This window comes from Catharus ustulatus, chromosome 28 (assembly GCF_009819885.2).
Source record: "Catharus ustulatus isolate bCatUst1 chromosome 28, bCatUst1.pri.v2, whole genome shotgun sequence".
Lineage (NCBI taxonomy): Eukaryota > Metazoa > Chordata > Aves > Passeriformes > Turdidae > Catharus > Catharus ustulatus.
The window spans coordinates 4128343-4336380 of NC_046248.1; the positions used below are offsets into that span (position 1 = coordinate 4128343).

Genomic DNA, 208038 nt, shown 5'->3' on the forward strand with positions numbered 1-208038 from the left:
TGGGGAATGGGCAGGGACTGATCCCAGGAAGCTCCACCAGGATTCAGTGACCCAGCCCTGAACAGGTTGCTCAGAGCGGGTGTGGAGCCACCCTCACAGAGAGACTCCAGAACCACCTGGACCCAGCCCTGTGCCTTGGGAGGACCCAGGTGACCCTCTGAGGTCTCTGCCCTGGTGCAGTGTGTGATTCTGTGATGCCAAGGTCCCTGCAGTGCCAGGGCCCAGCTCTGGGCACAGGACATGCCTCAGGGTGGCACCCCCTCGTCCCCAGAGTCCTGCTGGAGCCAGATACACAAAACCAAACCCTGCAAACCCATCACCACTGCATGTTCAGCAGCACTGGCTGCTCTGGCTCAACCCTTTGCTGGCAGTGCCCACCTGCTCTTTACAGCTCACCCATTCCTCTCCTGTTTACTCAGTGCTGGCACCTCCTTTTCTGGCCAAGGACAGAATTACAGAATCCCAGCCTGATTCGGGAAAGATCCTTAAAGCTCATGCCATTCCACCCCTCTGGATGGGCAGGGACACCTTGCACTAGCCCAGGCTCCTCCAAGCCTGACCTGGATGACAAATCATGCTGAGAGTGAGGGCAGATCCCCCCAGCCTGATTCCCCACCTCCATCCTGTCCTGGCAGGAATCAGAAGCTGCCTGAAACAGGGCCTGTCCTGGCTGGCAAAGGCAGGGAGCTGGAGGAGAGCTGCATTAGTCATGGCTGAGTGGCTGCAGTGCATCTCCCCAGGCTGTAACATCATCGGGACAGCTCTATCCTGTTACCCGCACACCCCAGGCTCTGCACGCTCCTCTGAGGCACAATGGCAGCATTGTGGGTGCTGCCCAGGCACAGGACAACAGGAGGACTCCAGCCCCAGCCCAGGGGCTGTGTTAACTCCTGCTCTGCCAGGAATTCCCTGCCTCACTTTGGACAGACACGGTGGGTTTGCACCCACACGACTCAGGCTAGGCCAGGGAGGCAATCCTGGCATCCCCAGAGCTAAAGCAGTGCCCTGGGGATTTCTCAGAAGAAAATCTCCCTCCCAAGAAGCAAATGGAGACCACTGCCAGAGCTGGAGCCATCAGCACATCACATTAACCCCAGCTCCAAATTTAAAAGCTGTAATAGGCTTAGTCATAGAATCTAATGAGCTAATCAGAGGTGCCCAAACCTATTAGCACAACTAAAACACAGCTGCACTGTCTGCCATTCCCTGCAGCTTTTTTAACAAAGCATGGAGCATTTTCTTCAAGACTGTGGTGGAGAAAGCCTTTCCTGATGCCAGGGTTGTGACAGACTCACATTGTGCACATCCTGTGGCACATGTGCCCGAGTGGAAGGGCTCAGGGCTCTCCAGGTGCCACAGCCCACATGCCACAGCCCATATTCATCACTGTGACTTTCTTTTTGGTCCCTGGTGGTATTTTACCAGGACCAGAGAGTGCTAATATCAGTCAGCTATCTCTCACAAAGTTCACATTTAGCCAGCAGAGAAAGACCAGAGGCCTTACTTGACGAGTTCCACAAGAATCTTTATTTCATGCCAAGGGTGGTCAAGCAGGATTCTCTCAGAATCATATTTATAGGTTCAGGGGGGATTCAAACAACAACCAATAAAAGTTTATACAAAGAACAGCATCCAATCTAAGTGAGAAGTTCTAAAGGTGAACTGACCAATTACACAGACTAATTTCTAACCAATTATCTTCCAAAGTGTTAGGAGAGTGACCAAATTCTTAAGGAATTTGGCTCAACTTGGTACCTAGGAGACCTTATCTATTCTAGCAAGTTCCAGGGGCCAGGGGAAGATGGCTTTGGAGGAATTGTATCATCCACACATCACCAGCTGTGTGCCACCCTGCCAGCCCCACTCTCCTCCCAGCACAGCAGAAATGCATTTCATGGGCCTGTTTGCCCTTTCACAGACAGAAAACCACTTGGGTGTTCTTCCTTTCTACCCTGTTGACACAACACTGCGTTTATTCCACTCCTGGGCAGCCCAGCACAGCCGAACATTTCCTTGCTAACACTCCCTAAAAAAACCTCCTCTCCCCGTGCTCTGAACGCCTCATTTGGTCCTTTCAATACATTCCGGAGAGAGCTTTGTCTGCACTTGGTTTTCCTTCCCCCTCTGCTTCTCGGATCTGTTTCAGGGAGATAAAGAATTCCATTCCATTCAGAGGCCACACTCTTTCCCTAACAATCCTCATGGTTTCTTTTTGCACAGCTCACCTGTGCTATTTAGTTGCTAGAAGGCAGACAGAGCATATTTTAGCTGGTAACTGGCACCACAGTTTGATTCGAAACACATTTCAGGGGCTGCTTTCTATAATTACAGATGGACTGGATAGAGCAGATGTCTGTGTTAACCTCCACTGGGTCAGTGCTGCAAGTGTGAGAAAGTGGCCACTGTACCCCTGGCTGACTTTAGAGCCCATTTCCACGGAGCCTGGACAGGTCAGGGAATTGTTAACACAATATAATCTTCCCCCTCCGGGGAGCAGTTTGAATTCAGCCCAAGCTAACCCAGATCCCGAGTGCTTATCACGTTGGCTGTCTCATTGTTCCAGTTTGATGAGTCTCCATCTCCTCCTCCCTGGCACACAGGTATCCTCTTGCTGGAGCTTTCACCCCTCCCTGGCAGGCTCCCCTCTTTCCCACAGCCACCTCCTCAGGGTTAAACAGGCCATGGGAACTGGGAGAACTGGGATCTGCACATCCTCCCTCCTGCCTGGCTGTGATACCTCACACCACACTCACCCCACTGTCCCCACCCCACAGCCACCAAATCTGAGTTATTTCATATTTTTAGAGCTGGACCCGATTTAACTCAGCAAGCAAAACACCTTCAATATCTGCAGATAGTCCTGCATTCCCTCACTACTCGTGTTTCTAATGCACCACAAATTAATGTCACCCACATCTGTCACTGAGGGCACTTACCAGCTGCACAGAGGCCAGAAAGGAATCACATCCAGCATAAAAGCCACCAACTCCCCTAATTTCACTGCCATTTGGTCTGAAAGGCAAAAAACTCTCCCATGTATTACTGAAAAATTACCTGAGATGGAGAATCAAACTGAGCCTGTGAAAAATCAAACAGTTAATTACTCACTGTGCTAATAAAAAAAAAAAAAACCAACAAACAAGGCTTTATTCCAGCCTCTAAACCCAATTAATTCCCAGCTCACACTAATAATGTTCAAAAGATCTCTGTGCACACAGAGTCACTGTCACACTTGGGGACACCAAGGTCACCAAACTTCCCTGGGTCACACACAGAGATAATGGCAGCAGCAGAGGAAGGAGCATCTCTTAGACTGTGCTGCTTATCAGAATACTTCTCCCTATATTAAAAACAGCAGAGGTTTTAGGGGAGGGTGGGGGAGAGGATTTAAACCATGCAATTTTCTATTTCTTTTCTGTAGCTTTTTGATCCTTTCACTTTTGGGTCTGGCAAATGCAACTTTCTTCATCCTTGGAGATTATTCTTCAATTCCTCAAAGAGGCTTCAATTTTCTCACAAATCTCTCCTTCTTTCACTTAATTTAAACATTTATTGCCAATTCCATGATTTAATAATGAGAAATAAAAGTGGAGATTTACTAAGTGTGGAGAGAAGACCTTTCATTCCATCTGGGGATTAAGCAGGGAGTTAAAGGTGTGAGCCCTGCTCGCCTGACCTGAGCTCCAGGAGAGCCCAATCCTGAGGGATGCTGAGCATTCCCTGCTCCCTCCCAAGCACATTCAGCCTCTAAAGACTCAAGCAAGCTCATAAATCCACAGCAGAGCTATTTCATAGATATTTTGCTAATAACTTTAGAGCCTGACTTCATTTAGCACCAGTGCCAGCTGATCAAGCCCAAGCTGCTCCTGCCACACCATTAATTTAAGGTAACTGTTCACTGGGATCTTTGGTTCCGCTTAAACGCTTCCCAAATCACTTCTTCAGTCTCTGTCAATTATCTGAGACTAATGCACCTTGAAGTTACCTTTTAGAGCAAACATTTCTCCATGGCCATAATTCTCAAATATTATCAGTGGCCCAAAGATTGGGACAATGCAGCTCTCAGCTTCAGAAATTGAGGCTGTGCTTTCAAATGGAGAAATCAGAAATAAATCAGTGCTGGTGGAGTCTCAAGATCTATTGCATTTTCATAATTTGGCAATTGCTAGGCATGCTCAGAGAACCAAATGGGCCTTGAGCCTTTTATGCAGTTGATTTCATTTTCTGGGTGGTTACTATTAGATAAAGGCAGCTTTCTCAGGTACTGCTGCAAATGAAGTCTGGCAAATCAAATCTCACCCCCTTGGGGCCACACTCTCTCAGCTGGCTGCTGTCACCCTCTCCATCACTGTGGGGACCTTTCTGGGCTCTCAGAGCAGGATGCAGCTGCACTGCTGTGCTTGGGATACCCCAAACTCAGCTCTGTCCTCTCCTGTGACCCCTCAGCGTGGCATCCTCACATTTGGAGGTGCCACAGCACAGCCAGGCGCTGGCTGACCCAGCCTGGGCACAGACCATGCTCAGAGCCCTTCTCCAGCCAGCTCTGGATCTGTGTCTGGCGTGGCACCCCCCTGCTCCAGACACATCTCATCTCAGACCACAATTTCCATCCTGTTCACTCAGACAAAAAGGGCACCAGCAGACACAAATGAGCCCAGACACAGAAAAAGCTGAGCCTCCCTCTGCCAAATGTCCTGGATTTGTAGCTCTGATGACACAGAGAGGTGCCACTGCTGTCTGATTTTGGAATGGGGCTTTGGCTGGGAGAACAGGACAGAGCAGAGCTAGAAGCTGTCTCTTCCCATCTTCTGTGAGCAACAACTCCATTACAGGTTTGGATCCCACTTGGAGAACGATGCTGGCTGCGTCTGTGGGCTGCCAGAATTCATAATAATTAACCATTAATGTTGGCAAACACTTGGCAAATCTCCACCCGCTCTCAGAGCCCTGTGCAAACAGGAACAGATTAAACCTTGCCAGTCCTACACATTAATCCAAAGATTTCCCTCCACTTCTATTCTCTGGCAGAGTATTTAGCAAACAGAGGGAGACTGGGAAATACTCAGGTCACCCCCATTTTACAGAGTGCTGGCAAAAGTGACATTTCCAAAGCTCCAACAAGCACTGCTGGTGAATTAAGAGTGAATGTTTGTGGCCTCCAGCCCTGCCCCATCCTTCTCTGCCTGGCAAAGCTTCATCCTTATCTCACTGGCAAGAAAGTCCAAGCAGGAAAGGGATGCAGACACAGCTTAGTCTGTCATGGATCAGCAAACTGGTGCAGAGATAGTTCTGCTCAGTCCTCACTGCTGGGTCCCAGCAGAAAACAACCCAGAAATAGCCCAGAGCAAAGCACAGAGCACGGGGTGCTGTGACAGCAGCCTCTCTTGTCCCTGCTATGGCTCTGTGGCATTTTTGTCACCCAGTGTTGCCACCCTTGCTGCTGTTTTCTGACAGCTCCTTGTGGACATGACCTTGTCCAAAATAAATCCAAAAGCAATGGGTTTCACTCCAAAATAGTGATGTTCCCTTAAAATACAGTGCTCACATGGAGGAATTAGAATGAAACAGGTTGGTCAGAGTAAAAAATCACTTCTAAAACAGCAGACTTCCTCCTCAAAGACATACCCTGTCAAAACCCCAGGTTTGAGGACTAGCTCCAAACAGAAATATCCTCAATTTCACCCAGTCACAGTGTGCCAGGGCCATTGGGAATGGCCAGCAGACAAACTCCCCTCACAGAGGAGAACAGCCTGGCTCCCAGGACATTTGGTGCTTTCTGGCTCCCCACCACATCATTTCAGCTGAGATGCTGTGGCTGAGCAGTGGTTCAATAAATCCAGGGGCTGTGTGTTCACCTCCTTGTTCCAGTTTAGCTCAGCCAGCAGCAATCAGAGCCTCCTCCCTGGCTGTGCTCAGGAACACTCAGGAGCATTTCTGCAGAGTCTGGAAGAACAATCAGTTTGAGGCTTGCAGCTCAGACATCTCAGTGCTCGTCTGGGAATAAAAAGGTCTTTCTTCTTTTCCTCCCCTGGTTCTTTCCTCTCATTTGTGTTCATTTCTGGCTTTGAAAGGAAATTGCTTTAAATCTCAGCTCAGCAAGAGCTGCAAAGCCAGAGGACTCCGTTCAGGAACATTCCCTGGGAGTTCAGGCAAAAGCCAGGCTGAGACCTTTTCTTTTTGGGATTTAGCAACATGAGGACAAGTATTTGGGGATGAACAGCAGAGGGACAGAATGGAAGGCAGAATGTCCATGGAAAAGGGATGAAACAAGGTCCTTTAAGGTCTCTCCCAACCAAAACCAACTGGGATTCAATGATACAGGGAAGAGGTTTGAAAAAACACATATTTAAACTGTCTTTTTCTCACCAATGTCAGTGAAAATCCCACTTTCCCCATGGAGAACCTGCCAGGAATGTCCCTTCTCTCTGCCTTTACACCCCAACAGACATTTTCTGTCCCTTGTACCCTAAACTCTATACATCAAACACTGAAAACAACAGCAAGGATTCATCTCCACACATTGATCAAAGCCCAAAAAACACTGCTCCAAACCAGCCTGAGTCAAGGCACAAGAAATGTTAGGCCTTTCCCCTGTAACAGAGCCTTATTTATCACGGTGGAAAGGGTACTTTGGAGAGGCAAATGGCCAACTAGTCCCTTTGATACATGGAGATGCTTCAAGATAGGTATGATATAGAAAACCTCGGTGGAGATATGTCCCAGCTAATCTGACAGTTATCTCTTTTACAGCCAACTACTGTCATTTCAGTCTTTGAGCACTGCCAGCTACGCTGATAACTGCAGACCTCAACACAGCAGAGGAGAAAGCCTTTGTTAATTAAGCTCCCTTCATTTTCCTGCTGCTCTGGCCCTGGCAGGGCTCTTGGGGAGCTGCTGCTGCTCCTTTGTGCTGTTGATGCAGTGCCACATGTCCCCCCCAGCCAGGCCAGCTGCAGATCCTCACCCTGCAGCTGGAATCCTCCCTGCTGCAGCCCTGCCACCACCCAGCCTCATAACTCACCTGCAGCACAGCAGATTCCCCCCTTGGAGGGGAAAAATCCTCCCTGAAGGATGCATAAACCTGCCCATTGTCCTGATACAGGGCTGATTTTCCCAGCGTGGTGTCAGGTTCCAGGGGAGCCCATTTATACCGAATTCATGAGAGCCACTTTGTGCCCAGAAGAGTTCAGCTCTGTCTTTTCAATCAGTTAGTGGCCATCAGACCCTAATGGGGTTTCTGGAACTGTGGGTGCTTTATGCTCTGTTCTGCAGGCATTTGGGTTTTTCCCTGAGCTGTGCTCAGCCCCTCACTCCAGGCAAATGTGATGTCCCCTCACTCTTAGATCCTCAGCAGACTTGGAACTGTCACATGTGAGCCCAGATTTACTTTTCACCATTTCTGGTGGCAGTTTGCAGTTCTTTCTGCCTGATTCTGCCCACACTGGGACTGTTTCCCCTGCCCTGCAACAGTGCCTCACTCCCCTCCTGATGGCCACTGCTGCTCTCCCCCTCTAGCCAAAGTCACTGCAAGAAATTCCATCACCTTCACTGGATGAGCAAGTGAAGCAGAAGAGATAAACACCCATCCTGCAGGCAATAAACTGCAAAGCTAAATGAAATTACAGTGTTGGAGGGGCTTTAATCGCTCATGCCAAGCTTTTCACAGCCAAGTTGAGACAGCTTCACCCCAAACCAGTCCATCTGTGCTTATTTGCTCTTACAGAAACTTAGAAAGCAGCTTAGAAAAACCAGCCAGCCTCCACTGAACAGTTCTCACCCACAGGTCTCTTCTTTTTTACCATTCAGAGCCATCACCCAGAACCAGCCAAACCAGTAACCACACTCCTGTGTCTATCCCAGTATCCCTGTGCCCACAGCTGCTCTTCCCAGTTCCCTTCCAGTCCACAGGGATTCACACCCCTTCTAGAACTCCAAATATCTGCAAAAAAAGCTGTTCCCTATGGATCTACCTCCACTTTTTGGGTCACTTACCTGGTGAGGCACTTGGGGTTCAAGAAGAGCAGAAGCAGGGAAGATTTCTGTGGCTGTGGAATGGTTAAAAAGATTCCTGTCTCAGGACCACTGAGGGCTGAGTGTCTGCTCTATAATTTATAGCTCAGCATCTCTCTTCCCAAGGTTTTGTGCTCACAGAACAACCCTTTTCTATTTCATGTACACGGCTCAGCTCAGGAAATGCCCCCAGGTTAGTCCAGGCCTCGTTAATACCTTCACCCATGCAACCTCTGGGGAGAAAACAGCTTTTTATCATTAGGTGAAAATGGAACTGCCTGGAAAAAACAACACAAACACGGGTTTTAGCCCACGAGGAGAGATTCCAGGCCTTTTAGTTAGGAAGCTGCCAGGCTGCTGTCGACTGAGCCAGGGCTGGAGAATTGGCTGTCAGGGCAGGGAGAGATGTGAGCCCAAAAGAGAGGGCAGCAGGAGCCTCAAACACACTGGTTAGAGGGATAAAGCAAAGTATTACATTTTAATTGATCTAATCTTTGGCTCCCGGTGGAATTCACAGAGATATCTTACTAGAATTACCCGGGGTTTATCAGGAGACAGCAATACTGGGAAAGTGCCTTTTGCAAGGCAAACTACTCCAGATCTTGAACTGCATTAGCATTGGGGCTGGCTGAGCAAAAGAGCCCCCACAATGGTTTCAAAGAAGAGAGGAAAGGAATTAAAAAAAACCTGTGAGATGTAAACCCATCTGGGCACGCAAATGTGTGTGAGCACAAACCCAGCACATGCATAATGCTGTCTGCTCCCTCCAGGGTGGGACCTGGAAGGATTTGCCAGGGAGCAGAAAATACAGGACAGAGGGACATTAGAAAAGTCATCTCAATGACAGCAGCTTTTATCCTCCTCGTCTGAGGTCCATTTCTGTTCTGAGTACAAAACCTCTGAATATTAAAAAAAAAAAAACAGCAAAAAGAGAGGAGGGCAAGAGGGACATGAAACAAATCTTCTTAAAATACAGACCCAGATATAAAATACCATATGGGTGGAGCAAGCTAACAGGAGAGATAAAAAGCAAAGACACTCTGAAACCAGGTGGTTTCTCATCATTTTTTTCCTTGACATCCTCTGTCTGAGGAGATGACTGCAAGATCTTTGGAGATGCAGAATAATGTCTGGCTCTGTCAAGATTTCTCTTTATTCAACGCGGGGAAGCAGTGAAAAAAACATCAGGTCTGATAAATGATTCATGGAGCCTTTTCTTCTGCTAATCTGTAAATAAATTTTAAAAAGCAGCTTCCTTTTGATGAATATATTCTGCGGCTCGTAGAAACATGTTGGCCTTTAAGCACAACACAGGCACTCTCAGATGTCTCTAGTGCTGCTGTCAGGACTCTGAAAGCCCAGCCTGGCTCCTTGCAGAGCTGGATGGAGTTTTACTGCCTCCCCTCAGCTGAGGATCTGCCTCTCCAGCCCCATGGCTTTGCTTATCTCACTGCTCAGGTTATGTCAGGGAGAGCAGAACATCCTCAGCATTTACAGATGTGAAAGCCAGGAAGGACCCCTGTGAATATTTCACACATCCTAAAAAACAAGCTCAGAATCTTCTCCTTGCTGCCTGTTTTACAGTCAATGGGAGGCAGAGCTTCCCTTCACACCTTGCTGGGGACAACAGAATGACCCTGCTGTGCCCACCACCATGGATCACACCCCATTCCCTGTGCATCCTTCTGAGAAATATCTGCTGGCATCAGTAGAACAGCCCTAGTGTACCCACCACCACAGATCAAACCCAATTCCCTGTGCATCCCCCTCAGAAATATCTGCTGGAATTATCAGAACAACCCTATTGTACCTATTGCCACGGATCAAACACCATTCCCCGTGCATCCTCCTCAGAAATATCTGCTGACATCTTCAGAACAACCCTACTGTACCTATTACCTCAGATCAAACCAAATTCCCCATGCATCCTCCTCAGAAACATCTGCTGGAATTATCAGAACAACCCTACTGTACCCATCACCACAGATCAAACCCCATTCCCTGCACATCCTCCTCAGAAACATCTGCTGGCATCTTCAGAACAACCCTGGTGTACCCATCACTCTGCATTGAACCCAATTTCCTGCACATCCTCCTCAGAAACACCTGCTGGCATCATCCTGGATTCACCCCTGGGCAGCTGGGCTCCAACCACCAGGTATGGGAAAGATGGAGTTGCATCCCTGCTTACCCTGCTGTCAGTTCTGAGTTCTCTCCTCCCTCATCACCAGGTATTTGTTGACGTTGTTTTTTTTTTTTTTAATTGACCTTTGCTTTTTAACTCCTGATTTCCATTCAGCTACAGGTAACAGCAACACCAGGGGTGTGGACACTCGTGGGCAGAGACACTTGCAGCAGCCAAAGCACCTCTTGCCTGTCAGGTTGCTGGGTTTCTCCCTGAGCAGATGGGCCTCAAACTGTCTCACAACTTTCCTGTCTCTGAACAGGGAAGGAAGAAGAATAATAAAATAAAAGCATGATTATACAAGGACATCTTTTATTTCAGTACATTCAAGACAAAAAGAAAATAAAACAATTCAAGAACAGGATGTACCTTCACTCAAAGCTTTATCTCCCCTGCCCCTCTCCATTGTCATCTCTTTCTTTTTACGACCAGAAATTGCATAGAATTTGTTTTTTCAATCAGAAAATTAAATTTGCCAGTGTAAACCCCACATCTGTACCAAGCAGAGGGTGAGCTGCTGCTGTTTCTAGGGAAGTCACTATTTTCCTTACATGAGATCCCAGGCTAAGGATTTTCTCAAATGCTGTGTGGCTGGAATTCACCCTGGAAGTTGAGGGTGCTCCTTGGGGTGACGGATTTGGGGAGCTCGTGAGCCTGGGGCAGAGCTCAGAGTCACTTCAGGAAGGTGCAGAGCACAGCCAGGGACACTTTGGGGGTCCCAACACCTCCTCCCTCAGCTGCTGGGGATGGGCAGCCTCCCCCAGTGCTCCCCACTCACCTCCCTCAGAAGGATCCCCCCACCCCATCCCAAGAACAGAAAGGAAAAGGAAAAAAAAAAAAAAAGCAAAAAGAGAACCCCAGAATGAAAGAAAAGACACAGAACCCCTGAAATTCCAGGCGTTTCAAGGCCTCTTTGAGTTCACTGTGTTTGTTGGCTGCTTTTTGGCATTTTAATATATATATATATCTATGTATAGATATATTTCTCTAGATATGTCACTTTAACAACTCCTCAGATGGACTTCCAGCAAATGCTGCTTCTCACAGGGAGCGTGTCCCATTCCATCCTCCCTCCCCCTTTCAACCCACCTGCCACTCTTTGAAAAAGAAGAAGAGTTCAGCATCTGGTGCCTTGGAGACTGGGTCCTGAAAAACCCAAATTAAACAAAAAAAAAAAAAAAACCAAAATAACGACTCCTCTTTTCTAAAAACTCCCACCCCCTGCCCTCGCAGAACATCCCCCAGTAAGTGATGGAGAGGCAGCGCCAGTGTCCTTCCTCCTGACCTTGGAGTGGGGAGAAGCTCCAAGAGCCCCTCCTGCCCCAGAGTGGGCAAAATCTGCTACACCAGCCACCCACCACGTCCTCTGCCCAGACACAACCTCTGGCCACCCAGCAGGACCTCCCTCCTGCCACACCAGGCCACAGTGGACACCCAAAGCACGGCCAGGCCTCGCGCCCACCCCAAGGTCCACCTCGCTCTGGAGAAGCCGGGTAACTGCTATTGATTTAAAAACGAGTTGACATTGTACAAGTCCGTGTTCTGTAAAATGGAACAGGACCCTCCCCGAGGCTCTCAGGCCTGGCGTTACTCGGGCCCGCTGCTGTTGGTGGCCTTGTCCCACTCGAGGCTCTCCTCGCTCCGCGCCGGCGACCCCGCGGCCGGCCGCGCCCGCAGCCCCTGGAAGCGGCGGCACTCGGGGCACACGCGGATGTGGGTGCAGCCCCGGGCGACCAGGGCGGCCTCTTGGGCCAGTCTTTGTGCCAGGGGGTCTGGCTCGCCCCCGCTGCACAGCTTGCCGTTGCTGAGCGTGGTGGTGCTGCGGGCTCGGCGCTCCTCGGGCAGCGCGGGCCGAGTCCGTACCGCAGCCCCCCGCCTCCGACGGGGGTGGAAACTGTCCTTGCACAGGATGATGTTGCGCAGCTCTGTCACCATCTCTTGGCACACCGACACCTGCAGGGGAGAACCGAGCTGTCCTGCTCATCTGAGCGAGCTCTGAGTCCTTCAGGGGCTCTGTCCTGCTCACCTGAGTGGGCTAATGAGTCCCTGGGGCTCTGTCCTGCTCACCTGAGCGAGCTCTGAGTGCCTCAGGGGTCTGTCCTGCTCACCTGAGCGAGCTCTGAGTCCCTGGGGCTCTGTCCTGCTCACCTGAGCGAGCTCTGAGTGCCTCAGGGGTCTGTCCTGCTCACCTGAGCGAGCTCTGAGTCCCTGGGGCTCTGTCCTGCTCACCTGAGGGAGCTCTGAGTCCCTCAGGGGCTCTGTCCTGCTCACCTGAGCGAGCTCTGAGTCCCTCAGGGCTCTGTCCTGCTCACTCCTGCTCACCTGAGCGAGCTCTGAGTCCTCTGGGGCTCTGTCCTGCTCACCTGAGTGAGTTCTGAGTCCCTGAGGTTCTGTCCTGCTCACCTGAGTGAGCTCATTCCCTCAGGGGCTCTGTCCTGCTCACCTGAGTGAGCTCATTCCCTCAGGGGCTCTGTCCTGCTCACCTGAGTGAGCTCTGAGTCCCCTGGGGCTCTGTCCTGCTCACCTGAGCGAGCTCTGAATCCCTCAGGGGCTCTCTCCTGCTCACCTGAGCAAGCTCTGAGTCCCTGGGGGCTCTGTCCTGTTCGCCTGAGTGAGCTCTGAGTCCCCTGGGGCTCTGTCCTGCTCACCTGAGCAAGCTCTGAGTCCCTGGTGGCTCTGTCCTGCTCACCTGAGCGAGCTGAGTCCCCTGGGGCTCTGTCCTGCTCACCTGAGTGAGCTCTGAGTTCCTCAGAGGCTCTGTCCTGCTCACCTGAGTGAGCTCTGAGTCCTTCAGGGGCTCTGTCCTGCTCACTCCCGCTCACCTGAGCGAGCTCTGAGTCTCCTGGGGGCTCTGTCCTGCTCACCTGAGTGAGCTCTGAGTCCCTGGGGGCTCTGTCCTGCTCACTCCTGCTCACCTGAGTGAGCTCTGAGTCCCCTGGGGCTCTGTCCTGCTCGCCTGAGCGAGCTCTGAGTGCCCTGGGGGCTCTGGGTGCTGGGGTCACTTAGGATAGTGGGAGGTGTCCCTGGCCATGGCAGGGGTGTAGCTGGATGAGCTTTAAGGGCGCTTCCAACCCAGGCCATTCTAAGATTCCATGATATGATTCTGACACCATATTTTTATGGACTCAGTGCTGCTGGTCTTCAACATCAATGCTCAGACAGCTACACTTGATTCAACCCAACTCCAGCTCTCATCAGGGACCCCCTCTGTGTTCTACATCCCCAGATCAGCACAAGATCCAAACCTGCTGCAGGCAGAAATCCCATCTCCAGGAAAGGCACCTGGGTGTTGTTCACATCTTTGATCCCTTGGGGCATCACTACAGCCTTGCTCTGAGCAGGAGTGCACGAGAAGCTCATGGATTTTAGGCCCTGCCCAAAGTATCAAGCCTGGTTCTGTGTCCTGGCTGGGACTGCTCCTCAGCCTGGGTGCCTGACTTGCTCTAGGACACCCCACAGACAGCAATAAACACACCCTGTCCCCTCAGGACACTCCCAGGTCCTACCTCCGACTGTTCAGAGTGTCGAAGGCTCCACAAAAATTCCAGCATTGCCATAAAAATTGCTACGATTAATCCACAGATGAGCACCACGAAGATTCCACCAATGTTCTCCATTCCCAAGCCTAAAACAAAGCAGGAGGGACACTCTGGAGAGGCAGACACATCATAAATCTCAGGTATCACTGCACAGAACCCCCAGGTTTTGCTGTTTTGTTGGCATTGTAGATGCCCAGCCAGGGACCAGAACCACCGAGCCTGCAGTGTCCTATTAATAGCTCCTGCATGACTCAGATGGCCCAAGTGAGTGACTTGCAATAACTGCAGGATCGAAGATGCCTTCTCAGAAATGATGATTTTGCAGATAAACAGCCAGAATGTTGGAGGGAAGCACAAAGCAATTTGTGGACAAACCAAAAACAGGAGGGGAAAAACGCAGGATCGATGGGGCACGTTAACCCCTGCAAATTATTCACCGAGGCTTTGAACTTGAAAAGGAAGAGGAGCAAGGTTGTTAAAGGAGCAGAGAGATAAAGGAGACAGGGAAGGGCTTTAAAGGAAGCTGGCATCAGGAAAAGCTCCTTTGATTGCATCACAAAGTGCTGCAGGAAAATGATTCCAGCTGCAGTGGGGAAGGAGAGGCTCCAAACAAGAGCAGGGCGCTGTGTCACACTGCAAGGTGACAAAATGGGGTCCCTGCCACCCAGGGGTACCTGGCTGTGGGTTGGGTGTCTGTGCCCAGCACCCCTGGCCCATGAGGAGGAAATATTCCCTTCCACAGACAGCTCATCCCACCTCCCTTGGACAACTCACTTCCTATGGGCCAGCCTGCATTCCAGAAAGTTCACCAGCTGCAGGAAAATCCATCCCCTAAAAACCTGAGCTTTCCATGTGCTGAGGCTGCCACTTCATTTCCCACCTCAGCCCTGGTCCCCAAAACTGTGTTTCCACCTGCCTGTGAGACAAGCCAACCTCAACATCTGCTGTCCTGGGATTTGGTTCCTCTCTCCTCTGTTTGGTTTGGGTTCCTGATTGAATTGATTACTAAAAAAGGCCTGTGTTGGCTGTGTGAGGCCATTACTCAACAAGAACATCTATAAAAATCTTCCTCTCCCTCCTGTAGCATTAAATCAAAGTGTAAGAATCGATGATTTATTGACTTGATCTTGGCATGGCTTTTAGACATAAAACCTCACCAAAATCCTTGTAAATCGCTGACCTGTTTTGTTCTAAAACCTAGCAGGTCACATCTCTGCCTCTTCCTCCGTCATTCTTTTGGCACCACCCCCAGAGCAAAGCAGGGAGTCTGTAAATCAGAGACTTTTCCAGAGGTGCTTCCACAGCAATGGCAAAGCAAAAATAAAAATATCCCACAGCCTGGAATCACAATTGAGACCCAAAGGTAAAGGCCATCCCCTCCTCCCAGCAGCTCACAAGGTGAATTTAGGGTTTGTACCTCTCTCTACATCCTCCTGTCATTGTGTCTGGGTGCCACCTCAGACACACAAGCTCACTGAGAGTTATTTCCTTTCTCAGCTACAGCCTTCCTCATCTCCCAAATTGAGGGAGTGAGCCATGGCATAGGGAACAAACCAGCAGAAAAACTCAGCTCAGCTTCCCCCTTCCAGAGCCACCTCAACACAGCCCCCAGCCTAGATTTCACCTCAGAGCTGCTTTTGGCACAATCCATGGAGAAAAGAGCCCTTCCACCTTCAAAAGTAACTCCTTTAATAGCAGTAACCTGATGTCTTACACCTTCAGCCTGGAGATAAATGACTGGGGCTGTCTTTAAAGCAGCACTGCCCAAAAGTGAGCATCACCTCCCAGCTCTGTGGAGTCCCAGCAGGAACTGCACAGCCACACACACATACACCTGCTGCAAGGTCAAAATCCCAAAAGAGCTTCCCCAGACCTCGCCTGGCTCTTTTCTCTGCTCTCACAATGGTCACAAGGCTGTGCTTTAAACTGGGGGGCCTGCTGGCCTCGCAGAAAACACTTGCTGAGGAAAGGGCGGCTGCCAAAACTAAAAAATGCAGCAACTGTGTTAAGCTGGCAACTGCTCTCACACTGGGACATCAGCCTAATGTGGTGGCTTTTATGGCAATTTGCATAGCATTACCCAAAAGAATTTGCTCCTCAGTTTACAAATGTACTAATAAAGTCCTTGTGTCCCTTCCCCTGGCTGTTTAAACGACGCTTTCACTTGGAGCCATTAACCAGCGGGCCTGTGGTGGAGATCCATCTCTCTTCAAGGAACCCAGGATTTTGGTCTGATCCCTTCAGCCATCCATTTTCCCAGACATTCATTAGAAGCTAATTTACCCTCCATATGCCTCCAATATTTGTCATTTGGTTGTTCCCGCTATCTCTGCCCCAGGCAAAAACACACAGCGTGAGGCACAGCAGAGCTGTTTGGCTTTCTCCTTGAATTGTGAAGGAAGGAATCTCAGGTCAGGAGAAGGGGAAAAAGCGATTTCCAAGCAGAAAACCTGGCAGCTGGGTGTTCATCCATCCCAGGGTTTACCTTTGGCTCTGTGGTCCTCCTCTTTGGGGCACTTCCCTCCTTCCCACCACTTGCGCTTCAGGATTTCCAGGCGGTTGTTCTCCTGTAGCTGGAGGATGGCCAGGTCGAACTCATCGCGGAACACGGAGCCTGCAACGCCGAGAGGGACGTGGTAGGGCCCCACCTTCCTCCCCATCATCATCCTCAGCACTCACCCCACCCCAGCTAGCACAGCTCCTCTCCCTGGGTGGCTCGGAGGGGCTGCCAGCCCATGGAAGCCATGGAAAGCTGCAGCCATCCCCTGGGAATGTCACCTGGTTAATGTCACCACCAAGAGCCACACAAGCCACTGAAGCAGGTCCATGATAAGGGGAGCTTTGGCTTTTGAACGAGCAGTTCAGGATCCTGCTCCTGCAGACCATGGAGGTCCCTCTCTTGTCATCCCAACTCCAATTCAACCTTGTTCTAACGCTCAGACTGATCACGGAATTGAAATCCCGAGTTGGAAGGAGCCCAAGGATCATGGAAGCAAAAATGTCCATGTTGGAGGAGCTCAGTCCTGTGCTGGGCATGGAGCTCTGCTGCAGGCCCAGTGTCTGGTACAAGAAATCCTCGTCTGCCAGCAGAGATCCTGAGGAAGGGCCATGGGAAAGACTGTGCTTCTCCCAGTAACTCATTGTCCCAGCCAGCAGCTTTCTGCTCCTCTTATCTGCTAGGGTTTCACTGTTTAACAAGACAATGTCAGAACAAATTTAGCCCTGAAGGTAGGGATTTGTACTCACTTTGATCAGGTTGCTGTGACTTTACAAACTTACCCATGTTCTCTAAACTAGAGTGGCTGTTTGTGTGACGGGGCCCTTATGTAATCCACCTCAACTTTGTGTTGCTAAATGCCAGGGCTTAAAGGTCAGGACAAGGTTTCCATGCTGTCCAAAAGATCAGCAGATCGTTTGGAATAACAATGACTAAACCCTCATTTAGTGGTGATGTTCTCTTGGAGCTCATACATTTGAAAAACAAAACCCCTGCATTTGTTAAACCTGATGATGAGCTGAGATAGTCCCTGAACCTCCCAACTCTCTGGCCTGCAGTTTCAAGAACCACCAGCTGTTAAACCATTCCTGCTAAAAACTACCAGAGTTGCCACATCATTACTTTGACATCACTTCTGGGATTAAAACAAGGAGCACAAAACAATGCACAAACACTGTTGGGGAAGGAAACAGTCAGCAAAGAGCAGGTATGCAGAAAACAAGCAGCAATTTTGAGACATCTTTCACATGAATTATTGAAAGAGCCGCGGTCGCGTCTCACACGGCTCTGGAGCAGAGTAGGGTCTCACATCTGGCTCTGGAGCAGAGCAGGGTGTCACATCTGGGTCTGGACCAGAGCAGGGAATCACATCTGGCTCTGGAGCAGAGCAGGGTCTCACATCTGGCTCTGGAGCAGAGCAGGGAGTCACATCTGGCTCTGGAGCAGAGCAAGGTGTCACATCTGGCTCCGGAGCAGAGCAGGGAGTCACATCTGGCTCTGGAGCAGAGCAGGGAATCACATCTGGCTCTGAGCATGGGCAACAAGTAAGAAATCAAAAGGACCCTGGGCAGAGCTGTGAGATGCAACGTTGGCTTTTAGAGCCGGCGCAGCCTTTGGAACGCTCCGGTCCTCTGCCGACAGCTGAGAAGGACTAGAATTGTTCTTCACTGCCTACCGACGGGCATGCCAATCCCGTAGCCCTTGGTGTCCAGAAGGCCCCCGACCTGCGTGAGGTTGCAATTGCGCTGCCGATAATACTCGTTCATGGTGGACTCCAGCAGGAAGGCGTAGTTGGAGTTCAGCACGCGCGCGATCCCTTCCTCCGTGCTCTTCACGAAGACGCTGGGCTGCTTGGAGTACATGTAGTTCCACATCCGCTGGTACGTCTGGTAGCGGGAGTTCTGAGGGGAGGGAAGGGGCAGGCACAGCTCAGGGAGGGGATTTGGGGTAAATTAGAGTGTAATTTCATGATTATAAGCCGCACATTACAATACAGAATGTGATCAAAGGTATCTGTTCTATCACCATCTGTTGAGGGTGGGGGCAGTGATCCTGATCTCTGTGGGAGATATTCTGCTAATGGGCCATCCATTGAAACCAGGCAGGGCAGTGTTCTTTATCTCATGGGATATCTCCTGTTAATGGTCATGGTTTATAAACCAGGCAGGGCAGTGTTCTTTATCTCATGGGATATCTCCTGTTCATGGCCATGGTTTATAAACCAGCTGGGGCAGTGTTCTTTATCTTTTCACAGCCCATCCTTCCTCCAGCCAGTCATTTTCTGCTCATGGCCATTGAGTCCCACTGTGGGACTGATAAAATTACTGCATCCCATTGGGAGTTGCTCCAGCCAGGGGGAAGAGCCCAACATTTCTTACCAAGATAAAAACAGAGGGTTTGGGACACTAAGGGAGCCCCTTTCTCCACTGGACTCCAGAGGAAAACCGGATTTCTCCACATCCCCACTGGAGCTCCGGAGGGAAACTGCACCTTGTACAGGAGCACTGCTCCAACTGAGCCACATCTGTCACTGCAGGAGGATGCAGCCACCATGGAATGGGACTGCTGCCAACACCCTGCCTGACGGGTGTCAGGCTGTACTCTGACTGTGTCAGGGTTTGGGGTTTGTTCTTTGTAGTGCTGTATTTCTATTTTAATTTCCCTAGTAAAGAACTGTTATTCCTAATTCCCATATCTTTGCCTGAGAGCCCCTTGATTTCAAAACAATAATAATTTGGAGGGAGGGGGTTTACATTCTCCATTTCAAAGAGAAGTTCCTGCCTTTCTCAGCAGACACCTGTCCTCCAAACTAAAACAGCAACTTTTTGTTCTTTGTCCATATATAAGCCGCACCTGATTATAAGCCGCACTTCGGGTTTGGGCCAGACTCCAGCACCCTGAGGAGGCCACTGAGGGCTGGGGTAGCACAAAAGCTCTCTGGAGATTTTCACTCACAAATTTTACTCAAAAAATAATCCAGATTTGGTTTACTCCCCCTGTGAAGCAAGTTAAAGTGCTTGCTGAAAAGAACTGGGATTTTTTTTGTCATTGATTACAATAAACTGAAGCTCAGCCAGCCCCAAATCCTCAGAGTTTGCCAGTGGCTGAACCACCTATGGTCAAATAAAAAGAAAGCTGGGAATGATTAATTTCTCTTGCCTGTGCTGAGCAGAGAGTGAAACCTGAATAGTGAAAGACTGAATACAAACACACCCTGCCACACCTCTCTTACACAAGGAGTTCCAGACTGCCCAGGGCTCGTTTTCTGTGGCTGGTGAGTGATGCTGGAGAGCCTTGGAGAATCTGCTGCTGACCCAGTTGCTGTCCTCATCTATCCAGCTCTGCCCTCTGGGTGCAGCCACTTGGGCAGAGACAGATGAGCAGGGGGAATTTGGTCTTGATTCACTGAATTTTTAAACCTTAAATGGTGTGTCACTGCCAGGTGACAGGAGAGGACAAACATTTCTTCATGCACCCAGGAAGGGAGCGGGGATGGAGGCTGCTGTCCAGCACTGCTTTAACCTCCCCATCCTTACAGCAGAGGCAAATGGATTCCAGCACACCTTAAAGCACCACAAATAGGACAGAACCCTCTTTTCCTAATTTCCTCTCTGATTTCCTCACTGCCAGGCAGTGCAGAGACACATCCAAGGGTTTAAACTTGAAAGCTTTCCTCAAGTGAGCCCCTCATGTACAACCACCTCACTCACTTAGGCTCTGCTCAGCTCATTTTAGATGTAAAGTTTGGCTTAAGAGTACCTCTTTTCCATACCCCTGATGAGCATAAAGTTGGGCTGAAAAGCTCAGGCTGACTCCAGAGATTTCCCAGCCTTCCAAATTCAGTTCAGACTCAGAGTGGGGGGAAAAGAGTGAGCACAAGCTCTCTCTCCTTTTGGAATTTCAACAAGTAATAAATAAATAAATAATCCTCAAGCAGTTCTTTGTGCATTCAGAGTGCTGCAGAAAAGATTCACTCATTTATTTCCCTTCTGAGCAAAGCAGGGAAGATAAAAATTAAATGGGGCTAAATGGCCCACATAACTTTGCATACACTTGACTTATTTCAGTGCCACTGACCTCACACAGGCTCCAGCACTTTGACTTCTGCGAGCCTGCCTGGGCTGTGCAAATGTTTCTTTGCTTATCCCACCTGAAAGACTCTCAAATAAAAGCTGCAACTATGTGGACACCAGGGGAAATTTGAATTCCTTGTCAAATTCCCTTCTGTGTCCCCCACCATGCCCTCCCTGTGCAGGGATCTCTCCAGAGTGACACTGGCACAGCTGATGGGGACACCCCAATCTGACTGAGGGGTGCCCTGTGCACCCCCTGCCCCCCAGGCAGCCAAAGAACGAGGTTTACTTGGAAGAAGGTCATGCTGGAGCCGCCGTGGATGGTGCCATACTCGATGGTGGTCTGGTCAGCCAGGTCATCCACGGACTCGATGGGGACGTCCATCCTCTGCACGGTCAGGAACGCCGCCAGGTTGGCCGTGTAGGAGGAGATGATGATCAGGGTGAATGCCCACCTAGGGAGGGGGAAGAGAAGATGTGCTTTCCCTTCAGGAACTCTGCTCTCCATTCCCACCCTCTCAGAATCACTGAGGTCGCAAAATCCCTCCAAAACCATCACTCCCCACCTTGTCACCCAGACCACATCCAGCCATCCTTGATGCTCCCTGAGCAGCCCCTCCCAATGTCCCACAGCCCTTTCCATGAAGGAATTCCTCCTCCACACCCACTTGTGCCCAGAGGAACCCTCCTGAAGGGACGGGCTGCCCTCCTTACCAGACTCCGCTGACGCAGCGCGTGGACAGAGCCTGGGGGGCGATGGTGGAGCCCTGCTGCATGAACCCCCCCACCGGGAACCACAGCGAGTTCCCCAGCGAGTACTGGTTCACCAGGAGGTTGCATCGACCTTGGGAGCAGGGGTGGGGGCTGTACCACTCGTATGGAGTCAGCCTGAAAGGACAAGAGACGGGGAGCTCAGGGAATGCACTGGGAAATGGGACACTTTAAAAAAACAAAAAAAAAGCGAGAAAAGCTGTGAAGCTCCAGCTCTGCTGGAGGCTGAGTTTTCTGAGGAGGAAATGCTTTGCTGTCAGTTGATGCCCAGGGCTCAGAGCTGCATGAAACGTTTGCTCTGAGACTCAGCAGCCAGAGGCTTTCTTGTAAAGATTTGCAAGAACTTTGAGAGGCTCTGCTCTGGGCAGCTCTGCGCTCATCCTGCAGCCCTGCGTGCAGATTCACACCACAGCAGGAACTCCAGATGGGCACGGACTTGATGGAAGCAGAAATCAAACATCTTTGGCTGTGCTGCCTGCTGGAGCACGAGCACTGATGGGAAGTTCAAAAGCAAAGTGTGTGAGCCCTGACTGCATTAAACCATCAAGAAAAGCTGTGCTGGTGCAAAGGGCTGCTCTGAGAAAGTCTCAGCTGGAGTTGGAAGCTGAGTGCTGGTGTTTCAAAGCATCCCATCCTTCAGGGACAGGACAGTGGGAATGGGAAATATCTGACAGCCTGTCACTGTTGTGACTGCACCTCTCTCTCTTGCTGTTTCCAGTCCCCAGTTCCCTGGTTACTAAGAAAATCTGCTAATTCATGTGCTGCACTTCATCACACTGCTCTGGCTAAGAAAGCTGGGCCTGCGAGGGTCATTTTGGGGCTATTGCCAAAACAGCTGCAGGGCTGTGCCAGCTCACATCGAATTAGCCAAAATGAGGGGTTTATTTTCATCCCTGCATCTCTCACTGTGGTGCCAGGGAGCAGGAGGAGGAGGTTATTTCCTGCAGACTTTCCGTGGTGGATCAAGCACTGGCAGCAAACCCCAGTGCCCTGGGAGAGTCTGCAGCTCACAGGGTCAAAAGCTCCTTCCTGCTGAGCAAGGCAGGGAGCAGCAGCCAAAGCTCCCTCTCCAGAAGGCACCTTTTAGGAGGATCATATTTAAAACATGAGGAAGGGGCTAAAGAGGCACCAGCCCTGCATAATTCAATGGTGTCTCCACACCTGCGTTTCTGAGGCTGTAACAGCATTCCAAGAACCCATTAAAGCCCTGTCAGGATGACAACTTCAGCCACGCTGAGGGACAGAGTGACAGCACATTTGTGTAATGACAGCTGGGCATTAAGGGGTCCCAAAAGTGCCATGGAGCCCTGAGCAGCCTGTGGCACACAGGGGCAGGACACAGCTGCACTCTGCCTGCAGCAGCCCCTCCCCAGGGATGTTTGGGGGGCAGGAGAGCAGCACTGGAGCCCCTGGGCTGGATGGGGGCCACGCTGCAGGCGAGCACTCAACCAGGTATTTTAAAGCTGGTTTAAATTAGTCATAGGGAAATGGAGCTGAGAGCTGCCAAGCGAGGCTCTGCACATCAGCTGCTCAGAGATATTCATCAACTTTCCTTTCCTCCACAAACTGGGCTGCTCAGGGCCAGGAGAACCAGACATCACTGGTGGAATTTGTGTTGACACCTCAGAATGGATTTGCAGGTTCCTAACAGCCCTCCCTGCTCGGGACAAGGGGCAAAAAAAAAAAAAAAATCTGCAGGGAGCATTTAAACAACATCAAAATCTTCTCCCACCCAGCTCAGAGCACCACTGTGGCCAAGGTGTAATAGGTGGGGACACGGTGACAAACCTCAATCGCCAGCTGGCACAGGGCTGGCACACTCCTTGCCAGCCCAGCACAGTGACAAACCTCAATCCCCAGCTGGGGACACTTCTTGCCATCCCAGCACGGTGACAAACCTCAATCCCCAGCTGGGGACACTTCTTGCCAGCCCAGCCCGGTGAGCTGGGGGGCAGAGGATGTCACTGGTGTCCCCTTTCCCGGGTGTGTGAGTGACACTAGGTGGCACCGCGAGGAAGGGAAAGGCACCGCGACATTACCGAGCCACCAGGAACAGGACACAGCTGACAGCCAGGTAGGCGAGCAGCATGAAGAGCCACACTCCGGGGGAAAAGGGATCCAGGAAGGAGAAGTAGCCGGGTCTGCGGCCCTGGGGAGAAAAAAAAAAAAAAAAACAACAAAATAAAGGAGGAGTTGGAGCTGGGTTGGGTTTGGAGAGGTGAAAATTTCAGAGTTCTGGAAGGGAATGAGGGAATGTACCTGGGGTGGTGGAACAGCAGGGAAATGGAGAAAGGGGAGAAAGGGGAGAAATGGGGCAAAGGGGGTCAGTAGGAGAAAGGGGATAAATGAGAGAAGGGGAATAAATGAGAGGAAGGGGAATTAAAAGGGGAAAGGGGATAAATGGGAGAAAGGGGGTAAATGGGAAAAATGGCATAAATGGGCAAAGGGAGTCAATAGGAGAAAGGGGATAAATGGGAGAAGGGGAAAAAAAAACAGGAAAAGGGGGGGAAACAGGAGAAGGAGTATAAATGGAAGAAGGAGGATAAATGGGAGAAAGGGGATAAATGGGAGAAAGGGAAATAAAAAGGGGAAAGGGGATATATGGGCAAAGCGGGTCAATAGGAGAAAGGGGACAAATGGAAGAAGGGGGAAAAAACAGGAAAAGGGGCAAAAACAGGAGAAGGAGGATAAATGGAAGAAGAAGGATAAATGGGAGAAAGAGGAATAAAAAGGGGAAGGGAATAAATGGGAGAAAGAGGGTAAATTGGAGAAAGGGGGAAAAACAGGAGAAGGGGGATAAATGGGAGAAAGGGGAATAAAAAGGGGAAGGGGGATAAATGGGGCAAAGAGAATAAATGGAAGAAGGGGGATAAACAGGACAACTGGGATAAGTGGGGCAAAGGGCATCAACAGGAGAAAGGGAAATAAATGGGAGAAGGGGGATAAATGGGAGAAAGAGGAATAAAAAAGAGAAGGGGGAATGAAAAGGTGAAGGGAATAAACCAGACTTTTGAACAGCCTTGCAGGGTAAACAAGGGACAGCACCCAACAAATGACAGAGTCCTGCAGCATCTCCCACTGCATTCATCCCCTAAATCTGTTTTTCTCCCCATTTTTATTCCCCCAGGCAAAGAGAGAGGCGAATTGAGAGAAAAATGAGGAATCAAAGCATTCCCTGGCAGGGTCTGCTGCACCCTCACCCCTGATTGGGGTCCCCCCATCCTTGCCCACCCCACACTTAATGGGCAGAAATGGCTCCACCTGAGCTCACAGGGTGGGGAAGATATTTGTGAAGCAAAAGGAATAAAAATAGATGTTTTCAAAACTTAAAACTTTTCTCTCTCTCTCTCTCTGGCCTTGAAATTTTTCTTCTTTTGCAAAACCCCAATAAAATGATTATTTTATCTCAGGGAGCAGGGTATTTTTATCTCCAGGATGCGTCAGAATTTCCTGTTTTTTTTCTTCAGCAATCTACCTTTCCTTGGAAAAAAAAAATCTTCATTGCTAGGAAAAGCAGGTTGATTTTCTCCCAGAGCATTTTAAACTTTCACAAGGATTCTGCCACCACCAGAAAATTGTCAAACATCACAAAATTTCTGCAAAGGGGGAGATAAAATTTTTGGAGAAGTCTCTCAAATGCCAAACACCTCCCATTTGAAGTGAATTTCTCCTGTCACCACCAGCTCCTCTGGCAGGGAAGAGCAGCTCAAGCACATCCAAGTTACCACAGGGACAAGGGACACAATCCCCTGGCTCACAGAATTCTGGATTTTCTGTCCCAAACCACAAATTCAGTCCTGGCCTCCCTAAAACAGCTCCACAGCTTCCCCAAGCACCTGTAACTGGGAAGCTTCCCACGAGTCAGAGCTTTGCAAAGGAATTTTTGGTGGTTTTTTTCCTTTCCCCAGACTTAAACTAGCATTTAAAATTCCATTTCTATGCAAACCTCGCTGTTTTACTACTGAATGTTATGCAAAACCTGAATTTCACAAGGTCTCAGCAGTTCTCCTGGAGATCTGAGCTGTTGCTAGAAAAGGCAACAGTTGTTTGCACAAAAATCTTCCTCTGCTAAAAATATCCAGGAGCCTGTGAAATCCTCAGCTCCAGTGACCATCTGGGAACCTGTGAAGTGTCAGGAACCTTCCCCAGCAAACCCTGCATGAAGGAAAAACCCAGCACAGCACAACAACCTATGCCTGCATCCTTCAGCACAAGATTTTGGGATCTGCCCGTGCCGGGGGGGGTGGAACTCGAGGGTCTTTGAGGTCCTTTTCAAGCCAAACCATCCTGGGATGAGAATTTTTAGAGAACTTGGCTTGTGAAGGCTTTTAGCAAATGGATGAGTGGTCCAGAATCCATTCTCAGATTAACTTTAAGGCAATTCCCAAGGAAAGGTTCAGATTCTCAGATTAATTTTAAGCCAATTCCCAAGTAAAATTCAGGTTCTCCTGGGTTTAATTCAAGTCTCTCTTTGAGGCAATGTCTCTCTCCTGTTCCAGGTTATCTCCTGTAAAAGGTGAGGTACAAACAGTGCAAGACACCACATTCTTTGTGCTTTTTCCCAATTTTTTGGTCACTTGCTGCTGTGTTCTGGTTTTCCCAAGCCAGGGACATTCAGAGCCACAGAAACTGGAGGAAGCTGCACCCCCAGCACCCAAGGGACCCCAATTTCAAAGAGAATCCTTTGCTGGGGCTCCTCTCCCTAACCCAGGGAGGGCAGAGCACCTCCCTGCCCTTCCCTGTGCCCTTCCCATGATCCCAGCCAGAGGATCCACACCCAAGGGTGCCCAAGGGTGACACTGCCCAGGGGTGGCACTGCCCAAGGGTGACACTGCCCAGGGGTGACACTGCCCAAGGGTGACACTGCCCAAGGGTGACACTGCCCAAGGGTGTCACTGCCCAAAGGTGACACTGCCCAAGGGTGACACTGCCCAGGGGTGACACTGCCCAAGGTGTCACTGCCCAAGGGTGTCACTGCCCAAAGGTGGCACTGCCCAAAGGTGGCACTGCCCAAGGTGTCACTACCCAAGGGTGTCACTGCCCAAGGGTGTCACTGCCCAAGGGTGTCACTGCCCAATGATGGCACTGCCCAAGGGTGACACTGCCCAAGGGTGACACTGCCCAAGGGTGGCACTGCCCAAGGGTGTCACTGCCCAAAGGTGCCACTGCCTTTCCCTGTGCCACTGCCCAAGGGTGTCATTGCCCAAAGGTGGCACTGCCCAAAGGTGCCACTGCCCAAGGGTGTCACTATTCAAGGGTGGCCCTGCCCAAGCTCTCCCCTTCATGGCTCTCCTGGATGCCCCTCACACCTTGGTTTCCTTCTTCCTCAGCAGCTGACCTGGCTCAGTCACTGGTGGTTCCTGCAGCTGTTTGCACACTCAGGGATGAAATGAGGCCGTGGGGACACAGCAGGGTGTGAAGGGCACAGGCTGCTGAGCAAACTGCACCTCCTGGAGCTCCTGCCCTGCCTGCAATGATCCCCCTGGCACCCAGAGCTGGCAGGGAACTCTCAGGGCCTGGCAGAGCCTTGGCTGAGCCTCCCCCTGCGAGATGACAAAGTGACAAAGTTCCTTTCTGCAATTAAGGCCTTGATGTCTTCTTTATATTTCTGGGGCAGTTTGTCAATAAATTACTCTCATTAAGGAGATTGCATTGGAAGCTTTGAATCTCCAGCTTGGCAATGAATCTCTCCTGTGACTTTACAGTTGTAGTAGTTCTGGTTCTTTTCAGCTCCAGTCATTTCCAGGCTGCTGGGACATATTCTTTTCATTCACAGTTGTGGGTAAGAATAAAGATATTCTGTTCCCACGGAGGGCACAAACTCTCTCTTATCTGTCTGTTTTGAAGATGGGAATGACAATATCTGGAGTCTGTCAGATATTTTTAGGCAGTCCCAATAGAGCTTTGTTAATTGGAAGAGCTATTTTTCCTGGAATAGATATGTTCAAAATGTCCAATAATTGATGAAGGCCTCGTGCAAATCCTCAGATGGAAGTGGGAGAGATTAATTTACCCTCCTCCTAAGTTGTTCTTGGAAATCTTCATTTTTTCAGCCAGTGAGCAGCAGTTTCCTGGGAAGATTCTGGTGACTGAAGAGCTTGGACAAGGGGGACATTTGGGAAGGAGAGGACAGCCCTGGATTTGTTGTTTGCAGCACTCCCTGCCCTGCACAAAGTCAGCCCCATCCATGTCATTCCTCACAAGTTTTCCCTGAAAAAGGAGGGCAGAGAACTCTCTTCTGCCTCTAGGAGTCAGAGGGAAAGCAAGCAAACCCAGCCTGGAGAGGCAGAAATGTTGATGTAAAAGAGCCAGGGCACATCCCAGGATAACCACATCTGCTCCACATCCCTCCTTTTCCTCTGCTCTCAACAATAACCCCACGCTGGCTGCTCTCAATCTTGAGCCTCATTTGGAGTCACCACATGGTTCAGAAGCAGCAAATGCATTCCATGGTCCTGGGGCCAGCAGCTGCTCCCACCCTGCTCTGGTGGGGAGGGATTCCTGCAGGCAGAGCTGTCAGGAGGGGGCTCAGCCCCTCTCAAGCTGGAATCAAGGAGCTTTTCCATCCCTCCTTCCCATTTTGTGTCCTCTGCAGCAATCAAGTCGAGACACCTTAAGCCTCAGCTCACTTGGTCTGAACTCAGCTATTGCTGTGCCCTTTCCCAACCTCCATTTCCTCATTTTGAAGGCAAGGACTTTCAGGGCTGAGGAATCAGAATCATCTTCAGTCCCTCGCTCCCTGCCACAGAGGCAGGATGTGAGCCAAGATGTGTAGGACACAAATCATCCTGATTTATCCCTCTGTGCAAAAATTACCCTGGGTACCTGATTCCAGCCCCCTGCCAAAACCAGGGAGTGCTCAGGGCTCCTCATCCACCTCCTGCCATCCCCACATTCCAGAATGGGCACCTAATAAAATAATAAAACCAACCAAGCCTTTTCTCTCAGCAGCCTGTGAGTCAGGGAGCCTGTTAGAGCTCCCGTGTCAGAAATCCAGCCTTGATTGTATCACAAGCACTGAAATTGAGAAAAATGACAGCCCTGGTTAAAGCTGCCATATTTGGTTATGTGTGATAAGAGGCACAGGCTCTGTGGTGCCTGGGTTGGCGGCGTGGGGAGGAGAAAGGGGTGAGAAATCACTTGCCACTGGAGCTACATGGAAATTAAAATAAAATGTCATCGCATTCAGAGGAGCCCAGGGCGTGGAGACAACTCCTCAGTGAGGAAGAGGCTCATTTGTGGTTATTTATTAGGCTCCATCTCATCTGAGCCGTGATTAACAGACGTCAGCTGCAATTTTTGACATTGCAGAGGTGGTTTTTGGGGTGGGGAGAAGAAGGCTGTGGGGCTGCTCTGCAAGCCACATCCTTAAAGGAAAACCAGAACTGCCTGGTTTAACAAACATTTACCAGTTGGAGAAGTTGAATTGCCACACAGCTCTCATGCACCCTCCTCAAGCTGAGCAAGAAAGGTTTGGAGGAAGAGGTGCCAAGGGTTGGACAGGGAAGGAGAGAGCTCTGAGCTTCCCTGTGGGATCCCCCCTTTCCTCACATCCCCAGAGCAGCCAACTGGGGCTCACTGTGGGGTGACCCAACCTGGGAAATGTCTCTGCAACCTGCCTGGGTGCAGCTCCTCTGGATCCCAACTGGATCCTCCAAAGAGCAGCTGAAGGGGGAGAATTCCCAGCCCCTCTGGGTCTGTAATTATGGATGGCTCTGTAATTATGGATCCTGCTCAGTTTGGTGAGTGCCCCAAAGGCAGGCTGGGCTGTGCTCCTCTGGTGCAGCAGATGCTCCCTGCCCTGAGCAACTTCCACCCTGAGCACAAGTGCCAGAGAATCCTGCAGAGCTCCTGAGGCTGCAGCAAATGCAGACCCTGAGCACAGCCTGCACCAGCACTGCTGCCTTCCTCTGCAGGCAGGATTGCTGCCCAGGGAATTGCTGCTCAGGGAATTGCTGCCCAGGGAATTGCTGCCCAGGGAATTGCTGAAGATTTGGGTGTGCAAATCTGAGAAAATTTCCACTATCCCAGGTTGCTCAGAGCTCCATCCAACCTGGCCTTGGATGCTTCCAGGGATGGGGCAGCCACAGTTTCTCTGGGAAGTCAATTCCAGGGCCTCCCCACCCTCACAGGGAAGAATTCCTTCCTAATATAACACAGTATTTAATCACCAAATCTGATTTTATTCCTAGGAGACACTGGTAGAACAAGGTTGATGTGAAAACCCAGCCATGGGGGGAAAGGGACAATTCCATTTGACTTCCAGGAACTGCAAGAATCAACCTGGTTTTTAATTTATTTTTTTTTTCTGTGTGTGTGTGATCAGTTAAATCATCGATCCTAAATTCTGCACGTACCAGAGGAAGCAGAATTTTAACTAGATTTTAATTACTTGTTTGCTCTTGGCAGGAGCCACTCAGCACAGAGATAGATGCGTGAATTTGTTTCTGTTCATCCCCAACACTGCATCCTTAACAGGGTGGAGAGGGGGCTGGGAGAGGCAGCTTGGATGGTTTTTTTTTTCTTTTGGCTGCTATTGTTGGGCTGACAGAAACCAAGGCACTGTCACTCACATCACACTCCACTCTGTGCAGAGAGCCTTTCCAAAAGGCAGGCTGGGGAGAAGGAGGCTGCAAAATGAGCTTGCCTCCTGTGGCACCAGGAATTTGGGGGAGATCTGGCCTCTCCTGAGCTTCAGGGAGAAGGTAGAACAATCCAGGATACAAACCAAAGAGGATTTATGGGAATTTAAGACAAGTTTGGTTAAACAAAGACACAACATTAATCCCTTGGGAATATTCCCAGTTGTTCTGACACAGAAAAAAAAAAATTGCCCCACTCCTGGAAGTGTTCAAGGCCAGGTTGGACAGGGCTGGGAGCAGCCTGGGATAGGGAAGGTGTCCCTGCCATGGTCTGAGGTCCTTTCAACCCAAACCATTCCAGGATTCTGTGACTCCACAGCTGTGCTGAGAGCACCCCCTGAGACTGAGGAGCTTTCTTTGGGCTGCAGGGGCACCCACAGATACCCAGTCTCAGCATTAAATCAACTGCATGGTGACTCCAAGCCCAGTTTCTACAACTGGGCCAAATTCTGCATGGGGCCACCCGCAGCACACCTCAAAGCTCTAAAGTTCAGCCCTCACCCAGCCAAAAATCTCATCATGTGCCCTGGGAGGATGGTGGAGAGAAGCCAAAGGGCTGGGGGATTGAATAGGAATGGAATTCACCAGTCCTGACACACAGCAGAGAGAGAAAAGCAGGAAATAAAGGTCGAGCACATTTGCGTTTAAATAAGAAACCAAAATATTTTTATGAGTCGTTCATTATTCTCCTCTAACCAGTCAGGTTTGCATGCAAATAATGGAAGGACATAAATGGCTCTAAAATCAGGCTCTTACCATGTGCACTCTGTAGAGAATGCTAATTCCCAGAGTCATGAAGGGCTTGGAGAAATCAATCACCTTCTCGCGCTCCGCCGTGATGGTCAGCCCCGCCACGGCCAGGTCAGCTTTCTGGGGAGGAGGGACAGTGGCAAAGGTCACAATCCTGCAAAGCACAAACCTGGGGCCACCCAGGACACTGCTCCTGCAGGGGGATAGCCCACCTTTTGGAAACAGCACGAGTTTTGCATCCTCTGGTTCTCACTCCTCTGCCTGGGTGGGTTTTACACAAACTCACCCCGATGTTCAGCTCACCCTGTGCTCTGGAGCACTCTCCCCATTTTTCCTTCCCTTTCTCAAATTTTCCTTCCCTTTCTCCATTTTCTTCTTCCCTTTCCCCATTTTCCCTTCCCTTTCCCCATTTTTAATTCCCTTTCCCCATTTTTCTTTCCCTTTCCCCACTTTCTTCCTTTCTCAAATTTTCCTTCCTTTTTTCCCATTTTTCTTCTTTTCCCATTTTCTTCTTCCCTTTCCCCATTTTCTTCTTCCCTTTCCCCACTTTCTTCCTCCCTTTCCCCACTTTCTTACTCCCTTTCCCCATTCTTCCTTTCTCAAATTTTCCTTCCTTTTCCCCATTTTTCTTCTTTTCCTCATTTTCTTCTTCCCTTTCCCCATTTTTTCCTTCCTTTTTCCCATTTTTCCTTCCCTTTCCTCTTTCTTTCCCCATTTTCCTCCCCTTTCCACATTTTCCCTCTTTTTCTCCATTTTTCCTTCCCTTTCCTCTTTCTCTTTCCCCATTTTCCTTCCCTTTAGGCTGGAGCAGCTCCTTCCCCCAAGTGCTCACAGCCCAATTGCCATTTTTATTCATGTAATGCATTAAAAGCTGGAGCCATAAACCAATAAATATTATATTAATCTATAGAAAATACAACCTGCCCATTCCCTGTTGAACACAGCTGTCCCTTCTGGTACAAACAAACACCAAAGCAGCATCCTCACCCCTGAGCCATGGAGTTCACAAACCTGCCAAACCTCCAGAACTGCAGATCAGTCTCCAAATAAAAAGAAAAATAAAATTCACAGGACTGGCATTAAAGTTTGCAGATCGACTTGCAAAGCAAATGAGATTAGGGGGAGAAAAAAATAAAAATAACTTCTTCCCATGTTAATACCCTTGTAATATAGATAAGGGATTTGAATTTTAAATATTATTTTTATTACTTTAGCTCTTTTAATGTCTGTAATTGCTTTCCGTAAAAATGAAACCTCCACTCCCTTATCCATTTGTTTCTCTGCTTTGCAGGAAGATGATTATGCATGTGGAAAAAGAGAAGATGAGGGAGACAGAAAAGCTGTTTGTACATTTTGTCCCTAAATTTGACAAGGTCTGTGCAGATGCCAAGGCACCACCAGACCTGATGGGAGTCCTGGGAGAGGTTGGGGCTGTAAGAGGGAAGAGCAGCTCTGCTGGAACCAGGAGAGGGGAAGGAAAGGGAAGGTGACCCAGGAAGGGGTCACAGGGAAGGTGACACTGATTTACCAAAATATGAGTATTGGTCTAGTATCCATACTCAGCTGTGAGGACAAAAGACTCTCTAACAATTTAAAGTTACAAAGTGAATGTTTATTCAGTGCTGGGCAGCAGTGTGGGGCAACCCCCAATACACACTGTGAAATTCCAGGTGGTCACAGAGTCTGTTTATTGACAAAAGGTTCAAACAAATTCATATTCATAACACCAGCCCCTCCCATCCCTGCTTCCCATGGTAATTAGCTGGAATGGCAATTAAGCAGCATGGTTGGCTTCTTGAATTAAGTCTGGGCTCGTTTTTGTGGGGAGGGGTCTCAAAAGGAGGAAGTAAGGTGAGTCTTCCTCACCCTGACCTTTTCTATCAATGACAATACAAATGGCTTTTGGGGCAGCTCCAGTTTTGCAAAGAATGAGTTTCTGGTTGCAATTGTTTGTGTTCTTTGGACCTATCTACCAGTTTCATCCTTTCCCATTGCAAGCACAGCTGAACGAACATAAATTGACAGGAATCAATTATTTAAGTTTCAGGTAACTATCTCAAACCCAGCTTCTTTTAACTTTTAACTAAAATCCTAATTTCTTTAAGATTAGAGTTTCAACACTTCCCAGGCCATGCTTGGACATGCTCATTGGAGGTTTTTGCAATTTCCAAGCAGCTCTTACAGATTCCTAAGAGGTTCAAGGATGAATGATGAGCTGAGAACTTCTGCACAGGCAGACATTTACCCACAGGCTTTTTAAAAGACACCAATAATCCCAACGTGGTGTGCGAGCGGTTTGCTGTGCAAACAGCAGCAGATTACTAAAATGGGATCAGTTCATCTCTGGAACGTGGCATGTGGAGAATTTTATCTACAAGGAAAGCCTCGAGCTTCCTAAACCTCTCTTGTCTCTGCTTAAAAGGTTTGTAGGTGTCATTGTCCTGGGGAGAGTTCTCCCAGCAAAGCTCTGATGGAATTCTTCTCCCAGTTCTCCAACTAAACACAGTTCCACCAGACTAAAGATGCCATGCAATAAGGGTTTCATATCACAGTTTTCAGGAAATTTCCATCCCTATCCAGGGGCAAATAGAAAGGTGCTGATGAAAGGAGCAGCAGCATCCCCAGGTTTGTCCAGCTTTGGGGAGAAACAACACCTTGGTTGTTCTCTGATCATCTTGGGGCTGCGGAATCACCAGCAGCATCTGGAAATGCTCTTCCCTACACAAAATACCGTGCAAATCCATCCCCCTCCCTCTGCCCACAGAGCAGAGACACAGCACAGCCTTCCCTGGGCACTCAGCTTTTGTGCCCAGCTCCCTTCTCTCATCTCCAGAGTGTTCTGCCGCTCCATCCGAGTTATTTCCTTCTGCTCATTCCCTGCTAACTTTTCAGGACTTTTGCCACCTCAGAGGTGCAGAATTTTCTGCAGCAGAGCTCCAGTTCCTCATCACTCTTTCCCTCTTCTCTCTGCAGGTTCAGTCATGCAAGTTAAGAGCTGATCTCTGATAGCAGGAAACTTTGATCTGGGAATGGCATGCAAAGAATTCTCTGCCTGAATTTCATCCATTTCATGCTTTCAACTGCTTCCTGACAAAACTCCTTGTGATTCACTGAGCTCAGTGGAGCTACAGAGAAGTTCTGCAAACCTGTGTTCTCTCCAGCCTCCCCCACCTGAGCACAGCTAGGTGTTGGGATTTTATGGCTAAGGGATGCTCTAGGGGAGGAGAAATGGATTTTGGCTTGTGCAGCTGTCCACATCTGGGCTCTGGGGAGAGAGAGAGAGACAGGAGGCAAAGGATGGGGGGAAGAGGGGCTGGTTTTCATCCTGCCAGCACAGTTACAGCTATAAATGTCTCCATGAAATAGGCTTAGAAAAAGACCTGGAGCTTTTTGGGAGTGGAGACAGCCAATTCTCCTGACAAAACACCGCCTAAACAAGGCCAGACCCTCGCTAGGTGAGAGAAAACCCAGGTGGGCTGGTGTGTGAGACAAAAGCTGCCACCAGCAGCACCTACCTGGCATTCCGGTGGGCTCTGCCTGCATCAGGGCTCTGGAAGGACATTAAACACGGGGGCTGAGCCGGGCTCCCGGGGAGGAACAACAATGAAGCATCCTTCAGGAGCAAATTGCAGGGACTGCCAGTCCAGAGGCGGCATCCGCCCCCTCTGACAGGGCTCAGCTCGGTGCTAATGGTGATGAATGGGCCCTGACGTCAGCCCCAGCCCCAGAGGATCCCAGCCAAGCCTCCCACGGCATGGGATGGCAGAAAAGAGCAGGAGAACAGCCCAGCTCCAGCCCCACAGACACCCCCAGCCCTGCACCTGGACGCAGCAGGGAGAAGGTGCCATGGAGCCAGGGCAGGGCTGGGGCTGTGCAAACACCTGAAAACACATCAGGACAGCTCTGGGAGCACAGGGCTGGCATCTTCTCCAGGAGCAGGAGTGCTTGTGAAACTCTAATCTTAAAGAAATTAGGATTTTAGTTAAAAGTTAGAAAAAAAACTAAGCTTGAGATAGTTACCTGGAACTTCAATAATTGATTCCTGTCAATTTATGTTTGCTGAGCTGTGCTTGCAATGGGAAAGGATGAAACTGGTAGGTAGGTCCAAAGAACATGAACAATTGCAACCAGAAACTCATTCTTTGCAAAACTGGAGCTGCCCCCAAAGCCATTTGTATTGTCATTGATAGAAAAGGTCAGGGTGAGGAAGACTCACCTTACTTCCTCCTTTTGAGACCCCCTCCCCACAAAAACGAGCCCAGACTTAATTCAAGAAGCCAACCACGCTGCTTAATTGCCATTCCAGCTAATTACCATGGGAAGCAGGGGTGGGAGGGGCTGGTGTTATGAATATGAATTTGTTTGAACCTTTTGTCAATAAACAAACTCTGTGACCACCTGGAATTTCACAGTGTGTATTGGGGGTTACCCCACACTGCTGCCCAGGGCTGAATAAACACTCACTTTGTAACTTTAAATTGTTAGAGAGTCTTTTGTCTGTCACAGTTGGGTATGGGTATTAGACCAATACTCATATTTTGGTAAATCACTTGCTTGAGCAGCTCCTTGGATGCCACATCCCCTGAGTTCCTGTGACAGCAGCGTTGTCACCAGCACTGCCCACGGAGCCCTGACAGCACAAACAGGGGCAGAAAATCCTTTGCTACACTGTCCCATGCTCAAAAAGCCTCTCAGAAAGGTGAGACAGCTGTTCCAGCTTCAGGAGCCGCCACTGGGGCTGTCCCAGTGCTAGCCCAAGCAGCTGGAGCTGACCCTGCTCTGCACCGTGATCCCCAGAGCTTCTCTGCTGTTCCTGATGCTCAGGTGCCTATTCCTGCATCTAAAGGCAGCAGGGTCACTCCAAACAGGTGTTTGGGGTTGTTCTAAGGACAAGTGGGAGTTCTGCCATATCAGAAGTGACAGCCTGAGCACGCTGGAGGCTCAGCTCTGCCTGCAAGGACGGTCAGGCTGGGGTGACAGCACTCGGTGCAGGTGCCAGCCTGGGGTCTGCCCTCGCCCATCTCTCCTCACCTGGCCCCTCTCTGTGGCTGGGAGGACAAAGCCTGTGCCAGGTGTTCACCCTGCCTGTGGCAAAGCCAGCTGAGGTGAAGCTGCAAGAATGGGGAGCCAGAGCACTCTGAGCCCAGCCCAGCTCACAGCACCCTGTGTCTGATTTCCCAGCAGTGTTTTGCAGAGCCCTCTGCCCGTCCCCTCGCTGTGTTTGCACAGTCACCCACAGCCCCTCTCCTCCCAGCCTCTCCTGGAGCCCCCCTTGTCACAGCTGCCACCAGCACAGCCTGCAAACACCCTGCCCCTGCCTCCCTTCACCCACACACAGCTCCTCTCTCCAAGAGGAGAGCAGGACTCTGCCAGTTCTGCACCCTTCTCCCTCCTTTCCCCTTCCTGCCATTCCCAGCTTTGGAGCAGCTGAAGGGAAAGCAGCACCTGGCCACCAGCAAAGAAAACCAGCACCCCAAAGCTTTCAAGGGTTTCCTGTTCTTGGTGTTCCTGCTCCTGATGGACAATTTAAGAGCTTTGATCACCACTGATGCTGGCCACATTCCAGCCAGGCATGGTGGGACAAGGGCTGAGGCTGTCATGGTGCTGTGAAAATACATCCCTTGGTTTGTACCACACCAGAGAATTCATTTCAGCTCCAGGATGTGCTGGGCAGAGAGAGAAGGGGAAGAGCAGACACATCAGGGGCTGTGAGGCAGAACTGCACTGCAGGCAAGGAGCAGGATGTAATTCTTCCAGCCCAAAAGCCCTTTAAGTGTCTGATGCCAGAAAGGAGGAGATGGGAAGATTTGCTGCTCTCCCTTGTTTGTTTGTCTGTGGCACAGCCAGGAAAGCTGACAGGGAGAGTGGCTTTACTGCCAGGAGTGAGCAGGGTGCTCAATCTCCCTGCCCTGCACGCTCAGAGGGACAAATTAGCCCAGGCTGGTCTGGGTTTGTGACATCTTTCACTACAGAATGGGTGTGAGGGACTCTTCATCACCTGGAGGGACTGGACAAGGGGGAGAGGCATTGAAATGAGAGATATTGGGAAGGAATTCTTCCCTGAGAGGGTGGATGGAATTCCCAGAGGAGCTGGGGCTGCCCCATCCCTGGGAATGTCCAAGGCCAGGCTGGATGAGGCTTTGAGCACCCTGGGGTAGTGGAAGGTGTAAAGGGGGTTGAAACTAAATCACCATTCTGTGATTTTGAGTGCTCCCAAGCCAAACCTCCATCACAGGATTCCCAAACCACCCCAGTCCCCCTCTTCCTCACCTCCCAGCCTGTCTGGTGAGCAGGTCAGTAAGACCTGTACAGGTGAATTTGGGTCAGCAACAGATTTATATTTGTACAGCATCCTGCTCCATCATATCAGGGTGCACAATTAGCTGTAATGGAATCCCCAGAGCTCAAGGATAAATCAATAGCTGGTTAATTTAGAAGCAATAAAATGAAACATTTTCTCCCAAATAGCCTGGAGTTGCTCAGAGGAGATTCCGTGCCACAGAGGGATTACAGGGGAGGCATTGCATGGAGCTGGATAATTCTGTGACCTTTTGGTCCTGCACATTAAGTCAGTGTGAGTCAAACCTTATTTTCTGATGGCTGATCAGGATCAAGGGGGAATTATTTTCCTACAATGATATTGTGCTGGACAGAGGCAGAGCTGTCATTTTTGGGAAGGATTTGGGACTTTTGTGAGATCCCTATTTGTCCTAAAGGGGATAAATCCACTGAAAGAGGAATGTGTGACCCCAACACAGGATCTGCTGGATCCCATGGGACAGGGGCAGACAAGGGACTGGAATCAAAGACAAACTCCCCTGGGGACTGTCAAGGATGGACAAAAACCCCTTGGGCAGTGAAATGCCCTCAAAAAACAACATCCCAGGCAGCCCTGAATAAACACAGCACCCAGCACACACAGCTCTGCCCTGGCTGACCTGAGCCCAGTCCCTGGGATTGATCAAAAACTTGCTGAAACCATTAGACAAACTCTCAGGGATATAGGGAGGACAAGAGACAAAGCTGTTCTCTTCCCCAAATTGTGACCCAGCCTCACAGGCTCTGACAGCTCTGCCCTGCAGAAGCAGAAGTTAAAAAAATTCCTCCTAAATAAGGCTCAAGCTGCAGAAGAAACAAACAGTTTCTATGTGAAGATGAAGTTAAAACACTCATCAGTGGAGAAAAACAAGCCTCCAGAAGGTCCCATTTAATGAAGAGGCACTGCCAAGGTTAGCAGGCCAAAAGTTTGATGGCTGTTCCCTTCCTTTGATCAGCTGCTGCTCTCAGCTCCTTCCCTCTTGCCTCCCCAAAGGAATGTTGCAGGAGTGTAATTGTGTGTGTGTGTACACACACAGAGACACAAAGATGGATAAAAACGATGCCAATAGCCTGGAGCATTTGCAAACAGCCTCACAGAAGCTCTTTGGAAAGAGCAGATGGAGGTGGGATCTCAGCTGGCATCGAGAGCTGCTCAGGGAAGGGTGACCCAGGAGACAGGGAGAGCTCAGGGGAGTCTCCAGTCTGTTCAGTGCCCTGTCTGTGACCCTCAGAAAACCACAAAGCCTCCCTCAGAGTTGTCCCAGCTGACCTTGAACTCTCAGCTGAAACTCCTGAAGTGGGAAGAGCATCCCCCTTCACCATGTGGGGAAGAAGCAGAAGGTGCCAGTGGACATTTCTAGAGATTATTGGCTCATTAAAGACCACAGAATCATGGAAAACACCTCCAAAATCGTCAAACCACACTTTTAACCCAATTCCACTGTGCCCAATAAACCACAGAGTGAAGTGATGCTCATTTCCCTGGGAGGAAAGATCTGGCAGGAGCCTCAGATCCCTGCCTGGAGCACAGGGGATGGATTTGGACCCTGCTCTGCTCTGCAGAAGGCAAATGACTCAGGGTCTCCTCTCCCACAATGGGGGGATTATCACCAATCCACGTCACCATGGATTTGTCACCAGCTGGGAAAGTGGCACTGAGCTCTCCTGGACACGTCAGTAATGACAAGGCAGGGATCAGAGAGGAAGTATTGGCTTAAACAGCATCAATCCCACCCTTAGCTGTGGCTAAGCCTATTTTCCTGAGGATCTCAGAGCAATTTGTGAGCTCTATTTAAGCTTCAAGAAGCCTGGGAAGGACCACAGAGGGAAACAAAGAACAGGGAGGAGGGTCCAGGCTGGCTTAGCCCAGGTGTATACACAGAATTATTGTCAAAGCCAGCAAAATAATTCAGTTTTCAGCTTTGCTGCTGGGCAGCAGCTCCACAGAGCAGAGCAGTGAAAAGATCTCGTGCCGTGCACTTCAAGGAAATTGGAAATGTTCTTCTCCAAAAACAATACTGAGGTAACTAAATCTGCCAAAACTTTTCTGGGTAGAAATGTGATTCTTATTTGCTTTCATCCCAGTGTGGTTTTGTAAATTTTTTCAGCTTCTACCAAGCTCTACGTTTTCCTACTGCAAGTTTTTGTTAATTTTTCTGCTAGGAAAAAAAAATAAAAATCTATTCTGTAATGAGTTTTTACATGAGATCCCAGAGTCCAAACTTCCTTTCCAACCAAGTGAGCAGCCCTGAGAGCATCCCTATTCTTGCTCTGCCTTCCTCCCAAGGAACACATTTCCCACTGTGGGAACCCAGCACATCCCTCTGGGTGCCCTGGATGGTTCCAGACCCAGGCAGGGGGCTCAGGAGCTTTGGCACACTGCCCAGAACCCCTGTGCCTTTGATTTTAACCCTGGGAAAAATTACCACCCTTACATGAAGAATTACAAGTCACAAAAAATAAGTAGAGTATAAGTTAGATTATTACAAGGTGAAAAAGTAGGTTTTTAAGATTGTTTATAATAAGGTAATGGGGTCAAGCTGGAGGAATCTGGGCGTGCTCTGTCCTTCTTTCTCCTTCTTCCTGCATCCATCTTCTGGGTGATGTTGGCACTTTTAGATTGGTTTAGAGCAGAACCAGACTGTACAATGTAAGTGATAGTATTGGAAGATAATTGTAAATAATGTTGATGTTGTTTGTAGTATAAAAAGATAATGCCAGCCCAGGGCTGGGCAGGGCAGGGAAAGAACTTTGAGATGAGATAAAATAAATAACTCTGGAAACAACAGAAGAGTCTCCTGACTCTCTCTCCAGTGCTGGGCTGGGACACAGAGACTCTAAAACACACCCAGGTGTCAGCTCAGGCTCCAGAGACACCACTGAGCACATCCCACCACATTCAGAGCAAATCCTCTGCTCCGAGCCTCCCGAACAGACCAAACCCCCCTCCCTCCTCATCACCACAAACCCCACCAGGGCAGTCCCAAAGAGCAGCTCAGCACTCACCCGAGCTATCAGCTCCCCAACCATCCCTGTCCAGGTGCCGTTGGCCTCGGGCACGCCGTACACTCCGTCCCCCACCAGGTGGATTTTGTAGTTGAAGCGCAGGATCTCGGCCAGCTCCTTCAGCATGTCCACGCAGAACCCCTCGTAGCGGTCGTTGCCTTCCAGCTCCTGGTGGTTCCACTTCAGCATTAAGTAAGGGTTTTCCTGCAGTGAAACTGGGCAGCTGTCATTCCCATCTTAGCCAGCACGGAGGGCAGGGACAGAGGATCACAGGGAGAAACTTTATAAAAAAAAATTTAATTCCTGTGGAGAGGTTTGCAGCTGAGAGGGTCAATGAATAGGGGTGAGGGGAATGCTGGATTTGTCTTTATAAACAAGCTGTGGGTCTGCTGGTGGATAAAACCAGCACTGAGAGATAGAAAAAACCATGGGATTGATTGCACTGATTGATGAATGGAAAAAGACATTTGCCTTTACAAACAAACTGTAGAAATGAAACTGGGTATTGGAAGATGAAAGAAATAATGGGGGGGAGCTATGAATTCTATAGGAATTAAAAATTAAAAGGGAGGGTTCTACATTAGAGGGGAATCTCAGGTATCAGGGTTTGGGAAGTCTGAGCCTCTCAAGTATCTCAGCAATGGGGAAGGAGAGAGGGAAATTGGGATAAAAAGGAGGCTGAGCCTCCAAAAATCTGAGACATCCCCATGGCCTCTCCCTTCATTGGAATAAAGCAAAAAGGGCTCCTCTGTCTCCTTTTTGGACATGAACCTCTCTGGTGCTTGTGGATTCATTTTCCTGACAGGGGTTATTTCTGAAAGGTATTTCTTATCAAGGCTGTTGGCCTGGAGACCAAGAAGAGAAGAAGGAGAAGGAGATAAGCAGAAGAAAACCTGCAGCTGGGAAAAGTATTTTTAGAAAAGTCTTGGGAAAAACAGAGGTGTAGATGGTTTTAAACCAATCAAAGTTATGTTGCTCTGTTGTAACCAATGAACAAAGTGTAAACCTTGTAGAAGGCATAAAAGACAGCCAGCTGTTGTAATAAATGGGATATAAACCTTCTGAAATGTAGTGTGGCTGTTTGTCAGAGACAACTTCCAACCCCACAAAGCACATCCCAGCCCAATCATCCCCCTCAAACTGGGGACAACCGGTGAGGAAAGCCTGGGGGCTGAGGTGGGAGCCTGTTGAACACAGACAGTGCCTGTACATGCCAAGTTCTCATTAAAATCGTGCCCATCTTGGCCAATTATTATCATTTTAATGGGTGGAAGGGGCAAGTGTTCCTTCCAAGCCAGCACTTACACCAAACAAGAACCCCACTCTGAGCTGGATGCACCATCCCAACCCCTCTGAACCCATCAAATACCATTTCCATTTCCAACACCCACTGGATGCTGAATTACACAGCCAGGACAGGCCCCCCAGGCTGTAAGTGGAGATTTGCTCTGTGAAATCAGCACAGTGCAGTGCTGGGGGCAGAACAGGGAGCAATATTCCAGCTCACCCCTTAGGGCTGGGTGTTGGGAACTGCAGGTGCCCCCCTCCCTTACCAGGATGGTGGTGACAATGAGGGTGGTGTTGAACAGGCTGTCAGAAATGTTGGAGGAGAAGATCCTGTTGTCCATGCTGAGCCCTTCAGAGACGTGCCAGTGGCCAATCTGCAGAGACAAACAGCACAATAAGGGGATTTACAGGGCGAGTCACTGCCCATATGGCTCTGCTGAGTGACAACCCTCGAGCTGGCCTGTTAGGGACGCTCCATTACCTTCACAAGGCACCCCAGAACGGGTCAGCAGAGACATTAACCCTCTGTGCACTCCCCCACCTGCTCTGCAGTGCCCCTGCTGCCTTCCTGCGTGTCCAGCCCTGCACAGGGACTAAGCTGTGAGCTGGGCAGCTCCCTGGGAGCCACACAGCCTTGTGTGCTGTCCCCACATGCCACCAGAAACCCCAAATCTGTGGGACTGTGGTGCTGGGAGCCTCTTTCCTCCACCTTGACAAAGCCACTTCTCAGTGGTGCTGCTCCATCACCACTACCACAATTAAGCACTTCCAAAGCCTTTGATTCAGGCTCATCACACCCAACAGCACAATTTACCCATCCAAGCATCAGTGTGGCTGCACAAACCCGAATTCCCAGCGTGGAAGGCAGGAACCAGTCCCCCCAAGCTCGGGAGGACATCATGATTCAGCTGTGACAGCCTTCAGCCAGGGGGGAGGAATATTCCACAAAACCTAATTTTAACTTCAAGAGCCTAATCTCCTTCCCTCAGAGCTCTGGGCAGGGAGATCAGCACCTCCAGCAGCTCGTTCAGAGCGTGCAAATTAAACTCCTGCTCTCTTATTGTCCTTAAAAAAGCCTCTGCTCTTCTTTTCCTGGTGGATACAGGGGGGCTGAGGGAGGCCAGCTCCCCCTGAACCCCTTCTCCTCCTTTTTCTCCTCTGTCCCACCAGGTTCCAGCACTGTGCTGGTCTCCTCTGATCCCTCTGCAGTGGGGTGCTGTGGCCCTGAGAGGCAGTGGGTGACCCCAAAGGTACAGGGGGGGTCTTCAGAGCTCCTCCAGAGCAAATCCATGCCCAGCTCCCTCCTGTGAGCTGAGACTGAGGCAGGTTATCCTCTCCCTGGCAGGGTGGGAGGAACTAATTGATTTTCCTTTCTGCCATGGGTTAATCTTGTTATGTGCAAGCAGGAGGAGGGAAGGTGGAGTGCAGCCCTGGAATGACTCTGTGCCTGCTCTCAGCACTGCTTGGCCTCTGCTGGGACCAAAGGCTCCAGGGCTTGGGGGTGGCTTGGATGTGAGCCCACAGACACCCTGACAGACCACATCCCCCTGGCTGTTGAGGAAAGAGCCAAATCCTTCCCTCTGCCAGGTGCAAACCCAGCCCAAGTGACCAGCAAACCACAGTGGGAATCTGTGAGGAGTCCCAGATCCACCCTCCTCTGCCAAGGCACAGCTTTGCACTCAGAATCATCAAATCCCAGCTCCTGGCCCTGCACAGACACCCCAACAATCCCATCCTGTGAGATCCCACCCCAACAATCCCATCCTGTGAGATCCCACCCCAACAAGCCCACCCTGTGAGATCCCACCCCAACAACCCCATCCTGTGAGATCCCACCCCAACAATCCCATCCTGTGAGATCCCACCCCAACAATCCCATCCTGTGAGATCCCACCCCAACAATCCCACCCCAACAACCCCACCTTGTGAGATCCCACCCCAAAGCCTGAGAGCATTGTCCAAACCCTCCTGGAGCCCTGGCAGCCTCAGGGCTGTGACCATTCCCAGGGCAGAGAAAACAGCCCCAAACTGGGAGATTTTCCCCCTATTTCAGGGAGCTCTTGGAGCTTTCAGTGGCCTGCACAGGCTCTGAATCCCTGCAGGATGAATCCCTCCTGAATTCCCCACCTCTGCTCTGATTGCTAAACAGCAGCAATCTCCTCTCAGAGCAGTCATCACTCACAAACATTGCCTAATTTTTCTTCCCTCTCGGATTTCTCAACCAGAGATTAGTGACAGATTAACTTTAATTTTAACAGCCCTCGCTGCTCTCCAATTTGTCCCTCCCCTGCTGGCATGTGCTCAGACTAATTGCCTCTTCTCCTGACAGTGCTGTGGGTTTGACCTTGCTTTCAAAAGCACCAAGGCCACACAATCCCAGGTTCTGGGGGCACTGGATGCCCCCAGCTCACCCCTGTGCCCCTCCAGGGCTGGCAGAGCTCCTCACACTGCTGTTCCTGCAGTGCCACAGGGTGTCTGGGCCCCTCACATCCCCCTTCTGCAAGATGGATGTCAAGGTGATTTTAATCATCTCTATCTACATATAAAGAGCCTCTGGAAAATAGAAAACATATCCATCTGCAAAATTTTTTTTTTAGAAAACAATCAAATGCTCCACGTGGACATGGATAAGACTGTCCTGTTAAGGTGTGGACAAGGACTTCAGGGTGTTCAGGACTCAGGGTTTTGAGCAGTGGGTGTGATTGGTCTGTATAAACACTCCAGGTAGAGGAGGTCTGGAGCAAAGAGGTAGAACAGCTTTTTGAAGCTGAAACGATGGTGTTGGCACAAAAATAAATACATAAAACCCAGCCAGAAATAAAGAGGCTGACAAAGCAGGGGAGAGGCTCCCAATGATCAGAGTGACACCTGTCCTAGGGCAGCACAACCAGCTGGCTGCAAGCTGGAGCTCAACACCTTTGTGAGAGGGATTGTGACCTGGTGACAGCCCAGCCTGGGTGGAGAAAATTCCCTGCAAGTCCTCAGGGATGTGTGACCCCCACAGCATCATCTCTGCACCTCCCTGTGCCCCCAGGAGCTCCAGCCCTGCCTGAAACACCCCCAGGCACCTCCAGGCAGGTCTGCAAACACAAACTGTGAAGCTCCAAGGATGAACCAGCCCAAAAAGCCTCGAGCAGGGAAGTGCCAGTGCTCCATCCCCACAGGCAATGAGGTGCCTCAATTTAGCTGCTCTGAAAAAGGTGTTATTTGGGTTGGTGGCACAGAAAGATTTCTCAGCTCTGTAGAAAATCCCCACATGGAGCATTCCTGGCTCACTCCTTCCATGCTGTGTGCAGAGGCTTTGAGGCTCCTCATGGTGTGAGTGATGGAATACCTCTCAAAGTAATGATTTTAATGAAATCTTCTGCTTATTTTACTGTAGGCACGGAGATGACTTCTCCACGAGCTTCAGAGGCACCACAGGTATTTAGCATCCCCATTCCCAGCTTCAAATGAAGGTAAAGCCAGCCCTGAATCCAGATCTTGGAACAGGCAGACAACAACAGGCACCTTGTGGGCTCTGATTACAAGTGCTGTCCTGCAGCTTGCAGCCATCAGCTCCTGCTCTGTGTCCCCAGGAAAGGAAGGAGTGCACAATGCAATCCTGTGCCCCAAGGAGAGGGAATCTGGGAGTGACTGGGGAGGGAAAAAGGGAATCCAACAAATAAATGGAGGAAATCCCAATGAGGACACTGCTCAGGGATGGATTCCTGAGTGACAACACTGATGCCAGCACAGCAAAGAGTTCACTGAAGTTAGCACTGAAAGCACCAACTATTAAACCAAAGAACCACGAGAGACACACACATCTCACCCCTGAGGCCACCTGCATCCCTCAGATGTCCCCTCTGGGGACACCCTGGCAGGGGACACCCAGATGTCCCCTCTGGACCCACCTGGCACAGCCCAGGCAGGGCAGTAGGGGCACACACTGAGTTTGTCAGGTCCTGGGGGCAGAAGCTGTCCCTGGGCTGCTCCTGAACAGGAACAGGTCCCACCGAGGCTGATAAGCTGCTGCTAAATTCAGAATGTTTGATGTGGCAGGGAGTGCAGAGGGTCCCAGAGCTGTTGGTGGGGAACTCATCTGTACCTCACCAACATCCCAATGGGCAGCCCAGCCCTTCCAGGGCTCTGCTCAGGACACAGCAGGGGCTGTGGGGAAGTGGAGGCTGATCAGCCTCACCCAGGATGGGGAGAGCTGGGGTCAGGCTCTGCAGCTTCCCCCTTCCTAAATCACAGCCAGGAATTTCCCAAACCCCAGCTCCTGATTTACAGCAAACCACACTGCTGGAACTCTGTTGTGTTTTTTAGAGGGGTAAGGAAAAGGGGGGAAAAAAATAAAAAGATGACATTTAGCAAACCCAGCCCTTGTCAGATCTATAGATCACCAGCACGTTAATGAGCCTGTGCTTTCTCAAGCATCCTGTGAGCAGAGAGAGCAGCTCTCATATGGCTGTGGAAAAAAATTCCTCTGGTTCAGCTAAATCAGGAAAAGCCGCGTTTGGTGCGTTACATAAATGTATTAAAAATTGGATGTCAGAAAGCCCTGCCTCTCCTTGCCCAAAAGCAGCAGCAAGTTAGAGAATCTAAGTGTCTCTAATTTGCTGGCTGCCTGGATCAGCCTCAAAATTCGGTGAACTCTCCATCAAAGCTGATGAGCTGGAAGTCCCTGTGGCTTCACTGGGTGGAAGGAGAGAGAGGAGGAGAGGAGGAGAGGAATAGGCAGAGTTAAAATGAGCTTGGTTAAAAGTAAGCAGAGAATAGAAGTGTTTCAAACAAATCAGTTAATACAACCCTCGGGAGCAAGATTGTCTCCAGGATGTGAATGCCTGTTCTTCACCCTGTTCCTTTAATTAAAATATTTCTAATGATTTATTTAGTCCTTTTCATTTAAAGAAGTCAGGCTGGCAACAAGAAAATAATCATGTATGGCACAGCAGAGCTGCCTTTGGCTTCTCTTTGCAGGAGGTTGAGGGGAGGCAGGTTGGCAGGAGCCTGATGGCTCTCAGCTCTCTGGGGATGCTCTTCCCAGTTAAACACAGCTCAACAAACTCCTTGAGGCTGGGAGAGGCCCTGACACCCCTCTGGGCACTGCTGTGGATCAGCAAAGCTCCCTGAGAAAGGGAGAGAAGGCAGAAAAGCTGTCACAGGAGCAGCTTTATAAAAATCAGCTCTTTCCTGGTGGTTCTGTGACAGGGCAGGGCTTGCAGCCCTCCCCAAGGGACTGCCCTGAACTTCCAGCTCTTTTTCCCTGTGCCCAGAGGTGTTTCATCCCCCTGCAGCCTGATGGGGAATGTGCAAAGCTTAATCCTCCTGGGCATCTCACAGACACAAAGCTCCTTATTTACCACCAGGTCAGCAAAGGTTCTCTCCTGTCACACCAGGCTTGTGGGGAAGAGATGAGCCTTTAGTCTCAGCTGCAGCCACAGCTCCCTGTGCAGCTCTGGGAGAAGCTCTGCTCCAAGAGGACCTGGGAGTTCAACGTGAACTCCCTGCCACATCCAAACACATCAAACCCAAAGCTGTCACAGGGAGCTTTGCAGCATCTCCTTCCCGAATTTGTGCTCTTATTAATGCAGATGGGCTTGGATCTGTCACTTCTGTTCAGAGGGTGATGGGTTTGGGAGAGGATTAAAAGGGCATTGATGCTGTGAGAGATCTCTGTGGGGAAAATGCCATCCTGCTCCCCCCTGCTCGCTCAGAGAAAGGCAGCATCAAAGCCAAGCTGTCACTTGACAGGTAAGGACTGGCAGGTACATCCTTGCCAAGGCTGAAATTCACTGCTGCCAGGCCAGGACAGGGCTCCTGGTGCCAAAATGCTCTGCTGGTGAGGGTAGGATACAATGGCTTTTGTTCTCTGCCAGCATCTAGAAGTGGAAATCTTGAAAAGAAGGGCAGCAGTGGAGCTGTCAGCAGGGAAACAAGACAGATGAACCTCCCCCTTTGTTTTTTTTTTCCTGGGTCTTCTATTTTTTTTTTTTTTTTTCCTGAATAAGATTTGGATTTATCAGCAAATTCCTTGGATTTGTGTCATGTAATCTCACCAGTCTGATATCCTCAACTTCAGCTCAAACCAGAAAATATGGCTTGGGCAGAAAGTGTGAGATGAGGAAATACCACTCAAATTAATGATTTTAATGAAATCTGCTCGGTGTTCTGTGGGCAGAGGAAAGCTGTGAGGAACCCACGAGCACTGAGACAAAAAGTAAATGAATGTGAGCCAAGCAAACCTGTTAGAGAGGAACCATAAACTGAGAGGGAAATGAGCTTGAACTTCCCCTCTCAGGGGAGAGAGGATGGGGAGCTCCTCACATGGGGCTGCCCCATTTGCTTTCCTTCTCAGAAGAATGGAAACCCATTTGCTTTCCTTCCCAGAAACAGTTTGAAAAGTTTCACAGTACCCATTTTTCCCCATTTCAGAGAAAATTCTCCCCATCCAAGTAATTTTAAACAAATGCAGCCACAAGCTGAAGAACTAAAGGGTCACGAGTGTGAGCCCTGAGTGATTCCCTGCCTGGAATCAGCACCTGGGAGAGACCAGAGATTGGCTCTGCCATCACCCCCTCCAGCCCCTGACAGATTGAACAACCCCAAACTATCCTGAGGTGTGTCCCTGATAAATCAAACAAGTTGAGTTTGCCAGCAGAGCCAAGGTGACACCCTGAGTACCTCATGGCGCAAACCAGGGGGATGCACAGCCCCTTTTGGTCCCCTGAGCTGAGAACACCCAGGACACCCTGGTGAAACACAACTCTTAAAGAAATTAGGATTTTAGTTAAAAGTTAGAAGAAACTGAGCTTGAGATAGTTACCTGAAACTTCAATAATTGATTCCTGTCAATTTATGTTTGCTGAGCTGTGCTTGCAATGGGAAAGGATGAAACTGGTAGGTAGGTCCAAAGAACACAAACAATGGCAACCAGAAACTCATTCTTTGCAAAACTGGAGCTGCCCCAAAAGCCATTTGTATTGTCATTGATAGAAAAGGTCAGGGTGAGGAAGACTCACCTTACTTCCTCCTCTTAAGACCCCTCCCCACAAAAACGAGCCCAGCCTTAATTCAAGAAGCCAACCACGCTGCTTAATTGCCATTCCAGCTAATTACCATGGGAAGCAGGGATGGGAGGGGCTGGTGTTATGAATATGAATTTGTTTGAACCTGGAATTTCACAGTGTGTATTAAGGGTTACCCCACACTGCTGCCCAGTGCTGAATAAACATTCACTTTGTAACTTTAAATTGTTAGAGAGTCTTTTGGCCTCACAGTTGAGTATGGGTATTAGACTAGTTTTCATATTTTGGTAAATCACTGGCAGGGGACACCCAGGACAAGCTGGCTCTCTCACCTGCCGGAATCCAGCTCGGGTGTGCTGCAGGATTTTCAGGGCGTAGTTGGAGCGTTGGCCTTTGCTGTTGAATTCGATGTGGCCGGTGAGACCTTCCAATTCTACCTGTCCAAGAGAGACTCAGTTACAGCGCCCAGCAAGGCTGCCCCACCCCAAATCCCCCCCCAGAGACGGCAGGGATGGCCCCACACACCCCACACTCCCAGCAATCCTCTGAGCTCAATCCTGATTATTTTTGGAGTTTGGATAGAGGAGAAAAGATACAGAGAGGAGCAGGGAATCAGCATTTCCTTGCTTTGAGAAAAGCAGCTCCACATCCCCTCACTGCCTCCCTCCATCCCAAGACCACTGGGTCTCCAAGCAGCAGAGCTATATGGGGAGCTGGAGGATTTTTTGTCCCGCTTAAAACAAGGGGTCAAAGTGGTAAAATGCTCATCCAACTTTTTCCTTTGGGGAAAAAAAAACCCTTATAAATAAAAAAGCCTTATAAAAATTTCCCTGTCTCATCTACACCAGACTCAGAATACTGCTCCTACTGTATGGTCACCTCAGCTCTGAGGAGCCACAAACTCCAACTATTTCACAAGGCTGGAATTTCAGAGTGTTCTCGTGCCAGATTTAGGTTTGTTTAGTTCCAGAAATCACAATTTTCGGTTCAAAGGAGCCCAAACCCATAGGGGAACTCGCATCTTGCCCCTGAGCTCTGAGCAATTGTACTGCATGATCTCAAGTCAGAGCTCAAATCACTTAGAAACATTCATACTTTAAAAAAACACAAAAATTGAATTCCAGCTTTTGTGCAGCAAAGCCTGAAACGGGGAGAGTTTCATGTCACTCCAAGGCCGGTGACAACCCAAACCCTCAGATCTCTCTTTTCAGTGCCTTCAAAGAGCAAAGGCAGCCCTGCTGCTGGCAGGGAGGAGCAGCCCCCAGCCCCCTCTCACCATTCTCAGGTAGTTCATGAGGCTGGTGCCGTGCTGCCAGATCTGTGCAGAGCCGCAGGACAGGGGCTTGACGCCGATCTCCTGGCTGCGGTTCAGCTCCTGCACCGCCGTCACCACGGCGTACACGGCATCGAACAGCAGCGCTGAGGACAGCTGGGGGCAGAGGCAGGGAAAAGTCAGCTGGGAACTGTCTTGGATTGCCATACAGGATGTGATAAAAAGTATCTATTCTGTCACCATCTGTTGAGACCAGGTGGGGCAGTGATCCTGATCTCTGTGGGAGATATTCTGCTAATGGGCATCCATTGAAACCAGCTGGGGCAGTGTTCTTTATCTCCATGGGATATCTCCTGTTCATGGCCATGTTTTATAAACCAGGCAGGGCAGTGTTCTTTATCTTTTCACAACCCATCCTTCCTCCAGCCAGTCATTTTCTGCTCATGGCCATTGAGTCCCACTGTGGCACTGATAAAATTACTGCATCCCATTGGGAGTTGCTCCAGCTAGGGGGAAGAGCCCAACATTTCTTACCAAGATAAAAACAGAGGTTTTGGGACACTAAGGGAGCCCCTTTCTCCACTGGACTCCACAGGGAAACAGGATTCCTCCACATCACCACTGGACCTGCACTGCTGGCCAGGGGGAAATGCTCCTGAGAGAAGCAGGACTTTCCAGTTGGAATGCTCCTGAGAGAAGCTGTAATTTCCAGGAGGAAATGCTCCTGAGAGTAGCAGGAATTTCCAGGGAAATGCTCCTGAGATCCAATGCCTGCTCCCACAGAAGGAAACTTAACTGTATTGCTTCAGCCATCATGGTCTCCTCTGACCACTCCTTTGACAGACTCACAAGAAATGAGGTTTTGTTAGATTTGCTCGTCTAGCAGCCAAATCCTGCCTGTCAGACCCCACAGAGATCATCCATCCCTCACTACACCCCTGTTCCCTGTGGAACAGCCCTGCTGAGGGAATGTCCAGAGTGCCAGAGCCCATCCCCTCTCCTGCTCACCTTGCCTTTGGCTCCCTTTGCCCAGGTTTCTTTGTCCACCAAGCCTCACAAAGCTGGTTTCTCACTCCCACAGCAGTTTCCATGGTTTTGGGCTCGTTAACCATCAGCTATTTTCTCCCTGGTGCTCAGTGTTGCGACTGAGATTTCACTTTTAATTACTGTCACCTCCTGACTCTGCTGGAATTAAGCCGTTGCAGCTCATTACTACCAAGGCTGCATTTTCCTCATGGATACTTCCAAGAGCATCCTCTTCCCATCCCAGCTCCTGGCAGAGGGCTCAGTCTCCAGCCTGGAGCTGCTTTGTTCACCTCACCCTGGCTGTGACTTCCAGCCCTGCAGTGGCTTCTGCATCCTCTGCTCCTCCCAGAGCCTGACCAGGCTGATTCACTGTGGCCCTGCAGGGTCAATCTTGCCCAGCTCAATGATCCCAACAAACCTTGGGCTTCCACCCTGCTGCTAATTTGGATTTAACCCTGCTTGATCTCGCTCAGACCAGTGGTGAGACCTCACTGACCACACTGGTGTGGGATTAGACATTTAAAAAGCAGCACAAAACCCTCATAACCTACAAGTCATCCTGAATTAAAAGGTAAGATTCCAGCCTGATGCCATCAAAACCCCAAACCCCAGCTCTGACAGCACCAGTGACCTTTCACTCCTCCTGACCTAAACATTCTCCTTCTGGAAAGCTTTTTCCAGAGTTTCTTAAAGAAGATGACAAATCCTTCTCCCCACCTTTTTTTTATCCCTTCAATACAAATTCTTTCCTTAACTGGGCTTCTCCAGCCTGTCCTGTCCTCAGCCCCTGTTCCATGAAGCTCTTTCCATGCACTTAATTTTAATTATGAACTTAACTCCATTCAGGTTACAGGATGTCACACCCAATTAGCAATTCCCTTCCTGAATCAGGAACCATATTAACATCAGATGGACAAATGAAACTGTTATGAGACCAAACACAACCCCTGCAATCCCAGAGTTTCTCCCATTTCCTACCAAATCAGAATATTGGCACAGCATTTTTAATTTTCTCCTGCTGGGTTTCCATTTCCATTTTCCCTGAGCAGTTAATCCCTTATTAGCTGGTGAGCAAGAGACTTGTAGATCTCAGTGAAGCATTTGACATTATTGATTGGAATGTTTTACTCCTGAAATCTGGAAAATTTATTAGGATTTCTGCCAGCACTCTTTATGATTTCAAGCAGTTGAAGTACTGGAGAGGGTGTGGAGATACACAGGATCAAGTCCTCGTGGCATGGAACAGAAATCTCTTCCCTGCAGCCTGACTTTGCATGGAACAGATGTAAACCACAAAGTTTTGAGGTCATAACCTTCAGCAAAGGAGTGAAAAGAGACCTTTAGAATATTCCCCAGGCCAGAGGGATCTGTTGGTGCCCTCCTGTACCTCCCTCAACTTTCCCAATGTCACCTATAAAAACCTCTCACTACTTTTATACTCTCATTGGAAACCACAGCTTTGTCCCTCTGTCACAAAAAGCCAATTTGTCTGCTAACAAATTGATTCTCTCTTGCCTGCACCATCTGATTTGTGCAGAGCCCTGTTGGTTTCGTGCCCCTTTGCAATAACAGAGCTCCATAGAAAATCCATAGGGCTTGGGGGACTTCCCTCAATCCCCAAAGCCAAGTTCTTGACAATTCTTGACACTGAAACATGAACAGGTTTGGCTGCTCTGGGTTTTGCCATGTGGGTTTTTTTCTTCCCTCCCTGCAACATTATCAGCTGTATCTTTGCCCCCAAACCCAACACGGGGAATTAAAACCATTAAAACCCTGTGAAATAGACTTTGCAATCTGGATTTTATTCAATGACATAAACACTTAATTACAAACATCTGTTTTAGCCTAAATTCTAATTACCAAATCTAGCCATCTGCAATTTGAATGATTTTCTCTGATTTCCTTTCTTTGCAATGTGATTAATGAGAATGGCATTAGAGCAGGCAGCTCCCTCCTCCTTTGTCAGATGCTTCCTCAGCTCCACCAAGAATGCCCTGGGATTTTTGCAGCTCACAGGAAACCTCCCTCCTGTCACTTCCAGCTGCTGAGCTTCCTTTTCTCTCTTTAGGATGAGTTATCCCATGAGATAAACCCTTCCCAGGGCTGCAAGGGGAAGTTCTAACACACAGAGATGCTCCCTGCCACATTTCCAACAGCAGAGGCAGCAAGCTCCTGCCTTCACCTCACACACAAAATAAACTGTTTGGGAATATTTCACCTCTTCTCTGTAACTTCCTGACCCTCAAATCCTTTCCCCATCACCTGGGACGTGGCATCTTGAAGAATTCCAGTCCTCCCAAGCATCACCTTGCATCCCCCCACTTAGAGGTTTTGCTGGATGCTCAAGACAATGCAGGTAAGAACCTAAAATGAGAATTTTCATTTCCCCATCACACCTGCTGCTGGCTCCTGCTGTGTCCTGTTTGCACTAGGAGGAGGAAATTTGTTTTTAATGTCTCTCAACAGCCCCTGCAGTCCAAAAAGGAATTTTCCTGCTAGAAATCCCATGGAGACAGAGCAGGGCAAGCTGATTGCAGCTTGGGGAGGGACAGCAGGATGGTCCCAGGCACACCAGCTCAAGTCAAGCCAAAGGATGTGAACACAAAGGGCAAAAATCTCCTTATTTTGCCTCTTAAGGATCCCTTTGTGTGACAATAAGGAGGTTTTCAGCAGCTCAGCTTGTCAAGAGGGCTCTGAGTTCATTAAAATCCGTGCAAAGGGTTCAGCTGATGATATTTTCCTCTCTCTCCCCTCCTGTAGCTGCAGCTCTGATGTGGCAGATCTGCTTTGCAGACTCTCCCAGTTGTGGAGAGTCCCCAGGGAACCCCCCAGTGCTGATGGAAACTCCTCAGGGAGATGCTGGAGCACAGAGCACAGCTCAGCCCCTGACCCTGCCCTTCCTGTGCCATCTGCAGCCCCAATCCCCCCAGCACGAGCCATTTTCCTGCAGTTTGGACACACAGGGATAAAATTCCTGAGGGAAACACCAAATCAGAGCTGCACCATCCCCTGCACCCACAGAGAAATACAATCCAAATTCAAGGTTAGGCTTGAGTTTAAAGCTGTGCTCCCAGTCCAGCACTGAGAAGCTCTGCACCCCAGCTCTGACTTTCAGGGTCACTTTGGTATTTTCCACATCAGGAGACTCCTCTGTAAGTCACAGATTGACAGCTCAATTCCTCTCCTACCTACTTACAGTAATTTCACGACTATAAGGCGCACCCTTTTGACTAAAATCTCCCCCCAAAACCGGAAGTGCGCCTTATAGTCCGGTGCGCCTTATCTGATCTACAAAGTTGCAACATTTGCCACCCCGGAAGTGAGAGCCCGTCGGCATCGGGGCCTCCCCCGTGCGGGGCGGGTCCGCCGGCTTCGGGGCCGCCCCCGCGTGGGGCGGACCCGCCGGCTTCGGGGCCTCCCCGCCGGCTTCGGGGCCGCCCCCGCGCGGGGCGGACCCGCCGGTATCGGGGCCACCCCCGCCGGTATCGGGGCCTCCCCGCCGGCTTCGGGGCCGCCCCCGTGTGGGGCGGACCCGCCGGCTTCGGGGCCGCCCCCGCGCGGGCCGTCCCGCCGGCATCGGGGCCGCCCCCGCGCGGGGCAGACCCGCCGGTATCGGGGCCTCCCCGCCGGCTTCGGGGCCGCCCCCGCGCGGGGCGGACCCGCCGGTATCGGGGCCTCCCCGCCGGCTTCGGGGCCGCCCCCGCGCGGGGCGGACCCGCCGGTATCGGGGCCTCCCCGCCGGCTTCGGGGCCGCCCCCGCGCGGGCCGTCCCGCCGGCATCGGGGCCGCCCCCGCGCGGGGCGGACCCGCCGGTATCGGGGCCGCCCCCGCCGGCATCGGGGCCGCCCCCGCGCGGGGCGGACCTGCCGGTATCGGGGCCTCCCCGCCGGCTTCGGGGCCGCCCCCGCGCGGGGCGGACCCGCCAGTATCGGGGCCGCCCCCGCCGGCATCGGGGCCGCCCCCGCGCGGGGCCGGCCCGCCGACATTGGGACGGCTCCCTTGCGGGGGGCGAAAGCCGCAGGAATCGGATCGGCTGCTGCGCGGTGGGGGCGAAAGCCGCAGGGATCGGATCGGCTGCTGCGCGGGCGGGGCGAAAGCCCCCGGAATCACGGCGGCCGCTGCGCGGGCGGGGCGAAAGCCCCCGGAATCACGGCGGTCGCCGCGCGGGCGGGGCGAAAGCCCCCGGAATCACGGCGGCCGCCGCGCGGGCGGGGCGAAAGCCCCCGGAATCACGGTGGTCGCCGCGCGGGCGGGGCGAAAGCCCCCGGAATCACGGCGGCCGCCGCGCGGGGGGGGCGAAAGCCCCCGGAAACACGGCGGCCGCCGCGCGGGGGGGGCGAAAGCCCCCGGAATCACGGCGGCCGCCGCGCGGGCGGGGCGAAAGCCCCCGGAATCACGGCGGCCGCCGCGCGGGGGGGGCGAAAGCCCCCGGAAACACGGCGGCCGCCGCACGGGTGGGGCGAAAACCCCCGGAATCACGGCGGTCGCCGCGCGGGCGGGGCGAAAGCCCCCGGAATCACGGCGGCCGCTGCGCGGGGGGGGCGAAAGCCCCCGGAAACACGGCGGCCGCCGCGCGGGGGGGGAGAAAGCCCCCGGAATCACGGCGGGCGCCGCGCGGGCGGGGCGAAAGCCCCCGGAATCACGGCGGCCGCCGCGCGGGCGGGGCGAAAGCCCCCGGAATCACGGCGGTCGCCGCGCGGGCGGGGCGAAAGCCCCCGGAATCACGGCGGCCGCCGCGCGGGGGGGGCGAAAGCCCCCGGAAACACGGCGGCCGCCGCGCGGGGGGGGCGAAAACCCCCGGAATCACGGCGGTCGCCGCGCGGGGGGGGAGAAAGCCCCCGGAATCACGGCGGGCGCCGCGCGGGGGGGGCGAAAACCCCCAGAAGCACGGCGGCCGCCATGCGGAGAGGGGGAAAACCGCCAGAATCGGAGCGGCTGCCACGCGGGGAGGGGGCAAGCCTGCCGGCATTAGGTCACCCGGAGCGCCAGGGAACTCCCAGAACAGCGAGGCCCTGGGGATGCTGCACGGAGCGGCGGTGGGCATAGCCCGGCCCTGCCGGGTACAGGCAGGCCCGGGAGCCAATGGCTGCCGGATTGAGGCGGGGCCTCGGCCAGCAAGCGTGCGGGAGGAGCTGGGGGCGGAGCCTCGCTGCAAAAAAAAACCCGGTGCGCCTTATAGACCGGTGCGCCTTATCTGATCTACAAAGTTGCAAAATGTGCCGGCTCCCGGGGGGTGCGCCTTATAGTCCGGTGCGCCTTATGGTCGTGAAATTACTGTAATAAAAATACTTTGCTCTGGCTCTTCCTTTCCATTCCTGGACCAGCATGTCCCCACAAAATCCAATCTGAGCTACAAGAGCAGCCTGGGGATATCCCTGAGCCCTTCAGCACAAGATTAAATAGGATTAAATAATTAAAATATTTCATAATATAATTAACTTCTAAAAAATTATTTGAGAGCAGAGTTCCTACCCTTGGCATTGCTCAGGACCATCCTGAAGCTCTTCCCACAGAGATTTTCCATGGTCTATCATAGCTCAGGGAGGCTCTGGGGGATGGGAATGCACTTTACTTACTGCTGGGCCAGTAAAAGGAGCATGGTCACAATTCTCCTGCCAGGACTGGTTGAGGCTCTGCACAAACTCTTGGAAGAAGGCATGAGACTGGTTGAAAATGGAGAAGCCCAGGATGTTGACTCTGTCGTCCAGCAGGCTGTCCAGACGCTGGAGGGAGAACTCCTGCACAGCCCAAAACACAAAATCAGAGGATTAGAGGGGAAAACAGGCACTGAAACTCCAAACCCACTCAGTGCCCTTGGAGGGAATGGGAGCTGGGAGATCCTGGATGTGAAAGAGCCTGGGTTTTAACCAGGATTTGATTCAGGGTGCTGCTCACCTCAGGCTTTTAATGAAAATATCAGCCAAATCCAGCACTTTATTGGCCAAACTCCACCAAAAACCCCCCAAACCCTCCAAAGAGGGTGTCACTTACCTGCTGAGTGAAGCTGCTCTATCACCACATCCAAGTTTCAGCTGTTAAATTAAATCAGTTCTTTCCCACAGGAGGAGGAACCAAATTCTACCCAACCCTAAAAACCCCCAGTTCTGCACTGCTCCTTTCTGCTGCCAGCTACCAGGAGGAGATGCCACCCTCATGCCCTGGGGGTGATTTTGGAGTTGGGAGCCTCCTCTTGCATTTCTGCAAGTGGTAAGAAGTATAAAATATTAAAACAACTATATTAAAAAAAAATATTAAAACGGAGGACTTGGTTTTGCTCCTCACATCCATGGAAGCAGCAGGGGAAGAGTCCAGCCCTCCTTGTCCTATTAGCAGGGAATAATGGCACTTTCCTCACTAATTTCTCTTCTGCTAATTGCTGAAGTGCAGTGAGAAGGTGGCAGTGACAGTGCTGGATGCCCATCACAGACACAGCTGTCCCTGGGCTCCCTGGGGGATGAGATTCCAGCAACTCGAGCCTTTTTTTATCCTTGCTGAGCACACAGGAGCAATTCCTGTAAATCTCCCAAACATGGGACTTACAAAACTATTCCAGCCTGGCCAAGACCCACGGGAGTGTGATCAAACCCAGGATGGAGCACGTTTTGGACATGTTAACGTTGGATAATGTGAAATTGCCTGTGAATATTGATTCATTGGAAGGATATTATCTCCCTGCCTTGCTGACAGGTGATCCATTCACCCACAGCATCCTGGCAGCCCCAGCAAGCAGGATGAGGAGCTGGGTGTGAGGAGGTGCTGGCTGCAGGCAGAGCAGCAGCAGGGATGGCAAACCCCTCCAAAATCTTCTCTCCCCACAGCCAGAGCCTCCAGGCAAACCCTGCAGGGCACCAAGCAAGCAGCTGCCCCACTGCCCTCTTGGCTTTGGGACATCCAGGGGGAAAAGGAGATGTTTTGTACCAAAACAGCCACAAAATCCAAGATTTCATCTTGTGCCAGCCTGCCCCAGCCTCAGGGCAGCTGAAATTAGTGTGTTTATTTATTTATTGTGCCTTTTCCCCCCTGAAAACACTTCCAAGCTTTTGAAGTTGAAGGTTTTGTTTTGCTCTGATCTTTAAATAAGCAATAACTGGGTGAGGGAATGAAGTGGTGTGGGGAAACTGAGGCAGGGTGAGATCCACCCCAGCCAGGCCAGCACAGAGCTGAAGGCACAGATCCTGCTGAGTGCCACGGTCAGAACCAGCCCCCTGAAGGGATCTTTTCCCACTTTCCATGGGCAAATCTCATGATCCTGCCAGGGCTCTCTGCCTGCAAAACAACCACAGCCAGACCCTGAGCCAATAATTCACTCTGGTTCAAACGTTACCAGCAGCTTTGCCCAGCTCCCACCAAGCTTTGGGCTTTTCCTACAGCCTCCCCTCTCCACATCCATCTGCAGAAAACCCCATTTCTGTGTCTGTCACGTCCATAAAGCATCACCTCTGAGACACACAGGGCCTGAACCCGACCCCTTCCACCCACTGCTCCCTGTCCCTTCCCTCTGCCCCAGCTCCAGTCTTTGCCATTAAATGCCTTTCCATTCGATGAGCAGAGAGCAGGCAGCAGAGCCGGGTCAGGAGGAAATGAGCTGTGAGCTGCCTATGCAATGAGATGGAGATAAAGCACCCTAGGGGGACACACTTCATTTGCAGTGGGATAAGAGAGATTTGGTAAGGTCGGGCTTTGCTGCAGAGGGCAAAGGGGTGAGAGCATCCTGATACTCCCGAGCTGCCAGCTCAGCTCCTGTCCCTATCTGTCGGGTTTTTCTTTTCCTTTTTACACACTCACTCACCACACTTGACATTTCCAAACCCACGTTCTGCAAACAAAACCTCATTTGCTATTCGAGACCTGCGCCTCTCAGCTGATTTCCCACCCGTCCTGCCCTCCTCACGAGCTGCAAGAGGCAAACACAGGCAGGACAAGGGGTGGAACCCCCTGATCTCAGGGGTGCTTTCAGGTAGAAATTTCTTTCTGAGATGCAGTGAAGTTGATTCCTACACAAAACACTTTCCCATCTGCCTTTTTCTCCTCCTGGAGTGACTCTCCCTCATCCTCAGTGCTGGTTGGAGTTTTGCAGGATACAAGATTCCCAATGCAAGAAGAGCAAAGAGCCATTAGGAAAATAACTCTGCTTAAGAGGGGACTCCAAGCCTCCTCCACCTGTGCAAGCACAGCTTTATAACCATCAAAAAGATGGGTGCAAACAGCAGCTCCCTCATTTCCTCCTATTCCAGTATTGTTTTTATCCCTCTCCCTACACTGGAGGAATTGCAATAATTGCCCAAAACTTGGCCCTCAATCTCAGACCACCAGGAATCAGGCCAAGGTGAATTCAGGGACACAAATCCTGCCTGCCTCATTTCCTCCCCCTTTTTCCACTCTGTTTTTTCAAACACCCACCACATGTCAATATTCTGTTTCAGGAGAAACTCGGTAAAAAAAATTAGACCCAGAGGATCTGCAGCCAAAATTAATGAACTTTTTAACAGAAAGAAAAATCCCCAGGCTTTGCTCCCATCACAGCAAACTCGGCAGCAGGCACCAGCAGGCAATTACGGTGTAGATTTTCTGACTGCTACTACAGGGATGCAACCAGGAAATGTGTGCTGTTAAATAACAACACTTAGCAATTCTGTGGCATGCTATATTTTCCGAGTGCTAGGCACACATTAGCTAATTGAATTCCACGGGCTTCCCTGGGAGATGGAGCTGGAGGAGTTATTAGAGGATGAAGTCACTCCCTGCCTTTCTGCACTGCTCGACCTGCACTCTCACTTTACAGCAGCACCAAACCCCGTGGAACAGCCCCAGCACGGAGGTCACTGGGAGGACCTGGCTAATAAAAGCCACAGAGCCAAGCTCTGTGATCCTAAAGGCGTGAGATTGGATTTTGCAGCGTGGCTGGCTGTGAGTTATGGTCACATCTGCAGGGCACAGCCCCGTTCCATTAGGGACATAAAACCACCAGGAACAAGCAAGTCTTACTTTGCAGGTCAGGATGGAGAATCAGCCAGGATTCTGCACCCACAAATCCTCTCCCACCTCAGCTGGCTCCAGGGGTCCTGCAGCACCCTGAGTTTGGGAGGGAATTGTCCCTCCTGCCCTGACCCTGTCACCCTGGACACCTCAGCAGTGACACCCTGCTCTGACACTGGCACTGGGTGTCCCTCCTGCCCTGTCCCTGTCACCCTGGACACCCCAGCAGTGACACCCTGCTCCTCACACTGGCTCTGGGTGTCCCTGCTGCCCTGTCCCTGTCACCCTAGACACCCCAGCAGTGACACCCTGCTCTGACACTGGCTCTGGGTGTCCCTCCTGCCCTCTCCATGTCACCCTGGACACCCCAGCAGTGACACCCTGCTCTGACACTGGCTCTGGGTGTCCCTGCTGCCCTCTCCATGTCACTCTGGGACACCCCAGCAGTGACACCTGCTCCTCACACTGGCTCTGGGTGTTCCTCCTGCCCTGTCCCTGTCACCCTGGACACCCCAGCAGTGACACCCTGCTCCTCACACTGGCACTGGGTGTCCTTCCTGCCCTCTCCATGTCACTCTGGGACACCCCAGCAGTGACACCCTGCTCTGACACTGGCACTGGGTGTCCCTCCTGCCCTCTCCATGTCACCCTGGACACCCCAGCAGTGACACCCTGCTCTGACACTGGCACTGGGTGTCCCTCCTGCCCTCTCCATGTCACCCTGCACACCCCACTCTGGCACTGGGTCACTGTGGAACAGCCCAGCTGCCTTGCCCCAGGGCAAATCCTGCCTTGGGATTGTTGTGCCTGGAATACAGAGGAGCAAACTGAGGTGCAGAGTGAAAAAACAGCAAGAGATTTATACCTGGCAGCTCTCAGAAACACAGCACCATGGGATGCTCTGAAGGAAGGGACATTAGGCAGCATCCCATTCCACCCTGGCACCTCCCACTGTCCCAGGCTGCTCCAAGCCCTGTCCAGCCTGGCCTTGGGCACTTCCAGGGATCCAGGGGCAGCCCCAGCTTCTCTGGACACGCTGTGCCAGGGCCTCCTCACCCCCACAGGGAAGAATTACTTCCCAATATCCCATCTAAATCTACCTTCCTTCACCTTAAAACCATTTCCCCTTTCCCTATCACCCCATGTCTTTGTAAAATCCCTCTCCAGCCCTCTTGTAGGTGATGTTCAGGCACTGGAAGGTGCTGTAAGTCTCTCTGTTCTCCAGGCTGAGCATCCCAAAGGAGATGGGGTTTAAAAACCTGCCTTACAACACCAAACATCAAAGCCAGCATTCATCCATCAGCACCTCACTAATGAGGCTTCATCCCAAACCTGCAGCTGAACCATCAACTGCTAGGCTACAGGAAATCCCAGACATTATGGCCAGTTCTTCCCTCACCACTAACTCCACTGCTTCCCAAGAAGAGTGGATGAGACTTCAGCAAGGGAAGGGCCAGCCCAGCAGGAAATTCTCCATGTCACAGCAGCCTGCCTGGCAAAATAAAAACTATTTTAAAGCATGGAGCTGCCTCCCCTGCCCTGCCACACTGGGCTGTCCCTCTGGAGAGTGGCTCCTGGCAATTTGTCCCCCTGCAGCAGGCACTGTGCTGCTCAGCACTGCAGCAGCTCCTGAGCCTCTTCCAGCAGCATCGATTTTGCAGGTGATGCTGCTCTGCAGCCTGAGTGTGTGTGCAGGACCTCGATCCTTATCTCGTTTTTAATAACCTGGAGTGCCTGGGCAGCAGGGAGGCAGTGAGCAGTGCCTGCAGGGGATGAGCTCAGAGAGGGGCTCCTTTCACTGCCAGGAACAGCCAGACCTTCCCTCCCCTGTCTGACCCCATCCCAAGGAGCAGGGTTTGCTCAGTCCAGGCTGCACCAACAGCAGGATGCTCACTCCATCCCTCCTCTCTCTCTTGCACACACACAGTTTTATCTTCCTCTCCCAATCACTGCAAGGACTTTATTGGATTTTTGGACCTGCTGATTAACACCCTCCAATACTGCTCAGCAGGAGAAAGTCCCTGCTGTAAACTCAGCACTGACCTCACTCCCCTCCAGCCCCTCTGACAGCAGCAAAAGCTGATTTACACCAGGCCCAGGACACTCTGTGCTGTTCCTTCTCTTTTTTTTTATGTGGGATGGGAAAGGAGAACACTGGGCCAAGGTTTCCATTTCTCTATTAAACCCTCACTCTGGCAAAACCTTGTCCAGAGTGTTTGGTGCTTGGAAAAGCTCTCCAAAGCCAGAGTGCAGTGTCCATCCTGAGATTTCCTGGCAGCTTTTGTGCAAGAGCCAAACCTGCAGTGCCAGCTCAGCACAGCTCTGCTGACATCACCAGTGTGTGTCATTGTTCACCATTTTAAGGTTAATAAAATATCCCACAGCAGCTTCTTTGGGCAAACACAACTCCAGGGAGCCTCTCCCCAGGTCATGGAAGGCAGAACTAAAACAACTGAAAAGGAGCTTGACCCTGCAGTGGTCACTTTTTCATCCCCCAGCCTCAACTTTTCCCCCCAAAATCACCAAACCTCCTCAGTTAGAGGTGGAGAAAATTCCTGCCTTTTCCTCTCTGGATCCTGCTGCCCTCAGAGCTGAGCTGCCAAGCCTGTAAATCATTCCAAAGCTTTGCTCAGAACACATTTATTTGTTTACTCAAGTGGACAATATTATGTTAAGTGCTTTCTATGGTTTTCCTGAAAGGCTCCATTTATTTATAAACTATTGACAGAGTCAATAAGTTTCTAATGGGCCACATGTAAAAATCAATTTCTCTAGGAGGGAAAAAAGTGGAAAAAAGTCATCACAGTAACAATTTGAGTGGGTAAGTGGATGGAGTAGATGTACTCAAGACAATGCTGGTTGGCCATTCAGGTAGGGAAGGAAAAGCTGTGACCTCAGTGAACTCAGGCACAATTTAGAGGAACCATATTTATATCTGTAATTGGATTTATCTTCCAAGAAAAACATCCATGTGCCTTATGGCTCTTGAAGCTCCTCATGCAAGGCCAGCTGTTAAATTGGGAGGCTGTTCTTCAAACAAGAGCACTTGTAGGAAAATAAACTGCCTGAACTTCAACTTCTCTGCAGGGAGCCTGAGATCTGGAGACAAATCCCCAAAGAGGTCGAGTGCTAAATGTTGGGACCTGAAAAAACCCAGCTCCTGAAAAAAAAGGGAGGTAGGGCAGAGGGAAAGAGAGAGATTTGTCCCTCACCTCAGAGGGGCTGGGGTGTATCTGAGAAAATGATTTAACCAAAAAAATTGGGAATGAAGCACAGGGATCTGGTCAGAAAGTAAAGAAGACTCAGGCAGTGAAAGGCTTTGTCTAAATTCTCCTTCCCTCATGCTAACTAGAACAAGGAGAAATTGCTTTGGCAGCCTTGCAGAAACCTGATTTGTTTGCCCTGCTACCACATGGCACTGGAAATATGATCCATAAATCCCAGCAATGATCAGGGCTCTCCAGAACACGTCACATCAGCTGCTGGGAATCAGGAGGGCTGGCTGGGCTGAGAGGGGACATTTGTCACAGGGAAAGGAGAGGCTGTGCCCTCCTCACCTGGGCAAGGGGCAGGGAGGTGCCCTGGCAGCAAACACCACGGGGAAAAAGATGATTATTTCACCAAAAAAAGATAATTTCACAAAGCCTAATCTGTAGTTCACTGTCTCTCTGCTTGATTTGACATCATCCTTCCTTCCCAGGGATGTCACCCTGCAGAAATGTGTGACACCTCTGGAGAAATTGGACACCAATTTCCCCTCCAGTTCCAGCTCCAGGCTGACAATTCAGCTTTGAAAACCTCGTCCTGTATGAAGAGCTCTTTATAAATCACCAAAGAAAGAAGAGAAAGCAGGAAATAAGGCAAAAAAACCCAAACCTGAGCTGATTTATCTGGTCTGTGGGAGTTGAACACGACAGCTGTTTTATCAGCAGCAACACCTGCACACAATTTTGTCAGGGAACAAAACTGCACCCAGTGAATTGCCCTGCCTGACTTAAGGCACTGGGAAACCTCCTTTACACCTTCTCCCTTACTGTAGGAATTTTAATTGTTTCAATTATTCCCATTTAATCGCCTTGACAAATATTTTGAGATTTAAACCCAGCCTGAGGTCTGGATGTTATTAAAAAAAAACCAAAACTAAACTAAACAACAAATCAAAGAGAGAGTGGGGGGAAAAAAATGACAAAACCCAACAAGCTACACAGAATTAACAAGCTAAAAAGAATTAATTGTAGTGTGGGGTTTTGGAGGCATCCAACACCCCTCCTACTCTGTGCTGCTGATTTCAGGGATTTCCAGAGATTGCTGGAAGGAACATTTTCTTCAATGCACAGCAGTCTGCTTGCAATGGTCTATTTGTGCATTAGCATTATTATCATTATTGTTATTATTATTATTATTATTACTATTATTCTGCACATCATTGCCCTCTCACATGGCCGTGAGCTCTGTGCAGCCCTGCCAGGGAGGAGGGAAGGGATGATGAACAGCTCTGAGATCACCCCAGCACCTCCTCAGGCTATTTCATCCCATCCCAAAAATCCCAGAGCAAGGGAATATCACCACGTGGAGGGAGAAATTGGGGTTGGATGGGGATTTTTTTGCCAGGGGATGGAGGAGAGCAGGGCTGCCAGGAGTGCTCCAAATGCACCAGACCTGAGAGTTCCATTAGGACTCCTGGAAAATTTGCCAGGCTGCTGCTGCTGCTGACAGCAGCAGGTCCCTGGAGCTGGCTGAAGGAGGCTGATCATGAATTTGCACGCAGGAAAGGAGCCTGGGGGTGTTTTCACATCGGGAAATGCATCAGGGCCTGAGGGTTCCTCCTCATCTGCTCCAGTGATCTGCTGGGACAGCACTGGTGGCACTCCCTGCACACACCAGGCTGGCACAGAGGGGTCTGCACCCCCAAAATCCCCAGCACAGAGAGGATTCCCTCCTCTGACACAGAGAGCAGAGCTGCACCACACCACACTGTCGGCTGGGATGTGCTTATTAAATAAAATTAATGCTAAAAGACAGAAACAGAATTCCCCTCTAGAGCTGCAGGGCAGGTGTTTAATTCAGCATTTTATCCTATTTTCTCCTCTTTTTTTCTTTTTTTGCCTGAGCTATTTTTCCATCTCCAAGCAGCTCAGTGCTCTACAGACTCTCTGTTCTCTTTGCTGATGGGTTCTCTCTCCATTTAAGCCATCTTTTTGCTTGCTCCCCTTGACAGTAGTTCACTATGATTTTATCTTTTTTATTAGGCAGTGATTGCAGAACCTCAGAGGGTTCATTAGGAGCTTGATAATCCCTCCAGATTTATGAGCCTAAATTGCTCACTCCCATCTCCAAACCCCATTTAAATATTACTAATTTCCTTAAACATCTCTTCCATCTGCCCAGGTTTTGTCTCATGTCACCTTTCCATAATGATCCCTGCCAAAAATCCAGTTAGTTCTGCTAAGGGCTGGGCTTTTGAACAAAGTGGTAAAATAACCTGGATAAACAGATTAATACCCAGAGAGAGTGAATGGCAACAAAACTCATTTCTTTCTCACCTGCCATAGCTGCATTCCACAAGATGAATGGGTTTGAAAGGCAAATTTCATCTCCAGTAAATGCTTAATCACACCCATGCTGAGGACTGGGGTGGAGGTGGGAGTTTCATTTTTAGAGTTGTTTCTGCTGTTGAGCAGCATCCTCGAGCAGGCTGTGCTGGGGATGTGCAGGTGGAAATCCCTCCCTGTGTGCACAGCCCTGCTCTGTGGGGCTGGGGAGGGCAGGTGGAAGGGGAACAGTTGTTGGGAGCGCTGGAAATTCTTCCTGGAGTGGGGATGGTGGGTTTGGCATGGTGGGGATGGTGGGTTTGGCATGGTGGGGATGGCATTGTCCCTCAACACAGTGACACCAGGACTTGGGGCACAAAGCACAGCCCCAGTTTCCATCCCTGCCTGAGCCCTGCAGGAACATCCCCTGCTCTGCCTGTCCTGTCCCTTCCATGGGACATCCATGGGACATTCCCTGCTCTGCCTGTCCTTTCCATGGGACATCCATGGCAAATCCATGGGAAATCCATGGGACATCCATGGCACATCCCCTGCTCTGCTGTCCTGCCCCTCCCATGGGACATCCATGGGACATCTCCTGCTCTGCCTCTCCTCTTCCTTCCATGAGACATCTGTGGAACATCCCCTGCTCTGCCTGTCCTGTCCTTTCCATGGGACATCCCCTGCTCTGCCTGTCCTGTCCTTTCCATGGGACATCCATGGGACATCCATGGGACATCCCCTCCTCTGCCTGTCCTGTTCCCTCCATGGGACATCCCCTCTTCTTCCTGTCCTGGGACATCCATGGGACATCCATGGGACACCTCTTGCTCTCCCTGTCCTGTCCTTTCCACGGGACATCCATGGGACATCCATGGGACATCCATGGGACACCTCTTGCTCTCCCTGTCCTGTCCTTTCCACGGGACATCCATGGGACATCCATGGGACATCCATGGGACACCTCTTGCTCTCCCTGTCCTGTCCTTTCCACGGGACATCCATGGGACATCCCCTGTTCTGCCTGTCCTGTCCCTTCCATGGGACATCCCCTGCTCTGCCTGTCCTGTTTCCACCATGTGACATCCATGGCACACCCCCTGCTCTGGCTGTCCTGTCCTTTCCATGGGGATGAGCAGGATCAGGGAGGTTTGTCAGCTGGACTGACCCATGGCTTGAACACTGAGCACTTCCCATTCCTTGCATTTCTCTCATTCCTCCTCCCCTCATCCCTTCTCCATCCTGTGCCCCAGTTGCTCCCAGCCCCTCCATTCCCTCCCTCCCTCCCCTGCTCTCTCCACTCCAGCTCCCTCCCACACGTTTGGCTCCGTCCCTTCCCGTCTGTCTCCCACCCAAACACAAAGTGTGATTCAGCTCTCGGTTCCCTGCCAGAAATATTCACAGAAATCAGAGAACAGGAGAATCACTGGGGATGGGGGGCACCCCCAGGTTTCCAGCAGCCCCACTAAAGCCAGGTTCCTGCTCTCCTGGTGCCACCTCCCTCACACCCCATGGCAGATCTGCAGCTGAACTTTCTCTGATGTTTATTTTGGATTTCCCCTTCTGCTGCCTCATTCCTTGTTCAGCACAGCACTGAGGGGTTTAACCACACAATGGCCTCATTAATTTTATTTGTGGCCATAAAGCCAAACCACCACGCTGGAGATGTCCCCTGCTCTCAACATTAAGGGATCATCCTTCCTTTGTCTCAGGGCACAGGGCTGTGATGCCTTCCAGGGGCTCATCCCTGGCCTCTTCCACACAGGGAATGGGCTTGGGAGTGACCACACCAGCATAACCCCCAGAAATCAGGAAAATCAGAAAAATCAGGACAATCAGAAAAATCAGGACAATCAGGACAATCACAAAAATCAAGACAATCCCATCTGCTGGAACTTCCCAAAGACCTGCACATCTCTTTCCACCAGCTCCTCACAATATCCTCAACTCCTGTTTTAGATGCTGCACCAATCACTTTCCACCTCTCAAAGACCTCCCCAGTTTTGCAAAAGATTTTTTACCTTTTTATATATTTTTCATGTATCTCTAGCCTCACAGCTTTTTATTATGTAGCCATAATTTCCCTGCCCTTTCTCACAGTTTAGAACAATAAGCCAACCCTTCCTAACACATCCTTGAAACTGTGGTTATTCTGATTTTAACAAGAGGAATTTCTAACAAGGACATCTTGTTTTGCACCAGAATTTAAGAGATGTAACACAACAGAACAAAACTCCAAGGGGCAGACCCAAGGGTGGGTTGCTGGGGCAACTGGCCTCTTGTTGGATGTTCTTGTTAGATGAATTAATTAATTACCCTGATAGAAATTGTAGAAATCCAATAGCATGCGTGCACAGCAAGCTTTTGTCACAGAACAGCTTTTGGAATTCTTGATATTGTTTGGGAAGGTTTTGCCTTTTGGTTCTGGCAGCAGGTGACATCCCTGCCTCCCTCCCCTCCAACACACACGGCTCTGCCCAAGGATCCGTTAAAATGACTCCAAATTCAGGCAGGAAAAGCTGGAAAAATTCCTTACCAGATTAGTGAAGATATAGGTGTAATAGGCAGATGCCATCCCCAGCTCAGCTGCCTGTGAAGGAGAGGAAAAAAGAGATTAAACCAGAGCCTGACATCTCCAATCTCCACTCCAGCAAGGCACAGCCAGGGCCACATTTTGCTTTTTCAGGCTCATCTCTCCCTGCAGGCAGGGAGGGTGGGACACAGCAGCAGGGGAATTCAAGGCTGGGGGAGCATTTCTCAGCAGGACTGAGCTCTCCTGCCCACAACAGCCCTGACAAAGCACCTGCACAGGGAGAAATGCCCCAGCCCCAGAGCCCTGGGAGCATCCCTGCTCTCCCCACGGCATTCCAAGGTGGAATTCAGGGATTCCTGCATCCTGCAGGTGCATCCATCCAAGGAAAACCTCTAGGGAAGACACCTGTGGAATGCAGAAGCTTTTGAACCCCTGACAGATCCCAGTGGTGCACAGAGGTGAGGGGAGTCCTTCAGCCCCACTCCTGAGAGCTCCACAACCCCTTGGGATGAGGAATTCCATTTTTTTTTTTCAGGAAAATAAGGATTTCTGCTCTGTGTGTGGATGCTGCTTTGCTCCTGTTTTTTGGGGCATAACAAGGGAAAAGAGCAGCTGAGAGCTCCAGGCTTGTCCCTTCCACCACAACAGAGAAAAGCAGGAAAAGCTCTTGGGATTTACAGGACAATCAAGCCACTGGTGGTTTTCCAGTTTTATCAGTCATATTTGGGCTCAAATCCCACAAATTAATGAGCATGGATGAGACCCAGTAACTCAGCTTGCTCTCCAAAACTGAGGCAGGGCTCTGCTGGCCACAGAAAGAGAAGAGAACAGAGCAAAAGTGTCCAGGGATGCAGAGAGAAGGACACAGGATTTTCCATGGGGATGATCTGTTCTAGAGATCACAGAGCAGATAACTGAAGCCCTTTCCCAAAATTCTCACTACACAAGGAGCTGGTTGTGGGAACAGATGCTCAGGGAAGTGGGGCATTAATCTACAGATGCTCCTGGAAGCCTCTGTTCCACTGCCAAGCACAGCTGGTCTCAAATCAAGCTTCCAGACCCTGGCAAAGAGGTTTTCCCAGCAGTGCAGACCACACAGAGCAATGGGAGGCAAGGAGGCAAGGAGCAAAGGCAGCACCTCCTGCTGTGAGTCCCTTTTTATCCCCACCAGAAGCTGTGACAACAGAAAGTGAGGGAAGGAAAGACAAAAAGGCAGCTTGGGTTGCACCTCTCCCTTTTCCTGCCTGTCTTTTACCTGTCCCTGTGCACACCTGAGGCCACCTCTGCTGGCTGTGTCCACCTTGGCTGCACATTGTCACCCTGTCCCTCGCCCAGTGGCACAACAGGCACAGCAAAGCCAAGGAGTCCCCTGAACCCAGAGGAGGACACCTCATTTTCCACCCCCTCCATAGCAAAACTCGGCACCAATTCCCCCTCCTCACCCCCTCCTGGGGACAGTGACAATGCCAGCTCTCCCTGTGACCCACTCTGAGATCAGAGTTTGGTTTCAAGGGCAGAAAATCAAGGTGAGTGCCTCTGCCATCCATTCACCCAGCCCTGGCAGCTGGGAGGGGAGCTGGGAATCACCCAAGTGTCTCCAGCCCATCTGTGGAGGGTGAGGGATGAGAAACTGAGAATTCTCTCACTGTGCAGGGCTGGGACAGACCCAGCAAACCCATAAAGTGTTTTCCTGCTGCTGCTGCCCTGTGGGACAGGACATGGATTCACCCCTGGCTCCACCTCTACAATAAAAAACTTCCCAAAGTGCAAGAAGTTGCCAGAACAGGAGCTGTTTATTTATTAGCCTGGAAGAATTAGGTTTTACTGGGAAATGCTGGTAATTTGTGCCATTTCTCAGAGGTGGAGCTGGGCAGGGAGATGTGGGTGCCTGAGAGAGCAGCTGGGAGCCTGTGGGAAGTCACTATAGCAACAGAGGAAGGGGACAGCCCTCAGCAACAGGGGAAAAAGGGGAGAAAAACCACACCAACCCCCCCCCCAACCCTGAGTAGACAACCCCAAAAAAATCCCCCAAACTCTCTGTTCAGAAATGAAAATTGCATGTAGTAATAAAAATCTTCAGAGGGGAGAAAGGAATGATAAAAACATCCCTGCTGGATGTCATGAGGGATAAATCTGACACAGGCAAGGCCTTTGGGTGACACATTCTTTGACAAAACAGGACAGTGTGGAATGGCTGCTTGGATCCTGCCTCCCTTCAGGAATGTGCTTCTTGTTCCCTGCAGGATGTGGGAAACTCTGCTCCATCTGGAGCCACTGCTCAGTTTTGAAGCAGGCTATCAAAACAAGCACTAGAAACTGCAGCCAGAGAGCATTTAAAAATAAACAGGATTAAAATAAAATCTCGGTTAATAAGACAATAAAAATAAAAAGAAGGGGAAAGTTAGACACATAATGGGAGGGGGAAAAGGAGGCACAGGAGTCATTTCAGAGAGTTCAGCAGTCCTTCACAGCTCTTTGATGGCAACACCACTTGTGGAGAGCAAACACATCCCCCCAGAGCAATTAAACCATCACTTGCACAGATCCTGCCCTGGAAATTCCATCAGTGGCAGTTCCCTTGATGCCTTCAGCTTTAGCTTTCATATTTTTCAGAGTCTGTATTAGTGTGTGAGTCTGAACTCCACATAAAGTGTTCCAGGTTCTCCTCCCAGCTCAGGCACACAGAACAATCCTTTTGCAGCCCCAGAATCAAGGACATTGCAGCAGCTCCAGCCCCAAAAAGTGCAAACAGGGAATGGAGGAGAGAATCTGGGAGGGTGGGACTGCAGAGCCTGGAGCTGGAATTGGACAATGAACCCCAATGTGGGAATGGAACAGAACTGATAAAAGTGTAAAACTCCTGACTCTGGGTCCATCCTGAGCAGAACCATGGCCCAAGGTGAATTTGAAAGGCTTCAATAAATCCCTGCTTTATTCCTTTATTCCTTTAACACTGCCCAGCCCCTGCTGCAGGGACCCTCTGGGCAGATCCCATTCCCAATTTTCACATTTCAACATCTCCCCACAGCTGCCTGGGGTGGGAGCAGCAGCCCTGGGAGGGGCAGGGGAGGGACACTCACCTTCTGCAGGATCGTGTGGGACATGGAGGCGTTGGCATGGACGATGATGGTGGCTGTCTTGTCGTCCCTGATCTCCTTCAGGAGCGGGGTGGGGTCCCGGCTGTCATCCAGCATGCGCACCGACAGCGTGTCCTTGGAGATCAGGAACTGCCTCAGCAGCTTCTCCAGGTTCAAAAGGCCTTGGGAGAAAAGAGAGAAAAACAACAGGTTCCTTTTCATGTGAGGCTTGGTTGTCCCATGGAACACAGAGATCCATGGCAGGATGTGTTCCTGAAGTTCTGGGTCCATGCACTGCAAAGGAAAGGATCTGGAGCTCAGTGCTTGGTCCAGCAGGGAAGGAGAAATGATGGAGCTATTCCAGATGTTACCCACAAAAAGAGAGTGGAGGAAAAGGATTTGGGGATCAATTCTGGGTCCAGCAGGGAATGAGAAATGATGGAGCTATTCCAGATGTTCCCCAGTAAAAGAGAGTGGAGGAAAAGGATTTGGGGCTCAATTCTGGGTCAGCAGGGAATGAGAAATGATGGAGCTGTTCCAGATGTTCTCCACAAAAAGGGAATGGAAAGGATTTAGGACTCATTGCTTGGTCCAGCAGGGAATGAGAAATGATGGAGCTATTCCAGCTCTTCCCCACAAAAAGAGGGTGGAAGAAATGGATTTGGGGCTCAGTGTTTGGTCCAGCAGGGAAGGAGAAATGATGGAGCTATTCCAGCTCTTCCCCACAAAAAGAGAGTGGAGGAAAAGAATTTGGGGCTCAGTTCTAGGTCCAGTAGAAAAGGGGAAATGATGGAGCTATTCCAGCTCTTCCCCAGGAAAAGTGGCCTCAAACTCCTCTTGGGAAGAGATAAGACCTTCAATACAAAATCCAGACAAGGCCTCCACGGTGTCCCTGCATGTGGGATTGTTCTTGTTACTGAAGGATTACTCCTCCCCCTCAGCCTTTGCATTTCCAGCTCCCAAATTAAATGCCCAGGAAGGTGCAGCATTTTTGGAGATCTTGGAGCACTGGGATGGGTGGCTGCTCTGTTCCAAGGGCATGAGCTGCTCTGCTGAGAGTTGGAGGTCACTGCAAAAATACAACATTAAAAAAATGTCAAAAATAAGGATGGGCACGTCAAGGGCTCCTTCCAACCCAGCTGCCTTGAAGCCTAATAAGATGTCAAAACTCCTGCTGCAGATTTTGTTAGTCAAGAAAACAGCTTTGATAGAGCCTCTCTTCTCTCCAGCTGCTGAGTTTCATCAAGAAATAACCTCCTGCCAAGTTTGATTGACCTGAGGGATCAGTGGATGGAATCATCAGCAAGACACAGCCAGCATAGCCACACATCCCATCCCCACAGGAACAAAGCCCAAAAGAGGGGGGAAAGCTGAGCTGGAGAAACAGAACTATCAGCAGGATCACATCCCAGCTGGCAGAGAGGCAAATTAACCCTCCAGTCAGAGTTTTACTCTTAACTGACTTATTTTTGCCTGCATGAATCCCTCATTGCCAGCAGGTCAGGAGGCAGGGAAGGGACTCAGGGGGATGGGATCAGTGTGGGGCTCTGCTCTCAAGGACTCCCAGCACTTCACCAGGTGACAAAGCAGAGCAGGAGAAGGGACACATCCAAGACAAGGAACTTCTCATTCACAGGGGAAGGTTTAAAGCACTCTGAGTTTGCTCTGAGCTCCTGACAGTGCCCTTGCCTCTCACCTTTTCTCTGGTACAGGCAGGAACACAGCAAGGGCTGAGAAAAAACAGCTGTGCCAGGATTTCTCTGGGTCACAGCTTCTTCTTCACCAGGCAGAGAATTCACTCTGCTTACAGCTCACAGTTCTTTATAAAGAATATTTCTTTAGTCTTCTAACCCAAGTGAGCAGTAAATTTTACCTAAGGCCTCCATTTGACCCCTGAGGATCTGGAAAGATTTATTGTCACCTCATTCCACAGCTGCAGGGGACCAGCTGCAAGTTACAGCCCTGACACTTCCCAGTTTACTTGCAGCTCATCCCAGCAAACTCTGCTGCTGTGAAACCCAGGAAAAAAATTTTCTAAAGCTCATGGGGCACAGAGAGGAAGAAGTGAAACCAGCAATAAAAAAAAAAAGGAATCATTTTATCTCCACCTTCAGCTCGAGGAAATTATCATTTCCAGCACGTTAGATCCTACCTGTAGCCTCATCAAGCCTCCTGCTTGCAGCAGCTCTTGCTGTGTGCAGGGAAGTCTCTATTGTGTGCAGAGATTCCCCTTTGTTTGATGCCGAGAGGATGTGAGACTCTTGCTGCTGCTGCTGCCGCCAGACTGGCACTTCAGAGGGATGTGAACCTCAGCAAAGGCTTGCACACTCCTCCTGGCACCTTTGAAGTACTAAAGTGAGGACACAGAGGCTGCACCAGGCACCTGCTGCTTGAACACTCCCATGGGGAGCTCTGAGAGAGGTTCAGGCAAGTCCTGACCTTGATGATTTGATTTTTTCCTCGTGCAAACATCTGGAGCTGGCAGGAGCAGCCCCATTCCCGAGCTCTCAGCACCAGAGCTGATTCCTGGGAAGGAGGAAAGGCAGGAGCTGGAGCTCTCCTGGAGTGCCACATCCCTGTTCAATGCTCCTGCTGATGATGCTTGCAGCCCTGGACATGGATGGTTGGGAAGAGAACATTCCAAAAATCCAGCCTTGCTTTTAATCCCAAAACTGTTGCTTCAAACACGTCCCTGGGTGTTTGAATTTGAAAAAAAAAAAATAAATAAAGGAATCAAGGATGTGCACAAGGTCTTGTGCTCTGGTCACCCTTCCCAAGCACTGGGTGTTATTCCCTCTCCTCTGACAGAGAAACTCCTGAAAAGTCCATGCACTCCTCTATTTGCCTTTTAGGGTCCAGATTTCTGTGGAATCACACAAAACCTTCCAGAGCAGCTCCTACACCTTGAACATCACAGAGAAACTGAGTCAGATAATCTTATTCTATTCACCAAACCGAGTCACACCAATCTCATCCTATTCATGGCATCACATTTTACATTCCCCAAGGCATTGCACTTAGGCTGGCCCAAGCTCTTTGGCTTTAAGGGTCATTCTCTCCTTCTGCCAGGGGAAATGACAGACAGTCCCCAGAGGAAGGATGTGACAGGATGAGTGTGGCAGGGTAGGGCCCAGGGGTCCCATCACACAGCCTTGCTTTTAAACCAAAGCAGCTCCAGCTTGCCCCTCCTGGGACCTAAATAATAACATCCCTCAAAACAGCATTTCCTCACTGATGAGCAGGCAGCTCTTATGCTCCCCTCAGCTGCCTCAAGGGAACCTTCCAAAAGCCTGAAATGCCTCCAGTTAGTTGTTTAAGGATTGTGCTTAGGAGCAATGCATGTCCTAAGGGAAAATCAGGCTTGGTGCTCCTACATGAAGCTCAATTTAGCCTTGTCTGTGCGCTGTTACAGTCAGGGCATGTTGGGCTTCAAGCCTGGCTCAGATCAGGTCCTTGCTCAGCACAAAGAGCTGGATGGATGAAAGGCTCCTGTCCCACTGCTTCCCTAGGTCTGGGAAAGTACTGAGTTATCCAGCAGCACCAGAACGAAATAAATTGGATTGCTTCAGGTAAGAGGGTTTGATCCAGCTAAATAAAAAAACATATTAATCACATTAATCCCAGTGGGAGACAACTGGCCCAGGGATGGGGAGCAGGGTAGGGGTGCAGAGCCCTGAGCTTCCTGCACAGCAGCTGAGAAAACCTAATTATCTTTGCTTCCCTTCTTGCTTAAGGTTAAGGTTAGACAATGAAAAATTCCAGCACTGGGAGTGATGTGGGAGCCCATTTGCATGATTTTAATTGCATCATTTTGAGCGAGTGCCTTTCCTGGGGTTAACACGAGCATGTTCAGTGGAGGTGATTCACTGACTCACCTGGGCCCAGCCTGCTGCCCTCAGGGCACACAAAACACGGAGGAAAGGTGAGGACACTGCTGCTCCTTGTGTCCCTGTGCAGGGATCTTCCCAGTCAGCTGCTGCTGGGAGGACTGCCCAGGGCTAACTGGGAATGATGCTGGGAATGATTCCTTCCCTCCCAAAGCTCTCCCTGCATCCTCTGCCTCTCCAGAGCCCTCTTCCAGGCTGCTTCTGGCCAACTCCAGAGCTGATGCATCTGGTACAGGGCAATAAAAGCAGAACTGGTGTGGCCACCCCAAATGTACAGCACAGTGACCTCAGAAAGGACAGGACACGCTTTGCTCCGAGCACTGGGATGCAGAACCTGCTGCTGCCACACCAGGAGCTCTGCTGGGGTGGAGATGGCCCTGCTGGGGTGGAGATGGACCTGCTGGGGTGGAGAGGGTCCTGATGAGGGGGAGATGGCCCTGCATGGTTGGAGAGGGTCCTGCAGGGATGGAGATGGACCTGCAGGGATGGAGATGGACCTGCAGGGATGGAGAGGGTCCTGCATGGATGGAGGTGGCCCTGCTGAGGTGGAGATGGCCCTGCTGGGGTGGAGAGGGTCCTGATGGGGGGGAGATGGCCCTGCCCAGATGCAGATGGCCCTGCAGGGATAGAAGTGGTCTTGCTGAGGTGGAAAGGGTCCTGATGAGGTGGAGGTGGCCTTACATGGATGGAGGTGGCCCTGCTGGGATGGAAATGGCCCTGCATGGATGGAGAGGGTCCTGATGAGGGGGAGATGGTCCTGCCCAGGTGAAGATGGTCCTGCAGGGAGGGAGATGGTCCTGCTGAGGTGGAGGTGGCTTTGCATGGATGGAGATTGCCCTGTCCAGGTGCAGATGGCCCTGCAGGGATGGAGGTGGTCTTGCTGAGGTGGAGATGGCCCTGCATGGATGGAGAGGGCCCTGCAGGGATGGAGAAGGCCCTGAGGTGGATTTGGCCCTGCTGAGGTGGATTTGGCCCTGCTGAGGTGGATTTGGCCCTGCTGAGGTGGATTTGGCCCTGCCCAGCTGGAAAGGCCAACGTCCAGATGCACAATCACCAGCAGCTGTAAGGCTGCAGAGCCCAGCAGGGCCTGCACTGAGCAATTAATCAAATTCTGCTTTTAGGCCACAAACTGCACGTGGCTTTGGGTGAGACATATTTCAAAGTGCTTTACTTGCCTAAAAATAATTCCCAGAAACAGGCCTACGCCTTTTTAAAATTTTCTTTTTTCTTATCCAAAAGCCCCATCTGTGGAAGCAAAACACTTTTCAGATGGCCAAACAGAAGGCAGGATAATCTCTTCCCATCCCCTTTCCTCCTCTGAAAAACCCCTCCATGGAGCACCAGAGTGGAGAACCTGCCCTGAGCAGAGACATGAGGACATGGGATCTTCTCCAGCAAGCACTAAACTAAAAGGAGATGAAGCAGAGGGGCTGGCAAAGACTTACATTCAGCTTTGGCACAGATGAGGCAGGCAGTGGTGCAGTTGAAGAAGTTGAGGATTCCTGCCACGGCCACGCTGATGTCGGTGTTGCTGGGGTGCAGGTTGAGGGTGGTGAACCTCTGGAGCTGCAGCTTCAGGAACTCCTCTGGAGCCACTTTGAAGTGAGGAACCTGAGCGTGGGGAGCAGGGAAGAAAATATAATTAAGGAGGAAGTAGAAATGAAAACAAGTAAATCTGTGCTAAAGGGCCTGTGGTGTGAAACACACAGCAGGCAGAAAGTGGAATATCCCCATAAAACTGCAGAAGCATCACTGGAGTCAAGAGGGGAGGGTGGGGTTTGTGCCAGCAGAGGAAAATAATTATCACAGCAACCAAAAGCCACGGGAAGGAGTGGAACAGGAAAAGTCTTGCTGAGCCACTCAGCAAAAGACAACAGGGACTGTGATTAGAGCACAGGAAACCTTCTGTGGGAGTTCAACCTCATTAGCTGGGGCACTAATTGTAGCTGGGCCCAGCCCTGCCTTGGAAAGGATGCTGTGCAGAGGGACAGGGACAGGGACATCATCCAGGGCCCTGTGCTGTGAATCCAGCCCTGCCTGCTCTGTGCAGGCACCACCAGGTAATTAATTAATTAGCACAGATGAAAGCAGGAACAAGATGACCCCGTGCTGGTGAGGCTGGGCAGAGGAGGAACAGAATTGTTTTGGGGATTTCTGATCAACTGGAGGCCAGACAGGGCTGGACCAGCAGTGCTGCCTTGTCACTGATCCAGCAGAGCAGCAGCTGGAGTGGGATGATGCTCCTGGGGGAATCTGGGGAGCTGGGATGTTGCAAAGCTCCCTCTGAGGTAGCTGCAGCTCATCCTGCAGACCAGAGTGGATGGAATGGGTGGGCAGACACAGACTGAGCCCAGACCCTGCGGGCTCAGGCAGACAAACAGAGGCAATCTTGTTTTTCTTCTGCCATGCGAATCCTTTTGGAAGGAGCAGCAGCCAGAGAAAGGGAAACATCTGCCCCAGCTTTGTCAGCAGGTGTCAGGTCCTGTCTCCCTGCATTACTGGTCCTTCCAAAGCCATCAGCCCCTGTCTCCCACCTCTCTCCTCTTGGGAGAGCCCATTAGAGCTCCTGATGGCCGCTTCATTGACAGCAGGAGCTGCTGGTTAGCAAAGGAGAAGTTAAGGAGCAATAAGCTGCTATCTGCCTTGATTCCCTCAGCCAGGGAGGGAAAGGTGGATTCCTGTAAGCAGAGCTGACAGAGCAGCTCCTGGGGGTGATCCAGACCCAGCCAGAGCTCAGAGAGAGGAGCAGACACAGGGGAAGGAACCCAGCAGCACATCAGCCCCCAGAGCTGAGCACAGCCCTGCTCAGCCCCAGGAACCCTCCTCTCCTGCCCAAGAGCTCTGCCCCAGTGCAACTCCCCTTTCTGGGCAGGGGAGAGGGATTCTTTGGGCATGGGAGGGGTAAACAGCACAGGTTCATCTCCCCAGAGCATCAGTCACTCCAGCTGGTGCTGGGGATGCTGCTCCCTTTCCCTGGCTGGGCTCTGTGTCCTGTCAGACACGGTGGCACCAGCTGATGCTCCTGGGATGTAAATCCCAGGTTTGCACCACTTGGAGGGCAGCTGAGAGAAGCAAACACCTCAGGAGGGCACCAGCACTCACCTCTCCTTTCTGAAGGAAAAAATAAATCAGGAGCCTCAGATCAGAGACTGAGTTCAGAATGAATCTGAATTTCAGAGGAAAAGCATTTGCAGAGTTGCCTTTCCTGGGATGGAGCACACATCCAGAAGATTTAGCAAGAGCAAAAGCTACAAAACACCCCCAGGAGGGCTGAAATATCCCTTCCATCTCCTCCACACTCCAGGAACAACGCCCAGCACTCGTTTGTGAATGCAAATTATTTACAGTGCCCAGTCCCAGCCTCTCTCCTCAAAGCTTGGGCTCCAGAGAGAGCCACTAAATGGCTGAGAGATGTTATCTGGCTTTAAAGGAATGAACTGTGAGAAGAGAACTCAATTTCTTCTCCTGAGTGCAGAGCCAGATCAGTGTAGGATGGTTCGAGGCTTATAAAATATTAAATCCAGCATATAGTGTGGACACAGATAAAAAAAAAAAAAGGTTGAACTGGATGGAACAGCAGTAAACACAAAGCTTGCCAAGAATGTGCACAAAGTCACAGCAGGAGCTTTGGGTTTGCAGCCCTCAGTCTGTGGGGATGTGCTGGTGATGGATGTGAGGGGAGTTGGAGCAAAAGGGGAGGCAGAGAGGAAAAGGAGGCAGAAAGAGAGAGAAAAGGAAAAAGGAAGACATTTCAAAAGTCTGTACATCAGGAGGAGGGGTGATAAACCGTGCTGCCCACTCTGATCCTCACCAAGGAGCTTCACTCACCTCCTTCTCCCCACAGATGTTGCTGATAATGGAGCTGGAGGCTGGGCTGGAGGAAGGTCCCAGGACTCCCACCACGCCTTTGGGGAGAATCTGGCACACTGTGGGCATCAGAGAGAGAGAGCAGAGGTCAGAATTCATCCCAAATTGTACCAGAGTCGTGCTCACAGTGCTGCACCTCAGCATCATCCCCTTCACACAACACCCTCTCTGCCTTCCCATCCCCAAATCCCTTTATTCACCCTGCCTGTGGCACTCTCCATCTTCATCAGCCTTTTAAAACTCCACCTCAACTCTCCCCAAAACCCCAGAATCTTCATCTCTGACCCTCTCTTGTACCAGGACAGAAACACAAACCAAACTTTATGGAAGATGCTACCCACAGCAGTGACCTGGCTTCAAAGCATCAAACATTTGGAGGAATTTCTCCCCTCATCTTTGCAGAGTTCAGTGGTAAAACAAGGACTTCATTGCTGGTTTTCATTTGTTCTGTGTTGTTTTCTTCCTGGCAGAAGTTAAATCTTCTGGCTCCTTGCCACCAAGGTTAGCAGAACCATAAAAAACAAACACCTGACAAACTGAAGGAGTTAAATCTCTTCCTGGGTTAAACTGCAGCCCTTTTTTTTTATTTGGTGCTTTTAATTCACAGCACAAATCCAGCTGGATTTCACTCCCAGGAGCAGCCCAGCTGGTGTCACCTCCCTGCATGGCTCAGAACCCTTCTAGAAGAGCAGGAAAAACTTCTGAGAGCCCCTCATGGCTCAACCCCTGAGCTCCAAAAGCCTCCTGAGAGCTGGGCACAGCTCCTGCTGCAATCCAGACCTGCCTCAGCATCCTCACACACTCAGCTCCTTCCCCACACAAAGCCACATTTCCTCACCTGGAATCTTTCTGAAGAAATTGGATACTGAAGGGGAGGAGGGAGGCACCAAAAAGGAGAAAAGAGGCACCAAAACTCTTATTGAGTTTCTGTGTGTGAAAACCAAACCACTGCATCCCAAAGCTGAGATTTTAAAGGCAGGAGCTCTTCAGCATCAAACCTGCTTCTTCCCCTGGCTTGCACCTCAGAGCAGCTCTTGTGAGGGTTGTGAAAGGTTGTTTGAGCTGGAAAAATTCAAATCTAAACATGTTTTTGTGGTAGTAAAGTGAATTCATCATCAAAACTGCTGAGGGGCTTTAGCAACTTTGAGTCTTTAAATCAAGGCTGGAAGTGCCAGGACAGCTCTCTGTGCTTGGGCTGGGTTTAGAAGAGCAAGTTTGGGGTTGAATGGGGGTTTGGGGTTGAACATCCACAGTGTCAGGATTTCCCAGAGCAGCCTGGCTGCCCTGGATCCCTGGCAGGGTCCAAGGCCAGGCTGGAGCAGCCTGAACTTGTCCCTGCCCATGGCAGGAGGTGGAACAAGATCATCTTTGAGGTTCCTGCCAATCCAAACCATTCTGTGATTCCTGAAGCCTCCACAGCCTCCCAACTGGAACATGAGGCCCAAATCTCATTTAATTTGTCGCTTTGGGGAATTGGTTTTGCTTCTCTTTTGAAGGAAAAACTCCTTATCCTCCCCAGTCCCTGCTGATTGCTCTGAATTCTTACAGAAAATGTTCATGAAATGCAAACATCTCCTCTTGGGTTTTCCTTCCTTCTGAGCTCCTCCAACAACTCAATCTCCTACAGAATGAGGGATATTTTCCTTCAACATCTTCAAAGGAATCAGGGCTTGCTTTTCCTCCACGCTTAAAAAATTTACAGGCACTTAAACCTCTCCAGAAGATCCTTTTAAATAAAGAGGACAGTGCTTTGAAAGCCTTGCCTGCTCTCTCAGCTCTGCCATTCAGCACCCACGAGGAAGGAGCTGCTCCCTCATCCCCAGGTCACCAGGACACAGTTCCTGGGGAGAATTTCCTTGTGGGAAAGTTTGGTGAGTGATTTTCTTCTAGCAGGAACAAGGAGTGAGTTAAGTAGCCATAGAAACAGAGCTGCAACAACTGGAGGAAGAAAAAGAAGCTGGCTTATCACTACCAGGGGGAAACATCCACGACAATGAAGGAAAATGAATGGAAACAAAGTGGAAGTGCCTGAGGCAAAGGTTTTGAGCACGTTAGGAAAGCTTCTCCTGTAATCCAAGCACATTTCCTGTTTCAGAGTTACCTGATGCTCTCAGGTCTCCACAGGGAGAGCAGGCTCGACCTTGCTGCTGCTGTGGATCCAGACAAGCACTTGCAGGATGTGGAAATGTTGGTTCTGTGTCCAAAATCCACCCATGATAATCCCAGGGGCTACAATTATGGAGAATTACAGACCCCCTGCCACTCAAATCCCTTCATTCTCCAACCCCTGGGCACCACAAAGCTGTGGGATGTGCAGGGAGCTTTGTGAGTGCTGCAGGCTCCAGCAGCTCTGATTTCTGTCCCAATTTTGATGTTGTTCAGAATTCAGGGTCTCAAGGATGCTGGACATTTATGACATGGGCACCACCAACCATCCTGGACCAGGGTTGTGTTCAGGGCACAGGACCCTCCTTTTGCACAGCAGAGCAGTGTCCAGTTATTTCCAGGAGTGTGTTTGGGAATTAAATCCAGGTTTGGACACTTGGGACACAGGAAGATTTTTTTTTTTAAAGGAAACTTCTTATTGAACATGAAAAAGCACAACAAATGAAGAGCTCTCCATGATAAATGTAAGCACAGACATGGTCAGAGTGTCTTTCACTTCCTGAAATCCCAGAGCACCTGGAAAACATTTCCATGAATCCTCCCCTGTTCAAAGCAGGGTTGAAAGCTCCCTCCAGAGAGAGGATCCACTCCTGGGGCAGAACCATCTCATTCAGAAGATTCCAGGCTCTAACTCAAAATAAACCAGCAGGGAAGGTGTGGAAATACCTCAGCAGCTCCCTGGTGGCAAAACACAGCTGAGATCTCCAGAGACAGGACTGGCCATGGGATTCTCAGAGAGAAAACACCAAGTGCAAGAACAGAAGGGGCTCTAGAGATGCTCCTGAAACATCCCTTGTGCTCCCTGCAACCTGGAGAGGTTGGGGATGCCCTGGAGGTGTCCAAGGCCAGGTTGGATGGGGATTGGAACAACCTGGAAAATGTCCCTGCTAATGGCAAGGGTGGAACAAAATGATCCTTAAGGTCCCTTCCAACCCCAACCATTCCATAATTCCCTGATAACCAGAGCAGGCTGAAACATGAAATCCCCCAAAATAGTGTGAAGAAAAAAATAAAATTAAAAAAAAGCCATGTGGAGCCACAGAGAGGAGCCTTAGAGAGAGCACTTTGAAATATTGGTGTGGATAAATCCAAATCTCCCATTCTCCAGCTGCTCCCTGGCTCTCACTCCTGACCTGCCCCGGGATGTTTGGATTCACAACAAAGAGGAGCTTGAAAGGCTTGAGAGGCCAGAGGGGACAGGGTGACAAGTGGGGAAATCTGTCCTGCCCAAGCATCAAAAGGAACAAGGTGGTTTAGATAAAACGTGATTAAACAAGTCATTCTGGAGCTGCACAAAAGGATGGAACATCAAACACACAGAGAGAGCAGGCTTCCCTTGAAACAGCAAAAAAAATAAAAAATAAAAGGCTCTGCCCACAATTTCTTATTGAAACTTCCTTAAAATCACACAGGAACAGCCAAAGTTTGTGCTCATTCACAGCTAAAGGTGGAATAGCAAACCAGGCATGAATGTGATGGATTGACTGGGATTTTATCTGCTGGAGCAGTTCAGATTTTGGGGTTCTCTTACATTAAAACACCTGGGTCTGCCAGAAGGAAAAACTGGAGAAAAACAGCTCCAGGAAAAATAAAATTAAAAAATCCCTAACTCCCCAAAATTCTTTCTTTCCTTTCATATGGAGTATGTGGTGTAATCCCAGATCTGTCAGCTGAGAATGGAGCTGTGATATTTAAGAGTGAATCAAAGGCTGTGAAATGTGAGAACAGTATTAAACAGCTGTAAACAGCTTTGCAGTCACAGGTTAAAACATCTCAACAGTTTTTATTAATATTGTGTGTCATAACAAATACCAGCAATGTATTGAAGCATTTGAAAGCCATGAAAGCCTTGAAATTTAAGTTCAGGGATCTGATTTTCCTCTGCCACCAGGATAAATCAAGAATAACATCAGTGACATTAATAGCAGAGCCATACAGAATTCAGATTATTCCTTTTCTAAGAAAAGCTCCCAGACATCTTTTCCCTCTGAAGAAAAGGCAACTAACACACGGCAAAATTCACCAAAATCAGTCAATTTGCTCCAATTTCTACTCTAAAAAATCCAAGTAAAGACAGCAAAGAAAATCACCCCAAGGTGAAAACTGGAAATGGGAGATGTCTCTTCCTGTTTCCAATTTCTCCCCAAACACAACATTTGCTGAAATCAATAATTTCTTGCATAATATTTTATTCTCAGCCAAATAATATTCCTCTGCTGGAGAAACTTTCCAAGAGAAGAATTCCTGAATGCCACAGGCTGAAAATAAGGCAGAAATCCCTCTTGTGATCCTGATGGCAGCTCTGGGGTCACTGCAATCAAATCTGTTTCCCAAACAAAGCTAAAGGTCAGGAATGCTGCTACCAGCAGGATATTTATGGGGAAGGAACAGAAATGGAGCTTAAAATGCTCCAAAAAGACAAAGAAGGCTGGGGAAAATGAGGAATTTTCTCATTTTCTAGAGGTCTCACAGGGAGATTTGGGATCTTTAAGGGGCAAATTGGGAATGTGTTTGGAGTGAGACCAGAGGAGGCCACCAAGGGGATGGGAGGGATGGGGCAGCTCTGCTGTGAGGAAAGGCTGGGGGAGCTCAGCCAGGAAAAGAAAAATTTTTGGGGTGATCCAGCTGAAGGGAGGGACACAGAGAGAGACTTTTTACAGAACAAGGGCTTCAAAATGCCAGAGAAAAAAAAAATCCTTGTGGGGGTGGGCAGGGCTGGCACAGGGTGCCCAGAGAAGCTGTGGCTGCCCCTGCACCCCTGGAAATGTTCAAGGATGGGGTGGGGTGGAGCTGGATGAGCTTAAAATCCCTCCCATCCCATTCCAGTCTGGGATTCTGTGATTCCCTGCAATCCAGGCATTCCCATCCCTTCAGGTAAACTGGATCTGTGCCAAGTTAGGGGACAACAGAAATGGGGAAGACCAGGAAGATTTTAAAAAATGATCCAAAGCAGTGGAGAGGTGCTGAGCTGGGTTCAGCCTGGGCTGCCTGACGGGTGACAGGCTCTATAAATAGAGCCCAGGTACCTGCTGAGACACTCTTTATTAACTGCACACTTCTATAAATACTGCAAACGCTCATCAGGAAATGAAGGAGCCATGTGCTGCTCCCACAGCCCCACAGAGCTGCTCAGAAAAGCCACCAAAACTCCAGGAAAAACCAGACAGCCCCAAACCACAACACTCTGCCACACTCCTTGGGGATGCCCTGCAGATCACACAGTCATGGAATGCAGAATCATCAGGAAACCAGTCTAAAAATCTCTATTATTTCAAATTATTCCTCCAGCTTTCTCGAGCCAATTGGTAATAAAAAATTACAGCCCTCCCTCGAGCTCTAAAGGTCGGCTTAAAAACGATTCTAAATGGAGGGTTTCCTATTCCAAAGGAAAAAAAAAAAAACTACCATGGACCTTTGGGATTTCTTTCAAACTGTGGGAATGTGACCATAAATTTCTTTTTTATTCACCAACATTGAACTGGCATATTGGGCATCCAGAAGAACAACCCTAATAAAAAACAGTTTCATTCAGAAACCTGAAGGTGAGATGGGAAACCTGCTGCTCTCTTCAAATTAGCTCCTCTTCATCCTCATGATTTCAGACATCCCTTGAAAAACTTCACTTGGTGTAAATAAATCTGCTGCCCATCTCCAGCTCCAGGGAGAGCTGACATGTTTGCTGACACTCAGGATTCCACAGGGTTTTAAAAACAACTTAATTGTGCCCAACTTGCCCGAGAGTGTCTTGTTTGCTCTCCATTAAGTGAGCAAACTCAAAAAAAAAAAATCCTGACAGAGGATCAGCATTACCCCTGTTTATTGACAGGCAGATTAAAGGAAATTATTTGTCCCAAGCTGCTGAGTGGTGGCAAAGCTTGCTGGGGGCAGGATCCTCTCACAGCCTGCACATTCCATTCACCTGGAATAAAAACTGCTTTGTGCAGAGAGATGGGGCTTTTTTCTCCCTACTCCCCACATCAGTGTGAGCAGAGCTGGGCTCTCTGGGTGTACTCACTGGTCTCTGCTGTCTCGTACTCGCTGTCCCTCAGCAGCTCGAAGATGTCCACCTCCACCCTGGCCTTGCCCGCCCGCTCGGGCGCGCGGTTGATGCGGTTCTTGGCCAGGGTGATGGAGAGCCTCTCCCCTCTGCTGCACTCCATGGGGTCATCCAGGATGGCAGCTGTGGGGGGAGAGAGGTGTTGGCACAGGTTAGGTGTGGGATGTGCACTGCCCTCCCTGCAGGAGCTCTGTTTGTGCTCCTGCCTCATCCCCCTTCCCACTCGTGGCCTTTTCCGCCGCCTCTCCCACTCCCCAGGTCCTGCCAGACGGGTGGGTGGTGAAATCTCTGCAGCAGCTCTGTTTTACCTGCTGGCATGGCACAGCACAGCCACCCACTCTGCCAGGCTCCCAGCACCCACTGCCTGCTCCCAGGGAGGCACATCCAGCCGTCCAACCCTAAAATCCAGATCCTCACATCCCAACAAAGGCACAGCGTCCCCAGAAACCCCAGATGGCTCCTTTGGGGAAGCACTGAGGAGCTGGAATATTCCAGGAAGCACGTGGGCAGCTGTGGGTGGCAAGGGACAAATATTTTTCAAACAGAAGGCTCTTGAGCCCAGCTCCTGGGGCTGCCCACTCAGATCTGTGGCAGCACAGGGAGGTGGGGAGGGCATTATCTTTGTTTACTGCAGGGAAGGCAAAGAGGATTCAGGAGTGGAGCATTCAGGGCAGAATTTCATGAGGAGAAAACCCCAGTGGGTTTGTCCTTGCTGACAGGAGGTGTCCCCCCAGAACACAGCTCTTCCATTTGACCAGGAAGGACAGAGCTGCTGTTTGCTGTGGGCATTAAAAAAACACCAATTCCTGTATTCCCTCCCCAAAAATCCCTCCACAGGGAGCAGAGCCATGCAGGACTGCTCAGCTGCTGGATCAGGTGCAGGGGAGCAGAGCAGGAATTAAAACCCTGCAGGTTCATGGCAGGGAAGGAGGGAATTCCCTGGAGCAGCCAGGGTGCCTTGCTGGAGCTTTGGAACTGCCCTTGTGCTGCAGCAGCTTTGGGTTTGGGGCTTTTTTTGGTAGGGAGAAGCATAAATGAGCTGGGAACTGAAACAAAGCCCATCAGGGAGATACCCTGAGTCCCAAGGCACAGGGGACACAGATTTGGAAGGCAGAGCTGGCTGGCACCAGGATAGAGCAGCACAGGGGTGGGACTGAGGGAGCCACAGAAGGATCTGGAAGGTCCCCACTGCTCCCACCACCCTGGAGTGTCCAACACAGTCCTGACCCCCTGTCTGGGGCCCAGGCTCCTTTTCCTTTGCTTTTCCAGCCCCAAAACTCCAAGCACAGCCTGATTTGCTTGCACCACTCTCAGGGCTCTTTCCCAGCCTTGCCCTGCTCATCCCAGGGTTTTTTTTTCCCTCCTGGCACCACTTCAGAGCCTTTCCATGTCCCAGCCCTCCCCAACCCCAGCAGTGGAAGCCCAATCCAACCTGATTTACCTCATACCTTGATAATACCCAACAATTCCTTCTTTTCCTATATTTTACCAGTTTTAGGGTTCAATTAAGTTCATCTCATTATGCAACAAAAGGGTTGTGCTCTCCTCCAAGGCCAGGAGCAGAGGTTTTAGGACATTCATATGGCTGGCTAATTCTTTTAATTAGAACAAAGCAGGGAGAACAATTTGCCATCAACTCCACTTTTCCAGGAGAGAAGCAGAGGAGAAAGTTCTGGTAGGAACTTTTCCTGCAGCCCTGCTCCCAGGGAAGGGTAAATCCACGTGCTGAGCCTGCTGAACATCACCAAATGCAGCTCCTGCTCAGGTGCTGACTCTGGGAAATTAAAGATCAGCACTGGGGGAGTGGATGTCAGCATTCTCAGATTCATTAGTTTTTAATTTAAAGCTTCAAAAGCATTAAATAAGGAAATGTTTTCAAGTATTTTCCTAATTGGCAGCTTTCAAACAAAATCAACTATCACTAATTCACAGTTAAATGATTTTTAAGTACAAAAATAGTCAAAAGCAAAGCACTTGGAATAGTTTCCTCAAGCCAGCTAAGCAAAAAAGTTTGCACAGAGTTTTTTATATCTTGGTTCAGGATGGGATTTTCTATTCTTATTTTTGAGAATCTTGAACACTTCCCTGAAGGAGAAGAAGGGGAGAAACCCAAAATAACAACAGCAAACTCTTTTACCTACTCAGCTCTGACTGAATTTGAATTTTGAGAGCAAACAAAAGAGGGAAAGTTTGGAAAGAGGAAAATTGAGCTGGAGAGCCCTGGATGCAGGCTGGAAGTGGCAGCAGCAGTTTCAGAACTCAGATCAAACTCCAGCAGAGTTTCCAGTGTCCCTGTAGGATTTGGGAAACCAGCAAAGTGTGCTCATTTTGAGAGACTGGTTACTTTAACTAAATATTAAACCAGCCCCCAGGACTAGACAGGTAATGAGGCTGAACTAATCTTTATTTATTAAAGCTGGAGGATGAAAAAAAAGGTCATTTAATGTTTAAAAAAGGTTGGTTTTAAAGCTTCATGGCTCGGGACACTGTGCCAAAGCTCATCTAATAGAGGCATCATTAAGAATGAACGAAAATCTTTATAGAAATTCCCTTTCATCTCTTCCTGTCTATTAAACAGGGGAAGATGCATCAAGTAAATCTTTAATCCTGAAGACTTACAGCAAAGTCTTTGAACTTTGTTGCCCTCAAAAATCACTTCTATCTTCCCCATCATGATAAATGTCTCTGGTCTAGACTGCTTCTCCATGAATAATGAGAAAAATATTGCAGAGGGAGCCAGGAGCACCTGGGTGTGCAGTGCCTGGCTCAGGAGTGCTCAGGATTTCCCAGGCACTGAGTGAAGCCAGCCAGGACTGAGCTTTTCTCAGGAAGAAAATCTCTTCCCTTGGGATGTTCCAATTCTGACAGAAAATGATCCCTTATATCAGAATAATTAGCTTTTTATTCCATTTACTCGGATTTTCCATACAATTAACACAAAATCCACGCTCCAGGAGCATCAAACCAGGAGAGTTTGTACCTTTGGATAATAATCAATCAAGGTTCAAGCAACAAGTGATTTCCACTGCAAATCTCCACCAGATTTCAAAGGCAACGCTCAAAGTTAATGATTTAACAGCAAGAGGCAGAAAAAAATAAAGGTATAATTGGGAAATGCAAGGGGATGGGATGGCATCTTCTGAGAAAAGCAGATTTTAGTGACTGTCCTGCAGGGATTGTTCAGCCCTCAGGGGTGGGGGAGGAGGAGGAGGAATTGATGGTCTTTGATGAGAGGAGCTGGGAAAGGAACAGGAATTGAACTCTCTGCTGAGAGGAGATGGGAAAGGAGGAATTGAGCTTTCTGCTCAGCCAGGAGCAGCACAAGAACCAGGAATTGGTGCTCTCTGCTCAGCCAGGAGCAACACAAGGAGGAATTGAGTTCTCTGCTGAGGCAGGAGCAGCACAAGGAGCAGGAATTGGTGCTCTCTGCTGAGAGGAGCTGGAAAGGAGGAATTGAGCTCTCTGCTGAGAGGAGATGCACAAGGAGCAGGAATTGGTGCTCTCTGCTCAGCCAGGAGCTGGGAAAGGAGGAATTGGTGCTCTCTGCTCAGCCAGGAGCAGCACAAGGAGCAGGAATTGAGCTCTCTGCTCAGCCAGGAGCTGGGAAAGGAGAAATTGATGCTCTCTGCTCAGCCAGCAGATGCACAAGGAGCAGGAATTGGTGGTCTCTTCTCAGCCAGGAGCAGCACAAGGAGCAGGAATTGAGCTCTCTGCTCAGCCAGGAGCAGCACAAGGAGCAGGAATTGAGCTCTCTGCTCAGCCAGGAGCAGCACAAGGAGCAGAAGTTGAGCTCTCTGCTCAGCCAGGAGATGAAAAAGGAGGAATTGGTGCTCTCTGCTCAGCCAGGAGTAGCACAAGGAGCAGGAATTGGGCTCTCTGCTCAGCCAGGAGCAGGAATTGAGCTCTCTGCTCAGCCAGCAGATGGGAAAGGAGGAATTGGTGCTCTCTACTAAGCCAGGAGCTGCTCAAGGAGCAGGAACTCAGTTCTCTGCTCAGCCAGCAGATGCACAAGGAGCTCCCTGTGGTTCCCCCAAGCCCCACATCCCCGAGCCCACACGGGATGTGACAGCAGACGCTCAACCCCTTCTGTCCCCTCCCCTGCAGAATCCTCTCCAGGGGAGGAAGGGCACTCATTTCTCAGCCCAAGCAGCTCAGCTGTGCCAGGGGCCAGGCAGGGCTGTCCCCTGTGTGCTCCCCCAGCTGTCCCCAGAGCTGGGTGACACACAGCCATCCTCTGATGGAGTGCCCCAGCAGCTCTGGAATCAATCTCAGCAGGTTCCAAGCAGGGCTGAGGAAGCAGCAAGGCTCCAGCTCTGCTCCCCAGGGCTGTGTGGCTCTGCCTGCCCCAGCCAGGCTCCCAACACATGCACCCTGACAGGCTGATCCCAGCTTCAACAGCACCCCCCAACCCGTGATTCATCCCAAATCTAATGAAATCACATTTTTAGAACAATAACAAGGAACAGATGCCACTGTGAGGATTGCACACAGCCACAACAAACTGAGTGCAGCTGACCTTTCCCTGTTCACAGCATTTTTTTTTTTAATTTACATTTTCTCCGATGCTTTTTATACCTTTGAAATGTAAAGTCGTACCCAGGAACACAATTTCCATCTCAAGGAATCTCTGGAAAATGTAGATTTAACACAGCACTGGCTTGGTAAACAGGATATTTCACTGCTCATAACCTGTCCCTCCAAGTGAAAAACACACAAAGGTACCTGTAATATTTCCCAAATGACAGGTTAAGATCACACCTGCAACCTGTCCTGATTTATGCTGTAAACACAGCCACAAAAAAGACCTTTGGGATTATTGAGTCCCAATCTCCACCAGAGCTCTGAGTGCCACCAGGCCAGTCCTTCCCTGGACACCTCCAGGGATGGGGACTCCAAATCTCCCTGGGCAGCCCCTGCCAATATTGAACATCCCTTCCATGGGGAAATTCCTGCTGTGCCCACCCTGCCCAGCCTGAGCTGTTCCCTCTCCTCCTGTCCCTGTTCCCTGGGGAAAATCCCAAATCCCCTCAGCTCTCCCCTCCTGGCAGGGAGTTGTGCAGAGGCAGAAATTCCCCCTGAGCCTCCTTTTGTCCAGGCTGAGCCCCCTCAGCCCCTCCTGGGGCTCCATTCCCTTCCCTGGACACCTCCAGCCCCTCATTCCTCTGGGGCAGGCAGCTAAAAACCCTCCAGGCTCCTCATCTCACCTGATTTTGGGAACATAAATCCCACTGTGAGGCAGCAGCAAACACCCTGAGCATGAAGAGAGGAGCAAAAAGGCACAAAAATATAAGAAAAGGGTCTAAAATGGGAAATTCCCATTGTCACAGAATTCCAGGTGGTTCCTCACCTCCCTTCTCCTGCTGGCCACACCACCCCCCACTCCTCAAATCCTCTATTTACTCTTTATTAAATTAAAATAAATCCCAGCCCAGCTCAGAAATCCAGTACCTGCCACTGGAGCTGACCAGTCCTTCCTCTCCAAACCAGGAAACCCAAAAGAATTCCAGGAGAACATTTCATTCTTCCAACACCCACATCCTGCTGAGGAGCATCAGGGATCACCCCAGACCTCTCCCCATCCTCCTGAGCTCCCAACCACCTCCAAAACCACGAGGCTGCAGGGTCAGGTGAATACAAATTGGTGCCAAAATTGCTTTTTTTTTTGTGCTTTTCTGCTCTGCTGAATAAGGTATCAACCCTCCAGGCTGTCAGTACAGTAAAGGAGAAGAAATTTGCACAGTTCCTCATTACAGGGCTGTCAAGTGGAGCTCCAGTGGAGAAACAGGTGGGATTGTATTTCCATTATAATCTCTGAAGTGCTGCTTAAAAATAAAATAAAAAGGCGTCAACACGCTATTACTCTGCGAGGAAAGAGCATCTCATCAAGGCAAAAAAGAAGATCTGAAAACATAAAATCTCCTTTACAAAGAGGCTTGATAATGTTTGTCTGGTCGGGGTAGCAGAGGGCTATTTATTGCTCTTGGCCAGCACTGGAAATCTGCATTTAAATGGAGCTTCCCTCTCATTCCTGCTATCCTGAGAGAGCAAATTCAGGGGAGATGTGATAAAAACAGCTGAGGGCTTTAGTTCCTGCTGCTTGAAACACAATCTCTCTTTTATCTTCTTTAATAACTACTTTGTGTACATAAAATCAGAATTACACTCCCCGAGACCTGGAGTTCCCAGGAAAATGGAGAAGGAAGGGGGTGATCTGTCCATCATGCTGGGATGCAAAACCTCAGTGGGAACATCCCTGCAATCATCATCCCTCTGGGGCAGGCAGCTAAAAACCCTCCAGGCTCCTCACCTCACCTGATTTGGGAACATAAATCCCACTGTGAGGCAGCAGCAAACACCCTGAGCATGAAGAGAGGAGCAAAAAGGCACAAAAATAAAAGAAAATGGTCTAAAATGGGAAATTCCCATCCAGGGCTGGCTCAGGGGGTCTGAACCCACCCTCAGGTACCAAAGCAGGGCAGGAATTTGATTTTAAAGGGCAACTCCTGTGAGTTTTCACAGCCAGACTTGAGGCACTGCAGCTGTGGGATTTAAATACTGGGATTGTGAGCAGTTAAACACCACTCCTGAAAAACCTGCCAGGAGAATTCCCAAAAGCAGGGAGGAGGAGGAATGAGGGATGTAAGGTCAGGGAATGAGGAAGGGACAGGCTGGAAGAATGAACACCAGGGGTTATCCTGCATGTCCACACCCCCTAAAACCAGGGAATTCCAGGCAGCAGGAGCTTTTTTCTGCACAGCTCAATGTGCTGTGGTGCCATGTTTTGTTTTGTTTTTTTTTCTGTTTTCCCTGAAATTTTGCTCCCAGCAGCAGCTCCCCACAGCACTGCCCCCTAATCCAGATTTTCAGCACCTCTGCAAAGCCCCATCTGTCAAACTGGACCAGAGTTTGCCAACAATCCAAGCTCCTGCGTGGCCACCCACATCCCCTAAATACCTAAATCTTATTTTCTCAGGAATCCAGCCTAAAAGCACTGACCAGAGTAGGGAAGATAATTTTTCTGCCTATCTTTTCCTTCCATAATGTCAAGCTGAGTTTCCAAAGGAGGTTTTTCTGCCTGTTTTTGTGGTCTCAGGTGACTGGAGCAGCTGTGGTTTTGTAGGAAGAGAGCACTGGGAAGCCCTGGTGGGGCCAATAAACTTGGCAAGACCAAGGAATGAGCAAGAACTTAATTAAACCAGTGGAGAGTATAAATATAAGAAAAATAACCACACAAACCCCAAGTGCCACTGCCAGGCAAGCAAAAAGAATGAGGAAGGAAGAAACAATGGGTAAAGTTCTGAGTTAAAAAAACAAAAAAACAAAAAGAGGCAACAAACAAATGGGGAAGTCCAGGAGGATTTATGGCTCTAATGATGGATTTGAGAGATGGCAATGAATAATGGAGCTGGGGGATTTGGAGTGCTGGCAGAGAGCAGGCAGGACCCCACAAAATACCCTCAAAAAAATGTGTTTTGTAGCCACAAACCCACAAAATCCCAGAGGTGGCTGAGCTTCAGTGGCTATTCCAGCTCACAAAGATCTGCAACACTTTGGGATTTTCTGACTGCCAGGGATTTGAGGAGAGAAACATTCCCACACCTGGCACTTTGCCTTTCCTGAACCTCCTTCTGATCACAGCTCTGAAATCATCAGCCATGGTCACAAACCCTGTCCTCAAGTGCCACAGCCACACATTTTTGGAAGACTTTCAGGGATGGTGACTCCACCACCACCCTGGACAGCCTGGGACTGTGCTTGACAATCTTTCCAAGGAGAATTTTTTCCTAATATCTAATCCAGACCTCCCCTGGCACAACTTGAGGCCATTTCCTCTGACCCAGGTGAGGATGAGACAGCAGGTTACAGGATTTAAGGAGCTGGGGATCCCTCTAAAGCCACTGAATTTCCATGGAGTGGGGCTGTAGTGACCATTTTCCTCTGAATCCTTGTGGATACCTCAGCATTTAAAGTGCATTTGCTCTTCTTCCAGCACCTCCTTTGGCTCATCCCTCCCAGGCTGGCAAACCCCAGGGCACTGCAGGGGATGCACAGCTCACCCAAAGGATGCAGGAGGGAATTCCAGGTCCTGACTTCTCCATCAATCCACACACAGAGACAGAAAACAGCCCTGGATGTACCCTCGATATCAAGGTGAGGAGAGGGATCTGGGGGTTTGTTTGCATTAATATGGAGAGTTTAGAGATATTCTGCACCACTTCTATTCCTGCTGCAGATCACTGGCCACTGCTGCTGTGACAAATCCCTAAAAGATGGACCCAAGGACAAGGACCAACTATGCTGGATGTAGATATGGCAATTCCTATAAAGATATGACCAGACAAATGATAGCTGGAATGATTTTCATTCTCTCCTGATGGATGAAGGATGAAGAGATAAAACAGCTCCTCAAGGTTTTACAGAGCCACGTGGCAAATAAACAGATTTAATGTGTTCAGGAAGCCTTGTTTAAGGAGTCAGCCTTTCTGCCACCAAAACCTGACAATTCTGCCTCAATCCTCCACAAAGCCAGCACTACCAGCAGATCTGGGAGATGGCAATCCCTGGGAGCAGGAATGTGTGGAAGGATAAATGGGTCAATGCCAGGCTGAGTGTGGATGGAAAAGTCAAACTGAATTTGGGAGCCTCTGGGTTGGAAAGGAGCTCAGAGAGAAGTTCTATGGGCCTGGACACCTTCCCTAAACCCGTCTGCTCCAACAGGAAAGATGAATAAAGTTGGGAAAAGGTGACATTGGAAACCTCACCTCTCTTGAGGAGGATCCAGACGTCTTAAACCACATCAGAGACTTTGATCCAGGTATAAAACAACACTTGAGCCTTCCCCTGGAGTGCCTCAGGATTGTTTTCATCCCTGTGCTTCCCTGACAGAACAAACACCTTTTGCTGCAGAGTCAGGCTGGAATGAGACGCTAAAGAGCTGCCACACCAGATGTGGAAGCCCTTCAGATCCAATACTGATCAATCTGCACAGCCTCTATTTATTTATTTTTTGCCACTCAGCCCTCAGCTGATTTAATGGGCTGCTTTAATGTCTTCCTGCCTTCCCTCGTTAGTATGCTCTGCCCACTGCAATCCTTCTCCTCCTGATGGCTTCTTCCCTGACTCCTGCATGGGAAAAAGAAACAGTAATTTGCTTTTCCCTGGACTCTGACACGGTTCTCCCTGACTTTCTATCCATCTTAGCAGCACGCTGCTCATTCATCTCATCCCAGGACACTTTTTCTGGTCGTTTGGACCCAAAAAAAGAGAGACAGCTCTACTTTGTTTTTTTAGATGGCTTTTTGAGAGAAGGGATGTGCAGAGCCCTGAGTGAGTGAAGTGATGCACAGCAACATCCTGGCCTGGGGCAATTTGTCTCAGCATCCTCTGGAGACCACCCCTAAGCAGGGGGGTGTCAAACATTGCCTGGAGAATCCCTGGCACAACAGAAAAAACACAACCACAAAATCCTTAAAGAGTTACTCAAAGTTTTCCCAGAGAATCTCTGAGTTTCTAGTGCAAGGTTCTCCAGTGTGGGTAGAGAACAACTTTTGGGCAAACAGCTTTTGCTTTCAGCTTGGGAGCTCATTACAAATTCTCCTGCATCTGGAAAAGTTTTAAAGGCACCACCCAGAAACTGGAGAGGGCAAGGAAAGAAGGGAGGGGAAGCAAAGCTCAGCTGCAGAGAGTAAATTAAAGCAGACACAAAAACTCTTAGTGAACAAGGCTGAACAAACCAAAGGAAAAGCTGTTCCAGGCTCCTGGGATGTCAGGAGTGAGGGAAGAGCTGGTGGGATCAGGGAGGAATCAACAGCAGCACTGGGTGAGGATTGAGGCATTCCAGAGACAGGCTTGTAAAGCAGAGGAGTGGAGGGAATGACATCCCCTGCAGTCTGTTCTGAAGCCTCTTAGAGGGGACACTGAATTAGTGACATTAATGCAGCAAGGAACTGGATCAGGCTCCCAGTGATAAGCTTAATTAAACAACAGAGTTATCCATAGGCCGGGGTTTATGTTATAAATAAGCAACATTTATACTGATTAATTGAAGTCATGGTTCAGATCATTAAATCCTCCTCCTTCCAACCATCTTAATGAGGATACCTGCACGAGCTGAAGCCAGCACTGATGTTTGACACTTGCAAGCCTAAGCACAACTTAGGGGAGAGCAGGGGGCCTTGCCAAGGCTCCTTCCCACTGTCTGGTATTCCAGTGGGTGGGCTTGGAATTCCTGCTGGGAGCCTCTGGGAATTTCTGCTGGGGGTCTCTGGGAATTTTTGCTGGGGGTTTCTGGGTCTCTGGGAATTTCTGCTGGGGGTTTCTGGGTCTCTAGGAATTTCTGCTGGGGGTTTCTGGGTCTCTGGGAATTTCTGCTGGGGGTTTTTGGGTCTCTGGGAATTTCTGCTGGGGGTTTCTGGGTCTCTGGGAATTTCTGCTGGGGGTTTCTGGGTCTCTGGGAATTTCTGCTGGGGGTTTCTGGGTCTCTGGGAATTTCCACTGGGGGTTTCTGGGAATTCCTGCTGGGGGTTTCTGGGAATTCCTGCTGGGGGTTTCTGGGTCTCTAGGAATTTCTGCTGGGGGTTTCTGGGTCTGGGAATTTCTGCTAGGGGTTTCTGGGAATTCCTGCTGGGGGTTTCTGGGTCTCTGGGAATTTCTGCTGGGGGTTTCTGGGTCTCTAGGAATTTCTGCTAGGGGTTTCTGGGTTTCTGGGAATTTCTGCTGGGGGTTTCTGGGTTTCTGGGAATTCCTGCTGGGGGTTTCTGGGTTTCTGGGAATTTCTGCTGGGGGCTCAGTCTCGCTGCTGTCGTGTGAGGAGTCAGGGCTGGCAGCCTCAGGCAGCACCACGTCCCCAGTGCTTCTCCAAGTCTGTAAAAGACTTCTTAACACAGCAATGAAAACATCTTGGAGACAGCCAGCTGTGTCAGCTGCCCTCACAAATCCAATTCTTTTTCATTATCCCAGCCAGAAAGAGCCTGCCTGGAGAAGCAGGGCTGCTTTATCATCCTCCCCTGCCTCTTCCCACGTGAGAAATGTCCTGGGCCACGTCTGGGACAGCAAACTGTGACCCCAAAAATCAACTCCCCAACCTCCCCTCCTTGTCACCCACTCCTGGCCACCCCTCCCAGCTCATTCCATGGCAACACCCTGCAGAGTTCAAGGGGAAAACCCTTCAGAGAGGCTTCACTCCATGGGATTGGAGGGTTAAAGATGATAAAATTCCCACTCTGAGCTGGGATCAATTAAGGATCATGTCTAACACTTATTCTAATTGGAATTATGAAAGCAGAGCAGACCCTTTGTCCCTTCCTTTTCAGCTTTCTGCTCCTTCCTCCCACAGCCTGAGAGGTTTTATACAGCTCTAATATTTCAGAGAGTGGCCTTGGTGCTCTGAAGTGAAAAGCCAGCTTGGGAGACCATGGCTTGCTCCAGCTCATCCATCACATCTGCTCCCAAACCCAGTGGTTATTAAAAATTAGAGCTGGTCAAATTATTGTTATATTTTGACACATGGAGAATATTATTATCATCCTTCCCTGCTACCCCCCCAATCCCTCCTCATGAATCATTCATGAGTCTCTCCTGATTCCTGCAGAGGAGCTGAGCTCCTGCTTTGTGCAAGACACACTTCCTGCCCAAGGAGCAGAGCCAGGTGGAGGGAGGCTCTGGAGGGAGCCAAGATGTGACCCCAGGTCTCTGATGAGCCCAGCAAATGGTCCCAGCAAATTCTGCAAAGCTGATCACCAGCCCCATTCCATCTCCTCCAGCCTTTCCCCTTTTCTCTTAACACAATGCTATCAGATTGGGAGCTGACTAATGGTGACAATAATAAAATTAACTTCACTCTGGATCAGTTGCAGGATTGGGGCTATTTCCTCCATCTCTTCACCATCACCGAAATTGTCTTTTAAATGGATAACAATGATTGTGAGGGGCCAGTTATTACCCTGAAACCTTGCATTCTGATATATCCAAAGCTGTTCTCTTATATAAATAACAGTTATCACTGTAAAGTGATTTTCCCCTTCCTCTACTTCCAAAGAGTTCCTGCAGGAGATGGTGGAGAAAATGGATTCCATTAATGCCACACTTAGGCCCTGTTGCTTTCATACTTTAACTCCCATCATTAATCTCCTTGTGTGTCTTTAAACAAATGTCATTCATTCATTCATTCATTCCACAGCTCTCTGGCAGCAATTCTTCCCCTTCCTTTCTCCCCAGTCCCCTTTTCCAGTTAAACAGCAGCTCTTAGGGAAAAGCATTTTGCTCAGGCACTTTCCTGCTAATTGCAAGGAGAAACAGGAGAGCCAAAAATCCTCGAGGAGAATCACTGTGCTGAAGGGAGAATTCCAAACTAACCCTGGATTAGAGTCCCCTGGACTTGGGCAGGTTCTCAGCACAGGGGAAATATTGCCTGTGGCACTCAGCAGCCTCTGAGCATCCTGCAAATGCAAGTGCTCCAGAGAAGGTGCCACTTTGGTGTGATTTGATGACAAACAAGGCTGTTATTCTCATGACAGCCATGGCAGAACTGCAACTCAAAGCTGTTTGCTCAGGACTCTGAAGCAGCTCCATTTCCCAGCAGCCAGAGATGTGCTGTCACCTCCTTTTCGTGGGGAGAAGAGGCAGGAAACACAGCTCAATCCTGCAGTGGAATTTGGACACCAATCCTGCCCCTGAGGGGGTGAAATCCCACCTTTTCCAAGGATTAACCCCTCTCCTGGATGGAGCAGCACTCAGAATTTGAGTCCTGCCCACACTGCCACAGTGTCCCCAGCCAGGGCAGGACGTGCTGACCTTCCAGAAAAGGCAATCTGGCTAATTAAGCTAATTGAGGCTAATTCTGCATAAAGCAGGTGGGGACAGAACCACAGTTCCTGGGAACAAAGCTGAATTTTGGGGACCACAATGTCTTCCCCCTCCACATCTGTCCCCCACACATCCTCAAAAGAGGAGGGTGCCTCCCCAAAAAACTCATTTTCACCAGGTTTAACAGCAAGGCCAAGCCAGGATTGTGAAACTGGAGATAAAAAGATAAATAACCTTCACTTGAGAGTCACTGCTTTCCCCCTGCCACCTCTGGGAGCAGAATCAGCAAAGATGAATGTTTGGAGTGACCTGATGTAGCTCCTGGACATCTGGACTCTTGTGCTGTGCCCTGCTCCCCCTGGTGCTGCCATTCCCTCTGCCCTTGCTCAGCCTCAGCCTCTCCTTCATTATCATCTGTCAAGCCCAATTAACGAGTGCAGTGACATCAGGGGACACAATTCCTGAAATCTCCTGCCACAGCCACTCGACAGGAGCTTCCACCCTTGAGAAAGATGGGGAAAAGTCCCCAGAAAATTGTCATTTTTCCCCTCATGATCCTCCCCTGTCAGCCCAGAGCACTCCCCTGGACTCTCCCAGATTTGGAAATGCCCATCCCTGCTCCTAAAACCCAAATTATCTCCCCTTTCCCAGCCATCTTACTGGATAAAAAGATTTCAGGCCAACAATTTGGTGGTTTGCAGGTGCCTCCTCTGAGCTGTTTTCCTCCCCTCCAAACCCAAGTGCCTCTCACAAAAAGTGCTTGGCTGTGTTTTCCTGATTAACCAGTCAAGAGGAGTCTGCACAGAGCAAAATCAACAGGAAATGAGGCCAACAAGAGAAAGCACAGGGAAAAAATCCAAAATATTCCCCTGAAGAGTGGCAAAAGCTGAAGTGCTTTTCCTAGGAAATACCAACCACCTCTACATAGCCTGAATATCATCAAGATCCTTAATGATCAGTAATATTCATTAATAAAAACCTGAGGTTATGTGGGAATAGCTTAGAAACCAACTGGTGCAAGAAGTCACTTTTTGCCACTTCTTTAAGTGGATAACTTTGCTGCAAGGTTGTTGGGGTTTTTTTGTCTTTTTTTTTCTCCCTGTTGCTGCTTTTGTTTGTTTGCTGATAAAAAAAAAGGTCATCTAAAGGAAAAATGAAAAGAGACAAGCTGGGATAATTTTTTGGCAGAGAAACCCTGACAATATCTTCTAGGTCAAGAAATTTAAATTTCTTGAGCCCAGCAAACAGATTTTCAAGGCACAGAGAGGGTTTCCATTACATTGGAAGTCTCTGAATGATTTTTTTTTTCTCTAGAACACCCTGAGCCAAGTTTTGAGATGCTACTAAAGTCCAAAAATAAAGGATATTAATCACTTGGCCACGATTTTATTCTCATATCACCCCATCTGATATGTGTGTATATGTATAAATAAAACATGAAAAGACAACCTTTGTTTGAAATTAAATAAGTTTAAAGCTTCAGCACCACCAAGAGCAGCAAAATTCTGTCCCTTTCTTTAGGAGAGCTCAGCAGAAGCTTCTCCAATTCCTTCCTGGGGCAGGAACTTGTGATTCCCACACTCCAGGAACTCCCACAACCCTTCCTTTCCCAAAACCAACCCACAATTTCCTCCTCTCCAGCACTCATTAAACCCCACCACACACCCAAACTGCCAAGCTTGGCAGTGCCCAGGGAGCTCCAATTAAATCAATTAGCATCCCCATGCACAGCTAATATTGGAGACGTAGGAGAGGCTTTATTATCCAAACAGAAATTCGGTTTGTGTGTCCAGATGGTCACTGGGGGCTGGGATTGCCTCTCCCTCGCTGTGTTTGGGGCTGTTTGGATGGCACCAGCCCCGTTTGCCAGCTTGGAGAGGATTCTGTGCCAGCTGGGAGAGGAGCTGCATTGTCTGCCTGGCAGGCTGGGGGTAAACACGGCTCCCCAGGCACCCCAGGGAATGGGGAGATGCTCTGCAACCCTGGGCTGGGTGGGGATGGATGATTAATTAATAATTAATCTGATTCATCTTATTGAAATGACATCGAGGATAGGTAATAGCGGTGAAAGAGGAAATTCCTTTTGCTCACAAAAACATTTTAATATGCAGGGTTTCACACAGCACACAGAAATAAAACTGAATGTAGAGAAACAGCACCCCTAAAATTATTTTTTTAATATTAAAAAAATTAAATAAATAGATAATAATTTACAGATTGTTGTTTACAGCTCCCTGTGCCCTGGTGCCCCCCAGGCTGCAAGGAGATGCTCTGGGATATTCAGGGATGAGGAACTGAGCCAAAATTTTAGCCCTGATCCTTCTCAGCACCTCTGATCTGTTTTTCAGGAGAAAAATCTGAAAATTCCAGTTATTTCTAAAGACAGCCAAATCACCTGTGCTACAGAGATGCTTCAAACCCACCTGAGCCATGGAGAGAGCTGGGGAGGGCTCAGCATCAACCTGTGAGCATCACATGAAACAGAGAAAGGAAACAAAGTAGAGAAACTACATCCCTGAAATTATTCTTTAAAAAATTTTAAAAATTAAAAAAAAATAGATAATACTTTACAGGTGCTCTGTTGTTACAGCTCCCTGTGCCCTGGTGCTCCCCAGGCTGCAAGGGGATGCTCTGGGATATTCAGGGACAAGGAACTGAGCCCAAATTTTAGCCCTGAACCCTCTCAGCACCTCTGATCTTTTTTTCAGGAGAAAAATCTGAAAATTCCCGTTTTTTCTAGAGGCAGCCAAATCACCTGTGCTACAGAGATGCTTCAAACCCACCTGAGCCATGGAGAGAGCTGGGGAGGGGCTCAGCATCAACCTGTGAGCATCACATAAAACAGAGAAATAAAACAATGTAGAGAAACTGCACCCCTAAAACTGTTGAAAAAATATATTTTAAGAAAAAAAAGGAGAAAATAGATAATACTTTACAAGTGCTCTGTTGTTACAGCTCCCTGTGCCCTTGTGCCCTCCAGGCTGCAAGGGGATGCTCTGGGATACTCAGGGACAAGGAGCACAGCCAAAATTTTAGCCCTGATCCTTCTCAGCACCTCTGATCTGTTTTTCAGGAGAAAAATCTGAAAATTCCAGTTATTTCTAAATATCTGCACCCCTAAAACAGTTGAAAAAAAATATTTTAAATATATATATATATTTTACAGGTATTCTGTTGTTGCTCAACCTGTGAGCATCACCTTTGTAGTGGCAGAGCTCACAGTCTCTAACTGCTGCTAAAACCTCCCATTAGTCTCAGATGTCTCCTCCCTGTGGGAAAAGCCAGGATAATCCCTCTGTTCTCACTCTCTTTATCTGGATTTGCCCTCATTATGCACCAGCACTCAGGGTTACACACAGGACAGGATGGATACACAGCCTGGGGTGACAGCTCCAGAATGTTTGCTGGGCATGAATGGAAAAGATCATGGAAGGAGATTAATACTGGGAAAAAAAAAAACCAACAAAAAACAAACAAAAAACCCAAAACAACAAAACCAAAAACCTAACAACAACAGAAAACAAAACAAAGCCAAAAAACAAAAACAAAACCAAAAAACAAAACCAAAACCAAACAAAAAACCAAAACAACAAAACCAAAAAACCCCAACAACAACAACAAAAAAACAAAGCAAAAAGAAAACCAAAACCAAACCAAAAAAAACAACAAAAAACAACATAAATACTCCCAAAAAACAAAAAAACCCCTAAAAAATCCAACAAAAAATCCCCAGACAAATCCACCTTGCAAGACACTGAAGTGTGGTCGTGCTAGAAGTGCAGCAAGTTCCAGAAGTGATTCTGAAGAAGTGGTTTGTTTGGTTTTCTTCTCTCCTGGCTCATTTTGGTGCCTGCTGCTGTTTCTGTGACCCCACAGGGGAGGGCAGGACCCCTCCTCCATTAGCAGGGACGGAAATGGTTTCCCTTCTGAGCCAGCAATTTCATTTCCTGAGTGTCTTTTAGTCTTGAATATATATTGCTTACTTAAAGAGACCAGAAAGAAAAAAAAAATAATTATATAAATAACGTGTTCTGCAAAGCTTCAGCTTTCCATCAGGGACTGGTGAAAGTTTGTGAGGGACAAAATCAGGATAAAGTTTGGTTATAAAAGGGAAAAAAAATCTTCCCAATTTATCATGAAATGCCTCAAGATGGGCTGAGGGAAGGTCCTCCTGCCCATGGAGGAGGGAATTGGGGGAGATTTAAGATCTTTTCAGGGATTTTGTGAGTGGTGCAGAAATCTCAGTCCCAGCCAGGAGCTGGCAGCCAGCAGAGCCCTGCTTGCAACAGGTGGGTCGATAAGGCTAATTTAAAAATATGAAAACACACAGGCAGCAGGGGAAAAAAAGAGAGAACACTGCTTTTCTTCTGCCTGTGTTATCTCACCAAAGAGATCCAGATAACAGCAAACACGAGGAGCACAAATATAGATTTGTTATTACCATTATTTGCTGCAGGGCCAGGGGAGGGCTGTGGAAATGCTCCTTCCCTCACACACAACCAAGCAGAGCTTCCTTCTCTATTGATTTCTGGAGCAGGACTCCCATTGACAAATGTAATTAGGCTAACAGTGATGAAAGGAAAATACTTTCCCTTATAGGTGTAATTATGGGCACAGCTTTGCACTTGACCCAGGCCAGATCTCTCTGAATCACAACCAGTGCTCATCCTGGCATTCCTGAATGCCACTTCCATAAGGAACACCTCAAAAAGGAAATTTTTCCCATTTAAAATAACTCCATTGCAATGGGTTATTCAGGGTGGTGTCTCACAGGATCCTGTAGAAAATAGGGATTAAAATCAGCCAGCACTAAGTGTAAAAGAAATTACAGGATCCAGTGGGAAATATGGATTAAACCATGGAGTAGACCTTGCACTAAGGGCATAAGAATTTACAGGATGCCATGGAAAACATGGATTAAACCCACCAGTCAGCACTAAGGGTAAAAGAATTCACAGGATCCCATAGAAAATAGGGATTTAAATCAGTCAGCACTAAGGGTAAAAGAACTCAAAGGATCCAATGGGAAATATGGATTAAGCCCATTGGTCTGCACTGAGGGAATAACAACTCACAAGATCCTATAGAAAACCTGGAGTAGACCCTGCACTAAGGGCATAAGAATTTACAGAATCCCATGGAAAACATGGATTAAAGCCGTTGATAGCTCTAAGGGCATAAGAACTCACAAGATCCCATGGAAAAAATTGATTAAAGCCATCAGTTTGCACTAAGGGTACAAGAACTCACAGGATCCCACAGAAAACATGGATTAAACCCATCAGTTTGCATTAAGGGTACAAGAACTCATAGGATCCCATAGAAAATATGGATTAAAGCCATCAGTCAGCACTGAGGGCACAAGAACTCACAGAATCCCACAGAAAATATGGATTAAAGCCATTGATCAGCTCTAAGGACATGAGAACTCACAGCAACCTGTAGAAAACGTGGATTAAACACATCAGTCAGCACTAAGGGTAAAAGGACTCACAAGATCCCATAGAAAATATGGATTAAAGGCATTGATCAGCTCCAAGGCTGCTGCTCCCACCCTCTCCTGGCCTCCCTGTGCACCCTGCAGCAAGAACAGAGCTCAGGAAAGGGGGGGAATTTCCCCTGGGCTCTCACCTGTGGGGCTCAGGTTATTCCAGCAGCACAGAAAAGGAGCAGTGGGAAAAGCAAAAATGCACAGCCCTGACAGCCACATCCCTCCTTCACGGCCCACTTCTCAGCCAGACCTCATTTCTCATTTAATGGCTTTTTTGTAAAAGCCTTTTCTGTTTAGTTTCCAGCTCTCTTCACACCAACTTTATGATCCCTTCAGCAAAGCTCTGCACCAGGTTCTGTTCTGCAATAACCAAGACAAATGGCATTACAATAATTCAGGCTCCAGGCATGGCTATCCTTAATGCTCCTGGTTTTACTGGGAGTGTGCAACAGCCACACAGGGGATTTTTAAAAACCTTTCCTGACTTTTATCCCTGACAGGGAAAGACAGGAAAACCAGATATTTTCTTTCCCAAGTGTTCTTTTTCCTCAAGTTTATAAAATGCCCCCACTTCTGGTCTCTTGATTTCAATTTTTTCATTAATTTCCTCAGTTTACAAAGTTTTACTCTTGGGCCAAAAAAAACCCCACAAAACTTTAAAAAAAAAATCAAAATCCTGTGCTCAAATTTGTTGCTCAATAGCATCACCATGAACCTTGTAAGAGAAAAAAAATTCCCTGGAAAATTCCCTCTGGATGAGGCTTGGAGTGACCTGGGAGAGTGGAAGGTGTCCCTGGAATAAACCCTGTCCCCAAGGGCCACATCCATTTATTTTTTGAACACTTCCAAGGCTGGTGACTCCACCATTTCCCTGGGCAGCCTGTTCCAATGCTTTCCAGAAATTTCTCCTAATTTCAAATGTGGGGGTATCAACAGCTGAGCTCCAAAGAGAAACAGCTGGGGAAGATTAAACTCCTGGAAAAATACACTAAAGCACAAATCCCTTTATCCAGCCAACACAGAGCACACAGACAGGTGACAGCAGAGCCTGGAAATGTCACTGCCTCAGGGGACAGAGGGCTCTGTGCACACAACTCTGAGCCAGAAGGAGCAGCTCAAGCCTTGAGCTCCACCCCAGCCCACTCCAGTTTATTTTGGTGCCTCCCAGTTTAAACTTACAGCCTCTGTTTGTCTCCCTGCCTGGATTAGAGCAGCACCTCCCAGCAAACAGGGCTCAAACAGCAGCAGTGTGCCAGCAGAGCCTGGGCAGGGCTGAGTTACCAAAATATGAGTATTGATCTAATATTGACACTCAATTATGATGGACAAAAAACTCTCTAACAATTTAAAGTTACAAAGTGAATGTTTATTCAGCACTGGGCAGCAGTGTGGGGTAACCCCCAATGCACACTGTGAAATTCCAGGTGGGCACAGAGTCTGTTTATTGACAAAAGGTTCAAACAAATTCATATTCATAACACCAGCCCCTCCCATCCCTGCTTCCCATGGTAATTAGCTGGAATGGCAATTAAGCAGCGTGGTTGGCTTCTTGAATTAAGTCTGGGCTCGTTTTTGTGGGGAGGGGTCTCAAAAGGAGGAAGTAAGGTGAGTCTTCCTCACCCTGACCTTTTCTATCAATGACAATACAAATGGCTTTTGGGGCAACTCCAGTTTTGCAAAGAATGAGTTTCTGGTTGCAATTGTTTGTGTTCTTTGGACCTACCTACCAGTTTCATCCTTTCCCATTGCAAGCACAGCTCAGCAAACATAAATTGACAGGAATCAATTATTGAAGTTTCAGGTAACTATCTCAAGCCCAGTTTCCTCTAACTTTTAACTAAAATCCCAATTTCTTTAAGATCAGTGTTTCAGGGTGAGCTGGGGTTAGAAAAACCCCTGGTTAAACCAGCACAACATCTGCTCCTGGCTGGAATGCACTCCCAGGAGATTCACTGCCCTTCCCTCCAGCTCCCATCAGGGTGCTCACAGCAGCCCCATCCATCTCCAGAGCCATCCTGGGAGAAATGATGGCAGTGAGCCTTGGTGCATTGAGAGCCAGCATTAGCCAAACTCTTTGCTCCATCATTCTCCTCCCTTTTAAGCTGTCTCTTTGCAGAGCTGTGAGCTTTATGCTGTGGCTGTTTCTCTCAGTGCACAGGTGACCTCCAATTTTTTCTGCCAGCATGACAGGGAATGAGAAAAAACCAAGCCAGGTAAAACCTGCAGCCTGTTGGAGCCTTCATTCCCTCACCACCACCCAAAAATACCCTTCAGAATCCCTTCAAGGAACTGCTGCAGCAATCTCAATAATTACCTTGAAACTTCTGCTGCCATCAATCACGGTAAGACAAACTCTGCTCAAGTGTTGTAAGCAGAAGAGATGATGGGGGCCTTGTACAATGGCCAATGACCAGAGAGGAGTGAATTAAGAACATAAATATAAGTGATGAGGGCCATTTCCTCACTGTGCCATCCAATTCTGGAAAACACTTGTCTTTTCTCATCAGTGCTAAATTGGAGCTCCAGGAGCTGCAGAGTGTGCATGGGAATGGGCAGGAGGCTGCAGCACAGGACAAGGCTCTGTGGGTAAGGACTAATTAGATCTTGAACCAAAAAACTCCCAGATCTTCTCCCCAGCCCCTGCTAATGCCTGAACAGATCTGAGCAAACACCACCTCAACAAATTCAGGCTGGCCATGCTAAAATCCAGTGATTAAGGTGTGTTTGTCCCAATGGCATTATAAAAAGAAACTCAATATAATTCACTGACGATGAGAGCAAATTTGAAATCAAGATTTATTTGCCTGATTTTTATTTTTTTTTCCCTAATATTTAACCTTCAGATCCCCAGCCTGGTTTTCCTTGCTGCTGCATACATTATTAAGAGGAGATTTTAAACCCTTCTGCCCTTGAAAAGCAGAGCAGTGCTTGGGTTTATTGCCCTTTTCCCTCTGCAGCCATTGGTTGGGTTTTGTTTTCTTTTCCATTAATTATTCTGAGTTTTGCAGGTCACAGCTCCATGGTTCTGCTCCACTGGAGCTTCCCCAGACACCTGGTGGGATTTTCATGGCCCAGGTGGGTTTGCATAAATAGTTCATCATCTCAATTTGCAGGAGGGGCTGCAATTCTCCATCCAACCTCACATTCTCAAACCAGAATCAGTTTCTAAATCTGCTTATTCAAAGAGTTTTCCAGACTGGCAAGATGATCCAAAATCTCTTTTTTCCCCTATATTTTCCATGTCCCAATGCTCCTCCATAAATAACAAAAAAAATCACCTAAAATTCCTATAAAAAGAACCAGAAGAGCACCTAAAATTCCTACAAAAAGAACCAGAAGAGCACCTAAAATTCCTACAAAAAGAACCAGAAGAGCACCTAAAATTCCTATCAAACACCAAAATTCAGCTGTTTCCAGTTCTCACCCCTTGGGAAGAAGAATCCAACATAAATTACAGTACCAAAGTTGACTTGACATATTATAAACGCTCTCACTTTGAATTCAGTCAATAATATTTTGCATTACTAAAATATGAGTTTACAATCATTTCTCATCTGAAAGCTGTTTAAGCAGTAAACACCAGGCTCGTTATTGATTCCCAGTTTGCACTGGAATTATTTAGTGTTTTTCCCAGACTGATTTTCCCTCTATGCCCAGCTCCTGGAGTTATGGAATGCCTGCCCACACAGCTCCAATTATCCCAAAAAAATTAAAATATTTGCACCAGGAAGTGGCAGGTTTTGAACAGGTGTGATTTGTAAGCTACAAACACATGTCATGAGGATTTCCAAATAAATAAATGCAGTGATTTATGCTGCAGAGAGATGTGAGCACCCACAGCTCCAACCACACAGAGAGGGAATTCTCATCCTAGCAGAGCATCCCTGTCCCCACCTTGGATAAAATACCTGACTCCTCTTATCCCAAAAACCCCAGGTATTTGCACTAGGAAGGGACAGGTTTTAAACAGCTGTGATTTAAATTATCACCCCAGGTTGTGAAGATTTTCAAATAAATAACTGAAGGGATTTGAACACCCACAGTGGGGAAAAAGTCTCATCCCAGCAGAGCATCCCTGTCCCCACCTGGACAGCTCAGAACAACCTGGCTAAAACACCTGAGTGGGTTTTGAAGGTGAATTCTCAGCTCTCCAGGAACTTGTAGAACAAATCCCTGAGCAGAGCAGATGAGCAGAGTGGAATTAGGGAACACAAGGCACAGATGGCAGCGGCTGGGGAGGCTGGGACCGTGTCAGAGGCACTGGTGGCAGGTCACTGTCACCTTCAGGAGGGTTTGATCACAGCTAGGGAGGTTTTTTTTTTTGCTGGGCCAACAGTCAGGAACTGGGAGTTCAGGTGGAAATGCAGATATTGAAATGCAGCCCCAGCCTCTGCCCATGTTCCTGAGCTGGCTGTGACAGGAGTTTGCCAGCAGTGCCCTCAAAATGAAGTTTGTAACTGGCTCTTGTTTATCTGTGTCTCTATTGCTGCTATTAATATTTAATGTCTCTGGAGGAAAGGTTCCTCTCCAGCAGCACGAGCCCTGTGCAGCATTAATCAGAGCATCAGCTCCATGCCTGAGGCTCCTGTGGCACATTCCTGTCCTGGGGAAGGGGAGCAGGCTCTGGGAGTGCTGCCCTCCTTCCCCATGTCCTGTCTGGGTATTGAGGGGAATGTTGGGTTTGTCTTTACAAACAAACTGTGGGTCTGCTGGTGGATAAAAGAAACAATGGGATGGATTCCACTGATTGATAAATAGTGATAAGATATTTGCCTTTACAAACAAACTTTAGGTTTGCTGATAAATTAAATTGGATATTGGAAGATGAAAGAAGCAATGGGGAAAAAACCATGAATTCTATAAGAATTAAAAATTAAAAGGGAGGGTTCTACATTAGAGGGGAATCTCAGGTATCAGTGTTTGGGAAGTCTGAGCCTCTCAAGTACCTCAGCCATGGGGACAGAGAGAGGGAAATTGGGATAAAAAGGAGGCTGAGCCTCCAAAAATCTGAGATATCCCAGGGGATGCCCCATGGCCTCTCCCTTTATTGGAATAAAGCAAAAAGAACTCCTCTGTCTCCTTTTTGGACATGAACCTCTGGTGTTTGTGGATTAATTTTCCTGACAGTGTCAGCCCCACCATGGGGCTGGAGGAGAAGGAACCATCCCCAGCCTGCTCCCAGCAGGAATTTCAGCCACAGCTGGGACCTGAACCTCACTGTGCACACCCAGATCTTTGTCCTCAGCATCATCCTGCCCTCCGGATCCTGAGCAGGAATCTGGGGAGAAATGAGGGAGAAAAAAAAGCCTCTGGAAGCCACAAGAACTTTGATCAAAGCTGTCATGGCTCGTTAGGACCTGGCTGGGCTGTGCTCTGCTCCCATTAATGATCCCCTTCTCCTGCCCCATCCTCACCTTAATGGGCAAATCCCTTACAGAACCAGGTCAGCAGCTGCTGTTTGATGGCTCCCCCATTCCCCAGCCCTGAGCACCCTGAGAATCACTAACAGAGCTCTGCTCTTTGATTTAACCCCTGGAAAAGGCACTGCTGGAGGATGGAGAGGTGAATAAGGGAGAGGGGGAATGGGATCATTAGTTTACACAAACATGCTCTCCCAGACAGCCTCAAATCCCAGACCACAGACTAGAACAAAGCCAGCCCAGCACAAAAGAGTTTTTCTACCTTGCCCTGGCTACCCAGCATCCATGAAGGAAATGAAATAATCCCAAGGAAACAACATCCACTGCTTGGAAAAGCTGCTGTGGCTGCCACCACACACACAAAGAACTCCAAGGAAGCCTTGCAAAAGCAGCCTCACACCAAGCAGCAAATGAGCTCCTGTTTTTGCAGCACAACAAGTGGGACTGATGTTATAATCCCATGGGATTGCATCCACAGGGATGGGGAGGTTTCCCTTCAGCTCCATGGGCAGCCTCACTGAGGTGATTTTTGCTCTATGCAATAAAGATTTTTCAGTCCAGCCCTTCTTGCTGAGACTCAATTAAGTGAAATGCAGTTTGAAAAATTATTTTCCTTCCTTAAAGTACCTGCAACAACACCCCCCTCCACACACACACACACACACACACACACTCTCCTTTTTCAATCTCAGCTGCCAAATCTTAGCCCTGCACTTCAGGGCCAATTCCTCCTTTATTTACTGAGAGCTCACTCTAAATCTTTTAAACATCAGAAATGCCAGTCCTCCAAACAATTACTCTGGCTACAACATCAGTCAGTTCTACATTTTCCAGTAGTGTTACTCATTTGATGGCACATCAGCTTTGCTTTAGTAAGATCTGGGCCATGCCTTTCCTGGTGCTTTTCTGTCCATGAGATCCCAGATTTCATCTCCTGCACAGGGAATATCAGACATTGCATTTTCCTCTCTTTCCCTCAGTAAAAATCAATCCATGCATGGCTCCTTCCAGGAGATTCCAGCACAAACACCAATCCATGTTGTAGTTGCTTGCAGAATACCAACAGTGCAGAGGGATTTAGGGTTTTTTTAAGGCTGGAAATTTTTTAATTAACATCCCAGGGGCAGTGGGAAGTCCCTGTGAAACATTTAACAACCAGCACTGAGATTAGAGCCAGGAGGCAAAGAAACCAGATGGAAGGTGAGTGTCATCTCCAAGCCTTCTCCTTGGAAGAGACAAGGAGCAATTCTGGATCTCTTATCAAGTGTTGATAGCAAGGAAGGGAAATTCAGAATCCTGGTTCCAGGGTGGAACAGAACCCAGAACCTGAAGCCTCAGAGACAGGATCAGATGAGGTTTGTCCTGCACACCAGGACAGCTCCCAGCTGAACTCCAATTTCCATGAGCAGGATGTGATTTTTATGCCCTGAAGGCTCCAGGCTGTAGCCAGAACCCACCTTGAGCCCATCCCAGCTGGAATTTTCAGGCTCTGTCCCAGCCACCTTTCCAATTCAAGCACTTTCATCCAAGGATTTTTTTTCCTTCCCTCATAAAATGTTTGATAGAGCACTTCAGACTGCACCAGCACACAAACCAGTGCTCTCCTTATGCATACATATGTTGGATGTCAAAAAGACAGAGCAGGTCATTCCTTAGGAAAAGGCCCTTGGAATGGCAGTGCTCGCTGTCAGCTCAGTTTTCCATCACTAAATGACATCCTCCCATGTCAAAACAAGCTCTAATGGAGCCACATTTATCCCCATCTTGCTGTAATCACATTAGACAGTCCTACCAATTCAACTTTATGGGTTTCTTAACTGTCTGGGAAAAAAAAAAAAAAAGAAAAAAAGAAAAGAAATAAAAAAACCAACCCATCCAGAGCAGGCTGACATGTTTTACTACACAGGAGCAGCCACCTGCAGTCCCCTTCCGACAGCATCCCATGGTCAATAAAGAGCCTTCTGTTTGGTGTTAGGCTTCCTGCTAAGATCTCATTTTCTTTAAGAGACTTGTGCAGCTCCTGAGCACATCAGCTCCCGTTTAGGGCAGAATTTGCAGCGTGTGCTCGGTCATTAGAGGCACAGGCGATGATATCCAGCGTGAGGATGCTCACCCGCAGCAGAGAGGGCATGAATGTGGATGAGGCTGTTGTTATCTGTGCCCAGACACCTCACACAGGGGGAGGAGAGTCCAGGGCAGATTGCAGCACCGGGGATTTGGTTCTGCAGCATTTTTCATCCCAAAATTCCGGGTTTGGGTAGCGCTTCAGCCGGATGCAATTAACCCCGGCGGCGTCCTGCTGCTCGCTAAACACACAGAGCAATCCTGCTCCCCAGGCCCTGCACAGATTTCCCTGGAGAAGCAATGGGTGTTTTCCAGCGAAGGGAAAAGAGCTGGCCTCATTCCAGGCACCACCACTTAGAAAAGAGAGCAGCAGCAGCAGCAGCCAATTTATTTTCTGCCTGGGTGGAAACCTCAGGCAGCCCCTGCTGAATTTGTGTGCTGTTTGTGGTGGGAGGGGTGTGCAGACAGGACAAGCACTGCTGGCATCCCTAAGAGGACACAAAACAATCTCTTGGAGGGCTGCAAAGTTTCCTCAGTGCTCTGAGATCCTCCAGCACTGAGGCACAGAGAGTATTTTCCATGCAGATTTCAGATAAACTGGCCCACCAATTTTTATGGAAAAGGCACCAAAGTGCCAGCCCTGGGATTGGAAGTGTCACTCACATGCCCAGACCTGTGAGCTGTAGCTGGTCCATGCCAGCTCTGCTCAGCCCAGGCTGCACCCAGACTCTCACAAACTGTTCAGTCCATTCCATCTCTGTGGATGGAACTTCCAGCCCAGTCCAGCAGCTGTAATTTAAGTGTCAGAGGAAATGGCTGCACTGCCTTGGACTCCCTTCAGGCCCAGGGGATGGGATCCCATCACCCTGTGTCTCCTGATGGGAAGTGGCATCAACCCAGAGCTGCTGAGTGCTTGAGCCCAGAGTGCTGCCACTCACACCCTAACACCACAGCAGAACCTCATCCTTCCCCCCAAACCTCTGCAGAGCTGCCTGCAAGCCCAGCTTACCAAAATAAACAACCCCACCAGCCCAAAGGGACCAGCAGGTCCCCCCAAGCCTGAGGAACCAGAGGCTGCTTTACAGCTGGAGCTGGTGCAGCCTCTTTTCTTGGCTTGAACATCAATCCAGCATCCAAAATGCACATTAACCAACGTGCACCACACTCCTGCTCGTGCTGGGGTGTTTGAGCACATGCAACACTGCACAGCGGGCAGGAGCCAGCAGGGGAAGTGGATCTAATTAGCCAGAACATGGCTTGGGAACCTCCAAGTGGTTGTGTTTTCATACCTCCAAATTAGGCTCATCAGGTTACCCACTATGGGCAGGATGATTTTTTTTTTAAGTGTTCCTTTGAGGCAGATAAAAGGTAACAGAAATTATTTCAGCAAAGCGCTCCTGGCTGTGGCTGAAAGGAGCTTTTGTCTCTTTTGGAGCTGAGTCAGGAGAAAAAGCAGAAAAAGCAGAAAAAGCCCAAAGGGCTCAGCAGGGTCCCACTCTGGAGGGTCCCAGCACACTCCTGGCTCTGGTCAGTGCAAACTCCAGCTCAGGCCATCCAACTCTGAATCAGCAAATCCACAATCCTGGAGTCTCATGGCCCAGCCAGACTAAAAGATGTTTTAGTCAGGTTTGAAGGAGCAAATCAGTCTGTGTGCACTGCTGAGGTCAGCACTGGATCTTCCTTCCAGCTGCTTCCTCACACAAGACAAGAAAATCATCCTTGGGATCACCAGAAATGAGAGCAGGAACTCCATCCTGCTTTCCAGGGAGAACTCCAGGGAGAGCTGGGCTGTTCTCAGATTATCAGCCTCACTTTTTCCACTGGGACAGGCAAGTCCTGGGGGTCACTGTGGGACAGACCCTGCAGGCACTGTCCCCTTCTCCCTGCTCTGCAAAAAGCCAAGCAGAAAACAAACAACAGCAACCTGCAGCTGCTCCAATCCAGGAGCTGAGCCCCGTCTTTGAACTCATCCTCTGCTGGGATTGAAATGCGGGGGTTTCAGAAAGGTTGGAGTTCAAAGCAGCAAAATTGTAGAAATTAGAAATAATAAATTAAAAAAATGCAGAAATTAGAATAAAATCAACTGGAGGAAGATGAACAGAGAATCATCACCACAACAGCAGCACACAAAGCCACCCTCATGTCATTAAGATGCAATAGACTCCAAAGTCTGAGCCATGGTCCATATTATGCTGAGATTCCCAAGCCCCAATTCCTCATCAAATCCACCCAATCCCATTTTCTGCCTGCCCACTCCTACAGAAAACCAGACTGTGAAAACAGGTAGCTCATTTGCAGCACTGAATATCTCTGTTTTCCCTTATCAAGAAGACACTGGCAGGAATTAGAAGACAAAGCCATTAGACACAATTTGTTTATTCAAATTAGCAACAAGCTTGTGTCAAAACCCCATGGCCCTGATCTCAGACAGAGTTTGAGGCAGGATGATTGATTGAGCCTCCCACAGCCCCTGGTGGCTTCCCCAGCTCTGGACTGGCTTGCTCAAGGATCCATCTCAGCATTCCAGGGCCAGTCCTTGCCTCCCCTGCTCCCCAACCTTGGGGTTGGTTTCACTGGCACTTGTCCCCATGATGCAGGAATGTGCCTCCCCCATGGATCCACCTCACCTGAACTGGATTTAGTCCCTCAGAGCTGAGCAGAGTTTAATAAACCAACTTTTCTGAGAAGTTCCAGCTGGCCAGGGCTGCTTTGGGGTGCCTGCCCTGCTCAGCCACTGAACCCACTCTGGCTGCAGAGACAGGTGAGCACTGAAATCCCCAGCAGTTTCCAGATATTTGGGTAAAGACCTCCAGTGTCCCTGTCCTCTCTCTGTTTGGGAAAGGCTCTCACACATCACTGCACAGCAGCAGTGTCAGCCTCCCAGGGTTAATTGGCCCTCAGCATCTCCAGGGCTGCTTCCTCCTTTAATAGCCAATTAGACCTTATTAGCTGCATTGTCATTAACATCCAGGCCTCCCAGCAGCAGTCCAGAAGCTACAAATTCGCCTCAGCAGCCTTTGAGCAGTGTGGACTTTTACATCATGGGCTGACCTTGCTGCTCTGCCCGTGGGCTGTGTGCTCCAGGACATCTCTGCAGCACCCTGGGAGCATGGATGGAAGGTCTGGCCCATCAGGAAAAGTGTTTCCATGGGCTGCAGACATTCCCAAAGCTCTGTCAGCTCCCAGGCCGTGCTGACATCCTGCAGCTCAGATCAATAGCACAGCTGGGTAATGGCCATTGATTTTACAGGTGTAATGAACTTGTCCAGTCTCTGATTCAGCCATCAGGGAGTGTTCATTTTATTGACCTGCAGGGCCAGGGGGCTGAGGAGCTTTGGGTTTCCCCTTGGAAAGAGCAAGCAGCACTCATCCTCTCCCTGCTCCACCTTCCCCTCCTGTGCTTTTCCCATTCCACACCTCCATCACAACACCAGACACACTCCCAGACCCATGGAAGGTTTCCTAACCCCCTGCAGCCTCTGGGCCAGCTGGGAATGGAATGGAATCCTATTCCATCCCACCCTATTCCCCCACTTAATTCCATTCCATTCTTCATTCTATTCTCCATTCCATCCCCTTCTATTTAATTCCATCCCATTCTATCCCACTCCATCCCATTCCATCCTATTCCATTCCATTCTATCCTATTCCATCCCATTCCATCCCATTCTCCATTCTCTTCCATCCTATTCTCCATTCCATTCACCATTCCATCCCCTTCTATTTTTTTCCATCCTATTCCATCCCATCCTATTCTCCATTCCCTTCCATCCCACCCCATCCCATCCCATTTATTCTCCACCCCATCCCATTTATTCTCAATCCCATCAACAATCAGAGGAATTCAAATACAGTGAAGATGCATTTTTTGTCTTTGCAAGTTAACATTTGTTTCCAGTTGCAGAAAAAGCCACTTAATTAATGTTGTAATTGGATTCTCAATAATTGCCAAATATTTGTGCTTACAAGGATCCTAGAAAATGCACCAAATTATTCTGCATGCAACATAAGGAATATGAGAATAAGGAATGAAGGCAGTAAAAGTAGAGGGGTTCCCTGCACAACAGGATCAGGTTTTATCACAACTTTGCCAATGTTTGGATGGATGGATCTAAATCAGGATTATTTATTATGCTGTCTAGATAAACAGATATGACATATCCAAGTAGATAAATGACTGATGAGATTCTTGCAGCCATCACACAAGAGTTAAAGGATGCATGGAGACACATCCAGCTGGTTCAAATTCCAGCTCAAATTCCCTGATTTTCATGGGAATTTTCATGTCCCTGTCCCAGCTCTGCTTCTTATTCACACCCCACTTCAGTTTCCTCACTCATGCTGGACAAGAGCACAGCTTTTGGTAGCACCATCCATTGTTTGAGTTTGAAAAAGAAGAAAAATGTCTGAGATACTGAACTAGAGAGGACTCTGGAAGGGGAGATCCAAAGGCACATCTCAGACAAAATTCACCCAGGATTTGGGTGCTCCTGGTGGGTCCCAGCCAGGTGTGCTCATGGCTCTGTGTCTGACAGAGATAAAGCAAGGCACCCCAAACTGTAAAGATGCTTAAATTGGGAGACCAATGAAATGCTGGAAAGAATTTGTGTATTAACATCTGCAGAGAGGTTGAATGAACACAGCCTGCTCTTCTAGAAACTAAATCTGAGGTAGGAGAGATGGGGAGAGCAAGACAATCCCCCCATAAAGCACAGGACAGAATCATTTAGAGACAAAGGAGATATTTAAGGATGGCATTAAAAAGCAGAAATGGGAGAGGGGTGCTTTCATGTGACAAACCCCAAACAAATTCACATTAATTCTGCTCCCATTACCCCAGGAGATGATTCCAAGCTGAATTTTCCAGCTCCCAGGTGCTGCTCCCTGGTTTCACCCTCTGCACCTGCGTCACTGCTGCCACAATTTCCCTGTGTTTGTTGCTAACAGCCCAGGCACATTTCCACACTTGCCAGGCCCTGATGGACACTGCACCAGGCTGGGGCTTGGGAGATAGAGGTGCTAATTTGAGAGCTTGCTACAGGCAATTCCTGCCATTTTCTCTGTGCCTCTGCCTCATATCTGGATTGTAAGAACAAATGTTACTGTCAAAGCAAAAGTCCATCCAATAATTCCTGGTAATAGCCTCCCAGCCCTGGGCTACTCTCAGGTTAGGAAACTTCTGAAACTGATGTTGTTTATATATTTAATAACTCCTGAGTGCTTTTCTCTCTCCCCTGAGCTTGGACAATTTCCCTTTAAATCTGTGCAAACTTCCTGTACCCACCACATACTCTGAGCTCAACATATCAATCACCTGCTCCAAAAAAAAAAAAAAAACCCAACAGCTGATCCTTCCCACCTCCATTTTGCTGGGATTTGCCTTCCTGAAAACCCTCCAGCACAGGCATTACCTCTGAAAATACATCATTCCAGACAGGAAGAGGCACCCTGAGCACCACTAAAAAAACCAGAGCAGGTTCCCTGGGTGTGCTTGTGCAGGTGACACATTCCTGGAATGCCATGGGGCACAGGGAGCTGCACACCCTGGCTGAGCCCAGCCCTGCCTGGGATCTGCAGGCCCCATTAGAAGCTGATGAATTGTTTTCTGCTCTCATGCCTGACTCTGGATTGGGTTATCGGCGCAGAAAACGTAATTTGTTTGCTGATATCAAAATGCTGCCGCTCACCTGAGGGATTAACACTGTGACAAAATCATTAGGAGCCTGAGGGAGTGCTGGAGGCCTTCTGAGTTCATGGAAAATTCATTCTTCAGCCTAATGAATGCCTTTTCCCAAACACCAGCCACAGCCATCCCCTGTTTCTCAGCTCCCACTAGACCCAGCAGACAGGCACAGGCTTGGCTCGATGCTGGGGCAGCTAAAGGGGCAAACAGCACCTTCCAAACACAGGAATGGCACTGGGAACAAATCCCAGCTCTGCAGGGACTGTGTCCCAGTGCCACAGGAGAGGCAAAGCTGGGACTGAGCTCTGCCTTCCCTTGGAGACAAAACTCTGCTCTTGTGCTGTCCCTCCCTGCTGCTCCTCCTGGTGACTGAGGAGCTGGCACTGAGCCACTGTCCCTGCTGGGGAAGGGGACAGCAGCCACCTGTGCTGGTTTGTCTTGGGTTATAATACAGGCTGTGATCAAAGGTATCTGTTCTATCCCCATCTGTTGAGGGTGGGGCAGTGATCCTGATCTCTGTGGGAGATATTCTGCTAATGGGCCATCCATTGAAACCAGCTGGGGCAGTGTTCTTTATCTCATGGGATATCTCCTGTTAATGGCCATGTTTTATAAACCAGCTGGGGCAGTGTTCTTTATCTCATGGGATATCTCCTGTTAATGGCCATGTTTTATAAACCAGCTGGGGCAGTGTTCTTTATCTCATGGGATATCTCCTGTTCATGGCCATGGTTTATAAACCAGCTGGGGCAGTGTTCTTTATCTTTTCACAACCCATCCTTCCTCCAGCCAGTCATTTTCTGCTCATGGCCATTGAGTCCCACTGTGGCACTGATAAAATTACTGCATCCCATTGGGAGTTGCTCCAGCCAGGGGGAAGAGCCCAACATTTCTTACCAAGATAAAAACAGAGGGTTTGGGACACTAAGGGAGCCCCTTTCTCCACTGGACTCCAGAGGAAAACCGGATTTCTCCACATCCCCACTGGAGCTCTGGAGGGAAACTGCACCTTGTACAGGAGCACTGCTCCAGCTGAGCCACATCTGTCACTGCAGGAGGATGCAGCCACCATGGGATGGGACTGCTGCCAACACCCTGCCTGACGGGTGTCAGGTTGTACTCTGACTGTGTCAGGGTTTGGGGTTTGTTCTTTGTAGTGCTGTATTTCTATTTTAATTTCCCTAGTAAAGAACTGTTATTCCTAATTCCCATATCTTTGCCTGAGAGCTCCTTGATTTCAAAATTCTAATAATTTGTGTTTACATTCTCCATTTCAAAGAGAAGTTCCTGCCTTTCTCAGCAGACACCTGTCCTCCAAACTAGGACATGGTTCCTGCCAGAATCCCCACATCACAGCTGCTCCTGCCACAGCAGCTCCATCCTGGCCATTCCCTGATCCCTGCACCAAGGTGACACCATCAAACACCTCCCCAAACAGCGAGGCTGGGGCTTGCATTTCGATCTGAGTTCATTCTGGTGAACTTCTGAAAGAGCTCCTTGGTGATGGAGCACGCTCCCCCTCTCTGCTGACATACACAGGAATGTATTTTTAGCCTTGATCCCTGCATTAGGGAAAAGTCACCCCCTTAAAAGAGCAGTTTTATTGCCAGGCGATATTAGCACAATGAGGGAAAATCGCTCCTAATTTTTATAAATTATCTCATCATCTGCGACTAATTAGCAGCTGAGGAAAGATGGGGAAAAAAAAAAATCTCTCCTCACCCCAGAGAGATGAGTGTGGAGATATTCAGAGCTCAGAATTCCCTGCTGGTCAAGGATTCCATGGGGATTCTCTCCCACTGCACTGTGCAACCCCACAGAATAATCAGGGTTGAAAGGGACCTCTGGAGATCATCAGCACAGTGAGGAATAGTTGTGCTGCAGCTTAGCTGGAAACTTTATTAAAATCCAATCTAATCAAGCTGTTGCAAGTCTCCATTCTCCTTACCCTTGCTCCTGGGCGCTTGTGCCTCTGTAAATGTGTCTATAAAAGTAAAATGAGCAAGCAGCCAACGGCTAAGCGGCACTTAATCAGAAGAAAATGTATACCCTGGTGGATAGCAAACTGCTATTAGGCTGGGGAGGGGGGAGACAGCAGGAAATAATAAGCTATAAATGGACAACCAAATAAATCTCCTGCTGCACCAAGTGAGAGCACATCTGGTTAGATGCCACCTCCAATGAGTTGTGAGCAAAATATTTATTTGCTGCCGAGCACCTGGCAGTGGGAGAGGGAAGGGAGATGCTTTCCCTGCAGGAAAATCCTACCTGGAATCATCTAGGCCCTCAGAGCATCACTGACCAGACTGTGACACTGCCCACAGCTTGTTCTGCCCCAAAAACAAGGGGTAAAATATAAAAATTCATCTTTTTTCCAACAGCAGAGCCCCTCTCCTCCATCCCCACCACGAGCCCCAGGAGGGTCAGTCAGGCAAAAGACTCCAAAGCTTTAAATACCACGAGACTTTTACACCTCTGATCCCTGAGAGTGCCTTAATTTAATATAGAGCACTTCAGCATTAGGAGAAAATGGGATTTGGGACTTGGAAGGGCCCCAGGGAAAAGCTCCTTGGAGAGGGGCGTCACTGCAAAGGGGATTATCACCATAATCACGAGATTAGTTGAATAATCCCAGCCCAGAAGAGAGGTTTTGTTGTCTGCAGGATGCTCAGCACCCTCCTGCTTTCACAGAACCGCAGTGCAGCACGGGGTCAGACTGAATTGGAGGAACAATGTGGGGGAACATCAGCTTCAGCCCATCCAAACCCATCAGGGCAGCCCCATCTCCCAAACCCTGACAACACAGCACATCAAAATTGACTTTTCACCCCCTCACAACCCCTCTCTGCTTCGTTTTTCACTCTTTAACTCAGCCACAGAGTTCAAGCCTCCTAAAAAAAAAAAAAAAAAGGCAGCCCCCCCCCCAAGAAATTCAGCCCTTCCAAACGAAAAGACAACGTGCCAGGCAAAATAAACTAACCCAAAATAAAATAAACCTCCCCTCCTAATCACCCAGCCTGCCTCTTCTAAGGAAGCTCTTGCACAGTCGAATTGCACAAAGTAAACAAATAATTACCAGCTATTTTCTTCTATAGGTCAGAAAGCAGATTAGCAAGCTGAGACTGAAATCTAAAGCATGAGTGTGGCGTGCCCAGGCTTACAAAAAAGCAGAAAAAAACCCAGAACCATGTAGAACAACCACAGCTCTCAGCCCCTGCTGCTCTCAGTGCAAGAAGAAATCCAACCTGCTCAGGTGTTGATAACCTGCCTGGAAAAACAGCTGAACTCAATGCTAATATTTCACATTTCTGGATATTCAGCTTTTTTATCTGAATCCATTCTGATTTAGTAGCCAGGGAATGGTTTCCTGAGAAGGGGGAGCCAGAATTTGGTGTTTCTCCTGGAAATGTTTAATCCAGAGCATGCAAACTCCAAACCCAGGGCTGAAGGGAGGAAGAGGTGAGAGGTGTAAACACTGGATCCCATTTTATTTCTCACTTTTTGCAACTGGAAGCAAAATCCTCCCTCCTGGAGCTCACTGGAACAGGAGGGATGATGCTGCTGGGTGAGAACTTCAGGTCAAGCAGGCTGTAACACTTTTTCCCCAAAGCTGCTTGAATCCAGCTCTGGCAGAGAAATCCATAAAAGCAGCAGGGAAGGGAAGATATTCCAAACATCAGGAATGTCCCAGGAGTGCAGGAGCTTCCACCCTGACCCTGCCAGCAGAGCAGGTGAGGATGCCCTTCCCCACTGCTGTGCACAGAGAAATCTGCTTCTTCCCCCCCAAAAAAACCCCAAAACACGGAGCAGAGAGCCAGGGACCTGTTGCAGCTCCCTGCAGGTGCTGGCTCGGGCAGAGCACACAGCCAGTGCTGCCTTTTCAAGCACGGATAATGCTGGATGCCTTCCAGATGGGGAGGGTGGGGAAGAGCACAGCACAGAGCCAGGACATTTAAAACAAAATCTATTCAGCAAATGACTGGTTTTCAGAAGGGTTTTAGTCACACAGATGCTCTATTTTATTTTTTATTTTTTTTTTTGCATGTCTTCTGGCATTTTGCTGTTATTTTATTCTCTTTTTTTTTTTGTTCTCCACCTCTCAGTGCTAGAAACAATCCATGCTTCACGCTGAAGGTGGCTGATTTTAGCAGCAGGAGAGGAAAATTCTCAGAGCCAATGCTCTTCAAACCAAGCCACCAAATGTTTTTGAGGTTAATTGATTCTCCAAGCATGAGGACACATCTTCCAAAAGCATGTTCAGTGGCATGAACTGCTGCTCTCAAACTTTCTGTGCTGCCAGCTAATGCCTGAAAATGCTTCTCATTTCCTCACAATGAAATCTGACAGCCCCAGGACAACAAACAGCCATGGATCTGCTGCAGTTTGTCATTCAAAAGGGCAGGAACCAGGAAACCATAAAATCACAGAATGGGTTGGAAAGGAATTTAAAATAATCTCATTCCACCCCCTGCCATGGGCAGACACTTCCACTGTCCCAGGTGGCTCCAGCCTGGCCTGGGATGGATCCAGGGGCAGCCACAGCTTCTCCTCTGGGAATTCTGTGAGGAGAAGGGGGAGCAAAGGCAGCAGAGATTGCAGATTTTCAGCTCAGCCTGTGCAGCAGCAGAGCCTCCAACAGCCTCAGGGTCACCTGAGGTGGGAGCACCTTCACTCACACCCCATGTCCTGCTTGGTTTTCCATCCATCTCACCAGCAAAAGGCCACACCACTCTGTGGGTTCTTTACACCTTTTTTTCCCAGGGAAATTTGTGTCTGTGTCCCACTCAGGATGAGCTGCAGGACCTTGAATCCCTCCTCATCTTCCTGATTTACAGGACCCTGAATCCTTTCTCCTGTTCCTACTTGCAGGACCTTGAATTCCTTCTCATCTTTCTGACTTACAGGACCCTGAATCCTTCTTCTGTTCCTGCTTGCAGGACCTTGAATCCCTTCTCCTGTTCCTGATTTACAGGACCTTGAATCCCTTCTCCTGTTCCTGATTTTCAGGACCTTGAATCCCTTCTCCTGTTCCTGCCTTTCAGGACCTTGAATCCTTTCTCCTGTTGCTGATTTTCAGGACCCTGAATCCTTCTTCTGTTCCTGCTTGCAGGACCTTGAATCCTTTCTCCTGTTGCTGATTTTCAGGACCCTGAATCCTTCTTCTGTTCCTGCTTGCAGGACCTTGAATCCTTTCTCCTGTTGCTGATTTTCAGGACCTTGAATCCCTTCTCATCTTCTGCTTGCAGGACCTTGAATCCCCTCTCCTGTTCCTGCTTGCAGGACCTTGAATCCTTTCTCCTGTTCCTACTTGCAGGACCTTGAATCCCTTCTCATCTTCTGCTTGCAGGACCTTGAATCCCTTCTCATCTTCCTGATTTGCAGGACCTTGAATCCCCTCTCCTGTTCCTGATTTACAGGACCTTGAATTCCTTCTTCTGTTCCTGCTTGCAGGACCTTGAATCCCTTCTCCTGTTCCTGCTTGCAGGACCTTGAATCCCCTCTCATGTTCCTGACTTACAGGACCCTGAATCCCTTCTCCTGTTCCTGATTTACAGGACCTTGAATCCCCTCTCCTGTTCCTGCCTTTCAGGACCCTGAATCCCTTCTCCTGTTCCTCATTTGCAGGACCTTGAATCCTTCTCCTGTTGCTGATTTATCCCACCCAGCCTCTCCCTCTCATCCTCAGTGTGGACAGCTCTGCCAGCAGTGTTTGCAGGGCAGAAATAGAAACCAGCAACCTGGAGACAGGGACTGGAGGGAGCTCAAAGCTTTTTCCTGCCCAACAACAACCCAAGCTGCCTGCAAATAAAACCCTGGAGCTCATCAAGCAGCTCTGACCACTGAGGGTGCTTAATAAAGATTACTTTTCTACAGCTCCACTTGCCTGAGGCATCATTTGCTCCTAATGAGATGCTCCATGGGATTTAAACGCAGGAGGGAAGAGCAGGGTTTCAACCACAGCCCAGGAAAATGAGATTTCTCCAAAAATCTGAGTTGGGCAGCTCAGATCCATCTCCTGCCATGCTGATGCTCCTCAGTTGTGCCAACCCCAGGGCCTGCCTTGTGCCAGAGCTGGCCCATGGTAAACTGGTCACCAATCATCCAAGTGAAGCACACAAGAGGTTCTGAAACCTCAGGGTTGCACAGCTGAGAAGAAAATGAAGCCTCATCCCTGCCTGTGCTTTTGTCCCTTGTACCAGATGCCACCCAAGCCTGGGACTGTCACCTCCAGGCTCACAGCTCCAGCAGCCAAGAGCAGAGTCCCAAAAATGCTGAGAGAAATCAGGTCCTTCCCTCCTCAGGCAATTTTGGAAACATCTGGAGCAATTCTGCCTTCAGAGAGATGGGTCAGGAGCACATGGGAGGTGACAGGTGACACCTGCATTGTCAGGTGGCAGGTAAGGCTGGCCCAAAGCACCTGGTGCTGCTCTGTGACAGCTCTGCTCCTGCAGTGGTCACCAGTGCTCATTAATAATTGTTGCACTCTTTCTTTCTAAAATGGCAGCACTCAAGGTTTCCAGCATTTTCATTCCCTCCTAAACACAGCAAGAGGCTTCTCCCTCCTTGCCAGGGCTCCAGGGCAGCCCTGAGTGCATCCATTCACCCAAAAAGGGTGCAGCACTGCATGCCTCTGCTCTAAAAATGCTCTCCAGGGACACAAGGGACCCAGAGGCATCAAGGTGAGCCCACCCCAATTCTGCCAGCAAGAGAAATCCAAGATCAACCCACTTGCAAAGCAGTGAATGAGATCCTTGTGAAAGCACAAAGCACTCCTGGGCGAGTTATTGCTCCTGTGGCTCCGTTCTAGAGGATGATGGCACAGCTGCTGCCTCCCCTCCATCACACCCCTGCACCTCCACAGGCTGAGCTTCCCTCCAGGAATGCTCACAGCAGATTAAAACCCAGTTTATTAAATAAGGCAGCGCTCTAACAAGGGTAATCCACTGATAATTTCACTCATTTAAACCCTATTTTATCTCAACCAAGTAGACTTATTTCCATTTAACAATCTTAATTCTTTTAGCACTTTCCAGCTCCCAAATTGGCTTCGAGGGCAGCATTGACATTCAGCCATCACTTTCACATAAAGTTCCATTTAGTCTCTTCCAAGCCCCTGCAGTGGCTGGAGGAATTCATTAGTGATGGAAAGGGAAAGGAGCCCCCCCTGACACCCAGAGCCCAGGTTTGGCAGGGCTGGAGTCAGGGCAGGGCCAGCCTGAGCTGCTCCTGCTGCTCTCATCCCTCCCAGCTCCTCCTCTCTGCATTCTGAGCTCTGCTCCAGCCAGGATCTTCACCTTCTGCTTCCCAGGCTGCCCACACTCCTCTGCTCTCCAAACAACACCCCAAGGAAGGGCTCTGGGCTGTGCTGCCACCCTCATGTGACACAATGCTCTTGGATGCTTGTCCCAATAACAAAATTTTCTCATTTCCCTGCCTGCTCACAGCCCTTTCTGCCATGGATTGTGTCCTGGGTATTGTCCTTCTATCCCACAGGTCTTTCCATCCTTCCCTTTTCCCCCAGTGTTTCTGTTCTTTTTTTTCAGCTTAGATCTCGTCACAGTGAGGTCTCTGTGAAGGAGAAGAGGAGCACAAAGAGGAGCCAGGGAAGGACAGGACCCAGCACTCCCCCTGCTTTGTCAGCAGGTTGTTCTCCCCTCCTGGATTGGGACTTTTCCAAGTGCTGCATGTCCCTAACACCTGGATCTGGAGAGTGGGAGCTGCTGAATCCCAGCCAGGGCAATTTGGGATTTCAGCCTCTCAGGGGCTGTGTTTATCTGACACCGAGCCAGCAGCAATTAGCTGCAGAGGGGCACTCGAGATGAGTGCCCTGCTAGGTCAAAAACTCCTCTTCTGGGAAGGTTGCCCAGCAGCCCTGCAGTGCCTAAAGCTCAGCAAGAGGGTTTTAACACCTCACTGAGCTCAGCTCTGGCCATGTGGCAGCCTGGAGAGCTCCTGAGCGTGCAGCCCACCCATCCACAGAGCAAGGACAGGGAATGTGCCAGGAGTGACAGAGTAGGAGGAATAAACCCCCAGCACAGGCTTGGAGCACAGAGAAACCCTTCCCTGCACCCCAGGGTGGGGATCTCAGCTCTGCTCCCACAGCAGCTTTTTGTCTTCCTTCTCCCATCTGCCATCCTCTTCCCACAAAGGTTCCAGCAGCTCCCAGCTGGCAAATTCGGCTTTATCTCAACTCAGCCTGAGGAAATTGGGCATCTACCTGACATCTCTGCTCCCCTTCAGTGCCTGAAAAGGACCTTCAGGTCACACTGTGGTCACTACAGCCCTGCATTTCCCTAAAAACAAGGAACGTGTCCTTCATGGTGCCCCATCCTCAGGAGTCACTCCCAGAGCTCTGGGCAGGATTTGCTTCCCCTCTGTGCTCCTCCAGATTTCCTAATTCCTGCCCACATCCCCAAAATTCTCCTGCTCCTTTCAGATGATTCCACACACACAAGTTAATTGGTCTGGGAGGATTAACAGGTCTGGAGCTCCCTGTATCACCAGGCTGGCACCAGGCTCAGTGCTCTGCATGCCAAGGCAGCTCTGAGGAGGAGATTGAACCCAGCCCTGCAGAGCAGTGAAATCCATCCTTGCTGGCTGCCCACACGGACAGCCAGGGGCAGGGATCTGTAATGCAGCCTCCTGCACAATCCCATCTCACAGCACACTGGAGCTCTCTGCAGAAACCCCAGCTTTGCTGAGCTTGGCTCCGAGTTGGAATTCATTTTGGCAGCTGTTTAGGCAGGCAACCAAGGATCTTTCATTCATGTAATTGACTTTTTTATTCACATACGAATATGAAAAAATAAGGAAAGAAATTGCAGAGTAGATCTTGCTATCAGGAGCTTCCTCTGTGTGAAGCAAAAAGATCTGTATTAAAAGTGGCTCAGTAGCTAAATACACAAAGTGCTGCCCAGGGGCAAGGAACAGTATTTAGATATAAAACAAGTTCCATGACTCTCAGATCCTGATCTTTGGCTCCGAGAGAATGTTTAATATTCAGGAACAAATGTGAAAAAACAGACCTTTGATACAAAATTCTGCACGTGCACCTATCCATGCCTGTCCTCTGTCACCCTGCCACAGCTCAGGACTGTGCCTGGAAGGGATAAATGTCACCTTTCCACAGACCAACCCCTCTCTGCCTGCCTTAAATCCCCTCAATCCCCCTTTTCCTGCTGGATTAACACCTGCTTCCCACCCAGTCACCTTCCAAAACCACAGAGCCACACAGGCCAGGGCAGCAGCTGCTGCTGTGCCCAGGGGCAGCACAGCTTCCCCCGTGCTGGTGGCTAAATGGCTTTCAATAAACAAGAGAGTGAAGAAATAGAACGTTGATTTGCTGCTTAAGTAACGTGGCTCTTTTCCATAACTACCAGCCGGTTTCCCCATCCAGCTGCTCTGCACAGAGAGATCTATATCTATATAATATGTATGTGGATATATAATGAATCAAAACAAAGCTTAAAGGCCTCCTGGGGTGGATAATATAACCTGCCTCTCGGACATTAATGAATAGGAACAGATCAGGAGAAATAACTCTGCCACAGAGGTGCAAAAGATGGAAAGAGATGATCTGTCTGGCTGATTCCCCATCCCTCCTCACTCCATGCCCTGTGGCACTGATCTAAAATATAAATCTGCTTATTATTTATTATTCATATTATTATAGCGCTGGGTTCCTCCGCTGGAGACGAGGAGCTCATTATGTTTGATGTGGCAAAGCTGCAGCCTGGAGAGAGGCAGAGCCCTCCCACGCCAGGCAAGGGCACTGCTGTGCTGGGCATCATCTGCCTGGTGCCTGGCTCCTTCCCCTTGCAGGGCAGCTCACTCTGTTCTGCACCAAATCCCCCTTTTTTCCATGGGGTTTCCCTACTGTGCACCAATCCCCTCTTTTTTCCATGAAGTTTCGTTACTCTACATCAATCCCCTCTTTTTTTTCATGAGGTTTCCCTACTCTACCACCAATCCCCTCCTTTTTTTTATCTAGTTTCCCTACTCTACATCAATCTCCTCTTTTTCCATGGAATCTCCCTACTCTACCACCAATCTCCTCTTTTTTTCCATCAAGTTCCCCTACTCCACCACCAATCCCCTCTTTTTCACATGGAGTTTTTTTACTCTGCACCAAATCCCTTTTTTCCATCAAGTTTCCCTACTCTGAACCAAATCCCTCTTTTTTCCATGGAATTTCCCTACTCTGCCACCAATGCCCTCTTTTCTTCATGGAGTTTCCCTGCAGGATGGGGCTCAGTTGATTTTTAAGCCAAATGCATCCAACCTTGACCACAGAATTTTTTTTCCCATGGAATTTCCCTACTCTACCACCAATCCCCTCTTGTCTCCATGGAGTTTCCCTACTCTTCACCAATTCCCTCTTTTTTCCATGGAATTTCCCTACTCTACCACCAATCCCCTCTTTTTACTCCATGGAGTTTCCCTACTCTACATCAACCCCCTCTTTTTTCCATGATCTTTGTCTACCACCAATCCCCTCTTTTCTTCATGGAGTTTCCCTGCAGGATGAGGCTCAGTTGATTTTTAAGCCAAGTACATCCAACCTTGATCACGTAATTTTTTTTTCCATGGAGTTTCCCTACTCTGCCATCCATCTCCTCTTTTTTCCATGAAGTTTCCCTCCTCTGCACCAATCCCCTCTTTCCTCCATGGGGTTTCCCTGCAGGATGAAGCTCTGTTCATTTTTAAGCCAAACGCATCCAACCTCAACCACATAAAATTTGTGTAAAAACCTCCACGGTGGAGGAAGCCATCAATCCTTCCCTCTTTGATACCCAGCACTCTCAATGTGCCAGAAAGGCCTCTCTGATTGCTGAAAACCAAATCCAAGCAGGGCTGCAGGGTTTGTGCATCCCACAAGAACGCGCTCGCGCTGCTCCCGGTTCCCCTCGGAAGCACCCACGCTCCTCCCGCGGTTTTCTCTCACACTTCCCTGGTGCTAAGGAGCCTCCTGCCTCTGCAGGCTGCCAGGGTGCTGAGCACAGCCCCAGGAAAATCTGCATGCACAGGTTTGGTGGGAATAAATTGCAAATCTCAAATAAATTGCACACAGAGACCGCCCAACGCCGAGCTCGGCTGAGCCTCAGCCGTGCCCTGGTGTCCTGCAGCAAAAGCTTTCACCAGGTCATTCTGAGAAAAGAAGTGTAGAGAACTGATTCAGCAGACACCAGCCCCTCTCTGAACAGTTCCAGCTGCCTTTTCCCATTTTGTCCTTGAGCAGTCTCCATGGACTCGCCCTAAGGAAATCACTCAGGACAGGAGGGTGAAGGAGGTGGGGCAGGACCAGCCACTCTTCCCAGAGCTGGAGCTCAGGAATAAAACCTGGGCACAACTGCAAAGAATCCAAGATAAAATTTGCCCAGAGAAGCTGTGGCTGCCCCTGGATGCTGAAAATGTCCAAAGTCAGGTTGGACAGGAGTGACCAGGCCCAGTGGAAGATGTCCCTGTCCATGTCAGGCTGATCTTTAGGATCCTTCCCACCCAAATAATTTGTGATTCACTCTAAGTCTAAATGAGGCTTTGCTGAAGGGCCTGGCATCTGTACAGGTGATTAAAAAGAAAAAAAAACCACAACTATCTATGCACATAACTCAAAACCCATAAATAAGACATTGCTCTCTAGGAAGAATAATCAGAACAAAATTAAAAGAGCAGATAGCAGATAAATGTTATATTTTTCTCTACCTCTCACCACTCTCCAGCAGCAAATGATAAATAACTACAAACCTACTTTGCTTTAATGAACTTAACTGGCTCTTTTTAATATTGGGGGAAATATTAATATTGTATCCCAATAAGTACACCCTCCTCCCACCCCATCACCCAAGCCAGGCTGGGATTAAACACTCATCCTAATGACAAGTGGGGAGGTTTTCCAGCAACAGCACCACCATGTGAGCCCTGCAGGTTTGCTCTGTGCTCTGAGCTGATCACAGCAGCCTGGCTGGGTCCAAAGCCAGGGTGAGGCCATTCCTCTGCTGGGGAGCAGCAAACCCCACTTTGGGGTTTTATTTTATTTTATTTTACTTTATTCCAGATCCATCAATAGCATCCAGAAAGGACTTTGTGCATTGTGTATGTTCAATATTTCCAGAGGAGGGAGAAGAGGAGTTTCAAGCTGTGAGAGCCAGCTGCAAACAGGAGGTAGGGAGCTGGGGATGGCCCAAAATCTGCCCCAAAGCCACACTGCCTGCCTGCAGGGAAAGGCACAGCTGCCATCCCCTCACCCTGACACCTGAGGAAGAATTTGGAACCTGCTGACAGCAGCATCCTCCTTCCCCAGCACACAGGGGCTGGCTGCACCTTCATCATCAGAGCCACCAGCACCCTTTAAAATGCTAATTCTGCCTTGTGGGATCTTCCCTGCAGGAGAATTCTGTGTCCTCAGGGAGCTGAATTCAACTCTCCACAATTCCACTGCTTCATTTGCACCTCAATCTTTAATGCTCCTTTTTCCCTTCCTTCAGACAGACCTACAGACAAAGTGCAGCCAGCAGGGCAGCTCTGGGCCCTTCACTCCCTGGAGAAGTGTTTGAGTGTGTCACAAACATCCCAGCAGGGTGATGGCACAGGGATTCAGGCTGTACACACCATGGGTTGGGAATAAAGGGGCACCACACAACCACAGCAAATCCACTCTGCCCCTTCCCCCTCCCTTAGCACACACTGCTCCGTGCCAGGGCTCCCCCACGAACATTTTCTGAGAGAATTGGGATTGTTGAGCCTGGAGAAGAGAGGCTTTGGGGTGCAGGAAATGTGGAGAGGGAGTTTTTACAGGGGCTCAGAGTGGCAGGATGAGGGGGAATGGCTAAAACCTCAAAAAGAGAAGGTTTCGATGGGATTTTGGGAAGAAATCCTTCCCTGTGAGGGTGGGGAGGCCCTGGCAGAGATTCCCAGAGCAGCTGTGGTTGTCCCTGGATCCCTGGAAGTGTCCAAGGCCAGGTTGGACAGCCTGGGACAGTGAGAGATGTCCCTGCTTAAGGGAGGGGGTGGGATTGGATCTTCAACCTAAACCTTTCCATGATTCTATGATTCCAGTTCCACCATCAGAGCAGACACAGGAGATCCCCAGCCCTTTAGGCACTCCAGAATTCTGGAATCATGCCTGGAAACAAGGACAAACACTTCCAGTGACACCCCAGCATCAGGTGGGGCTCATGAGGACTTGGAGCACAAATTGGGACAGCTGAGCCAGAGCGGGGTGCACTGGCTATGGGGCAGGAAAACATCAGGTTTCACCCCAAAAAAGACCCTTAAATGCCACACTTGTGTAGAGTCAGCAGAGCAGAGAAGGGATTTTCACAGGCAGAGCCCATCCTGAAAGGCTGCAAGGAGGATCCTCTGTCAGGGCTCCTGATCCTGCTCCTGGTGAGGACAATTCATGGATAAACTACAATTTTTGCCAGGGTATGAATTTTAAACGAGCTTCTTTAGCACGCCCAATGAATCAAACCAAAGAATGCCAATTTAGGGCCCCCACGCTCTGCTTGGTGAGGCTGAGTAAATAACCCAGTAAATAACTCAGGCAAATTTCCTGACACTTCCTTGAGCCTGAGTGAACAGGCAGAAAACAAACCCAGAATTGCTCCCACACACACTGAGTGCTGCAGGGGAGCAGGGATGGGGGAGATGCTGCCCTGCAGGGCAGGAGGGAGCTGATGAGTTTTGGTTTTTGGGGTGGCTGGATGCAACACAACCTATGCAAGGATATTTTGGGAGGCTTTGCACTGGTTCTTGAGGCAATTCCTCCCCTCCCAGAGCTCTTAAATCTGTTGAGAACAATCCCAGCCCTGCCTGCTCCTTCCTTTTTGAGGTCCATGGAGATAATCATTCACCTAGACAGAGCAGGGAACTGACTGACAAAACACATTCTTATAGAGCATCACCATTTTGGATAAATCTTTTGGACCTGGATTCCCTCACCAAGGTCTCCAGAAAAATAGGAACAAGGGGATTTTCTCAGAAGGGAACAAACAATTTAAGGCTGAAAAAAACCCCAGGTTTTCTCTGATGGTTCTTCCCCCATGTGTATCAAGGAGGGAAATAGAGCATCCAGGAGCCTCCAGGCTGCTCCTCTGCAGCCAAAAGCACAGGGAAGGTCACCCTGGAGCCCAAATTCTGCTCAATTCCTCGCACAGATGATTCCTCTCGAGCTCACTGCAATGCAACACTGGCTGTGGGTCCTGCCCAGGCCAGCAGAAATTCAGTGTGCTAGAGATGAAGCAATCTGCTGCCTCCCCACTCCACTGAGGGCTGCCAGGGCCAAGTTCCACCTGAAACCCCAAAAAGCAGCAGCAGGGAAACCCAGGGTTGATTCCCAAGCCAAATGTCCCTGACTCAGCACCACCGAGTTTCCTTCTGCCTGGAAGCCAAGGGCTGCAGGGAATAATCTCTTTTTCCTGGTGCAAACCCACCCAGCTCCCCTCCCATTACTGATCCCCCCCTGTGCATTCCAGCAGCCTGCTATCAGATGGTTTGCAGCATTGTTTTCAATGTTTGCTCACATTTTCTCTGAATATTTAAAATGTTCTTGCTAGTCTGTTTTTCCTTCCCCTATGCAGAGCATTGATTTATGTTGCTAGATACCATATCTCCCTGCCTTGCCAAAAGCATGCATTTGGGAATGATTTCAGGGCTGCTGGTAATATTTTTTCCCCCTCTTTTTATTCTGCACTTTATTTTTATTAACTTTTTTGTTGGAGGTGCCGTAAAAATGAAACTGAGCCTTGAAGGAACAGCACTCATCAAAGCCCCCAAACCAAACCAAGCTGGAAGGCAGCTGCACTTTCCCCTCTAAACAACAGAGTAGGGTAATTTCTATGAGGTGAGCTCCTTTATGAGGTTTCTGGATGCATTTCTGTTCCCTAATCCACATGGAGAAATGATGGTGCCTGCCCCTGAAGGTTTTTAGCACAGCCCAAAGGAGCTTCCCTGCAAATGGATATTTTGGGGGGAGCACAGCTCTGGAACTGGGGGCAGGTTGGGCTCTGGCACCCCTTGCTCATCATGGAGGGCAAATATATTTGTGGCAGAGAAATATTTCATTTTATGTGGAGTTTAGGACATGGCAGGGGTGAATTCAGCTCCTCAGGGGATCTTTGAGGGGTGGATTTGAATTCACACAGGAAGAGCAACATCAACATCATGAAAACCAACACAGATATGGAAATTCACCACAAACTGCATTTCATTTACAAGAGGAAGAGACAACATTTCCAAAATGCAGAGAGGAGCTTCAGCAAGTGTGTCAGCTCATCAGAAACTGCATTTCATTTACAAACTAAGGAGAGCATTCCCAAAATGCAGGGAGGAGCTCAGCAAGTGCAACAACTCACCAGAAACTAATTTCATGTACAAAAGGAAGGAGAACATTCCCAACATTCGTGAAGGAACTACACCATAAATTACATTTCATGTACAAGAGGAAGGAGAACATTGTCAAAATGCAGGGAGGAATTTCAGCAAGTGCATGAACTCATAATAAATTATATTTCATGTACAAACTAAACAGAGAACATTCCCAAAATGCAGGGAGGAGTTCAATGTGTAAACTAACCACAAACTGCGTTTAATGTACAAACTAAAGAGACAACATTCTCAAAATTTATAGAGGAACTTGAGCAAGTGTCAGCTCACTAGAAATGATATTTTGTTTACAAACTAAACATAGAATATTCCTAAAATGCAGGGAGGAGCTCAGTGTGTAAAATCACCACAAACTGCATTTCATTTACAAAAGGAAGGAGAACATTCCCAAAATGCAGTGAGGAATTTCAGTAAGTGCATGAACTCATCATAAATTATATTTCATGTGCAAACTAAAGAGACAACATTCCCAAAATGCAGAGAGGAGCTCAGTGTGTAAACTCACCACAAACTACATTTCATTTACAAAAGAAAGGAGAACATTCCCAAAATTCATGAAGGAACTTGACCATAAATTACATTTCATTTATAAACTAAACATAGAGCATTCCCAAAATGTAGAGAGGAGCTCAGTGTATCCACTCACCATAAACTGCATTTCATGTACAAAAGGAAGGAGAACATTCCCAAAATGTAAGAAGGAACTTCAGCAAGTATGTTAGCTCACCATAAACTGCATTTCATTTACAAAAGGAAGGAGACAACATTCTCAAAATGCAGTGAGGAATTTCAGCAAGTGCATGTAATTCATAAATTACATTTCATGTACAAACTAAAGAGACAACATTCCCAAAATGCCCAAAATGTAGAGAGGAGCTCAGTGTGTCCACTCACCATAAACTTCATTTCATGTACAAAAGGAAGGAGAACATTCCCAAAATTCATGAAGGAACTTCACCATAAATTACATTTCATTTACAAACTAAACATAGAGCATTCCCAAAATGCAGGGAGGAGCTCAGTGTGTAAACTCACCATAAACTGCATTTCATGTACAAAAGGAAGGAGAACATTCCCAACATTCATGGAACAACTTCAGCAAGTGTCAGCTCACCATAAACTGCATTTCAAGTACAAACTAAATAGACAACATTCCCAAAATGCCCAAAATGTAGAGAGGAGCTCAGTGTATCCACTCACCATAAACTTCATTTCATGTACAAGAGGAAGGAGAACATTCCCAAAATGCAAGGAGGAGCTCAGTGTGTAAACTAACTACAAACTGCATTTAATGTACAAACTAAATAGACAACATTCCCAAAATTAATGGAGGAACTTGAGCAAGTGCCAGCTCACCAGAAATGATATTTTGTTTACAAACTAAACATAGAACATTCCCAAAATGCAGGGAGGAGCTCAATGTGTCCACTCACCATAAACTACATTTCAAGTACAAGAGGAAGGAGAACATTCCCAAAATGCAAGGAGGAACTTCAGGAGGTATCAGCTCACTATAAATTACATTTCATGTACAAACTAAAGAGACAACATTCCCAAAACGCCCAAAATGTAGGGAGGAGCTCAGTGTGTCCACTCACCATAAACTCCATTTCATATACAAAAGGAAGGAGAACATTCCCAAAATTCATGAAAGAACTTCACCATAAATTACATTTCATTTACAAACTAAACACAGAACATTCCCAAAATGTAGAGAGGAGCTCAACGTATAAACTCACCATAAACTTCATTTCATGTACAAGAGGAAGGAGAACATTCCCAACATTCATGGAGGAGCTCCAGCAGGTGTCAGCTCACCATAAATTACATTTCATGTACAAACTAAAGGGAGAACATTCCCAAAATGCAGGGAGGAGCTCGATGCCTCCTCTCCCCAGGACCTGACCTCTCCCAGCAGAGCAGAGACCCTTTCACTCAGTGCCAGCCCCAGCTGAGCAGGAACACCCAGCAGGGAGCATTTCCCCCTCCAAAAAGCCAAATGTGATCCAGGTGGGCACTCACCAATCCTCAGGGAATGGGGGCTGGCCCAGATCCTCATCAGCCACAGCAGAAGGAGCACCAGAGGCGCCAAGACACGGAGCATCTTCCATAAATCCTCATGGAGCCCTGTGGTGGTCTGGGCATGACATAACTCTGCAGGGAGACACAAAACACAGCCCTGAGCCCCTCTGTCTCCCCACAGACAAAGGCTCTGTTCACCCCAGGAGGAGGAAGTTATTTACAGACTATGAATTATTCAGGGTTGGAATCAAAATGGGCAGAGAGCTCTTTGCAAAAAAATAAAAAGGAAGAAACACGAGGAAAAGTCCAAATATTTCATCTTGGCATTTTTAGTGTTTCAACAAAAACAAGTGGAAATCAATATTGAGTCACATCTCTGACTTCTATTCTCACCCACCCCCCCTTTATCTTTCCACTCAGAGCAGCCTGCAGCTCATTATATAATACTGACTGCTGATTTTAGGAGAGGAAAAAACATTTTCATAGCAAAACACGACTTGAGGGAAGGGTTTAGGAGGCAGAAGTCACTTGGGCCTCACACCAAACTGGAAACCAGTTCCTTGCCACAATTCCAGCCACCTCCTTCCCTCCCTTTCAGGAACAAGAGGATTCAGAAAACTTTCAGACTTTTACATTCCAAGAACATCTTTTTATGTCCTCACACAAGGTCTCACCACCCAGCCACACAGATGTCCAAGTTCCAAAGTCAGAACAGCAGCAAAATGAAGGGCAGGAGGTGGAAAATCCACAAACTCATCATCAGCACAGATATTGGCACTGGCTGTCCCACAGCAGGCTCCTGCAGCACAGCTAATCAAATTTGTAACAAATACCACTTTAAACAGCTTCATAAAGGGCAGATTTTACTTCATAGAAAAAAATAAAAAAATAAAAAAAACCAAAACGCTTGTCTCTGGAGTTGATAAAATTATCTCCACAGGCAGCAATGTCCTTAAATGCTGACTTTGAGTGTTTCATCTGTTACCTTATCTCTCCCTTCTCCAGCTTGCTGCCAAACATTCTCACCCTCTTCCATTTGTCTCATTCTTGGGCCAAACACCGAAGTCCTGACACAGGCAAAGTCTTTAATCTGCCTTTGAAGTTACCAGGAGTTTTGTCCCTGCCTTTTACTTGCAATTTTCCAATTAATCTATTTTTAGATTACATTTAAGACTTCCTCCAGCTTATCTCAGCACTCTCCACAGGGACCATCCCTGGGAAATGCAGAGACAGGGCCACAGAAATAAAAACCCAGGCAGCTCCAGGACTCCTCCACTCCCTGGGGTTTGATCCCTTGGGAATCTCCCACCTCCAGCTCTCCCTGCTCCATCCCAATTCCAGAAAATTGAGGGATCTCATTTCTGTCAGCCAGACATGGGAAGAGCATCCCAATTTCAGCGCTCTCAACCCATTTTAAAAAGCAGGAAACTCCCCAAAAAACACCTGGAAAATCATGAGCCACCTCTGTGAAGGGCAAATAGTAATTTTCTCCATTTTTTTCCCCTCTTTTCAGTGGGAGTTCCACAGTAATTCCTGGGGAAGAGAAGCCCTAAAAGGTTAAGCACATGGGAAATTGGTTACTTAGAAGCTCTGGCAGTGCAGAGACAGATTGCAGAGCAAAGCATCATTTGAGCTCTTTGAGCAGCTATTTCCAAACTTCCCAAGATGTTGATGAAACAGCAGGATCACGTCAGGCTCAGAGTGTGGAGCTGGATGGAGCTGGTGGAACAAACACAGACACACACAGACAGACAGACAGACACACACAGACACACACAGAGATCCCCTCCCCATGGAAACTGGGATGGGGACACCAGGACACCCTGAGGTTTGGCACCCAGAGTTTCCTCGTGCTCAGTTCTGGCTCTGAAGCTGCTCCCTGACACTCACAGCCCTGTTTTCCTCCTTTTTTAGGTCCTTTTAGCTCCTGCTTCTCGTACTGCTGCCCCCAGGGTGCTTTCCTTGCCAGCCCCTGGTGATGAACAGCCACAGCTCAGTGAAAACATCTGGAAGGGAATGTCAGACCAGCACAGGGCAGGGAGAAGGGTAACAAATCCCTCAATTCCCAGCCAGACAGGAGGGAAATCCCTGCCTGAAATTCGAGTTTACATCCCCATCATTCCCTGCCAAAGCTCTATGGAATCACCTCAAGGAAGGGCATGCAGGGGCTGGAGCATGTCCAGGGAAAGAAAATGAGGTGGGGAAGGGGATGGAGCCCCAAGAGAGGCTGGGGGAGCTGGGAAAGGGGCTCAGACTGGAGAAAAGGGGATCAGGGGGGGCCTTGTGGCTCTGCACAACTCCCTGACAGGAGGGGACAGCCAGGGAACAGGGACAGGAGGAGAGGGAACAGCTCAGGCAGGGCAGGGGAGGGCAGGGTGGGCACAGCAGGAATTTCCCCATGGGAAGGATGCTCAGGGATTGGAACTGCAGTGCCCATCCTGGAGGTGTCCCAGGAACACCTGGAGGTGGCACTGAGTGCTCTGGGCTGGGGACAAGGTGGGGATGAGGCACTTGATGGTCTGGGAGAGCTTTTCCAACCTCAATAATCCTGTGAACCACCAAAAAAGCAGCGATTCTCATCTGAGACTCCACAACCACTCCTATGGGACAGGGGAAAAGCTCCTGGCACTGCCCTCCCCAGGACAGACCCCAAAGCTGCTCCTCCTGCTTGCAGCCTGTTGGAGAGGAGATTCTCAGAGCTGCCTGTGCATCAGCAGCTCGGAGTTAACAAAGCTGAGCAATAAATCCAGGGCGCCCGCTGAGCTGCGCTCGGGCAGCGCGGGGCTGTAATTACCTGGGACATGGAGCACAGGGGGATGCTGCTCCACCTCACACACTCCTCACCCCTCAGGAGGGCTTGGCTTTTGGAGCACAGGCCCAGGGAACAGCTGCCAGCAGCAGAAATGCACCTCAGGGGCTGCCAAGCAGCAGAAAGCACAGGGTCCTACACACCATGCCCATGGAGCATCTGGCTGCAAAATACCTGGGGAGAGGAACAGGAGGATGCCAGCCCAGACTAAGGATCAGCAGGGAAGGACAGAGAGGATTTCCCTTCTAGCCCAGCATCAAAATGGACAAAGATGTGTCCAGTCCCCACCTGCTGCCTCCTCCCCAAATCCAGGCACCAGAGGGTGTGAGCACAGTTCCCTCACTGTACATTCATTTTCCCTTGCTGAGCTTGCCGTGCTCCCAAGCTGCCTTCCAGCTGCAAGGTGCATCTGTCTGCCCCTCACTTCCCCAGGAGATGCTGTAAAACAGGAGTTCCACCCAGGTGCAGCAGTGAATTATGGCCACAGCCAGGGTACCCACTCCAGTGCAGCCCCAAATTCCACACAGAGGGAGGAGGAGAACTTTCCTTCGTGCAACACAGATATAAAGCCAAGAAAACCCTGAAGAGACAAAGCTATTTAGCAGCTTGCCACACTAATTCTCGTGCATGTGAAGATGACTTATCCCAGACTCATCCCTCAGCTGGCTCAAAATAAATCAAACCAACTTCCCCTGCTGAAGTTTCCAGTGAGAACATGTCAGGAGCTGAGCATTCACAGCTCCTGCTTTAGTGGCTCCTCTTTCCTGGGAGAGCCTGCTTGATGGACAGCTGTCTGTGGAGCATTCCCAATCTATTCCCCTCCAAAAAAAGAGTGGGATGGCTGGGAAAGAGTTCCCTGGGTCCTCCAGGGTGGGAGGTGCCTTGCTGAGAAGCTGCTGCTGGATCACGAGCTGACCCCTGTGTGCAGCACAAATATGGAATTATTTCCCTGCTAAGCCCCCTTTCTTTAATCTTTCAGCTCGGGAAATTCAAGAGAATAAAATAAATCAGGGCTACACTGGAGAGTTTTGTGTTCTCCCTGGAGATAAAAGTCTCTAAATACCAAGCAGAATTATGGACGATTTGCCTCCGAGAGGGAGCGAGTTGCTTCTGAAGCTGCTGATACATTTTTAATGATTGTGTGAGCTCTTCCTCACTGCTATCACCACAGAGTCCTGCTATTTGGAGATTTCTGCAGGAAAATTCTTCGACAGTAGAGCAGAAAGTCAAAAGGCTGAACAAAATGTTGAATCACCAAAAGAAAACCCCAGAAAAGCCCTGTGCTGAAGCTGCCACAGAGATAAAGACATCCCTGAAAAGCAGGCACCTCTCTGCTCGTTCCTCTGCAATCCCTGGCAAGGACACTCAAGGAATCTGCTGTTATTTCATGGAATTATGGAGTGGTTTGGGTTGGAAGGGGCCTTAAAGATCATCTGCCATGGGCAGGGACATCTCCCACCATCCCAGATTTCTCCAACTTCAGCTTCTCAGAGCCCCCTGTGATTTCTGCTCACAGTTCCAAAAATGCAGAGCCTGTTCCTGCCACACCTGTCCCCATCTGCAGCCAGGTCCAGGCTGCCCAAAAACCCCAACGTGTTGCTTTTATCCCCATTCAAGGATCTGCTGTTATTTCATGGGATTATGGAATGGTTTGGGTTGGAATGGTTTGGGCAGGGACACCTCCCACCATTCCAGCTTTCTCCAACCCAGGACACTTTCAGAGCCCCCTATGCCAATGATTTCTGCTCACAGCTCCAAAAATGCAGAGCCTGTTCCTGCCACACCTGTCCCCAGCTGGAGCCAGGTCCAGGCTGCCCAAAAACCCCAACGTGTTGCTTTTATTCCCATTCAAGGATCTGCTGTTATTTCATGGAATTATGGAATGGTTTGGGTTGGAATGGTTTGGGCAGGGGCACCTCCCACCATCCCAGGTTTCTCCAACCCAGGACACTTTCAGAGCCCCCTGTGCCTGTGATTTCTGCTCACACCTCCAAAAATGCAGAGCCTGTTCCTGCCACACCTGTCCCCAGCTGGAGCCAGGCCCAGGCTGCCCAAAAACCCCAACGTGTTGCTTTTATCCCCATCCAACCCCACACTGCAAACCCCCCTCCAACGCCTTCTCCTGCAAGCTGAGAAACCACAAACACCCTGGAAAAACCTGGCAGCAAATCCCACCTTCTCCAGGCAGATTTTTTTTATTTTTTTTTCTTCCCAAGCAGGAATTTGGAGGAGGCTTTGGTGTTGATGGATCTCTCCCTGCCTCACCAGAAGCTTGATGAATGGTGAGAAAACGCAGCTTGAGCAAAGCTGGAGTAATCCTCACAGCTGAGACAACAAATTTAACAGCTGCAGAGCAGCAAGGAATTGGGGAAAAACTGTCAGGGAATATCAACAACCAACTTAACGGGGCCTTTTTCATTCTTTCAAGAGAGCTCATGCCTTTTGTAAAGCTGATTTTGGGTTAAATGGAACAGGCAAGAAGGGAAGGACCTGAAAAACCTGGAAAAAAAACATCTCAACAAGTGGCTGTTGCTGGGCTCCAAAAAGTGTCTCAGAGGGAGGGGAGAGCTGCACTGACAGCCTGCCCTGGGGCCACAGAGATGGAAGTTCTATTAAACTGAAAAATCACTCCATTTAAAGCCACCACTCGGCAAAAAAATGCATAATTAGCACGGGTAAATCATTACCACGAGGTATTGTTGCAGTCAAAAAAAAACCTCTGGGAGGCTGAGGCAAGGATGATATCTATAAAGAGAATGAATGGCTGGGATTGCAATGGTAAATTTGAAGGGAAAAAAATCCAAATGAATGTTTGGATGGGGTGTAAACCCTTCATGCTGTGAGGAGTTGGTGAATTCCCTGGTTTTGAGGGATGGAGAATCAGCCCTCAGGGCAAGGCTCCTCACACAGCCTCTGGAAGCAGCCAGTGCTTAAAAAAGAGACTTAACAACATGAAGCAGAGCTCTGTTCCAGTCTGGCAATTTCTATGTTCCTATAAAAGCCACGTCTCGTTTTTTAGATTTCATCAGCATTAAAGAGCCTGTTTGCTCACACCACCCCTCTCTTTGTCCTCACACCAGAGCCAGGATGGATTTTGCAGGGGGAGAGGCAGAGCTGTGGTATCTCCCTTCCCCAGGTGGCAGGGGATGAAAGGAACCTTGGGCTGCCCATCACATCTCACCTCTCCACAAGAGCAGGGAAGGTGATATTAGTGATAAACACCTGCTCAGCTGGTACATAAAATGGATTTTTTAACATTTTTATTCTCATTCCCCTAGCTGTGTTCTTTCTCCTTTTTTTTTCTTCCATCCACCCTTCGTGACTTCCAGAAAAAGAAGCAAGAAAACTTCAAGGAGAAAAGAATTCTGGAGGCAGTGAAGCAGAAGGACGAATGTATTGCTGACATTTCTCATTGCTGTGGATTATTTTCTTTAACTTTCTCTCTCCCCAGCCTTGAGCCCTCTCATCTCACCCTTCTCAATCCTGCCCAGAATTAGCAAAGCCTGATCAAATTTCCCATCACTGCTTGGAGATAAAAGCAGTGTCCCCATCCTAATTCCTCACAGGGACTGGGCTATCTCAGAGTGAGATTTCCCCCAGCATTATCAACCCCGGAGCTGTGAGCACAAGGAGACTTCAGGACATCTTTATTCCATTTTCCTCTCCTGCCCAGGTTTATCACAGGACCCATCAGCCCTCCCAGGCTCAGTCAATGCTTGAGAGCTCTTCAGGCACACAGGAGTGAATGATGAGTGTGGAAACCTCACCTGCCCCCTCAGCCACGCTCACAAAACTCCCATTACAGCATTAAAAAAAAAAAAAATTCATTGGGGCAGCTCCCTTGATCCTGGCAGTGGGTTTGAGCTTTGGGAATTCACTGCAAAGCCCTGGGACACCCAGCAGCTCTGCCCTCGCTGCCCTGCTCCAAGCCTTGCACAAAGGAAATGCTGTGGCTGCTGAGAAAACACACAGAGTGATGGATGCACTGAGCATGGGAGAAAAACACCCCAATATTTCAGATTGTGGGGTTGTTTGGTGTAAAACACCCCAATATTTGAAATGGTGGTGACCCTCCCTAGGAGTGAAACACTCCAATATTTGAAATTTTTGGTGTAAACCTCCCTGGGAGTGAAACACCCCAATATTTGAAATGGTGGGTTTGTTTTGTATAACTCTCCCTGGGAGTAAAACACCCCAATATTTGAAATTTTTGGTGTAACCCTGCCTGGCAGTAAAAGGTCCCAATATCTGAAATTGTGAGGTTGTTTGGTGTAACCCTCCTTCTGAAAGAAACACCCCAATATTTCAAATTGTGGAGTTGTTTGGTGTAACTTTCCCAGAGAGAAAAACACCTCAATATTTGAAATTTTTGGTGTAACATTCCCTGGGACTGAAACACTCCAATATATGAAATTGTGGGGTTTTTCTGTGTAACCCTCCCTGGGAGAGAAACACCCCAATATTTGAAATTGTGAGGTTGTTTGGTGTAACTTTCCCTGGGAGAAAAACACCCCAATATTTGAAATTTTTGGTGTAACCCTCTCTGGCAGTAAAACACCCCAGTATTTGAAATTGTGGGGTTTTATTTGAAATTGTGGGTTTTTATTTGAAATTGTGGGATTTTATATGAAATTGTGGGTTTTTTGGTATAACCCTCCCTTTGACTATAACACCCCAGTATTTCAAATTGTGGGATTTTTTGGTGTAACCCTCCCTGGCAGTATAACATCCTAATATTTCAAATTGTAGGTTTTTATTTGAAATTGTGGTTTTTTTGGTGTAACCCTCCCTGGCAGTATAACACCCCAATATTTCAAATTGTGGGTTTTTTGGTATAACCCTCCCTTTGACTATAACACCCCAATATTTCAAATTGTGGGTTTGTATTTGAAATTGTGTTTTGTTGGTGTAACCCTCCCTGGCAGAGCCACCTGAGCCTGGCTGCTGCTCTGGCTGAGTCCCCCAGCCCCTGGTGCCTCTCAGTCCTGCTGCTCCAGCTGCCCCATCCCTCTGCCAGCAATTGCTGCTCCTGGCAGCAGCACAGCCCCAGCTTTGCCTGTGCCTCACCCCCTCACTGTCAGGCTGCTGAGCAATGATTTGCACCTTGCACAGAGCACCAAACAGCCCAGCACATCCTCCCCACATCATCTGTCAAAACCTCCCTGGCTGTGACCATCCCCTGATTGAAAAAAACCACCAGGAAAAGAGAGAAGTGAGGCCATGTGGGATTCCCTCCCTCCCTCCCTCCCTCCTCTGGTGCCCACGATTTATTTTTATTAACAAACAATAGCAGTTAAAAGCACTGTGGTCTCCCACTGTGTGAGACACTCTCAGCTGGCTTGGAGCTGAGAGGAAAAATCTGAGAGGAAAAATCACCAGGCTGGGGGAAGAGGAAGGGAAGGGTTTCTGATATGGGAAGGACAGTGAGGTGCCATTAAACAGGAGCCAGGGGTGGCCACAGCAGCTCTGCTGGTCTGAAACCACAGCCAGCACCTCCATCCTGGAGCAGAACCTCAATCAATCCATGACCAGCACATCAGTCCTGGACCAGATCCTCAGTCCTGGACCAGAACCTCAATCCTGGACCAGAACCTCAATCCTGGACCAGAACCTCAATCAATCCATGACCAGCACCTCAATCAAACCATGACCAGCACATCAGTCCTGGACCAGAACCTGTACCAGAATATCAATCCTGGACCAGAACCTCAATCAATTCATGACCAGCACCTCCATCCTGGAGCAGAACCTCAATCCTGGACCAGAACCTCAATCAATCCATGACCAGCACCTCAATCAAACCATGACCAGCACATCAGTCCTGGACCAGAACCTGTACCAGAATATCAATCCTGGACCAGAACCTCAATCAATTCATGACCAGCACCTCCATCCTGGAGCAGAACCTCAATCCTGGACCAGAACCTCAATTAATCCATGACCAGCACCTCAATCCTGGACCAGAACCTCAATCAATCCATGACCAGAACCTCAATCCTGGACCAGCACCTCAATCCTGAACCAGAATCTGGACCAGCATCCCAATCCTGGACCAGCACCTCAATCAATCCTGAATCAAAACCTCAATCAATCCATGACCAGCACCTCAATCCTGGATCAGAACCTGGACCAGAATATCAATCCTGGACCAGAACCTCAATCAATCCTGGACCAGCACCTCAATCCTGGATCAGAACCTCAGTCCTGGACTAGCACCTCAGTCCTGGACCAGAACCAGCACCTCAATTTGTGACCAGCACCCCAATCCTGGAGCATCATCTCAGTCCACGGCCAGCACCCCAATCCTGGACCATTCTCAGCACAAAATATGATTCTGAGGGTTGTTTACCTCAGATAAAGACTCTGGGCAGGTCCAAAATCATCTCTAAATAATGAAGAAAAGCTTTGTTTGCCTCCCCACCCCTGGCAGGCACAAACCCCTCTATGTGCAGCTGCTTTCTCCCGTTTAAAGTGGCTCTCCTGACACATTTTATGCCAAATTTATTCAGCAGAAGACTCCTCTCTGCAGACCTTGACTTCCATTAAACACCTCTGGTGAGGGACAGAGCAGAGTTTGCACTGCAGCCAGCAGTACAGGAGGGGATTTTTGGAGAGGAAAATGCAAAGTGATCTCTCCAGCTGAGGTGGCCTGGGGACACTCTGAGGTGAGCAGAATCTGAGCTGCTCAACAAGTCAGCCTGCAAAGAAACCCTGAATAAATGAGCACAGCCAGAGCCCTGGATTCATCAAAAGCTTAACAAGGAAAAAGGGTTTAAATCAGCAAAGGTCTTACACTGAGAAATGGATAAAAATTGAGTTTTGGAGTCTGGGTTTTGTTCCAATAGGGAACAAACAACCGTGGCTTTTTCAAATGGATGTTCCAGTGTTGCTCCATCCCTGGAAGTGCCCAAGGCCAGGCTGGATGTGGCTTGGAGCAGCCTGGGATAGTGGAAAGTGTCCACAGCTTTAGAAATTCTAGCACAACAGTGCAAGATCTGACACCCACTACCATTAAACCTTTCATTCTTCCAACCTTCCTGCCTGTCTCTTACAAAACCACGTTGTGAGTGCACAAAGTGGGTGTAAAACCCACTCAGGACCCCACTTTTATTACATTTCAAGGACTGCATTCAGAAGGAACTGCTTCAAACCCCCCCTTTTTTGAGGTTTCCTTGCACTCTGGGCATCACCTTTAGCACAGCAAACAGAGCTGATCAGAAACCCATTTCCCCTCCTGGAAAGCCAGGACTTTTCTAGTTGTGCCACACTTTTGTTTTGCTAAGTGGAGACACTTTTGGGGACCTGCTCTCAGCCCTTTGGCTCCCAGTGATCAACCTTCAAAACACAAAACACCAAGTCTCCCCACCTCTCCAAAGGCTGCTGTTTTTCCACAAAAAAAAAAAATGAAAAAAAAAAAAAAATTCTCCTTTTAGCAAAAAAAAGGCTTTGATGGAAAATTTTCAGCTCTCCCAGAAGAAAAGAAAGCCAAGGAGCACAGAGCCCTATTTGCTGCTAGTGAAGAATTGCTGCCACACCAACGAGGCTCTTTACACATGAAGGAAGTTCTAAAATATGAATCGGATCTGTGAACATCTCAGGAGTCTGGAGGGAGAGAAAGCTCTTAAATGCATCAACCTGATCTCTGGGCTACAGAAAGAAGATTAATCTATTTATTTAACTTAGAGTCTCTGGCAGATTCAAGAGGGAGAAGAAAGGAAAACAAAGCAGCCTCTACCAAATCAACCTGCAAGAAGTGGTTTATGGCCAAAAAGCCGGGTTTGCTTCCTTTTATTGCTGCCAAAACTCTAAGTGAAACAAATAGATTCATCTCCCATCTATCACCCCAAGAACATTTTGATCCATCCCAGCTCCAAAAGTCTGGATTCTGAGGCTAGGAGGAGGTAGTTTGTGAATGGCTGAGGATGGTATTTGTGTGTTTTAATGGAGTGAGGATTGCTGGGGGTGCATTTGGATGACAGGGAGCATATGCAGGGGAAGGAGGTGGGAATGAGGACAGATGCCAAGCTGAGAATAGGCACAAGAAAAGCACAGGGGTGATAGGTTTGGGGGCAAGGGAGCAAGAAAACCTGCAAAAGTGATGGGATGGAAGGAAAATCCAGGAGCTGGGAGATGCAATGGCACAGCTGCACACCACCAGCAGATGCAAAAGAATAATGCAGCAATTAAACAGTCTTGCAAGGAAGGCAGAATCAAAGTCCAAACTTGTACATGAAGTTGCAATTAAAGGCATTATTTTGCATGAGAGAAGCTTTTAATCCTGCTTGTAGCAAAAGTGACAAGAAGGAAAAAAAATAATTCAGGCCAGAAAACCATGGGTTTGATTAATTAACAGCAAAAACACCAATTAGGGGTGCAGTGCTCCTGTGCTGCTGAGATGAAACACCCAAAACCCAGAGGGATGGAGGAGAATGGGCAGCCCTGGCACTTTTCCTCTGCTTGTTGTACCCACACACCAAATCCCACAGAAAAGAGGGGAATTGTGGCTCTGGGGGAAACACCAGCCAGACAAGGGGAGCTCTCAGGGGTTATTATTTGCTGACCTCCCTCCCTGGTGGGGATGTGAGACAGAGGGGATGGGATTTGCTTTTAATCCAACAGAGGCTCGGCAGGAGGAGCATCCCCAGAGCAGGGATGGGGAGAGGACAAGAGAGGCAGTGTTGGCTGACAAAAGGAAATTTCCTCTGCTGCTGTGGATACATTGCTGGGCAGGAGACCAGACAAATCTCACACTCATCCTTGGCAAGAACCTGCTCAGCTTCTCCCTCCCAGCACCACAACAGCACAGAAAATTCTCTCTCAGACATGACTTGTCCCCACAGCCTTGGCTCTGGCACCTCTCAGTTTCTCACCACGCTCCCCTCCCCGTCTCATGGCCTTTTGTGGGTTTATTTAAGGCTTGGGGAACCTTTTGCATAACGGGAAATTTGGGCTCAGAGCAGCTTGCCTGGTGATGCAAGAGGTGCTTTGGAACCCAGCAGCACTGAAGTTTCATAAGAAAGGAGATAAACTCCTTTCTGCCTGCTTTATCCTGTGTTTCTCCAATACCTGGCCACTTTACAGAACAATTCCAGCTCCCTGTGCTTCTGCCTGAGTTATTCCCCATTTCTCCTTTTCTGCTAAGGGGAGCTTGCCCAGACAGAGCAGGAGATCCCTAAAGGTGAGCAGAGATCCCCAAAAGTGCTAACAGGGCTTGCACTGCCATAAAACCACCCTAAAAACAGCTCCCACAGAAACTTCCAGCATTGATTCTGCACCTGGTCCAGCAGCAGCCCATGGCAGGGGGCTGGAATGAGATCTGCTTTAAATTCCCTTCCAACCCAGAGCATTTTGTGATCCTGTGATTCAAAGGGAGGCAGCATCTGAGGATAAATCTCACAGAACTTGGGGAGGTTTTAATGCAGTGTGGTACAAGATGAGGAGTGACACCACAGCCATGGCCCTTCTCCAGAGAGCAAAGATCACTTGGCCTCATTAACAAAGAGTGACACAGAGCCCCACAAATGGCCTCAGCATGAAAAACAAATTTGTTCCCTGAACAAATCCACAGTGCCCACCTTGCCAGCACAGGTCAGCTGCATCAGGCTGGCTGTGCTCCTGGCTCAGCAGCATCCCCAAAACTGCTCCCAGAGCCCTCATCCTCATCAGTGATGTCCAATTTCCAAACTGAGCAAGGAGCAGCCCTTCCCAGAGCTGGCTTTGAGTTGTTCTCATCACTGGCTTGACATCAATTCCAGTTAAATGAGGGAAGGACAAAGTTATGCCCAAGCTCATCACATCACTCTCCTCCAGCTCTGGCATAAATTGTGCTCATTAACCAGGCTCAGCCCAACTCTAATGTTTGCATCTTGACCCATAAGCCATCCAGACCCCAGCACCATGTCCTGCTGCAGCTGGCAGCTCCAGCCCAAAGTCACAGCCTGTCTGGCCAGATGAGCCCACAGCATCAGGAATGTGACATCCTGAGCCTGTCCTTGCTCATCCACACACTTCTGCTCGTGTCTCAACAGCAGAAAGGGGCTCAAGCAGCTGAGCTCCCACCACCCACTTCTGTGCCCATCCCTAATCAATCTGGAACAGCCACATTTCATGGGGATGCAGGCTCAGAAAAAACTCCTGCTTTCTCTGAGTTTCATGAAATCCCAGTCTGCCAAGGAGAGAAAGATTTCCTCACAGAGGGAAGGGCTGGGTGTTCAGCTCTGCTCCCACCAGGCACCAATGAATCCACCAGGGAAGGATGCTATGCACGCCCTGAATGTGGGGGAAATCATCAATTAGAGCTTGCTGAGCTCAGCCACGAGGCACAAACAACTCTCCAGGCTGCCTTAACTCCCAGCTCGCGGGAACCACTTGGGTTTTATTCCCCCACCCTCTGGAATTCTCTTCACCTCAGCCCTGCTCCAAGCAGAGGCAGTTTGGAGTGGCTGTGATTCAGCACAGCTCATTTTGAAGCAGTCTGGAGCCCAGCAGGCTTCCAAACTATTCCTGCAGCCACCAGCCCAGCTGATTGCTGCTGACTGCTGTCAAATGGCAGCCTCTGAGCCTCCCCCTGCCCCCCAAAAAGAAAAGCTGTTAATGCTAAAATCCACATTATTCCTTCCTAAAAGTGGTTTCCATACTGCTGGTGAGAGAGAGCAGCACTGAAGGTGGAGGAAGGATCTTGATCAGCCCCCCAGCCTGAGCTGGAGCAGCTTTTCCTCCCCTCCATCCTCAGCCTGAACTGAATCACAAACATCAGGGGCCATTCTATTCTCTCTCTGCCACCCCCAAAAACGCTGCTGCTCCTACAACAAACCCTCCAAGAGCTCAGGGAGATGGTGACCTGTTATTAACAGAGCAAGCTGTGGGCAAATAGAGCCTTAAACCAAAAGCAAAAGCAGCTGTGAGCACCTTGGTGGTTCCTGGTGGGGAACAGTCCCTGCCCTGAGCTCTCAGGAAGGTTATTCCACACCTGGATTTCAGCTGGGCATCATCCCTGGGGGCTCCAGCTCCAGCCCAGGGCTGTGGGAGGGATGGGGATGGAGAAAAGCAGAGCCCAAAGTCCTGCAGTGACAGTCCTGGCCAAGCACAAGGCACAGACTCCTCTTCCTCCAGCAGCAGCTCCAGCCAGGGAATGCAGCAAAGAACGATCGGTGCAGAAAGCCTTTGACACATCAAGGGGGAAAAAAAGCCAGAAAACAACACTCTCAGCAATAAACAGTGCATAATTTGCTGCTGCTGAGGCGCTGGATTAACTCTGGCCCCCGAGCAGGCTCAGATTCTCTGTCCTGCAGGAGCTCTGTGAGCAGCCCTTGCAAGGAGCTGCTCATTAGGGCTGCAAACACCCAAAGTCCTTCAGAGCCAGCTTCCCCCTGAAGTTCACTGCCTGCTCCCTCTCTCCTGCACGACTGCAGCCACTCAAGCCCCCTAAAAACAGAGTTCATCTCCCTCAGGGTGCACGTTTATCCCAACAGCTCCCTGATTTGCTTCACCCTGATGCCCCCCCAAGCTTGGCAGTGCTCATCAGGAAAACTGAAAATAGCAGCAGCAGCTCTCCTCCTGTGTGCCTGCTGCAGCCAGGTTGATGAGTGCCTGTCCTTTTTTCCCTGACTCCCACCTGCATCCGAGCATCCCCCTTCTTCTCCCATCCCCATGGCTACCAGCACTCTCTGCCAGCTGCCTGCCAAACAGCCCTCCTCGGGGAGGAGGCATCAGTGCCTGCCTTCCCCTGCTCTGAAACTCGTTCCCTGCTGTTCTCCCCCCATCTCCTCTATTTCTCCAAGCTGTTTGTGTTTTTCCCTGTTTGTTCTTGGGGCAGCCCTGCAGAGGAGTGTGGTGCTGTTATCCAGCCTGATGTGCCAGAGGGGGCACAGAGCCCCCACATAGCCCCCACAGAGCCAAATCAACCTCAGGACCATCAGGAGGGCGGGGGAGAGACACAGCAAGGAAAGTTTAGTGGGAAATCCCTGGTGCTGCACAGCTCCTGGGCTGTAGGGAGGCAGGCAAGGCTCCTGGATTTACTGAGCCACTGCCATTCCTCTCTGCCATCCTCCACCACAGCCTGGCAGCACAGGAGCTGCAGCAATGACAGCAGCTGGCTTTCCATGGCATTTTAACTCAGATCCATTCCTCGGTGGCAGCTCCACCAGCCTTGGCCACTCTGCTGCAGGCTCAGCCCAGCAGAAGCTCAGAGAGAAGAACAAAGAATGTTCTTCACAGATGGGTGTCAATCCTGGCCAGGAAGAATTCCTGCACTGAAAGGGTTGTTAAACATTGCAGGGAGGTTTGGAGCCCCCGTCCCTGGAGGTGGCACTCAGAGCTCTGGGCTGGGGACAGCTTGGACTCAGTGGGCTGGGAGGTTTTTTCCAACCTGATTCTGAACAGTCCTGCCCTCCCCATCCCAGAGAGGAGCACAGAAGGCAGAGACAGCAATCTCAATGTTTGGGGAAGAGGAGGAGTTAAAAACCCTGAGCATTCAGAGCAGGAAGAGGCACATTTCTGCCTGAGAGCAAGCCAGGCTGGAGGCAGGAGCAGAGCATCCAAATCCCAGGGAAAGAATGGACAGCCTCCAGATCCCTGGATTTATGTCAACCTGGAGACCAGACAAGGAGCCATTAATTCCTGAGCTGTCCAAGCAGCAATTGGATGAGTGACAACTTGAGCAGAGCCTACAATGGCCCGATGTCCCCAGGGTGCCCAGCAGAGGATGCTGGCTCTGCCTCCGGTCCAGGAGAGATCCCAATTCCCCAATTCCCACTCTCCTCAGCTCCCAGCCCTCTCCACCTTGGGCAGGGCTGATAAAGGAGCTGCCTGGCAGCCCTGGAGCCTCTCCCTGCATCCTCCTCCCATCCCTGTCCCTCTGTGCCCAGGCTGCTGCCACTCAGGCAGGAATTGCTCTCTGGGGAGGGATGGGGGGCACAGGATTTGCAAATCCCTCCCTCGGAGCTGACAGCAGCCTTTCAGCCCAACAACAGCTCAAAACGCTGCTGAAGAGAGATATTTTTATGAAAGCTCCCCCCCTCCACTTCTCCAAAATCATTCCAAGCTCCTTTTCTTAGGCACTTTGAAATAATTAAAGTCTTCCATCAAATTATACTGAAGATCTCTATGAAAAGCCTTTAATTTCCATTCACTTAATGTAACTCCATCCACCAGATGAACTCTGCAGGGGGCTCTTTTTATTTGGGGTTTTTCTTTTATCCCATTTCTTTTTTTTATTTTATTTTTTTTCCCCTACTCCTTCTCCTAAAACATCACGCTGGGAAACTTTAATTTGATTTTAGCCTGACTGGAATTTTGGGTTGTGCCACATCCTGCACAGCTGCAGTGGGGATTTGGAGCTCTCCATAACATTTAATCAGCTCCTGGTGGGCAGCAGCAATGTCTGAGCGTGGGGTGGGGATGTGAGTGAAGCTCAGAGTGAGCAGCAAAACCTCCCCAGCCCATTGCCCCCTCCCACAGCAATGCTGGGATAACAAAACGTGCTCCAGGCAGCAGAGAGGGGAGGGTTTCTTATTTTATCTGAGTGGGGGAGATTGCCAGCCTGACCTTTAGCTCAGGGAATAAATAGCAGGGATCTTTCCAGCCCAGTGACTTCTCCAGGTGACAAACCCCTTAATGAGCAAGAAGTGTCCCAAAAGAGAGCCAACACCAGCTCCCCAGTGCCAGCTGGGCAAGTTTGTGCCACGAGGGCACAGCCCAGGATGTCACCAGGGCTGTGTGAGCTGCTCCAGTTCCAGAATTCTGTGCAGAGAATCCCCCTGTGGGTGCCACCACCTCTGCCTGCAGCTGGAGGAACCAAACCTAACAGCAGCCCCAAAAAAAGCTGATTTTTCCCCATCACTTGCTGTAGCAGTCCAGGCACTTCAAAGCCTGTTTGCACAAACGAAGGGAATCTGCTCCCCAAACTGTTTGGGCCATCTGTGCAGCATCTCAGAGCAGCACTGCACACAGGGAGAGCAGGGCAGGGCAGGCAGAGCCTTCCCCTCTGTCCTCATCCAGCTCCTCCCAGAGTGATGGAGAAGCTGAGGGAGGCACCTTGGAACCAAGGGGAATCCAAGGAAAAGAGCAGAGCAGGAGGGCAGGCACATGCTCCTGTGCAAAGGAGGATTTCTCTGATTTTTGTGGCTTTATTTCTGCTCCCACTGGTGCTGCCCCACTCTTCCTCATGGGTGTCTCCTGGCCTCACATTTTCACATTGAAAAAATGAGAATCAGGTCTTGGCACATCCCTGGCTTGGTGCAGAATGGTTCCAATGGATCCACGCAAGAAAAACCTGCAAGGAACAGTTTTTAGCTGCTAACAACTGAGAGCCACAGGGCAGGAAACAGGGACAAGGCAGAGGCTGCAGAGTTCTGCACCCTGAGAGAGGAACCAGAGAGGGACAAAGGGATTCAGGAGCATTTCAGCAGCAGGCAAGGTGCCCTGGTGCAATTCAGAGCTTAAACATATATTGTCCATGCTAAAATGAGGATTTTGTCCCTAAATCAGGATAAGAAAAGGAGTGCCAGTGTCCTGGGACTGCCCTGCACACACAGGTGTGACCCCACCCATAACCACATCCCAAACCAGCCACAGGCCTCGCTCTTTCTCTGTTTTAGGGAGCTGCAGAAGCTTTGACACCCCCCAAAAATCCCTCAGAAACTTTGCACCAAGCTCTGTGAGCAGTCTGTGAGTTAAAGCACTGCAGAAGGGAGAGGATGACGATGATGATGATGATGATGATGATGATGATGATGATGATGATGATGATGATGATGATGATGGTAAACTCGTGTTTGATTTTCTCACTGACAGACGCTGGGACAAGGGGTTCAGAGCCCTTTGTGGCACCCCATGGAAACCACCAGCCAAGGAATGATGCAGGAACAAGGGGAATAAAGCTGCCTGACCTTCCAAAACAGCAGGGCTTGATTTAGTAATCACAGCAAATTCCAGGAGCTGGGAAAGGCTCCTGTGAGGCAAAGCCTGACACCGAGATTTCCTCCCCAGCTCTGCTGCTTGGCCAAACTTTCTCTCCTCATGCATTAATTTTACCACCTGTACCTAGTGAGAATAATGTCACAGACCTCTCCAGCAGAGGTGTCAGGATGAAGAGTGTTCTGCAAGGCTCATACATCATCATTAGCTCTGGCCAGGAATAACCCAGGAACCTGGAGCTGCATTTTTTCCAGCTGCACTTGGAATGTGTTTCCCTCCTTCCAGCCCACACCCTGCTCCTTCTGCCTGGCTGGACTTTATTGCACCACCCAAATGAAATTATCACAGCTTTTTGTCCCCAAAAATGATGTTTTGGCAGTCAAATCAAGTCCTGCTCTGCACAGAAAAAAAAATAAAATTAAATTAAAAAGACAGAAAATCATGGAATATCCTCAGCTGGAAGGGACCCACAAGGTTCATCTGCACAGCACAACCCCAAGAAACCACCCTGTGCCTCAAAATCCCAAAAATCCCAAAACAGAGCTAGAGGATGCTGCCATTACCATTTCACACCCAAAATCTACAGACAGAAAAGCCTGGTATTTACCAAACTGAGGGAATAACAGCTTTTAACAACACTTCCAGAGGGATTTTTGCCCTGTGCTGCAGCAGCTCAGTGGGACAGGAAAATTCCCCCCAAGATCTGAGTGCAGCCACAGCTGGGTGGGTGAGGTGAGGTAAATTCCCTGTACAAAATCACTTCCCCAGCCCAAAGCAGAGCAGTGATTCACCAGAGGAGCAGACTCTCATAATTCTCCCCCTGCCAGCTCAGGACAAGCAGCACAGCTCTGGTAGCATCAGGTCAGTGGGATGAAGGTAATTAACAGCCTCTAACGAAGCTGTTTAGTCATCCCCTGTGCAGGCAATTCATTGCTGTCATCTGCAAACTGAGAATCAAAGCTGCCTCTGGAGCTGCCTGCTGGCCCCACAAGCTCCTGATGGGCTTTGAGAGGAGCTGGAGTGGTGAAAAATCCAAAAATGCATCTCCAAACAAACCCACGTTGGCACCAGCAAGGAGGGGATGCACACAAGGAGCCTTTCTCACATTGTTCCATCCTCACATTAAAAATCAAAACTCAAAGATCCTCCCCTCCCTTTGTCAGAATCCCAAAAGGATTTTCCAGAATCCCAAAAGCATTTTCCAGAATCCCACAGTGGTTGAGAGGACACTGAACTAAAATCACAGGATAACAGGGTGAGATATCCCATCACAGGATAACCCTGAAATATCCCATCACAGGATAACCCTGAAATATCTCATCTTCCTGATGGAAACCAGGGGAAAAAAACGCAAAAAAACCACCCAAACAAACAAAATTTCATTAAATGGAGCTTGAAAACTCCTTTCAGGTTTGGATCTTCCAATGTCTTGATTTTGTGAGAATCCAGAGATGCAAGAAAAAATAAAGTAAAATTAAAATATATATATATATAACAAAATCAAAGAATTGATTTGGGTTTGGCAGCACCTGATCCACCAGGATTTGGGTGAGTACAAGGATTGAGTCTCAGCCACCCCATCAAAACACAACCCTGAGTTTTCCACATTTAAGGGAGAAAAGCACAAAATTTCACCCTTTTATTCCCATTATTCCCATTCTGGCTCTGCCTGGGGCTGGCAGGGGCAACGTCAGGAATCACCTCCCAAAAATCCCAGCCCCCAAGGGCAGCATGCCCTCTCTGGCAGCCTGGGGAATCCTGGCAGTGCCTGCTGGAGTTTCCCAAGGGTTCAGAGTCTGCCACAGCCCCAGGCTGCATCTGAGTGGGTGAGGAGCTGTTTGTGCTGGGACTGAGCCTGCAACAGCCAAAACCATCCCCCAGTCCTGGCCTCTTCACTGCTGCTCCATTTTTAGCTCTGAAAATGCCCTGTTCCTTACCCCTAAATAACTCCCTGGCTCTCCTTCCCCCTCTGTAAAACCAGATGTATTCCCTGTGAGGTTTTTTTGGCTTTGGTAGTGCATGGATTTATCCAAAGGAGCATCAGAAATGCCATTTTGTCTATGCCATAACAACCCTGGAAGTGCCAGCCTGGATTCAAGGCAGAGAAGATTCCTCCAGCCCTCAGAGGACTCCCTCTGTCAGGAGATTTGGAGGGGAGAGCCAAGAAACACCACCAAAAAATGAATTATCACTATCAAAAAGATAGAAGTTTGCCATGTACCCATACAGAGAACTCAGATTTAAGGTGGAAAAGACATAAACATTTAGGGGTGTGCTTGGAAAAACTCCTGTGCCAGATCTTGGGCTCATTTCAAAAGGTTGTGGCAAGGAAAGCAAACCATTTCCTGGATGGGAATCACATTTTTGAGACCAAAATTCACCAAAGCCCCAAGTGTGGGTTGGTTTCAGCCTTTGCAGCAATAGAGAGCAGCCCAAGCAGCCAGGTGAGTTACTGTCCCTGGCACTGAACCCAGATTGTCTCCTCTTCCCTGTCCACCTCCACTTCCATCACTATTTTATTGTGAACATTTGTGGTTTAATTTCCACCTCTCCTCTCCCTTCTTTTCCCTTCCCCAGCATCACTAAAAGCTGGCAGGTTTTAAAACCCCCAAGTATCTCGATGAGAGGAGGGCTGGAACTGCTCCTTTGGGGACAATGGATTCGATTCTCCTGCAGTGTGCCTACAAAGTCAAACCCAAATTCTTCCTTTTTATAGGAATTCATTCAAAGCCTATTGATCTGAGCCTTCATTCTGTTCTTAACAACCTCTGAGCTGGATTTCTTTTTTTTTTTTTTTTATCAAGGTTTCTAAAATGACATTCAGGTCTGTGCCTTTATCTTTTTAAGCAGCCCCTTTACTCCTCCTTGCCCCAGTGCTGCTTCCCACACTCCAAAACCCCACAAACCACCCCAGATTTGTACCTTTGCTCCCCCCAGCACCACAGGTGTGCTTCCTCCCAGGAATCCCAGGGTTATGGATGCTGGAATTGCTCCCTGGGAGTCATCACAAGCTGCTCCTAAGCTGGATCTGGGGACTCCTTATCCCCTGAATTATTCTCCTGGAAGCAGCTCCTGCAATCTGCTGGAGGCTTGTACAGCAGGGCTCACACTTATGGATGGTGACAGTTTGGATTTACTCTGCCTCGAGGTGTGGAGGAGAAAATTCCAGGTGGGGATGGTTCTGAGGGCAGCCCCTGGCAGGACAGTGGAATTGCAGGTGCCAGCAGCATCCCAGACTTCTGGGAGTGGCAGCACAGCCCTGACAACTCCAGAGCACAGGAGGATCTCTGGAGGATTGGGAAATCCTTATCCATGAGCAAAAAAGGACCTTAAAACACCTTTAAAATGGTTTGTTGTAGTAAACAATCAAAACCATGGGTGGCACCCAAACCTGGACAGCTCCTGCAATTCCCTGACCCATCTCCATTTTCCAGCCTGTTATTCCTGACTCCTGTTCCCACACCCAGCCAGTTTTGTCACACCAGGTAAGCTCCCCAAACTGGGGGGGACACCCCTGCCCTTCACCCATCTCCCTCCAGCAGCAGGAAAGCTGCAAGGACACAGCCTGGTGAGCCCAAAAAACGGGGATGGGAGCCCAGGAGAGGCAGCAGACAGACAGACAGACAGACAGCCAGCCATGGAGCAGTGAGCACAAAGCTGCTCTGAGCTCACCCTGAATTTATGGGAATTCCTGGAGGAGCAGGAGCTCAGGGGAGGGCAAATCCTGTAAATCCTGCACCCTAGCAATGGCAGGAGAAGGAAAAACTCCTGTTCCACCAACCTGAAACATCCCCTGGCAAGCCCACTCTGAATTGCAGCTCTGTGACTCCTCACTTCTCTCCTGGCTGGGTTATTAACGGGAGATTAATTAGAGGAGAGCAAGGAAAGAGGTTCACATCCAGCAGGGGAAGGTCGTGTCCACAGCCACAGGACTCTGCTCTGAGGGCAGGGACACAGCCAAGAAACCCAGGAGCCTCAATTTGAGCCCAGATAAAACAGACTTTGATGCTGCTTTCATGCAAATACGTGGCTTTAAGGCAGATAAAATGGAGAGGAGGCAGCAAGGACAGCAAAAATATGCCAAGTCCTGAAGGTAAAAGACATTCTGCTCGTTTTAATAAATAAAGCACATTTCCATTCATTCAGAGAGTCGATAAACACTCAGCTTGCAGAGCAGGAATTACTCCAGGTTGGTTCCTCCCCTCCTGTTTGGAAAAACACTCCAGAACTGGGGCTCTTTGTCACCCAACTGGTGGGAACAGCAGTGCCAGGTGCTATTAATAGGAGCTGCCTACGGCCTGAGGGAGCTCTGCTGCTCTCACCAGGGCTCTCTACCCATTCTCAGATTTAATTTTCATTCATTAAAGACACAAAACACCCAAAATAACGTTTCCAAACACACTTAATGAATTAACACATAGATGCTTTCTCCCCCTGTCGCTTTCCCCTCTAATGACTTTGCCAAGGCAGGAAAATAAGAATTCAGCTGTGGCCAAGAGTGGGGGTTCAGAAGTGTTTGTTGTTTGTTGTGTTTAATTATAGACGTGTGAGAGCTCCCGTGCCCGCCTTCCCCTTCTGCAGTTACATAATCAGCCTCCAGCACACATCCCACCCACCACAACAACATTCCCAAAGACTCATCTCCCTGAGCTTTCTACTCAGAGAGGCAAAAATGAGGATGCTCATCAGCCTTGCTGCCTGTGGAGATGGCCAGAAGGGCTCAGAGGTTTCTGTCACAGCTGGAAAAATAAAAAAAAAATACTTCCAGCCTTGTGCTGAGGTTTTATCCACAGGGTTGTGGCTCTGCTGCCTCCTCCTCAAGGTTTGGAGCATCCATGTCCTGTCTTGCCACATGAAGGGCTTTTCCAGGCTACAGCTTCACTGTCCCTGATGATTTATGGGATTTATGAGACTCTCAACAGATCCCACACTTCCACATGAGCACATCTAGGCATTGAACCAGACATTCTTCATTACAAAAAAAAAAATAAATAAATCACACACTGTCCATCATAAACAACTCCAGCCAAAAACCCGAGCTGAGGGAACAATTCCAATGTCACCACACAAAGTCACACTAAAAATAATCAATCTCCAACACTCCCAGAGCAACAGGTGAATACCAATGGTGTGGGATCACTGAATGGCCTGGGCTGGAATGGATCTTAAATCCCCTCTCATCCCACCCCTCCAGGGGCAGGGACATCTCCCACTATTCCAGAATGCTCCAACCCAGCCTTGGACACTTCCAGGGATGGCTGGGAAAATTGTGCCAGACCCTCACAGGGAAAAAAAAAATAATATCTCATCTAACCCCACCCTAGTTTGAAATATTCCCCCTTCTCCTGTCACTACATGCTGGAATTAACTGGAATTGTTAATCCAATGAATTCAGTGGAATTGTTCATTTCCTGCTGGTTCTGAGCTCCTGTGCAGGGCTCAAGGTTTGTTCAGCAAACAGGAGACAGGACCTGGCTAAGAAAGGGACAGCAGAAGGTGCAGGGCAGCAGGAACTGCAAATTTCTTGGAAAACAACAATCCTGTTCAAACATCTGCAACAAAACCAAATTTTGGGTGAATTTTTAACTTTCCTGGAGTGCAAAGATGCAGAATTAACCCTTTTGGTGCTGACTAGGATGTCCCTGCTCCCCAAAGCTGTGCCTGGATGTGATCCCTGAAGGGATAAACCAACAGCAGAGTTGGGGCCACAAATCTGGGATAACCCAGACAATCCTTGGGAGGGTGAGGAGCAGCCACAAGGAGGAAGAGGCAGAGTGGCCCAGTTTGGGCTCCCAGCAGGGACAGGGAGTGATCTGTGCTCCTCACATGGATGCATCAGAGCCTCCAGCAGCCTCACAGATCATCAGACCCGGCCTCCAGCCAAGCTCCAGCCACACCAGCCATTCATCACAATAATTAAAAAAAAAAAAAAAAGAGAATTACAAGGATTCTGGAGCCATCGGTCAAGGAGCAGGAGAGAGGGAAAAAAGCTTTTCCTGGGTGCTTTTTCCAAATTTCCTCCACCAACAGATCATCCCCTCCAGCACCACGAGGTGACATCTGCAGGAACCTGGCACAGCTCTGGCCTTTCCCTCCTCAAACCCCCAATGAAACACTAATCTTAAAGAAATTGGGATTTTAGTTAAAAGTTAGAAAAAAAACTAAGCTTGAGATAGTTACCTAAAACTTTAATAATTGATTGCCTGTCAATTTATGTTTGCTGAGCTCTGCTTGCAATGGGAAAGGATGAAACTGGTAGGTAGGTCCAAAGAACACAAACAATTGCAACCAGAAACTCATTCTTTGCAAAACTGGAGCTGCCCCAAAAGCCATTTGTATTGTCATTGATAGAAAAGGTCAGGGTGAGGAAGACTCACCTTACTTCCTCCTTTTGAGACCCCTCCCCACAGAAACGAGCCCAGACTTAATTCAAGAAGCCAACCACGCTGCTTAATTGCCATTCCAGCTAATTACCATGGGAAGCAGGGATGGGAGGGGCTGGTGTTATGAATATGAATTTATTTGAACCTTTTGTCAATAAACAGACTCTGTGACCACCTGGAATTTCACAGTGTGTATTGGGGGTTACCCCACACTGCTGCCCAGCGCTGAATAAACATTCACTTTGTAACTTTAAATTGTTAGAGAGCCTTTTGTCCTCACAACTGAGTATGGCTATTAGACCAATACTCATATTTTGGTAACTCAGCCCTGCCCAGGCTCTGCTGGCACACTGCTGCATTTGAGGCACCTGCACAGCCCCAGACTTAATTCAATACTCACATTTTGCTAAATCACTTCCCTTCGTGCCTTTTGTCCCAGCCACCCCATCAAAAAGGGAGGGAAGCAATTTTTAAAAAGAGGATTAAGGCATAAAAGTTTATTGATTGATTTAAAACCGCGCTTTGAAACAAAACCCTCTGGATTGGAAAGCTTGTGTTTCACCACGGGAAGGGCTGGAGGAACACAGGGAACACAGGGAGAAACGAGCAGCCTCGTCTCAGAGCACATATTTTGTGTTCATTATGCCCCTGAGAAGGTGTTAACATACAATGTACAACGTATTAATCACCCCTCTAACTTCCAACTGCGAAATGCATCATTAACATTCATGGTGTTTTCAATTAGTTTGCTGCTCGGGAAGGAGGGAACAAAGACAGGTTCCCTCACTAAATTTTGTTGCCAACCCAAAGAGTGGGGACCATAAAAAGCAGCCTGGGTGAAATTCCTGCACTGCCCATCCACGAGGGGCTGCTGGCAGCAGGGGGCAGGGAGGGTTTTCATTGATGTGGCAATTAGAGAAGGCAGGGCTGTGGCTGCAGGTAATTTAGAAGTGAAAATTTCCAGGAGTGATTCAAGTGTTTTGGGACAGATTTTCAAAGGGTATCAGCCACCAAAAGAGGGAGATAAGCACCTCGTGGGATTTGTAAGAGCCCCTCAACCAAAGCCCCCTGACTCCTGTTGATACTTTCATTTATCAAAATAGCCTTTGAAGATTATTTTTTTGATCCTAAGTCTTAGAAGTTTTCCAGTTCAGATACAAACTCTCCTACAGAGAAAAGCTGTTTCTCATTTGTGAGACTCATCTCTCACAGGCTCCTTTGCCAAGGGCCAGAAGGTTCAAAGTCCCTCATTTAGGACACCTGACCTGTCCCCAAAAGCAGCTCAGTGCTGCCCATTCAGAGATGTCATCACTGAAATTATTTCATTTCTGGGTGCTGACCACTTCTGCAAGTCCTTAAGAACTGGAAGGGCAGCACCACCAAGAGATGAGCTGGGAACTTTTCCCTCCAGCCAAACCCTTCCAAGCCTTGTGGCCACTCCTTCAGGAATTTGGCTTCAGTGGCAAAGGTGGAGAAGCTCAAAAGAGATGGAAAATAAGTCTGAAAAAAAAAAAAAAAAAAAAAGCTGGGTTCTTTTGCTAAGGCAGCTCAGTCAGGGCTCCTGTGGTTGTCCAGGCCCCCTTCCAAAACAACCAGCCATGGGCCTTGCTGGGCTCATTCCAGCTCCAGCTTTATCCTCCAGGAAAAGCATCCAATCACAAGCTCAAGTTGCCATTCATGGATAATTGACCACGAGCCTTAGGGGAGATATTATAGTTTTTAATTACTCTCACTTCTCAGGACCGTCTGCCTTGGTTCTGAGGCAGAGCTTCTTGAGCTCCTGCTCCTTTCAAGTGCCTCTTGCTGTACTTTCTTTAGACCAAAAAAGAAAAAAAAACAAAAAAACAAACTATATGCAGTCACCTTGGCAGTAGGAAGAAAAACCAGGATTTTGTAACAAGGGAAAGACAACCTGAGCCCAGAGGATGAGTCACATCTGAGATGTCACATCTGAGATGTCACCTCGAGGGCCAATTGCTCTCTGTTGACTTAAGGAGATGAGACACCTCAGTGAAGGTAAGGGGGGTGGCAGAAACGAGCTCTCCCCCAAAAAAGCCAGGAAAACATCCCCACTCAGCCTCCACAGCACTCCTTGGGTGAAAATGGGATTTAAAGGCCGCAGCCAAGGTCCCAGGGTGGGACAGGACAGAGCACAAACCCCCAGCACAAGAAGCTGCAGGAACAGAGAGCAGAGTCCCCCTGTGCTGCTGACTCCACTCACGAGGCACCAGCTTCCCCAAAGTGAGAGAAAAAAAATAAATAAAAACCTCCCACAAACAGCAGCCCCTCTGTGTGCATCCCCCTTTCACTGTGGCAGCAAATCCCACCTAATCCCCCTCACTGCAGCACGTGAGCTGCTCCACAAAACAGCCTTTTGTTCCAAAGTGACACCAGCAGGGACAGAGCTGCTCCAATCCAGCACAAAACCACCTCTCTCCCATCTCCTAAAATCCACAATTCCTCCCCTGGATGGCACCTGCACAGCAGCCCAGGGGGATGAGCCAAGCCAAAAAAGTTGCCACGTGCTGCAGACCTGAATCCACCCAGTGGAATAGGTTGCTATGGTTCCCAAGATCTAATCCAGAACGATACAGGTATAAAAAAGAGAAAAATGCAGTGATTAAAAATAAATAAATAGACAAATCTGGGCCCATTGCCATGAAAAATGTGAAGTTGTCCTTGACTCCAGAAGCAAATGAGGCATGAAATGTATCAAAATGTGATATTGAATATAAGGATGTATTTAATATTTTACAACACTGGAAATCTTGTTACAAAAGGGTTGGATCATAAATCAAGCCGAGAGGGGGCCAGCTCTTCCCTTGCCTCCCCTCTCCTTGCCTCTGATTGCTGCCAGGAAAGTTTGAGTGGAGCTGCTGGGTTTGTTCAGCAAACCCTCATTAATCACCTGTCCTGCTAATCACTGTTAATTCCTGGAGATGTCCATCCCTCCAGAGCTATTCCCTCTGGAAAAGGCTGAAAGACTCAGCCCAGGGATCTCTGCCCTCAGCTCATTAACCCCTTGCATTAATTGCCTGCCTGGGCTGCCACTGATCAGCTCATCACTTATTACCTGAGAGGTTTGGCACTGTCCCTTCTGATTTTGCCCCTGGATTTTTACTTTTTTATTGGATGCTGGAGAGCTCCAGCACCATCCCATCAGGAGCTGGGGGAATTCAGGAAGAGATGAAACACAAATTTCAATTTCATTATTTCATCATCACACTTTTCATCCTTGCTTTTGTTTAATCCCACTCCTAAAAATAAATAACAGGGGGAAAAAAAGAACAAAAAGTAAAGGGAATTAAGGAAAATTGCATCAGTGGAGAAATGGATTTTTTTTATATATATTTTTTTTAAATACTGCATGCAATGGAAGGAGCCCTGTGGTAAATGCAAGCACAGGAGCCAAAGCACTGAAATCCCATCCCCTGGCCATGGTAAACGAGCAGTTTTAATTTAAGCACCACCCTGCATGTCAAGTCCTGTTTGTCACCATGTTAATAGATGTGTTTATTCACACATTCCCCCGGAAAAAAACATCCTCCTCCCTCCTCTCAGAGTCCACAAATGGTGGCACTGACTCCACCAGGTCTGCCTGCCAGAAATATCCTTTACCCACCTATCCTTCCAACCTGCTTCCCTATGGAAACAGCAGAGCCATCCACAAAGGACCCACCTGCAGAGCCCAAAATCCTCCCAGCTCCCCAAAAAAAAGACCAGACAATAATCAGGCTCTCAAAATCCTCAAGGCAAGCTCACTCCTGATTACAGAATTTACACACAATCCAGTTTTTTTTGGTTTTTTTCTGTGGCTGGGGCACTCAGTCAAAGCCTGAAATTATTTAGTTATCAAAGAATCCAACCATGAGAAAGCAATCCATAGGAAACCAGGCTTCATTACTTCCACTGCTGATGATACTCCCCTGAAGACTGGGAGGAAAAAAAAGAAAAACATTGGTACTTCAAGTGATGGAGCTTCCAACATTTACCTTGAAATTTATTGCCCAGAGTAATTGAATTGCTGGATTGCAAACTAACACCTGCTCAAGGCTTTAAAAAGTTCAGCAGATGCAGAGAAAGGCTTTGCTTAAATCACCACCCTTTGCACACCAAAAAATAAAATAAAAAAACCCAGCAGGAGCAGTTTCCAGTCTGGAGGAGACACTCTGAACTCCCAAGGGGCTACTGGGAGGAAAAAAAAAAAAAGAGAATTCTTTGTTTCAGGCTGAGTAAAACGCTTTGTTCCAATTTCAATATTTATAACCTTAATAAAAAGATGAAACACATTTCAAAACGAAATTCTTCCTTCATGGCAAACAATCAAAGCTCATTCCTCAGCAGATGCCAAACGAGCACGTTTGCTGTTCTCTGGAATTTTAGCTTGAACATTTCATTCTCCTGTGCATTTGTTTTGGGATGAATTTCCTTAAATTTCCTTAAAGCTCCTGAGAGAAGCTGCTGTGTTCTCCAGGTATCAAACAGCTCGAGTGGATCCCCTGGAACCCCAAAGTGCTTTCAATTCCCACTGCACAGTGACAATGGGGTATAGAGCTAGCTAGACTTACAGAAAAAAAAATAAAATAAACCAAAAAACTGTTTTTTCCTGTTTTTCCAACTCCACAGGAGGATGCTGAGATGGAGCTGGAGCTCAGCAGAGGTTGTGGTGTTTGTGATTCACCTTCTCCTGCCACCCCCAGGTCCCAGGGACACCTCTGGGAACCCAAAACCAGCCCAGCAGGGTGAAGTTTGGTGGCTGTTTGTCCATCCCTTCCTCTGCTGGGCTCTGAGTGCCCCAGGAAGAGAAAATATAAATTTTCCAATAAGGAGTGAGCTTGCCTTGCATCCTGCCTGGCCCTGAGCTCGTGGGACTGGATGGATTTGGGGGAGCTTTGTTTTGCTTTTCCTCCTTCCCTGTCTGCTCTTTCTCACAGAATTAGGCAGAAATAGCAGGAAGGCTGGGACTGAGTGCTGCAGCAGAGAAAATGTCAATTCTGCCATCAGGAGTGAGCTGCACCCTGCCTGCCCTGGGATGGATTTGGGCTGTCCTGGTTTTGTGAGACTGGGAGGATTTGGGGGAGCTGTGCTTGGCTTTTCCTCCTTCCCAGGCTGGACACAACCACCTCTGTTTTTCAGTGAATTAAGCAGAGGAAGAGCAGGAAAACTGGAATTTTCAGCCTCCCTCAAAACCCTGAAGATCCCACCAAAGCTTCTCTGCTTTCCTCAAAGTGCAAACTCACACCTTGATTTCCTCCTCCTGTCTCCTCTCCCATCTCCCATCTCCACCCAGCACTCTCTGCCTCAGCAACTCTGAGTAAAACATATCAAAGTGCCTTTATTCATTTCTCCAAAAAGTAATTAGAAGCGAGAACAGGAGTCAGGAACGTAAACGTTATCCTTCCTAAAGGAAAGCAGATTTCTAATTAGCCAAGAAAGAGGCTTCTGTGGGATTCTTTCTCCAAACAGCTGGCGCTGAGGGATCATCTGTCTCTCTTCTTTTCCTCTTCTGCAGTGAAAAGTTCATTTATTTTAACATATAGAAGTGTTGCAGCACCCAATTAAGGCAGGCAGGGAATCAGGGAGCACAGGAGAGGGATGGAGGCAGCTCCAGGAGCCCTGAGCTCACAGATGCCACCCACAGCAGCCTCATTTTCCTGTGCTCCACTCAATCCACACCAAAGGTGGGAAAACAGTGCCAGGTCTGGCTCAGCTCAGAAGGAACAGGGAGAAAAAAGTGAATTTCTGGCTGTCTTTAGCTCCCCTGAGAGGTCAGACAACTTCCATCCGAATATTCCACTTTATTTCTGCTGGCTTCATTTCCTTTCCTCCCTTCTAGGACATGACAGAGCTGATTGGTTTTAAATCATGGAAAAATCAAAGCTGTGCTTCCACTTCTCACACACACACAAGATTTTCACATCAAAAAAGACATTTTCCATTAAGGAAGGTTTTTCACAAGGCACCTCCTTCCTTACCCATTGTAATTTTTTTTTTTTTGTTTCATTATCACCAAGTTTGACAAGTTCATCTGAAGGAGGAAATGTAAATCACCCCCCACAGAGCTACAATGACAAGGGCACATTTTAATTTTGTGCTGAAGGGGACTTTTAAGCAAACCCCCCAACCCAAGGAGGCTCCTCCATCCTGCTGGGATGAACAATTCCAATCTGAGATAAATCCAGTAATGAATTTATTGTTGGGCAAGGAGAAAAAAAAATTATAATTATAATAACAATGATGATTTAATAAAAATTAATGGGGCTAAGCAAACCCTGGAATTAATTCTGGCTGCCATTAGAGCAGCGAGGAGCTGGAAATGCTCTCCCAAAATGTAATAAAAGGGGTAAAACCCCCCAGCAGGCTGGAGGTGGGTGCTTGTGGAGCCTTCCCAAGGCGATTGCAGGGTGGCTCTGAGGTCCCTGTCTAGGCTCACACCCAAAATTCCTTCAACACCTCACACAGGGAGAGCAGAGCAGCGTGTCCCTGTGTGCCACAGGCAGAGTTTCCAGCCCAGCCCTCCCCTCCTTGCAGCAGGAGGAGGCTGTGCCATGCACAGATTGTGCACCTAAGAAATTGCATCAACAAACACACCTACAGAGGCATCCTGTGCTCAGCTGGGTCCTCTCCAGCCTCCCAAAGAGCACAGAAATTCAAATATTCCCTTCATCATTCTGCTGCACTCATACCTGGATAAACCCCCTAGGAAGGCTCAGGTTCCTCCCCAGCCTGCATTGCCTTGCTTGGGAAGGCAGGTTTGGGAGTTTTGAAGGATTTGAACCAAAATAAACCCATTTTGGCAGCCCAAAGGCAGGGAAAGCTCTGACATTTATCACAGAGTTACACAGGGCACACTCAGGGTCTGACCTCTCCAACATCACACACTCCTGCTGATAAATTCTTCCACGTGGAGAAGGGGAAAAAGGGGGAAAAAACCAAATTAAAAGGGAATGTGTGAGAGTAAAATCAGAGCTAATCCCTGAGCGCTCAGTTACAGCTGGAACAAACACACCAATCGAGAGATGAGATCTCTTATCAATGCTCTGGGACCTGGAAGCTGAGAAAAGCAAGCAGGGGAGGGCACAGAGAACCCCAAGCAGGGGACTCAGAGATGTCACAGGCACCTGGAGGGCTCTGCTCAGCCTCAGGGGAGCACAGCAAGAGAGAGGTGCAGCTACCAAATTTAAAATTACAATTTTTCCAATAGCTGGGATGGAGTCTGATCAAAGGAATGCCTTAGGAACTGCTGGGAGACATTGCAAAGAAATCCTTTGTTCACATCACACCTGCTGCAAAAAAAAAATCCAGTCCCTGGCCTCCCTCCCCTCTGCCTCAGCCCTGGTTATTCAGAATATTGACACCAGGTTTCCTGTGCACTTCAGCTCCCATTACAGCATCTCAATCCAGCCCATCAGAAACATCAGCTTGATTACAGAGCCTGCTGCACATAATAAATGTTTATAATGTATATGGAGGAAGAGAGAGAGACACCTCAATATTTTTGCTTTGGGAAAGACAAATAGCCTCAATTGTTTAATCAATAAAAATGCCTCTCTGACTCCTACTGTTATTACAAAGCTATTCCAGCCAGAGTGAAAAAGAACCATGGCATCTGTATTGCTGTCAAAGGAGACTCTGGGCACATCCCCTGTGCTCCCCAAACTCTCCAAATTCCTCCAGCCCTGCACCTCAGCCAGCTCAGAACCTCCCAGGAACTAAATGAGGTCCTTTTTGTGAGGATGAGGAACAGCTTGAGGTCCTTTCCCCTGAATTTGTGGGATGAGGAATATTTTGAAGTCCTTTTTTCTATGGACAAGCAACATTTTGAGGTCCTTTCCCCCTGAATTTGTTTGGATGTGGAATATTTTGAGCTCCTTTTCTCCCAGATTTGTGGGATAAGGAACATTTTGAGGTCTTTTTTGTGGGGATGAGGAACAGCTTGAGGTCCTTTCCCCCTGAATTTGTGAGGATGAGGAACATTTTGAGGTCCTTTTTGTGAGGATGAGGAACATCTTGAGGTCTTTTCCCCTGAATTTGTGGGATGAGGAATATTTTGAAGTCCTTTTTTCGAAGGACAACGAACATTTTGAGGTCCTTTCCTCCCAGATTTGTGGGGATGAGGAACATTTTGAGGTCCTTTTTGTGGGGATGAGGAACATCTTGAGCTCCTTTCCTCCCAGATTTGTGGGATGAGGAATATTTTGAAGTCCTTTTTTCTAAGGACAAGGAACATTTTGAGGTCTTTTCCTCCCAGATTTGTGGGATAAGGAACATTTTGAGGTCCTTTTTGTGGGGATGAGGAACATTTTGAGGTCTTTCCTGCCAAAGGAGCAGTTCTGCACAGTTCTTTCCACATGGACCAGGACAGCCAGAGCTGCTGCAGGAGGAAGAGGAGGAACCCCAGGAGTCAGCATCCACTCTCTGCTCTGCCATTTAATTCTTCTCAACAAAGACTTTTCATTCCCCCCTCTTCTTCTCCCCTTCTCTCCCTGGAGACTGTAAATTAACTGTCAGTTCCCTGGTATTTGTACCCTGTTCTTTCTGGCTCTTGTCCAGATCTCCAGGGTGCCATTTTTTTCTTTTTTTTTTTTTTCTTCTTGCTCTCTTTCCTTCACCTCTGTCTTTCCTCACTTCCCCTGGGGTTTCCTGCTCTACTCCTGAGCAGCAGAGCCCAGCCAGGCTGATCTCACCCACACCTTCATCAGCTCTGTGCCTCCTCCTCCTCCTCACCCTCTGCCACTGCTTGCCCTTTCTCCTGCAGGTGGCAAATCCCCACTGGGAAGGGAAAAAGGAGAAAGAGGGAAATAAATCAGCAGAGCCCACGAAATCCCAGAGATCCCCTGTCAATCAGAGCCTGCCCTTCAGCCCTGTCCAGGCAGAGCTGCTGCTGGCTGGGGAACAGAACTCATTTCAGTTATCAGTGCAGGAGGAGAGATTAGAGATGTTCTGGAGAAGGCAGGAATCAGCCAGTGGAGGAAGAAAAGGTTCTTGCAGAGAGGGAGACGAGATATTTGCTTGTCAGGCACAAGTAAAGCAAAGGGAATAAAATGTGTTGAGAAGTGAAGGACAAGGGAAAGATCTGCACAGAGCAGATCCTGCAGAGCTGTGCCTCAGCTGCTTTGGGGTGAGGAGAAGGAATCAATACAAAAACTTCTTCCCTCTGCTGCAGCAAACAGAGCTGGGAGCACCTGAGCATCCCAACCTGACTCTGCCCACAGCAGCCCTGGCTCCAGAGCCTCTCCCTCAGCCCTGTCCTTTTCCAAGGATTTGTACCCCAAACATCAGCCCCAGCCCTCAGATTCACCCCCAAATCCTGCAAATCCTGGCACAGGATCCCCCCCTGAGCCCCTGCTCAGGCACAGCAGCTCCTCATGCCTGGATAAAAGCTCAGCCAGACTCAAAAAGGTCTCGAGGTGAAATACAGGGCTGGGAGCAGGAGAGCTGAGCCAGACCTAAGGAGAGGAGGGAGGGATGGAGAGGGGGAGTTGGGAAAGCAGGGGAAGCATTCCTGCCTGAGCTCCATCCACCATGGCCCTGCAAATTCCCACAAATCTGGGGGGAAAAACCTCAAAATGTTCCTTATCCCACAAATCCAGGAGGAAAAACCTCAAAAATGTTCCTCAATCTCACAAATCTGGGAGGAAAAAAATCAAAATGTTCCTCATTCCTATAACTCTGGGAGGAAAAAAAAAACCTCAAAATGTTCCTCAATCCCAAAAATCTGGGAGGAAAAAAAACCTCAAAATGTTCCTCAATCCCACAAATCTGAGGAAAAACCTCAAAAATGTTCCTCAAACTCACAAATCTGGGAGGAAAAAAATCAAAATGTTCCTCATTCCTACAAATCCAGGAGGAAAAACCTCGAAATGTTCCTCATTCCACAAATCTGGGAGGGAAAAACCTTCAAATGTTCCTCATTCCACAAATCTGGAAGGAAAAAAATCAAAATGTTCCTCATTCCCACAAATCTGGGAGGAAAAAAATCAGAATGTTCCTCATTCCTATAAATCCGGGAGGAAAAAAATGAAAATGTTCCTCAATCCCACAAATCTGAGGAAAAACCTCAAAATTTTCCTCATTCCTATAAATCTGGGAGGAAATACCTCAGTATGTTCCTCATTCCTACAAATCTGGGAGGAAAAACCTAAAAATGTTTCTCATTCCTATAAATTCGGGAGGAAAAACCTTCAAATGTTCCTCATTCCTACAAATCTGGGAGGAAAAACCTCAAAGCACTCCCAATCAGCTCAGCAAACTCACATAGAAATGGAGAGGAAATCAGAGGCTGAAAGGGAAGAAAGTGAGCAGTGGAGTAGATTCAAGTCACAGAATTTCTGCAGAGAAGAAAGGAAAAAAAAAAATAAAATATCCAACCTCCTGCTCCTAAAAAGGAAGGAGTGGGCACCACTGAGCTTATGGAGATTTCTCCCTCTGAAAATTAATCCTGACAATACAAAGATTTAGACAAAAAAAGGAACAACTCTCTGCAGAGCACCCAGCAAAGAGAAAGCCAAGTTTGGTCAGGGAAGATGATTATTTTAACATAATCCTGCCTCCCCTCCAGGCTTTTGAGAGAACCTGGTTGTGTTTTCCTGTATTAACCCCACAAACACTCAGCTGCTGTGGAAGCCACATCACAACAAAGGCCATTACATGAAACGCATTTTCAATAAAACTTTAAAAGAAAAAAAGAGAGAAAAAACAATAAAGGCAACATTTTCAGAGCAAAACCTCAATCAGTGCCTCTTGGCCACCACTTTCAGGGGTGCTGGAGATGTTATTTAAATAAATCAAGATAAATGTCCACCCTGAATAGCTGAATATTTCCCTTCTCATATAATTTTCCATCTCTGTTCAGCATCACCCACTCACAGCTCCCTCAGCTCTTAAATGTTGCTGTTGTTCCCCTCAGGAAGGATTTTTTTGGGGCAGAAAATGCCCTTTCCATCATCCTATGGATGGGGGCAGGAGAGGGCAAGACCTCATTTCCTTCACCACCATTCCCAGGTGGATGAAACCACCCTGAGCCAGCACAGCAATGAGGAGAGCTCAGGAATTTCCTCATTTTTGTACAAAACCAGGCAGCAGCTCCTTTGCAGGGCCAGCAGATCCTTGAGGGGAGCACAACCCTTCCTGGGCTTTTCCACTGCTCCTGGGCTCAGCCAGCACAGAGTTTGAGGGAAATGCAAAACCAGAGGACAGAGCTTATCCTGGGTTAAGTCTCTGCCCAGTCCCATTAAGCAGAGCTTAGATCATACCCTAAAGCACAGAAATTTTAACTCCCTGTTCATTTATGCTCTTACACTCCCAAGTCCCTAAAAAGTCTGGTAAACCCCATAAATATCAGCTCTGGTTTCAGTTCCATGGGGTTGTTTTTCCATGATACTCAGGAATTAACTCTGCAGCAACAAATTATTGATTATAAATAATCAAAACAACTTTCTTTCCTGAATTAAAACATTCTAGGACAGGGAAGGGCAGTGGAGGAGGAAAGAGGGGATGGGGAGGGACTCCAGCTCCCCCATTTCTCTTTTTTTTTTTTTAGCACAAAACCTCACAGTGGCTTTTTATTATTCACTGGGTTTTAAAGTTATTGTCACAGGTCCTTAAGATGTCAACAATGAAGAATCCCATTGTTCTCCTAATTAATTCGGCAATCTCAGTGAAATAATACAAGCTGCAATTGTAATTCCAGGCTCACCCCTCGACCACTGGAATCAAGTAATTAAATAACAATCAGCTCTACCACTTGCATTTAGAAGATGGACTGTTCCTTTTTATTGCTGCAATTAGGGAATGCACTCAATAATCGGAATGAAATACAAATTTACCCAGGAGCCCACTAAATTATGACCATTCATACTTTGTTGTCTTTTCGTCCTAGCAAAAAAAAATTAGAAAAAAAAGAAAATATGGCAATTTTCCTCTTCCCCAGCTTGCTCAGCTGGAAAGGGCAAGGCCCAGCTGTGCAGGCTCCATCTTTCCTTCCTCCCAGTTAGGATCATCTCTGTCTTTTTGATGAAGGTCCCTCATAACCATCTCAGATGTGAATAAATCAGCCCAGGGCTGCAGACACACTCACACAGACTGGGGCTGAGCAGGGACCTGTCCTGGTGTCACTGCTCATGGCCAGATCTCATTATCTCATGCAAATGCTAAATATTATCTACAGAGCAAGAATAAAATTAGAAAAATACCTGGGGGACACAGTTACTTGTTTTAAAGGATTATATCTGGCCATAATTCCCATATTTTGGGTCTTGCCTTCCTCTATCCCACACCTGCACCTCGAGGGCAGTGGTGTTGAGGTCCTGCACTTTGCATTTCTGTGCCAACACTTCCAATTCCAGCTGGGCTGGAAAAACCCTCAGTGGAGCCAAGGCAGAGCCCTGCAGAAATCATCAGATCCCATCCAGGGTGGCACTGAGCACTGGAGGGGAAGAGAGCAAATCCCACATCCATTGGGAGAGCCCTGGGCACTGCCAGCCTGCAGCTGAGCCCTCCTGGGCTGGGCTGGGCTGGAATCAGGGGCAGCTCCTGCCCAGGGAAAACAAACCCAGCTTCAGGAAATTATTACCAATCAAATCAGACAGTGAGAAACATCCCCAAATCTTAAACCAGCTTTGCCAACCCCTTCATTTCTCCCCCAGTACTTTTTTCTCTGCTATCCAGAGGTGCTCCCACCCTTGCTGCAGGCTCAAAACTCAGGAGTTTGTGGCAATTTTAAACAAAAGCTCCCCAAGCCTTGCTGGGCACTGCCAGCAGGGTGGCACAAGGATCCTGTGAGCCCCAATTTCTGTCTGTCTGTCTCTCTGTCCTCTTCTGCCCACCCTGCAGGCTCAGATGGCCGCTGGGCTTTGCTCTCCTGGGCCACAACGAGTCACAAACATCACCAAACACGAGGCCAAGCTCAGCCACCAAGCCCAGGAGACGCTGGCTGTGATCTGGGGACAGAGCTGCAATGGCCTGAGCCTTCAGCTGAGATTTCATCAGCACTGGTGGTGCTGGCAGAGCAGGTTTGTCCCCTCCAGCTGCTGCTCTGGCTCTGCAGGGCTGGCAGCAGCCAGGAGGGTGAGCCTGGCTCAAAGCAGATGAGCCCAGACTAAAGGCACTGGGAGGTGGGCACTGACTGCAAGAGGAGATGCCCAGGAAAGCCCTGAGGAAAATCCCAAAGCAGGGACACCCCAAAAGAGGGACATCCCAAAAGGAGGGACAGCCCAAAAGGAGGGACATCCCCAAAGCAGGGACATCCCAAATCAGGGACCATCCCAAAGCAGGGACCATCCCAAAGCAAGGACATCCCAAAGCAGGAAAATCCCAAAGCAGGAAAATCCCAAAGCAGGGACACCCCAAAAGAGGGACATCCCAAAAGGAGGGACCATCCCAAAGCAGGAAAATCCCAAAAGGAGGAAAATCCCAAAGCAGGGACCATCCCAAAGCAGGGAACATCCCACAGCAGGGAACATCCCACAGCAGGGAACATCCCACAGCAGGGAACATCCCACAGCAGGGAACATCCCAAAAGGAGGGACATCCCACTTTCTCCACCCTGCTGGGGTGGTGGGCTCAGACAAGCCAGGGACAGGTTCATATCCAAAGCAGCACAAATTCACTGCTGACCTTTAGCCCTGTCCTGGTGGGAATCTTCCCCCAGCTCCAGCAGGGTTATGGATGGATGGATCCCCAGTTTGGGATGGGAACCTTCCAGGCAATCACTCCAATAAAGGAAAGACACCCACTGCAGCAGCACAGAGATAACTGGCAAGGACAGCAGCGGCAGGAGGAGGTGTGAAAATTAAATTGGATAAAAGGCAGGTGCTCAGGGAGGGGGAGGAACCAAACTGAGCCGTGCTGGGACCTCAAAAATGCTCCTGTCCCCTGCTAGGAGAGGGAACAGCAGGAGGGTGAAGCTGCAGAATGAACCCAGCACCCAGACCTAAAGGGAATTGCATTTTCCCATTTTCCCTGTGCTCTGGCCCTGCTCAGGGTGGGGAGTCAGGAATCCAGCTGGGATTGGGGTACAGAAGCTGCTCTGGCCACCCCATGCCCTGCTACAGCACAATCCACACGTGGCCAAGGGGGTTTGAAAGCATTCAAACCTGGAAACTTGCAAAACCCAAATTCCAGGAGGAAAAGCCACGTGTTATCCATGGGATTGTCCCCAAATTTCCTGCATGCCCAGAGCACCTTGGCAGCAGGGGCAGAGGGGAGCAGGTCCCTGCTGCTGCCTGAGGCATCATCACTCCCTCCCATCAGGGACATTTCAGATGAGGCAGCATCCGTGCTTCAGAAATAATGAACTGTGATTGCACAGGATGGTGGCCAAAACACATTAGAGCGAGAGCTGGGGAGAATTTCTCAAATAGTTTTTGTCAAACGAATGGCCCTCTTCCAAAAATTGGTAATTTTTGCAATTCAGCCCCCTCACCAAGAAGTTTCCAATTTTCCCCACAAACCTCTCAAGTAACACATTCAATTTCTTGTCTCCTTTATTAAGGGTTACTGGAGAAAACAGCTCTTATCAAAAACAAAAAATAAAAGGGAGAAAAGAGCAGAAGGGAAAGGAGACTGTGAGAAGGAATAATGAGAGTTTTGCTTTTTCACCTCTAAAACTGCAACTATTTCCCCACGTGAGTATTTTTGCTATTTTGGAGCTTCCTCCACCTCCCACAGGTTTATTTAAGCCTGCAGAGAGCCCGAGGCAGAGGGGATGAGCCAGGCTGGGTCAGGATTCAGAAAAGGCAGCACAGAGCAGGAACAGCCCTGCCCTCACCCCTGTGCCCAGGGCAGGTGTTCCCTGGATTCAGGGACCCAGCAGTGCTCCCACCCCGCTGATTGTGCCATTCATGGCTTTGCACATGGAAAACATCCCTGCTTCCCCTTCCACTTCAGTGCCTGGAGGAGTTTCTATAACAACAACCCTCCTCTGCCTGGGTATTTTGCCCTTTTCTGACCCGGAGATGGGGCAACTCAGAGGTGTTTCAAAAAACTTCTGTTCTATTTTCAGTCTCATAGGAAGGGTGAGATAATACAGATGTTCTAATTCACACCATCACAATCAGAAGCCAGCTATTTCCTAATTACACCACATTATACTATCAGCTCCTGTCACATCATGCTGCAAAATGCCTTAAAGCCAATCATCTCAAATCTTCTGTCAGACCCTCAGAACTCCCTGCAAATCCATTTCCCACCCATGCTGATGTCCTGGCTGCACATCTGGCATGTTCACACCCAAAAAAAGGAGGCAGAGGACACAGGGTGAAGGTTATTTCTGTGTCACCCGTGGGATATTTCTATTCCAGCAAACAGAACAGCAAGGAAAAGCCTGGTCCTTGCAGCAGGGGAGATGTGTGTGTGCCCCTGCCCTCTGCTTCCCCTCTCCAGCACAAATATTGCCCTGCCAGGCTGCTGCTCCATCCCTGCAGCTCCAGGAGCAGTTTCAGCCCTGGCACCCCCCTCCTGTGCTGGGTTTGTGCCCTGTGAGCAGCACAAAGGCTCTGACCTGTCCCTGCTCCCTGCCTGGCTGCTCGCAGCTCCAGGAGCTTTGGGAGAGCATCTCTTAATTACCCAAGCATAATGAACTAAAGCAATTTGTAGCAGAGCTTGTTCTGCTCGAGTCAGGAGCCTTTTATCTGGTGAATCAGTGACCTGAACATTCTGCCACAGAGCTCACAAATCCCAGGGATCCAGCGCTGGGGTTTGTGCTCCCTGCAGTCCCTCTGCCTATGGATAAACAGAACTTCACCTGCTCACAGCATTTTGCTTTTTTGCTTTTTTGTTGGTTTTTTTTTTCCCCAAAAATTGCCTGGAGGCTTTTCCCATAACAAAGAACAAGCAGCTGGTCTGATTGGAGGCAATTCACCCACAGCACAAAGTCTGTTCTAAAACCGATTTTAGAGCCACCAAAAGATTTGAAGATCCTTCCCTTTCCTGCTCCCATGAAATCTGGTGAGCTGTAATTGCTCCATGAGATTCAATTTTGGCATGGCCTGTCCCAGATCTGGTGTCCTAAACCAAAAAACTTGGACTGAGTTGCAAGGAAAAACAGATTAACTTGTCTTGAGGGACAATGATGCCTTTGCCATCCTCAGCACCAGAAACATTTCTGTCCTCTAGAATAAAATCATATAAAACATCCTGACTGCATAATAATCTCACTTCTCGGTTTTGATTCTCCCATTGTCCCCAGGAGTGCCCAATCTGAATGACTTTGAACTCAAGGATATCTTGGAGCAGGCAGAGGCTGCAGCACGTGGAAAAAAAAATGAATTCATGGAGCAGAGAGCTGCAGAGCAGAGGGCCAGGAGACCCCAGAAAAGAATTCCTTCATCCAGGAGATCCCAGCAGAGATTCCCTTCATCCAGGACATCCCAGCAGAGATTCCCTTCATCCAGACAAATCCCAGCAGAGATTCCCTCCATCCAGGACATCCCAGCAGAGATTCCCTTCATCCAGGACATCCCAGCAGAGATTCCCTTCATCCAGGGACATCCCAGCAGAGATTCCCTTCATCCAGAGATCCCAGCAGAGATTCCCTTCATCCAGAGATCCCAGCAGAGATTCTCTTCATCCAGGAGACCCCAGCAGAGATTCCCTTCATCCAGGAGATCCCAACACAGATTCTCTTCATCCAGGAGATCCCAGCAGAGATTCCCTTCATCCAGGAATCCCAGCAGAGATTCCATTCATCCAGGACATCCCAGCACAGATTCCCCCCATCCAGGAGATCCCATCCCAATCCCTGGGCAGGTTTTGGTGATCCTGGCCCTTCTGCAGGGATGTGATCACTGCCACATCAGGCAGGGACCCCTCGCTGCAAGCAGCAGCTTGAGCTAAGCAAAGTGGAAAGTAAGCAAAACTCTCAATTCATCCCCAAAAGCAGTGCAGACAGCACAATTTCAGAGCAGAACAAGGTTCTCCAGTTCACAGCAAGGCAGGGAAAAGAAAAAAACAAAAACAAAGCTTCACCAATAATTCAGACTGCTGCTTCCAGAGGAAATCGTGAGGCTGCTCTTTTTGCTTTAAAGATTTTTTCCCTATGAAAAATATTGAATCCCAAACCTTTCCTGTTGCAACACCTCAAAAAGAATAAATAAAACTTCACTCTCAGGGAAGGGAAAGCAGGGCAATGCCACGAGGAGGAGGAGGAGGAAAGGAAAGCAGCAGCACAAAGCAGAGCGGAGGCGCCTCTGCCATCGATGTATTGAAAGCCCTAATCACAATCCCATAAAACAGTTAACTTGATTAAACCAAGCATGATTTAGGCATGGTTCCCTCACTGCTGCTCCTTGTTTTCCTGACAGGGCTGATCTGTCAGAGGCTTTGCACTGCCTGTGCCAGGGGAGGGTGTTCCAGCCAGGAATTTCGGATTCCTGTCCCTTCCCCTCTGTCCCTGCTCACTCACACAGCACCAACTCCCCATGTGCCCCCACTCCTGCACTTGGTACAACTCATCCCAATTCCTGCCTGCTGATAAAAGGAGACCACGAGAGGGATGCTGTCCTTGGGTGCAAAAGCTTCAAAACCTCCCCAGCAGCTCTGTGCTCAAACCACACAAACTTCACAAATCCCAGCCCTAACAACAAACAAGCACACAAACAGCACCCAGAAACCCAAACCTTTTCCTCTGGGTGCAAGGCAAGGCCAGGGATGCTCCATCCCCAGGTGAGCCACAACAACCAGTGGGTGGGAGCAGGGCTGGAGCTGTTCCAGCCCCAAAAACCTGTTGCACTGCCAGGGACAGGCTGGCAACAAGTCTGCTGTGAGGGATGGGTGCTGGGCTGATTTACACCCAGCTGACAGGCACAATGGGCTGCTCCTCGCTTCCCACACGTCCCCTGGGAGGCTGATGCTGGAGGACAACATCCTGCAAGCCTTGCTGAGCAGACCAATATCAGCCCCGAGCCAATAAACGGAGATAAATCAACACCAGCACTTCACTCTTGCTGAAGTCAGACTAATTACAGCACACAGCACAGCCCAGAGGGGCCCAGGCAAGGCTGGCTCACAGAAACCATTTACAAGGGCACCTGTTGGCAGGACAGGGGAACAAATGTCAGGTTTGAGCTGGCAGAGAGGAGGTTTGGATGAAATGCTGTGAAAAAAGCTGTTCCCTGGAGTGGATTTCCCAGAGCTGTGGCTGCACATCCCTGTGTCCAAGGCCAGGCTGGGATGGTGGGATTTGTCCCACTGGATCCTTTCAAGGTCCCTGCAACCCAAACTATTCCATAATTCTGTGTGAGCAGCTTCCCTTGCCCTCTGCTCTGCGTTTTCTCTGCCTTTGGCACCTCGTGGAGGTCACATCTGTGGCAGGTCACTGCAGGGAGGACAAAGGGAAGAACAACCTGCCCAATTAAAGCAGCAAAGAGGAAAGGCTGATGGGTTACACAGCAAAGATCTGACATTTGAAAAGAGTGGTGAGAAAATGTGAGGAAAAAAAAAAAAAAAACCCCACACATCTTGAACCACTGTCAGGCTGCAGCAAAAGGAGCATTTGAATCACCCATTGCAGACAAGCTGAAATAAATCTGACAGTCCCAGAACACAGGTAACAATCTCAAAAGCACCTGGATTGGATTTGCTGCTGCAACAACCTAATTTTTATTTCAGTCCTCTCACACTCTCGGTGAGTAAATTCCCCTTTATATGCACAAAGAGGGGATGTTCTGCATGGCTAAAATGAATATATATACACAAGCAGCTACACAGAAATCCTGCCCTCTGTGCTCCCCCATCTCTTGGCTGTCCTCACTGCCACCACCAGACACCTGCATCATCTGCAGCCATGAAGATTATTAATTTTTTTTAAGTCTCATTTATTTTAGCTGCCTCCCTGAAAGCCAGCCCCAACCTGGAGCCCTTCTGCTGACACAAGGCCTTTAAAAAAAAATAATAATAAAAAAAAAGCCTTATTGTTGCTGTCAACGTTTACAAATTCTGCTGGATCCATCTGTCCAGTTAATTACTTTGTGCAGTAGCCTGTTAGCTCCTTAAAAAAAATGAAACAGCACCCAATTATCATTCTGGGCAGCTCGCTGGATCCCAGAGCAGCAGCACATCCCCGGTGCCACGGATGCTTTTGTTCCCCCTGTGAGCTGCCAGGCAGGCAGAGAGGGAGCAGAGCTCTGCAGGGATTGCTGCTCCTGCCGGGCTGAGGGCAGAATTCCCAGCTCCTGCTGACGTGAGGCTCTGTCACCGTGACACTGCTGCTGGCTCTCCCAGCAGCTCCTGCTGCCCATCCCCAGCTCTCCTGTGCTGCCAGCTCCCCAAATCTCCCTCTGTCCCCACATCCCTGGGGCTCAGACCCTTCCAAACACCAGGACATGGCTCTGGGGGACAGCTCCTCCTAACACACCCCTGAATGTCCCTGTGCACGTCAGGCTCCCTCACAGGAGGGTTTTGCTGGGGCTTGCCTTCAATGAGAGCATTTTTTTGCTGGAACAAGGGGCTGAATTCACTGCTTGGTGCTGTCTGCCTGCAGTTTGTTGCCAGAGTAACCGAGGCACTGGAGCTGCCAGGGCTGTGCAGGAGGGGAGGGCAGGGGATGAGCCTGGCACCCTCTGCCACAGCCCTGGGGACAGGGAGAAAAGGTCCCCAGACCTGCACAGGGCCAGCTCAGCCTGCACAGCTCCTAAAGGGGAAAAGGGAGAGGCAGAATCACTGCTGGCATCTCTCAAAGAGCTGTGAGCCAGCCCCTGCATCCCCTGTGGGGCTGGGATTCCAATTCCCACTTTGCTCCCAGCCTTTGGGGACATTTGGCTGTCTGTGCCTCACTGCAGTCATACCCAGCCTGTCACCAGGTTTTTTTTCCAAAGGTTTGCCCACATTTGAGGGCTTGGACGTGCACCAGGGCAGCAGGAAGGTCTGACAGGTCCCTGTGTCACCCTCTGGCCTGGGGCAGCCAGCAGGGGCTGAACAGAAGTGGTTTTCTTCCACAGGGAGAACATAATTCGTGCTTTGTGCACCCAGAGAGCTAACACAGCCCTGGCAGACAGAGAATGCAGTCTCTGCACATCAAATAACACCCCGGGATTTTCCAGTTTCAAGGCTGAAGTTTGCCCATCCCAGTTGAGCTCTGCAGACCCCCAGGCGACCCCTGCACCTCCCTCCTTCCCCTAGATTTATAAATTGGGTTTTCCACCTGTAACCAGCCCCTCAGCTCGCTCCCCAGCCCGTTTCTGGAGAGGTTTTTGCAGATGAAAACAGACAGTGAAAGAACACAAACACAAGGCTCCCCCCTGACTTCTCAGCACTCTCCTCTCACAACATCACTAAGGCCAGGGGAAAATAAAAACCCTCCTGAGCCAAATGACTGCAGCCACACTCAGCTCTGCGTGGGGAGAGCTGTGCTATCCTGCACATGGAAAACAATCCACACACGGGCTTTGGAGACTCCTCTGCATATGAAGGAGCTCTGTCTCTCTGCTGATTCCCTCTCCCAGGCTCTGTGAAGTCAGGAGACCCAGCCAACCCTGCCACGCACAGCGACTCGCTCCCTCGCCGCCTGCTTTGCAATTTTAATTTCTCACCTTCCTAAACAGAAAAAGATTTAGCATACCCTAGTCAGAAATATTTAATTTTCAAAAATTCTTCTCTATTTTTTGTTTTTTTTTTTTTCCCCTTTCCCCTGGAAGCCTTGAGATAATGACGTTTTCACATAACACCCATCTCAATTTACATAAATCTGCTCAGGAAGGATGGACTGCACATCTCAGGGAGCACAACCACAGTCAACAAATCCTTCCCTGGGAGGATTTCCCAGAGAAGCTGTGGCTGCCCCATCCCTGGAAGTGTCCAAAGCCAGGCTGGACAGGGCTTGGAGCAGCCTGGGATGGTGAAGGTGTCCCTGCCCAGGGCACTGGATGAGCTTTGAGGTCCTTCCAGCTCATTGTTATTCCATAATTACCACTATCTCTAATCAGCCAAGGACTGAAAAAGGTCAAAAAATCCATCTCAATCCCTAACAAGGAGACCTCTGCTTGTTGAGGCAAGTCTGGCCTGTGTTTAAGAGGTTCAGATGATTTTCCTGACATGGCAGAGTTATGAATTAAATCTAAATCCGTGCATTACTGTCAATACTGCACAGGCTGCTCAGTGGCCACAAGGCTAAAACAAAGCACCAAGAGAGAGCCATGAAACCCCAAATTCTCAGTCCCCAGGGCTGTGGCAGCCCCAGAAGCAGGCAGAGGTTGAGTTTGGGGCTCTCTGTGTGGGGAGGGAGGCAGTGCAGGCTGTGGCACTGACGGAGGAAGCGAGGGAAGCAGCAGTAAATGAAGAGCTCTGTTAGTCCTCCCGTCCATCCAACAAGCTCAATCCTTCCAAGCCATTTGTCTAATCTGTTCTTTAAAATCTCCAGTGACAGATCCTCTGCAAACTCCCTTAGCAATCTATTTTAGCTCTTCACTATTTTTACTGTTCAACAACGTTTCCCGATGTCCAGCCTCAATTTTTCTTGCTGCAATTTCTGCTGTTGAGAAGAGTTCATTCTCTCTCTTTCATTGGAGATTGTTTCTCTTTGATTCCTGGGGGCTTGTGTTCAGGTTTCCAGGCCTTAATAAATCAAACATTACAGCACAGAACTGATGGCCCAGCTTATCTGGGCTGCCCTCTGCAAGCCCAGCTCAGGAATTTGCTGTTGCTGAATTGCCTGGCAGACCTTTGCATGTGGCCCAGCACAAACAGCAGCTCTGTGGGTCAGGATCCCAAACTGGCCACCAAAATTAAACAGCAACAGCCAAACCTCTAAATCCTGATTTTTTCCTTACAGAGAGCACCCAGATGTGGGCACCCACAGCAGCAGTTTGTTTCAGGCATTAATTACCTGCAGAGATGGAACAGCTCAAAGGTGATTTTTGTGCCCAAACTGCAGATGAGAGCTCCCACCTCTGAAACATTGGATTGTGACCTTGGGAAAGGAGAGGAGAGGGAAGCAGAGCTCTGCTGGGACCTTGCAGCCACAGCCAGGGCCAAGGCCACACAAACTGGGAATGGATGGGGGGAAATAATGGGAACATGCTGGGAAGGAAATGGGAAAAGGGCAAAGCTCTCACCAGCAGGGAGGGGCACAAGCTCACAGCAGCAAACTGGGGAGGGACATCTGTGCCCCCAGCCCCTCCTCACACACAGATTTCCCTCTGTGAGCACCCCAGGATGAGAAGGAAATGCTGTGGGGTGAAAGGAGCTGCCTGCACCCCATGCAGGGAGGGTTGGAGCAGCTTTACTGATCCCAGGGTGCTCCTTGCCATGGTCCCCCAGCCTGCCCAGGTCACTGTGTGCTCCAGCAGAGCTGTGTCCCCAGCTTTGGCTGGCCCCTAACACCAATAACAGGGCCAGCTGTGTGTCCTGCAATGGTTCTGTGTGTCCCTGGAGCCCATCCCAGCATCCCCACAGCCCCAGGGGACAGGGACAGCCCAGCTCCTGCCATGGCCTGAGCCATGCACGGCGCTGCTCGAGGCTCCAGCAGTGCCCAGCCAGCTCAACAGGATCATCCCAGAGCAAGAACAAGGCTGCAGCACCCACCCAGGGACATCCCCATTGCTCCTAAAGCAGCCAGCCCTGCCCAGCACCACAGCTCTCAGGAGTTCTGCACCTCACACCAGGTGGGAGAAGGAAGCAATGCAGGCAATTTTCCTGCCTGCTCCCACCCAGAGCTCCCTGCCAGGGCTTTTCTCCATCACAACCTGGCCCTCTCCATCCTTCCAGCCCAGCCCCTATCACTGTCACACCCCTGGTGTCTCTCCTTTATCTCTCTTTTCTCCACCCAGCCTTTTTTCCCTGCTCACAGCCTCTTTTCCCAGGAAGGATGGGGCAGCAGCTCCCAACTCATCACCTGAGACATTAACAAAAGCAGATGCAATTATTTGGAAGCGCTGCTCCCCTGATGGATTCCATGCTGAGTCTCTGCAGGCTGTACCCATTTGTTCCCTGCCTTTTGCTCCCAGATCCCATAAAGAACTTTTCCCTGTCATCATTAGGGCTGGTGCCTTTTTGTATTCACTGACTAACTGCTCCCAGTGGCTCCACATTAAAAAAAAATAAAATCCGTGTAGCTTGATTCCAGTTGCAAAATAACAATACCCCAAACACAGAACAATTCTCCTGGACAGGAGTGGGAACATGACAGCAAAACACTCAAACCCCAGCACAGCTCATTCTGCCAGACCAGAGCCTCACCAATCACATCTCCCTGTTGTTTAAATTAAGGAGTTTCATCCACACCTAGGAGGAAAAAAAATTAAATAAATAAAAACCAGCACATGCACAGCAGCTTGATAATTCTCAGCCATTTCCCCGATAATTAGAGGTTTTAGATGCTCTAACAAGGCGAGCACCAGTTCCACCCACGGGGCAAAGTTCAAGAAAGCTGGAGGAAAGTGAACAAAAAAAAAAAATGTGCAGTGAATTAAAATTCAGCAGCTCGTCATCTCCGTGGGAACACCCAAGTACACAAGACAACAGCTTCCTTTAATTAAAAAAAGACTCATCTCAATCTGTTTTCCACAGTCTTTTTTTTTAAAATTCTTTTTAGGAAGAGCATTTGGAATTTTTGTTAGAAATCCACAGCTGTCCATCCAAAGCTACCTCCTTCCACACCTCTCATTACTCCCAGTTAAGAAGGGTCACAGGAACCCAAATTCTGACCATCATTTATCAATATTCAGACCCACTGTTCTTGGAGGAGGGAGTGGAAGGGAAATGGAGTCAAACATCCACCTGCCCTTCCCAACACTGCCAAACCCCCACAGGGTGTCCAGCTTGTCCACCCTGCTACACCTGCATTTCACAGATGTTTTTAAAGCTGAATTTAGCTCAGCAAGCTGCCCAGCTGTGTTTCACCAGCCAGGGAGAATTATTTATTTTAAATCTTCTTAGCTTTTCTCCTGTTCCTGTTTTCTTTTGTTGGCCACTCCAGAGCTGCCTGATTTCTGAAACAGTGCCAGGGAGGAATGAGCTGAGCAGGCAGAGCTGGGGGCACAGGGCTGTGCCCAAGCAGATGGCACAACAGAGCCTGGGTCAGCTGTGAGCTCCTCGTGTGGAACACTCAGCTTTGTGCAAGAGAGGCAGAAAAACCAGAAACAACTCGAGTGTCCCCAGCACAGGTGGGGGTCCTGCCCCTGACCTTGGGAAAACACTCAGGGCTAAGCTGAGAACAGAATCAGGGATCATCCCATCCTGCTGGGAACAGGGACACCAAGGGGACAACAACCCCCCCAGTGTGACACCAGCCCAGACCCTGACTTCAGAGTTTGCCTTGAGCAAAGTTCATCCCTTTCCCAGGAAGGATTCATCTCCTCACCACACTGGAGCTGTTAATTACAGCACAAACACCCCAGTAATGGAAATGAAACGAGCTGGAAACCTGCCTGCCACGTCCCCAGGAACAGGCTGCACATTTCCTGCCATCAGCAGTCCTGGTGGTCCCACAAAACACAGCCCTCACTCAGTCAGGGATTCCCAGAAAACAGGGGGATGCACTAATTACAAAGATCATTGAATAACAAAGATTTGGGATTTAAAAACCATCCCATGGGCTGGGACATGTTCCATGAGCCCAGGCTGCTCCAAGCAAATCCAAACTGGAGACACCAGCCCAGCTTTAACCTTTGACTCATCCCTTTAACTCCTGAAGATCCCAAATCACCCCCTCCTGTGTGGGGGGAAAAAAGGAGGCACAACTTCCCACTGAAAGCACCAACACTGCAGCATCAAACTGGGAAAGGAGAAATAAAACAGTAAAAATCCCTTTACAGCATCTTGAGTGTCCACTCCACAAGAGGCTGCAGCAAAACTCTTCATTAGTCACGGCTGGCAAACTTGAGAGGAGCAAAAAGGAACCAGTGAGTAATGCAACACTATAAAAATATAACAATATAATAGCAGAATCAAAACCTCCACGTCAACAAAGCTACAGAAAGCAGGGAGGGCTCGAGCCAAGGTAATACAGCCCAGAAATTCCATCTGCACAAGTGCATTTGGAGCACCCCAGCCATCCAGAGCAGCTTGGAAATGGTGGGATTGCAGCCCTGGCATATGCACTGATGCACTGAGACAACCATCATCTCCCTGGCCTTGGCAATCCCTGCCAGGAATTGCCACTCCAGGAAGGAGCAGGTGAGGGGTAGTGGCTCCATCAAGCATATGTGACAGCTCTAAAAGCTGCATTTATGCAAGCAAATGGAGCAGAGCAGCTGCACTGCATTAACACCGGTGCCTGCAAATGGGACTCGGATATTTTTGTGACTGGAAATGTGCTCAAGGAGAAAAGTGCTCTGAGTTGTGCTTTCAGAGCAGCATTTCCAGCTCCTGGAGCATCACCCCGTGCTAATCTGCAGCACAGGCTTGTCCCTGCTTTACAGGCAGAGAAAAGCCAGGAGTGAGAGTGTCCCTCACCAAAACACCCAGCCTGGAGAGGGGAACAACTCCAACAACTCCAGTTCCCAGCACAAGGACCCTGCAGACACTAAAACCACACAAACTGCACCATGACCCCAGCTAAGGGCTGGAAAGAAGGATTTTGTCATTCCATTCACTATTTGGTGATTTCTGACCTGTTGCTCAAAGCCCCCAGCAAGAGAATCTCCACCTGCACCTCCCCAGGCTGATGGAAAATGAGATTCTGGTTTTTGTGACAAAGTTAAAGCTGCACATGGCCAAAATGACTCTGACTTATGTCTTTTATCACCTCACATTTCTTAAGCCATTTCCCCTTGCTGGAGGCCACCTGTGGATAGAAACTTGGGCAATCCTTTCAACTCTGCAACAGCTGCAATAAACCCTGCAGGATTTTCCTCTTGATGTGATGATATTCCCAGAGACCAGAGAGCCATGGAGTAAATTCTTATATAATATGAAAATTGACTTGGTCTCCAAAGGATAAGCACGTCAAGATCCTAAAAATCATTTTTTTCCTTACCAATGCAATAAAGATGTGATTGAAAATGTCGTGTTCTGGGTCTGTGAGCAATATTCTCATAACTCATCATCTAAAACAAATTGTTCTTTCATTTGTACAAGTTAGAGGAGATTCCCAGCCAGACAAGCTGAAGGCAGGAGTTTAAACAGATTCTGCATGGCAGAAGGAATATTAATTTCTCTCCCTCCTGTATAAATTAAATCACAGTTTCTCACCTAGGGTTAATTAATCTTTCCAAAGGTGCTGCATCCCACCAAACACACACCAGGAAGATCCTTCACACCAGCAAAGCCCCACCACAAATCTTAGAGCTCAGCTGCTCCATCTGGCAGGGAAGGAATAATTGAATATGCAGAACTACACCACAAGCCTCATTCTTTGGAGGGAAAACACAATTTTTTGTGTTCACCACCACTCAACCTATTAAAATTTTAGATTTTAGCACCCTAGGTTACGTGTAAACTGCGCATATAATCAATCTTGTTCTATATAAAAATGTAAACAATATTTTTACTATAACTCTATAAACACTATCTAATACATTCCTAAAGCCTCCACTAAAAACATTAATATGTTTTTCAACCTTCACTAAAACTTACATTCCTACTTTAACATCTAAACCCTGTACTTAGTAAAAGCATTAAAGCTTTATATACTAAAACTTACTGACTTATTTACTTATCTTAACACTTCCACTTAAACTTTTACTTTATGTCTAAGTAACTTAATATACTTCAATCCACCCAAAGGCTTTAATTCAATCCCTGCACTCTAATCTCTCCCTTAAAAATCCAGGGAGTCTCCAAACTCACCAACTCCAACAGGGCATCGCTGGGATGTGCTGCCAGCTCCTGGCTGGCTCAGAGGAGGATTTGGAGGATCCAAGGACGTGGATCCCAACCCTGTGCTCACCTTGGTGTGTCCTGCACGGGAACCTCCCACACCTGAGCGCTGCCAGCCCCTGCAGGGAGCCAGAGCAGCTTCCCCAGAGCACAAAAAGGCTCTGACAAGGACCCAGGGCAAGGCTGACACCAGCCCTGTCACCAATTACCTGATTACAGAGCCATTTCCAGAACAGACACCATTAGCACAGAAAGCTTTTGGCTTCTCCTTCCCCCCCTCTATTCCCATAAAACACCATTCACTCCCATAATTGAACCTCCAGCAACAAAGCACCTCTAATGATCAGAGCAATTGCTGGGGGAGCTCAGACCCTAAATCCAGGCAGACAACAGCTCCTGGACCGAGTTCAAACACATCCCCTGCTTAAATTCTTGTCTAGGGCCACTTAAAAACCCTGAAGTATTAAGGCATTAAAGGTACTTGGGAGAGAACAAGGATGGTGTGCAGGCTGAGCTGGCTGCAAAGAGGAGGAGATGATGCTAATTATCCAGCTGGTAAAATGGAATCACTGGGGGGAGGAATGAGCAGCCAGGCCAGCTCCTGGTGCCAGAGCAGCTCTGTGGAACCAGGGGCAGGGCACCCACCTGAGAGGAGCAGAATGACATCAGGGGGTGACAGGCAATCAATGAACACTCCATCAACACTTACAACATCACTAACTTAAGCAAAACGTGGTTTTGCAAATGGGAATCTCTGCCTTGTGCTGCTACAGCCCGAATTTAATTTTCCTGGAAGGGAAAGAATGAGGAGCCACCCTCTGAAAGGGAATATCCTTCAGTCCTGCACAGAGCTGAGTCCAAGAGGGGATGGAGACAGGGTGAGGCTGTGGATTCCCACCTGGAATCGCTTTCCCTGTGGAAAAGAGGGAGCAGCACTGGCTGAACCTCCCCTCCCAATCCCTGCTGAAGCTGGGCTCGTTTCCAGCTTCATTTTCTTGCTTTTGCTCCTTCCCCACTCTGCAGCTTGAAGGTTGGTGAGGTAAGAGGTGAGAGCAACCTTCGAGAGCAGCCCCGTGCCCTAATTAACATGCCAGCCACCCACTGAACTAATGATGCCTCTTCATCTCCTGGCTGGCTCTGCTGAGCACCTCTGCCAGGGGCAGGGGGGATTTGTGGCTGCAGCAGCCTCTGGGTCTGTGCAGGAGGCTCAGGAGGCTGGAGAATCCCATGGGACAGCAAGAGGAGAGCAGAACCCATCAGACACCCTGCACACATCCAAACAGCAATGTTCCACTCCTAAAAGCAGTGGGAAAAGGGGATTTTTTAACTGGGTAAGCCCTGCACACAAGCTCAGCTGTCAGAACCCAATCCCTTCCACACTACAGCCCAAAGCCCTGCTGGATTTTACATCCCAGCTCTCCCCCACATCAGAAAGAAAAAAAAATAAAAATCATAACATAACTGTACGATTTGAAGGGCAATAATGACCGTTTTCAAAAATCTTGTTTGAGTTGTGACTGACTCATGCTGAGCTTTTCCCACTCCAAACCTGCAGTTGACCTAAAAGAACGCTGGCAAGATGTATCATTTCAATTTAAAGAACAGCAAATGTACCAAGTCCTGGGTAATTTGCTCCTGTGCTTAAATATAAAGCTGTACAAAAATAAAACATGGTTTTTTCTTGTCTGGATTTATCCAGCTTGAGCACCCAGCCACAGAACCACGGCCTGCATCCCAACCTTTGCCTAGCAAAGTCTCTTCCCCTGCTTAAGCACTGCTGGGCAATAATCAAATCACTCCCTTTTGTGAGAAGAAGGAGATTGGGCTTCAGTGTCTCTCTCTGCAGCCTGTTTCACAGCCCTCACATCATCCCCGTGGCTCTCCCCTTATCTCCCTCCAGTTTGCCAACATCATTTTTAAGGTATAGATACCAGGGCTGCACACAATGCTCTTCCTGCTTGTATTCATTATTTCTCTGCTTAGACAGCCCGAGATAGCATTAGCACTCCTGAGGATTCACAGCACAGCACAAGACCAGCCAGTTATTGATAAGATAATGAAATTAAGCTGCTGCTTCTCACCTTGATGTGGCGGCTCCCGGGGGTTCCTCGCGCCCAGTGTGGGTTTTACTCCCCGCTCTCGTTAGTGTGGATTAGTAAATTATCACAGGGGCTGCCTGTGCCCTCTGCAAACTAAACCCCACACCCCCACATCCATCCATGTGGGAACACGCAAAACCTGGGCTCAGAAGTGCTGCAGGCACCCCAAAATCCAATGGTTGCTGTCAGAACTCCAGGCTGGGAGAGCGGAGTCGCTGCCACAGGTGCCTGAGGCTTTGTGCTCCTGCAGCAGAGCCCCGTCCTGGGAGCTAAACCAGCTCCAGCATCCCAATCCCAGCAGTGCCAGGACACCCCTGCCTGTACCAAACCTGCCACACCAGCAGTGCCAGGACACACCTGTCCTGCCTGTACCAAATCTGCCAATGCCAGCAGTGCCAGGACACCCCTGCTCCTGCCAGCACCAAATCTGCCAATCCCAGCAGTGCCAGGACACCTCTGCTTCTGCCAGCATCAAATCTGCCAATCCCAGCAGTGCCAGGACACCCCTGTCAGCACCAGATCTGCAATGCCCAGCAGTGCCAGGACACCCCTGCTCATGCCAGCACCAATTCTGCCAATCCCAGCAGTGCCAGGACACCCCTGCCTGTACCAAATCTGCCAATCCCAGCAGTGCCAGAACACCCCTGCCTGTACCAAACCTGCCACACCAGCAGTGCCAGGACACCCCTGCTCCTGTCAGCACCAAATCTGCCAATCCCAGCAGTGCCAGGACACCCCTGCCTGTGCCAAATCTGCCACACCAGCAGTGCCAGGACACTTCTGCTCCTGTCAGCATCAAATCTGCAGTGCCAGCAGTGCCAGGACACCCCTGACTGTACCAAATCTGCCACACCAGCAGTGCCAGGACACCCCTGCTCATGCCAGCACCAAATCTGCCAATGCCAGCAGTGCCAGGACACCCCTGCTCCTGCCTGTATCAAATCTGCCACAGCAGGACCACAACATTCCCAGCACCAATTCTGCCAATCCCAGCACCACAGCATCTCCCAGAGATGTCCAGCACAGCTCCTGCCTCTTTCCCAAGCCAGGCTCCCACTTCCCTGACTGCAGCAGGATTTTGGGAGGCAGGAAAAGCCCTGGCCCTGCTCCCCCCAGCCCTGAGGTTCATTTTGGGTGGTGCTGCCAGTGCACTGCAGGCTCACAGGTGCCAGATGGAAGCTGCAAACTCATCCAGGATCTGCACCCAGGGCTCCAGCATCTTCCCCTCTTCCCTACCCCCAGCCCCACCAGTTGGGAGTTCATCTGTCTGGATTTTCTCACCCACAGACAGGAAAAAAAAAATTGTCATAGAAAATGTGCGAGCACTGACATCTTAAGACAAAAAAAGATGCAGATTTCTCAACTGTTCACAGCACATTATGGAAATACATTCTCAGGGACTATTAAATATGGGATTATTGACTAGATGAGCAGCAGCTCAATGGACTGGCTTGCAAATATGTCTTTAGACAATTCTTAAAATGCAGATTAATTATCTAACAGACAAGAATATTTTTTTTTTCCTACAGACTTCCTAATGATCTGTTGCATAAACAAATATCCAGACAGTTTTGTTTGCACTTGTGGTGGCTGCAATGCTCTTCAATAACTAAATAGTGACTGAGGAGACTTAAATCTTATTTAACATCCAGCAGGAACACAACAAAAGGCACGTCAGTCCCAATCACTGAGAGCCACATCTCCTCAGAGACCCGTGGGAGGTCCAGCTGCCAAAAGATGCTGATTCCCAACCACCGAACTCCTGATATTCCACAGAGCATTAAATTCTGTGTTTATGTCATTAAAACAACGGCATCAATGTCCATCATTAACCCCCCAACCCCTTTGGAAATGAGCAGTGTTGCACTAATGAGATATTTTTCAGTGCTCTGCAGATTCAGGAAAATATCCCTGCTGCCCATCCGTGCTGGAATTCCATTTGGAAGGGGAACCATTGCACTGAGCCCTGCCCTCACCTGCAGATTCCTTCTCACCTGTTAAGCCAGAATTTTAAAATCCCATCCTGATTTTGATGGGTGTAACGCATAGCACAGCGGTCATTTCCTCATTGTTGTTAATTAACTCATTATTTGTCATTTGTGCTTCCCAACCCCTGCATTGCCTGGTGCCTTTTGTGATCGCTTCAAACGCTGTTGGGTCTCAAACCCGACGCAAAGCAAGTGTGAAACATTATTATTCCAGCTTCACACCCACTTTCCCTCGGTGTGAACAATAATGCAGAGTGTGAGACAGTGATGAATGGGACCTGGAGAGGACCAGATGCTCGAGGAGCATCAGCACAGGCTCTGCCCCGAACGTTTCTCAGGCTAAAAAGAGATGTGATAGCCAGGGCTGCACACTCCATCCTGAACTGCAGTCAGGAAATGGGAAATGGTCAAAGAGCAAACGAGAAAACAGCGAGGGCAAACAACGAGTGTGGGCAGAGGGGCAGATTCTGTGATTAACTTCTTTTTTGGGGTGGAAAAAAGCAGTGCATATAAGAGTTGTGGATCAGCAGTGGTTGCAAGGACTGAGTTTGCAGCCCTGACTCAGCCACTTCACCCAAAGCAAACCACGTTTGGAGCAGTTCTGAGACAGCAGCAATTTGCTGCTTCATCACAGCCTGCAAAGGCAGAGCTGCCCCGAGTGAATCCCAGAGCAGTGACAGGAGCCCTGCAGTCCCCAAGCCTCTGAGCAGGGACACAAACAAACCCTCAGCATCAAAACACCCTCAAAACACAGCAGCTCCTGCACTGAGCTAAAACTGTGCTTGGCAGAGGAGTTTACACAGAGGTCAGGGCCGGACAAGGGGTGTGAATCAATCCCCTCCTGAGGGGCACAGATATCTCTGATATCACACCCGGCTGAGGCAAGGAAAGAGATTTCAGTTCACAGGGTGAAACTGCTCCAGCAAGAGCCAGGCAGGGCCCCAGGGATGCTGCCAGAGGATCTGTGTCACACTGAAACATTAATCTTAAAGAAATTAGGATTTTAGTTAAAAGTTAGAACAAACTGAGCTTGAGATAGTTACCTAAAACTTAAATAACTGATTGCCTGTCAATTTATGTTTGCTCAGCTCTGCTTGCAATGGGAAAGGATGAAACTGGTAGGTAGGTCCAAAGAACACAAACAATTGCAACCAGAAACTCATTCTTTGCAAAACTGGAGTTGCCCCAAAAGCCATTTGTATTGTCATTGATAGAAAAGGTCAGGGTGAGGAAGACTCACCTTACTTCCTCCTTTTGAGACCCCTCCCCACAAAAACGAGCCCAGACTTAATTCAAGAAGCCAACCACGCTGCTTAATTGCCATTCCAGCTAATTACCATGGGAAGCAGGGATGGGAGGGGCTGGTGTTATGAATATGAATTTGTTTGAACCTTTTGTCAATAAACAGACTCTGTGACCACCTGGAATTTCACAGTGTGTATTGGGGGTTACCCCACACTGCTGCCCAGGGCTGAATAAACATTCACTTTGTAACTTTAAATTGTTAGAGAGTCTTTTGTCCTCACAGTTGAGTGTCAGTACTCATATTTTGGTAAATCAACACAGCTCAGGCAGAGCTGGTCCCTGCTCCCAGGGCTTTGCACCATTATTCGTGGCTGGTCTCGTTTGTCTTTTCTCAGGATGAACGACTCAAACAGTTTTCTCCTGTTCAGGCTGGGTTGTTCATTGTTTCTTATCAGAAAATACAGAAAGAGTGGTAGCACTTCCAGCTCTTTGCTAGAAGTGGAGAAAAATGGCCCCAAGGTCTTTTAAAGCTAAACAGTCCAACAGAGAATTAACACCTCTATTATTTATACTCTTAACCCAATAACTAGATTGCCATGACCCTTACAGTGACACTGGCTGACCAAACAGAGATTATTACTTGAAATCCATGGAGAAGGAAGAAGATGAAAAAAGAAAGAGGCACTACCCAAAATTCTTTATCTTGTCCCATACTTACCACTATGCTACAGAAATGTTAAATTTAAAACCCATCACCCTGTGGAAATACACACTTCTAATTCACTACACACTCATGATTTCTACCTCATCATTCATATTCAGAAGCCTCCAGGGCTTCAAGTCCAGAGCAGTGTTTTTCAGAGGGTCTGCACCTGGAAGCACAGATAAACTCCAGATTTCAAAGATCCAACAGTTCCCCACCAGTTCTTCTCCTCCTCCCTTACACACACATCGTAACAGTCCCCAAAAAGGTGAAAAAAATTTCTTTTTTTAAAATAGCAAGCTCTTTAAGGAGCTGAGCACATGTGCCTGAGTGGGTGGGAAATCAGTGTTATTATTATGACTTTGTGCTCACGGGGCCTGAGACCTCAGATGACTTGTTTGTGCCCTGCACAGATTTTTGCAGACTCATTATAAACCCTGGCAAAGAGGGGTTTGTAAGGTCACAGGAGAATTTCCATTAACTGGAGCCTGGCTGGGCATTGCCAGCATGATCTATGCTTCCCATTTATGCAGATACAGGGAGGCCAAGAGGAAGCTCCTTTGCTTTATTTCCACATCATTGTGCTGATGCTGAGCTCACCAAATAAACAAACTGAAAAGCCAGTGGGGAGGAAGGGGGAAGGAGCAGAAAAAAAAAAAATACAAAATGCTGTGCCTGCCTGTCTCCCTCATGAAGGATGCAAATAAATTCTGCAGACTTTGAAGCCAGGAGATGAAAATCCCCCAGTGCTGGATGGCTCAGCAGGTGAGGCACTGTGTGGGTATTTTGTGCCAGAGCTGCTCACGTGCAGTGGGTACAAGGAATAAATATTGGTATGGGGATGAGAGCTGGCTCAGGGAGGTGCAATCCAGCAGCCACAGAACCCTCTGGGCTCCCCAATCCCCCTCCCAGCACCCAGACTGCACAGACCCTTCAAAGGCTTCAAGCACAGAACATCCCCAAGGTTCCGGGTTGGAGGCACCATGGACTTGGGGGGAATCACCCCAGAGATGGAGAGCTTATCTCAGCCCTTTCATCTGTTATCTCAGCCCTTTCATCTGTTATCTCAGCCCTTTTCATCCCTAATCCCAGCCCCTTCATCCCTTATCCATCACCCACCCCTTGGAAAACCCAGGGATGGCCCCAGCAGGAGGTCAGGGCTCAGCAAAGCTCCCCAGGTGATGCCAAGGCAGCAAATCCAGCGGGATGCTGGCACAGCCAGACACCCAGAGCTCAGCAAATCCCTGAGCTGGGGGCTTTGGGAGGAGCAGATGTCAGTGCAGAAGCTCACAGAGGGCAGAGAGCCCTGCTTGCCCCAGCACCTGCAGCTCATCCCCACAGCCCAGGGAGCTCCTCAGCTGCACACAAACCACACCAGCTCCTCCCTGCACGTTCTCCTGCTAGAACCCCACAGAATCAGCCAGGATTTGTTATCAGGGAAGGATTCACTCAGCTTTTCCCTTTTTTTTTTCACGTGCTCAAATCTGAGTTACACCAACTGCTGCTGCAGCGGCCGAGCCAACCCAGCAGCTTTGCCTCTTCATTCTTGTAAAAGCAACCCCTTCCTGTTAGCATGTTCACACTCCCTAACCCAGCTCTGATCCATTTCCACCTCCAAATCATTAAAGATAATAAATAAGCCCAGCCTCAGTGTGAGGAACCCTCACATAATCACATATCTATGCTCCTATCAGCACTCGGCCATTGCACTTCTATTTTCTGCAGCTTAACTAGGAAAGCCAGCACTGAACTCTGCCCCTTATCCCACAGCTATTTATTGCCCACATTCTGCTATTTATTTCCTAAAATAGTCTCTTTTGGGTGGATTTAATGAAATATCCAAATAAATTAGGCCAGTTGGAAGATGCTGAACTCTTATTTCCTCAGCCTCAGGAAGGAAGGGTTCCCTACTGGGCAGCCATCCTCTGCATGTAAACTGTGGTGATCTGACCCCCAGGGATAGACCATCCAAATATTTGAGGGATAATTAGACCCTTCCAGCAGGCACAGAAAGAAAAACTCACTTGCCTGATATCCCAGCTCTTGCTCAGGTTTGGTTTCTGTACAGGCAAAAATTCCTGCTGCACCCACCAGGCTCCTCTGCCCACTGGGGCTCCTGCCTTGGAAATGGCCAGGGAGGAAGAGGAGGAAGAGGAAGCATCCTCCCCTTTATACCTGCTGTTTTACACCTGATTTACCTCAGGTCTGTGGATTTGTAACATCCTGGGTGCATTCCCCACTCTTTGAGCAATGCAATCCTGCTAATTCCCTGCAAACGGGCACTGCCAGCTCTGGCCCTGTGAGCAGCATGGAAATGATCCTGGTTCATCCTCTGCAAGGTGTCCCTGGCCAAGGAATGAGATGAGCTTTAAGTTCCCTTCCAGCCCAAACCGTTCTGGGGTTCTCCACTCACTGTATTTTCCTCCTCCTTCATCACAATTAATCCCACATCCATTAGCAACCCAAATCTTCCAGAGGCAGCAGAAAATCCAAACCACAAAAATCCCTGGGTGTTACCACCACAACCTGTCCTTGCAAGCTGCATCCCATAAATGAACTTATGATGGGGATCCTTAAAATTGCCTCCTCACAAGTTTTACACCTTCTTTTATCTCTCCAAGTCCCCCATTTCTCCTGTCAGGGAGCCCAGGACAGCGTCAGTGGCTGTGCTGAGGTGACAAAGTGGAGTTTGCAGCTCCAACAATCCCATAATCTCCTCTCTGGACAATTTTTTTCCTCACGGAGCTGCTGATTCCCCAGTGATTCCTCCCTCAGGTCTAAGCAACACCCTCCAAGCTGTTCTCATCCTGCTCAGCCACAATTTCACTGCTCCTCCTGTTCACACACACAAGAGGTGCCTTGTTTTAACAGATTCCTCGCCTTTCATGTGCTGCCTCAGAAACCTTTTGCCCCAGAACAAAAAACATTTCTGAGGAGGCTTGCAAAACTTCTGTCTTGCCTTCTGCCTGCCTAGAAGCATGAAAAATAAATAAAATCTGACCCCAACAAGCGCTGCCCACGAAGATCTCTCCCCAAAGTCAGTGAAAATCAATATCCACACCTCAGGAACATCAGCAAGCCTTTAAAAAGGGCAAGACATCGACAGTCTGCACCTGCTGAATGCTGAGCAAAACCAGGATAAAGCTTAGATTGCCTTCAAAATAATGAAGTTTCTTGGAAGACAGTGCTCTCCTCAGCCGTGTCTGAGCCTGAGGATGTATCTGCTCCTTCATCACCTTGCTCCTCCTCTCCCCTGCTTTTCCTCCTTCCCCTGCCGACCCCAAAGCCTTTCCCACCCAACCCAGTGAAAACACCCAGCTTCTCCTCCAGCCAAGCCTTCCCTCCTGCCCTGCTTCATGTGGAAAGCCAACAGGTTCCTCCAGAATGTGATCCCACATGGAACACACAGATCCCACATGGAACAGATCCCACATGGAACACAGAGATCCCACATGGAACACAGAGATCCCACATGGAACAGATCCCACATGGAACAGATCCCACATGGAACAGATCCCACAGGGAACACACAGATCCCACATGGAACACACAGATCCCACATGGAACAGATCCCACATGGAGCACAGAGATTCTACATGGAACAGATCCCACATGGAACAGATCCCACGGGGAACACAGAGATCCCAGATGGAGCACACAGATCCCACAGGGAACACACAGATCCCACATGGAACACACAGACCCCACATGGAACAGATCCCACATGGAACACACAGATCCCACATGGAACAGATCCCACATGGAACACACAGATCCCACATGGAACACAGAGATTCTACGTGGAACAAATTCCACATGGAACAGATCCCACATGGAACACAGAGATCTCACATGGAACAGATCCCAAATGGAACAGATCCCACATGGAACACACAGATCCCAAAACACAGCCAGGTGCTTTCCCACAGAATTCCCCATGCAATCAGGCAGGATTTGGCTGGGTTTGGTCTCTGCTGTTCCATCAGGCAGACACAGCACTGTGAGCACACAGGAGATGAGGTTCCTGGCACACTGGAGCTCTCAGGGTGGTTTGGAGGCAGCTCTGCCCCTTCCTTGCCTCGCTGCTCCTTTGCTGAGCTCTCAGGAGCCCAGGTCCCCAAATCCTGCCCCACTCACCCCCAGATTGCTGAGTGCTCCTTGGCACCGAGCTCTCCAGACCTCTGCCAGCCCACATGACTCCTTGGCTGATTTTCCTTGCACAGCTTGCAAAAGAAACCTCCAGCAAGAAACTTGCAGCAGCAGCAGCATCTCTGTGCCTCTCGAAGCTGCTCCAAACCAGCCACTCAGAACCAACCTTTTCAAGGAGATGTTCACGTCTTTATCCCAAGATTTTGGGGTTCACCTTCCTCAGGCAGCCTGTTCCCACCACACAGGAGCCAGATCACAAATGGCCATTTAAAGGAAATTTTAAATACAGAGCATTCTCCTTCCCTGCACTGCCACTCTCTGCTCAGCACAGCCTGCCAGCAGCTCCCTCTCCCCCAAAATTCCAGATGTCTCATCCCAGGGCATTAATTCCTGCCAGGTGCAGGGGAAAGCACCACCTGCAAACCACAGCAACTTTCCCAACTTCTGTCTGTGCCCATCAGGCCCAGCCCTGAAATGGAAACCGAGAGGGGAAGGTTCTGCCTCTCACCATCGATTTCCCCACGCGGATGCTTCCCTTCAAACCCCCGGCTTCAGACACATCAACACCGAAGCCGGCTCGCACCGAGACACTTGGAGCACGCCTCGGCGCGGTGGGAGCCTCACTGCGGATCGCTTCTCCCCCTCCGTGCAACGAGACACAGCAAAGCACGGCAGGGATGCTCCGGCACGGCCGCATCCCCTCCTACCTGCGAGCACACCCGGCTGAGCACCCCGCTTCTGCCAGCACAGCCGGGCACTCCGGGGATGCTCCTGGCTCTCTCCGATGCTGTAATTCCCTGCTCGGTGCCCGGGGAGGGCTCTGTTGCCTGCAGCGCTCACATCCAGCCGGGATGTGGCTGCCCGGAGGAAAAGCTGCCTGGCCTCGCCTCGCCGAGACAGAAGGGGTTCGCTCCTCCTGGGGGGATCTGCCGTGGTGTGGGGGCTGCTGGAGCCCCGTCAGAGCGGCCGGGATGCGGTGGCAGGGCGAGCCGAGCTGTCCCCCAGCATCCCTGGCTGGTCCCCGGGGAGGCGGGCACGGCGCTGGATGCTCCGGCCGGCAGCACCGCCCCACGGAGGACACGCGAGTGGGGACAAAGCCAGCCCCACCAGCGTCCAGTTAACTCCCCCAGGGCCACGATCCTGCCGTCTCAATCCTTCCAAGAGAAAGAATCCGGCCCGATGGATGGCGAGAGCCGGGCAGCATCTCGCACCTACGCAGAGCCCCGGCCCGAGCCGCAGCTGAGCCGGAGTTTGGGCATAAATCAGCCGGGATAAAGTTGGGCCTAGGAAGAGGTTTGTACACGGAGTTCTCCGCGCACACTGCCCGGGCTCGGCGCCGCCGGCTCACGGCGGAGTGTGCCAGCATCACCCCGCACGTCTGCGCACGCCACGAGCGATGCTAACGCCGATTATTGCCCAGCACAACTCCGCACAAACGCCTTCCGGAGCCATGCACCGCTCCTTCCCCATCCAAAGCCTGAAATACGAGTTGCGGAGCGTTTTCCTCGCCGCCTCCGAGCGTGGCAGCATCCCCCGAGCAGCATCCCTGCCCGCCGCACCAAGAACCGCACCGGGAACGCACCGGGAACCGAACCGGGAATGCACCGGGAGCAGCACCGGGAGCAGCACCGGGAGCTGTACTGAGAACCGCACCGGGAACGCACCGGGAACCGCAGCGGGAGCCGAACCGGGAATGCACCGGGAGCAGCACCGGGAGCTGTACTGAGAACAGCACCGGGAATGCACCGGGAGCTGTACTGAGAACAGCACCGGGAATGCACCGGGAGCTGTACTGAGAACAGCACCGGGAACAGCACCGGGAGCTGCACCGGGAACAGCACAAGGAACCGCACCGGGAACGCACCGGGAGCCGAACCGGGAACCGAACCGAGAGCAGCACCAGGAAGGCACCGGGTACCGCACCGGGAACGCACCGGGAACCGCACTGGGAGCAGCACCGGGAACCGCACTGGGAGCAGCACCGGGAGCCGCTCCCGGCTGATCCGCACGAGTTGGAGCCACCCCGAGTGCCCCCTCCCCGCCCTGTCTGAACTTCAGCTCCGCTGGGAGCCCGAGCGTGGCATTTTTCAACTCTTGGTGCGCTAAAGCACCGCAAAGGGCTGGTCCCAAAGTCCTTCAGCGAGTGCGGGAGGCGCTGGGGGGCACCGGCTGTGTCCGGGGAGGGATGGATGTCGCCGGGGAGGGATGGATGTGACCAGGGAGGGATGGATGTGGCCGGGGAGGGGAGGACCGAGTGCCAGCCGGGGGCACCGGCAGCCAGCGAGCGGCGGCTGCGGCTCCGAGCGCTCCCGGCCCCGCGGCTCCGCAGCGAGAGCCAGCGGCTGTGCCGAGCATCCCGCGGGGGTCCCGGGGGAGCCGTGCCCGCCCCCCGCCCCAGCCTCCATCCCCCCCTGCCCCCCGCATCCCCCCGCGCTGCCCGCGGCTCGTACCTGGGCTGGGCTCTGCCCGCGGCTGCTCCGGCCCCGCTCCGGCAGCGGCGGGCGCGGGTCCCCGGCGGCGGGCGGGGGAACTGCAGGGGGCGGGGGGCGGCGGAGGGGCACCGGGAACCACGGGCGGCCCCCCCGCGGGCAGGGCTGGGCATGGGGACAGCCGCGGGGTGCAGCGATGGGAGGGGAAACGGGACCGGGATGGGTGGAGGGATGCAGGGAGAGCTGGGACAGGGAGGGATGGAGGGGTGAGAAGGGTATGGGACAGGGATGGGTGATGGATAGAGGGATGGAGGGATGGATGGAGAGCTGGGACAGGGATGGATGGAGGGATGAGAGAAGAACAGAACAGGGATGGATGGATGGATGATGGATGGATGGATGGATGGATGGATGGATGGATGGATGGATGGATGGATGGATGGATGGATGGATGGATGGATTCAGGAATGGATGGATTCAGGAATGGATGGATTCAGGAATGGATGGATTCAGGAATGGATGGAGGGATTCGAGGAGAGCAGGGGACCAGGATGGATCAGGGGATGCAGGGAGAGCAGGCAGCTAAGGATGGAAAGAGAACCAGGAATGATGAAGGGATGCTGGGAGGACTGGGCAGGATGGAGAGATGCAGGAAGAGCAGGACACTAAAGATGGAAGGAGAACCAGGCAGGATGGAGGGATGCAGAGAGGATGGGGCACTAAGCTGGGTCAGGGGAGGTTTGGGATGGAGCTCAGGGAAAGGTTCTTCTCCCAGAGGGTGCTGGGCACTGCCCAGGCTCCCCAGGGCTTGGGCACAGCCACAGCTCCAGGAGGGGTTGGACACCACTCCCAGGGATGTGCAGGGTGGGATTTGGGGGTGTCTGTGCAGGGCCAGGAGCTGCACTGGAGGATCCTGGTGGGTCCCTCCCAGCTCAGCCTGTTGGATGGTTTGATGATTCTAAGGATGGAGGGGACTGAGGAGGGAGGGCAAGGACCAGTGTGGCACTGGAATTGTTGCTCCCAACTGTGACCAGCTTTCCTAAGCCCAGACTAAATGCCCTGATTGGGACAGCTGAATTTGGGAAAGCTGTGCTTTATCCCCAAACATCCCAAATCTGCTTTGGGACTCCCTGATGAGTCTCCCTCCATCTCCTCCCCTCCCTTAGAAGGACACAGGGTGAGATAATTCTGCTCCCAGCTGCTAAAATCTTCATATTAAAGGCTGATCTCCTGGTGCCCTGAGCAGCACCATGGGCTGGGAAAAGGCATCACCCAGCACTGGGAATGAGGAGTGGGACATTTCCTATCCCATGGGGTGAGGCTGGGAATTTCCAGGCAGGATCCTGATCCCTGTGATGCTCCAGCCTTGCCTGCAGTGCTGCAGTCCTGCCCTCCTCTTTTTGTTTATTTGTAATGGTGAGGAGAGCAAAGATTTTAAACCATCAATTAATTGGACTCATGCATTAAGAGCAATGAACTATTATTTGACAGAAATTCATCTTCCCCTCCTGCTGAGAAGAAATAAACTGGAGGAAAAGAATCAGCATCACAGGAGAAAAATAAAACGCCTCTGCCTCAGAGACAAATTACTCATGAGGTACACAGGTAACAGGCATGGGGTGTTTGAGCTCATCCCTTTTACACATCATTTCCCTCAGGACAACAGCTACAAGTCAGTGGCTTTGTGACAGATCCCAGTGTCCCTGCCCAGGAAGCCATTCCCAGCATTTATCATTCCTGGAATTGATGAGCATTTCCCTCATCTGGGCTGCATCTGCTCCTAATTAACGCCTGTGGCCCTGCAGGTCCGGGCTCAGCCCTGCCTGGGTGAGCAGAGGTTTGGCTGACAGGGCTGGGATTTCTCCCCTGAGCCGGCTCCAGGAGTGGGAGATGGACAGAGGGACAGAGGGACAGATGGACAGACCCCAGCTCTGACCCCAGCTCTGACCACACCTGGCCAGGCAGGGCTCCCCCAGGTGGATTCTGCATTCTCCCCGTGTTTCCTGCACCCCACTCTCTTTTACACATTTTTTGTGTGCTTCAGATCCATCTCTGCCATGCCCTGAGCCCTTCATGCAATCATTATCCTGCTGTTGTACACTTAGAAGGCAATTCAAGGCCTGGAGAGCCAGAATTTCTCCAAAATCTCCATGGGATGGCATAAATCAGAGCAGGATCACAAGTTAAAGCATCCTGGCAGCCAACAGGGTGAGCTGAGAGCAGGAATCCAGAGGAGACAGCTCCAGAAAGTGCCTGCAAATAAATCTGGTTTGGTTTGGGGGGGGAAAACCAGGATTTTATCACGAGAGAGAGGTTTCCAAAGTGCCTTCTGCTGGGAAGTGTTACGTGGGGAAAGGAGGGGGAGGGAAGGCACCCAGAGAGGTTTTAAAATAGAGTTTGGTCATTTTATGAATGAGGTGATGTGACACAGTTCCCTGCCAAAGCTGGAGGGTTTGGTGACCTAGAAAATGCTGTTTGGGGAAGGAGCTGTTGTTGATGTGAGGCTGCAAACCCAAGTGTTACGGAGGGGAGGGATCCCAGCCACGCTCAGGGCACTCAGGAGGGAGGAGAGGCTGAGGGAAGATTCCAGAAGCTCTGGGGGTGCTCAGGGCAGGGACTGCTCCTCCCCAGCCAGCCCTGGGTGCTCCTTCCCAAGGAATCACTGCCAGGATGTTCCCTGGGGGCTCAGGGGACAGCAGCAGGGCTGGGAAATGGAGCTCATTGTCCAAAACTGCAGCACAAACCCATGGGGCCAGTGCAGGTCCAGCTCAGGGCACACCCAATCTGGGGTGTCAGTCCAGAGCCAAGTGAATTTTGGGGTCTTAATTCAGATCCAAACATTTTTTGGGGTCTCCATCCAGACCCAGACACTTCATGGATCTCAATCCAGACCCAAACCTGTTTTGGGGTCTAAATTCCAATCCAAACATTTTTTGGGGTCTCAATCCAGACCCAAATTAATTTTGGGGTCTTAATTCAGATCCAAATTATTTTTGGGGTCTCAGTCCAGACCCAAATGAATTTTGGGGTCTTAATTCAGATCCAAACACTTTTTTGGGTCTCAATCTGAACTCAAATGAATTTTGGGGTCTCACTTCAGATCCAAACACTTTTTGGGGTCTCAATCCAGACCCAGACACTTCATGGATCTCAATCCAGACCCAAACCTGTTTTGGGGTCTCAATTTAGACCCAAACACGTTATGGGGTCTCCATCCAGTCACAAACACATTTTGAAACCTCAGTTCAGATCCAAACACATTTTGAGGTCTCCATCCAGACCCAAACCTGTTTTGGGGTCTCAATCCATCCCCTAACACTTCATGAGTCCCAATCCAGACCCAAACAAACTTTGGGGATCTCAATCCAAACCCAGGGCCTCAATGCAGACCCAAACATATTTTGGGGTCTCCAACCAGTCACAAACGCATTTTGAGGTCTAAATCCAGCCCCAAACCCCTTTCCCCAGCAGCAGCTTTGCCAGGAGGGAATAGGAAATGCTGTGGTGCTGCACATGGATGAATCTGCCCCAATTTCCCCAAATCCAGGCTCTTTGTTCTGGGAATAATCCCACACCTCCAGCTGCTGACACCTGGGACAAAGAGCCCCCAGCAGTGCCCACTCTTCCCTCCTGTCAGGTTATTTATCCCAGCAATTAAATTCCCTTTTCTCTCTTGGCTGAGAGGGGCTCTGAGCTCAAACTGACGTGGAGGTGAGCAGTGAATCATTAAAAAAAAAAATGCTACATTTATCTTCAGAGGTGGTTGTATTTCAACAGAACAGTAAATAACAGCCCCACTGCAAAAAAAAAAAAAAAAAAAAAGTCACATTCAGGCAGAGCTGAGAGATTTCAGGGGATAAAAGGCACTGAAAGTCAAGATTTGACTGAGACACAAAGAATAAATCTATTATGGATGTGATTCTTTTCATCCAGGTTCATAACAAGTTTTTATTGGTAATAGAAGACTTCCAAATGAGATAATTTTATAGATAAGAGCTGCTCTGAAGGAAGCAGTGAGAGAAGCAAGTAGCCTGTGGTAGTTACATAAAAAAGCCCAGCTAATTATAAATATATATTTAGATAGCTCCAAGAAGTTGGTAGGATGAGTTAGACAAATAAGGAACATTTTGTGGAACAGTTTGTTTGCCTTCCCTTCCATGCAGAAAGGAAAATGTGTGTGGATCTCAGCGAGCTGGAGAGGCAGGAGTGGCATCTGCCAAATGCTGATGCAGGGTTTGGGAGGATATTCCTGGGCTCCACACCCTGCTTCCCCATTTGGGAACAGCTAATCCCAGAACTGCACGGGGGATTGGGGGTTTTAGTGCCCAGAAATGGATCCCACCCCCTCTCAGGTGCTGCACACGCAGTGAGAGAACCCTGGGAGATCAAAACACTTGAAAGTGAGATTGAAGGGTTTGGGGATTTTTGGGAGCAGTGACAGGATCTCAGGGAGGTCACAGCTGTCACAGGATCCATCCCTCAGACAGCCATAAATATTGCACTGATCATTTCCAGCCTATCTTTCCTTCCATCACACTTTTCCTTGCTCCTTTTTTTAATATTTTTTACTCTCCTCCTCGTAATTACTGCCATCAAAGGATGTTTTCTCCTCTGTGCATTCCATTCACACCCCAAAGAGAAAGGAAAGCAGTCATTTAATTGAGGCAGGAAAAAAAAAATCCAACCCAAACCCAACCTCTCTTTGAAATGTGGGGAAAATAAAAGATGAAGAGACAAAAGATTAGGAGACTTTCAAGTGAGGAATGATTAAGAAAAGGGAGGAACAAATGAAATGAGTCATGGGCAGGCTGGGCCAAGGACTCAGGAGGAGACCTCTCATTTTTGCAACAGGTTCAGTGAATTCCAGCCCTGGCTGTGATTTTGGGGGAAATTCAGCTTGGCAAAGAGAGGTCAGAGGTGTGGAGCCACCTTTAATCCTCACATCTCCCACGGAGCTGCAGAACTCCAGCTCTGACTTTTCCCAGCAGCTCAGGGCACGAGCTTTTCCAGCTCTCACAATTCCATGGAGAGCTCCAGCTCTTGTCAGTCCAGCTCTCATTATTCCAGAGATTGAAATTCCAGAGATTGAATTTCCAGAGATTGGATTTCCACAGATTATGAAATTCCAGAGATTGAATTTCCAGAAACTGAATTTCCAGAGATTATGAAATTCCAGAGATTGAATTTCCAGAGATCATGAATGTCCAGCGATTATGAAATTCCAGATATTATGAAATTCCAGATATTATGAATTTCCAAAGATTATGAATTTCCAGAATTTGAATTTCCAGAGTTAGGAAAGGAAAGCAGAGGACAGACTCAGTTCTAGGGGTGAGCACCTGCACAGGGAGATTTGGATGTGCTGAGCCCCAGCCCTGAGTTTTGGAAGGAAATCCCAAGCAGAGACCACGCTGCTGCTGTGGATTTTGGGGCAGGATTTGGTTCCTAAATCAGAGAATTGGGGTTTGCTGAGAAGGAGAAGCCAAGGCTGGAATCATTCCCTGACTCCCTGTGACTGAGCAGGGACAGCCACGGCCATGCTGTGCCTGGGGGTCTCTCACAGCATTTCCAGCAGGAACAAAATGACTTTGGGGAGAATTTTTTCCAGTTTCTGAGGTGGACTGAGCCAGCCCAGGCTCAGCAGAGCATTTTCTCTCAGCTCCCATCTCGCAGAGGGAGACAGATGAGGCAGAGCTCAGCAGTGACAGGGGCAGCTTTATTATGGCACAATAAAGAAATTGCAGAGGAGAAAAGATGAGCTCAATAGAAGCTGCAATCGAGGCTATTTGACTTCTGCTGCATGCACGCCCCGGAATGATGGTGATGGATCACTCAGGGGGCTTCTGAAATGTTCTGAGCCCGTTTAATCCAGGAGAGAAGTTCTCAACAAACCAAACAAGCAAAAAAAAAATAATCAGTGTTTGGAGGTGAAAGCTCAGGTTAAGGGCAGGCTCAGGGGAACAGGGGACAGCTCTGGTGTGGAGTTTTTGTAGTGAAGAGCAAACAGCAGAACTGCCAGAGAAATGGGATTAAACTTCAGAGTTTTGAACGATGGTAGAAGGATTTAAAAATGCCACCAAGAAGGGTTTAATCTCCCCTTCATCACAAGGCCCAAGCAGCTGGAGTTGCATCAAACCCATCTTTATAAAACTCGAGAGAAAAGGGTTTTTTTCAAAGCCAGCTGACAAAAGAAAAGCACAAAGCTCTCTCCTCTCTGTGCTAATTCAGAGCTGAGAAGTTGTTTCAGCACCGGGAGAGGCTCTGAATTGAATTTTGGAGAGACAGAAGGAAGGGAGATGTTCTCATTAATATCCCAGCATAACAATAACCCTGGATAATGTGAATTATTGCCAAAGCTCCAGAGAGCTGAGAGAAATGGAGATTCACTCTGGAGCTCCACTCCACGGAGTTTATTCAGCAGCACTGAGTAAATATCAACAAGAAGGTTAAAATATTGATCAGGGGAGATGCTCCACGCTGGATGAGCTGCAGACATCTGGAAACAAACACAGTGCTGCAAGAAAAGAAGAGGCTGGGATATTTTGGGGGGTTTTATTCTGCCAAAAAAGCCCAGCTCGATGATTTACAGCTGTAAACTCCCAGCTGCTGAGGAAGAATGGGAAAATAAATAAATAAATTAATTAAAAATTCAGCTTCCTGACTGAAGGAAAGGCTGGTGGATTTTTGGTTTGGGATATGGAGAAATGCAGGGGGGCTCAAGCAAGGAGTGTACTTGGAATGATGGAATTTTTAAGAAAAGATCATTAAATTTAAGATGATTATCACTTAAAACCATTAAATGACAATATCAACCCATCACCCACAGTGTCAGCACCTGAAGTGTCACACCCAGAGGATTTTGGGCATTTCCAGGGATGCTGACTCCACCATGCCCTGCTCCAATGCAGAAATATCAGAAATATCCAGCCTGAATCTCACCTGGAACAAGTCAAGGCCATTCCCAATTTCCTTCTCCCAGGATTATTTTCCAGGGAGTGATGAAATCAGTGAATGGGGCTGGGAATCAACTCTGCAATCCCTCCCAAATCACAGCTTTCTTTTCCTGCTTGGCTGCTCCTTTCTCCCTGCCTGACCTCACCAGGGTGGAGCTGAAAATGAGATTAAAACTTTTGGCTCCTTCAAAACTCCCCTGAGCCTCCTTTTTTTTAGTAACAGGTGTCTAAAAATTTTGGAAGATTTGTTCAACTAACATTTTAACCCAGGCATATGCTCAGTGTTAACCCCAGCTCAGTTTTGGATCACACTTTGAAGGAAACACATCCAAGTTTTTTATTTTTTTTTTTAATTCTGGGAGGGCTGGGCCCAGCTCTGATGGGAAATATTTCCCCCCAAAATGTTCAGCCCAACTGGCAAAGAACTCGTGCCAGGGACTGGACAATTTCCATCCTACACCAACCTCCCATCAATGTTTGGAAAGAAGAAAAACAACCTAAAAAATTCATTGAGGAGCTGACAAAAAAAAAAAAAAAAAAAAAAAAAGGGAAATGATGAATATATTTCAGCAAATACCAAAGGGATATTTGCTAAGAGAACAAATGGATTAAACAGATTTTTTTTTTTGTTGTTATTTAGGGAGGGGGATGGATAGAATCCACCCTGGAATCATGGAATGGTTTGGGTTGGAAGGGACTTTAAAGCTCCTATAACCCAAAAAATGACTCAAAAATGACCCAAAAATGACTCAAAATGATCCAAAACGACCCCAAACCCACCTGCAACGACTCCTTGAATCCCCCTCACATCTTCTCTGCCTGTGGAAAGATGAATTCAGGGCTGTGGATGTGAAACAAGCCCCAGCTGGGATTCCAGGGCAGGAGCCACAGAGCTCGGATTTCTCTGAGCTGCTGAGTTTTTGAATCATTTATTTACAGCAAGGCAGTAAAGGGAATATATAAAATAACATTTAAATAGGCAAAACACGAAGAGCATCATTAGGAAAGTGTAACACAGCTCAGATTACCAATTATAATAAAGTAATAAAGAAATCTCTCAAGGAGCTTCATGCACATAATGCAGAGAGGGAAGAGAGAGAAAAGAAAAAACTCCCCAATTTTTCAGGAATAAACCTGATTTGTTTGCTATTTTGCTGCTCTTAATTCATTTCTTTTTGCCAGGAATCATCACCTTGCAGGGAAGCTAAAGAGAGGAATGTCACTAAAGGCCCTGCTCAGAAATCACCAAACTCTCAGCACAGATGTTCCCTGCTCAAAAATTCACAGGTTGCCCCAACAGCCCAGTTTTAATTTCACTTCTCTTTTACATTTCTGGGTCCATCCCAGCAGAGGGAAAATGATCCAGCAGAAAAATGGGAATGCAAATCAATATTTGAGGTGAAATATCACAGGGTTGTGCAGCAAGAGTTCACAACCTTCAAAACAAATTCCCTCTTAAAAATGACAATAAATTAACAGGATCAATTAATTGATTTAACTGAATCATGGTTCTGGTTGGATTTAAAAGGACAAAAAGGCCAAAAATGATTTGGGATTGAAAGGAGAATTCCCTGCTCAGGCTGAGTTGTCCCAGAACATGAGGCAGTGACAAATCCTCTCAACTTCTCCCATTCATTAAATTGCTGTCCATGAGCAGAAATTCCTTAAAAAGGGCAAAAATTCCCTTTAAATCTCACCTGGAGTGCAGGACACACCAAGGCTGCAATTCCTGCAGGATCAGCTCAGCTTGGGCCAAGTGGGGAATTTCTTTTCCTGTTCTCAATTAATTAATTAATCAATAATTCATGAACTCTGAGCAGCAAAAAATACAATCAAGGTGCTTCAATCTCTGCAAAAATTTCCTTTGCTAACATTTGTTCTGTCAAATACTCCAGGCAATTCCAGAACCACCCCAAAAAATCCACCAGACAAAGCTCATTTTCCTTTAAGCTTATTTAATGATATTTGAAACGCTTAAATTTTCTATTTCCCAGGTCCTGAAAACAGATTTCTTTTTTTTTTTTTTTAAGTGACCAATATTTAATTCCAGAAACATACAACCTGATCAGCTAAGTCATAAAAGAGCTATTTTACAAACATACATCTGGATAATTAGAACAATAAAGTCTTTTTAGACATTCAAACATGATCAGTAAAAATACAGGATTATTAATAAAGATTTTTGTGTATTTTTTTTTTAAAGAATACTTCCAGATTTTTTTTTTTCTTTCTTCTCTTTAAAGTAAATCTCTGTTAAGAGTACATGATTGTATGTTGTACAAAGAAAATAAAAATATTCTAGTATGAAGAGAGCTCCACAAGACTTATTTTGAAAATAAAACAGCAGTGTTTTGGCTGCATATCCCTTTTGCAGTACATCTGCTTGTCAGTTGGCACCTTTGGGGATGGGGAGGGAATCCAGGGATTTTTTTTTTTGGGGAGCAGGGAGAAAACACTGGACACAGGAGAGTGAAATCTAAGAGCAGGGAGAATCAGAATAAATGAGAAAATGCAATTTTAGGAGAGCACTGAACAGGCCAAGTGCTGGCTGAGGTTTGCACTGCTGATCCCAGGGAAGGGAATTCCCATCCCAGAAAAATCCCAGCTGAGCTTTTGGCTTGTCCATGAGCTGTGTGACAGCAGAAGGGAAATGATCTCTCAGATGTTCTTATATCCCAAAACCAGAAATCCTTGTTCTTCTGTTTGGGGAAGGGGGAAAAAAATATTTTGGGGGGTGGGATAAAAAAAATCCAGAGAAGTGTTTGGGTAAGGAAATGCCCAACCCATCATGAATTTTCTTTTTAAAATAAAGGGAATTTTATGGCTTAAAGAAGGAAAAAAAATGGGAATCCTGAATAGTGCATTTGAGCTCCAGCCCCAGGTGTGTGTGCAGGGAGGAAAAAGGAAAAAGGAATTCCCTGTCCCAGGGTGAGGGATCCCTGAGCCACCATCCCTGCCCTGCTGCTGAGGGTGATGCAGGGCTGAGAGCACAGCCAGGCCAGAGCCCAGAGCAGATTTCTGCACCCATAAAACTGGGGCCAGTCCAGCTGGGCTCCTCCAACCTTCCTGGATCTCTGCTGTGCCCTGTGCCACCCCCAGCCTGGCACAGGGGGACTCTCCCTCCACCCCAAAGTGACAGGGACACAGCTGCCCCTCACCCCTGGGGGTCACCCCAAGGCAGAATTTAAAGATTTGGGGTAAAATCCACTCCAGCAGGCAAAAAAATGTCAATTCACACACACACACTGCACTCCCAGCTTTTCACTGCTGCCACAACACCAGAGGAGAAACCAGGAACCAGCAGAGACCTTGGAATTCTGGCAAGAGAGAATTCTGGGCTTTCTCTTGGAGAGACCCAGCAAGGATTTTGTGTTCAACCATGGGCAAAGAGCAGGAAAACAGCCAGACCTTCCCAAACCCAGATCTGCTGCTTTTCCAGAAACAACCAGACCTCCCCAAACCCAGATCTGCTGTTCCAGAAACACCCAGAGATCTCCCCAAACCCAGATCTGCTCCTCCAGAAATACCCAAACATCCCCAAACCCAGATCTGCTGCTCCAGAAACACCCAGAGATCTCCCCAAACCCAGATCTGCAGCTCTTCCAGAAACAGCCAGACCTTTCCAAACCCAGATCTGCTTTTCCAGAAATACCCAGACCTCCCCAAACCCAGATCTGTTCTTCCAGCACATTGTTCCAAAGCCAGACTGAGCTGCCCCTGTTCTGGAATTCAGAGGTCACAGGAACTGCTCCTGGTTTTGGACTGGGAAGGGGAAAAGGGTCCAGTTCTCTTGCTGGCAGCATCCATGTCAGTTTTCCAGGGGCTCTCAGAGGAAATTTGGATTTTTATAACTTGGGGATTGAGGTGAGGAGGGGAGAGCCCATCCTTGAGTTAATACTGACAATAATCCCAAAAACCCAGGGAGCAGCTCTGGCTGCTGCTGGCAGTGGTGGAGCTCTGAAAGCAACAGGAATTCCTCCCTTCCCTCCAAGGGCTGCAGCTCCCACACCAAAATCCCCTCTGCTCTCCCTCCTCCCAGCTGAACTCATCCCCCACAGGTTTCTGGGGGAGGAACTCGAGCTGGGATTTTTCTGACAGGGACAGAGGTGATTTCTTGCCAGCAGCTGAAGGGAAGGGTTTGGTTTAGAGGGGCAGCAATGTGGTGCTGAGCAAAGGCAGGGTGGTCTCACTGCCCATGGGAAGTGCAGGATGCTCAGTTTGGCTTCCTCAGAGAAAGCTGAGAAGAGGCTGTGTGCTC

At 49.1% G+C, this 208038-nt stretch overlaps 1 protein-coding gene across 1 annotated transcript; it reads right to left on the reverse strand.

Annotated features, from left to right (window-relative positions):
* Window positions 1-11686: 11686 nt before the first annotated feature.
* On the reverse strand, window positions 11687-195400 carry GRIK4 (glutamate ionotropic receptor kainate type subunit 4). Its single transcript, XM_033081660.2, has 20 exons — window positions 195106-195400; window positions 133353-133484; window positions 84443-84607; window positions 78223-78320; window positions 75840-76005; window positions 70511-70689; window positions 67434-67487; window positions 55967-56128; window positions 49368-49520; window positions 48424-48528; window positions 41345-41452; window positions 39792-39995; window positions 30474-30587; window positions 23115-23224; window positions 21019-21192; window positions 20594-20759; window positions 17907-18132; window positions 16220-16348; window positions 13702-13820; window positions 11687-12148 (listed from the first exon to the last, which is right to left on the reverse strand). The coding sequence occupies exons 2-20, from the start codon at window positions 133432-133434 to the stop codon at window positions 11783-11785; spliced, it is 2880 nt and encodes a 959-aa protein (XP_032937551.1). The 5' UTR covers window positions 133435-133484; window positions 195106-195400; the 3' UTR covers window positions 11687-11782.
* Window positions 195401-208038: the final 12638 nt, after the last annotated feature.

Bases quoted from the DNA above. Each gene is read 5' to 3' on its own strand.
- GRIK4 (XM_033081660.2), bottom strand. From the start codon at position 133,434: ATGCTCCGTGTCTTGGCGCCTCTGGTGCTCCTTCTGCTGTGGCTGATG. The intron at 30,588-39,791 runs GTGAGTGCTGAG...CCTCCTCCCCAG, and splicing joins TTGGGGAGCTGATAGCTCGG to AAAGCTGACCTGGCCGTGGC. The intron at 16,349-17,906 runs GTAGGCAGTGAA...TCGGCGTTGCAG, and splicing joins CGGGATTGGCATGCCCGTCG to GCTCCGTGTTCCGCGATGAG.